We start from the raw sequence: 202,320 nt of genomic DNA, 5'->3' as shown, positions 1-202,320 counted from the left end.
GGGAAACAGACACACAGGAAATACAGCCATGTGAAGACGAAGGCAGAGGGTAGAGTTGTGCTTCCACAAGGCAGAGAAAGTCTGGGGCACCCAGAGCTGGAAGAGGCAAGGAAGGGTCCCCCCTAGAGGCTTCAGAAGGGGGACGGCCCTGCCGACACCTTGCCATCAGACTTCCGGCCTCCAGAACCATGAGAGAATACATTTCTGTTGTTTCAAGCCACCAAGTTTGGGGTACTTTGTTACAGCAACCCTAGCAAAGCAAAACTTATGTTATGAATAAAGTCTTTAGAAATAAAAATTAAAAGCATATGACTCATTCCCTCATCAAATAGGAGTTACTGTAGAGTTTGCAAGGAGGCAGCCCTTGCTCTGGCTGGTGAGCTCAGCGAAGGCTTCTCTGGGGTGGATGCTTGAGCCCAGTTTGGAAGGTTCTTGAAGGCTAGGTAGGAGTGTTCAAGTGCGAGAGGAAGAATTGTCACAGGACCGCCATGCTCCTTGATACGCAAAACTAATATTTCAATGAGGGAGACTGGTAGAAAACAAACAAATGAACAAATAACAAATGGCAAACTTTGTTAATTATAACGTAGAGCTCACTGTACTGACAACGTTCTCATTCCGTCGGACTGATAGGGACCGGGTCGTCAGTGAGGACCCCTCTGCAGCTCGGCATCCGGAGACCACTGGCAAAGGGGACAGGTCACCTAACAGAGACACACGGTCGTTTTGTTTTCACCCCGGTCCCTAGTGGCTTGGGCAGGTCTTCTCAAGTTTCTGAACCTCACTTCCTGCATCTGCAAAAAGGTATGGTAGGAAAAGAGGGTGTATCTAGAACCTATTCTAATTCAGTGAAATATGTTGTTAAATAAAGAGCTACATGATTTGGTTAACTAACTAAAGCAGAATCCATGGGATAGTAGTAAGTCAATGGTAATCACTAAAGTTTCGCAGCATTCCACATGGATTTTTTTTTTTATGGTGGTTAAATTGAGTTGTTGCATTATAAACTATTACAAAGAAAGGGAGCGGACATCTGTGGTCTTGTTTTTTCGGATTGGAGAGGGTGGTAATTCACTCTGAATGAGAAGAGCGTTTGGCTCTAGAGAGAGCTCTGTTCCTGCATTCATCTCTTCTGTGGCCACAGCTGTCTTCATTGCAGTCCTGTTCTTACTGGAATTGCTTTCATTCATTGCTCATGTGTCTCTTAGGCTAAGGAAAGAGATGAATGCTCAGTGCCATTCTGGAGAAGGAAAAGGAGAGGGCAGCTCTCATGTAATCAAAAGAACTGCAGACTTCGAGTCTGGGGCCTGACTTCAAATCCCACTTCTGCCACCTCTCAGCTGTTTCTGAACCTCCCTTTCCTTGTTCATCGTAGGGATGAAAATCTGCTTTTCTCATGGTGGCTGTGAAGACTAAATTCATTCATGTATTCATCAAATAGTTGTGAAAATTAAATTTGTTCATGCATTAATCAAATATTTATGGAACACCTACATTATATATAAAAGACACTGCCGATATAGCAATGAAACCGACAACATGACCCATGGTCCCCAACCTCAAGGAGTTTCTAGTGTAGAGGTGAGGAGAGATAATAGTAAGGAGTACAATGAGTGTTACTCACTTCCATACCCATAAGGTTGGATGATGAGAAGTCATCTTTAAAACAAAAGGAAGAGGCCCTGGCCGGTTGGCTCAGCCGTAGAGCGTCGGCCTGGCGTACGGGGGACCCGGGTTCGATTCCCGGCCAGGGCACATAGGAGAAGCGCCCATTTGCTTCTCCACCCCCCCCCCCTTCCTCTCTGTCTCTCTCTTCCCCTCCCGCAGCCAAGGCTCCATTGGAGCAAAGATGGCCCGGGCGCTGGGGATGGCTCCTTGGCTGCTGCCCCAGGCGCTAGAGTGGCTCTGGCTGCGGCAGAGCGACGCCCCAGAGGGGCAGAGCATCGCCCCCTGGTGGGCAGAGCGTTGCCCCTGGTGGGCGTGCCGGGTGGATCCCAGCCGGGCGCATGAGGGAATCTGTCTGATTGTGTCTCCCCATTTCCAGCTTCAGAAAAGAGAAAAAAAAAAGAAACAAACAAAAGGAAGAGTGTTCAGAGTGGGAAAAAATAGGATGATACTGAGGTCTTCACTAGTGTTGACTGACTCAACAGTGAGGGGTTGGTGATAGCATGGAAGTAAGTGTGAGACAGTGTTTTCCTGAAGATGTATACCTTGGTAAATTTTCTCCCAAACATAAACGAGACCTAAAAATCTTATTTGATTTCTGTGCTTCCTTTCCCAGAACTTGGAACATTTAGCAATACTCTGACAGAACTTGTCTTTCAAATCTCTCTAGGGTTCTGAATCATGTCATGTTTTATTGCATCTCAAGCTACTTCTGAAGATCTGAGTGACATAATTGGTCTTCGCCAAACATAATTTCTTAAGCGTCTTTAGATCCTCTGTGGAAATTAAAATCACCACAACTTCTGTAGAGGTATGGGTTGTCTAGATTGTTACATATCATTTGTCTATTACCATCCATCAAAGCCAGTTATTAGACTGAATTAGAGGCAGAGCAGAGGTGCTGCAGCTTAAAAATTAGGGTTTCAAGTACTAGTCATTACAGAGAATGTGGATTTTGCACTTAAAGGAAAAATTAAAATATATTACTTGGTAAACTCCAGGTACAATCAATATATTCTGCTTTTTCCCATTGTGCTGTCTAGTATGGGCCTCCCTAGTAATCTAAATTAAATTTAAACTAATTAAAACCAAATAAAAATTAACATTCAGTTCCTCTTTCTCCTAGCCATGTCTCAAGTGTTCAATAGCCACATGTGACTAGTGGCTACATATTATACAGTATGGATATGGACTATTCTTGTCATCACCAGAAGTTCTTTTGGACAGCATTGCCTTAGGCTAGTCAGTAAGAAGAACTAAGACACATCCTTGAACAAGCCTGGATAAAATGGGGTTTTCTTTATTTTTGTCCCTAGAAGAACAAGAGGAATTCTGAAAGTTACTTCTAGAAATGCATCTTTTAAAATGTTGGTGTGCAGCTAGTGGTTAATGAACTAGACCATTTCTCATGGAATTATTAGAGGAATTAATACAGATGTGCACAGTAAGGGTTAATGGTTTACAGTTACATCATGTTTTTAGAGACTATTCAATAACATGAGAAAGTGTTAATATTAGTTGAAAAACCCCTACCAATACATTATGATAGCAAAATGTACTCAATATGTTAATTACCCAGCAATTAGCTTATGATGCTTTATAAGTTTTTTTATGATTTTAATTTGTGTTTACATAGATTCAAGTGTTCCACCGAATCTCCCCCACCCCCTTATTCTTCTCAGCCCCCCCATACCCCCTCCTCAAATACTTTCCTCCCTTCCCTCTAGGATTTGCTGTCCTGTACTCTATAATGCTGTGTTATGTATATATAATTTCATTAGTCTCTTTCCCTTCTCTGATCCCATCTTCTCTTCTACTTTCCCTCTGACTGCTTTCCCTCTGGTCCCTTTGATCCCCCCTCTGCCTCTGTTCCGTTGCGTAGTTCACATTGTTCATTGGATTCCTCAAATGAGTGAGGCCATATGATATTTTTCTTTCTCTGCCTGGCTTATTTCACTTAGCATGATAGTTTCCAGGTCCATCCATGTTGTCATGAAAGATAAAATTTCCTTCTTCCTCATGGCCCCATAGTATTCCATTATGTATATGTACCACTGCTTTTTAATCCACTGATATACTGACAGACACTTGGGCTGTTTCTAGATCTTGGCTATTGTAAACAATGCTGCCATAAACGTGGGGGTGCATTTCTTCTTTTGAATCAGTGATTTGGTATTCATAGGATATATTCCTAAAAGTGGGATAGCTGGGTCAAAAGGCAGTTCCATTTTAGGCAGTTCCATTTTTAATTTTTTGAGGAATCTCCATACTGTTTTTCACAGTGGCTGCACCAGTCTGCATTCCCACCAGCAATGCACAGGGGTTCCCTTTTCTCCACACCCTCTCCAGCACTTATTATGTGCTGTTTTGTTAATAAGTGCCATTCTGACTGGTGTGAGGTGGTATTTCATTGTGGTTTTAATTTGCATTTTTCTAATGATTAGTGATGTTGAACATTTTTTCATATGCCTATTGCCCATCTGAATGTCCTCTTTGGAGAAGTGTCTATTCATTTCTTTTGACCATTTTTTTTATTGGATTGTTTACCTTCCTAGTGTTGAGTTTTACAAGTTCTTTATAAATTTTGGTTATTAACCCCTTATCAGATATATGGGCGAATATATTCTCCCATTGTGTGGGTTGTCTTTTTATTTTGTTAATGCTATCTTTTGCTGTGCAAAAGGTTTTTAGTCTCATAGTCCCATTTGTTCATCCTGTCCTTTATTTCACTTGCTCGTGGAGATAAATCAGCAAAAATATTGCTACAAGAGATATCGGAGAGTTTACTGCCTGCTTTCTTCTAAGATGTTAATGGTTTCATGACTTACATTTAAGTCTTTTATCCATTTTGAGTTTACTTTTGTGAATGGAGTAAGTTGGTGATCCAGTTTCATTTTTTGGCAAGTACCCTGTACCTGTCCAATTTCCCCAACATCATTTGTTAAAGAGACTGTCTTTACTCGATTGTATGCTCTTACCTCCTTTGTCAAATATCAATTGTCCATATAGGTGTGGGTTTATTTCTGGGTTCTCTGTTCTGTTCTATTGATCTGTATACCTATTCTTATGCCAGTACCAAGCTGTTTTGAGTACAATGGCCTTGTAGTATAACTTGACATCTGGAAGGGTGATACCTCCCACTTTATTCTTCTTTTTCAGGATTGCTGAGGCTATTCATGTTCTTTTTTGGTTCCATATAAATTTTTGGAATATTTGTTCTATATCTTTGAAGTATGTCATTGGTATTTTAATAGTAACTGCATTGAATTTATAAATTGCTGTGGGTAATATAGACATTTTAATGATGTTTATTCTTCCTATCCATGAGCACGGTATATGCTTTCACTTGTCTGTATCTTCCTTGATTTCCTTTATCAATGTTTTATAATTTTCTGAGTACAAGTCTTTAACCTCTTTGGTTAAATTTACTCCTAGGTACTTTTTTTGTTGTTGCAATAGTGAAGGGGATTGTTTACTTAATTTCTCTTTCAGACAGTTTATTGTTGATGTATAAAAATGCCACTGATTTCTGAATATTGATTTTATATCCTGTTGCCTTGTTGAATTCATTTATCAGGTCCAGTAGTTTTTGACTGAGACTTTAGGGTTTTCTATGTACACTATTATTTCATTAGCAAATAATGATAGTTTTACTTCTTCTTTTTCAATTTGGATGCCTTTTATCTCTTCTTCTTGTCTGATTGCTGTGGCTAGGACTTCCAGAACTATGTAGAATAAGAGTGATAAAAGGGGACACCCCTGCCTTGTTCCTGATCTTAAGGGGATTTCTTTTCATTTTTGCCCATGGATTAAGATGTTGGCTTTGGGTTTGTCGTAGATGGCCTTTATCATGTTGAGGTATGATCCCTGTATTCCCACTTTGCTTAGAGTTTTGATCAAAAATGAATGCTGGATTTTATCAAATGCTTTTTCTGCATTTATTGATATTATCATGTGGTTTTTATCCTTTCTTTTGTTTATGTGTTGAATCACATTGATTGATTTGTGGATATTATACCAGCCTTGTCTCCCTAGAATAATTCCCACCTGATCATGATGTATGATTTTTTTCATGTATTTCTGGATCTGGTTTGCTAATATTTTGTTGAGAATTTTAGCATCTAAGTTAATCAGGAATATTGGTCTATAGTTTTCTTTCTTTGTAGTGTCTTTGCCTGGTTTGGGAATCAGTGTTATGCTTGCCTCATAAAAGGAGTTTGGAAGTCTTCCCTCCTCTTGAATTTTTTGAAATAGCTTGAGAAGGATAGGAGTCTAGTTCTTCTTTGAATATTTAGTAAAATTAGCCTGTGAAGCCATCTGACCCAGGACTTTTGTTTGTTGGGAGTTTTTTGATAACTGTTTCAATCTCATTTGATGAAATCACTCTGTTTAGGTTTTCTGATTCTTCTACATTGATTTTTGAAAGATTATATGTTTCTAGGAATTTATCCTTTTCACCTAGGTTGTCTAATTTTATGGCATACAGTTTTTCATAGTATTTTCTTACAATTCTTTGTATTTCTGCTGTGTCAGTTGTTACTTCTCCTCTCTCATTTCTAATTTTATTTATTTAAGTCCTCTCTCTTTTTTTCTTGGTGAGTCTGGTTAAAGGTTCATCTATCTCAGGGGTCAGGAACCTATGGCTCATGAGCCAGATGTGGCTCTTTTGATGGCTGCATCTGGCGCACAGACAAATCTTTAATAAAAATAATAATAACATTATTATCATGTTCATGGCTGTGGGTAGCTGGAGTCAATCACAGCTGTCCTCCCGACAACACTAAATTTTTATTCGATAATGCATAACATACACAGGTCGTTGTATGGCTCTCACAGAATTACATTTTAAAATATGGGGCATTCATGGCTCTCTCAGCCAAAAAGGTTCCTGACTCCTGATCTAACTTGTTTACCTATTCAAAGAACCAGCTCTTGGTTTCATTGATCCTCTGTATTGTTTTTTTTAGCCTCTATGTCATTTATTTCCGCTTTGATCTTTATTATTTCCTTCCTTCTACTTCCTCTGGGTTTTACTGGATGTTCTTTTTCTGGTTCTTTTAGATGCAGGGTTAAATTGTTTATTTGAGCTTTTTCTAGTTTCTTAAGGTATGCCTATAGTGCTATGAACTTCCCTCTCAGGACTGCTTTTGCTGTGTTCCATAAATTTAGAGTTGTTGTATGTTCATTTTCATTTGTTTCAAGGAAAATTTTGATTTCTTCATTCATTATAACATGCTATTTAGTTTCCAAGTGTTTGAGTGTTTTTCAGTTTTTCTATTGTAGCGGATTTCTAGTTTCATGCCTTTGTGATCTGATAAGATGCTTGATATGATTTCAATCTTCTTAAATTTGTTGAGACTCGTTTTGTGTCCTAGTATGTGGTCTATCCTAGAGAATGTACTAGGAGCACTTGAAAAGAATGTATATTCTGCTGCTTTAGGGTGAAAGGTTCTGAAGATATCTATTAAATCCAGTTGATCTAGTGTGTCTTTAAGTCTGCTGTTTCTTTGTTAATTTTATTTCTTGAAGATCTATCCAGTGATGTTAGTGGTGTATTAAAATCTCCTACTATTATTGTATTGCTATTGATCTTGCCCTTTATGACCATCAAAATCTGCTTTATATATTTAGTGCTCCTATATTAGGTGCATAGATATTTATAATGGTTATATCTTCCTGTTGGATTGCTCCCTTTAGCATTATGTAGTGACCTTCTTTATCCCTTTCTATAGCCTTTGTTTTAAAGTCCATTTTGTCTAATATAAGTATAGCTACCCCAGCTTTTCTTTCATTTTCATTTGCATGAAATATTTTTTTCTATCCCTTTACTTTCAGTCTATGTGTATCTTTTGTTTTGAGGTGTGTCTCTTGTAGACAGCATATATTTGGGTCCTGTTTTCTTATCCATGTAGCTACCCTATGTCTTTTTATTGGAGCATTTAATCCATTTACATTTAAGGTTATTATTGATATGTAGTTGTTTATTGTCATTTTATTCTTTAAATCTACATTCTTCTTTTACTAGATTCCCCCCCCCCCTTTGTTCTGTTTACAGCAGGCACCTTAACATTTCTTGTAGCATTGGTTTGGTTGTAATAAATTCCTTGAGTTTTTTTTTGTCTGGGAAGCTTTTTATTTCTCCTTCAATTTTAAATGATAGCCTTGCTGGATAGAGAAATCTTGTTTGTAGGCTCTTGTTTTGCATTACTTTGAATATTTATTGCCATTCCTTTCTGGCCTCTAATATTTCTGTTGAGAAGTCAGATGTCATTCTTATGGGGGCTCTTCTGTAAGTAATAGACTGCTTTTCTCTTACAGTTTTTAGTATTCTTTCTTTATCTCTTAATTTCTGTATTTTAATTATGATGTGTCTTTGTGTTGGCCTTTTTGGATTCATCCTTATAGAACTCTCTGTGCTTCTTGAACTTGTATGACTTTTTCCTTCATCAATTTAGGGAAGTTTTCAGCTATGATTTCTTCAATCATATTCTCTATCCCTTGTTCTTTCTCTTTTTCTTCAGGAACCCCTATGATGTGGATGTTATTTCTCTTCATGTTATCACAGAGCTCTCTTAGAGTTTCCTCAGACTTTTTGAGTCTCTTTTCTTTTTGCTGCTCTGCTTCCATGCTTTCATTTAGCTTGTCTTCTAACTCGCCGATTTGATCCTCAGCTTCATCTATCCTGCTTTTAATTCTTTCCAGTGTGGTCTTCATTTCTGATATTGTATTTGTCATATCTGACTGATTCTTTTTTATTATTTCAATGTCCTTTATTACACTTGCTGTCTCTTTATTTAGGTGCTTGTTATGTCCATCCATTTTTGCTTTAAAATCTTTGAGCATCCTAAAAATCATTATTTTAAACTCTGCATCCAGTAATTTGGTTATTTCCATCTCATTCAAATCTTTTTCTGGGTATTTCTCTTGTTGATTCATTTGGGTTGCATTTCTCTGCCTTCCCATTTTGTCTGTGTATAAGAAAGGTGTGGCCACAGGAGTCCGATGAGTGTGGCCTTTGTGTTCCCTAGGTGTGGTCTGTCTGCAGGCCTGCCACCCTATTTGCTGCCACCTCAGGTGTTTGGGCACAGGCATTGCTTGCGTCAGCCCCACTGCAGCGGTTGCTGTGGCTTCAGCCTCACCTCTGCTGGTGGGACTATGTTCACACATTTTAGCTACAAGCCCTGGCCAGCCCCCAGCCTTCGCCCCATCCCTGAAGGCAGAACTGTGCTCGCATACTGGGGCTGCAAGCCTCGGCCCTGCAAGTGGGGCTGTGTTCCTGCGCCTAGCCCCAAGACTCAGCTGGTTCCCGGCTTTCACCTTGCCCCTATGGGCAGGACTGCAGGTGGGACTGCTCTAACGTGCCCAGCCCATAGCTGTGGGTCAGACTTCTTTTGTGCATCCCGTCTGCTGCCGCAGCTTCCCTCAGCCTCCACCCCTGCTGGGAAGGACTGCACTCATGCCTGGGCCACAGCTGTGGCCAGCCCCTAGCTCCCACCTTCACCAACGGGGCCGTGCTCACACACCCTGCCTCTGGCAACTCTCCAGCAAGCACTCAGCAGTGTGGGTGGGGGCAATGCAGCTCAGACCTTAGCACTCAATACTGTATCCCTGATAGCTCCCTGCTTCTAAGCGATTCTTTGCTCTGACTGCAGCAGGAGAGCTTCTGTTTGGCTGGTGACCTGCTTCCCTTTGCTGGTATTGCTGGTTCTAGGAAAAATATTCACTTTAGATTTGGGGAGTGACTCAGCCCAGGGGTTAGGGTTGCTGTCCCTTAAAGTGTTTCTCCCTGTGTCTCCTAGATTACACTTTCTTCCTGCTACTCCAGTCCTCTCAGCTCTCCACATACCCTGGAGCTCCGGGTGAGTGGTTGTGAAAGAAGTTTTCTGCATGGTCTCTTTAAGATGAATCCTGGGTCTGAAAGATCTGTCTCTTTCTTGCAAACAGTGTCCTGGCTTGTTTCGCAGCTAGATACTGTCTGTACACCTCTTCTAGGTTTGGGGGCCGCAGGCTGGGGCTTTGTTCCTGGGGCCCAGGATGCTCCCCTTTCCACTAAACTCCCCTCCCACCATGCGAGTCCCTCTGGGCTGCCCCTCGCTTTGGGAGCTGGGCAGCCCTCTCCACGTTTCTGCTTTTCCTACCAGTCTCAGTGCGGCTTCTTCAGTGATTCTTGGTTAAAGAGTCCTCTTAGTTTAGTACAGAATTGGTTTTTCCAGATGATTGTTCTTAAACTTAAGTTGTAATCCACTCTGGTTCTGGGAGGTGGACGTTGGTACGTCTGCCGACTGCCCACTCCATTGCCATCTTGCCTCCCTTTATAAATTTTTTAAAATTTATTTTAGAGTGAGAGGAAGGGAGAGAGAGAGGAAGAGAGAGAAAGAGAAACTTGGATTTGTTGTTCCACTTATTCATGCATTCATTGCTTGATTCTTTTATATACCCTGACCAGGGATCAAACTTGCAACCTTGTCATTATCAGCACTATGCTCTGACATGCTGAGCTACCCAGCCAGGGCTTATGGTACTTTTTATACTTTTCCATATTTGTTTTCAATAAGCATGAACTATTTGGTTGCTAGAGCAAAAAAGAATTCTTTTTAAACTACAGATATTTGAAGTTTGGAGCAGGTAGATGAATAAAATCTAAAACATGGGGGAACTTTTCTTTTTCAGTGGGTAGTGGAAAGGTTGGTGACATTAAAGGCATTTTGATAGCAATCTCCAGGCCTAGGATCTATCTTCCTAGGCCTGGAGATTGCGTTCATTCTTGTTGCCTCAGGGATCTCAGAAGTGTGATTCAGACATGTTTGTGAGCCAGCAGTACTGAGGAGGGTGACGTTAAAACAAAAAGCAATTCACCAGGCTGTCACAGACTGGAATAAGAAGGTGGTTTCTAACACAGAAATCAAAGTGTCACAGCATAAAAAGCAAGTCAGTTCAAAACCTTGCCTTTACTGAATTGAAAACAATCAAGTCATTAAAAAAAATCATTTTCTTTCCTTAACTTTGATGATTTTAAGATTTCCATCTTAACATTTTTTTACAAGTCATCTTGACACAATTAGCTCTATCAAGCCCCTTCTCAATGCTCAGGCTGTTCTCACCTGTCCTTTTGCAGATGACTCAGCCTTGTTGAAAGTTTAGCAGTTTTATAAATGATTTCACACACTCCACATTTTAGCTATATTTATAGTATACATACACATGTATATGAATTTTAGTAAGAGAAATGAAACATGTGCAAGTACTTTAATGCTTGCTATTATAATAAATCAAACTTTATGTAATTTTGTTCAACCTTTTCAATGACTATATCATATACATGGATATTTTGTAGTTATTTAGAGAATGTAAAAATGTAGTCAGTTGAGATTATTACAATTAACTGGGTTCACTTTCCCTTTCAAAAGGAGCATGCCCGCTCCTCTCCCCTCTTCCTCTTCCTCTTCTTCCCCTTCACCCCCCTCCCCAGGTGCGGATGCCTAGTCTCTTTCTCTCCTGAGCTCTAAGGGACCCCAGAGACTTGCAACCAGGAAGCAACGGGCAGTGGCAGCTTGTTCCAGGCTAACCCCCTGACCCTATCTCCAAGGTTCCCTTTTTTTCCCCCACTTAGTTCCTTCTGAATATATTACCTCATGACCAATAAATCCTTGCTTTACTTGCTAATAATAATAATAAATGACTAGTGTAACAGTTAAAATTCCTAGTGGAAATAAGATACTTATTGGGAGAACTGGCAAGTCAGTCACTGAATCACCTTTTACCTGGCTGGGAGCAATAGCACTGGCTTTTGAGTTAAGAGGGGAAGAAGGCAAAAATTTAGGCCGGAGACACTTCTTGAAGTTAGGCAGGTGAAGGTCGAAAGAGAGTGAATTAAGCAATTTGTGAAGACGCTAAAAGAAATTTTATCCACTTTGCAGGTTCCCTCAAACCATGCTGAGTGCAATCCCCTACCATGATCCTAAAAAATCGTCTTCCCTTGCAGTTAGTATTGGGCTGCTTGGAGTTAATACTAGTTAATATTAGATGGACCAGACAGGGGACCCTTCCCATCATCTGAGAGCCTGCCAAGTCACTTTCAGGTCATTTGATGACTAAATAATTTAAAGTGTTTATTTTCATATCCCCATGGAATGTTTGCTGCCTTTCACAGCCTTTTTTAGCTAAACAACATTCCAGCGTCCCCTCCCCCACAACCTCCAGTTAAGCTGCCAACCGCCTAAGAAAAGTCCAGAAACTGAGTTATCCAAACAGCATTCCAATCTGCTCTTCAGCTCCTTCATGGTCATGACCAGATGGCTTATCACGGTGACAGTCCTCAACTATAAGAGAGGGAAGCAAAAACAAACTGCACTACACTTGCAAATGCCAGCCTTGCATATAAAGCTTTAATCAGTGGACCGCAGGTGTTAGGAGTATTAGAACTAATCTTTTCATTATGCTTCCAACTCTGAAATTACGGTAAGATCCAGTAAAGAGAAAAAAAAAAAAGCATCATTCCTCTATTCTTTAGTTCCCTTGGAACTAAATGATCTGGGCTTAGACTGTCATTTCCATTCATGTGGCTTATTATAGATCGGCTGAATTTATTCACATCACAAAGAAAGTCTAAGATACTATGTTAACATATTTATTGGGTGTGCAATGAGTCCACGTCATGGTGTTAAATACCAGTCAGTACCAGAACTGCAATGACAGATAAAACCAACTTCAGCATTTGTTACCTTATGCTGTTTTTCTAATATATTGGTTGACACAATATGGGGACCATTTTCTAATTGCTTGGGAGAGAGGCAATGGGGGAGAAAGGATCTTGTCAGTGCATCTATATCTTTGTTTTGGTCCCTACATCAATACTGATGGTGACTCGACTCTTTGAAAGTTGTGGATGTTTATCCAGGACTCCATTACTGGTCTAGAGCCCAGCACCACATTGGTGCTGTTCAAAGATAATAGCTCTCAAGTCATGCTTACACACCCACACATTATTTTCAGAGTAGGACCCATGGAGCTGGGTTCAAAAGGTTTTCAGTATCTTCTCTTCCCACTAACCCTCCAAGAACCATCGTAAAGGTTGAGTTACTCAGCTGTATTAGTTTCTTGTTGCTGCTGTGACAAGTCACCTCAAATTTAGCAATTTACACACCACACATTTATTACCTTATAGTCTTACATGGCAGAAAGAGGAAACGGGTCTTCTTGGGGTTGAATTAAAGCATGAACAAGGCTCCATTTCCTTCTGGAGGCGCTAGAACAGCATGTGATCATTGCCCTTTCTACTTTGCAGTGCCTCCCACAGGCTTGGGCTCAGGCCTCCTTCCTCTGTCTTCAAAACCAGCCACATTGCACCTCTGTGTCTTTCTCCCACAGCCACACATCTCTCTGATTCACCTTGTTGTGTGACTGCCCTCTTCCACTTTTAATTCCCTTCTGACTCGATTAGGTCCACCCAGACAATTCAACACAACCTCCCTGTTTTAAAGTGACCCTTCCTCTGATTAGTTTGTTCTGATATTATTGCACAGTCTGGAGCACTCTACCCTGGGGGTGGGGGTAAGAGGATTGCCAGAGTCCCAAGGGGAAAGATCCCTGGCTGCACAAATATCTGTGCCCAAATTCTTACCATCTGTGCAACCCCTTGACTTTGGGTCTCCACATTGTCAGCAGTCTGCACATTGTATGCTTGCTTTGTGACCATCCCTAGAAAAGAGAAGTCTGGTCGGCACGAATCAGGCTTCTGTGGGGGAGAGAAGAAGTCTCAAGGGATGCTCAGGGCATGATGGACATAGGACACGGGCATGTGTGTGTGCATGCGTGTGTGAACACCAGTGAAAGTGTAAATGTGTACTCTTCCAAATGTGTGCATGGCCTTGGGTGCATTGTAGGCTGCTGTGCAGGAATAGGCTCTCCTCTGCTTTTCTGAGATTTAATCAGGAGGCCAAAATCTCCTGCCTTTACATCCTGGGATAAATTAATGTACGATGCCGTTGTACCGTATAAAACCCGGATACCTGCACTGATGGCTCTGACCGTGGTCTCCTCACAGCACTGGTACCATTCCCATCCCTCCCTTTGTCAGGGGATGGCTTTGCCTTCATTAATGTAATCTCCTCAACTTTATATTTCCCACTGGCAACTATTTGTGCCTTTCTCCTGTCTTTTCCTTTCAATTTCAGAGCATGAGGTGGCTGCCTTTGTACAAAGCCAGAACCTCCTGTGTTCTTGATCCCTTCAGCAGCCCCCTCTGGACCTTGCTGCTGGCGGCGAGGAACTCAGAGTCACATTCATGGTTTTCAACGACCTCATTGGTAAATGAGTGGCCTGCATGGTGAAATCTGTTACCTTCTTTCATATAATCCTTTTCTTGATTCAGAAGGTCCCCTCTACTACTCTTTATTCTCTCTCAGCTAAGCTTCTGAAAAGAACTCTGTACAATCATTTTTACTTCTTCCCCTTCTACACTCTGCCCTTCCCTCCTTTAACTCCCCTTTGCCCCCTCTCACAAGGGTTCTCTGGAACCTCCATATTGCCTGATTTGCTGGATGACTTTTCAGTCCTTATTTTGCTGGACTACTCTGGACATTTGACATTGGCGTTCACTTCTATCTGCAGGAAACTCTTGACTTTATTGGCGTCCATGATACCTCCCTGTACAGAACCTATCAGTCAGTGTGAGGACCACCCGATGTCCCTGTCTGTGAGGAATAGCTACACTCAGAGTCCATGGCTGGGCATCCCCATGTTTTGAGACACAGAAAACCTACCCACAGCCAATCTGTGGAGGTCATGCTGAGCAGGACCTGGGTGGGAAGCAGCCATGGGAAGCCTTGGCCAAAACAAATAAGCAATAGATAAGCAGAAGATGGCACACACAGGGAAACGAGGAGATAGAGACAGAGAGAGAAACAGAGACTAAGATAGACATGATAGCGACAGAAGGAGACAAAGAGAGACAGAGACAGAGAGGAAGCACATACTTGCTAAGAGGCAGAGGTGAAAACAAGGTGGCAGCCCAGAAAGATGGATAGAGAAGCCTCACTTCCCATGTTTACTATTTACTGTCCCCAGTTCTGAATTGCCTGAGGGCTCGAGGCCTGGCCCTTTTTATATCTAGGAGAGTGCTTTACCCCTATAATAAATTATCTGTTTATTGGGCTAGTGTTTAGGTTTCTGTTAATTATAATCCAAAGGAAGCTTGTCTAAGAGAGACAGTTTGAACTTTGTAGTTTGCCCTCTTCAATGTATGTTTGTGGGTTTTATTGGGCCAGAACCACATGGTTCCTCACTAGAATTCTCTTGTGTTCTTTACTGAGAGCAACTATATCAATGTATATAGATCTGATTTTGAGGTTCTGCCGGCAAGTGGTCTGACTTTCTTAAGTGAGATTTTCAGGAGAACATGTGCCTATGAAACAAAACTCAGCGTGGCGGTCCAGGGAATGAGGCAGAGATCAGCGGCACCATTGCTAACCTAGGGATTAAATTCCTCCGTCTACTGAACACGTCAGCAACATTAGGACTGCTCTATTTGTAGCTTCCCAATTTATGAAGAGAAATATCGAATTGCATAGTGAACATTTACCTCACCATCCCTATAAAAATCCATTTTGGTGTTAGAACCCTTTGTTAGAATGTATGATAACTCACGGGCATTTGAAAGTCTCAGGTCTCTGAAACTATGATGCTCAGTGATGGCCCACAGTCATGGCTGACCCATTCTGTCGTTCCTTCCCTTGTGCATACTCATCACTGTGCAGCCTGCACCACGCAAGTTCCTTCACTGCATGTTCATACACTTCCCTCACCTCTCCACTGATTCCTGTACTTCCTGTAGACTCAGCTCACATTGCACCCTTCCCACGGAGCCTTGCTCAGAGCCTCCAGTTACAATTCTTAGAATCTTCTTGGAATTCCTTTAGCTCAGGGGTACTCAACTAAAGTCAACTTTGTCCCACAGGAGACATTTTTGGAGATATTTTTTGGTTGTGACAACTGGGGAAAGAGCGCTACTGGAATTTAGTTGGTAGAGGCCAAATATTATATGTTGCTAAACATCCTTACAATGCACAGAACCCAACAACGCCATAAAGTTGAGAAGCCTTAAGTCTAGCCTGCTTTTGGCACCCTGAACCTTACTATTTGATTATTCATTATGGTGTGAACTCTAAGGACTGGATGGGAACCTTAAGAAATCAGCCAGTTGCCCCGCTAAATTTATGGGTACAAAGACTGACTGAAAACAAGCTGCTGAAAGTCACAGAGGGCGCCATTGGCACGGCTTTATCCCCTGACCGCAGGGCTTTTGACCAGTTCCATTTCACTGTGCTCTGGTTTCTTTTCTCTCCGGAAGGTTTAAAAAGCTTCTATAAGCAAGGGTAAGCTCTTTTATTAAATGCGCAGTGACTCTCCCCTCCAACCTCTTACCCTCACCCTAGTACAGTGGTTCTCAAACTTTTTGAAGTCAGGGCACATTTAAAATCCTACAAATAATTGTAGGCACACTATATACAAATTTCTAAGAAATATGTTATAATTATTAAGTCAAATATTAAAGAAAAAATATATAAAGTCCAAGCATGCTTTTATGGTAATTAAATGAAATAAATATGACAAAATTAAATTTATTCTGACATTAAAAAACATTTTTGTTCCAGTTTTTGAATTCTGCTTTTTAGAATTCATAAAAAAGAGGGGTTAAAAAATAAAAAAAAATGACAAAAAGTTATCTTTATATATATAGAGATACATTAGTAGTAAGATTTAGTAAATTCAGCAGGTCCCGGTGCAAATGTGTTAAGTTTTTTCGTTCTTGTGTTTATGAGAAACATGAGCCTGATGTGTCTTAGTGATTTCTTCAATGTTTGAGCATATATTTGGAAGGCAAACTCTCATTTCCTTGTCAATACATTGAAGAATTCCTCTCTTTTTACTCTTAATTGTGTTGAGTGTAGAAAACCCCCACCATACATATCACCTTAACTTTACACCAAACAAAGGATAGAAGAAACTTGCCTCCAGTCTTTCCGGGGAACATGGAGGGTAGTGTAAACAATCCAGCACCACAGCTTAACAGCCTTTTGCAACCTAATCAGGCAAGTGAGGTGGGGGGTTGAGCAGACTGTCAGCTTACAGCCAATTCCCCACACCTCTGTCCCCCCAAAATCTAAACTCCAAAAACCCTGTTGGTTTTTTGATCCCCAACAGGCAAATATTTCTCTGTTATACCATAGGGCGCACCTGGAAATCTTCTAGGGTGCACCAGTGTGCCCTGGCACACACTTTGAGAACCACTGCCCTAGTACTAAGATCACAGTCTGTAATGGTCAGAGAGAGAGAGAGAGAGAGAGAGAGAGAGAGAGAGAGAGGAGTGACAGAGAGAAAGAAGGGGGGAGGAGCTGGAAACATCAACTCCCATATGTGCCTTGACCAGGCAAGCCCAGGGTTTCGAACCGGCAACCTCAGCATTTCCAGGTCGACGCTTTATCCACTGCGCCACCACAGGTCAGGCTATTTTTTGTTTCTTTAAAAAAAAAAGAACTGTAAACTTTTCTCCTGGATATAACCTCTCAACAGGAAAGATGACCACATCTAAATCACAGAAAGAAATTCTGCAGAGAATGTTTATGGAAGTATTTTCAGCATTAATTAGAGTAAAATACCAGCCAACTGAGTCTTAGACATTTAAATGATGTTGATGAAAATTACTGCCTTAGCAGCACAGAGGAAAACAGGAAAGGTTTCTACTCAAGGGAATAATTAACTAAATTCTTAGAAACTGGAAAAAAAAACCCAAACAAGCAAACAAAAAAATCAACACAACACAGAACCTTACTTATAACCTGTTCCCATAAATAAATGAATTATTCTTCTTAGAGAAAAAAAAACATATAAGCAATTGTCGACAGAATTCAGAAAGGCTAGGTTAAGCATGCAACGACAGAGTAAGATTCTATATTGGAAAAGGAAAGTTGATTGGCTAGGATTCCGCATTTTAGAGGCAGGCCAGTATAAACAGAAGTTCAAGTGCAGGCCTGGAGCAAGCAGACCCTGTATTGGAGTCTTGGCAGTGCTGCCAAGCAGCTGTGTGACTTGAGTTAGTGCCTTGATTCCTCAAATCCTGGTCTCCACAGTTTGGAAGTGTGGACCTGTAACAGTAGTTCCCAAAATATAAAATTGTGAGGATTTGATGCAGAAACACAGGAGAAGAACTCACCACAGGATCAGGCTAAACCCAAGCTATGAATAAATGAGAACTCTTGTTACAATGATTTCTGCCTACTATTCTTTAATTTTATTTCTGAAAAAATGGGAAGATCACTTAATCTTGTGATGTCAGAAGAAATATGACATCCCCTTCCAATATAGAAGAGAACTTCCATTGCATTGGAGTCTTCACATTTAATTACTAGCCAATCAGCTCTCCTTTTCCAATTTAAAATAAAACAATAAGCAAAAGTTTTTAGATCTGCATATGTGGGGCTTATAACTTTTGTAAACAAATCTATAGTTGTAAGTACCTAAAAAATAGATCTATCTTCCTTCCCTCCCTCCCTCCCTCCCTCCCTCCCTCCCTCCCTCCCTTCCTTCCTTCCTTCTTTCCTTCCTTCCTTCTTTCCTTTCTCCCTCCCTTTAACAAGATGTGCAAATGCACATATATGGGGTTGTGTGACAGTGTAAGATATTAAGAGAGTGTTAAGCATCTAAATGTTATGGAAGTGTGAGAAGGGGGATTTCAGAAACATGGGTTCAAACCCTAGTTCATACTAGGTATGAGGTATCAGGCAAGTCACTTAACAATCTCTTATCTGTAAATGATTACTAAGGTTTCTTCCGGTTTTAGTTACTGGATTGTATTTTTATTTTTTGTTTTTTGGAAAGTCAGAGCAGACACCCAATTCAAATATGTTGTTAGAAATTATCTTCTCTTTTTAATAGAAAGTTCAATTTGTGAGAAAATAGTGAAACATTATTCAGTTTTAAAGTGAATTTTGACTAGATCTTTTCGTCTAAGAGTTTTGCCATAGTAAGTCCCCAAACCAGAACTGGCTTCATGGGTTCATCGCACAGGACCCCACTTAGAAGGGGTTTACGATTGATTTAACGCCCCGCTGTTGCCTTCTTGAAATGCTTAATATTTGAACAAAAGTCCCTGTATTTTTATTTTACACTGGGCTCTGCAAATTATGAAGCAGGTTCTGGCTACCACTTATAATTTACAGTGTAATTTCTAGGCCTAGGACTTTTTTTTTTTTTTTTTTTTTTTTAGTTAGAAACCTGCATCGACCTCTTTCCTCTGCAGTCATTCTGAGTTTTACGTTGGTGTGGAACTGCTTCACCAGCCAGACTGCAGGGTGTCTGGTGCACAGGGTGCAACTGTGCACAGGACACACAGCCTCTGCCTTTGATTTCAAAGTGCAGAGGCTCCATCACTCAGACCAGCCATCTGAAGGGGCGGAGCTTCTGTCAAAGGCAATTCCAACCTCAGTGCAATTGTTTGCAAGTCTAGTAGATTGTATGGAGGACTCAGAGAGAAGAGAAGTAGTCGCCCTTTGCAAACTGGAGGCTGTTGGTCAGGCTCCATTCTCTGAACACTCCCAATTTCCACCTCCTGGACTCATTGGTGTTAGTATTTTCTCACTGCCTGACCTCCCTGCTTCAGTAATCTTTAAAGTGATGTAAAGAGGCAACTACTCAGAGAAAGGCTCAAAGTTCAGTGCTTGGGATGATGATTCAACTTCAAAACTCACTCTGAGCCCTTAATGTGTGCTATCACTAAACCAGGCGCTGAGAACACAGCAGGAAGCACACACAACGAAGATGAGCTAATCCCAATTTGTCACCGTGGCCCGGCCATTGTGGATTTACTCTCCAGCTCATGAAAGGAGGATACTGCTCATGTGAGAGAGCTGATGAGAGGATATAAGGAGGTAATAAGTGACTAGGCACTTGAAGAGCTACTTCGTGGAGGTATTTGCAAGGTGCACTGTAGGCACACGATTTTTAAAAACAGCAATTTATTACTGGATGTATGTAGAGGTTTTCCTCCCACAATATGAGTAGCTTAAATGAGATAGGAAGAAATTTGAATGATTTGCATTCTCTCAATTTTCACAGTGGAATTTGTCAAGTTGTCCAGGGCAGCGCCCCTTCTGGACCAGTCACCGAGGGGAAAGCCAGCTGAATAGAGATGGCAATAGAGAAAAAGAAAAATCGTGCCCACGCCAGTACTGGCCATGCCCCGCTGAAGTCCTCTTCCCACGCCCACCTGATGCTAGAGCCCAGGAGGATAAACCGACTCAGCCCCAGCCCCGGGCTCCCGCGCAATCCTCGCCGCCGCAGCTAAACTTGTCTTGGATAGGAAGCAGGCGCTGAGTAACTGTGGGGGGGCACAAGGGGCGGGGCCATCGCCTAATCTGGGCGGTTGAAGCCGTGATCAGGCTTGGGGGGAGGGAGGAAGGAAAGCGAAGGCTGCGGAGGAGGTGGGGCCAAGAGAGGTGGGCGTGTCCCGGACGGGGCCACGTGGTGGGCCTTGCGCTGGAGCAGGCGGAGCCGGGGCTCAGCTCTGAGAGGCAGGGCAGAACCAGATGGGAGGGACTGGAGGGGGAGGGTCAGGGCGGGGCGGGTTCTCCGCGCGGGGGGCAGGCTTCTGTCACTGTCCGCCCGCCCGCAGGCTCCAGCTCCGCGCAGCTTGTCAGAGCCCGGGACGCGCCGCCCGGGGAAGGTGGGCGAAGGGACGCGGCGATGACTTCGCGGAGACTCCCGGGGTCCGCCGTTTTCGCCATTGCTGTCTTTGTGGGAGACGCCTTGAGTTCGCCGCTGGTGGCCCCGGGTGAGTTCCCCGTAAGGGCGGGGGCTCGCAGGGGGCCGCGAGGGATCGAGACTGCAGCCCCGCTCTGCCCTGCGCAGCTCCGGTCCTGGCACCGCGGCGGGATGCCGGCGCCGAACTTCTGGCTGCCCGGGGGTGGCGGCCGGCCGCGGCGCATGCCGATGGCTCTAGTCCCTTCCTTCCCGCCTGCAGGGCTCCCGCCTTTGCTGCTTTCGCCCGCTCCTCTGAGGCTCTGTTACCCTGACCCCCATTCTGAGCTATCGCGGGTATAGGGACCCGGTCTGGTCTTGCATTCATCTGGGGCGCTGCCGCGCGGCACCTCCGAGCCCAGTGAACCCCCTTTCTGCCGTCCTTGTCCTGAAACGCCCTGCGAGCGGAAGATCGTGACACAGGGGACCGGGTGCACTATCGCCGCTCCCTCACCCCCCCCCCCCCCGCCCTTTATAGTTTAAAACCTTGGGGAGTTTCAATTTCATTACTTTCCGACTTCTGATGTATTTGTAACAGGTTGGGGATTTAAGATTTCTTTTCACGTATCCGTATAAATCAGGCTTAGAAAAAGGGAAGAGCCGTAAACATTTTTTCATTCTTCTGAGTCGATTCCTGTCACCACAAAAGGAACCTTCTGCGGTTACAGCAGGAAGCCACTAGCGAAGTTGATGAAGTGTTGTCTCCAATGATGAATTTAGAGCAGGAATTTTTAATTGAATTCTAAAAGGATATGTAACTTACCAGAAGTCCTGTCCCAAACTCTTGTTTTTATAATTATAGGCACCAGAGATTTTTTTTACCACCTATTTCCCTCTTAAATGCCATTTTACTGAGTAGCTTAAAAATAATAATAAACCTATGCCTTGGCCAATTGGGGGTCACCATGACCTGGAGTCTTAATTCAGCAAGCTCTTCAGGTCTAAATAATACACATCTGGAAGCTTTCCAGCTGTGACTGCCTGTCTCCTCCATAACACTGTCTTCACTCCTGAGAAGATTCCAAGGACAGCTTTTAAACTGGCTTATCACTTTGCCTTTCACTTTTTCATAGAATTCAGAACATGTCAGGAAGGAAACAGAATGGATAATATATCTCCTGAGTCTTTATTAGCGGACCCTTCAGCCATCCTCCCAAGGAGGTGGCAGCTAGTGATGAGCTATTGGAGGGGAGATTTTGGTTTTCAGCCTGGGTTTCATTGCTGAGACAGGTAGGTGTGTTATCACGTTCAAATTAGACCTAAGGCTGTAGACAGTACTTAACCATATAAAGTCAGTTGCTCCAGAATTTGAAGAACTTAACCTGGGAATAAAATTCAGCACATGATATGCATATAATCCTCCATAACCCACAGAAGTCCATCCCTTAAGTAAGCATTTACATGATCTCTGAGCAGCCCCCAGCGCCCAGGACTGGAATGGGATGAAGAAAACTCTCATTGAATTGCACAGTAACCTTTTTGATGAAAGGAAAGACTTTAAAAGAATGAGATACCTAAATAGTGTGACTTGAGGCCTGACCAGTCAACATCTGTTCACGCATTGGAATCAAAGACAGTGTTACTGTGTGTAGGGAATGTTACGGAAGTAGGGAGAAAAGAATGGGAAGTAGTGTTGTGTTCCTGCTGTGTACCAGGTTTCCAATTAGGCTTTTCATGTGCATTTTACACTTATTTCTCATTCCCTAGCAAGTTCTTATTTCCAGTGAGGCAACTGAGGCCCAGAGCAGTTAAACAATTGGCTCACCATCACATAGCTACTATCTCAGTCAGCGTTTAATCAGAGAAGCAGAACCACTAGATGTGTGTGTATATATATACTTATATGTAGCTTTATCTTTGATAACCTAGTGCTTAACTCCAAAGTTCATTTTTTCTCTTTCTACTGTTTCAGAGAGAAAATAGAGCAGAAATCTGCCTCGGCAGTTGTTAGAATTCTAAGACAGGGAGTTTAGAATGTTATAAAATGGTAAACATGTGGGTATCGGAAGGTGGGAAGTAGAGGAAAGCAGAGCAGATAACTTCACAGCGGGCAGTGGCAATGTCTTATACTTCCTCCCTAGTGGGAGAAGATCATTAAATTTCTGTCCCTTAGTAGCGCATTTGAAACTATATACCCCAGAGCAGCAGAGGGGATGATTTTCCACAGCTTGGCTTATTTATGCCCTTAAGTTCTCTGGTTACTCAACCTTTGGGCTTATTTGTTTCTCTACCAGACGGTGTGCTGGACCTCCTAGTAAGGAGTGGGCAGCAAAGGTCCAGAGGCCGTGAATGAGAAGTGCCCACTTCCTGGGCTCTGTGGGCTGCCATCCAGCCTCCTGACTCCTCATTTAGATGCTAAAGATAATCTTTATTAAATTCTGGTTCTCCACTGGCTGGGTAGCTACCCAGATATACATCTACATAAAACAAGAGTAGACAGAATATTTTGAAAAAGCACCCGTAGAACTTGGGCTTCCAAGTTCAAATTTAATTTAAAAAGGAGACGATAAATTTGAGAAGTGCTGTTACTCTTCCTCTTCCCGTTTCCACTCCCCGTGTCCCCAAAGAAATTAGTGAAACAATCTATTTGGGAATTTCAGAAGTTGATTTTGAATGAGACAGGTCAAAGCCACGGGTGATAGAATCAAGAAATTTCATTATTACCCTTTTAAAAAATTATTATTGATTTGAGAAAGAGAGACACACAGAAAGGGAGAGAGGAAAGACATGAGAAGCATCAACTCATAGTTGCTTCACTTTAGTTGTTCATTGATTGCTTCTCAGATGTGCCTTAACGGAAGGAGGAGTGGGGGCTCAAACTGAGCTAGTGACCCCTTGGGCTTTAAGCCAGAGACCTTGGGATCATGTTGATGATCCTGCGCTCAAGCCTGGGACAAGCTGGCAAGCCTGCGTCCTCAGGGTCACCCGTTAAGCTCATTGTGACTTTTTAAAGAATTGTTTGGCTCTGATGTTGAAGTTTAATTATATATTGAGAAATTATTTGAAACCGACAAAAATTATTTAAATTGTCATTGGTTAAAAGTATTATGTTAAGAGATTTCTAACTATTTAGGGCACTTACTTCAGTAATTGGTAAAGATCTGATGGGCTGCTGAAAGCAGGTAGAATAAGGAATCCAAGTGGGGTGGCTACCAAGGACTAAAATTGGAATTTGGAGTTAGTTCATTGTTGACACTCTACTTTCTTTGGAGGAAGAAATACCTGTTTTGTGGCAGACTCCTGTCTGTGTACTCGGCTCATTTAATTCAATTCTTATAATACCCTGTCCTGTAATACGTACTGGAATAATGTAAATGTTCCTGTTTGTTTGTTTTTATAAATGAAGAAATTGAGTCTTTGAGAAGTTAGCTTGAAAAAGTAACTCAATAAAGTATATGGTTTTCTAACCATTATGCTGTACACCTGAAACTAATACAAAATAATATTGAATGTAAACTATACTTGAAAAATAAAATAAAATAAAAAGCCACTCAAATGTATAAGTTGGATTTTGACCTTTATCAGATCGGTTCAGTTCTGAAGCCTGCTCTTATTATATTACTAAATCATTTTTTTCTTTCACATGAGAAGTATCCTTTTATTCTAAAATATAAAGAATCACTAAAGGTAATGGCAAGAGATAATGGAAGAACATCAAGCTCTAAGTCAGAAAAGAGCCCCTGCCATGTTCGGGGAGCACGGTTCTCTCTGCCTCCATTTTCTTAACTGTAAAATGGGCACGTGCCATGTCCTATCTTGATCTGCCTTACTCGCTACTGGTAGGGATCAAATGAGCTATTATTGTCTCTGAAAGGTCTTGGCAAATGGCAAAGTGGCACATATATCTTTTATCCTGTGTATTTCTTCCCCAAAGTGCCCATCAGGTTGGACTTACATTACAATGTCAACCAAACTATCTAATACATGTATACCACTGATACTGTAAGGTTTTCACTCTGGAGGTGGCGATGGTTTTGCAATTCATTGTACGTATATAAAAGCTGAGAGGGACACCACAGATCTATGAGTTTGCTGCCATTGACTGGGGGTTAGGTAGCCGAGTCTTCTTTTCTCATTTTCCTTCAGCTAAAATACAGTTCTCTTGGTATTTTGGAATAGTCCCCACAAGATTTAAAGTTTGGGGGGAAGGGGATCTCATTACTCCAGGGCGCTTGCTACTGTTAGTCTATTTCATTCTGGTCTTTTCTCTCTGTTTTTCACTTGAATCATCATGGAAATATAATTTTGCAGCCTACATTCTTCACTTAATGTTATACATGAAGGTTTCTCCATTTCCCTACACTCAAAAATGGCTGTGTCATGTTCTATTACATGGATTCATTTTATTTTATCTCATTGTGCCTCCAATTTAGGATATTTCAGTTGTTACTAATTATTTTCAAATGAATTTTTAAAAGTTTATTGATTGACTTTAGAGAGAGAGGAAGGAAGAGAGAGAGAGAGAGATAAAAACATCAAGTTTCTGTATGTACCCTGACTGGGGTTCGAACCCACAACCTTCACATATGGAGACGATGCTCTTACCAACCAAACTATCTGGCCAGGACTCAAATGAATTTGAAAACTCATTGATTCAGTGAACATCTGTGTGTGAAGCTTTGTCAAGATATTGATGACTTCCCAGGAAATGAGTTCCTGAAAAGACATTGTGAGGGTCAAAACTATTCATGTTTTTGAGGTGTTGATGACATTAATATTGGTGACCTGAAGATTGTCCCAGTTTATACATTCTCAAAGCAATAGTCAGAGGACTCACCTTTCACAATGCTGGCATTTTCTCGGAAAAATGTATTCATCAATTTGTAAGATGAGAATTGGTACCTTGATTGTTTTAATTTGTATGTTTTTGATTATTAGTGTGTTGACTATTTTTTTTTGTGATATTTGAGCAATTTATACATATCTGTAATCCTTTATAGACAATTCTGAAAAAATCTCTGAAAACCAAAAAATTTTTTTTCTTTTGAGGCTTTTTTTGCATACTCCGTTGGTGGTAATCTGTACCAATGTGATTCCATAGGTTATATTTATCTCAGTGTGAATATTGCTAAGTTTTGCTACAGTTCTATGAATCAGTTTTTGACTTCTGAGTGTTATATAATGCATGCTAAATGCATTGCATTACTGTTCTAGAATCACAAAGTCTGAATTTCAAGGCACATCTGACCCCCGGGTTTTCAGATAAGGGATTCCAGTCCTGCATCGCCACTTCTGTGACTCATCTGTTCACGTCAGTGGGCAGCCAACTGTAAAACTGCTCAAAATAGTAAAATTAGCCTATGGAGAAAATAACTCCTCAAATGAGTGGTGCCGCACAAAAAGAAGCGGTATTTTGGGTCCTCTAGTGTGGAATCTAGTAAGATAAAGCTATCTGGGAAAAGCTGAAGTTTTGATCATTTTAATGGCGTTAGGGATAGGCGCCCATTAGAATGGAGACCTGATGGAGAAGTTGGGCAGAAGTTCTCCTCTGCCGGTTACTGACATAGCAGCTCTCTGCGTGAGGGAGATAAGAAATGGAATCCACCCAAGGGACTTTAGGCAGAGGGAGGGATAGGTAGAGGTTGGCAGATACCCCAGGCAAACTGAGTTCCTGTACCCACTCATCTCACCTTGAGGATCCTTTTGCCAAACTAGTGGAACTCGGGGAACTGGTTTTCTGGGCTCCCTTCAAGATACCCCACGGCCCTGTCTTCTTGTCTTTGCCCATCCCAGGATCCGAACAGCGGCCAGCTCTCCCTGACCTCCACCCCCAGTTTTTTGTACAGCCCAATGTATGACTGCTAGTAAAGTGCCTGTGATACAGAGAGAAAAGAAATCTTTAACCCACTTTCCTTGTCTGTATTACGGAGAAAATAAGACGGAGTTGCCTCGTGGACGGTTGTTTCAAGATAAAATATGCACAGTCCATGCCATCCGGCCCTGAACGTGCCTGATCTTGTCTGATCTCAGAAGCTAAGCAGGGTCGGGCCTCCGTAGTACTTGGATGGGAGATAAAACATGCATGGCACAGTGTGTGGCATGTAGTAAGTGCTAACAAAGTATTATTATTATTTTGTCCTTCACCAAATACTAAGCATTTACTAACCTGCCACAACTATCAGATGGGACCAAGTTCCGAACCGCTCCAGAATCTTTCTTCCAGTTACCCTGTCTCATCTTGCTCTGAGCCCTGGATGCTGAGGCCGGTGTGTGATGGGCAGGGGGCTTTGAGGAGGCAGTGCTGGGTAGCACTCCAGCCTCCAGGGGAAAGGGGAAGAATAGGGACCAGTGGGCTTGGCAGGGAATTCTCTTGGGACGTAGAGGAATATGTGAGACTGAGCGATTTAGCTCTCAAAATTACGCAAGGAAAGAGAGGAAGAAAAAAAAGAAAGAAACCATTACCTTTATGTGATGCTTTTTTTGGGAAAGAATTTTGGAAGATTCACCAACTGGTTTATCTCTAGCCAGTTTATCTATAGTCATAAAGCCAGAATATTTTGACAGCTTTCCCTAAGATATGCTGTAATTACCCTGTTGGCATGATTTTTTATTATCCAGGGTCTCATTTTGAGCCTATGCTAATAAGTGACTTGGGGTGGTGCCGCCTCAGGATAGGGCTGGCCACCTGAAAGGATCGGAGGGTTGGCCTTTTCAGCCCCGCCCACTGACCCTGGTTGGGGAGCAGGTGGAGAAGAGGGGGGTGGGGCCATCCCAGGAAAGCACAGAAGCCCCTTGCCCTCTCCCGGACCTTGCCCTACGCATCTCTTCCCGTCTGGTGGTTCCTGAGTTACAGCCTTTTGTAATGAACCGGCTGTTTAGTGTGTAAAATGTTTCTTTGAGTTCTGTGAGGCTTACTAAATTAATCAAACCCAAAGGGAGGGGCGGTCTTTGGAACCTGCGATCTATAGCCTGTTGATCAGAAGTGTAGGTGGCAACCTAGACTTGCGCATCTGAAACGTGTGTGATGTGCGGGGGTGGGGGTGGGGTGTGGGGGGGTGGGGGTGGGGTGTGGGGGGGTGGGGGTGGGGGTGGGGGTGAGGGTGGGGGTGGGGGTGGGGGTGGGGGTGGGTAGGGGGGGTAGGGTGTGTGTGGGGGGGGTGGTGTCTGATGCAGTCTCCCTGCAGGGAGTGTCAGAATTGAGTTAATTGCTTGGTGGGGTTGGAAAAACCGCAGATTCAAATGAGAAGTAGAATCCTGTAGCTTTAGGGCTGGAAAGGACCTTGATAATCTCCTCAAGGCTTCTTACTTCGGAGATGAGGAAGCTGAGTCAGCCAAGCCAGGGCTTGGATGGGGCTTCCTCACTGTGCCTAGGACTCACTCTCCCGCTGTGGCCGAGCCGGTCCCCGCTGCCGTGGCCCCAGCTCTGCTCTCCAGGGTCTCCATTTGCCCTTGGTCCTCACACTCCAGGGCCTTGTTTCTTAGCTCTGGGTCTGCGTGAGCAGGCCCTGAGAAGAATGACTGGCCAACTCCCTGTTGAGACTAATTGTGCTGTTTTCAGTTGTATCATTTTAGAGTCAGAGGGGACTTGGTGGTCATCATGTAATTAACCCCTCTCTTTGCAGATGGGGAAACTGAGCCTGAGAGGGTCAGGGGCCCGCGGAGGGCAGGAAGAGCCGTAGTCTGTACCGGTGCCGAAGAGCAGGCCGTGAGGTTTTAGTGAGGGAGGGCCACTGTGTGTGTTTTGGTCACTGTCCAAGGCTCGGGACCCAGAACAGAGCAGACATTTAAATGTTGGAAGGAAGGAAGGAAGGAAGCCGGAGCTGGAAGTCAGGTGTTCTATTCTGCCTGAGGCTTTTCCTTTATAATACAGCAAAGAGTTAGGCCTTCTGAGGTTCACCCACAAATCTTAGCTGTGGTCCCCTCTTTGTTTGCCAGCCTATGGGCCATATTGCTCCCAATGCCCGAGGTGGAAAAGTCGGTCACAGAGATGAAAAGAATGACCATAAAATGTCAGCCCTGCCTTTACGAAGCACTTTCCAAAGATAAACTAAACTCAGTTGTGTTTCTGCAACCAGTACTTCACACGTACCTATTAATTGTATATATGTCATATTTTATAATATTTTATACCTTTCCTTTAGACCATTGTTTCATGGGTTAAGTTTCTGATTTATTTATTAAGTCAGCAGATATTACTGAACTGCCTGTGTGCAAGGAACTGCCTGGGAGAAGGGATGTGAACCAGATAGACTGAGGCCGTACCTTGATGGAGCAAGCAGGTTATTATGGAAGGGGATTAACAAGCAATCAGGATAAAGTGTCATTGGCACCTCAGTAAGGAAGGTATGACCCAGGGCCTGTGTATCTGACCTGCTGCTGGGGGTGGGGTGAGAGTCCAGTAAAGGTTAAACAAGACCTGCTGGAGGAAATGAAGTTTGAACTTGTAAAAACGTCCGTGTGAGCCAGGTGAAGAGAACTAGAGGTCATGGAAGAGAGGAGGCGAGAGTAAGCAAAGCGAAACAAACTCAAGCGAGCCCCAGAATGAACCAGAGGGCTGTTGAAACACATCGCTGGGCCCCACTCCTGGGTGTTTGAGTCATTAGGCCTGGGAAGGGACTGGAGAATTTGCTTTTTCCTGGCATATTCCCAGGTGATGCTGCCTAAGGATCAAATGTGAGAGGAAGAGATAAGACATGGAAGAAATCGGTGGGTTGTGTTTCTTTTAACCTGGAAATCTCATTCCTCCTTGTGGGCTACCCGTCTCCTGTCCTCTACCCGTCCTTCAAGCTGAGATTGAGGGTGACACCTCCAGGAAACCTTTCCTAGGAAATCGCACTGATTATAGCTCCTCGGAGTCCATGAGTACATGTTGCAACCATTCGACGTTCACAGGTAACTAGATGCAGTTGTTTGCACTGTGTTTGGTCGAACTAGAGCTCCTCCAGGCAGTGGCTCATAGAAGATACGCTCAGATATTTGCTTGATCAGAATTACTTCTTGCAACCACTCCGAGGAGCAGGTTGCCACATTCTCTCTCTGCTTTGAAGAGATGACGAGACTGAGGCTTAAAGAATAGCTAAGACGAAGGGAAGTGAAATCTCTCACTCAAGTCACAGATGAAGGGAAGCCACAGCTGGATGTATGTTCATTGTTCTCAAGTGCTGTTTGTGTTAGATGAAATTGCATGTACTCTGTGCCTAGCACCACTGGTGAAAGGAAGGTTTTATACTTATTTGTTTGTTCGTTTACCATCTACTTAAAGAGAAAGCCAAGGTATCTTTTAAATTGAATGTAGATTTTTCTTTTAGTGGAAAATTGGCAGTTATCCAACGAATTCTTCAGGAATTGTTTATTTGCTTTTAGAGTAAATAGTTGAAGGGAATAATTCAGTTTACATATCATTAGGTTTATAAATGATTTTTTTTTTAAAAAAATTGATTGACTGATTATACAGAGAGAGGAAGGGGTGGGGAGTGAGAAGCATCAACTCATAGTTGCTTCACTTTGTGCACTGATTGCTTGTCATATGTGCCTTGGCCAGGCAAGCGTAGGGCTTTGAACCAGCGACCTCAGCATTCCAGGTCAATGCTTTATCCACTGCACCACTACAGACGAGTCAAGTTTATAAATGATTTTTATAAAATTTTGGCATGAGATAGATAGTAGGGGAAAATTGATTTCGGTTTCCTGAAGCAACACAAATAAGATAGCTCATGCTGTTAATTCTTCTTGCCTGGCCAGAGGAGTTTAGCTGGGTGGTTGAAGATTCATAAAGAACCTGTACATAAAATGTCATGTGGTAGGTAAGGTGAAAAGCCAGCCAGATTCTTTTCAATCTCTGTAACATGACAAGCCTTTCTTCCCCGTGCATATATACAAACTGAAAGTGATTTTCTGAGACTCCTTTCACGGGTGGAGATTTGAAGAATTCATTGGGCTTTCTGTCTCACAATGTAACTTGGTAACAATAATTTTCAAATGTTCTAACTGCTCTTCATAGCGGGAAGACTCCAACACAATCATGTGAATTATTCACATAAAAAACAGCAGCCCGGAATTTCCTGGCATTGCTGAAGTGGCAGATGGCTAACGAACAGGCATTCCTTCACTTTTCTCTGCGTGTTTGTGCTATATGCTTGTATGGCCTGAATGCTTCTGCTGCTTCCTTAATTCTTTCCATTCCCTTCCCCTCTATTAAAGGCAAAGCACAAAGCAACTGCTGATAGAAAAAAAGAGGCCTTGGACATTGCTTACAGCTAAGTGATAGAGCCAAGAAGCTGGGCTTTGAAGGTAAAACTCGTTTCCCATGCACTAATGCCAAGTTGGTGTCTCAACAGCCTTTGCAGATAAGGCTTGTAGATATTTCTTAAGCACAGTGTGTAATTCATTTAAAAAGGGAGGCTATATTTGAGTCACTGTTCAGTGTTGTGTAAGTATGTAAAATGAACAACAAACTTGGTCTCTGTCCTATACAAACTTGGGATTGAGAAGGGGAAGATAAACTATGAATACAAATTATTATGGAATAACGGAGAATGTGTTTGATGTAATCATAGAACTAGAGACAAAGAGCTGCATGGAACTACAGAAGAAACACTTTTCTTCTGATGAGAGGGATAGAAAAGACTTAATAGTCCAAAACTTGGCACATGATGGCCCTTCGAGGAGTGGAGGGGAAAAGACCTGCCTGTGCTACGGTATGGAGCTGGGAAAGGTCAAGTCAGTGCTGACCCGGTCTATACTGCAGAGCGGAGGCCAAGTCAATGCAGACCCGGTCAATACTGCATAGCGGAGGTCAAGTCAGTGCTGACCCGGTCTATACTGCAGAGTGGAGGCCAAGTCAATGCAGACCCGGTCAATACTGCATAGCGGAGGTCAAGTCAGTGCTGACCCGGTCTATACTGCAGAGCGGAGGCCAAGTCAATGCAGACCCGGTCTATACTGCAGAGTGGAGGTCAAGTCAGTGCAGACCCGGTCTATACTGCAGAGCGGAGGCCAAGTCAGTGCTGACCCGGTCTATACTGCAGAGTGGAGGTCAAGTCAATGCAGACCCGGTCTATACTGCAGAGTGGAGGCCAAGTCAATGCAGACCTGGTCTATACTGCAGAGCGGAGGCTAAGTCAATGCAGACCCGGTCTATACTGCAGAGTGGAGGTCAAGTCAGTGCTGACCTGGTCTATACTGCAGAGCGGAGGCCAAGTCAATGCTGACCCGGTCTATACTGCAGAGCGGAGGCCAAGTCAATGCAGACCCGGTCTATACTGCAGAGCGGAGGCCAAGTCAATGCTGACCCGGTCTATACTGCAGAGCGGAGGCCAAGTCAGTGCAGACCCGGTCTATACTGCAGAGCAGAGGCCAAGTCAATGCTGACCCAGTCTATACTGCAGAGCGGAGGCCAAGTCAGTGTAGACCCGGTCTATACTGCAGAGCGGAGGCCAAGTCAGTGCAGACCCGGTCTATACTGCAGAGCGGAGGCCAAGTCAGTGCTGACCCGGTCTATACTGCAGAGCGGAGGCCAAGTCAGTGCTGACCCGGTCTATACTGCAGAGTGGAGGTCAAGTCAGTGCTGACCTGGTCTATACTGCAGAGCAGAGGCCAAGTCAATGCTGACCCAGTCTATACTGCAGAGCGGAGGCCAAGTCAATGCTGACCCGGTCTATACTGCAGAGCGGAGGCCAAGGCAGTGCAGACCCGGTCTATACTGCAGAGCAGAGGCCAAGTCAATGCTGACCCAGTCTATACTGCAGAGCGGAGGCCAAGTCAGTGTAGACCCGGTCTATACTGCAGAGCGGAGGCCAAGTCAGTGCAGACCCGGTCTATACTGCAGAGCGGAGGCCAAGTCAGTGCTGACCCGGTCTATACTGCAGAGTGGAGGTCAAGTCAGTGCTGACCCGGTCTATACTGCAGAGCGGAGGCCAAGTCAATGCAGACCCGGTCTATACTGCAGAGCGGAGGCCAAGTCAGTGCAGACCCGGTCTATACTGCAGAGCGGAGGCTGAGGCTGTGCTCTTGACTATGTGGGTGTGGGGCCGAGGATGGGGTGGGGTAGAGGATGAGGGAGACCAGAATGGTCCTTAGGCTTTGCGATACAATAGAAGAGCTCTTTATACAAGCTCTGAAAGACCTGAGTTAAGCATGGCCCTCTAAGTTCAACAGGGCAGTTGAGCTACTGTTCCTATTTTCTTCTCTGGAGAGAGAGAGAGAGAGAGAGAGAGAGAGAGAGAGAGAGAGATGGAAAAGAAGATCAGTTCTTTATAAACCTCAGAGTTCTTTGGAGGATCAAACCCTTCATAAGTAATACAAATGTGATCTATAGGAGTATATAGGTTTAATGTAATACCTGAAGGATGTAGATAGAATTTTTCAGTTTAAGAAGTGCTGGGAAATTGGCCTCATGAAGCAAGTGTAGGATATAATCTTGATGGTGTGATCATGTTAGCTCAAGAAGTGTTCATTAATGGTAAAAGCTAGCTAATTGTGTATTTGTCATACACTAGAGCAGTGTTGGTGAACCTTTTTTATAAAAACTGCCCACTTTTGCAGTTCTGGTCAACCTGGTCCCTTCTGCCCACTGGTGGGCATTCCAGCTTTTGTGGTGGGCCAATCGCGGAGCTGTTTGGTTGCTCCGCTAGCCCACCATGAAAGCTGGAATGCCCACTAGTGGGCAGGAGGGACCGGGTTGACCAGCACTGCAAAAGTGGGCAGATTTATAAAAAGGTTCACCATCACAGCACTAGAGCAGTGGTCCCCCACCCCCACCCTTACTTTGCCCTCTGCATCTCTGCCATTTGGCCTCTCCTGAGTTCTATTCTTTATAATAAAACAGTAATCCTAAGTGCAGCACTTTCCTGAGTTCTGTAAGTCACAGCAAAGTGTCGAACCACCAGAGTGTGGGAAGCCCCGATTTTCGGTTGGTCAGCCTGGGCCCCTTTTGCAGCTGGCAGCTGAAGTGGGGCCGTCCTGGGGGTTTGAGCCCTTCAACCTGTGGGCTTTGTACAGGTAGTTAGTGTCAGCATCGAACTGAACCGTAGGACACCCCGTTGGTAAAGGAGAATTAGTTGTTGAAGAAATGGAACAGTTACGTGTTTCCTATTGGGGGAAAAACAACTCAACATTACAGCTAGTGCTTGGAATAATCTTGAAATGATAATGGTTTACTATTTAGATAAAGACTCAAAGACATTTAAAAAACACAGTGAGAAAGAAAAGACATTGTCGGGTCAGTACTTATTGTTTATGTATTCACATTGTATTTTATAGTGTAATAAAGTAGAATTTATACCACTGCATGGTTTTCTTTGACTCTTGTCTTCTGTAGTGTAGATCAAAGACCTCATAGCATTGTCTCTGCCTCTTGTTAGTGGAAATATCTGGTATGTCAGTATTGTGGATTGCAGTTATATATAGGTAGTTTCCTTACTAAGTGATTTTTCTGGTACTCTGGTTTACGTCTGCAGCATTAATAGTACTATTAGGTTGAACTGTAATTTATAATCTTACCACTCAGAGATAACTAGTATAAACATTTTGGTATCCTTTTGTCCAATAAAACTGAGATCATGTTAGCTCAAACTACTGTTTTATATTTATTTATTCACTTAACATTTTTCATTAACAAGTGAGACCATTTTGGACAAAGGGATAAGAAGGCAAATCTGAGTCCTTCATACAAATTGTTTCTATTGTTTTAAAAGTCAAGGGAAGGCCCTGGCTGGCTAGCTCACTGGTAGAGTGTCGGCCCGGTGTGTGGAAGTCCCGGGTTCGATTCCCAGCCTGGGCACACAGGAGAAGCGTCTATATGCTTCTCCACCCTTCCTTCTTCTTTCTCTCTATCTCTCTCTTTCCCTCCTGCAGCCAAGGCTCCATTGGAGCAAAGTTGGCCCAGGCACTGAGGATGGCTCCATGGCTTCCGCCACAGGCGCTAGAATGGCTCTAGTTGCAACGGAGCAACTCTCCAGAGGGACCGAGCATCGCCCCCTAGTGGGCATGCTGGGTGGATCCCGGTAGGGCGCATGCGGGGGTCTGTCTCTCTGCCTCCCTGCTTCTCACTTTAGAAAAAAAAAAAAAAGTCAAGGGAAGTTTAGGATTTCCGACAAGTAATGAATGAACCATTTCAACAGTGTTAGGTGTGAATCTGGGTGGCCTTCTGATTTTGTTTCTTATAAACTGGTAGCGGTATTTTTTAAATTTGTACTTGATGCCAAAAAAATAAGTAAATGGACTTGGCGAGACTATAATTTAAATGCACCTTCCCTCCTCAATAATTGACACACTAGCAAAAACCATGTTATCATTCTAGATCTGTTACTGAATTAGATGAGTAATGATTACCCATGGATTTTTCTCACGACTCGAACTCAACTAGAGATGAGCTATGGATAATTCCGCTTCATGGAACTTTACTGAAGGTCAACACTGTTACCTCTTACATTTCAGAGGCAACCGAGTGCGGACTGGGCTTTGCAGCCAGGCTGCGTGGATTAAAATCTCGCCTCTGCCACCTGCTAGCTCATGACCTGGTGCAAGTTCCCATCTCACTGTGCTTTACTTTTTGTACCTTAAAAGGCAGTTGAGAATAATACGACCTACCTCACAGGGTTATTGTAAGGGTTAAATGAGTTCATGCCTGTAAAGTGCTTGGACTGGTAACTGTACAACGTGTGCATCCATGGGTGACGGTTGTTAAGAGTATTTTTCTTGCTACTGGTTTTCAGAGTCCTTAATGAGTTTTAGGATAGTGACTTCCATGTTCATCCCCTTAAAATCAACTTCTCCACATGTAGGGTTTTCCTAATTCGGTCTAACCTTTCCTTTGCTTGCTTCTTCTGAAGTGAGCTTTATTTTCTGTCCCAGTCCCCTTTTTTACTTTGCTAGTGGGGAATTCACACGAAAGGATTTCAGGGACAGAATCCTGGGGCTCCCATGTACTCACCTTTGCTTTGCAGTTCCCAGATTCCCAGAAGGTAGGACACATGCCTGCCTTGCAGGAACCCTGCGTGACTTCACCTGTGACTAATAGGAAGTCTTTGTGTTTAGGATTGCTGCAGCTTTCTGTTGCATCTGTATCCACTTCCTGTTCCTGGAAGAAAGAGAAACTGCTGGGCTGGTGTAGGTGCACCGCTGCCAGGCGGCCTGAGGGGCATGGTGTGGCAGCTGCTCCCTCACCTCCGGGCTTACGTAACTATCCTGTCCCCGACATTTAACGCTGCCTCCTCCGTTCGGGCTCACGTGGCTCACCGTCCTTGCCCGCTGGCTGGTTTGGCATCGCCGGTGCAGCCGTCGCTGTGCGAGGACAGCAGTGTTGACTCTGGCCACCACTGACAGCAGTCATGGCCGTCACAGCTGGCATTCACTGAGCACTGAGTCTGTGCTGGGCACTCAGGTCAAACCAGGCTCCCCACACTCCATACTCAGAAACATTTCTGTTGTTCTCTTCCTTTCAGAGGTGAGGAAACTGAGGCACAGGGAAGGTAAGCGATTTGCCTGGTCTCTCTGCTGGGAACTCAGTGGGTGAGCACAGGGCAGCCCAGAGAAGGCTGGCTCCCACATTGGTCCCCTTTCCTTACAGGGCGCGGCTTCGGTGCAGAGCTCGGGCCCTGACTGCCACACACCTCAGTTCAGATCCTGGCCGCTCCCCAGAGGAGTACTTTGCTCTTTAATGTCCCCATTTATAAAATGGGTTTAGTAATAACATCTAGCTAAGAGTTGTGATGATTTAAAGAAAGATAATGCCAGTAAATAAGTACTTGGTACAGGTTTGCTGCTATCGGCAGTTGGTAGTAGAATAGTTAAACTTCCCAGAGGCCTTGGGTGTTGGAAGGGTGAGCCCTTTCGGGGCCAGTGCTGTGCCATCTTCCTCTTTGAAGGTCTTGCTGAGCTCTTGCCGGCTCAGCGACACCTCATTGTCATCCCACATGGTTGGTTTGTGTTGTCTTCTGTCCTGTGGGAATTGCTTGGCTGGACTCTGACCCTGGTTGTGCCCAGAAACCGGGGACCTAGGTCCCCAAGGCCAGGCTGCCTGCGCCAGCTCTCTCTCCGACGCTCCGGGCAGTCACTGGTTTCTAAGGGAACACCTCAGCCCTGGCCCCGAGTCTTGCTGTCTCTGCCTGAAACAGGCCCATCTGGGCCTGTCCTCTTCCCGTTTGGTGGTTTCCTTCTGGAACTCGCCGCTGAGCGTTCTCCCACAGTTTAAATAATTTCTAACCTCCCTGCTTGCGGGAAATGTGTGTGGACAGATGTGTTAGGAACTGCAGCCCGGGGAAGGAGGGCAGTGCGGTGGTGAGGCGATGCCGCTCTGCTCCCTGAGGACCTGGCCATTTGGAAGAAGACGGTGTTCTGTGAAAATCTAAAGGAGGACAATTCCCAAAGCTGGTGTTAGGAATGTGCTGCTATTTGTGGTCTTCCTAGGAACCGTGGTCTACTGGAACCTTCTGTTGATCTCAGTGAGCACAGAGGCTTGCTGGTATAGTTACATCTTTCAGAAAGGACTTACCTGACACGTGTGTGAAGTTGTGGGGTGTGTCAGTTATCCAGCTTTGGAATGAATTTATGTTTTAAAAATATGTTGATATTTGGCATATGGGGGTATAAATACAATGGACATTCTGTCCTACCAGATAGTATCTTTTTTTTCTTCTTATTTTCCAAGTTAGAGTAGGGGAGATAGAGAGACAGACTCCCACATGTGCCCCGATCGGGATCCATTAGGCAACTCCCATCAGGGGCTGATGCTCTGCCCATCTGGGGCCATGCTCACAGCTGAACTATTTTTAGCACCTGTGGTGGAGGCTCCATGGAGCCATCCTCAGTGCCTCTGGCTGATGTGCTCGAACCAATTGAGCCATGGCTGCAGGAGGGGAAGAGAGAGAGATGAAGAGAGAAAGAGACAGAGCACAAAGGAGGAATGTAGAACCAGAGAGTCGCTTCTCCCGTGTGCCCTGACTGGGAATTGAACCCGGGATATCCACACACCAGGCTGACACTCCACCACTGAGCCAACCAGTCAGGGCCCCAAATCATATCTTAACACTGCTTACCAAGTGACAGTGAGGGGGGACACCTGATCAATTACCAGGGCCCTTTGGGAGGGCCGGAATCCGCTTTCACAGGATCAAGGTAGCGAGTGGTTCAGGGGCACCCACTGGATTCCAGGGACCGTGATAGGGATTAGAGGCGCACAGACAGGACATCCTCCCCCCTGTTTGGGGAAACAGAAGAGTTTGGGGATTTTCCTGTGGATTGTGTGGCATTTAGCTGCCCACGGAATGCCCGAGTGATGTGTGTTGCTGAGATGGGCGGGGAAGACACCAGTAGCTCTGAGGTTTGGTTCTTCTGCCTGGTTCATTTCTCTGCGTCTCCTCAGCGATGTCACGTTAGGCCACTGATTTATTTGCAGAATGAGATCTCATCCACCCTCTGGGCTACTTCCTTAGGATTAGAGGTTCCCATCAAAATAATGAATGTGCAAGTATCAAGTAGGGTGGGAACTTTATATTATGTATGGTGTCTCTAGCTAATGTGTGTGATTGAAGATTTTCTTCCTCCTTTCCTTCTCTTCCCCCTCCTTCCTTCCTTTTTTCCTTCCTTCCTTCCAGAGATTTTCAGATATTATATAGTTAACATGGTTATTACAAATTATGTCTGTGAATTCAATATTACTATTGAATTGCTTCCAAGTACAATAGTTTGTGAGTAATAATGTGAAAATGTACATATGTGCACAAGATGCTTTTTCCATAGATGGAAAAATGTCTTCCACTTACCATCATAATAGTTCTGGATGGGTAAAATAGAGTTATTCTCTAGGGTGAGCTTTTGCATTATGCAGTTAAATTAATAATGGGAAATTTTATGCTGCTGAGGTTTTCTTTAAAAAAGTGAAACTAATACAAAATTCATCTTGCTGTAGCTGACTAATCCTCTTTCATGAAGATGATTTTTACATTAAAAAATACATGCAGATTCCAGTGTTTATCATACATAAAAGAGTCATATCAAGAGAGGCCACATTTGAGGCCACATTTAAAAGCATTAGAGGCGTGGGTGGATGTAGGCCAGGGCTGAGCCCGGCCCTGTGGTCAGTTGGTGATAGTTTAACCCACCTGTTTACTGTGAGGCCCATGTCACTCACTAGATAAAAATGAAGACTACCTCTACTCTTTTTTTTTTTTTTTTTTAAGAGAGGAGAGAGAGAGAGACAGACAGACAGACAGGAAGGGAGAAAGATGAGAAGTATCAGTTCTTCACTGTGGCACCTCAATGTGCCTGGGCCAGGGGGCTCCAGCTAAGCCAGTGACCCCTTGCTCAAGCCACTGACCTTGGGCTCAAGCCAGTGACCTTGAGTTTCAAGCCAGCAACCTTTGGGTTCAAGCCAGCAACCATGGGGTCATGTCTATGATCCCACGCTCAAGTTGACCACCCTGCACTCAAGCCAGATGAACCCATGCTCAAGCCGGTGACCTTGGGGTTTGAACCTGGGTCCTCAGCGTCCCAGGTCGATGCTCTATCCACTGCGCCACCTCCTAGTCAGGCTACCCCTACTCTTATAGACACTGTTAGAGAACGTGGCCAGGAGTGCGAGGCCTGGGGTGGATCGTGCCCCACCTCCCACAGGAGGGCTTGTTATGAGCCCTGTGTGCTTCCTTTACCTCATGCAGATGGGAGTGATGAGAGGACCTACCTTACAGGTGTTGTGGAAATGAAGTGTAATTGTACACAAGCACCCAGAGCAGTGCCTGCCGTCCTGTAAACATTCGGTAAATGCTGCCTGACAATTATTTTAATGTAGCAGCTCATTCTTCATAATACACACCTTTTGAAAAGGAATCTGAAGTGAATATTAGGTTTCTGAAGTGCTATTGCTTAAAGGTCACTTCAAGCAAGTGACTTTTTTTTTTTTTCTCATTTTTCCAAAGCTGGAAACGGGGAGGCAGTCAGACAGACTCCTGCATGCGCCTGACCGGGATCCACCCGGCATGCCCACCAGGGGCCGACGCTCTGCCTCTCTGGGGCGTCGCTCTGTTGCATCCAGAGCCATTCTAGTGCCTGAGGCAGAGGCCACAGAGCCATCCCCAGCGCCCGGGCCATCTTTGCTCCAATGGAGCCTCGCTGCAGCAGGAGGGGAAGAGAGAGACAGAGAGGAAGGAGAGGGGGAGGGGTGGAGAAGCAAATGGGCATCTCTCCTGTGTGCCCTGGCCAGGAATTGAATCCAGGACTCCTGCACGCCAGGCTGACGCTCTACCGCTGAGCCAACCGGCCAGGGCTCAAGTGACTTTTTAAAAACCTGATTTCTTTCTGGAATGGCTGTAACTTATAATCTGCAAGGTATAGAAAGGTCCCCAAAGTCTCACTCCTCATATGTCCTGCAGTCGCCCAGCCCTGACCTGGAGACGTAGCTATCAGTAAGTAAAGATTGAAAAAAAAAACCAATCTCCCAATGGACAGCACTGAAACTAACAAGAGAAGGAGGAGAGGCAGAGGAAGGGGCGGGAGAACAAGGGAAAGCGGGGGCCTGGGGGCCCCAGCTGTCGAGCTCTCTGGTCCCTGCGGCCCCTGGCTTACACCCCCTCTTTGAGGACCCTGTGCTGTGCTTTAGAGGCGCAGTTGTGGGTTGGTGGCTTCCTGGCCTGGGTCCCAGTGCAGATGCGGGTGAGCTGACCTGGCTTCGATCTGGGGTGAGACCAGGTCAGATGAGCCTTCTGTTGTCTTCTGAATGGAAACCATTGTTTGAGGTACTCTGGGAGGTTCAGGAAGAGTCTCCAAGTTGAGATCCTTGGCTTCTCAGAACACAGGATCCTAAAGTTAGTAAGTCCCTCCCAAGGCGCAGCTGCGGAGCTGAAGCTGTTGTCTGTGCTCTGTCCCGCGGCGCCCAGTCACTCGCAGGGGGAGTCGGAGCCGGTTGTGGGGAATGCTAGGGACTTTCTCTGACTCTGAAGTTAGTTTAAATTAAAACCTACAATGGTAAATATTTATAGTCCATCATTATTTTTAAGTATCTTTGTTTCTTTATTGTGACATCACCCTAGTTTCAGTCCTTTGTTCGAGTAGCTATCGGGGGTTCAGGAGTCGTTCCAGTTGTTCCCCAATTTCCTGCCTGTCAAGAATGCTTACCTGAGCTGTGGTGACGCAGTAGGTAAAGTGTCGACCTGGAACATTGAGGTCGCGGGTTCAAAACCCCGGGCTTGCCTGGTCAAGGCACATATAAGAGTTGATGTTTCCTGCTCCTCCCCGCTTCTCTCTCTCCTCTCTCTAAAACCAATAAATAAAACCTAAACAAAACAAAACCTTTGTTCCTGTTACTTCATGGACCTGGCCAGTTGGCTCAGCAGTAGAGCATCTACCCGGCATGTGGATGTCGTTAGATTCCCAGTCAGGGCACACAGGAGAACCACCCATCTGCTTCTTCACCCCTCCTCCTCTCACCTCTCTCTCTCTCTCTCTCTCTCTCTCTTCTCTTTCCCTCCTGCAGCCATGGCTTGATTGGAGTGAGTTGGACCCAGGCACTGAAGATGGCTCCATGGCCTCCGCTTCAGGCGCTAAACAATGGCTCTGGTTGCAATGGAGCAAAGGCCCCAGATGGGCAGAGTGACACCCCCCCAGTGGGCTTGCTGGGTGGATCCCAGTCTAGGCACATGTGGGAGTCTGTTTATGCCTTCCCTCCTCTCACTAAATAAAAAATAATTAAAAAAAAAATGCTTGTTCCCTTTTTTCCACCCAAATTCAAATTTTCTTTTGAAACCTAATATGAAGCCCCCTTTTCCTGGATCACACTAATTACTTCCCTTCCCAACTACAATGGAGCACAAGAACGAAACCACAGCATGAGTATGGGTTGTGCTTCAAACATTCCTTATTGAGTAATTGGTTTGGAAATTAAAATGCATTTTCCATTAAAAATGACTGTTAGGCTCCCACAAGGATATTTTGAAAAAACTGAGAAAATAAGACTATGAATTTTTATTATATAAAAGTTGAAAGAATAGTAAAGTGGACACTTGAATTAGATGTCTGCGTAGTCAACATTTCACCGTATTTGTTCTCACCCCACCTGTCTGTGTCTGTCTGCCTGTCATCTACTTTTTTTTTTTGCTAAACTAGAAATCAAGTTGCAGACATTTCACCCTTAAACACTTCTACTGTGCATCTTGTAGGATTGACTTCCTCCGCATAACCACAACACCATTATTTTACCTATGAAAATAAACAAGTCTCTAATACTGTCTAACCCAGTTTCCTCAATTGTCCTCGCAATAATCCTTTGTCGCTATTTAACGTTTTTATTATTATTTAAAAGTTTGAACCAGGCTTCGAGCCAGATCTACTTGTTACCTTTGGTTATCTTAGTTCTAACAAAAGCTATTTGCATACACATTTCACTAGGTACGGGGGAGGGGAAGGAACTATCTTGGGCACAGCCAGTATTTTGAGATCTTTGGCTCCTTGCTCCCTCTCCGTTTTCCTCTCTCACTCTTTATGCCTCTTTCCAGATTCTGGGGTGATCCTGCTGCCCTGAGCTGTCCGTGTTGGCACCGCCCAGGGTGCAGCTGAGCTTACACAGGTCTTAGCAGAAACCTCAGGCACCTGCATTTCTCCAGGGGCCTCCTAGCCAAAGGCATCTGCCAGTCGGGTGCATGGCCAGGCCTTGTTGACTCCTGCTCGTGTTGCTGGGAACGCTGTCTGGGCCTCCGTCTCTTCCCAGAGTGGTCCTTGCTGCCCAGAAGCAGAGCCCTGCTCTCCTGGGTCGCGGTGGCGTTTCAGGCACCGGGACAAAATAAAGGTAACCGGCAATATGTGTTGAGAGGGATTCTGTGTCATGGGTGGGTAGACTGTGAGCAGGCAGGTCCTGTCTGGGTGTCCTTCCCCTTGCTTGGTCACGGCCGCGGAGTGGGGGAGGGTGGGGCTATAGCAGCTGTTTATCTGGGAGGTATTTGAAAGTTGGCAGCTGCCTGAAGTTTCACTACAAAATTCAGCACTTATTTATTGACTGACACGGTTTTCCAATTTTTGTGTAACATCATTTGTTCTCTCTGTACTTTGTAAGTTTTTAACATTTGGGCGAATGCCGAGTCTTAGTAACTGGTACTGTGGGGGATGATCTTCCAAGCTCTGTGACTTTAGTTATCTCTAGAGCTAAAAAAAAAAAAAAAAGGATAATTTGGGGATAATTTTGTTCTGTAGAATTTGCTTTGCTTTCTCTTCTTCTGTTAGTGTAGGTAGTTGATTTGAACTGTGTGTAACCAGTTAACTTAATACAGGCGGTCATTTTGCAGGGGCCTGGTAGCTCTGGTTGTGAGCCCTGGCCTGAAACATGACCTGCCTGGGTTTTTAAAGTCCAGGCTTTTACCAGCGTTTATCCGTGGGACCATGGGCAAGTGCTACACCCTCCTGGGCCTCCGTTTCCTGTTCTCCAAAATAATCGTGCCCACCTCATAGTTGTGACCGTCTGAAAGCCTGAGCAAATATAAGAACTGTGTAAGCAGTAAGCTCAGTGGAACCGAGGTTGTAAATAGCCTCAGATTGGATCGGTAGAGGCTTTGCTACCAGTGAGTGTCTCAGATTTGATTTTGTTTCCGTTCCAAGGACCATGTACCCCATGCTTCGAAAATCCCCAATCTGAAAATGTCAGAGTCTGGACTAAGGCAAGGTTTATTGCTAGAGAAGGCACTAAACTGAGAAGGTGGGCACCTCAATGGTTCCTCAAATCCACCTTAAAAGAAAGTACAGAGTTCAACTTCTTTTACTGAGCCTAGGGAAGGGAAAATGGGAGGCAGTGTTTTTGTTAAAAACTCAATCCTCAAAGCAGAATTCCTCCAATGATGAGCATGTTTAAAACGGAGCTATTAGCCCAAAGGCTGTGGGAACAGACATAGGCCCAAACCAGGTGCAGCCAGACAGACTGAACATTTCACTTTGTTATAGTTTTGCTATGAAATGGGTTTTGTGTTGTGGACGTGGAAGGGTGGACTTGTGTGTTTTGTTCTCCAGTAGTGTCCATCCACAGTGAACTGTGGGGGGCTGTGGGGGGCTGGGGAAGCAGAGTTCTGAGAACCACAGACACCTATCCTAGCTCATGGTTTTTCAGCCGAGCAAGTCGAGGCCCAGAGAGGCCAAGTGACTTGTTCAGTATCGTGTAGGTAGTGGTGGGCAAAGCGGGATTAAAAAAAAAAACCTTCAGAAAAATGCAGCTCTAGCGATTTTAGTAATCTAGACCAAAAATAGACTGCTCTTGTGTACTGTGATTTGAATGTTTGCTAAGAAAAAACCGGGAGGAGGGGTGGGGTGGGAGGGAAAGGGGGTGTGTGTGTTTCTGTTTAAATGATCTTTTCCAACCAAGCTAGATGTGGGTTATCGACTTACTAACCAAGGCTTTTTCTCATCATAGAGCTGTTGAATCTCTCTGCGGGGAAACCCTAGCTTCTGAGAATCAAGCCCTTTCCTGATAAAAGGAGAGGAATAGCTATCAACCATCAAAATGCTCTTGGCCTGGGTTGGAAAAGAGCTCCTTGGGAGAAGTCACAAGGTCTCGTTATCTGGAGTCTCTGGTTATTCCCATCGTCTTCCCATTGGTTGCAACCCTCAAGTGCTGCCCACTGGGTTTGAGGAATGCCGTTTCTGCTCTGGTGCAGCTCAGCTCCTCTTGTTACGGGCCCAAAGTCCATGTGCTCAATGCTTTGAAAGGCCAGTATTCAAAATGCCAGAGTTTGGAGTAAGGCAAGGTTTATTGATTGACAGGTCTCCCAGGTGAGAAGATGGGGGTCTCAGAGTTTCCCCCAATTTCACCTTCCAAGAGTCCAGAATCCAGGCTTCTTTTATGTCACAGGAAAGGAGGGGTCAAGAGAGGACAGCTGAGCACAGACTTGTGGAGCCAGCAGGATCCAAGGACAGGGAACCATCTCTAAATCTCTGTTCCTGGCACACTGACCCCTGCTGATCTGAGTCTGGGCTGGAGGTTCCTAACATTTTTTGATAAACAATCATGATTTTGTACATATTTTCCCACCTTTTTGGGAGTGGTACCTTCCTGCAAGGGGGCTGGCTGTTTTTCCAAAAACTCAAGCCTCAATCAGAATGTCTTTAATGAACCCATTCTTTTGAAGTTTGGGAATCATTTAAGCTCTGAAATAGGAGAGCAAACCAGCAGTAAACACTTGAGCGGAAATGTAGCTAAATGTTGAAATGTTGTTTGAAGGAAAATATAATAGTTGAAATACATCTTAAATAGGTGTTTGTCGTTGTGTGGTGCTCTGTTACAAGCCCTGTTATACATATTGTTAAGCAAATGCCTTTACTCTGAAAGTGTTTTAGTTTTAGTTTTTTTGAAAGAAAGTGTTTATTGAGTCAGAAAAAGGACCCAGTCCTGGGGCATGCAATCTAAACCTCCCATAGCAGGGCTAGGTGGAGAAGACACACATGTCCACTGTACTGGGGTGGACAGAGCTCTTTTATTAATGAGTTTGTGGAAGAAAGATGTACACTCTTTTGAAAGTAGGGTGGATAGGAAAAGGTGAACAGAGAAAGTCCTGGGATAGGTGAATACTCTGTAAGGAAGATGTATTTGATGCTTCTCAGCTGGTTGTGGCCAACAGTCTGGGAAGTTCACGCCTAAGCAAGATGTGATGGCATCTGGTGGTGGACTGTTCATTTTAGATAAGATCTGAAATACTACCTGTTGCCTGACCAGGCAGTGGCGCAGTGGATAGAGTGTCGGAGTGGGATGCAGAGGGCTCAGGTTCGAGACCCCAAGGTCGCCAGCTTGAGCGCAGGCATGATCATCTGGTCTGAGCAAAAGCTCACCAACTTGGACCCAAGGTCACAGGCTTGACCAAGGGGTCACTCGGTCTGCTGTAGCCCCACGGTCCAGGCACATATGAGAAAGCAATCAATGCACAACTAAGGTGTTGCAATGAAAAACTAATGATTGATGCTTTTCCTCTCTCTCCATTCCTGTCTGTCCCTATCTATCCCTCTCTCTGACTCTCTCTCTGTTGCTGTTAAAAAAAAAATACTACCTGGAAGATGGTTCAACCTATTTTCAGGAATGTGACCAGTCTTTTGTTGGTTTAAGTCTATGGCTCTGTGCATTGATCCCATCCTTCTACAATAACTTAGGATAGCTCGGGATTTTTCTCTAGTCAATATGCAGACCCCTAGGCTTTGAGAAGGTGAGAGGAGGCAGTGTACAAGCAGGCAGGATCCAGATTGCCTGATTTGAATCCAGTACTGGTACTGGGTAGCATGTGACTTTGGGAAGCTGGCTTTACCATTCTCTGCCTCCAATTTCCTGTCTGTCATGTGGGGATGATACCATTAACCATGTCATTGGTTTCTTATGGAGATGCAATGCTTAGCGTAGTGCTGACTCTCAGCTGCTCCATTCATTGGTAGTTGTCGTTATAAGTAGCAAGAGTAATAACTTCTCTGCACCACACTTTCCTCACGCTTCCGGAACCATCCCACCAAAACCTTTCCCCTCCTTACTCTGGCTCAGCTGACTTTCGTCCGACCCTGACTCTGGTCCCTCATTGTCCTGGGCTTTCCAGCTCCTGTGGCCCCCCTGCCTGGATTAGCCCAGTCAGATATTGGGGTGCACGGCTCAGCTTTGCACAGTCCTTTCCCCGGCCTCTCCCATCCCTTCAGTCTCTCTGCGAAGCCCCTCTGCGTCCACTGCCCTCCTCTGCCCTGGCCGCCCTACTTGTCAGCAGATACTGTCTCCTCTTGTATGTTAGAGAAAATAGAGGATATGGGCACCTGCTCCCTCACCTTGCTTCTGCCCCCTGTAGAGGTCTCTAACTCACCACCCCTGCCTCAGGAACAAGTGGGGGTTTTCTTTCCCCCTTTGGTGTTGTCCTTCCTATTCTAGTGTTTAACTGTCTCCTTCATATGGAAATCATCTCCGGCCTCCTCCGGGTTTTTACTCCCCTCCCCCTCGCAGGCTGCCGCTCCCTTTTGCTCTTTCTGCATTTAAATACTTCAGTTTCAGCCACTTGAAAATAAAAATCCAACAAAGCTCCAAACCAAAATTCCTTCCTCTCATCTTGAGGGTGAACTCCTCTATCCTTCACTCATACTTGGCTTCTAGGAAAGTGAATTGAGCTCAGTCCCTATTCCCCCACCCAGGGAGTCCAGCCTGCCTCCAGGTGACTGGTAATGGCTCCCTCAAAGGCCACAGGGCTCGCCTGTGCATTGCTTTTTCTTCCTGGTTTATTTTTTAACACTTATTTACTCATTTTATGTGTGTATGTATTTTAGGATTTTAAGTTTACTTCAAGAAATGACAGAGAAACAGGTACGGAATAAAATACAACGAGAAGAAAGCTTAAAAAACAAACAGGATGTGAGGGCGATCTGGCTGCGACATCTGTCACCCCATTGATCGCCAGGGTTGATTCGGCTGATCTGGCCGGCTGGGCGGGTGTCCCCTTCCTCCCTCACCGCTCCATGTGCATCCCTCCCGAAGCTGCGCACTCGGTCGAAGAGGACGACCTTTCCTGCTAGAGGAGAGGACCGTTCTTTGGTCAAGGGTATATGAGTAGCTGCGCTCCCCTGCTAGAACCTCCAAACAAGTCTCAAGCTCCATTTGTAGGAGAACGTAGGGTAGTCAAGCTTCCAAGACTCCAGACACATCCAAGTGAGGCGCTGCATGGGGCAGTGTGCCTTTAAAAAAAACCCAAAAAACAAACAAACACAAAAACCCAAGTTGCTTCCTAAAATAGAAACTAAAGGTTTCCCATGTGTTCTTCGAAATGTCTATGTGGCGTGATTTGCCTGAGTTCTCTGTTCTCTTTCTATAAAGATACTTCTTAGTTTTTTTTTCCTTTTTCTCCTTTTCATTGTGGTAAGAATGCTTAACATGAGATTTACCCTTTTCACAAATGTAGAAGTGCATAGCACAGTGCTGTTAACTGTGACAGTGTTGCGCAATGAATCTCTAGAACTTAAGCATCTTGGATAACCGAAACGTTATACCTACAGGAGGAACTTCACATATCCCCTCTCCCTCACCTGGCAGCCAGCATTATATGTACCCGCTGCTTCTAAAAGTTTGACTATTTTAGTACCTCATGTAAGTGGAGTCAGGCAGTGTATGTCCTTCTGTGACCGGTGTTTCTCTTCTGTAATGTCCTTCAGGTTCATCCTGTTGTCACCTGTGACAGGATTTCTTTCTTTTTTAAGGCTGAATAGGACTCGATTGTATGTATATACCAGTGGTCCCCAATCTTTTTTGGGCCACGACTGGTTTAATGTCAGAAAATATTTTCATGGACCAGCCTTTAGGGTGGGATGGATAAATGTATCAAGTGACTGAGACAAGCGTCAAAAGTGAGTCTTAGACGGATGTAACAGAGGGAATCTGGTCATTTTTTAAAAATAAAACATTTTTTCAGACTTAAATATAAATAAAATAGAAATAATGTAAGTTATTTATTCTTTCTCTGCTGACAGATGGTATCGGTCCACGGCCCCGGGGTTGGGGACCACTGGTATACACCACATTGTCTTTATCCGCTTGTTCAGCAGTGAGCATTTCGGTTGTTGCCTAGCTTGGCTAGTGTGAATAGTGCTGCAGTGAACGTGGGGTGCAGGTATTTATCTGTTCAAGATCCTGACTTCCGTTCTTGCAGATAAATACCCAGACACGGGACTGTCAGATCATACGGTGGTTCTATTTTTAAGTTTTGAGGAACCTCCATACTTTTCTCCGTGGCGGCTGCACCATTTTACATTTCCTTTCCGTGTAGTTCTCTCTTGCAGCAAGCAGCTAACCTTGCCGGCTGCTCCTTCCTTCTGGAAACTCCTTGCTTTGTGTCCTAGGGTAGCGCCCTGGCTTTTCCTCGTGGCGTAGATCCGGTTGCTCAGTAGATATTTCCATCTGAACGTTCCCTGTTTACCTCTGTCTCTCCGTGCTCAAAACTGTTCTCGTGATACTGTCGTCTCCATGCCAAGTATATTAGTTTGCTTGAGCTGCTGTAACAAAGTCCCACAAAGTAGGTGGCTTAAAATAGAGAAATGCATTGTCTCAGTTCTGGAGCTCAGAAACCCAAGATCAAGGTTGGCGGAGTGGTTTCCATTCTGAGAGCTGTGAGCACGGATCTGTTTCATGCCTCTCTCCTGGCTTGTGGTGGTTTGCGGGCAACCTTTGGCATGTTTTGGCTTGTAGAAGCATCACGCCGATTTCTGCCTTTTATGTTCACGTGGTATTTCCCCTGTGTCAGTGTCTCCCTACAGATTTCTCTTTTTTATAAGGACACCGGTCATATGGAATTAGGGTCCACTGTAATGACCCCGTTTTAACTTGATAACCATTCTAAAGATCCTATCTCCTAATGAGGCCACAGTCCAAGATACTTGGGGTTAGGATTTAAACATGAATTGGGAGGGAGGCAAAATTCAACCCATAACACCAGGCCAACTTTTTTTTTCCAGGTATTTTTAATTTCAATGAATGGAACCAATGTCCATCACGTTGCTCAAGCAGAAAGGTGGGCGTCCACTTTATGATGTCACTTGCCCTTATGTTAACTGGGGTTCAGAGCTCACAAAAATTGGAGGCAAAAGTTTGGAATGAGAACCATAGCATCCAACAGGTTTACAAAGAAGCTGTGACTCCCAAGTGCCTGACAGCCTCTGCTCTATATCTCCCTTTTTCTAAGTGTCAACCCTGGTACGAAAGTAATACATAAGCACAAATTTTAGAAAATTACAGAAAAGTATACAAATAAAATATAAAATCATCTTATTTAATTGTCCAGACTCATTTAACATTTAGGTTACTTCTTTGTATGTTTTATGTCTTTATGCATTTTTTTTTACTAGTTGGGTCATACTGTATGTAAGATTTTAAATCTAACTTGTACAATTGTATCATAGTGTTCTTCCATAGCTTCACAATATCTTCATAAATAGTTTTAAATAGCGCATATTATTTCATCAAATACTAGACTATGATTGACTTAGTCATTTTCTTATTACCCTATTATCAAACACGCAGGTGCTGCCATTTAAAAAGATTTTTTATTTATTGATTTTTAGAGAGGGGGGAGGGAGAGCAAGAGAGAAGAGAGAAAGGAGAGAGAATGAGGAGCATCAACTCATAGTTGCTTCACTTTAGTTGTTCATTGATTGCTTTTTGTATGTGCCTTGACTGGGCGAGCCTGGGGTTTTAAACTGGTGACTGTGGGTTGATGTTCTATCCATTACGCCACTACAGGCCAGGCCATTGTTTTACTTTTATAAAAAAAAATGCTGCAATAGCTTTTGCTATTAATTTGGATTCAAATAAATAATTTGTTCATAATTCAGATATTCAGCTGGAGAGAAGGAGCAGGTGGACACAGTGTCTTTAAGCTAATTATTAGTATAAATGGAAGGGAAGCTAAACTTACCTAAGTTAACAAATGATTTAGGCATTATTTGTGAATAGTTACTTTGTGATTTAAAGTTTATTCTTCATTGAGTTGCTACGGTAGACCACAGTAGATTCTCCAGTCAACTTTTTGCTTTTTAGCAATTTTTACAAAGTTTTATATAGTCTATAACCAGCTATCCCAGTTTGGGATAATGGAAATATTCTTTATCTGACCTGTCCAGTATGGTAGCCGGTGAGCTGCATGAGATGATTGAACAATTGAAATGTGATTAGTGCAACCAGGGAACAGAATTTTTTATTTTATCTAATTTTAATTGACTTAAATTTAAATAGCTATTTGTGGCTGGTGGTTACTGAACTGGATAGCGCTGTTCTATCAAGATGATGATTAAATACTTTCATAGTCTTTTGCCTTTTCCTAAGATACTTCTCTAAGTGCTTATTAATAAATTTAATAGCCACAATGACTTCATAACATTGTCTTCCTGTTACTAGGGCTGTAGAGCAAACTACCCCCAAGCTTAGTGGCTTTAAACAACAGCAATCACTTATTTTGCTTAGGAATCTACAGTCTGGACAGGTTTAATCAGAAACAGCTCATCTTTGCTCCGGGGAGCATCTCCTGGGGCTATAGGACCTATTTCTAAGCTGGCTCAGATTCATGACTGGCGAATAGATGAGAAGTTACTGGTTTCTCTTCTCGGGGCAGCATGGGCTTCCTAACAGCATGGTGGCTGGGTTCCGAAAGCAAGTGCCCCAAGAGACGGGACGTTACTGCTGACAAAGGATCGCTTCCAACACGCTCCATTGGTCAGGCAAAGCATAGAGTGCATACTCAAGGGGAGGAGATACTGACCTTACCTCTCCATGGATGGGGCTGTGTCTAATAATTTGGGTCATGTTTTAAAATCATCATAGAAAGATAGTCATTTTGACAGCATTTTTCAGACAAGGAAACTAAGCACAGAGCATTTAAATGCAAATGTTTTCAAACCTACAGAACCCAGTGAGTACCCAGGGGACTGACTGTTAACTTGCCCTAGGTGACAAGCCTAGTAAGTGGCCAAGCTGTTCCTTAACTCCAGGCAGTCTTGACCTTTCAACCTCAGTGGCTACCTGGCATCTCTCTGCAGTTCATGTTCCACTCATTTAGATTTATATCTTTTCCAGTTTTTTTAAATTTTTTTTTATGGTAGAATAGTTATGAGATTGTGACTGATACCTGTTTGTGAGTCACAAACACTGCGCATACGTAGTATCTGCAGGGGGTTTGCTGAGTGTCGTATTAGCGATGACACATTCTCAACCTCCTGATTCGGGAGGAACTGTCTGGCTCCGACTCTCAGCTCCTCGGCTTCATCCCTGTCTCCTGCTGCTCCCCTAACAGAACGTGTTATCACTTCCAGACGGAAACTGATTCTGAGTTGAACCCTCTCAGTCTGGCAGGCTGCCTGCTTCACCTACGGGTGCGTGGGATGTGTGTTAGTTAAAAGGAATTAATAACACTTATTTAGAATTATAAAAGGAGTTAAAGAAACGTTTCTGATTTATATAGAAAGTAAGTTGAGTCCAAACCCTAATTTAGGTGATATACATATTTGCATATGTTAAGTGTGTGTATTTATTTACTCATTCATTTATTATTTTCATTCTTGGAACAGAAATCAGGGGAAAAAAAAAAGTTGAAAATACAGGTTGAAAAATATATAGGTTATCCAGAATTCTAAAAGGTTGCCTGACAATGAATATAGCCTTTTACAAATCTAAGTAACCAGCAATTTCTTTTCAGGTTCAAGTTCAAAGAGAATAGAATATTTCTAGTGAAAGAGAGGTAGCCCTCTGTTCTTTGACCCCGGCTTGCAAATGAGGCACCTGTTGGATACTGTTTGCTGCCGTGATGAAGTGTGGTCATTTCACACCAGCTATTCGTCCCCCATGTCATCGTTACAACACAGATTCTTTTTTCACCGAAATACTCTTGGGAGAGCTTGAAATTAAATGTATCTTGCCTTCCAATTTCTGGGTTTCTTAAGCAACATGTATGAATCTTTTTGATATAGAAAATCTCCTGTTATCCCTTCATAATCTGAATCTTCAAAATACTGAAACTTCATTTTGATCAAAGCCCATGTTCTTCTTCAGTTCTCATCCTACCTGACCCCTGCCTTTGCTTGATATTTTTCTCCACATTTTGTGTTGGTTCTTTCTCTGTTATTGTAGTTGGCTATATCTCACTTAAGTTACATTGTTTTCTATGTAGGAGCCTAACTGGCATCTGCTGACCTCCCCGATATCCGACTGCCTCTGGTGTACAGGCATGTGACCCTTTGACATGTCTGAAAGCAGATTTCTCCTTGCCCCCAAAAGATGCCCTCTTCCCAGCTGCCATATTTTTGAAGTAAAAAAATAAGTCCCCACGGTCAGTTTCTCCTTCTGGTGCCCCATCTATATCTTCCATGGCATTTCTCCCAATCTGTCCCAATCTGCCCGCGTGTTGACTTGTTCAGTGGCTGTTTCTGATGCTACCCTACAAGTTCCAAGAGGGCACTGACCAGCTTATGTTATTTATCACTCTCCATGGCCAGCTCCCAGCACAGACCTTTTCACATAATGGTCATGCCATAAATGTTCACTGGGATCAGTGAATGAATAAACATTCATTTTTATTTTTATGTTTGCAGCCCTGGGCCAAAATCTTAATGCCATCCTGGCTTTTCCCCCTTTTCATGCTATACATCTGTCAGTTTACTAAATCCTAGGAAGCTCTCTGAGACAAAGATCTTTGTTCTCACCCAGTGATATATCACAAGTGCCTCCAATGGTGCTTGGCATGTGTGTGTTGAGCCTCTACTATGCTGCAGAAGTGGCTCTAAATATTTTACATGTACAGCTAGTGCTCGACTTATGACCACGATTGGTTCCGACAGACTGATCATAACACGATTTGGTTGTAAGTTGAGTTGGCTATATGTATAGTACTGTGAAATGATGTTATAAAAATCTTTAAGTCATATTTTATCATAATTTTCATTATTATTATATATCATAATTTTCTTTGTTCGTTTTATGCCATTTGTATCATCTCTACACCATTTTGTTTCTTATTTTTATATTCGTCAGGTTTAAGTAAAACACTGCATTACCAGTACAACTGGTTTAATATTTGCAAAGACAATTTCCTCTTGGTAGACATCTTGGGAGGGGTTTGATGAAAAATATCCAAGACACAAAACACAAATTGCTGTACCGAGTCTGGGATAACAGTTGAAATGGTGCATGCGGAGATGGTAGTGCTGCCGGAAGCTGGTCCGCACTGTCGTGCGCCCAGCTGGGCAACGCTTGCGCTGCCAGACACGGAGCAGTCGTGGCTAGAGATTGTGGTCATAAAGTCGAATGGTCGTAAGATGCATAGGTCGTAAGTCGATCAATATTTGTAGTAATTTATTTCATCTTTATAACAACCCTAGAAGGGTGGGTAGGTACTATTTGTACGCCTGTTTCTGTCATTGTTCAGTGTCACATAGCTGCCAAGAGGTGGAACCAGAACTTGAACCCACATCTCCTGTGTCTGTGCTAATAATACCGCCTAATAATTATGTGTTTATTCTGTGCTGGACACTTCACTGACTGTACTTTTATTCCTCGCTGTGTAGATACTCGTACAGAGGAGGGGGCAACGGACGGCTTGGAGAGGTGTTTAAAATTTTTTTATCCAGGGTAGGACCCAGTTTATGAGTAGCAGGGACAGGATGGCACTGTGTTAGCCCTCACTGTGCGCCTGAACGGCCAGACCCACCGGGGTCTGCGTGGTTTTGGGAGCAGACTCAGTTTTAACCTAAATGTTTGCCAAGGTCCTCAGGTTTCCCTTGCTCCCTGCAGACATCTAACGCAGCCACGCGTGTTTCCTCCTACAGACGATGGTGGCAGCCACCCACTGCACTCCAGAGCGGAGACGACACAGCTGCCCGCTAACAGCACTGCGAGCGGACACCCAGAATATATCGCCTATGCGCTTGTCCCCGTGTTCTTCATCATGGGGCTTTTTGGCGTCTTCATCTGCCACCTGCTTAAGAAGAAAGGCTATCGCTGTACAACGGAAGCCGAGCAAGACATGGAAGAGGAAAAGCTTGAAAAGATAGGTGAGTAATCCGAATTCTTTTGATGGGAGTGTGGGTGGGGACGATTTTTAAATAAGAATCCAGTCGTGTATATGTATATTTCATCCCTGTGAGGCAAAACGGTCCACGTGAATGGCAAGGCAGGTGGAATGGTATACAGTAGAGTCAATGCAGGTGTCGCAGTCGCCACTCCTAGCGTGTGAAACCTGGCTTTCATTTATTGAGTACCTGCCCAGGCCATTACTCTTACTTGTGGCCTTGGGCAAGTTCCAATTGCTTTGAATCTCTGCTGTGTATAATTTAACTAAAATGTAACTTCCATTAATTTAATGCCAATTTAATTAAAATTTCTATCTCATTTATATGAGTATGGTAATCTCGGCCTCAGAGGATTACTGTGAAATTTAGAGAGAAGATAGGTATGACGTGGGCGCAGATGGCCACTCAGTAGATATTAATTCTTACCAGTATTATTGAATTAAATTCTAATTAAAACGATGGGAACATTCAGTAGATCTCAGCATTTGGGGGTATTTCGTTGGGTAGGGGAGTTCTATCTTGAATCTATGAGATTGGAGTTTGTGTTGTTTAAATTAATGATTGTGTGAACAGTACAGTATATGAATGGCCTTCGTAGTGACTTCTCTTTTCCTCCTGACATGAAGTTGTTGGGCAGTGTGTAGAACAAGCTGAGATGAAATTTTGTTTTCTCCATAGATGCCCTGTCTCACCATCCTGTAGGGACGTTTCCTGACTTGGTCTTGGGGAGTTGTTGATAACTCTCCATATCCCTTTCCACTCCTCAAAGGGCAGTTTTTGCAGAAGGTGACATTTGGCGTAAATAGGTCACCCTTCAAACCAGCTCCAAGGGTGGAGTGGGGGGAGCTTCCTCATTCCTTGCCAGCTTGCTGGCCTGTTGGTTTTTCCCACCCCCACTGACCTTTGCAGCAGAGAAAGAACACAGTTGCAGGATGAGTCATATGTAAGCTTAGGAGTGAACCAAAGCTGAGTGTTTGTCGACAGAAAGCGGAGCCTCCCCCTCTTCCCCTTTCTAGACGCTCTGGAGGTTGGCTTAGCAGTCAGCATTTGCACTGTCCAACCAAACATGCATATTCGGGGAGGAGGAAGCCATCTGTGATGGAGAAAACACTTCTAGACACACAGGTAGAACATTACACACCTTGGTTCACTCTCTGTGAACTAGGATGGAGTGTTTCAGCCCTCCCCCTTCCTTACTGCTTTATTGAAACAAATTATGCAGACTGGTTTCAGAGGAGAGGTTTGATTTTATTTTTAAGTGGGGAAAAATGAAATTTATTTTCATTGTTGAGGGAATATTATCAGTCCTCTAGTGGCGGAATTCATGGGGACAGCCTCGGTCCAGTGGAAGGATAGTGAAAGATCTCTTGCCTTTGAAGGAAATTTGCAGACAGAGATGTTCCATGTTCCTCATCTTATTTTTTTGATTACATAAAGCAAAGGAAATTCAAATTAAGGGTTAAATTCTGTTATAATGAATAAGAGGCCTGTCTAGTCTATCGCTGGACCAGAATGTCATCGTACTAAATCAGTCTTCAAAGTGAATTTACTGGCTGGGAGACTAAAATTGTGTCATTATGCAGAGATTGGTTGTTGCAGAATTCGCATTGTTTCTATGAAATCTGTCCCCAGTTTTGGTCTCAAAAATGCTGATTGTTACTTTTAGTAGTGACAGAAAGGCTGAAGCTGTAATTCTTAGACAATCAGTCCCACTGTTGTTCATTTAGTTTAACTTTACCTGAAAAATTGACATCAGAAATTGAAGCAACATGTATATGACTTCTTTTGGGGCCTCTTCATGTGCATTCATCAAAGGAATTAGTAATTACAATAACTAATAATTAGTAATTACCTCACGGCTAATTTTGACATGTTCTTAATCAGCAACGTCTAGTAATGTCTGCTCTTGAATTTTATCTAACAGAAATTTGAAGTGAATTTAGAACATTGAGAGGTCAGAGGTTCATTTACTCGACTGACATAAGAATTGGGTGGTTTTAGATTTTTTTCTGTGGTATTTCTTTCTTAAAGCTGACAGAGAAGCTGAGACCATAGAATCTGCTTCATCCAGAATCATAATCTATTAAAAAAAAATTTTTTTTTAAAGTGAGAGGAAGGGAGGCAGGGAAACAGACTCCTGCATACACCCCCACTGGGGTCTACCTGGCAACCCATGTCTGGGGCCAATGCTCAAATAAACGGAGCTATCATCAGTGACCAGGGCTGATGCTCAAACCAATCAAGCCACTGGCTGTGAGGAGGGAAAAGAGAGAGAAAGGGAGAGGAAGGGGTGGAGAAGCAGATGGTTGCTTCTCATGTGTGCCCTGACCGGGAATTGAACCGGGGACACCTGCACTTGGGGCCGATGTGCTATCCACTGAGCCAACTGGCCAGGGCCAGAATCACAATCTTCAAAGGAGGACGTAGCTTCCCATCTGAACGACTTCCAGATACAGTTAATTGAGCAAAATTCTTCACCTTTTTTACTACTTGTATTCTATGTTCATCAGATGTCTTTAACTCAAGAACTCTTCATTGAAAAGTTCATGCCCACAGAGTTCCCTAGCTGCTGCCAAAATAGTGGATGTTTTTCCAGTTCTAGGTGCCCCGTAAAGCAAGAGATTAGGGAGGTCAGCTCCTTCTAAAGACGTTTTCAGCACTGCGGCCCCGTCTTCCTGGAGAGCAACGCCCTCCGCACATTCTGGAGGGTAGTTTTCCACCCGTGGAACAGGTTGGGCTTTCTCGCTCCCTCCACAGCTTCCGGCAGTGGCATTTACTCCTCGATCCTTGGTCAGTGGCGGTTTCGCACTGATCGCGGTGCCTTTCGGAAATGCCTGTGTGGTGACCTCACCCTGTTGTCCCTGGCTCCATGCGTGTGGCGCGTGTTCCCTGGCACGGCGTGGGCCTCTCAACCGCTCATCTCCGGAGCGAGGATGCCACCAGCTCGGGCCTGGGGCTTCCAGGACGGTGGAAGGGCAAGGTGGAACTGAAGCTTTCGTCTTGTTCCCCCATCTGAAAATATCAGGCTCAGGGCGCCCCGGGCAGCCTGACAGGGCGACAGTCACTGCCGACAGCGCCTCAGTTCGAGGTTGGATGTTTTTTCAAAGACTGTCACGTGTACAGGGTCACCCAGAGTAAACGGAGTCTGTGGGCAAATAGCCATGGCCAAAGTTTAGATCACTTGGAAGTGTACTTAAAAAATTGAGTCTCATAAACACAGATGAATATTATATTACCCAATTTAAAAAAGAAACAGCCCTGGCCAGTTGGCTCAGTGATAGAGCGTCGGCCTGGCGTGCGGAGGTCCCGGGTTCGATTCCCGGCCAGGGCACACAGGAGAAGCACCCATCTGCTTCTCCACCCCCCCCCTCCTTCCTCTCTGTCTCTCTCTTCCCCTCCCGCAGCCGAGGCTCCATTGGAGCAAAGATGGCCCGGGCGCTGGGGATGACTCCTTGGCCTCCACCCCAGGCACTAGAGTGGCTCTGGTCGCAACAGGGCGACGCCCCGGAGGGGCAGAGCGTCGCCCCCTGGTGGGCGTGCTGGGTGGATCCCAGTCGGGCGCATGCGGGAGTCTGTCTGTCTCTCCCCATTTCCAGCTTCAGAAAAATGCAAAGGAAAAAAAATAAAAAAAAAATAAAAAAAACAAATACCCTACTTTATAATAGTACCTCTGCAATGAACATAACCCAGGAAGAATTTTTTTCTTTTAATTAGCTTTACTTCATATCCCTAAAGAGGTGAACAAAACACTGAGAGAGAAAGAGTAGCAGTGTGGACTGAGCCTTGGGAAGTGAGCGGTGTTCCAACCCCAGAAGAGACGGGGACGACGCGGGCACTTTGTATGTCTGTCTGGCCCAGGAGGTCCCTGTGTGCTGAGCCTCGGGCAGTCTGGGGCTCCGGGAGGGGGCCTGGATTCTTAGCACTGTGGGGGGTCGCTGAGTTTTCTGGGGGCTGCTCAGTGGGGTCTCGGGCTCTAACACTGAGGGCCTCAGTGACTTGATGCAGGTGATCAGTTGTAACCTGTCCCCCTCCCCCTTTCTCTTTCAGAGTTGAATGACAGTGTAAATGAAAATAGTGACACCGTCGGGCAGATTGTCCACTACATCATGAAAAATGAAGGTATGGCTGTTTTAGTATCCCAGAACAATGCCGTGTCCGTGTGCTTTGTTGAAAACCGGCCTGGAAGAGTCAGGCTTTGTGTGGACTCTCCTGCTGACTTTCTCAGGTTATCACCACCACTTTTTGCCTAAGCTCAGCTTCCAGCATGCTCCAACCTGTGTTTCAGATTTGTGAATTTCCTAAGAGTCAGTTGGTCTGAGGGCTTCCAAGTCAGCCCTGTGTGGGCGACAGCTTACCTTCAAAGCCTGGCCTCACCTCAGTTTGGAGACAGTCACATTGCCTCAGTTTCCCTCTAAAATGAAGGTAATAACAACAGTTACCTCATAGCATTGTTGTGACATACTGCATATAAAGTGCTTAGTATAATAAGCACTCAAATATTATCTGTTTCTCTTTGTACTCTAAAATTATGATAAAATACACATGATATAAAATTTACCATTATACCCACTTTAGGAGACACAATTCATTGGCATTATGTTCACAGTGTTGTACAGCCATCACCGCTCTAGTTCTAGAATTTCTTTGTCATCCCAAACGGAAGCTCTGTACCCGTCAAGCAGTCACTTGCCATCGTCCATCCCCTCCCCCATCATCCACTGGCCTCTCCTACTCCTCTTTCTGTTTCTATGGATTTGTCTGTTCTGTAATTTTTTTCCCTTCTTTTCCAAGTGAGAGGAGGGGAGATAGAGAGATAGACTGCTGCATGTTCCCTGACCAGGATTCACCTGGCAACCCCTGTCTAGGGCCGATGCTCTGCCCATCTGGGGCCATGCTCACAATGGAGCTATTTTTAGCACCTGAGGTGGAGCCTCCATGGAGCCATCCTTAGCTTCCTGGGTGCCCTGACTGGGAATCGAACCCGGGACATCCACGCACTGGGCTGATGCTCTACCACTGAGCCAACGGTCAGGGTTATGATCCATTCCAAAGTGTAAAAACTTGTATAAAGTTTAACCTTTATGGGTTTAAGCATTTCCCTCTCTGAAATGTATTCTAAACCCCGTCTTCTTAAACAGAGGGTTAGTTTAATCTTGGTTAGATATATCAGGGTTCTTGCTCTGAACAGTGGTCTGGTCATCATTGGCTGAGTCCCTGCACTCAGTGACTTTAGAGGGTGTGCGACTCCTGGCCTGCATACCCAGCAGCTGCAGTTCCCCATACTTTGAATTCTCACGAGCATTTAAAAGAAATGTTTTCCCTTGGGCACTGTCTTTGCTCGTCATTGCTAACACCTATGGTGCACACTGATGCAACTGAGCTATTTGTGCAAAAGTCAAAATACCTCTGTATTGCTCAATAAATATCTCCTCTTTTGCCGCCAGCCCTTCCCTGGGGATCCGCTACCCCCGAATCCTCACTATCAACAGAGCATCTGCCCGCCCCAGGCTTGGTCAGAGTTTTTGTCTTAGAGAAATAGCTGTTTGGTTCAACATAATTTTCATTGTTCTTTACAGAGTATGCTTTCTGTATTTGGCCTTTAGCTAGGTACTTTTTGTGTGTTGTTTCATTTAATCCTCAACATCTCTCTGAAGTTAGTATTACATCCGTTTCACAGATGAAGGAAGGAAGGCGCAGAGCAGTGGAGTGCACGGGATGAGCGGGTCTCCCTCACATGTACAGTGCTGCCTCTCCTGTCTTCTAACTGTAGCTTTCAGTCCCAATAGCATATAAAACCAAATAACCAACCTTAATGGAAATGGTGTTTAAAATAAGAGCAAAAAAGACCAGAATACTTGGATTTTGATCTGTCTTCCAGAGGTTTCTTTCAGGGGGCCGTCTTTGGCGATGCTGTTCTTGAGCCTCAATGGTGCGTGTTTCTTTCACGTAGGAAAGAAGTATTTCGTAACTTGCACAAGAAATACTCAGATGTGTTCTTGGCATAGACGCGGCAGCCGCTCTGGGAGTGTGCAGAGTAAGGCTGGGTGGCCCCTCGTGGCTCCTGTGCCTGTGGCTTTGGGGAGCTCCGAGCTGCTGGGACCCGAGCTTCTGCCCGAAGCAGCGCCTCAGTTAGTGCTGCTGGATGGGGTGCTGAATCCACAGACGTGAGTCACCTGTGGGGACTGCGCTGGGGCTGAAGTTGTCGCGTGTGACTGCAGAGTGCGCACCGAATGTTTGCTACGTGCCAGGCCTGTCCTGAGGGCTTCTCGGGGACTAGCAACTCTGTGATTCCGATGCTTTATTCCCATTTTACAGTTGAGAGACTGAGGCCCACGGTGCTCAACTAACTTGCTGGCAAGAGGCGGAGCTGAGATTGGAGCTCTAGCATCTGACTCTAGAGCAGGGGTCTCAAACTCGCGGCCCGCGGGCCGCATGCGGCCCGCCGAACAATTTTGTGCGGCCCGCAGACTAATCCACGAAGTTCAAAATATTTTGGATAAAATTAAGTAAGCCTAGGGGCCTACTTGTATTTTTCATTTCTCTAGCATCCTAGCTAGATATTAGCTTAGTTAACAGCAGTTGTGATGCGAACTACAGTTTCTGGTCGTTTTGTGACACTGAGTAAACTGCATGTACGATTGTGCTTGTTGTACTGATTTTTTTTTGTTTTCAACTGCAGTGAGAAAAGTGTTACGTAACAGTTGCCTTTTGTAGACCTAGTGCGGCCCGCCGAACGGCTGTGATCTTGCTCTGCGGCCCACATGCTGAGTTGAGTTTGAGACCCCTGCTCTAGAGCCTGTACTTTACCATCTGCTGTTACTGCCTCGTTCGTGGTAGCAGGAAACAGGGATGGTAAACTGCCTCCTTTTACTGGTCAAAGTATACAGCTGGGGCAGTTTATAAAATCAGGAACATGAACGCATTAAATTCTCAGAACTGCCTGACCTGTGGTGACGCAGTGGATCAAGCATTCACCTGGAAATGGTGAGGTCGCTGGTTCAAAACCCTGGGCTTGCCCGGTCAAGGCACATATGGGAGTTGATGCTTCCTGCTCCCCCCCCCCCCCCAAAAAAAAAGTGTAAATTCTCAGAACTACCTTATGAGGCAGGTACGCCCTGTTATCACCCCATTTTGCAGATGAGTCCGCCCAGGCCCTGAGGGTATGAAACTTGCCCAAGGTCCCACAGGTCCCACAAGGTCCCACAGGTCCCACAAGGTCCCACAAGGTCCCACAGGTCCCACAAGGTCCCACAAGCAGCGTGTGGTGGGCGGTGCCAGCAGTGCGCTCCCGCTGATTACAGCAGCCGAGGAGCATGGTGGCCCCTGGAGCAAACATTCTCTGTCCTTTCCTCACCCCCTTGTCCTCACAGACAAGGGCAGATAGGTCTGTTCTCTTCTTTTAAAATCACATCCTTTCCTTTTGGATGTAAGCAGTCTTTTTGTTTCGGCTGCTGGATTCCCAGTGTGTATGTGAGGCTGATACCCAAGGCCCTGTTTTCATTCTTTCTCATCGGTTCCCCTTCTCTCTGATTCCTGACCTTTTCCCCCGTCCACGCCTTACCTGTCTGCCTGCAACCTGTGACACTGGGTGGGGACTCCGACCTCTTGTGTAACTCGTGGTCCTCCTTGGCCATCGGGGACGTATGATCTCACAGGACAGCCCTTTCCCAGCTGTGGCCCTCCCTAGCTTCCAGCCTGCGCCAAAACCACAGCCCAGTGATTGATTACGTACTTGAGTCTCTTACCAGCTGGAACCTATAGCCTTCTCAGTTTGCCTTGAGGTTTAGATCCTCTATAGAACAAATCCATTTCTCTATTTCCTTTGCCTCTGTCATTAAGAGACTCTGAGCTTACTATCAATTTAGACCTCCCTTTATAATTCTTTTATAATTGTAAGCACACCATAGCATAACCTTTTAAAATTGAAAACAATATATAAAATAAAATTAAGTACAGTTCATCCATTACCACTTTCCCATGTTTATATATATAGGTTTTCTTCGCCTAGATTTACATATTTTAAAACACTTGCAGTCGTGATGTATGGCTGGTCCTGTGCTTTGCATTTTCATTTGGCAAACGGGGTCATGTTTCCCCTGTACTCATGGCGACTGCCTGTTTATGGTTTAAACATATGATGTCTTGAATGTTGCTAATCAGGTTAGTTGTGATAAATATCTCTTAAAGGATGAATTTATCAGCTGACCTGAGCACTAATTATTTTCCTCCTAATCTCAAGTCTTGGATGAACTGCAGTGCTACCTTTAATTTTCCTTCCTGAGGAAGCTGAGTTGAAGAGTGTTTGCGAGGCCGCTGGGGTTTCTCTGCAGCCCCACACCTGAGCTTCTCTTCCAGGACTTTAATCGTCCGATAGAGTCACAACCGGGAGTATTGTGATGATTCTCCAAGTGCCCCTGGTTATTCACACCAGGCAGAGGGATTTGAGAGATTCCTACTGCGATTTATATTATGGCAGAAAGGATGCCTTTATAAACTACTGTAGTTCTCTGAAACTTGCTGTAAGGATTATGCAAACGTCCCGTCAACGATGGAACTATTAAGGATTGGGGTAGAGACTTGGAGGAGTCGGAAGAACATCAGGGTGCCTCAGAGTCCAACAGACCTGGGTTTGTTTGTGTCCCGGACTGTCCCTGTACCTGTGTGGCTCTGGCCAGCCAGTTATAATCTGTACGCCTCATTCTCTATATTTGTAAAATGGGAGTGATAATTCTACCTACTCTTAGGGTTGTCAGGAGAGTCAAACATAGTAAGGTCTGTAAAGCTTTTAGCTAGTGGCTGGCACCTACCAGGCGTTCTAATGTTGCCGATGGCCATAGTGGTTCTTGCTGGGGAGATCTGCCTTGATTGTAAGGGAAAACTTTGAAAAGAATAGTGGTGGGAGAGAAAATAGGGCATCCCCCCCCCCCCGATTTTGGTTGGTTTATGCATATTATCAGGCAGAAAGGCAGGAAAGAAGAAAGGAAGCATGTCCTGGAAATTACTGCCCACGAGAAAATTTTCCCTTTTCTTGACATGTTTTCTTTTCCTTGTAACTCACTCCTCCTGTTCTCTGGAAACCCACGAAGGGAGGTGTAGTTGACTGAATGTGAACAAGTGTAGGAGAAACCACCTTTTATGGCTTACTGGAGTTAGGAGTGATATGCAAGGAAGAGGTCTATATTCAATAGAATTTAATTAGATTGTTGCTCTTACAGTCATTTTAAAACCAGATCAAGTATGTGTGTCAGTTCTAATGGTGGCATTGTGTTAGAGAGTTTTCTTATCATGGGAAACCACACAAGCCTATACAAAACCAGTGCTAGTAATAATTTGAATATGTTTTAATAATCTTCCTGGGATCATTTTCTAATTGAATGTTTCTAAAGGAGGCCATCTTCAAAGTGCTGACTTTGTCTTCATACTTTGTGTGTGTGTGTGTATGTGGTTGTTTTCCCTCTTTCCTGTGTGTGTGTATGTGTGTGTGTATATGTGTGTGTGTGTATGAGTGTGTATGTGTGTGTGTATGGGTGTGTGTGTGTGTGTGTGTGTGTGTGTGTGGTTGTTTTCCCTCTTTCCTGTTTGTATCAATAGTTTTAAAGTTTGGTAAATTATGGCAGAGTATAAGTGTCAACTGTGTATTTATCTGAAAGAAAATTGTTTCTCTAAATCTTTAATGTTAGTCAAAAGGTAAAATGAGAGCCAGCCCCAGAATATACTGAACTTGGCCCTGCAGAGGGTAACATGCTCTTCGTCGTGTGGGAGAAGAGGCTGCCGGTCCATTTCACTACTTCATTGGACATGAGGAATCGTGGTTAGAGCCAAACCTGTGTTTGGAAAGGCACTTGGGCATCCTCACAGATAGTCATAAAGGGCAAGAAAACATTTCTTTTAGAAAAGGATGTTATGTTGTGAAAGTACTTGTTTTATTTTTTAATTTATTGTGTTGACACAGTTTCAAGTGTCCCACTCAACATACCACCCTCTACTCACTACGCCATGCCCACCAGGCCCCATGAAGAGTCTCTCTCTACCCCCCACTTCACCCCCTCTGCCCTACTCCTCCTCCATCCACTCCTGTGTTAATACTTGTTAGGGAAAGAATTCACTCACAAAGGTTGTGATGGGGTGAGAATTAGATTGGAGGGGGGGTAAAACCAGTAGCCGTGGCCACCATCACAGCCGCCTGGCCCGTGCAGGTTCACTTTTGATTCGGACAGACGGTAATGAAACAACGGAGCCGAGAACTGGTGGGTCATTACTTTTAATTCTAGCTTGCACCTGGCGGGCGAGAAATACACACAGTGGAAAAACACCTCCCTTTCCATTCAGGGTTCCCAAAGCCACTGACTCATCCGAGTTTCTAGAATCAAAGGTTTCTACCTCACCAGCCTTACTCACCTCTGTTCCCTATCTCCTTCTCTCTGCACAAACTCTGCACAAACTGGCTTCTCCTTCAGCATTCTGCCATCTTGGCTCCCTCTCCTCTGCAATACTGATGACAGGATCTGAGAGAGAGCGCCCCTGGTCTGCCTTATCTTATAGTGTAGAAATTAAAGCCTTTAAGCCAATATACAAATAAGAAAGTCTTTGATACAAAGTCACTTATCTGAGGCATAAATGGGATTCCTCATAAGAGTGCCCACATCATGGAACAGTCAAGGGTATGGAGAAAAGCTTAGTTTTGAGAAGATCTTAGTATTAAAAGGATGTTAAAAAGATCTTAGTATTAAAAGGGTGGGAAAAGCTTTGTCTTAAAACTAAGCCTTAGGCCAGGAGTCCCCAAACTTTTTACACAGGGGGCCAGTTCACTGTCCCTCAGACCATTGGAGGGCCGGACTATAAAAAAAACTATGAACAAAACCCTATGCACACTGCACATATCTTATTTTAAAGTAAAAAAAAAAAAAAAAAAAGGGAACAAATACAATATTTAAAATAAAAAACAAGTAAATTTAAATCAACAAACTGGCCAGTATTTCAATAGGAACTATGGGCCTGCTTTTGACTAATGAGATGGTCAATGTGCTCCTCTCACTGACCACCAATGAAAGAGGTGCCCCTTCCAAAAGTGCGGCGGGGGCCAGATAAATGGCCTCAGGGGGCCTAATGTGGCCCACGGGCCGTAGTTTGGGGACCCCTGCCTTAGGCTATAATGACTTTGCCAGCTCACAGCCTGTCTCCCACACCCCATGTAAACTATAAGCGAGCAAACATATATATCATATTTACAAACTTATTTGACCTAGAGGGGCCAAAAAAAAAAAAAAAAACTTAACAAAAGTTGAGAAACACTGTATAAACCCTTAACTGTTACTGTGTAAAAGCAGCAGTTGGAACCAGGGTTAATTTTCCTCTGGTAAGAGTGTCATTGAGATGTTATATGTTAAGTGTTGATATTAGCTCACATGGTAAATAGTGACTTTTTATTTCTGAAGAGTTTGTTGTGCTTGGTCATGAGGACAGTGCTTTAAAAATCAGTGGAAAGGTTAAATATCCCAGAGCAACTTGAACATTCAACTCAGTCTTTTATCCTTGGGTGTGTGACCACTCGCTCGAGAAGAGGCGACAAGATTGGGGCGTGTATGTGCGGATGGGGGGGGGACCCCCAGAAGCTTAGATTTAATTTGCTTTTGTGGACATCCATATACAAAATGGATGTCATTTAAAAAAAATTAACATTAGGAGTGTAATTTAACTTAGTTCATATTAGGTAACTTGAATGTGTGACCGATGCTTGAAATTTTAAGTGATCTGGCCTGAGTTAAGGTCCTGCGTGGTCAGGAAGTAGAGGGGAGCCAGATGGTCCACCTGGAAAATTATATGTGGGATAAACTTGATACTACTTGGGTATCCAGAGTTTAGAGGTTATTATTTGGGCACACAGACATCATTAGCATACAGGGCTCTTGGGACACATACTTTATTATAGACTTAGCAAAGTGAGCTGAATGCAGTGGAGCAGCACCTGTAGCTGTTCCCTTTGGTTTGAGAGGAGGAAGACCTGTCTTCTACGTTATACTGTAATGATGTGTAGGAAGCAGAGCTCTATGTCGGATGCTGTCCTCCGTGTAGGTTCTCATCACTCAATACTCAGTTCCCCCCAGAGTGAACAGTCTTTGGCTGAGAGTGCCGCAGGCCACATCGCAGGGTTGATTTGGGAAAGCCCCGCCCTCCTCCAGGGCCCCAGGGCCTTATCTGTGAATCTGTGAACTGAAGAAACTCAGTCAGGTGTTTTCCAAACAGCTTTTCTGATGTGATAATTCTTGACTACTCATTTTTCTCATGCTATTTTAATTCTTGACATTTTTCCCCCTTAGCCAACGCTGATATTTTAAAGGCGATGGTAGCAGATAACAGCATCTATGATCCTGACAGGTGAGTGCTCCTCCCCCCATGTGACTGGGCATTGTTTTCCCAGATATTCTCTAGAGCAGGTTTCCCAACTTGGGCACCGTTGACAGTTGGGCCAGATAGCCACTGTGTTTGCTGTGGGGAGCTGTCCTGTGCGTTAGAGTGTTTAACAACATTCTCGGTCTCTGCTCATGGGATTCTAGCGTCCTACTCCCTCCCAATGGCTTGGTGGGCCCACTGTCCATGTCCCCTGAAGGCAGAGACGCTCCTGGTTGAGAACTGCTGTGGTAGAGACCGGGGAGGGGAGGCAGTACCAGCGCTGGTTCCGGGGACCTGGAGGGACTCTTACCTCCACTACTTATCAAGCAGCTCTTCTCGGGGAAGTTAACTGACCAGACTGTGCTCACATTCTATCACCTACAGTATACCATGGAGATAACCACAGTACCAGCCTCACTGGGTTATGATAAGAAATACGAGATACCTCAGGCATTGGAAGATCTCCATGAACAATGATGATGAATGAAAAACCGGGCTGTCTGGGGGCGCCTGCTCAGTTGTATTTTTGTATTACCAGTTTTGGGTTATGGTCGTTGAGTGTCGTAGTCCTTCCTAATCAATTACAGAACTGTGTGTCTATGTAGTTTTCCATTTCTACAATAAGGAGCATTTATTGAGTCCTCCTGGGTACTGGAACTGGGCCTTCAGATTCTTGCTATGGGGGGGCTCGATCTAGTGGAGAGTGGAGATGTGTGTGGCCCCCCACTGGTGGACAGCATGTGGGTGCTGTAGGAGAGGTAACGACCAGGAGCTCCAGGGGCCACAGGGCCAGCGGGAGGCCAGGGAAGGTTCCAGAGAAGTGCCACCTGAGTCAGGCATGCCACAAGCAGAGGCAAAAGGCAGGCGTTGCTTGTAGGCAGAAAGGGCAGGAGAAAAGGCCCTGGAGCGTGAGAGTGTGGGCTGCACCTGAGAAGGTTTGGGCTGGGTGGCCAGAGAACCGTGTGAGCAGTAGCGCAAAGGGCCGGGAAGCCATGTTGGGACTGAGTTGCATGGCAAGGAGTTTGGACCTTTCCCTGCTTACTCTGCGGGCGGTGTACCCAGCGTATTTTAACTATTTCATACTTGCTTGTGAAAGTGGCTGTATTAGCTTTGCACTTTAGCAAGGTAATTCAGTGCAGGAAGGGTAGCGTGGGAAACTCTGGTGGTGTAGTTCACAGGGACACGTGAGCTGTGATTTCTCCCAAGTCCCAGCCCTGAGCACAGACCCCCAGTGTTAGGACCATGTTAGCTCATGGTATCTTTGCCTCTGCCTTCTTTGGGTATCATGTAGAGCCTTCATTGGGTTTTATATACAGCGGGTGTTTGATAAACGTTTGTTGAATGAATGTTGTTAAACTTTTAAATTCAGTCTTTTACTATGTGGTGTTAACATTGTTTCGCCCAGAAAGCTGCTGCTGTGTGTTTCTATTTTAACGCTAGAAGGAGCATCCCTAAAGATCACCAGGAAGCCACTGGTCGTCTGTGATATTTGAGAATGTATTTTCAACCATGTGCTACACTTCTTTTTTAATATGCAGGCAGGCTGGTTTGGGCAGCATCAAGGCCGGTTTATGCAGTCATAAGACTTCCATGTGCCTTTGGGGCTCTTGGCACAGTCTCAGGTGTCAGGCTCCGCTGTGACATACCACCTCACCTGCACCCACCTGCACCCACTTAGAGCAGGTCAGAGGGCTGATTCCCTGTCGGGCTGGCCCGGTCCTGTTTTCATTGCTCCTTTTCTGGTGGACCAGAGCCTTGACATGTGCCTTTTGAAAGCAGCCAACCCCCGGCCTGTATTCTTCTGCTCTTTAATATTTTGGATGGTCTGGCTGGATTTCTTTCAGATGATCAAAATGATCTCCCTGTTTCTGACGCACTGTACGACGATCAAGATCATGAGATCCATTATGTATTAGTGATGTGACCTCAGGCAATTTATTAAACTTTTTATTTTTATTTTGGTGCAACAGTCAATTGGATTAAATAGTCTATCTTAAGTGATTGGATAACTTGATTGGAATTTCAGTTTGTCTGTCCCCCAGGGCATTTCTTGGCTATTGGTTGTCAGTGATATCTGGGCAGGCACTTTGCTATGTGTGAGAAATTAGTATGATCGCATGAGAATGGAGGTCAGCTGTTTAGACAGAAACCTAACACTTTGAAGGCAAACTGTGCTTCATCGTTAGAAGAAGGGGTCTGTTTCCAGCCAGTTAATGCCGTTCTAGAAGTGATAAGTCTCATTATTGCTGGTTAACATGAGCTGTAGTTGCACGACCCTGAGAGCGGAGTATTTGCTGCCCACGACCAGTTCTCAGAGCCCCTGTGCTTCAGTAGAAGAGGCATTTCTTTTTTCTTTTGATTTAAACTAGCTTCTTTGGTGGTGTGGGAGAGATGGCCTTAGGTGGTGTTTCTTTTTGGTAACCAGTTCTACTCTTTTTTTTTCTTCCCACTTTAGCCCTGTGACCCCCAGCACTCCTGGGAGCCCACCTGTGAGCCCCGGGCCCTTGTCACCAGGTGGCACCCCAGGAAAGCACATCTGTGGCCACCATCTGCACACAGTGGGTGGTGCTGTTGAGAGGGATGTGTGTCAGCGGTGCAGGCACAAACGGTGGCACTTCATAAAACCCACCAACAAGTCCAAAGAAGGCCGCCCGAGGCGTCAAGGAGCGGTCACAGTCCTTTCTGTGGGCAGGTAAGAGTCCTGCGGATGCTTTGGGTTTGCATAACACACGTACGTCCACATGCTGTGTGGACTTGTACTGACCTGTGAAATATAAAAAGTATGTTCTCCTCAGCCTGGCCAAGTCAGAGCTCTGGACTTTTTAGGGGTTTTCTGGTCTGAGTTCTGCATTTTTCCAAAAGCAGAGGAGTCCTAAGAGGTGGCTATTGCTAGAGCTGATGTCAGATGTATTACTGGAGGTAAAAAATTAATTACTTGCTGTACTAGTGTTCTCCAGAAAAGTAGATCCAATGAGAGAGATATTGATACAAACAAGAGATTTATTATGGGAATTGGCTGATGCCATCAGGGAGGCCAGGAAGTCCCGTGATCTGCTGGCCGTGAGCCGAGGACAGAGGAAGCTGGTGGCACAGTTCAGTCCTAGTTCAAAGGCTGAGAACCAGGAGAGCTGATGGTGTAAGTCGAGATCCCAGGCTGAAGGCTTAGTGGCAGGAGAAGACGCATGTCCCAACTCCAGCAAAAGGAGCAAATTTACCTTCCTCTGCCTTTTTGTTGTATTCAAGCCTCCAGTGGTTGGCAGCCTCATTAGTCAACAGAGCCAAATATCAAGAGTACAGCGATTGAAATTTCTTCTGAGAGCCAAATTTTTTAAACTTAAACTATATAGGTAGGTACATTCCTTAAAGAGGTAGCGCCCGCACGTGGTATTTTGTGGAAGAGCCACACTTAAGGGCCCAAAATGCTGCATGTGGCTTGCGAGCCACAGTTTGCCGACCACTGGTTAGACGATGCCCACCTCCACTGGGCAGCGAAGTCTACTTTTCTCAGACCACAGATTCACATGCTAATCTCTTCAGGAAACACCCTCACAGACAAACCCAGAAGTCACATTTCATCAGTCAAGTTGACATGAAATGGACCATCACACTTGCTGTAATTGCTAAACCCCAATTCTCAGCTATTTACATTAGTTGATATATTGCCTGTGGAAGTGAAAGGTCAGCAGGTGGCTCCCCATGCAGTCGCTCAGAGTCCCAGGTTGTTTGCGTCCGCGGCTCTGCCAGGCTTGCTGGCAAACGGGGCAAGTACCCGGACGATGGTCCCCAGAGGTCTCAGGGAGGTGGGCCTGGTGTGCTGCGTTCCTTGCCCTCACGTTCCACAGCTAGAACTCAGTCACTCGACCCCTGAGAGATGCCAGCCACGAGCTGGGATGCACCGCGAGGGGGCTGACCCACCGCTCCGCGGGCTGTGGCACGTGAGCTCCGTGGGGAGCGCTGACTGCTTCCTTGACCCACCTCCCGAGCCCGGGGTCTCCCAGGCCTAGAGTGCCCTTCACTTGTGACTCACATGTGACGTGGAGACATTGCAGTGCAAGTGATGACTCAGTTTGACGATACGTAGAGCATTTTTGCAGTGTCCGCTGTTCTGATTTTGAGTCTCACGCAGGAACCGCCTTGCTGCTGCTACATTTGTTGAGCACCTGCGTGCTGGACCAGACAGGGCCAGCAGGGTGCAGAGGCTGGTGGTCGTGCACAGGCGTCTTCCTTCTCTAGGGACAGGCGCTGGGGGGAACGGCCTGCACGCTGCGTCTCCCCCGTTCGAGTCTTGGTACCACAACTTACAAAGACTTGCTTCTCTCAGTGCCTCCGTTTCCCCCTGTATAAAATGGGGATGACTGCACCACTCACCTCACTGGGTTGCAGCGGAGACTAATTAAGATGCTTCACGTAAAAGTCTCAGGCCAGTTTTTGGCACTTCCAATGCACTCAAGAAATGCTGGCTGTCACTCTTGTTGTTTTAATTCGGTCGAGTCTCACCAGGTGTTGCACAAGCAGTGAGGGGAAGACTGCAGGCCTGTTTGCCACTTGCAGCCACACAGGACAGCTCCTGACCACGCGGCTTTAGTAAGAAGCAGAGTCGTGGGAGTCTGTGAATGCGGAACGTAATGAGAACCCGGAGCTGGTGGAGACAGAGCGTATTTGGTTTGCTTTAGAAACAAGAAGTGTTCAATTCCGATGCCACATGGCTTCTGTATACCGCACCCCCCCCCCCCTCAGGTTGAGTTCCTGCAGAGGCTGTGCTTGCAGCACGGGCTGCTTGGAGAGTGCTCGAGTTCAGAATAGAGTTCTGGGCACACCCTCCTCTCCCTCAGGTGTGGGCTCCTAGGAGCGTTGAGTTCCTGCAGAGGCTGTGCTTGCAGCACTCGCTGCTTGGAGAGTGCTCGAGTTCAGAATAGAGTTCTGGGCACCCCCACCTCTCCCTCAGGTTGAGTTCCTGCAGAGGCTGTGCTTGCAGCACGGGCTGCTTGGAGAGTGCTCGAGTTCAGAACAGAGTTCTGGGGCCGCTCCTCCCAGTCCTCCCTCCGCTTCCTGGCTCTGCGCTCCTGATGGTGGGTGACTTCATCTGGACAACGAAGAATGCGTTCCGGATACTTGTAAGGGAATTTAAGGCCAGACCTAGAGAGAAGCTATTATGAAAGTTGGTAGGGATTTGATGATGATGGTCTAGAAGTCAAATGGAGTAACTAATTTCTTGCTTATTCTTAGTGAAAATCTCTTCCTTAATTTTCTTAATTTTTTCTTAATCCTTAAAGGAAATTAACCCAAATTTACTTAAAAGAAAAACAAAACAGACAAAAATTAGACACAAAAATTCTACCCCCAACTGATACCGATAAAATATATAGTAGGGACTCCACTGAGTGCGTGAGTGAGTGAGTGCGTGTATGTGTGTATAGAGAGCGGACCCTCTGACAAATGTATCTTTGACTAAGGCAGTTTCTGAGAGAATATTTTTTATTATTATTATTATTATTATTTATTTATTTATTTTTTTACAGAGACAGAGTGAGTCAGAGAGAGGGATAGACAGGGACAGACAGACAGGAACGGAGAGAGATGAGAAGCATCAATCATTAGTTTTTCATTGCACGTTGCAACAAATTAGTTGTTCATTGATTGCTTTCTCATATGTGCCTTGACTGCGGGCCTTCAGCAGACCGAGTAACCCCTTGCTGGAGCCAGCGACCTTGGGTTCAAGCTGGTGGGCTTTTGCTCAAACCAGATGAGCCCGCGCTCAAGCTGGCGACCTCAGGGTCTCGAACCTGGGTCCTCTGCATCCCAGTTCGACACTCTATCTACTGCGCCACCGCCTGGTCAGGCCTGAGTGAACATTTTATTACATTAGCTTAATTTGCAAGCTAGTTACGCTTATATCCGGCTTGATGTAAAAGCCACGTCATCGTTAGACACTACACTCTGAGGCTATGTAATATTGTACTGCCATGTCCCATGCTCTGCAAAGCATCCTGCACGGTCTGGGATGTGTTGAGTGAAAATCAGCTGGGAAGTCTAGCAAGGGGCAGAAGGCAGGGGCATGTGCTGGCAGGAATGCCCCTCTTAATGATGATGGTGCTTCCGGTTGCTGTCCTAACTTCTGGCTGAGTTTATTTGGAATCCTGTAGATGGGTGATTTTTGATTCACTCATAATTCTCGTTTACTAAAAGCAATCTCTTCTCCTCCTCCCCCAGGTTTAGAGTTACAAAGGTGGAACACAAGTCAAATCAGAAGGAGCGGAGAAGTTTGATGTCAATCAGTGGGATTGAAAGCGTCAATGGGGAGGTGCCTGTGACCCCTGTGAAGAGAGAACGAAGTGGCACAGAGTAGCAGGTGAGTTGTCGTGTTGGGGACACTGAGGGGGGGGGTGCCTGATGGGGAGAGGGTCCTGAGAGCCTCTCTGGAGTGTGGGACAGGGGGATAGTAATGACTTGGCTGGAAAATGAGACTGCTGTCCTGCAACTGGTTAGACTGGAGAGGACTGAACGTGATTACTTGTCTGTCCAATGATTCTTAAAAGAGGCTGCAAACTCCGGTGCCTCCAGGGGCTTGGCCTGCATAATGCATAGGAGAGAGGTTTACTTAGGAGACACTGTGGAGTGGTGGGGATTGTGGCAAACCAGAAGTCATGTAACCCATCTATAGCATTTGCATTATCACAAGGCAGAGGCAATTAATGTTGCTCGATCTTATGCAAGTTGCATAAGATCTAGACTTCTTAAATGTGAAATCACTGCAGGTATTTAAACATTAACAATATATTAAATTACCTTTAAAAAATTGTATAGGCCAAATGAAATAAAACCTTGTTGTCATTGCTAGGTAAACTGTGATTTGTAAAAGGCTAGAGCAAGCTTCTTCCATTAATGGAGCTGGAAGCCAGTTTTCTTCAATGGGCCATAGTTCTAAAATACTCCCAGTTAGGAATATTGCTCTTTCCACCAAATATTTTGAAGCAATTTAAAAGCGCAAGTAAAGGCTTCTTGGTTTGGTGATCTTAATTTTGGAAGATACTGATTTTAGAAAAGCATCTGATAATTTGATATTGGCTTAGCTTTTATCTTCCTCTTCTCTCTGTTCTGGCTTGAGGAGCAGTCGTCCTGTCCTGTTTTCCTGTTACGTGTAAAAGGAGTGAGCACGGTCCAGAGCTCTGATGAAAGCCTGAGCACAAGGCAGAGGGACGGAGGCTGGGGCCTGGGGGAAATGGACAGGCCGGGTCTCTGAAGGTCCAGGAAATGGCAAGGTCGAGTGTGAGCCCTGTGGAGTCAGGCGGCCAGGTTCAAATCCCAGTTTGCTAATCATTAATGCTAGGACCTGAGCAAGATACTTTGACTTTTTATTTCTTACTTTCGTCACTGGAAAATGGCAATGGTGTTACCAATGGTGGCAGTGAGATTTCTGTGCAGTAACACACGGGGCCCCAGGCCTGGCACCTGAGAAATGCTCGGTCAACACTGCCAATGATGACTTGTTCGTGCCACTGGGTCGGCGCGGCTGAGTGGGACAACGAAGTGGCTCTGAGAGAAGCCTCCCTGACGATCTGCCCAGGCCCAGAGGGCTGGGGAGGACCTGGGAGTGACCTGGAAGGCTGGGCCCCTGCACTCTGTAGACAGAGACCCTGACAGCTAGCTTCCCAGTGCGAGTTCTCGCCATCTCGCCTTAGGGGAGAGCTGGTCCCTACCCCCAAGTTTAGGAGCTGAGTAGGGGCTTCCTTTAAAGGAGAGAAACAGAGCAGCAGTCTGCCTTTGGCTTCTTCGCCAGTTCCGGGTGCTTTGGGACGGCAACTGGGAGGAATTTAGGAGAAGGAAGAAGATAATGATAAAAGCAGATAACATCAGTTCAGCATTCTAGTCTTCTGGACATGTGATGAGTGTCTCACATGTCCCCGTGGTAAACATCCCCTAATGAGATGGGTATCGTTATCCCAGTTTTATGGAGGAGAAACCAGCGAACAGAAATGATTAGCTGCATGTTCAGGGTCACGTAGCTGGAAAGAGGAGCTGATGTGAACCTAGATCTCTGGTTACAAGACTGACCACATTCCTCTACTGTCCTAGGGTGCTTACGGAGGGGCGGCCCTGGGCCCACGAACGGGGCATGTTTCCAGCAATGATCTAGAACCTCCTGGGCCGTGACTACTTAAATGAATGAAAATCACAAATTTAGGGAGTGCCATGGGCAGTGCAGACACAGAACATTTCCATCACTGCAGAAAGTTTTAGTGGTCAGAGTGATGGTACCTGAGACGTTAGAACTGGAATCCTGAGTGACTTTGGTAAATTAGAGAAGCATTCTGATTAAAGCCGTGAGGACGTGTCTGGCTGGGAAGGGAAGCACCTAGCCATTCAGGTTGAAGGTGAGACCCAGCCAGTTTTGCTGCGAAGCAAGCATGGGTCATAGGACAGACTGCGTATGAGTCAGCCTGACAGCATGCTGAGAGAGGCACTGCTTGCCTTCAGGCAGGAAGCGCAAGGCGCAGCCTGATTAGACAGAGCCTTGCTAATGCGCCCTGGCCGGGCTTGGTCGCTGTTGCCTGGAGAGAGGAACTCCAAGATTAGGGAGATTAAAAGAATTAGGATTGCTTAACTGGTTTTCTTGGTCCAGATTCCGCTGCATCTGAGTGTAGGAATTTGATCTAATCATCTGAAGTCCTGACCACATTTAACTGATTTAAATTTGATTTTCCCAGCAAAGCACGTACTCATCCACCAGGATTTTGTAGGAGAGCGGTGATTTTGATCAGAAGCAAACTCAGTCTTAGCTTCCCTATAGGGAATGGCACTTAACCGCCCTGTTCTTGGTCTCCTTGAATGTGAAATAGGGTATTCAATGCACTGGTGAGGGCAGGTGCCAGGGAGTGTCTGACATGTAGTTAGCCGTCAGTAGAGGGTAGTCATGTTACGTTATGCCATCCAAATCAGCACACGAATGATTTAGAAAGGGAATGTGTTTTCCTAGCCTTCAACTTGTAATTAATTTTGAAATTAAAAGTAAAATTTTTTTGTTAGGGAAATTTTCAAACAAACTCAAAAGTAGAGAGAATACTATGGGCGCTCATGAGTCATGGAGTGACTTAATTATAATGCCGGCTACACATCGACCACCATGTCCCCGGTGCACCTGACGTGCTTTGAAAGGCACAGATCGTGCATGAACGAGTTCAGTCCTCACAAAAGCAACATGTAGGTACAGTTTTTAGAGTTGTCTTTTTTCCTGAAAGATGTTTTAGTTTCAATATGAATTTTTGCCGAAGTATTTTAGTATAGTGCCTACTGGTTTCCTTTTTTTTTTTTTTTTTAAGTAGGTGATTGATACTAGAAACTGGACTTAGTATTCTAAATGGAACATGATCAAGACGAGGGCAGGATTTCTCTCTCTTTCCTTCTCTTTTCAGAAAACAGAATCAGTTGGTTGGCACCTCCTCTTCCCTCATTCTTTCCACCCTGCCCCCTTGGCCTGGGCAGCTAATCAAACTTGCCCTCTGCCTGATTTATTTTGGCAATGCAGTTAAAATAGTTTCTTTTTTCCACAGAAGATGTTTTGGTTTCTTCTTAGAAGAATAAGCTTTTGTTCTTCAAAGTTAAATGAATCAAATTGCTTTCTGCCTGCAAAGGCCACTGCCTTGTCTTTATTATCACTGGTCTCTTACTTTTATTTATTTTTTAAATGCTTATTTTATTGATTTTAGAGAGAGAAAGTGAGAGAGCAAGGAACATCTGTTCCTGTCTGTGCCCTGACTGGGGATCGAACCAGTAACCTCCGTGCTTTGGGACGACGCTCTAACCAACTGAGCTCTCTGGCCAGGGCAGTCTCTCATTTTTTAAAAGTGACACTGTCGTGAGCATTCTATAGCACCCAGTCCTGAAGTATATATTCCTTTTTCCATTGCACAGTAGTCTCCGATTGAAAAATTCAATTTAGAAAGTTTACCTATTATTTTTAATCAAAACACGAAAGCATAATAGTAGACATTTCTTTATTTTAAATCGTTTTATTATTGAAGCTCTTCTATTAATTCTAATTTAAGTGTTTTATGTTAGTGATTAAAAATGAGTTTTGAACTGTTTAGCTTTAATTTTAACTCTGCCCCTAACTACCAATGGTTTTAAACAAGTTGCTTAACCTCTCCACGCCTTTCATCTTTAAAATGTTGCTGGACGTAAATGTCGTACTGCATGTGAAGAGTCTGACATCAGTCCTTGGTGTTGGTAGTCACTAAATATTTACTGTTATCGATATTTTTCATTCTATTTTTTTTTTTCAGAGACAGAGAGAGAGTCAGAGAGAGGGATAGATAGGGACAGACAGGCAGGAACAGAGAGAGATGAGAAGCATTGATCATTAGTTTTTCGTTGTGACACCTTAGTTGTTCATTGATTGCTTTCTCATATGTGCCTTGACCGCGGGCCTTCAGCAGACCGAGTAACCCCTTGCTCGAGTCAGCGACCTTGGGTCCAAGCTGGTGAGCCTTGCTCAAACCAGATGAGCCCGCGCTCAAGCTGGCGACCTCAGGGTCTCGAACCTGGGTCCTCCGCATCCCAGCCCGATGCTCTATCCACTGCGCCACTGCCTGGTCAGGCTCATTCTATTCTTGGTGGCCTTATTTATTAACTGATTTCTCAAGCCTCAGCTGTAGGTTCTGTGAATCCCTTTTTCCTTCTAATGGACATTAGAGCTTTGACTTGTGACATCTCAAAATAGAACTTTGTCAAGTCCCTTAGGAATTGGGGCCAATGTCTAGCTTGTGTTAAGAGGGCCTTAGAAATAACCATTCCTGCTCTTCCTGGGGTTGGGCTCAGAATAGTGACAAAGCAATGGAAAAGTTGTGCTGACGTCAGCTCCTGAAGACCTGAGGATGGCAGTGAGAACGGGGAAGTCCCTGCACCTACATGTGCACTCCGCTGGGCTCACTCTGCTCACCTACCTGTGCACTCTGCTGGGCTCACTCTGCTCACCTACCTGTGCACTCCGCTGGGCTCACTCTGCTCACCTACCTGTGCCACTCTGCTGGGCTCACTCTGCTCACCTACCTGTGCACTGTGCTGGGCTCACTCTGCTCACCTACCTGTGCACTGTGCTGGGCTCACTCTGCTCACCTACCTGTGCACTGTGCTGGGCTCACTCTGCTCACCTACCTGTGCCACTGTGCTGGGCTCACTCTGCTCACCTACCTGTGCACTCCGCTGGGCTCACTCTGCTCACCTACCTGTGCACTCCGCTGGGCTCACTCTGCTCACCTACCTGTGCACTGTGCTGGGCTCACTCTGCTCACCTACCTGTGCACTCCGCTGGGCTCACTCTGCTCACCTACCTGTGCACTCCGCTGGGCTCACTCTGCTCACCTACCTGTGCCACTCTGCTGGGCTCACTCTGCTCACCTACCTGTGCACTCTGCTGGGGCTCACTCTGCTCACCTACCTGTGCACTGTGCTGGGCTCACTCTGCTCACCTACCTGTGCACTGTGCTGGGCTCACTCTGCTCACCTACCTGTGCACTGTGCTGGGCTCACTCTGCTCACCTACCTGTGCACTGTGCTGGGCTCACTCTGCTCACCTACCTGTGCACTCCGCTGGGCTCACTCTGCTCACCTACCTGTGCACTGTGCTGGGCTCACTCTGCTCTTGTTCCAGGACTGTTCCGTGAGTCCTGCTCTGCCCTCCGGGCGTGGGGATGTGTCACGAGGTCAGCCTCCCTGACCTTCAGTGCCTTCCTTTTCTCCTCTCACAGCGAAAGAAAACAAGCTCTTCTCCTTTCCTTTGAACTCGGGCCAGCCGTGTGGTGAGAGTCTCTGAGAGCCTTTCTGAGGTCGTGCTGCTTTATGTGCGGTCAGGCTTCTGTTAACACGAGGGAAGGGGGATGGTGAGAAACGAAGAAGTGAATACATATCTCTTTTTAAAAAAGCAAAAGGATCTGAGGTTTGTTGGGAGCCCCTTCATTTGATTTACTGGTGTTAAAGGGGGAAATGGTATATAAATTTATAAAAAAGAAATCACACCTTTGTGAGTTATGGGTGGTAATCTCTTCACTTTACAGACGAGGAACCAGGCTCAGGGGGATTAATTTTTTCCAGATCCCTGGGGGCCAGGTAGTGAGAGAGTTTGGTTGGGAAGAAATCCACACTTTAGAGCTAACATGCTCAATGGCTTTGAAGTTTAAGGGAGATTTGCTTTCTCCAATAAAGGGGGGAACATCCTTGTTTTTTGTAGTGATATTTTCAACATTACCAGCTTTCACCAGCCAGGTCTCCTTCGGTCTCCTATGGGGACCTTCTGATGTGATTCGGCTTTTAGAGCTGTACCTGGATCAGGTCCCGGACTGTGAGCTATTCGCTTTTCTTAGAAGTGGACCCAGATCATAAACTGTGAGATCTCAGAGGAGCTGTGGTCGCTAGTTTAGGTCAAGTTAGGTATAATTATATCTGTTACAATATTTATTGAGCCCCTACTATAAGCCAGGCGCTGCGCCCAGCCTTAGGGGTGGGGCTTTGTGGGAGATGCACAGACAGGGGCCATGCTCTTGCGGAGTTTCCGTTCTGGTATTTAGACGTTCCTCCCCATGCCTCTGGCTCCCTTGTTTCAGAGTAGGGAGGCCCTGGGAGGTTATGTATGCTGTTCAAGGTCATACCCATAGTTCATTCTAGAGTCTGAACTGGGGCTTCCTGATGGTTTAGTCTCTTCACTGCCTGCAAGGTATTGGATGTTGAAAGTACACACAATAATTGAATAAATCTTAAAAAAATGTAAGTCTTCACCCTGTCTATACCCCCTTCTCCCCTGCACACACATATCATCTCCCAGTCTCCTTTCCAAGAGGTGACTAAAGATATCGCCGCCCTGGCCCTGGTCAGTTGCCTTAGTGGTAGAGCGTCGGCCCCGGCATGTGAATGTCCCGGGTTCGATTCCCGGCCAGGGCACACAGGAGAAGCGCCCGTCTGCTTCTCCACCCCCCCTCCTCCTTCCTCTCTGTCTCTCTCTTCCCCTCCCGCAGCCGAGGCTCCACTGGAGCAAAGTTGGCCTGGGCGCTGAGGATGGCTCCATGGCCTCCGCCGCAGGCACTAGAGTGGCTCTGGTTGTAACAGAGCGACGCCCCAGATGTGCAGAGCATCGCCCCCGGTGGGCGTGCCGGGTGGATCCCAGTTGGGCGCATGTGGGATACACATGTCTCTCTGCCTCCCCACTTCTCACTCCAGAAAAATAAAAAAATAAAAAGTAAAATAAAATAGAGATCTTGCTGTCCTCTGTACCCTTTCGGGATTATTCTATGCATATACACATGCTTGTACAATATACATACGTATATACAGTTCCCCCTTTTCGTTGAAGCTGATGGCTCAGGTTCCTTGGACTCCTGCGGTTGTACTCTCCCACATGCTTGAGCTATGAATAGTAAAGATGCTGGATGCATTTTAAAAGTTCCATGCCTTCTTTGTTCTTTGTTGTTGAGAATAACTCCAAACAATTTATGGACGTAATCTGAGAGTTTTGGGTGGACCTAAAAACATACTTTGTTGTCATCACTATGCTGTTGTAAGTCATTCTTCCACAGCCTTGTCCTGTGTACAGAAGAGGCCCAAACATAGTTGTCAGTATTCCCAGAATTGAGACAGCACGGGAACTGGAGGTTTCTGCTTTGTTTTGAATTTCCACTAAAGCAAGCCATCTCCCCTCCACGCGCCTCTCCCGAGGAAGGGTCTGCGGCAGGCCCCTCCCTGCTGCTGAGCAGACATTGGCCCACTGGCCCCTCAGAGAGCTTTTCTCTTCTCCCTTGGGAGCCCTGTCCTTTCACCAGAGCTTAGGAAAGAGGGGCTGAGGCATCTGCCCTTCTCACCATGGAAACGGCAGCATTGGACGCTTATGGAGACGGCAGGACCTAAAGAGACGAGCTACAGGGGCTCAAGCGAGGCAAAATATGAAAGGCTCTTGGTGACATTTTTGCCCAGGACTAGAAAGAAGAGGGAATTCATAGTTAGAGCCAGGATTTTTATTTCTCTTAATTTGTACCTTGAGGCTTTGATCTCTACTAACATTAAATACCACATTTGCCCATGTACAAGATGCATCTTTTTTCAAAAAATTTGGGGTCTAAAAACTGGTTGCATTTTATACAGTGGTTGTAGATTTTTAAACTTACATTTCCCGCTTTTAGCACTTGTTTTTATGCACATTGTTGTATTAGATTTTTTTTTAATTGTCTGGTGACAATTTGACACCAGCAGGAAGAGTGAAGAAACCAACTATAGGAGAAGTTTGTACCTGGGTGAAAAGATCCTGGGATAATATCAAGATTGAGATCGTTGTCAAGTCATTTAAGAAGTGTGGCATTTCAAATACCATAGATGGAACTGAGGACGAGGCAATATATGAAGACAGTGATTCGTCATCGGACACAGATGAGGACAAGCTAATGGATGGGAGTTTTGACAGTGATGAGGAGTTGTATGAATTTTAATGATGAATAAAACTTGAGTTCAATAACTTCATGTAATACTTTTTTTTTTCAAATTTCAGACCCCCAAATTAAGGTGCGTCTTATACATGGAAGCATCTTATTCATGGGGAAATACAGGAGCTTAAGTAACGAAGAGTGCCTGTTTTATCTATAGCAGGATGTAAGATCTTGTAGTGACTCCCCAGTTCAGGCTCTTCGTGCTGAAGGCCTGCTCTATCATTGTAAGTTCTGTGGTCTTGGGAAAGTAACTTAGTTTCTCCATCTGAAGATACTACTCTTAGGGATGTTGTCCCTTGGCACTTAGTGCTAAGGAGGCAAAAGCTTGATGTTACTACCATATTCATTAAGCCCTGTTTATACACTTAGCAAATAAATGTATGAAAAGCTATTTTTAAAAAATATTTCTTAATTTTTCTGCGACTCGGAGAGGCCAGGTCTGACATAACCTATCAGGTGTTGTAGTGTTGGTAGTGTTGTTCATTTGATGCTCAGATCGAGGCCTAGTGATGGCAGGTTAACTGAGCTGTAGCTCACCAGCCAGCAGAGAGGCAAGGTCTCACCGGTCTGCTTTCGTCACCAGGAAGACACGGTACTATTCCGAGTAATAAGTTATACCTGTACCTTAGTGTAGACGTTGAATCCTAGTTGTGTTGAGACTGATGTTGCTGAATTATATTTAAGTATTTCCTAGGTAAATACTTGTTTTTCCAGATACAGAACAATATTTTTGTCAATTACATTTTACTTGAAATAATGTGCTCTGACTCTTACTGTCATAGGGTTAGTAAGTCACATGTTCACTTAACTCTCGCTTGGGAAACTCATTTTTTTTTTTTTTTTTTCATTTTTCTGAAGCTGGAAACAGGGAGAGACAGTCAGACAGACTCCCGCATGCGCCCGACCGGGATCCACCCGGCACGCCCACCAGGGGCGGTGCTCTGCCCCCCAGGGGGCGATGCTCTGCCCATCCTGGGCGTCGCCATATTGCGACCAGAGCCACTCTAGCGCCTGAGGCAGAGGCCACAGAGCCATGCCCAGCGCCCGGGCCATCTTTGCTCCAATGGAGCCTTGGCTGCGGGAGGGGAAGAGAGAGACAGAGAGGAAAGCGCAGCGGAGGGGTGGAGAAGCAAATGGGCGCTTCTCCTATGTGCCCTGGCCGGGAATCGAACCCGGGTCCTCCGCACGCTAGGCCGACGCTCTACCGCTGAGCCAACCGGCCAGGGCGGGGAACTCATTTTTGCTAAATATATGAACACATTTAAATAACTGAGAGGGTGTAATTCAATCAAGGGCAAGCTTCAGACTTCCTAGTAAGATCCGAATCTGACGTCAGACAAAGTTCAGGTAGTGCGTAATTTCTCATTGGCGTTATTTAGTGAAGAAGGCAATATAATTTGCAGGAATATACACTTCTATCTCTATGCTACTTTAAAAAACTACTTCCATTTTGAATGGAAAAAAGTACCTATAAACATTTTAAATTATTCTGAATTGACCCACATACATAAAAAGTTGCTGACTATTGGTATTTTTATTTTATTTTTTATTTTTATTTATTTTTTGTAAGAGAGAGAGTCAGAGAGAAGGACAGATAGGGACAGACAGACAGGAAGGGAGAGAGATGAGAAGCATCACTTCTTTGTTGCGGCACCTTAGTTGTTCATTGATTGCTTTCTCATATGTGCCTTGACCAGGGGCTACAGCAGACTGAGTGACCTCTTGCTCGAGCCAGTGACCTTGGGCTCAAGCTGGTGAGCTTTTTTTGCTCAAACCAGGTGAGTTCGCACTCAAGCTGGCGACCTTGGGGTTTCAAACCTGGGTCTTCAGCATCTCAGGTTGACGCTCTATCCACTGCGCCACCACCTGGTCAGGCTGACTATTGATATTTTTAAAAACTAAAATTTAATTATTAAACTCCTTCCCAAAGTAGGGGCTATAATGTGGCAATCTGTGGTATTGCGACTTATAATAAGACATATATATTTGGTCTTCATAGGCAGTTCTGGCACAAAGCTAATAAAACCCTTGGCATTTCCTAAGTGGTGAGAGCAAAAGGTATCTTTCGCGAAGTCACTGAGGTCACTGGTAAAGCCCCTAGGTAACTCACTAGTAAAGCCCCTGGGAGCTGGTTGCTTGGGAAGCCAGCCGAGCATGTGACTAGAGGGTTAGAACTTTCTGTCCTGTGTGCCAGTGCCTCCCCCCCCCCCACACACACACAAAGTCACACACATACATTGGAATTGGATGCAGAACCCTTACAATGCACGGGAGATGCAATGCTCAGTAAACATGCAAAATGCCTGATCTTACCTATCATCAAATACACACTGAAATGAGATCACCTTTTGCTTTTCTGTCGGTGAAGACAAATGTTAACACTGGCATGATAATAGAACTTGCGTCCAAAAAGAGACTCTTCGCCGTGTAAAAGGGAACACTATAAATATTATTCATATTTGATCATAGAATAAATATATGTAAATGGAGACTTCCCAGACAGGTTGGGTCCCATGGTCTCTTTGGTTAGCACCCTGTCTTGAAGAGGGTAAAGGGACAAGGGAATTGTCACACAGCTAAGCAGGGAGGTACATTGGTGAGTAGAAATATATGCACAGACACAGAGCATCTACTATACATCTACGATATATTATTAGATGAAAAAAGTTTTGAAATACCTAGTTTTGCTTAAGAAAGGATATGCCATGTACCTCATTTTGTCTTGGGTGGAAGCTGATTATTTAAGTTTTCTCTTGAGAAGCTCCAGGCTCTTTGAAGGCTAACACTGTGGCTTCTTACCTTTTGCTATGCCTTCAGGTGGCGCTTTGTGTATAGTTGGTCCTCAGTGATTCCTTAACAGGTGTGATATAGCTCACTCATCCAGTCATTAAAATAGACCTCTGCAGATGACCTGAATTCTAGTTCCCAACTATGTTGAAATAAGTTTAAAAATGATTTTATAATTGAAAAATTTTGTTCTTTAGATTGAGTTGCTGAGATTTTTTAAATTAATAAGTCAGTCTTTTATGCTTCTGTCATACCTGTTTCCTCTTCCATTTCATATATATATATATATTTTTTTTTTTTTTTTTTTTTACCTCAGATGCCTTTGTAGTGTTGTGTTTCCAGGGTTTGCCCTTTGGAACTAAATTTCTTGATTTTTTTTTTTGCAAGAGAGAGGGGAGGAGGGGAATATGAGAAAGAGTGAGAGAGAGAGAGACATTGATTTGTTGATCCACTTGTTCATGCATTCATTGGTTGATTCTTGCATATGCCCTAACCTGGGATCAAACCTGCAACCTTGTAGTATCAGGACGATGCTCTAACCAACTGACCTACCCGGCCAGGGCCTACATTTAATTCTTATGGTTATTACCAGTTGACAAACATTAGTACAGGGTTTTTCTTTGGACTTAAATCCTTATATGTGCATTAATCAGCTGTGCACTTTGTAAGAAAGCAGTGTCCTGGGCTCCAATCCCATAGATTCTGATTTAGTAGGTCGTGGGCTCAGCCCAAAGAATCTGCAGTTTTTAATAGTATTTGAGCCAATTATAAAGGTCGTGCTACTGATCACTCTGAGAACTCTGACTTAAAGAGACTTCAGATTAGCCTAGATTAGCATGAATCTATTATGCATTCTAAATAAACATGAAACCTTTATTAAGATACAAAAGTATTAATATTAATTTATAAAATTTGCCACAACCTTTAGATCAGAGCAAGATTGAAAGAACTACAGACCCCTTCTGATATCTCCTTGTCAATGTCCACCTGCCCAGGTGCCAGTCTAACGCAGACAGGACTGGATTACAAGATCATACTGTCAGGTGTACATGCTCTCTGCTAGCACCTGCCACCACGTGACCAGGTGCTGACTGGAGCCGGGTACCAGATAACCCCTAGCAAAGAAGTTTGCTCTTGAAGCGTTTACAGGTTCACACACCCGTAGCTATAGGACTTGAGTGTGAATATGACTGTTGCAATTTTGACTGCTGCTGTAAATAACTTTCCCCATTTTTATTTAAAAGTGTCCTAGAAAATTCTAAAGCCAGCTGTATGATTCTGTAGGCTTGAATCCATTCACTGTCACAGAGGTGCCCACACCGACTCCATCACTTAATGGTTGCTGTGTAGCCCAGTGACTTATCCAGGGAGTGGCCCTGCCGTGGCTTCTGGGGTCCGCTGTCCCTTTCTGTGGCCCCCACACAGGTGGGGAGCAGAGACGTGAAGGAACCAGCAGATCTCAGGGCCGCCATGGGTGTGTCTGTGGTGCCCAGCGTGGCTGCAGTGGGGGTGACTCTGCCATGATTATGCGTGGCCTTGGGCGTGCTATTGGACCTGTGAGCCTGGCTTTGTCCTGTGAAAGGGCCGTGGTCGCTGACTCACGGAGTCGATGGAGACTGAGTTAGTGGATCTCCAGTGCCCCACCCGCAGCCGGCACAGCGCGAGCACTCTAAGTGTCTGTTCGGTAATCGGGACATCCTTTCTGTCCTTGGCCCCCTGTCCTTGGAGGTCTGAGTACTTATGTTTCTAGTGTTTTAAAACATGTTTGGAATTTTTGAAGGGATCAGATCCTTTTCTCTAGAGAATCCTTTTTAACAAGGGACATGTAGAGCTTAGTCAAAAAGATGTAGTAGTCCTCCCTCCCCGCCCCTTATCTGAAGTTTTACCTTCTACAGTTTCAGTTAACCCATCAACCACAGTCCAAAATATTAAATGGGAAGTTCCAGAAATAAATAATTCATGACTGTCACAGTGAGAGTCTTTCTCAATGGCGTGATCCAACCTCGTGCCGCCCTGCTCTGTCCTGCCCGGGACGGGACTCATCCCTGGGTCCAGCACGCATTGCTCCCTGCCGGCAGTCACGGAGTGTCCTCTGGGTTATCAGATGGACATCCGCAGTCTTGCAGGGCTTGTGTTCAGGGAACCCTGTGCCTGACTGTGTCCAATGTCTACATTAAACCTCACCGTAGCTGTGTATGGGAGGGGAAACCACAGTGGATGTCTGCAGGGGTCAGTACTGCCCGGGGTTTCGGGCGTCCACCGAGGGTCTTAGAGCAGGTCCCCCTGTGGATAAAAGACAGTTACTGTGTCCGTGGCTTCAGCAGAACCGAAACATAGTAACAGAATCATGGCTTTATCTCTGACAATTAGAATTCTGTCGTAGGCTTCTTTATTGACCTTAAAAGAAGAAAGATGACCTCTTTATTCTTTCCAGATCAATATTTTGTAGTTCTACCTTTCTGTCTAGTTGTCTTTATGGGGGAAGTGGTCACACTTGGGATTTATGAATTGTCTTTTCAATATAAGGAAGTTTTGCTTATATTTTCAGCTTGAGCACTTACTCATAAAAGACTGTAATCACTAACTTTGCTCAAAAGAGAGGTCAGGCTTGTTAAATATGGTGGCATCCCCCGGTGACGGGATGTGAGACTACCGGACGGGCGGAGTGATTTTCCCTGCCTGTCCACTGCCGCTGGTCTTCCCAGCTCTGATGCCGCCCACCCACGGCTTCTGCCTGCTGTCTGACCAGATGGAAGGCACCTCTTAACATTATTGTGCTGTGGTCACGAAATACTGTTTTAGCCTGACGTGTGGTGGTGCAGCGGATAAAGTGTGGAAGGCTGAGGTTGCTGGTTCGAAACCCTGGGCTTGCCCGGCCAAGGCACATATGAGAAGCAATCAATGAACAACTAAAGTGAAGCAACTACGAGTTGATGCTTCTTGCTCTACCTACCCCCTCTTCTCTCTCTGTAAAATCAATAAATAATCTTTAAAAAATTTTAAAGTCTATGTTTGTTTATCAATATGAATATATTCACAACTGTAGAATGAAACGAGAAGAGATTTAACAATGTGAAAATGTGACAGCCCAGAAATAAGGCCACTGTTGGAAATGTACAAGCCTGTTTCCCCTAGATTGTCATTGTTATTCTTTTCCTTTTTTTTTTTTTTTACTTGAGAGGCAGGGAGGAAGAGAGACAGACTCTTGCATGTACCCCAACCTGGATCCATCCAGCAAGCCCCCTACTGGTCAGTGCTCTGCCCATCTGGGGCCACTGCTCCGTTGCTTGGCAACCGAGCTATTTTAATGCCTGAGGCAAAGCATGGTGCCATCCTCAGCTCCTGCTGAAACCACTTGAGCCATGGCTGTGGGAGGGGAAAAGAGAGAGAGAGAGAGAAAGAAAGGAGAGGGGGAAGGGTGGAGAAGCAGATGGTTGTTTCTCCTGTGTGCCCTGACTGGGAATCGAACGCGGGACATCCACATGCTGGGCTGATGCTCTACCACTGAGCCCACTGGCCAGGGCCTAGATGGTCATTCTGATAAGACAGATATTCACCTGGAAGTTGAGAGTGCTGTGCTGGTGAAGGGCTGCCTGTTACTGTGTTTGTGGAGAGAGAGGCCAGAACTGCACATCAGTGCTGACGAGCTTCTAACAGAGCTTTCAAAAAGCGTAACTGCCCCCACTTTTTATGCTTAGTTTCTGGTGTTAGTAGGACCTTGAGCAGCAATTTGCATTTTTCACTTCCTCTCTCAGGGCTGCTGTGTTCGGTGCATTTTTACTCTGTCACCAAAGGTATTTGTGATTGCTCAGTTCAGGCAGAGAAGGCGTGGTGGTAACATGGTAACGATCCTAAGAGCTAACCTCTGGGCAGATCCAATCCACTGACTGCTCAGCTGTCTTAGGCACTATGCATACAGCACCTCCTGTAAAACCCTGGTGCCCCCAGGGCGTGCCCCCTCAGCTTTCTCTGGCTGAGAGCCCCTCCCCTAGGCCGGGCCTCCACCTTGCAATCCTGCTCCTTAAAGTCGTTCAAATCTGTGCAAAGAACTGGAAATGCCAATGAAAAAGTTTTTGTTGGAAAGAAAACTCTTACTGTGATGAAACATTACATTCTAGGCCTAACATCCCTTCCTCTTGACCCTTTTCTACTTGATTCAAAAAAAAAGTCTAGCCGTAGGGAGCCGATGATAAAAGACATAAAAATAGTCAAATGCCTGTTTTGTAGATAATAGCCTAGTTTGAAGTTTTACTGGGAAACTTCTCTTTTTTTTTCTTTTAAGACCATTTTTCTATTTTCCCACCTCTGGCCTTTTTCTACCTCTTTCCTTGCTCGCCTCTCCCTCATATTAATTGACTCGCAATTGAAAGTATTCCCAGACTTGACTTCATTCAGTTTTAGGTTGAAATCCATATAGTTCAGCCATGCTAGGTTGCAGGGAGTTACAATTAATAATTCAGTGTGTGCTGTTTTGGGGACAATATTTTATTTCCTTTTTAGTAAAAGGGGTAAGGGTCCTTTACCCAACTTATTTAGTTTGGTAAGTCAGTATCTTTATCTTTGTCTCTCTCAGTCTGTCTCTCTCATAACCACTGTGAATGTTATAAATTACCGAAAAGGATAATATGGATAATAATGGACGATCTTTTGAAGGGTGAGTTAGAAAATAAAAATAATACTTAAGGCATCTCTATCGACTCTTTGCTGTTCCTCCATATTTTTGCAAGTTGGTTTCATCTCTGATTTTGATTAGTATTTATAGGCAAACACGCGTTTGTCGGACAAGAGAGTGTTCTGTTCCTTAACTTGGTGTAGGTTGGCTTGCAGGGTGCGTGTGTTTCAACATGCGCAAGTAGCTCGAGAATTCTAGTCCTATCCTGGGTCAGCCCAGCCTTCAAAACGGGAAAGTAATAGGGTGCATAACTGTCTGTCACTTGAAGAGACATTTGTTTAAAAACAACAACAAAAAAACTTTGGAAAAATAAAACCCTGTTTTTACAAGTTTACAAGGCACTTCATTTGTAATGTAAATGTAGACACACAGGGACGGTTGTTAGAACTTAGTGATGCAGTCCGAGCCCTTGGGGCTCAGCGAAGACCCAGGCTGAGTTTGCTCACTGTAGTCTTACCCGCCCGCCCGTGAACTCCCAGCCCAAACTCAGACTTAGCTCTTTGGTGTGTCTTGGGAAAGACACCTTACCTGACAGCTAAGGTTCCTTGTGACTGAGCCTGTTCACTTGCCAGAATGTGGCTGAGGAGTTAAAGAACACGGTCCCAAGAAGGATACAGGACTCACAGGGAGAAGGCCCACCTTAGAAACTCGTGTTGAAACAGCCCGATTCCCTTCGTCTACTGTGGTTCTCAGATTCTATTCTTTCTTCATTTACACAACCTTGATAATGAGGTCCTTTTGAAATTGTGGTACTTCAGTTTCTGCGGACCGAATTCTAGTGAAATGTGTCACGGGGAAAGGAACGCCGTGGCAGGGGGTGTGCCGGGGAGAGGGCGGGTTGCACGCTATCTCTCTGTGTTTTTAAATATTCAGGCAGATCAGTGTGTGATGTTATGCTTAACCTGCTGGGAAGCTTTACCTTTCTTGATTTCTCTTTCAGGAATGACTGTATTTGAAGAGTTCTAAGAGACTGAAAACTTAAAACTTAACAAGATCTGAAGTTGCCTGAGGAGTATATTTTACCTTTTATACGATTTCTATCACGGAGTCTGCAGGCATATGGGACAAAGCTAAACGGGAATGTTGTTGCTATGCTGAATACAGAATTCAGTTGGCTTTGAAACAAGTTTTGGTTTTAAAAAAGTTGGATGAAGATGTATTACATTTCCAGGGAAGGAAAGAGCCTGTGTTTTATCTTCCCAACCACTAGCCATACCCCTTCCAGGCCCCCCTCCCTGGCCTTTGTGTGTACATCGCAGCTTTTCCAGAATGGTCACTGTGTACAGCGGAGCTATTCGTGTGCAGTCTGAGCTGATGCTGCGTGTGTGTGTGTGTGTGTGTGTGCGCGCGCGCGCGTGCACACGCATGTGCATGTGCTTCTGTTCTGACCTTTACTTCCTACTTCCCTACTGGTGTAAGAAGAGCCTCTTACAGTTTAACTGTTACAAAAGACAAAGACGACTCATGGGTAGGGAAGGTCCTTGGAGATAACCTCGTCTAGTCCTGAGAAATGGGTCCCCCAAGAGGTCATGGAGTCGGATAGGTCTAGACGGCAGACTTTGGATTCTGAGACCAAGAATTCAGTATTGACTTCTGCTACCACCCTGCCCCTTTCTTAGGTCACTTATAAAATATTGAGATTTTTTTTTGAAACTTGAACTAAGCCATTCTTATTTAGTCCATTCAATAAAGGGGGAAATGGTTTAAAGTCACAAAAACAACAACAACAAAAATTCTTGTTTTGACAACCCAAGGTTAAAACAAACCAGAAAATCATCCTTCTCATGCCGGTGGGCCCGCACCTTCCCCTGGCTGGTTTTCCTTGGTCACTTGCTGTTTTCCATCTTGTAACTAATGCTCGTTATCTAAGAGAGTCTCGGTTGTTACTTCTCTTTTGGGTCTGGAAAACCCTATATATATATATCAATATTTTAAGCCTGAGAGTTTATGAAACACTTGAAAGAGCTCAGAGGCAAAGATAGCAGATTTTTGAGAGGTTTTAGGCCAAAGGCTGGAAGGGTCCACTTGCAGGGAAATCTCCCAGACCTACTTCTGGCTTCTTTTATTTCAAAGAGAAAAAAGCACCTGTCTCTCTCATTTGACTCCCACGTGATTTCCATTCAAATGTATTTGGAAGTATTTACTGTAAATAGACTCATTCCACTCTGTTTCTGACATCAAACTAAAAGTTTCTAACTTTTTAGATGAATGGTAGATAGGTGCATTTTCATGCAAATTTTTACTGACAACTAATGAAAAGGCATATATGTATACACACACACACACACACACAGCAGACGAGAGGGGGTCAGTATGGAAATAAATTTCACTGGGGTCCAGAAAGTAGCTATATAGGAATGTTGGGGGTGTGAATTAGTGTAAATAATATGTGTGTAGTCTAGACCAATAGTTTTAGTTTATAGATAAGCATCATTTTTTTTTGTTTGTTTTAAGAATATACCTTCAAAATGGTGAGGGGTAATATGTAAAATATTTTTCAGCTTTAATTTTTTTTTTTAACTTTATTCAGGTCAGAGCACTTTCTTGAACAGCAATACAACAGGCAAAAGAATACTCAAAAATATTTAAAATTATATTTATACCAACAGTACGTTTTAAATATTTTCTAATACTTGAGCAGTTTTGTCTGTCTGGCTTCCAAATATGCCAAAAGTTAAGCATTCAATGTTTTCAACACATAAGCTTTTTTCTCTTATCCACTAACTCCTGAGTGTTCCCAAAGCAACTGATGTTTACAGGCCTGTGTTTCCTTTCCTTCTCCGGAAGGGCTGGAGAGCCACGACGGGTTAATGTACGAAACACTAATGGTGGACGAACTTCCGGTGTCACGAAGGTGTTGGCGACCACCTTGCTGTAAAATTTTGTAAAGAAAAAAATTTCACCCTTTTGAGTGTCAAGTATATTTTTAACTGTCTGGTTTGTACTTTTACAACTTTTGTACTACCAAAGCAGAGTTAAAAATAAAAATGTTACGTACAGTGTGCTGTGTGTGAATGGTCCGGTTGGGGGACCCTTGTGTACGGAAAGTGTCATGTGGTAAGTTTCACTGATGGTGTTTAATGTTACGGTGCCTGATTTCTCACGTCTGGTTTGGCAAGTGATCATTTGGCCGACGGTCCTCCCTGGATTTCCCTTCCATGGTAACAGCATTCCTCAGCCCTGCCATCATGATTTTTAAATTTGGAGATGCTGTTGAATATACAGAAGAGTTGCAAAAGCACTCCACTGCCCCTTGTGCTAACATCTTATACAACCACAGAACAATGATCAAAACCAACACAATGGAGAAGATAAACCCATGGGACTACATTAAACTGCAAAGCTTTTTCACAGCAAAAGAAACCATTAACAAAAAGACAACCCACTGTATGCAAAAGCATATTTGCCAATACATCTGACAAAGCGTTAATAACCAAAATAAAGAACTTATAAAACTCAAAATCATGAAGACAAATAATCCAATTAAAAATGCGCAAAGGGGCCCTGGCCGGTTGGCTCAGTGGTAGAGCGTTGGCCTGGCATGCAGGAGTCCTGGGTTCGATTCCTGGCCAGGGCACACAGGAGAAGCGCCCATCTGCTTCTCCACCCCTCCCCCTCTCCTTCCTCTCTGTCTCTCTCTTCCCCTCCCACAGCCGAGGCTCCATTGGAGCAAAGATGGCCCGGGCGCTGGGGATGGCTCTGTGGCCTCTGCCTCAGGCGCTAGAATGGCTCTGGATGCAACAGAGCAACGCCCCAGAGGGGCAGAACATCGCCCCCCCTGGTGGGCATGCTGGGTGGATCCTGGTCGGGTGCATGCGGGAGTCTGTCTGACTGCCTCCCCGTTTCCAGCTTCGGAAAAATGAAAAAAAAAATGCACAAAGGACCTGACTAGAAACTTCTCCAAAGAGGACATATAGATGGCCAATAGGCATATGAAAAAATGCTCAATGTCACTAATCATTAGAGAAATGCAAATTAAAACCACATTGAGATACCACCTCACACCTGTTAGAATAGCTTTCATTAACAAATCAAGTGCTGGCAAGGATGTGGAGAAAAAGGAACCTTCCCACACTGCTGGTAGGAATGCAGACTGGTGCAGCCACTGTGGAAAACAGTATGGAGATTCTTCAAAAAGTTAAAAATGAAACTGCCTTATGACCCAGCCATCCTACTTTTAGGAATATATCCTAAGAATCCCGAAACACTAGTTCAAAAGAACATGTGCACCCCCATGTTTATTGCAGCATTGTTTACAATAGCTAAGATCTGGAAATAGCCCAAGTGTCCATTTGTGGATGAGTGCATAAAAAGCTGTGGTCCATTTATACAATGTAATTCTGCATGGCCATGAAAAAGAGGAAATCTTACCTTTGTAACAGTGTGGATGAACCTGGAGTTATTATGTTGAAGTAAAATAAGCGAGGCAGAGAAAGAAAAATGCCATATAATCTCACTTATGTGTGGACTCTAATGAACACAATAAACTGAGGAACAAAGTAGAAACAGGCGGGTCACAGGGAACAGGGACAGCTGTCGGAGGGAAGGGCAATGAGGGGACTGGATAAAACAAGGTGAAGGGATTAGGCAAAAAGCATATAAACGTAACAGATACAGACAGGGTAGCAATAGCCAGAGGGAAAGGGGGTGCAAAAGGGAGGGAAATAGGGGTGAACAGAGACTTTGCATGGAGTATGGGGCACAATGTGGTGTGTAGATGGTGTTACATTGAGTGGGACACTTGAAATCATGTCAACACAATAAACAAAAAAATAAAAAAATCAGTGTATCATTAATTAAGCCATAACTTTATTCTGAGCTCACCAATTGTCCCACTCAAATCCTTGATCTGTGTCAGGATCCCCCACTGCAGTCAGTTGCTGGTCTCCTCAGTCTCTGATCTGTGGTTACCCTTCGGTCTTCTGTTTTCATGACCTTGCCACTCTATAGTGCATTGGTCAGTTGTTTTGTAAAATGCCCTTCACCTGAAGTTAGCCAGGGGCCCTGATTAGATTAAGTCCTTGCGTTTCAGAAAGTATCCAGAGAGGTGATGTGCCTTTCTCGGTGCATCATATGCGGGGGCGTGATGTTCATATGTATTACTAGTGATGTCATCCTTGCTCATCAGCTCAAGGTGGCGGCCACCAGGTCCATTTGGGTAAAGTCCTTTTCCTTTCGTAATCAACAAGTATTTCAGGTGAGATACGTTGAGATTCTATTTCTGCTTACACTTTCCACCTGTTACTTTTTATCATCTGTATTAGTTTCTTAGGGCTTCTGCAGTAAATGAGCACAAAACGATCAATACTTACTCTTTCACAGCTTAGAAGTCGGAGTCCTGGAGGGGAGGTGCCCGCAGGGTGGGTTCCTGCTGAAGTCCCCCCCCCCGGGGGGGGTGGGGGGATCGCTCCATGCCTCTCTCCCGGCTTCCAGCTTCGGGCTTCCGGTGTTGCCGCAGCACCGGTGCTGCTGGCTTTGCAGCTACTTCCATCTCCGCCTCTGTCTTCACTCGGACCCCTTCCCTGCCTGCACCTGCCACTCCTCTTCTCATAAGGATCCCAGCTGGTGGATTGGGGCCGACCGCAACCTAGCATGACTTCATTTTAACTTGATTACTTTTCCAATGACACTACTCCCCAATAAGGTCACATTCACAGGAACCCAGAGTTAGGACTTCAGTGTTTCATTTTAGGAGATAAACTGACGACACCGTCCACTGGTCCACTGGTGGGTCGTGCCCAAGCTCCTTTCTGTGAAAGGGCTCCGTCAGGTGGGTGCCTGTGTCCTCCTGTTTTCTAGGGCTGCGAGGTGCTCCAGGTTCATCCCCTCTTGGGCTTTCCTTGCCTCGGACCTGGAATCGACCCCTAATCAAGGAACCCTGGTTCCTCTCATTGCAGAATGGTGTTTAGAAACAAAGACCAGGGCATCGGGTTAGCTCACTGGTGTCGCGGAATCCCTGCTTGTAACCCCCCAGTATGTGTAAATCCAGACACACCCTACCCCGAGTGCATACACACATTTTTATTGGTTTCTGTATTTTTAGAACAGGCGCGTGGGTCTAGGCTATACCTCTGGTTCCAGTCTGGCTCCAAAGGGCTCATTCTAACCTTCCCATTTTCCTTCTTTGTGACTTTTTTCTCCTACGGTGAAGAAACCTGGATCTTTTTTTTTTTTTGAAACCTGGATCTTATCTAGAATTTTTTCTATCTTGCATACATGAAAAGCAGTTTAAATATATACCCCTGGAAGAAACAAATTTACCAACTAGAGCACAATGTTTGTCTTTTGTTCTTCTAAGTTTTGGCCTTAGAGTGTCCAGTCAAAACGCTGTCTGCCAAAGTTGCCGAGGGCAGGCCCTCTGTTCCCGCCCCTTCAGCCTGGGCACGGGATTCCTTTTGACCGCAGTCATTTGTCACTGTCTGCATTCCATCTTTCACATCCTGGTTACAAATTTTTAAATTTAAATAAAACAAATCCTCTCATTGTGGTGCCTTGTTGGAGTTGGAGTTTTCACGCATTACTTTTTTTTTCATTTTCACTTTTTTCTTTGCCTTAAAAACAAGATGATCAATAACAGCTTAGCCAAGGAAATAGAAAAGCTGATTTTTATAATTTCCAGCTTATGAAAACAAAGAAACCCAGAATGTATGTACCAGGGAGGATATTAGAAATATCCCAAGTTTCCTGTGTATAGTTGAAAGGGGTCACTTGGGGTGACAGCTTTTATTCTTAGTTAATCAGCCTTTTGACAGCTTCTAGCACAAGTGTAATCCAGGACAGGTGGGGCTGGGTCCCTGATCTGCGTGTCTTTCCACTTGTCAGGAGAGCAGCGAGCAGTTGGTTACGTAGCACCTGCGGCCATTCTGTTCCACATGGAGACTGCTGCCTGCGGTGCCCGTTGGAACGACCAGTTCAGCTCTCTCCTACACGGGCAGGCCCTGCGTGAATTTCAGGGGGACTGTCCATAGCCACCAGTGCTCCTGAACTTCCTTCTCAAATCCACAGGCTTCGTCCGCCCTGACGCAGATGTAAAGTGGAGGAACCCTTCCTTCCCTCCCACTGAGGATAGTGGAATGTTGGGGCTAGGAAGTGGGGTCCCATGATTCGGTTCTGGTTGCTAAGGGCTTGGCTGTGGTCAAAGGGGACTGTGTTTTGCACCTGAGGTTTATTGCCAGTTCTTGGATCCTCTTGACTTTTTGTCTGTTGGGCAGTTGGTTCTACCCAGGGCTTCCTTTGTTCATTCCTCATCTCCCAGGGACTATTTCTCAGGACAGTTCTCAGGTCTCCCTTGCGGGGTCCCTCATTGTAGCTCCATACACCTGTAAGGACACCTGAGACTTCTCTGTGTCCTGCACTCTGTGGCCGCCCAGGTGGTGTCGCTGTGCACACGATTCAGCCGCATCCAGACTGCAGGTCGTCTGCCTTGCGGAGCTGGCACTTCCTCCCTCTGCTGGCCGAATGAGAAAACTGCATGGCTCCTTGGCCATTTGTTGTGGTGGCTTTATCAGGACCTGGCACTCAGAAATACCCATGATTAGATATTTTGCGGAATAAATAAATAGAGTCTACCTTTAAAAATAAAAGACGATCATTAGCTATCTTATAAAAGTAAAAATTAAAGTTTGGGTTTTTCCTAAACCATTTTCTGACCCCGGCAGTTTGTCAAGGGTCTGTGAGCGTCTGTCCCACGGCAGCTGATCACGGCAGCCTGGGAAGTGGCCCCCAGCGCACATAGCTTTAGCCAAGTGTAATGCCGGTGGGAGAGGCCAGGCAGGTTCACAGTGGATTCGGGCAGACCACAGAAGAACATGGAGCGGAAAGGTGCTAGGCCGCCCTGTTTATTGGATTCTTGCAGAGGTGAGGGAGCGAACAGGTGAGGGAAAACCACTTCCAGCAGCGGCTGGCCAGTGATCAGGAAAACCTCCCGGAGGGCACGTACCCGTAGCCTCAGGCTACGCACACGTGGTTTTTCTGCCACGTGCTCATGTATGAATCACGCAAAGTGCTTGCAGCCGGAAAACAAGTGAGCAAGCCTAACACAGCTGTTTTCCCTATACCACGAACAGCTGAGCCAGTAAACGTTTTGCTCTGAAGCTGGACCTCAATTAGGGTTCAAAACTCCATGGGAAAGCCACAGAGCAGAGGAGGGTCCAAGTTTGAGGAGTCAGGGGTACAGGGGCAAAAAAAAAAAAAAAAAAGAAAGAAAAAAGATCCTGTAAAGTACAGCATGGAGATACAGTCAATAATATTGTAATAACGGTGTGGTGCCAGGTGGGTACTGGAAATATCGCAGAAACACTTTGTAAAACAGGTGATTGTCTAATTACTACGATGTACACCTGAAATGGATACAAGTTAATACTGAATGTAAACTGTAATTAAAAGCAATGAAAAAAAAGTGAAAAGCAATGATCCGAGGGCGGAGCGGCAGCGCATACAGGGGGCAGCTGAAGGTCCATCGCCCAGCCCCGCCCGTCTCCGGAAGTGACACCTACGGCCTTTGGAGAACTCTCCCTCCCTCTGAGAACCCAGCCAGGTGCCCTTCTCCCCTGACTGCAGCTGGACATGACCGAGGTGGGCACATGACCGAGGTGGGCACATGACCCTTCTGGGACCTGGCCCAGTGGAGCCCTGTGGGGAAAACAGTTGTGTTAGGCGTGCATGCTGGTTTCCCGGCTGCAACCACTTTGTAAGATGAATGCGAGAGCCACGTGTGTGTCTCTATGAAAACCCATGGGTGCTTTCCCCCAGGGACGATTCTCCCAGCTCGCTCTACCCCCACAGCGAGGTGCGGTTCCCTGACTCCTGCAGCTGCCACCGTGGGGGGCGGTGTTCCTGACTCCTGCAGCTGCCACCGTGGGGGGCGGTGTTCCTGATCCCTCGCCCTCCACTGCAGAAAGCACGTTTTCCTCCGCTTATTCGCTCGCCCGTCTCTGCGAGCCTCCAATAAACGGCAATGGCCTGACGCTTTCCAGCTTCGCAATTTCTCTACAATCTGCCTGAATCCAGTGCGAACCTGCCTGGCTTCAACCACCAGCTTCATAAGTCCCTCCTAGGGATGGATGCCTTCTGGACCTGAAGAAAGTGGTGTATTTCTGGGGTGGCTAAAGCGATAGGCGCAGTGGCCAGCAGAGGCCAGGTTTCCTGCCACGTGGTCGGAGGCTGGTCGCAGAAAGGAAGGGGACATGCTGAGGGAGAGGCAGGCCTGGCTGCTGCCAAGCCCTGGGCTCAGTGGTCTCTGAGGCCCAGCCACCCTTCTGAGTGTAACACATGTTTCACTCAGAAACCCCCACGGTTAGATTATTTGCTGACTGCAGTGGGGGATCCTGACACAGATCAAGGACTTGAGTGGGACAATTGGTGAGCTCAGAATCAAGTTGTGGCTTAATTAATGATACACTGATGTTTTCTTTTTATTCTTTTTAATTTATTGCGTTGACATGATTTCAAGTGTCCCACTCAATGTAACGCCATCTACACACCACATTGTGCCCCCCATACTCCATGCAAAGTCTCTATTCACCCCTATTTCCCCCCTTTTACACCCCCCTTTCCCTCTGGCTATTGCCACCCTGTCTGTATCTGTTACCTTTATATTCTTTTTGCCCAGTCCCTTGGTTGTGTTACCTAGGTTGTTTTGTGTACCCTAGGTTGTGTTGAGTTTCCTCTATCCCTTGCAACAATAACAAAACCCCATGAGTATTGCAATGATTCGGAGGAAAGCAGATACAACAGGCATTACAGGGTCCCACGGGCAGGGAAGCCCTGGGTCCAGCCCTACAGCTGAGATGGCCTGGAGCTGCCGGGGGCCTGTAGCCGGGGCCTGACCGAGGTGTGGTTTCTGCTGTGAAACCCTCATGCGAACCCTCTTCCCTGCATTGCCCTCCATCTTTCCCTGATTTGTCATAGGGCTCGTGATAAGAGCTCCCATAAGAACACAGCTTTGACATTCAGATGCTTTTGGCCACCTGTGACCCTAAATTTTTTGGATCTCAGATTTCTAACAACAGCATAAAGATAATATGTGCCATTTAGGGTGGTCGCGATGATTATATGAGCTTGGCACATAACGAAACTTAGCACAGGGCTGGGTACAACCAGCACTCATTTAGCTGCCAAGTTCAGACCCTCTTTAGCAAAAGAAACCATGGAATGACGGGAATTTGGCCACGTGAGAGTCGGTGCTTGACGTTTCTGCCACATTCATGTTGCTTAATGTTCAAAGATGGATCTGGGGTGGGGGTGAGGGAAAAGGAAGTGTAGGAGGAAACAGGTAGAAAAGGGAACTGTAATATCTAGAGTCTGAGATTCTGCTGGCGCCAGGTCATTTGCCTTTTACGTGAGCGAATGATCTCATTGTCCTGATGCTGAATGGACCCAGACCTAAGGGCCACGTTCTTCGTTTGCTCAGGCCATCATTTTATCTTATCATGCTTATAATAAGACATGAACTTAGTATCCTCATTTGAGTGAGTCTAAAAAGAACTCGATTACTTTTTATGTGCAAGTTAATCTAGCTCAGAAACCTGGAGAAAATGCTCTTGGAACTGTAACCTTATATCCAATGGCAAGATTTATAGCTTTGCTTATTATGGATGAATATCTTCATGCTGACCAACACAAACAGACAGCAAACAACCCCCCCCCCCCTCAGACCTAGACCAATCCTGCCAAAGCTGCGGTCCCTGACTTGCATGAGGAATGCACTTTATTCTGTAAAAGTTTACTTGGGGCAGGTAGGGATAAAATAGGTAGACCATGTAAATTTTCATTTCAAATGTAGAATGACTTAAAGTTGTAACTAAACAAATGACCGTGTGTCCTACAATGGTTACATGCTAAAAATAATGAAAATAAATAACAATGAGAATTTTTAAATGAATTACGTTTGAAGTGCCCCCAAGATTTTTGCCTTGAGATGATTGTTAATGATGTAGGTAGAAGAGGATGTATCTAGTTTAGAAATTGTTTACTATTATTAGAAGTGGTTCAGAGAGCTATGATGGTGGTCACAGCAATCAAACTTCAGTCATTAAAAAAAAGTGTTGATGATGAATGCATATATAAGTGGAACTATTTCTCTGTCTCTAAAAATTAATTTTTAAAAAAGTGTCTAGTGCGTCTCAGAAAATGTGGTTCAGTGTGAGATGATTTTCACTGGGTAATGAAATGACACCTACCATTAAGTATTGACCTCGTGCTGGGTATGGGCTGTCCTCTCTGTGCCCGTATCTCATGGAGGTCTCATTATAGCCCAGGGGGAGGCGTGGCCATTACTACTTCTTTGCAGGTAACAAAACTGAGAAAAAAAAATCTCCAGCTATGTCACACTGGCTGTATATGTGGCAAACATGTACGGCCCATGGACCCACCTCACGCTTTGTGAGATAAGAAATTCTTGATCCTATGATCACTGTAAAAACTCGACTATCATCATTGATAGTAGTTGCCTCAGAGATTTTACAGATAAGTCCTTGACTATAACTTCTCTTTATTAAAATCTTCCTTGGAACCAGAGAAAAACAACAGCAACAAAACACCTTTCTTTCCCAACTGACAATACATGTAACTTCACTTTTCCAAGATGGAATTATCCTCACCTCCACTGTTTTGCTTTGAAGTTCTCTCTCCATTTGGATCTCAGCATTCCCTTGACTGTTGTGATTGTTGCATCCCCTGAAATAATGGAGACCAGAGTCCTTCTTGTCTCAGACATTTCACGTTTGGATTCAGCCCCTCCTTTTGTCTGATAGCAACCTGGCTGTCTCCCCAGGAAGGCTGTATTATGTATTCCTTAAAAGGACCAATTTGTTGTTCAACCTGGGTTCAGTTGAGATTCTTCCACTGGCTGGTTTTGTGACTGTAGATGAAGAATATAGCTTTTTGAGCCTCCATTTCATTTGAGTAATCACACCATAACTCATAGGGTCATGGTGGACCCAGATGATCTCATTGTACTAAATTGCATGCATTGTACTAAAGACCTAACAAATGGTAGGTTTTAAAAAAGTTAAGCTATGTTTATACTATGGTAAACCAAAGAGTATAACTAGGTGACTTCCAGAAATTATTACTGAATAAGATTTCTCTGTCAGTAATTGTAATTTGGCAAATTGTTTTGAGATAGTGTCTTTACAGGTGTTTTTCTTGTTATAATATTTTCTCCTGCAAACTTTTATTTCAAATTCTTTAACAGCCGTCGGTTTGTCTCCTGAATAATGGCTGCTGTCATGAATATCTTATGGCTTCATAAATGGCAATGAAAAACTTAATTTTTTTCTAAGCCATCAACATTTAAGACAGAGAGAGCAGATTAGTTAAAGACACCATCAACCGTCTTTGACCTGCGAAATCTTCCTGATTTGTATACGTTCCAAGGTTAACATGTACCATTCTCCATAGCTTTAGGACAATTTTGGAGAATGAAAAGGTATAAAAAAGTTTTTCATCCTGGAAATGCAATTATTTTTGTGGGATTTTTTTTTAAGGTTAGTAACTGATGTCCAAAGAAAACTGAATGGTTTTGCTTTTAAAATAGCAAGATCCAGACTAAAATATTCCAGTCAGCCTGTCCACCAACTGTCACACTTATGTTAGCTCGGAATGTGTAGTTTTGATAAGGGAGATGAGTAAAATTCTTTGTGTACCTTCCAGTCTCTTGGTCATATTTTATCGAAGTTTTATATTAACTATTCCAGAAATGCTTAAAGGCAGAAAATACAGGCTCTCCTAAAGATTGGGCTCAGAGGGTGAGGTGAGGGTGCACAGGAGATGAGTAGCACTAGGGGGCATTTTCATGTTTGCACACACGCACGTGGATGCTGTCCGTGTCAAAATACGAGTCTGGTTTTGTCTATTTACAAAGCATTTTTACAGACAGTCCACTTGAACTTCTAAATCAGTGGGTTTCGTTTTGTTTTGGTTTTTTTTTTTTGGATTTTTCTGAAGCTGGAAATGGGGAGGCAGTCAGACAGACTCCCGCATGCGCCCGACCAGGATCCACCTGGCACGCCCACCAGGGGGTGATGCTCTGCCCATCCGGGGCGTCGCTCTGTCGTGACCAGAGCCACTCTAGCACCTGGGGCAGTGGCCAAGGAGCCATCCCCAGCGCCTGGGCCATCTTTGCTCCAATGGAGCCTCGGCTGCGGGAGGGGAAGAGAGAGACAGAGAGGAAGGAGAGGGGGAGGGGTGGAGAAGCAGATGGGTGCTTCTCCTGTGTGCCCTGGCCGGGAATCGAACCCGGGACCTCCGCACGCCAGGCTGACACTCTACCACTGAGCCAACCGGCCAGGGCAATCAGTGGGTTTCAAAGTAGGTTTCACATAGCCCAACAGTGTGGAAAGAAAATACTGTATTAAAACTCTAACATTTAATTCTTTTGTCTTACTATTGCTCTATAAAGTACCTGACATTTGCGACGCACGGTGGCAGATGGGACCATAGAGGTGACTCTCCTGGACTTGGTCCACCATTCGGAGCCAAGAGAAGAGCGAATTCTGAGTCTCATTCCCCAAATACACATGCTTGCTTTCTCTCCCGGGATTGTAGAGATTGAGCCCAAGATGACTGAAAAACGCGGTCAGCCACGCTTCCCACTGCTTGGCCCAGACCCTGGTTTTCGTCTCAGTTTGGGATTAAGGTCCGAAAGGTAATGGTCTAGTCAGAGACCAAACTCACCGGCTGCTCAGTTTCTACCGTCTGTCCATAGACCCTCTTCTCCCCGCAAGCCTCACTGTTCCGATGGAGCAGGGCAGTCTCAGAGTGAGGACAGTGAATAATAGACGTACTTTCTCTCACATTTATTCAGACTTGTGCTCCCGCAGGCCTGCCTTTATGCCTTCATGACAGGATACCACGATTTTGTAATTAGTTTTCAGAGTCTTTGTTATGTGGTGTCTTCCCAATTGTTCTATGAAGAACTTCTTTGTTCTTTCACTCAGCAAATAACATACTGAGTTCCCACCTTGTGCTCACACTACTCCTGATCCAGGCCAAGGCCCTTGTTTATTATAGTCACTTTAGTTTAAAAAAAAAAATTGCTAACAGTCAATTCCAAGTGGCTGTGTGCAGTAAGACTCATCTGTAACCAGCACATTTCATAGGGTTGCCTAAAATATTGTTTCATAAAGTAGCCAAGGGGGCTTCAGAAGGCAGACTGTTTGGGTGTCTGCCATAACCCGGTGCACTGGAGACATGTACGAAGTTATAACGTAAGCAAAGGAGCGAGTTTTCCTTAAATTCACAGGAAAAGAACTTACCATGGAAAACAAATGTCAGCGTGTCTGTTTCATGATCACCAGTGCCAAAATAGAGGGCTTTAAAATAAACGAGGTTTAATCTAGAGGGAAAGAAATAAACAGGAAGAACTCCCACGTTTTTATTATAAGGACTTGTCTAATAGGCGTCCCTTTGGTGAAGAACAAAGTCCAAGTCCACTGGAGACCACGTTCCTGTGTCCGCACACAGATGACACAGATGCCTCAGGAAGTCAGGAGAGCTTTGCTCACACACTTGCATTTGGTGCCTCATTCATGCTTCTTGGGCCCCACCTGCTTGGAGACCCTGATGAAGTTAGGAAGTGAAGAGAGAGTCTTATCCTTCGGGTCGGAGGCAGAGGGGGGCGGGAAGAGAGAAAGGTGAAGGGCCAACAACTACCAACCATGGACAAGCGGGCGAGTGCTAAGAAACCTCAAATTCCCTTCATTCTTTTAGGGGGTCTGGTTTGACAGTTGAAACAATTTGCTACTATCTACCTTGGACACTAGGGGAAAAGATTTACTTTCACCTTATTGCAACAGTGCAATTTCCTCTAGTAAAAAGTAAAATATAACGTCTTAGCTCAAGAAATCTATCTGTAATACAGAAAAAAAAAATCTGAAATCAAAATTAAGCTTGAATATGGTGAATATCCACTCGGTGTAATTTGCTGAGATCATGAACTGTGTGTGAGGTTCACTCCTCATCGCAGCCAGCGCCCCCCATTCAGAGTGCGTCTGCGCTGTCAGATCGTCCAGCAGGTTTGGGAGAGGTTACTATTGTCAGCACACTCTTCTGCGAAGAGATGATGGTACCAGGCTGCAGACCTGAGACACTGCACAGAGCAGGATGCTCAGACAGCTGCTAGACAAGCTGGTGGGTAAAGCGAAGTCTGGAGTTTCTTTTCAATCTAAAGGTTTTCACTCTCCTCTGACATCCTTTGGTGGAGTCTGGACAGTGGGGTAAAGAAAACAGGGCCAGGATTGCTTTAAAAAAAAAAAAACACCTTGAAATTCTTGGTTATCTGTTAACCTCTTGAAACAGTTATTTTGCGCAAAAAGAATCTCTAAAACAAACTGAGGAGAGTTGCTAGTCATGGTGAAATATTTGCAGCAGTCCTAAAATGTAAAATTATGTCTATACGTAAATGCAGAAGTGAGTATCTGCAAGGGAAAGAGACTTGTCTGTGTTGAGACCTCATCTTACCCTCTCTTGTCTGAATTTTCTCCTTTTATCCTTCTGTATTAGAGATGCCAGCGGGGAGTTGAAATGGATGTAGCTGTCGGGTCCTTCTTCCTCTGGCCCAAATATTTAAACTTCTTCTATATTATACTCAATATAAATACAATTTCAACCTTTTGCAAACTGGCTCGAACCCAGGCTCCTGGGTTTGGAAGACCTGATGTGCAAAGGCTGTAAGTTGATCACCTCAAAACTTGATTTTCTTTTTTTCAGTAATCAAATCCGAACTTAATTCAAGAAAGCCATGCACACAGCTAGAAAGGTAAGTTTTCTTAGCCTTTCTTGCAGGTAGATGTGGTCAAGTGACCAGATGTTCATTGAGGAGGTATAAGTAGGAGGGCTGAAATATACTTCTGGAAGGTCCTTAATAGAGAGGGAGTGAGCTCTTCTGACCCTTTATTCTTTTTCCTATATGGGAAGCAAACGCAATGACTGGAGCCCCAGCAGCCATGATGGACTACATAGTGATCTTGAGAAGAAAGCCACGATGATAGAAGGAGCATGTGTCACTGATACCATGGAATGCTCTACCAGCCCAATTGCTACCTCCAGACTTTTTTTTTTTCAACATAAAAGGTAAATAAATCTCTATTTTTACAAACCATTTATCACACGCAGCTGGACCTGATCCCAACAGATAATACTTGGGAAACCATTGAAGGAACCACTCTGAAATATAAAGCATGGTATACTAAATATAATAGCAAACACATCTACAATACAATTAGCAACACCTAGAGATAGCTGGTCACCAAGCCAACCCAGGGTAATGTATGCCAGTTAAGCACTTCTTAGGGTACCATCCTCATAGATGCTGGAAGGCCTGGAAATCATGTTTTACATCAAATAATTACTAAAATGTGTGATGATATCATATACACTTCACAGCATTAGCATTTTCAGTTGTGAGGATGTAAAAATTTATTTAAAGGATGTTTTTAAATAAGAAGCCTTATTTCACGGAGTACCTATTATGTGTCAGGTATTGTGCCAAACCACTTGTATAATCTTGTTTAATCTCCTACTTTACAAGTACATACTATTATTCTTCTCACTTAGCAGAAGGGCAAATAGAAGGGATAAATCATGTGTCAAAGGTCACATGGCAGAGCTGGAAATCAAACCAAGGTCAGATTCCAGAACCTGTTATGTATAGAATACCATATTAAAGCATCCTCCATGTTTATATTTTTCTAGATAGTCCTGACAGTCCTATAAATTCTCCATCGATCTGCGTCGGCATGGCTGTCCGTGTTTTACAAAGTAGAAGGCTGAAACCCAGACACGCTTGTTTATCGCTTGTTTATCCTTAAGGCACAAGGAAGTCATGTTGTCAAGAGTTTGGACCCAAAGGACAGAGAGCTAAGCCATTCTCAGCAAAGCAACCTGATCTCCTCACCAAGTGTGATTTAGAGAAGTCTAGCTCTTTAAATTGAAAAAAAAAAAAAAAAATCAAAGGTCATTGACACTTTGGGAATATTGGAAGCACCTCTGAGTTAATTAATACAGGCAGCCATACATGTTGTTGTATTTTAATCAGAATCAGGCATTAAATGGCATAAAACACTTTCTATATCTCTTCACTGTTCCAAATTTCATCAACTTCAAACCCAAAAATGACATAAGCAGTTTCAAGAATTATTTTGACTGGCCTCCCCAATCCCAAAGGAGATTAAAAAGTAATAATGTAAAAAAGTTAAGGTCAAGGTATCTTGAACAGGCTGTCAAACAAGTGGTTAGTTACTAGTTCCCTGGGTGACTGTCCCTGAACATGCGCCATGCTCTGGAGACACAATAGGCACTTTAAATGGGGTAATTACCTCTTCTGGACTGGGTCCAACATTTGGCTCTCATAAGCAAAGACAGAACTGACAGTCAAACATAATGTTCCGTGAGTCTGTACGCACTCGGGATGAAGCGCATTCTCAGGAACATCTGCACCAGATGTTGTGGGGGTTGGCGAGCAGGCGGTTTAATTTCTAGGCACCGGCACCGTGACGCACTCTGATTTTTGTTTCCGTGTCCTGAGTGATGGGCCACCTCCACAGGGATGCTCTAACACTTAACCAGCCACGCGGCGCAGGCTCTGGCAACCATCAGAACAGACGCTGCTGTAAACCATGCGCAAGGCTGCCCCACGCGCAGAGATTCAGCTCGGTGTCTGCGGGGCCATCCCACCCGGATGCCCCCTCGTGACCTGACACTAGCTCACTTACATGCGCAAAGTCCTTCCTCTAATCCACCTCGTCCACATCTTCTCCGGCAGTAGCCGCTTCCAAAGCCGCCAGGGCTTCCGCCACCGCTGCGTCCTCGTCCTCATCGTCCTCCCCACTCCTGTCTCCCGGGCAGCTGTGGGCGACCTCCCACCCGTTCCTCCAATCGGCCACAGGCTCGGTCTGGGCGGGACCCTCCTCTTTAAAGGAGACGCTCAGGACTTCTGCAGCCACAGCCTCATTTAGTGAGTCCCAGCTTCTCTCCCCGGAGAAGGGCGTGCCCAAGCCCTGCTCCCCCACGCGGGGGCGCGTTTCCTCCAGGGGCGCCAACTCCCTGGGGGCTTTGACAAGCCAGTCTTTTTCTCCTCGACTCCCATTGTCTCCAGCCACGCTCCAACATTGAGGGTAATCTGGGGCGGGTATGTGGAGGACATGGTCTTGTACCCCCTGGGCAGGGCTTTCTGCTGTGGAAGGGACCCTGGAGTCTCCATTTCGGACGACTCGGGACTCTTCTGAGGCCGGCAGGGCACAGTCCGTTTCTCCGGCGTCCCCTCCTTCGAGGAAGGGCTGTGTCGGGTGCACGCTGTTTGCGGTGCCAGCCCAGGAGCCCGTGCCATCCTGGTGGGCCCCAGGATCCCCGGCGGGCTGCGGAGCTGTCACGGGCCCAATGCCATTGACGGCGCCCCCGGTCTTCTCCAGACAGTGTCCTCCTCCTGTGTCCCCTTGTGGGTGTAGTCCCTGGTGAGGCCGGCAGGGCTCCTGCGGACCAGCTGTTCTGCTTCTGCTCACAGTCCTCCTCAAGCCCTCTCTCTGAAGGTCATTTCTGTGCACCAGGACTTCGCTGCTCTGTTTGCCTTTTAATTTAACAGTGTCCTCTTCATCTAACTTGCAGCTGCTCACTTCGTTGACATAGCCAGGGGAGGGCACTTGAACTGGATCGAAGAGATAGCTGGGGTGAGAATAATGAAGACCAGTCAGGTTAAGTATTAACTTTATTTATTAACACCTTTATGAATCGCTAACCTCCATTATTAATAATTTCTACTGTAGGCTCTGCTTCTCTTCCTTTAATTTCTGTAATTACTTGTTTAGGCCTATATGTGTGTCTAAATCAAATTGATACAGTTGCCATAGAAATGTTCCACCACTGGAAATAGATCTTAAGAAAAGATGCAAAAGAGGGCAGAAGAAGGTACGAAACAAAGTGGTTCATGGAATTTAAAAACAAACAAAAAGGTAAGTAGAAAAAAGAAATGTCCCAAATCAGGGAAATAACTACTAGGTAAGTACCGATAGTACATCCCCTTAAAGGAATACTCTACAGTCACCAAAATGAGAAATACGACACATGGGCTAGCATAGATAAAAGATACTTAGAATAAATGTTTTTTGTGTAGCCTAATATCACATTATGATTACAGTAGAGTAAAACTTACATATGTATATATGTGTATATATGGATTAAAAATACATATGTATATAGATATAAATATGGAATAGAACTATAATAATAAACACATTTATTTGTTAAGGAAGCAAAATCAGTTAATTTTTTTCCATTTTAGGGAGAATTCTGTTTCTATTACCCACATTCTGGAATAGAATCTGGAAAAAAGTAAACACACACATGTGACGGGGGTGACTTATTTTCCTGAGGCCATTTCGAGCATCCTCTAAAACCCAAGCTTCTCTCTGCACTGAAACTCTCTGGAGACATCAATTCAGCCCAAACCAAATTCAGTCTCAGAGAACAATGGTGTTCCCAACATCTCTGAGGAGGGAGCAAAAACATTTATTTTACATCTAGGCACATGCCCTCTTCAATGACGTCAAGGCAGTTCCACATTCTCAATGCCGGTCATGCCCCAAGCCAGGCGGATGCACTGAATCAAGGCAGGATCTTTAAAAGTGCCTCCATGGTCATCATGCCTTCCTCTATTTGAGAGATTTTTTTTTTTTCAAATTTACCTTTGTATCATTTTACAGCACCTGCACCCCATCTGGATAGTTTTTTGTTACCATCTGGAAAGTGTAAAAAAAAAAAAAAAGAAAACATAGTGAATGACATTTTAATATAAAGTACATTTGCTTTTTCTTTCCTAGATACTCACAAGTCGGTGGAGTGACAGTCTTTGGCAGAAAGGTAACAGGCGGGCCAGGGAGGCACTGGAATGCCCGTGTGTATTGAAAACCGGTGATTCAGAGTTTACAAACAGTTATTGATACTTGTCTCTGTGTGAGACCCTTCCCCTACCCCGGGAGTTTCTGTTTTGCCAAAGAGGAAATACAGGTTGAAGGCTGTTAGGGAGAGAAGGGTGGAATTGAAAAGGATCTGAGCGTTGTCTATCCCACTGCCTTCTTTGGGGGACACAGGAGCCTAATCAGGGTGCAAGCAGGAGGTGTCTGAGCGAGGAGAGGTGTCCTTGCCAGTGGACTGACTACTCAAGTATTCACGGACATCAGGGTAAGGCAGCTGACCTGCGTGTTCCACGTTAGAGACCCGAGGACGTGACAGCCAGAGTCGTCATCACAAGCTTCACCTGGACTAAAGTGCCCGTGCTCTGCCTTCGCCATCACTGGGCCGATTCTGGCTATAATGCATGGACCCCACTCTCCTGTAGTTCAAGGACATGGCCTTTCGGGCCTCCTGGTGATAGGTGGACTCAGGTCTGGGCTGCTTCCTCTCTTAGCCGCCCACTATCTGCTGCCCTGTCTCAAGGTTGCATTTTTCCCCCTGAAAATTGCCCTCTGAATAAAACCTTCTTTTCCTGTGGAATCAACCACATTGTTCTGTTCTTTTCTTTTGAAAATCCTAAAAATGGGTGTGGAAGAACCTTTAAGTCATTCTCCATTTCTAATATGTATGACCTTTAAAAAGACAAGCAGTTAACAGAACAAGCCCCTGTCCCTTGGTCTCCACAAGACGCATGCGCTCAGAACAGAGAGAGCAGGCACTGCCGCTGGGTCGCTGCCTCCCCTGTTCTCTTCCGTCCTCCTTTTAGTCATGGGTGAATTTCCCAGGATGCTGCCTTCCCAAGCCATGGAGAAAGTGACAGTTTTTTTCTAAGAACTATAGGCTGGTTGGTTGATGACAGAGGACTGAAAAATACCCCCCCCCAAAAAAATATCTACATCCTAATCTCTGGAAGTTGTGAATGGCACCTCATATGACCAAAAACAAACAAACAAACAAACAAACAAACAAACATCTTTGCAGATGTGATTACAGATTTAAGATGGGGAGATTTGTCTGGAATATCTACCTCAGAGCCCAGTCCTGCCTCTCACTGGCTGTGTGACTTTGGGCCTTAGCTATTTCATCTGTAAATGGGGATAAAGATATACCTAGTACATGGTGTGGCTGGGGATTATACAAGTTAATATTTATATTAAGCATATCCTTACTACTCCGCTCTGTTGGGCTACAGAGTACTTAAGATGGCAGCCAGCCTTGCCCCAAAGAAAGGTGCAGTCTAGTTGCCAGGGCACACACACAAACAAGGAACACTTGTTTCTGGCCTAAGGGCCAAACGGTATACAGTGGTACCTTGAGATATGAACAGACCAACATACAAATTTTTTAAGATATGAGCTGCGACACAGTCCATATTTTTGTTCGAGATCCGAGTGAAATTCCGAGATACGAGTCGTGATTTGGGAAGCTGCTACTAGTTGGCGCGTTGGCGCATGGGTCCAGTATCGGCAGTTTGATATACGAGTTGACTGACGAGCTGGGTTACAGAACGAATTAAATTCGTATCTCAAGGTACCACTGTATTTCTACCAACTGTGGCACCAACTGAAACAAGTGCAACACAAGACTCACAGACAGAAATCACCGGGGGCTTAGCCAGCAATACGTACGTACAACCTCTCCCTTCTCCAAAGCACCCACAGTTAAATTACCCCATTTCCAAAGCCCAGGGTTCTGTTTCCAGCTGCTGCTTCCCATTTATGTCCACTTTCTGCCAATAATTCATACGTCAGCTGGATAAATAGAATAAAAACTACCATGTGCCCCTCTTCCCCTCCACACCCTGCTCTAAAATCCTGCCCCTTCCATGTTTGCAGTACCTTGTTTATCTCAGACTTATTAAACAAAATTAGCCAGGAGGATAGGGGGTCAAAAAAAAAAAATCAAAAGGCTTTTAAGTGTTTGAGAGAGGGCAGACTGTGGGTGATAATAATGTCATTGAAGCAATCATAAAATATTAATCCTTGAAAAATATCAGGTAGGCCAACTTTAGGATGGTGAGTTCAAGAGTTGTACATGGGGAAGGTTTTCTTCTGAAAAAAAGGACGGAAGAAAGAGAGGCATGTCTTGAGTGACACCTGGTGGTCCCAGCAGCACAGAGGCCGACTGAGGTCAACGTTGGGGAACCCTGGCCAGGCTGGGCCTGTCCCCACCCTCTGCTGCCATGGCTGTGGCCACAGGAGCAGCACACACCGAGATGCAATGACTGCTGAGCTCTAAGCCCGACTGGACAGCCACCATGCCCTGTATTCTTACAGAATTTACACACTATTTGTGGCTTGTAGAGTCCCCTCCCGGCTCCCCCAGGAAAACCACAGGATCTGTATTTTTCTTCAAAGCCATGTCATTGTGAAGGATGTTTTGACATCTGTCCCCTTTCAGGATCAAGTTTCCAGTTTTGGCTTCTTCACCCACTGCTTCCTCGTAGGGCACACCGCAGGGGGTTTCCTACCGACCTTGCTCTTATCTGAGGGCTGTGCTCTGCGCCTCTTCCGAGCGAGCTCGGTAGACACAGCCTCTGCCTGCTCAGAGGTTCCACCCTCGCTCACCTCACCCGGTGGTCTCCTTCCCCAGCAACATTCCTTCTCTCAATGAGACCGGCTCTGGGCTCTAGCGTCCAAGGTTGTGTGGCGGCTGGTGAAAAGGGTGGGGACTGATGTATGTACAGCCAATGCCCGCCTGCCACAGCTATAATTATTCTTCCTTATATGATGATTTCTAATATCAAATTCAGTTTATTTCTTTTTCATCTCACTCCCCCATCTCCATCTTGCTTTTAAGGTGGCGTTCTCCCATATCTGGGTGCAGAAAGGAAGTACTCCTTGTCCTGCGTGATCCAAGGAAATGGGAGTAAGACTGAGCTCAAAAGGGGAAGCCCATCTGCTTCCTCTGCCCCCCTCACTTTGACGACAGCTAGCTTAAAGGTGAGAAAAATCAGGTGCAGGTGCCCTGTGTTACTGAGCAGAGTCAAAATGTGCTTTCTCTTTGGAGTATAAAAAAAAAAGCAACAGAGAAGCAAAGGGCAAATCCTTCACAACCATCATCTCGTTTACACAGGGGAAAAGCAAATACCATAAGGGTGGTGTGTCCCTCTCAGCTGGCGCCTGCCCGCTCCCGAGTCCTGTGTTGGGGGTTGACTCTGTCCTGTGTTTGGTGTTGAAGTTAAAACAGTTCTGCATTTGAAGATGGACCTGGTAATGTCCTGTTGGTTACCAGTCAATCTCCTTGTTGGAAAATCCTGTTTCATAAGGGGGAGAAGGGTGGAGCTTGGAAGAAGGGCCAAGACAAGGGAGAGCCTGGGGTTTGCTCACCAGGCAGAGAAACTGACTGAATATTCATCAGGAAGTCAGGGGAACAGAGGGAAAGGCTCCTCCCAGTGGGAAAGGGCAGGCTTTGGAGTTAGGTAATACTATTAAATCAAGACTCATTTTCTGATTTTAATCATTGTCCTGGGGGCTATGTAAGAAAATGTCCTTGTTCTAAATGATTCAGGAAAAAAAAAGTGTGTGTGTGTGTGTGTGTGTGTGTGTGTGTGTGTGTGTATGTAATGAAAGGGAAAGAGAATAGAGGGTACATGGGGATTATTTTTTTATTTAAATCATTTTATGATAAAATTTTATATAAACCATAAACACTACAGTTAAAAATAAAACTCAAACAGAACTAAGACAGTAGCTAAAACATTTCAAATGAAAAAGTAATAACAAAACCCTGTCAGCCTGCTTGAAATTATTCAGCTTTTAGATATATACGCTTTCTTTCCCAGACTTATAATGGTGATTTCCATTACACTTGACTAGGCTATGAAATATTAAATGTTATTTTTAAAAGACACATACTCAAATTTAAGGCATCTAGAGGCTCTTTGTGTTTTTCTTGCGACTTTTCTATAAGTCTAAAATAATGTCAAAATTAAAAGGGCCTGACCTGTGGTGGCGCAGGGGATAAAGCATCCATCTGGATGAGATCTAGCAGCTCAACTGGACAGCCACGCTGAGGTTGCCGGATCGAAACCCCGGGCTTGCTCCGTCACGGCACATACAAGAAGCAACTGTTACGAGTTGATGTTTCTTGCTCCTCTCCACCTACCGCTCCTCTCACTTTCTAAAAAAAAGCCTGTAGAAACTTATCAAAATCCCACTGACCTTTCTGAATTTAGCTGTCATTCTGAGTCTTTACTGAAGACCTGTGCTCAATAGGCGGTCCGAAGGCCAGAACTCTGAAGGCACAAGTATAGATGCTGTCCTCGGCTGCTGCATCTTAAAGAGGGACTACCCTCTAGTGCTATGGTGTTGGTCAGCTGTCTGCCTGCCCTACCAAACACACATTCCTCACAGGCAACGCCTAGCCCAGCCCATGGGCAGCTCACAGGGAGCACCTCATACTGTTACTCAAATGAAGGAATGACTGAGGGATAGGTGCCGATGAATGAGTGACGCATGTGAGATTGGGGAAGTTATTATTCCCATAGAGCAGAACAATTTTGTGCAACCCGCAGACTAATCCACGAAGTTCAAAATATTTTGGATAAAATTAAGTAAGCCTAGGGGCCTACTTGTATTTTTCATTTCTCTAGCATCCTAGCTAGATATTAGCTTAGTTAACAGCAGTTGTGATGCGAACTACAGTTTCTGGTCGTTTTGTGACACTGAGTAAACTGCATGTACAATTGTGCTTGTTGTACTGATTTTTTTTTGTTTTCAACTGCAGTGAGAAAAGTGTTGCGTAACAGTTGCCTTTTGTAGACCTAGTGCGGCCCGCCGAATGGCTGTGATCTTGCTCTGCGGCCCACATGCTGAGTTGAGTTTGAGACCCCTGCCATAGAGGGTCTACCGCTGTCCACGATCAAATCTCACACCATCCATCCCGTGGTCCAAAATAAAAGGCCAAGTGCAAGGGCTGAGAGAGATGGGAGGGGCTTTGGTTCCTCCCTCCCCACTTGGGAAACAGCAAGACCTCCCGTGTGCAATTCCAAGGTCAAGAATGATCTGCTTCAGGGGTTCTGTTCAATGAGCTTTTAAAGCAGCTGCTGGGAAGTGGTTTGAGTTTTTCGAAGTTGAAGTGCTTGGAAGAGAAACAAAATCAAATTAAACATTTAAATTGCATCTCCGTTTTGGAAAACCACCTTGCCCATGTTTATAGCAAACAGTCAGGATTTCGCATAACCTGGTCAGCAGGTGAAGTCGACAAATATTTCGTGAGTTGCTTCTGGCTACTGAAGTCCCAGACTCTAGAGGGGTGAATGGAAAGAACTACCGTGGCTTTGCAAAGGAGAGTCCAGATCACCTGCCCCACCCAGCAGGTGGTACTGAATCCACCGCTGGAGAAGGACAAGAAGGTGGGTCCTGACTGCCCATCTAATTCCTCAGCAGAGCCACGTCACCCTTTCTGGGCAGGCTTTGGAAACGACCCGGGACAAATTCTTCTGGCGTGTTTTCTTTTCTCCTCAAGAGGCCGAGCTTCATTGATTGTGGAAAACTTGAAGACTCTATGCAGACCTTCATGACCAGCACCATCAAACAGTGCCCTTTATGCCTGCTCCAAGCCGCTGCGCTGAGTTCGAGGTGTCAGCCCACCCAGAACCGGGTGTGAGGGGATATTTGCTTGCACAGTTGTGTTTTGGATCCCCTACCCAAACAGAAAGGGCTCCCTGGTCGAACAGGTTCCGGAACGGCAGAGTCAAGATGAACACACTCACAGTTATAAAAAGTAACTGTTTCTCTTTGTTTAATACAGTACTTTCCAAAATTATTTGACTACGAAATTTTTTCTTTTTTCCATAAGCGACTATTAACAACCAATGAAACTTGTATTTTGTGGAATATGTTGGGAGAAACAGCTGTTGAAATGCCAGTCCCAACCATCTGAGGGAGTGTTGTGCCCTAAACTGACAAGGCCACGTGGTGCTTGGGTGGGCGCGCCGGCCAGGCTGTGCCGGGTGTAAGAAGTCCGGTCTGGGCAACGGCTCGTCGCGGGCCCTGGGAACGCTGTTCAATTCCTCAGCTTCTCCATCTGCAGAATGGGTCCCCGACATCAGAGCTGGCCCGGGATCTAGCACTCCCCAGTGAACCAGCAGAGGGAGCTCCTCAGCTCGGTGCACAGTCCCCTCCTTGACCCTGAGCTGCGCCCCAGGCAGGCACTCCCGGATGCTGTCACAGGTGGGGGAGCCCGCTCAGCTGTCTGCCAGCTGCCCCAGCGCACCGCTGTGGAGGGGTGTTTGGTTCGCAAGTCCACACTCACACCCACCCGTGACCCCGACTGACAGAAAACCCCTCCCGTGTCCCGCCCCCGGGACCCAGTTCTCCTCGCCTCCCATCAGGCCTGCCGCTCCCTGGGGGCCGTGTGCTCGCCACTGGCCAGGAGGAACTGCAGCCCCATACCCGGGGGCCTCGAGACAGGAGGGAGGGAGTGTGGGTCACCACAGTGTCCCTGGAGGGCTCAGGGCTCAGGGCTCAGATCAGGGGGCCCTGAGAGGCGGAGCTGTGTCTGCGGGCCCTCCTTGTCTGGTCTGCAGGCTGCGGGGCTGCAGTGGGCGACCCGTGGCCCTCTGGGCATATTTCAATATAGATACATTTTAAAAAGGAACACGTCAAAATTATGTCTCTGGGAGCAAAAGGAATCGGTCTCTGAGGATGAAACGTCAGGGCTGAAATCGGTGTTTCTCAGTGAAAGGCTGCCCTGGGCGCCGCTCAAATGGTACCATTTAAAGTGCTGCCCGATGGCCTCCCCCAGGGTGGGCGCCGCTGCCCGAGGCGCTGTGCACTGCGCGTCTAAGCGCTTCCACTGCATGGACCCGGGGAGCCAGCGGTCCTGGGCCCTGGGTTTGCTGCTGTTAGGGTCACAGGACCCTTGACGTCTGTGGCTAATGTGGAGACGAGACTTCTTTGTCTTTCTTTTCTTTTCTTACAACAGTGATATGTCACTCCTTTTTTTCTTCCTGTGGTCCTTATACTAATATATCACAATCGTGTTGATGGATCTTAAAAACATTTCATATGGCCCTTTCCTCGTTTCTGGAACTGATAGCATTTTTTTTTCCTTTTTTGATGTAGTACTTAGACTCTGGTCCTTAAGACAGATGCTTCATGAACACTCCCTGTGGTTATGTGGCGTTTTCAATGACTCCACAGCCTTCCAGTGAACCTTCTGGAATGTACCACAGACAGCGCTAGGTCCCGCGGTTCCCATGAAGGGCGTTCCAGGTGCTTCCTGAGAGTTTAAAGCCCGCGCACGTGTGTGTGTGTGTGTGTGTGTGTGCGCGCGCGCGTGCGCGCAGGCATGTGTGTGGTAGATATGTGGGGTGGGGGGGAATTTACATGAATATTTGGGAAGATTCATTACACCACACTGGGATTTCAGCAGAGTGGTTAAATGTACAATTTAGAATTTTGGCTCCCAATGCCACCTTCACCACTTATTAGCTCTGTGGATTCTATGGCAAATTTCTTAGCCTCTGTGAACATCAGTTGTCTAATCTGCAAAAGTGGGACTGATGACAGTTGTCAGGATCACTTTGAAAATTAAATGAGATGAGAATATGTAAGACACTTACTATAATGTTGGCATACTGCCAGAACTTAATAATTATAAGCAGTTAACATTTGAGTGTTTACTGTGCATCGCGTGCTGTTTTAGGAACTTTCAGTTATTCGTTCATTTCAACTTTACAATAACCCTTTTAGGTGGAAACCAGTATTTTATGGATACGTAAGTGGGTATAAAAGCTATAAAGTGGTACAATTTGGTTATTATTAGACTGTTACTATTGTCTTGATTATTAATATTTCTTGATGCTATAACTATATATTATATAACATTTATATAATTATGTATATTATATAATTTTCCTATTACACTAATGTAATCTGTCTTTATGGGTTCTACTGTTTTCTGAGTCCACTGAATTGCAGAGTAAGAAGCAGTTTGTGATCCAGCACCTTTCGCAAGAGGGAACTGGATTCTCTTGATTTGGGCACCGACAGAATTTCATAGGTGTGGTTTTATCTATTTATCACCAGATGGCAGTATAGAGTGGTTATTTAATCTAATTTCAAGAGGGACTTGGCTGGGAAAGGTCTCAGGAACAGGAGAATTACGGCACAAAGAGTGTAGCTGTTTTGCCATGTGGCAGAGTTAGGGAATGAGTGACGTGGTAAATATTTCAGACAACAGTGTCACCTTTAATTCCTGGTGGCTGTGGCACCACCTAAGCCAGACTCCTCCAGCTCTAGCTGGGCATGAGGTCTGTTCAGCAGTCTAGCCCAGTGGTCCCCAACCTTTTTTGGGCCACAGACTGGTTTAATGTCAGAAAATATTTTCACAGACTGGCCTTTAGGGTGGGACGGATAAATGTATCACGTGACCGAGACAAGCGTCAAGAGTGAGTCTTAGACAGATGTAACAGAGGGAATCTGGTCATTTTTTAAAAATAAAACATCGTTCAGACTTAAATATAAATAAAACGGAAATAATGTAAGTTATTTATTCTTTCTCTATGGACTGGTACCAAATGGCCCATGGACAGGTACCGGTCCGTGGCCCAGGGGTTGGGGACCACTGGTCTAGCCTCCCCTGGTCGGCAAACCACAGCTTGCAAGCCACATGCGGTTTTTTGGCCCCTTGAGTGTGGCTCTTCCACAAAATACCACGTGTGGGTGATACCTTGATAAGAAATGTACCTACCTATATAGTTTAAAAAATTTGGCTCTCAAAAGAAATGTCAATCATTGTACTGTTGCTATTTGGCTCTGTTAACTAATGAGTTTGCTGATCACTGGTCTAGCCTGACCATGGTGCAGTCAAAGGCTCCTGCGGTTGGTTCTACAGAGGCCTCCTTTGACACAATGCCTGCTCATCAAGCCCCCCAGTAGGTTTCTCTCTCCCACCTGTATATCTGGACAATTCCGTGGGAGAGGCTGGGGGAGAGAGGAGCCTGTGGCGTGTGCAAAGGTCCAGCTCCTCCCCTGGGTGTGAGCTGGTTTGGGGACCCCAGCTTCCAGATGAGGGTATGTGGCCATGAACTAGGAACTAAAGATGAGTCACAAAATAAAGATGGCCCAATATGAATGTTTTGGAAGAAGAAACCCATTATTTTTATTTAAAATAAGTTCACAGTTGTGTTTGAAAAGGCTAAATTTACACGAGTTGTTAGAATTAAAAAGAAGGCCTACAGAAATTGTCAAGTTCTGTCGCTAGCTGGTGGTCAACCCTCCAGACACCTCACCAGACCCCTCCAGTCCATCTATACCCTTGGTGGGAACTGTTTTAGGGGGAAATTTGAGAAGCTCTGTTCCTCTTTTCTGGACTGGAATTCCTGGGGAGTAGGGTCCCACCTGGAGCAGACGACATGCAATTCCTTATTGAACAAAGGCTGGGGTGTGTGTGTGTCGCAAGGCGGGGGTCCTAGTGGACACGGAGTAGCGGGCACAGGGTACATAAGGAATGCAGCTGGGTCTCAGGAGCAGCCAATAACTGGCATTTCTAATAAGCTCCCGCGTGGTTATCTGGGACCACACTTGGGGAACCACTGTTTTACTGCTGTAGAGAAATCAGGGTGGACCAGGCTTCTCTGCTTTGCTGTGCTGACAGTTGGTCTGAGTGAGCTTTACTTAAAGGTGGTGGTGGTGGTGGTGGGGAATCCCTGTGGCTTAGGGAGTTATTGGCAGACAGTGAGGTAGCTACCATCACACCTGCCTCTCTTGGTGACAAAAGATATGACCCAAACCAAGTTGGCCAACATGATCATTTGGTCAGAACATAATTCTGGTCCCAGACTAATACCTGTAGTCACTGCTGCTAATTCCATCCCCAACTGGTAGTTTTACAATCTTCTCAAGTTTCTAAAAATGTTGTTTTTCAGAATTTGCTTTCAAACACGCTGTGATTTATGTTCAGTCTTTTATTCTTTTCTGGGGGGGGGGGTGTAACAGGGAAGAGTTAAAACAAACCAAGTGTGTAATAATACAGGATTAGTTTGAACAGCTGAAATGTTTCCTAGTTGGGGAGCAGCTGGAACCGACCTGACTCTCGCTGTCCGCTGCTTGTCTGTGCTCGGGTCTGCCCCTGCCGTCCCCACTCGCTCAGTTTCTCAGGGGGCCATATTGCTGAGGCACTGTTGCCCTTGATCTGGGTCAGTTCAGTGGAAGATGAGAAGACAGGAGATACTAGGGCATCATTTTTTCCTCTTGCTCTCTTTGCTTTGGAAAGTATCCTGCTCATCACAATGATGGCTGTGTCTCCTCCACAGCCTAAATGCCCAACAGCCCCACCCTCTCTGGTGCCAGTGAGACCATGGTGCCTCACCCTGGTTCCAACCGCTGCCCCAGCATCTGGTTGTGTGTCTTGCTCTGGGGTGGTGATGTCCTCTTGCCTTGACCATCTTTGTGTTGCCTCACTATCTCATTTGGTCTCCTGCTCGTCTGATACCTGCATAACTCAACGACTATATAACTTCCCTCTGTCTGAAAGGAGGGGCTCCCCTTCCTGGTTAGACCATGCCTTAATTAACACAAGTAATATTCTAGTCAAGGCTTTCTGGCTAAGTTACCAAATAGCATACAACACTACTGAACTCTGCAAAGCCTGGTGCTGTCTAATGCACACGTGGCTGCTTGCCGCATGCCTGACACAGGGCAGGGCACAGGGCGTGTCACTGGTGGTCTGGGAAGGGCCTTCAGCCCCTCCGTCACATCCATCCAATTCTCTTCCCTTTTTCTAACAAAATGAGTTTGTCTGATGTGCAGTGGAACTTCTGGATAAATCTAGACTCCTTTCCGATCTTCTAAACCCCTCCTCAGTGGAGAAGAGAATAGCATCGAATTGTGCAAGGTTCCTATGAAGATCACATGGTTTAAATGTCATAGGCCTGGCAAAGTGTGCCTGATAAGTGGCAGTTCCTAAAAACTGTCGGCTGCTCTTACGCTCATGGTTCTCAGCTGTAAGAATATTCTTTAACCACTGGGTGCGAGTCACTTTTAGACACTGGCTAAAAATGGGTGATGCTCTGATCAAATCCTCCCTGGAACCCCACGGGAGTCAGGGCATGTCTCCCATTCACGGCGTGTCTCTAATTTTGGCAAGTACTCTTATGTAGGAGGTCAGAAAATTCTGGAAGGAACATGAAGCATTTAGGAAAACTTAAGTTCTGGAAATGATAAGGACATTTTGGAGAAGACGGTGTGGAGAAAAGTTTATACGATACAGCCTTATAAGACTATGTATAATGATAGCTTCAAAACCAAGCATAGCTCTTGGTTAGATGCTTGGAATGAACCAGTTCTGGGTAATTCCCAGAATTCCAGAGTGTACAAACAACAAAGAGTCTTAGAGAACACCACACCCAATCACCTTATGTTAGGAATGGGGACTCAGCCTGACCTGCGGTGGCACAGTGGATAAAGCGTCGACCTGGAAATGCTGAGGTCGCCAGTTCGAAACCCTGGGTTTGTCTGGTCAAGGCACATATGGGAGTTGATGCTTCCCGCTCCTCCCCCCCCCTTCTCTCTCTCTGTCTCTTTCTCTCCCTTTCTCTCTCCTCTCTAAAATGAATTTAAAAAATTAAAAAAAAAAAAAGAAATAGGGACTCAAGGCTGGAAGCATAATATAGAAGAAAAACCAGGTTGCCCCATACTTGTAGGTGACCCTCTGTGTGCAGAATGAGGGTCCCAAAGTTTCCTTGAACGATAGCAAAAATAGTTTCTGCACTTAAAAAGACTAAGTAAGGTTCTACAAGCAGCTACTGGAGGGGAGGCAAGACATCCTGCTAGTTACCAGGACACAAAGTTTTCCTAAATGCTTCATGTTCCTTCCAGAATTTTCTGACCTCCTGCATAAGAGTACTTGCCAAAATCAGAGACATGCCCTGACTCCCAGGGGGTTCCAGGGAGGATTTGATCAGAGCATCACCCATTTTTAGTCAGTGTCTAAAAGTGACTCGCGCCCAGTGGTGAAAGAATATTCTTACAGCTGAGAACCATGAGCGTAAGAGCAGCCGACAGTTTTTAGGCTGGAGATATTGCCTGTCTGTTAAAGGACTCCTTAGCCCTTGGTGCAACAAATATTTCTTGAGCATCTATAATTATAGGCCAAGTGCTGAACTTGATTCCAGAGGTACGGAGAGAGTTTCCAGTCCAGCCAGGGAGACAGATACACAAAGAGATGACTAATGGAGTGTTACACCGAGATGTCTTAGGGTTGCCGAGGAACTCTGAGAGGATTAGGAAAGGCTCGTGGGCAAAGGTGAGCAGGTGCTGGTCCTGGTGGAGGGCCAGAGCACACTCCAGGGAGAGCAGTGCCAGCCAGGGGTCCAGGGGTGCTGCAGTGGGTACACTCCTGCTCTGGGGCTCCCCCTTTCCATGGGCACTGGCATTGCCCGGTTTTAAATAAAGCATTATCGCCTCTTTCCTGCCTGGGTTACTGCAATACCCTCCTGTCACCTGCATCCACTCCTGTCTTCTACGACACTTTCCACCCAGAAGTCACATGGTCTTTTTAGGACACAGATCTGAATCCTATCACTTCCCCTGCCTAAAACTTTTCAAAGGTGTCCAGTGCCCTCAGAATACTTAACAATGTGTAATAATGAAAGAGATGATAAAAATATCAAACTTACATACAGCTTCCTATATGCCAAGAGTTCATCTACACACTTTGCGTGTACAATTGATCCTCTTCATATGTGGATTCTGCATTTGTGACTTCACCTACTTGCTAAAATTTATTTGTAACCCCAAATCAATAACCAGAATGCCTATGAGGTCATCCACGGACATGCAAAAAGCGGCAAATAACTCTGAGTTGTCTGATGCACACGCTCTGGCTGAGCACAAAGAGGGCGACTCACTCCCTTCTGGTTTCAGCTCTCGTATTCTGAGCAAGTGGCTTTTCTGGGATCTATTTAGTGCCGTATTTTTTCATGTTTATGTTGTTTGTTGCTAATTTTGCTATTTAAAATGGCCCCCAAGCGTAGTTCTAAAGTGCTGGCCAGTGTTCTGAAGGGCTACAATGTGCTTTACAGAGAAAACTCATTCAGGAGCGAGTCACAGAGCTGTCAGCCCCGAGTTCAGAGTTGATGGATTAACTATATATAAAGTAAGGTGCCTTTATACAGAAACACACATAAAACAAAGTTAGGAATTGATCAGTTGGGGAAAATATGGTGACCACAGGCTCGCAGGATCCTAACCATGCGGTTCCCCTGGGAGCGACGGTTCACTGTTCACTAACTCATTGTTGGAAGTGACTGGATAGAATATATACTACAGGGACTAATGAGAATCAACGCAGAGGACTCGCTTAGAACAAACAGGAACCGTATACAATAAAGGACAGAGTCTTCCTGCAGCACGCACAACCCTCAGTGCACCATCTCCCTTTTCCTCCCCTGGCCACACTAACCTTCTCTTAGATCTTTACACTTAAGTTTCTTTCCAATTCTTTTCAATTTATGGTTCTTTCCAAGCCTGTGACAGCTTTCCTTTGCCGGCTGAGAGGGCGATTATACCACGCCCGTCTTACCTTTCACCTCGCGGGCTCAGTGCAACTCCCAGAAGGTTATTTTGTTGCTGCTGGCCTGTCTTGCCTTTGCAGCAACGCGGAGCCTCCCGCTGACCGCCCCTCCCCAAAGGCCTGCTCTGGCTAGGTGGGGTCTGAGAAGTGGGTTCGGAGAAGGAGGAAGGAAGTCAGGCATTTCATCAAGAAGGGAGGAGGGAGTGAGAAATGAGGAAGTCTGCCCCTAAAATGTGCCAAGTGCCTCGGAGGGAAGGAAAGGGCAGAACAGTGCACGTTGGTTTTAGTAACTAGGAGGTTAATGGTAAGAAGCAACGACAGCACGGGCGTGGGTGGCGGGGCGCAGCGGGCTGTGGAGGGACTAGGACGTACGAAGGGGGGTGTCGGGGCTCTTGGGCAGAATGGGGACGAAGCAGGGAGCAGCTGTAATGTAGGAGGATACAGGACTACAGGACGGTTTTGCGGAGCGGGAGGGCTAAATATATTTTATATGCTGGGGAGAGAAGAGATAATTGAAAGAAACTGAAGATAACAGAGGGGGTGAGGGAAAATATAGGAACCAAGTCAAGACCACCTGTGAAGATGAATTCCTCGCCTTGATTCTTATTTTTTCAAACATGTCAATCTATTTTTGAAACCTTGTTTTTTTATCAAATGGCCTGTTTTGCTTGTGATGCATGGAATATAACTTGTTACTAGGGGAAAAAAAATGATCAGCCACGAACCTTCAGAAGGAAGTGGGGATACTCCCTTCTTCCTTGGGGCCTAGAGGGAAAGGGGCGGGGCAAGCGTGGATAGAGTCCTCGCGGGGGGGGGGGGGGGGTAAGGCTTGAGTTCCTTATTGATAGGTAGGCAAGGCTGTCCGCCATAGGGGCCAGGAGACAAGGCTCAAAGTGTCAAGGGTTTGGAGCGATGTGTGCTGGAGAAGGGCCACCACTGAGAGCCAGCTGAGCAGTGCCAAGGGCTGGCTCCCCACAGCGACCGGGAAGCTGACTGATGCCAGGACGTGTAGTTCTTGCAACGTCTTCCACTCCCAGAGGTGCCCAGAAATCTGGGTAAAGGACCATCAGTGCGGGTTATCACAGTGGTCCCAGGTTGAGGTAGAAGACCATGGGATGCTGCTAGGGTGTCTGAAGCAATGGGCCGGGGTCTACAGGAGATAGGACGGCAGTCTGCCAAGAGTCTGGCAAAGGGAGAAGGGAGCGTCAGAGGTCCTAATGATGCTTAAATAAAAAAAGCCAGTGACAGGCATTCTTGAGTATGAGAATTTTGGACATCCAAAAGATGGTGTTTCAACACTGGTATATTAAATTTCATGGTTAATGATGTGGCTCAGGATGTAGTTATGGAAGGGAATGAAAATGGAATGTAAGCGATGATAACAAAAGTGCAGTGAGTCAAAAAGGCTTTGAGCCGATGGTATTGAATGATCTAGAATAGCTGGAAAGTTCCCAGATGATAGCAACAAGGTCGGGAAAAGACAGAGTAGGTAGATGACATAAACCTTAAAGGCAGATAAGCTTCTGAACTAAGGAGAAAGCTTGGCCATCTAGAATTTGCAAAGGGGAGCAAGAACACTGCATACACTACTTTCAGGATCAGCGTAGGGAGAATAGGCTGGTTCTACTAGAGTAAGATATACAACAGACCACATCCCACGACAGGTGAAATATGGAAAGGGTAAGGAGTTGGGAAGAAGACCCAGAGAGAAATATAAGAAAGTCTGTAATCCTAGGGCCTGGTAGCTAAACTTGAGAGTGTACTGGGATATTCTGGAGGGCTGGCATGAGCCCCAGATATCTGATTGAGCAGGTGTGGGGTGGGGTCCAAGAATCTACATTTCCAACAAATTTCTAGGCAAAGCTGATGATGTTGGTCCTGGGACCATACTTTGAGGATGACTATTTGGGAGGGATGGTCGTTATTGGAGAAACCCCAAGTTGCCTGGGGAGACAGAGTAACTGAGAATCTTTCAGTGTGAAGATTCACTTGGGTCATGCCTCATCTCATGTGTTTTAGAATTTGTATCCCCAAACAACAAAAGCAAAATAGAAATAGAGCTCTACTCAGACTTTAATGCCCCAGAGAAAAACAGGCCTTCGGGATTACTCTATCTACGGACTCTAATGTTTTAGGTAATAAAAGCTGTAGTAAAAGACCACATAATAGAAAATTTAACAGAAAGTAGGAAGTACAGACTTTTCCCCACAGCATTAAAAAAAGAAAAGAAAATAGCTTACCTGTTGCGGAGATTGTCCACTTGGTTCCTCCAGAAGTTTAACTTCTCTCCCTGTAACAACAAAAAAGTTGAAAATTCACACCTGCAAGTTGCCTCTATGTCACAGCCAAGTTGCACCAACAAAGTGACTGTGGAGAGCGTTTCCTGAGAGGCTCTAGGCAGCAATATGGGGAATGGAGTCCCAGCCTGGAACAGGCAGCCCAGGCAGACAGCTCTTTGCAATTCACCTTGGTTTGCAGCCCAGTTTCTGACATGCATCATTCAATTAACAATTTACCCAAATTCCAGTGTTTCCTCTATAAAATAAGATTGCAGTGAGATTTCAATAGCACATCATGTAAGCTGTTTATGACATGCTGGGCATGCTGCAATTGTTCAATAGCCAAAAGCAATTGCTCTTTATTACTGTTGACAAACATTACTTGGCAATACATCTCTTCTCTGATGTGTAAGGTTTCATAAGCAGAAAGACGTTCAAGGCATTTGCTTCTTGGAGACATATCAAAGTTTCATGTACAATATTTCAATGAAATACATAATTTAGAAAATAGCTTTGCTTATGATGAAAATAATGTATTGAATTGGAAAATAAAGCAAACATTTAAGTTTTCCCCAACTTCTCTGAGATTATTAGAATTCACTATCTATGCCTGAACCGTGGTGGTGCAGTGGATAAAGCATTGACCTGGAATGCAGAGGTCGTCAGTTTGAAACCCCAGGCTTGCCGGGTCAAGGCACTTATGAAAACTATGAGTTGATGCTTTCCTACTCCCCCCTTACCCCTTTGCCTTTCTGTCTCTCTCTCTCTCCTCTCTCTCTCTAAAAATAATATTACACACACACACACATATGTGTATATACATATATATGTGTACTGTATATGTGTATATATATATATAATTCACTATCTCTATACACAAATTATTTGAAAAATGCTCTTATCCTACAAGCTACTCCCTTGTTAAGAAACCTTAAGTAATTCTGTATTGCCTACCAAGTCTTTAGTGAACTCAGCTAAGCATTCGATGTCTTTCACAATATGGCACCAATGGGCTCCCAAGATCATCTCTGAAACTCCCTGAGCCGTTCCTATTTCCAGCCGTTGTAGATTTTTCACTATTTTCTAAACACGTCTACACTTTTCTGTTTCTATGCCTTTGCACATATTATCCCCCCCCACCCCTCACTGGCTTGCCACCATGCCCATTGATATTTTGCAAAATTCTACTGATCCTTCAAAACTTATTTCATCTCTAGTCAGATAGCTCAGTTGATTAGAGCATCGTCCCGACATGCTGAGGTTGTGAGTTTGATCCCCAGTCAGGGCAAATACAAGAATTAACCAATGACAGTAGGAATATGTGAAACAACAAATCAATGTTTCTCTCTCTCTCTGTCTCTATCTCTTCCCCTCTCTATAACTCAATCAATCAATAAGTAAATTTTAACAAATAAAAATAAAATAAAATAAACTTATTTTACACACCAGTTCCTTTATGAAGATTTTTTTTAAAAAAAATCCCAACTAAAGGTAATTATTCCATTCTTTTCATTTCTGTCGGATCTTTGGGCCTCTTGGATGGTCTGCTCACTTTCTGCCTTAGATGACAGTACTTCACTTGTATCACATTCCCTCCACTAGACTGTAAGCTCTTAGCACGGGAGCGTCATGGCTTCATCATGTGTATCTACACGTTGTACTTCTTTACACAGTGACTACTTTCAGTTGGTACATTTCATGTCTTTTAAAAATCTGACTTAATATCATTGACCATTTTAAATGCTTAATACCAATGTATAATACTATAAAATAACCGTGTACATATTTTGTCAAATCCAAGATGTGCATGTCTTCATTTACCTTTTAACATCATTAAAACTGGAATGTATCTTACAATCACTGGCACATCGTGGTTAAATCTGCAGCACTGTTTTCTTTTTTTTGTGTGAGCATAAGATGATGGTATATGTTATAATGGATGATATCTAATATTCAATGAAACATGGTATTTTAATCCTATACTATAGTTTTTATTTAAGAAATATATTATGCATAAGTTTTACTAAAAATATCCTATATTAAATGAATTTCTACCTTGATTACAATTATACAAAAAGTGTTAAGACATGGTCTATTTACCCAAGTACCTTCTAAGATGAAAACCCTTATAATATCCAGAGATATAGTAAGAATTGTATAAGCTCTAAGCATGAGAAAGATCATGTATCAAAACAAAAACAAAAACCAGAAAAAAAAAAGTCACTTCAAAGAAATTCCATTTTTTTCTTAGGATGACTTTTTGAGATAATAAATGCTTTCCAAAGGAAGTATTCTTGGTACACTTGCTTTGCTGGTGCTTTAGGGCCATGACTGATTTGTTGGTCAAGCTAGTTTAACATTACATGGGGTTGTACACATTGAGGACCCAATGACTGGTACAGCTATTCAGTGCTAAGCATCATGGGAGTTTGGGAGAAAAAGCAGTTCTAATGAGGCTGACTGCCAGGAAAGAGGGTGAAGAAATGGGGCCATAAGAGATGGGTAAAAATTAGTTAGGCAAAGAGAACAGTTTTAGTAAAAGCAAAGGGGTAAGAAAGAATATGAGGTGGACAAAAGAGAATGGAGGGACTCATTTTGTGGATTTGGGGGATGGATATGGCCCATGTGGGCCGGTTACTGAGGGTCTTAAAAATAGGCCCAGACCAAACATGACACGACTGGCAAAGGGAGGAAGTTCTTGAGCAGGGAATAACAGAACGGTGGCAGTATATCAGAAAGCCTCAGCAGCTAGTACTGTAGTAAACTGGGCAGATGGAAAGGGTTAGGTACGGAGAGACTTGCGAGGGTAAGTACTTTGAATTAAGTGAAAGATGAAAAGGGCCGGCTGTGTGGTGGATTCAAAGCGAATCCAGAGGAAAAAGCAAATTTGGAAATCTATTTTTTTCAAGCTTTCATTGATTTTTCAAGTCAAACATTACTTTCTACTATCCCTGGTTTCTCTTAGCACATTGGTTTATAGATTTATCATCTATAGTGTCATGGAAAAATGTTGTTGCCTCACTGCCTGTTTCCTTATGCATAAAATGATATTATAATAGTACCTTTTTCAGAGAGTAGTTAGGATTAAGCGCAAGCACACAGTAGCGTATCAAGCACAGAGGTTGGCACAAATGGCAATCTCAACAGGGTCAGCCATGATGTTTCCCTTTATCATCGTCTTCATTATCATCATCGTCATCATCACCTCTTAGTTTTTCTCCCCCCTGCCACTACACTAAAGGTTCCTTGATTCCCATGATTGCCTCTCATCATTTTTGTCTCTTCAGAAAGGAACACAAAGTAGGATTTCTGCTAATATGTACTGAATTTTAAGGAGAGAAATGCCAGAAATCCATGAAAGCAGGAATCTGTGTGACAAAAGAAGGAACGATTAGAGTTATTCTTATTCTGGGAGGCTGACCGGCAGGAAGAACGGAGGTTCCGTGAACAGGGAAGCTGGAAGGAGAACCATGTGCAGTGTTTGCAAGATCCCGAATTCCAGTTAGCCTACTGAGCTGACGTGGTCGGTGCGGAGATGACAAGAGAAAGGTGGCAGACGGAGCAAATGTATCCAGCCACCTTCCATGAGAAGAATAGAGGGGCATAAACTTACAGAGAGAGCAAAAGAGGGGATAAAACCGAAAGTCCATGAATGTGAAGTAACTGACCTGGTAAGTCAGCTGCGTAGATAATCAAGAACTAGCTCAATATAGACCACAGAATTCTTAAAGGCATTACGAAGGTAGGGGTGAACAGGGGAGGACTAAAATCAGGATCATTTGGAAGGTGTTTAAGAAGCAGTTAGGTTCCTAAATCCCTTTCGGGACTCCAGCTTTGGAGTGGTTTCCACTCTTTGTCCCAACAGAAGAATGTAAGTATGGTGTCTAGAAAGAGTAAAACAGGGGTTCTGGGCCAGGACCACGGTAGACAACACAGAGCAGAGGGCGAGGGCTCCGAGCCCCAAGCCAGGTGGTGAAGTGCATGCGTGACTATGAAATGCCGAGACCCTAGCTTGCCCTCCCAACCCTGGCCCCCTTCAATCTGGGAATGCTGGCAACCTCCCTCTCATTGTCCTCCACACACCTGAGTAAAGACTTTAACAGGAAAGAGATGGAAACCAACCAACCAATAAACAAGAACAACAACAGAACTCTTGAAACAAAAAGTAGGGAGGAAAAAAACAAACAAAAGCAAAGCAATTGACAATAATAATCTTCACCATGTCACCTGCATCCAAAAAGAACCAAAGGCTATTAAATTAGAGAACAACAACAAAAAATCTCTTGGAAATTAAAACAAGACAGCAAAGCTCTGGCTGGATAGCTCAATTGTTTAGAGCACTGTCCAAAGAGCAGAGGTTGCTGGTTCAATCTCTAGTCAGGGCACGTACAGGAACAGGTTGATGTTCCTGTCTCTCTCTCCCTCCCTCTCTCTCTCCCTCTCTCTCTTTCTCTCCCCCCCCTCCCTCTCTTGCTGAAGTCAATAAATAAAAAAAAATTAAACAAAACAAAACAAGACAGCAAAGATGAATATTTAAATAGAGAATCTAGAATAAAAAGGTGAGGAAATCTCACATAAAGTAACAAAGGGAATAAAGATGTAGAAAATCAAATAAAAAAGACAAAACATTGCAGGACCTCCCAGGAGGTCCAATATCCGTATAATAGCAATTCTATAAAGAGAGAACAAACAAAAGATGGGAAGAACTTTCTCAATAAAATAATTTGAGAAAATTCCACAAAATGGGAGGATATGTTTTCAGACAAAAGCCCTCACCAAGTGATAAAACGTATAAAAATGGACTCAATGCCAAGATACATCATTGAGACATTTCAGTTGTGAGTATACAAAATACTGAACAAATGAAAAAAGGGGCCCCTTGTTACCTCTGGAGAAAAGTGGAGATCTTACAAGCCTCCAGAAAAAACAAAACAAAACCAAAACCTGATGTCAACTAGTGTCACTCCAATAAGATTAATTACATTTTTTTAATAATATAAAAAAGATTCACTCAATTTAAAAAAAATACAGAAACCCAGATTACATACAAAGAGCTGGGAATCAGAATGGTCTTGAACTTCTTAAAGAAACACACACACGCACAAAATCTAAACCTGGCCAAACTACCAATGAAGGGAGAGGGTAGGTTAAAGCTATTTTCAGATATAAAACATTTACCATCCCTATACCTTCCCCTTATGGGAAGGAGGCTACTGGAAGAAGTAACAACCAGAAAGGGACAGCAGGGACTACAGGAAATTGAGCGTTAACCACGAGAGATATACCAGTGTCCCAAGATGACTGTGACCAGAGATCTCAGAATGCCAGCAGTGTGCACAGTGAAAGGACAACTCGTGCAGACTGGAGAAGGTAAGAAGACTCTGGACGGTTCTTTCTTGGGGGTTTATTATTATTATTTTTGTAGTTTCTAAGGTTTTTTTTTCTTCCTTTTTCTTATTTTAAGTGAGAGGAGGAGAGATAGTAAGACACTGCACATGAGCCCCTGACTGGGATCCCCTGATGCTTGAATCAACTGAGCTATTTTTAGCACCTGAGGCTGATGTGCTTGGACAAACGGAACTATCCTCAGTGCCCAGGACAGAAGCTCAAACCAATAGAGCTACTGGCTGCAGGAGGGGAAAAGGGAGAGAAGGGGGAGAGGGGGGGAGAGAAGCAGATTGTTGCTTCTCATGTGTACCCTGACTGGGGATCGAACTCAGGATGTCCATATACACCAGGCTGATGCTCTATCCACTGAGCAACTGGCCAGGGCCTTCGAAGTTTATTTTTAAAGAGATGAAACTGGTAGAATAACTGAAGTGTCTTAAAGAGAAACATTTATATGACAGGGAAAGAACTGGGGGGTCAAATCAGTGGTAAGTATGCAGAATACTGAACAAATGAAAAAAAAAAAAGCTATTCGTGACCGCCACAGAAAAAGCTCTGTAAGGACAGAAATATAATTCTCTACCTGTTTTACCTGTGCGTAGCATGTACACGTTATAATAAATACATTCATCTACCTGAAACTGGAGGCACTCCCCCCCCTCCTCCAGGTGCATTGCCTTTGCCTTCCCTCTCCTGAGCTCCAGGGGTCCTTCTTTTGCTTCTATTACTTGTTTCCTGAGCCCATGTAGCCTGGCTGGCTCACTTCTATAACTTCTGTCACTTTCTAAATAAACTTGCTCTTATAATTGAAAAAAAAATACTGGAAGTGGGTGTTCAGTAAGGAAGGGGGACATTCTTTGTGTGTGGTGGGGCAGGGGATAGAAACTGAATCAGCTTCTGTAGGAGAAGATGATGCCTAAAACTGAAAATACAATCAAGAGGTGGTAATAGAAGCCGTCATTCAGAGAAATGATATTTAGAGGCAAATAACCAAAACAATCAGCTAAAAAGTGATGTCCTTTGAAGAAAGAAATGAGAAATGTGCTCACAAGTGATCAGTGTGAAGTGATTCATTTGAAGATCAATCTAGTCAGAAGAGCAAAGTTCTGAGAAAGGTAAACTAGATGACAGAAAGCAAAAACAATAGGCCTGACCCGTGCTGGCGCAGTGGGTAAAGCATAGACCTGGAACACTGAGGTCGCCGGTTCGAAACCCTGGGCTGGCCTGGTCAAGGCACATATGGGAGTTGATGCTTTCTGCTCCTCCTCCCTTCTCTCTCTCTCCCCTCTCTCTAAAATGAATAAATAAAATCTAAAATAAATAGGTAAAATTAAAAGTTAAAAAAAAGAAACTATGAGAAAAAAAAAAAGAAAGCAAAAACAATAATGCTTTTGAAAATGCTGACTCACATCCATTTATTTAACCTACATTAATTATTCAATTTCTAGTGCTGTGGGCCAGGCCATGTGCTCACAAGTGATCATAACAGGATGAGTAAGACATATAAAGCCTACAGCCGAGGGAGGTAGGCAAAACAGAAACAAATAACAATGAGCCAGTGATATAATTGAGCTTACAGGCAAAGTATTATGAAAATGTGGGTACCAGCAATCAACCTTTCAGAAGAGTCTAGGGCTGCACAGTCCGGTATGTTACCTACTAGCCAAATAGCCACAAGTGGTTATATAAATTTAAATTATTTAAAACTAAACATGAGCCCTGGCTGGTTGGCTCAGCGGTAGAGCGTCGGCCTGGCGTGCCGGGGACCCGGGTTCAATTCCCGGCCAGGGCACACAGGAGAAGCGCCCATTTGCTTCTCCACACCCCCTCCTTCCTCTCTGTCTCTCTCTTCCCCTCCTGCAGCCAAGGCTCCATTGGAGCACAGATGATCGGGGCGCTGGGGATGGCTCCTTGGCCTCTGCCCCAGGCGCTAGAGTGGCTCTGGTCGCGGCAGAGCGAGGCCCCAGAGGGGCAGAGCATCGCCCCCTGGTGGGCAGAGCGTCGCCCCTGGTGGGTGTGCCGGGTGGATCCCGGTCGGGCGCATGCGGGAGTCTGTCTGACTGTCTCTCCCCGTTTCCAGCTTCAGAAAAATACAAAAAAAAAAAAAAATACAACAAAAAAAATAAAACTAAACATGTTAAAAGTTCAGTTCCTTCATTACACCAGCCAGCTCGATTGCAAATGCCCAAAGCCACATGTGGCTAGTGGCTACCGTACGGGATAGTATAGATCCAGGACATTTCCTGACTGCACAAAAGTTGTATTGGATGGTGCTGGTCTAGAGGTTCTTTTCTTTTTTTAATGTTTTTAATTTTATTTTTCAATTATAGTTTACATTTGATATTACTGGTATTTTGTATTAGTTTCAGGTGTACAGCACAGCGGTTAGACAATCACATACTTTACAAAACGGTCCCCCCAAGTATTTCAAGAATCCACCTGGCACCGTACATAGTTACTACAATATTATTGACTAGATTCCCTATGCTGTACTTTATATAACTATTTTCTGACTGCCAAATTGCGCTCTTTCATCCCTTCACCTTTTTCACCCAGCCCCCACTCAACAGCAGCTCGTAAATGGTGACTTTTTTTTACTGGCATATTCCAGTACATTAAAGCCCCGAGGGAACCGCATGCCATGGATCTATTAGTAAATAGAGCCTTACAGAGCTTGATATTTAACCAGCTAAGTTATCTGTACAAGGAATGGAATTTTTACTCTGCAAGAGATTTAGTTTCCAAGTGGAGCCACCCCTGGAACTAGGAGCGGGACTTCTTACATCGCCTGACGCTGTTCCGTCACCAGCAGATGTTGGGGGCAAACGCTGTTGCTGGCCAGGGGCCCCGCGGGGCTCTGGGCAAGCTCGTCGGCACCCTGGGAAGCAGGGAGAGTCCTGGAGAACTCAGAAACGCCTGAGTTTGGGTGTTCGCTCCACTACGGACTGGCTATGTGACCCTGCGCAAATCTCTCCATTTCTCTGGGCATTGTGGGGTTTTTTTCAGATGTGAAGTGTATAGATAGTGCTTGAATCAGGACAAGCAGGGGGCAGAAGCACAAAGTGACAGCTGCCATTCTTCTCATGGTTCCTCATCTCCAGCGTTCAAGACCTAGGCTGGTGAAGAGGGGCCCTCAGTGGTGAGAGCCGACTCTCCTCACCTCTCATTTCTTCTCATCACTTCTCTGTTTACTTAAAGCAGCTATCACTGACCAAGGACTTAAGGACCTATCACAGGAAGGGGGGGTTTCTGTTCAAAGAGGGAAAGGGAAGAAGCCGGGAAGGGCTCTGTCATTTGCCAGAGGGTCTAGGAGATGTCAGACCCACTAGCAGGTGTATGAACTCTTCCAATGTGTCAGGGGAGCTGAGGGGTGCCAGACAGGTGGTGGGAGGGAGGGTTCTGGGTGGTAAAAAAGGAAAACAAGATGGGACTCGCCCCCACAGGGGTGGCCCGGGGTCAGGCGGGGAGAGGCCGTGAATGCTTGATGAGATTCCTTGTTCACAGTAATAACTGGTGGCAACATGCTGGACTCACGCGTGGGCTCAGAGTAGAAGCCAAGGGGAAATGAAGCCCGCCTCTGACTTATCCTCAGAAAGGCTTTTACTCCGAGTTTCTACCGTATAGTGGACAGTCCGTCTCTGCCACCACTTCCCTGAGAAGAAAAACAAGGTTTCCTTCCAAGCGGAGTTGAGTTCTCAGTGCGATAAGCCTGAGCTGGCACCCACGCTGGTTGCGGGAATTAACTTTCCCTTGTAATTTGTAAACGCTTTCAGGCTTGTTTTCGGGTTCTCTTTTATGGGTTTCCCCCACCCCCACCCCAGGCTGGGCCAGTCTCTGAATAGAAAGAATCGTTCTCCAGCCGGGCTCCTTTCTCTGAACAAGCTTTGCAAGCTTCGCAACATCTTCCTTGGATACGGTTCAGCTGGGGGCCTTCCCTGTGTTCCGAGAGGAATTCCTGCCTCGCACACAGGGGCCCCTTTGTTGTCTGAGGTTATGAGAAGTTAACCACTACTTCGCACAAGGAAATATCTTTTCCTTGTGAAGGAATGATCAAAGGGGAATGTCATTTAAACCAAGGAAAACAAAACCGTGATTTATATCTAGAAGCTCTGCAGAGAAAAAAGACCCCTGTTACTTCAGTGCAGCACAGATATCGGCAGTATAGAGTGTAAAATTCACTTGTCCGAGGACGGATTCTCAAGTCTAATCCTTAGCACACGCCAAATTCTAAGTCTTTTTTAAAAAATAAAAAACCCTTGTCTCTTTTGCTTCTGCTCTGCTCACAAATATATCCCATCTTTTCCCAATGCTTAAAGTAAAACTTTTTTTTTTCAGTAAAGATAGTATATTATCTTTGTGTATATATATACTTATATATAATATATATATATATACATAAAAATACATATAATACACATAAACATGTAAGCACACAAGATTTGGAAAAGGAGGGGAAAAGAGGTTAGCCGTAACCATAGCAACCTAACCTTGTGTTAGGTGTTACATTTTTTCCCCCAGGATTTTAGTTCATGTCCACCTACTTCCAATCCCACACAATATATAAACAACTTCACATCCTGCTTTTCCACACCGAGCATGTCTCTAGCCTTTTCCATGACAGTACAAAGTGTCTGTAATGACAGATCTAAATGACTGCAACTTATTCCAAGAATGACCTCTGCCAGTTAACTAACTACCCCTCTCGATAGCTTAACATTTTTGGAACTTTCCAATTTTGGTCAAGTCACCCTCCTTGCACCTTCCAAGTTCCAAGTCCACGTTGCCGACTGCAGACATGCCATCCCTGTAACAGGTGTGATGACTTGGATTTTCCTTGCCTTCCCATGTTCTCAGTTCTTCTGACCGGAAGTACAGTAGGACCAGGCAGTTAGAACCAGCCTGGAGGCTGCCTCTTCTCCACAAACCAGGAAGCGCTGGATCCACAAAGCATCCCGGCCATTCAAAGTCGGAACCCCAGGTGCAAATGCAAGAAGCACCTGTCCCAGGCAGACGTACTCCTTCCCGGTTAAGAGCCTGCTCAAGGGGCCATAGGGAATCACAGCTGAATTCTCAATGAGTTCATCTGCAGCACAAGCTCTGCCAGGTGCAGGCAGCCAGGAGTGTCTCTTTCAGCAGCAGGGACCCCCGGAACCATGGCTGACAACCATCCCATGAATTTTAGGTGCTCCAACGTCCTTTGGATATTACCTTTACTATTCACGAAGTCCTTATTCTGTCGCAATTTTCTCACATATGCACCATAAGAGATCTGTGTCAGATGGGCAAACTATCTCCATTATCAAGCAGAGGAGGGGGAACAGGAGAGGACAGAAGGAACTCAGGGAGGTGACAGCCACAAGATTGACCCCCCACTGTGCCCAGGCAAGCAGTGTAGTTAGTGACACTCAACAGATTCTAAACCAAAACCTGGGACTCTAGATACAATGCATGAGTGAGAGAGTGAGAGAGAGAGAGAGAGAGAGAGAGAGAGAGAGAGAGTGTGTGTGTGTGTGTGTGTGTGTGTGTGTGTGTGTTGGCAGTGATGGTATCTGACACTTGAACATCCATTAGGTGATGGATACTTTTCACCCACTATTTTATTTACTTCCCAGCAACTCTTTGAAATAAGCATTACTGGCTCCATTTTATGAATAGCAAACTTAATTAACTCATATAAGGTTACACAACGAGTAAATGGTGGAACAAGGATTCAGAGTTCAAGCTTTTTCATTTACACTATGGAGTCTTCAGTCGGACAGGATTTATGCAACTCTGTGCAGGGGCAGGCAGGGAATACGGGACTATGAGACACAGGAAGTCAATTCACCTGGGTTTCCCATTCACGAAGGGCCTCAACTGTAGACTCTTGACAACTATCCCCAAATGCACGCCCACAGATGTACTGACAGGATTGAAAGCGACAGCTTCATCACACAGCTTCGAACTTCAGCTCCATTTTCCCATAACAAACCATCTATCGCTCCCTAGGAACTTACACCTTATCTTGAAAATTTTTTGTCACCTTTCTCCATGGGTGCAATATTGCAATTTGCACATGGAAGCATTTAAAATATTCTTCAATTTTTATAATCCTGCCTTGTCATTATTTTAGTACTTTACTAAATGAGGCCCTCGAAAATGATGACTAAAATGTAATCCAAGCCTCTTTCTACCTCGGAGAGACCTTGATCTGATACTGCGGTTGCTGTCTAGACAGACTGGGCTGCATGGTCACCACCAGTGACATGCAAAAGGAAATATTGGAGACAGGTTCCTGTGCAGTCAGTGTAAGGGAAGTTCTTTAGGCAGTCTACTCTCACATGTCTTTTGTAGAGATTCCATTATATATGATTCCTTAAGTATTTATACCTTAAGAACTGTAAGGGCTGATGTCTGACAGGTTACATACTTTGTATTGGCATGTAAGAAATGAATATATGACGATGCCCCTGGTGCTCCCGGTTTTGGGCCTGTCCTTTGTCATGCAGGCAGGCAAGGTCCCTGCCCCAAAGCTGGCCAGCCATGCCACAAGTGACCGAGACCTCATGTATTAACAGGAAGGACTTGAACACATCAATTACATTGTCCCTGGCTAAATGTTTCCCATTCTACCTTGAGATTTGTAAAGTGTTTTCACACCCTGGTTAATCTATCAGTTTTAGTGGCGAGAGACAGAACAAATAAATGGCTATTACACGGCTCCATTCATGCTGTGAATGAAGACACAGCATCCGTGGGGTGGGAAGGCCCTAAACAAATATTATTCTAACCCACACGTATTAAGAGTCTGGGAACTGAAGTCCTAGGATGCAAAGTGACAGCCAGGACTGTTTTTGCTAAACTGTGCTGCTGTCCTTGTAGAGAGCTAGAGTCTTTTGTAAATAAAGTTTTATTGGAACACAGCTTTGCCCATTCATTCACCTGTTGTCTAGGGCTGCATTTGTTCTACACAGCAGACCTGAGTAGTTGCAACAGACACCGTCTGACCTGAAAAGCCAGAAATATTTACTATCTAGTCCTCCCCAGAAAAAGTGCTGACTCCAGCACTACTGGGTAAACAGTGTGTGAGGAGATAGGAAGACGGGCCAGGAACCATTGAGCGAATTTGGAAGTGGCTCTTCAGAGGCCTGCCAACAGGCACCTGAGTGTGCCTGGAGCAGATTGCCCAGCTCCAGTCCAGCCTGCAGGTGACCGCAGCCCTGGCCAGCAGCTCGACACAATCTCAGGAGACCTCCAGCCAGAGGCACCCCATGAAGCTGTGCCTGGGTTCCTGACCCAGAGAAACAATGAGAAATGTTAGTCCTTTTAAACTGCTCCGTTTTGGTGTCATTTGTTACGCGGCAATAGACAAGTAAAATAATTATGTCTCTTTAGCCTTTCAAAGTGAGTGAAATTCTACCTCCCATGTCAAAGCCCCATTGTGATCTGCTCTGTGGAACCTTTTGGACCCCTGGTCCCCAATCATCTGGATGATCCCAACCATCAAAGCACTATGCCAACTGCTCAGAGTCCATCCCAGGCCATGTGGTCAGTTGCACAGATGTCTGTTTCCCTGGCTGATGCTTACTCACTTTTGTGACCACTGGATCTCATTTAGTGCCTGATATTCATAACGGATACTAAGAGTAAATATTGATTGAATGCTTAGATGGGTCAAGCATTTTATGTGCATTACATCATTTAACCCTCAGAACAACCTGATGAGGCAGACAGTACTTTTAAGCCCATTTAATAGGGAAGGGAACATAAGTTAAGGAACTTGCTGTACATTCTGTAGCCAACAAGTGGAGGAGCCAACCTCTTAGCTCTGACCGACCCTGAGGCTGCCACACTCTGCTGCCTGGGGCCCAAAGTTCCGGGACATGTGGCTTCTCTTTAGGCACGGCCACTTTTCACTGTGGACTTGGCAAAGTTACTCACACAAAGGGAACCAGTTTCCTCACCCACAAAGTGGCAACGATGATGACACTCTCCTATCTCTCATTCCATCGCTCATAGTTGAATAAAGAAAAGAATTTACACCCATTTCTCGCTGCTCTTTGCTAAAACATAAATTCCGTAAGGAAGCTATTTAGTGGTCAACCAATGCTAAGCAATTAGTGGGCGCTCAGTAAATATTTTTTTAACTGACCAAGCCTCAAAATCTGACCTCATACTATTAGATTCAGGACAGTAGAGTCCGATTAAAGCACAGACTGATGTTTGTCAGAGGGGAGGGGGTTGGGGGAAAGGGTGCAAAGAGGGACAAGTATATGGTGGGGAAAAATGATTTGACTGTGGGTGATGGGTATACAACATAACAGTTCAAATGCTATAGAAATGTTTACCTGAAACTATGTACTCTTATTGATCAGTGTCACCTGGTTAAATTTAATTTTCTAAATAAAATTTTTAAAAAAAGGTTGGAGGTTACAATATAGTCATGAGGATGTAAAGTACAGCATAGGGAATACAGTCAATAATATTGCAATAACTCTGGATGGTGCCAGGTGGGTGCTAGAAATAATAGGGGGACCACCTCGTAAATTATGTGACTGTCTAACTACTATGCTGTACACCTGCAACTAATGCAAAATAATATCGAATGTAAACTGTTAGTGAAAAATAAAATTATAAAAAGAAATAAAGTGGAGGTCATAGGATGACTTCAAAGTGAAGAAGACACCTGACTAGACCTGGCCACTGGTTCAGTGGATAGAGAGTCATCCCAGAGTGCTGAGGACACTGGCACGATCCTGAGCTTGCTGGTTCGAGCCCTGGTTAGGGCACGTAGGAGAAGCAATCAGTGGGTGCACAAGTAAGTGGAGCAATGAATTGATGCTTCTGTCTCTCTCTCAAATAAAATAATAAAATAAAATAAAATAAAATAAAAAAAAGGAAGAAGATACCTGACTCTAGCCAAGGCCACAGCTGTGGCCAAGCCAGAATGAGCTCCAAGGACCTTCAGACATGGGTTTTGTAACATCGATGTTGTGTGTCCATCCTCTAGGAAAAGTATTATATATCTGTCTATGTAGCTATCATCTATCTATCTATCTATCTATCTATTCTGATCAGCCTGCAGCCAATAACCTTAAATTTAAGTTGTATGTTTCCTGGAGCAGTGATTTTAAAGAGTTAAAAACAAAAATGGTTGCTACTCCTGCATCTCCTCTTGATTCTTTAAATGCTACCGAAGAAACAACACTGCTATATCTCTAAGCAACAACAAAATCCCGAGACCAAAAACTTCGTCGGGGTTTCCTCATTCCTGATAAATTAGCTAAAAGCAGACATCTCAAGGAAACAGAGTACCTGACAGATGGTTAACATCAAAACCAGAAAAAAATTCTGTCTAATCATCACCAGGAAAATGTGGCTTGTAAGTGATTCCCACCATTACCTGGCAGTCCATCTACTTTTCTAAGGGAACCAAAAACTCTAGATATAATCTGTCTCCATTAAATGACTGTTCAAACCTGAGTCAAAAACAACCTGCCCAGTTAATATTTTTATCCCTTCCACTCAAGCATCCCTAATCTTACATAAACAATTTTCCAGAAAATACTGGAAGGGTCTCCAGCTGTTTTTCATTCATTCATTCAAACCCTCATTCATTCATTTTTTTTTTTCTATCAATAACAATGAGTCGTCCATCAAAGTAAGATGGAAAGGAGGACAGCTTTCAAAATTTTGTGTACGAAAGTTTGCTCAGAGAAAGTAACAAGTGTGGCCACAGAAAGTTTGCTAACTTATAAGCTAAAATCGAGAGAACAGCCCTACCTTCTGCCCTGTGGAATGTAATGCGGAAACTTCGTGTTGTATAAACAGTCCAAATCAATTCAAATAGAAGTAAGTAACTAAGCATATAAAAATATGCATGACAATCCACAGATCAGAAACTGATAAGCTCTTATCCCCCCCCCCCTTTTTTTTTACAGAGACAAAGTCAGAGAGAGGGATAGATAGGGACAGACAGACAGGAATGGAGAGAGCTGAGAAACATCAATCATGAGTTTTTCGTTGTGACACCTTAGTTGTTCATTGATTGCTTTCTCATATGTGCCTTGACCATGGGCCTTCAGCAGACCAAGTAACTCCTTGCTCAAGCCAGCGACCTTGGGTCCCAGCTGGTGAGCTTTGCTCAAAACAGATGAGACTGCGCTCAAGCTGGCGACCTTGGTGTCTTCAACCTGGGTCCTCCGTATCCCAGTCTGATGCTTTATCCACTGTGCCACTGCCTGGTCAGGCTTAACCCCCTTTTAATTCACTCATCTAAGTACAGATGAGACTGGTTTAAATTTCCAATTTTTTAATCCTTAATGTTTTCTTTGATTGACATATGAACACATAAAAGTGTATTAACTTACTGTTCTTTGGGAGAAAAAATGCTACTGCTTAAGCTAGAGATCACTGGAAATGGAGCCTATAATCTTCATTAGGAAAAAGGGCACATGTACATATGGCAACAAAATGTACTTTTCAGGAGAAACTTATCTGTAACCTATTTTTGAGTAGTTTGAAGACTTCTGGACAGTATTCATTATTACTGGTAGACTAATGCAGAAAATTCAACACCAGAAAAAGTTGGCATGCTTTTTAGTGTTTCTTTTTTAACAATGGGATAAAGAGCTATGTTCCTATTTCAACTATATTCAAAAGTGGTGCCAATGTTTTGGGGAAGGCATGAATTTGACTTTACAGTCTGGCAGGTGAAAGGTTTGCAGACCAGTCATACCTCGCAGGCAATGGTGTGCTAGCAAATGTTGAACAACGGGTTCTACAGAAACAAAAATGTTTATTATTATAAATAAAGGATGTGTAGTACAGTTTACAAATAAAAATAAAATACACAATATTTTCTTTTTATTATAAATTCCATTTGGACAAATTGACTTTCACAAGATGCTTTAACTGGGTTGTTCTAGACTAGACTCTTCTATCCATAGTCAACTTAGAGTTACAACCAACAAAACAAGTATAGTTCCAATGTGAGCGTCAGTTGATATTTACATTTAACTAGTTAGAAGTGAAACACTGAGCACAAATGCTGGAATTTCACTTGTTTATTAACTACATGAACACATCCTTTGCTGAAACAGATAATAGGTTTTGAATACTGGAAGAAAAATTTCCTCAGGAATTGTTTATTTTGTGTGTGTTATTCTCATGTATGGCCACAAAAAGCAAACTTCTATGTTTAATCCACATTAATGTTTTCTTCAACATATTCTTAAGTATAGTCAATCGACAAAGCATTAAATTGAAACTGATTTATAGCTTTGCCAATTTCCATGGTGTAAATGCTGCTGCCATGGCTGATTTCCAACTAGTAATGTTGAGTCACTGATCACAAAGTTGAAAAGAGCTGTACAGTTGCACACCATTATGCAGTATTTCTACCACACAGATACAATAGATGTAAAAAAAAATCAAAGAAAATGCCTGTCACAACGAAAAACTTATGATTGATGCTTCTCATCTCTCTCCATTCCTGTCTGTCTGTCCCTATCTATCCCTCTCTCTGACTCTCTCTCTGTCCCTGTATAAAAAAAACAACCCCCCCCCAAAAAAAAACCAAAAAAACTAATGATTGATGCTTCTCATCTCTCTTTGTTCCTGTCTGTCTGTCCCTATCTATCCCTCTCTCTGACTCTCTCTCTGTCCCTGTATAAAAAAAAACAACCCCCCCCCCAAAAAAACCAAAAAAACTAATGATTGATGCTTCTCATTTCTCTTTGTTCCTGTCTGTCGGTCCCTATCTATCCCTCTCTCTGACTCTCTCTCTGTCTCTGTAAAAAAAATAAAAAAAAAAATCAAAGAAAACTAAAGTAGTTAGGAAATGATGAGTTTTGAGTATTTAATAAATTTGCTTTAATATCATTTGTTTGCCTATACTTTAATAGAATTTAACTTTTCAACATCACCTCACAATATTTCTGAAATTCCAAAATGCTCCAGCCGGTTCTGGAGGACTCCAGCACAAGGTTCCAGGGTTCTGAAAGCAAACACATTCTCCAAACACTTTCCCTCAGCCACACACCAACCTCCAATTAACAGTGACCCTGCAGCCCAACTTCCCCTGTACAAATTAGTCAGTCTCAGGGTGTCTGGTATCAAGTTTCCATTAGAATAGGAATATTTAGTGAGAGAAAAGATGACTGCTGCATGGTCAGTGACTTTGAGGCAGTAACCAGTTTTCTCACCCGTCGGATGGGGACAATCCTTTTCCTAGGGCTGGTGGAAGGATTAGAGCTCATGCAGCAAAGCTCCTGGAACAATGCCCCAAATACAACAGCTGTGGGATAACTAAGTGTTGGTCATTAAGATGATGGCAGAATCACTGTACAAGATTCCTTGTTTGGGCCCTGGCTGGTTGGCTCAGCGGTAGAGCGTCGGCCTGACGTGCGGGGGACCCGGGTTCGATTCCCGGCCGGGGCACATAGGAGAGGCGCCCATTTGCTTCTCCACCCCCCACCCCCTCCTTCCTCTCTGTCTCTCTCTTCCCCTCCCGCAGCCAAGGCTCCATTGGAGCAAAGATGGCCCGGGTGCTGGGGATGGCTCCTTGGCCTCTGCCCCAGGTGCTAGAGTGGCTCTGGTCACGGCAGAGCGATGCCCCGGAGGGGCAGAGCATCGCCCCTGGTGGGCGTGCCGGGTGGATCCCGGTCAGGCGCAAAGATTCCTTGTTTGGATACATATGAGTCAGTCAGGTGAGCTGCCTCCTCTCCAACAGAGAAACAATTTTCAAACGTGACTGACTAAACAGTGTGTTTGAGATCAAGCCAGTGACAGTCAGACTGCGTGAGTATATGGAAGATTTTTACCTGGGTCACTATTTTCATCTTTTTCAGGAGAGGAGAGGAGAACGGAGAGGGGAGGGAGAGGGAGGGAGAGGGGAGGGAAGGCGGAGGGGACGGGAGGGAAAAGGAAAATTTGTAACTGGAGTGTTTTACCGTAGACTCAAAAAGGTAACGTCCAACAGTAAATATTTTGTTGGAATCATGGTCTAGAATTTAGGGAGATCATTTGCCACCTGTGCAATCAGTCGGTTTGGGAACATCCTGTTCAGATGAAAGACACTCTTTTAGAGTGTTTGATACTTTCAAAGATATGTTGCCCTAGAATATTTATCATCACTTTTGGGATTCCAGGCCTCTTTAAGATTCTTTCTATACCAGCTCCTTTTATTTTTTTAGGACACATGAAAAAAATGCAAAACAATACAAATACCAAAAGGTTTACATTATTTTTTTTTAATATGTAGAATAGGAGTAATGATACCTATTTCACAGGCTAATTGTATTAAATGAACTAGAGCAGGGGTCCCCAAACTTTTCACACAGGGGGCCAGTTCACTGTCTCTCAGACCGTTGGAGGGCCAGACTAAAAAAAAACAAAACTATGAACAAATCCCTATGCACACTGCACATATCTTATTTTAAAGTAAAAAAACAAAACAGGAACAAATACAATATTTAAAATAAAGAACAAGTAAATTTAAATCAACAAACTGACCAGCATTTCAATGGGAACTATGGGCCTGCTTTTGGCTAATGAGATGGTCAATGTGCTCCTCTCACTGACCACCAATGAAAGAGGTGCCCCTTCCGAAAGTGCGGCAGGGGCTGGATAAATGGCCTCAGGGGGCTGCATGCGGCCCACAGGGCTATAGTTTGGGGGACCCCTGAACTAGAGAATGCAGTCCGTGGAGGGTGTCCAGCACACCGCCTGGGGTACACACCTCCTGGTAGCTGTTGTATGTGGCACACTGCATTCCCCCCTCCTTTCAATCCACTCAAGGTTAACTGGGGGGGGGGGGAGTCCACAGATAGCTTCCTTCTGTCTACTAAACAGTCAGGTAAGCAGGCTGAGTTGATCCAATTCCCCCCTGGAGAAGACAGTATTTTCTTCCAAAAATAAAAAGAGCAGCCCGCTTACGGTACTTATTAACCAGATCAAATCTCAAGGAAGTCAGAGATCTCACTTGTCCTTTAATTTTATATATACCTGTAAACCCTATTCTTTATTCTGGGCTTCAGGAACAGCAGATATTTTTAACTGTCCAGCCATGGGCAATTTCAGCAAATACTAAGCATTTCAAGCAAGAAAGTATGATAGATCCACCAGGAGTCAGCTTAGCCTTAAGTTAAAAGATATTTGTAACATCAATAACACATGATCATATGACCAGGGAGAAAAAGCTAGAAATATAAAAGAAAAGAGCTAATGGCTGTAATCCAAAGTACCTAGGTCATCATAAATATATTTATGTAGCCTTTGGTAGAAGGCAATGTGATATGTTTCTGGGGAAATCACAGAATTTAGCCTGGAAACATGTGACAAATATAAGGACTTTATAGGTAACATTGTTAAACTTGGCATCGTTCAAATTCTGAGACTGGAGTTCTTGTTGCAATTCATCCTGCTTGAGTGAGAACTCAAGCTCGATTCCTGGGCAGCAGACGTTCTAAACTGAAAAAAAGTGCACTAAGTATGATAAACCAAATGGGACTAGTGTCAGAATTAAAATCTTATACCATGAACAGTTAGCTGGATTTCCTAAATTGAAGTTTTAAAAGTGAGTGTGAATGTACGTGCATGCGCGTGCCCATGTGCACACTTAAACCGGAACAAGTAAGTTTTCCTCTCTTGGTGGGGTTTACACAATGTATGCTAAGGCTAGTACTGTTCATGAGAACAGTTCCCTAAACTCTCATATTTTTAAGTTTGAACACACATTACTATACAGTTATATGTGCATCTGGAAGGAACGCAAAGTAAACTCACAGTGTCATTGGCTTTCCAATTCCATTGCAAGCCCTTCCTTTCTCGGACCAGAGTAAGCGGATTTCCTGCCCAAGAAAACACTGTGGTGAGTCCGTATGGGCTTCTTCCCCTCTCTGGGAAATGGCAGGAGGAACTAAGGTTTTTGTCTGTATTTTTTCTGAAGCATTTTCTTACCTCACCTGGCTTGTGATAAGTCATCAGATCCACACTGGAGCTGTCCTGTTGGTGCCCCTCCTTCTTTTCCTCACAGGGGTGCCCCAAAACTTACATCCCAGGGGAAAATCTTAGCAGGTTCTCAGAACTTTACACAGTGGTGCAATGGTTAAAAACCAAACAGAAAATTCAGCCCTGGGCCCTCCCGGCTGGGGTGTGGCTGCAGGCTGGTGTGTGGCTGAGGGTTATTGGTTAAGAAACTCACTCAGCGCTAACCGCTGACCAGGTACAGTGATTACATATGGAATAGGAGGAGCTGTAGACCTCTCCTCATGGAACAGTGAATGAAGATGTGAAATCCCTTTAGTCAAAGCTCCTCAGGGTCCAATATGCAGTGATTCTCAACCCTAGCAGTCAGGCACTCCCTGGAGTGCAAACAAACCCACTGCTTTCTTTCTAAAGTGGATGCTTAACATTAAAATCAGCGGAGATGGAAAAACTCAATTTTAAATAGTCTGAAATGAAGGCAAATATCCCCACTTATATTGGTGAATTATGGTTCATACTTTACATTTATTGCCTGATGAAGTTAAATATGTGTTAGGAGCAAGGCTGTGGGTTGACATTAAAAAAAAAGAGTGTGGTAGCCAAACTCCCAGCTGGCCACAGTGATCCTCACCTCCTGGTGTCACATCCTTGCGTAGGAAGTGATTTTTTTAAAAGATTTTATTTATTGATTTTACAGAGAGGAGGGGGAGTGGAACAAGAAGTGTCAACTCATACATAGTTGCTTCACTTTAGTTGTTCATTGATTGCCTGTCTTATGTGCCAGGGTTTCGAACCTGTGACCTCAGCATTACAGGTTGGTGCTTTACCTACTGTGCCACCACAGGCCAGGCAGTGAGTGCTCTTTGTGCACTGAATCGGGGCTGGTCTGTCTGTGTGACCAATAGAATGCAGCAGGAGTCATAAAGTGTGAGTGTCGAGACTAGGTAAGGAGAGGCATTGAAACTTCTCTAATGGTCTCTTCAACTGCTCACTCTGAGGGAAGTCAGGGGCCATGCTGTGAGGACACTTAAGAATGGACACCTTGCAGGTGACCCAATTTGAACCACCTTGGAAGTAGTATATCCACCAGCCCCAATCAAGCCCAATGACTAAAGCCACAGCTGACATCTGACTGCAACTTTATGAAATATTGCATGCCAGAAAGGCTCAAGTAGGCTACTCTCAAATTCCTGACCCACGGAAGCTGCCTGATGATAAATGTTTACTATTGTTTTAAATCACTGAGTTTTGGGGCAACTTGTTATGCAGGAATAGATAACTAATATGTTAAGAATGCATTTCCTGTTCTTAGATGACCTCACCAATGGATAATCTAATGCATGCCAAGTCTTTTAACCCTGTGAGTAGTACGAACGTTCATGTACGTCCTCGTGCCTCCTGACCATCCAGAGTATGATTAATTTATTTTAAAAATGTGTAAGGAGGCCTTGGCAGTTGGCTCAGTGGTAGAGCATCAGCCTGGTGTGCAGGAGTCCCAGGTTCGATTCCTGGCCAGGGCACACAGGAGAAGCGCCCATCTGCTTCTCCACCCCTCCCCCTCTCCTTCGTCTCTGTCTCTCTCTTCCCCTTCCACAGACAAGGCTCCATTGGAGCAAAGTTGGCCCAGGCGCTGAGGATGGCTCTGTGGCCTCTGCCTCAGGCGCTAGAATGGCTCTGGTTGCAACATAGCGATGACCCAGAGGGGCAGAGCATCACCCCCTGGTGGGCGTGCCGGGTGGATCTCAGTCGGGCACATGCGGGAGTCTGTCTGACTGCCTCCCCGTTTCCAACTTCAGAAAAATACAAAAAACAAACAAACAAAAATGTGTAAGGAAATATTAAATAAAAACAAATGTATGTTCTTCTTGTTTCCATAAATTGGTTATCAAACAAACATGATTTGAAGTTAATAAAACTGTAACTGAAACTAATTTTATTTTTTGGAAAAACAATTCACTCACAGGGGTCAGCGAACATGAAAAGAACTCACTACTGAAGGAGTTAGAGAAGGAACTCACTTTATGCTCCATGTGTTACTCCTTGTCACCTCCTCATCCTGACATGTACATGCTGATACAGCTGGGAGGGAAATGCTATGGGATGTGCCTCCCAAAGTTGATGTGGAAGTTCTAAACCCCACTGTGATAGTACCTGCTGGTGAGGCCTTTGGGAGGTAAACGGGTTTAGATAAAGTCATGAGGGTGGCGCCCTCACAACGGGATTAGTGCCTTTATAAGAGGAAGAGGCCCAAGATTGCTCTCCAGCCCTCTCAGTGTGCACGCACCAAGGAAGGCCACGTGAGCTCATCACCGGGAACAGGGCCCTCAGTCAGAACCTAGGTTGGAACCTTGATCTCAGACTGCCCAGACTCCAGACCATGAGAAATAAGGGTTTGTTGTTGAAGCCACCTAGTCTATGATAATTTGTCACAGCAGCCAGAACTAAGATGGGAATGTTTCGCATATAACACACAAGAGGGTTAATTTCTGTTTTCTTATGGAGAAAAACATGTACGGCAGAGAACCCTCCTTTTGCTCTTTTGCTATATACATTGAATATTTGTTCCCCCCAAATTTATATGTTCAGACCTGAACCCCAATATTTACAGTATTCGGAGGTAGCCCCTCTGGGAAGCGAGTAGGTCATACGAGTAGATAGAGCCCTCATGAATGGAATTAAGAGTCCTGATAAAAGAGGGCCCAGAGAGCTCCCTCACTCCTTCCAACAAGTAAGAACACAGAGAAAAGACAGATGGCTGTGAACCAGGATGCTGGCTCGCGCCCGGCACTGAATCTCTCTGCATCTCGAGTTAGACTTCTCAGCCTCCAGAACGGTGAGAGATAAGTATGTGTTGATTATAAGCCACCCAGTGTTCGGTGTTCTGTTATAGTAGCTGAAATGGATGACCACAGTTTCGTAAGAAGACTGAGAGGCAAACTCCAGTAACTGTAAAGAACGGACTCTGTTAGACACACAAGGCTAAAGGTGTGTCAGTGAAGTCACTGTTAGTGACTGTTTTATTGCACAAATAACACATGGTCAGTGCAGAAGATTTAGAACATACAGATGAAGCAAAAATGTAATGATTAACATTTGTGATTGCCTCTCGGCTCTTTTTTTATTTAAAGTTATATTGTGAATATTTTCTATTGCATAATAAGCTCTATTGTGTCTACTACAGTGTCATGGGCAAAAAGCAGCTATGCAATCAATATTTGTTGATTAGCCTAGAATGATCATTAATCTGATAGATACTAAGAGGTAAGAGTTATAAAAAAATTTATGTCCACAGTCGCACTTTTTTTATTAACAATTTTAAAAAATCTTCTTTTGAAATGCTATAATTTATCACCAATTAGAATGAATAAATTACATGTTCTTGGACGTCTGTGTGGTCATTTGTCGGTAAATCCACCTTTATTTAAGAGTGTATTGGTAGAACATCAGGTAAAGATAGTGGATTGAAGATAATCAGTCATTTTGTCCTGCTCTTGAATCTTATAACTAAAACAGCTTTACAAGCATACATATACAAACATCTGTATCTTTTCAATAACAGAAGCAGAAGAAGTGACAATAATAGCACTTTGGAAGCTAGAAAGGGGGTGGAGGTCGCCCGCTCACTCAGTGGACCTGAGAAAGCCGAACAAGAAGCAGGAGGTGGAGCAGACCAGGGCCACTTTGCATGCAGGGTCCTCAGAAGGCTTCAGGCAGCAGGTGCCTCAGGCAGAGGGAGAACGGCACCCGAAGGTACGAGGGGTTGACCTGTGTTTAAAGCAGCTAGCACCCCCCTCCTTTTCCCTCCTGCAAGCACCTGTTGACAGCACCGCCTCGAGCTCAGCAGCAGCCAGAGTTCACCCTGCGTGAGGGCAAAACCAGAGGTCTCTGAATTAGGAGAGACAGCACGTGATATTGGGGGTGAGATGCTGTATGGAGGTAGGAGGAGGGTTAAGGAAATAAGAACACAGCATACGAGATTCCTCTGGTCTACTTCTCACCGTCTCCTGAACACTGGCAGCCGGCCCCTACCCTCCGGGCAAGAGTCTGGGGAGTTTTCCTCGGGGACCCTACCAACCCAGGAGGAAAGTGAAAGGTCCTGACGTTGAAGTTCCCTAACAAATGGCTCAGCCAGATCATTATAGTCAATGTCACCATCCGTGAGCACGCCCTCCCCACTCTCCCGCCAAGTCTGCGTTCAGAATTTCACTCTTTAGTCCAGGGGTCTCAAACTCAACTCAGCATGTGGGCCGCAGAGCAAGATCACAGCCGTTCGGCGGGCCGCACTAGGTCTACAAAAGGCAACTGTTACGCAACACTTTTCTCACTGCAGTTGAAAACAAAAAAAAAAATCAGTACAACAAGCACAATCGTACATGCAGTTTACTCAGTGTCACAAAACAACCAGAAACTGTAGTTCGCATCACAACTGCTGTTAACTAAGCTAATATCTAGCTAGGATGCTAGAGAAATGAAAAATACAAGTAGGCCCCTAGGCTTACTTAATTTTATCCAAAATATTTTGAACTTCGTGGATTAGTCTGCGGGCCGCACAAAATTGTTCGGCGGGCTGCATGCGGTCCGCGGGCTGCGAGTTTGAGACCCCTGCTTTAGTCCCTTACTCTCATGTGTGAGCAGAACACCACCATTACCAAACAGCTGAGGAAAACCAAAAAACATCTGGAGGGATCAAGAACTGATGGAAAAAGAAAAATTATTATGAAAAGCTCAGAGAGATAAGAAAAATGCAAGGTGTCTTGAAGCAAGAAAATAATGCCGCTAGGAAAAAGGGCATTCTGAGAACAAAAAGGACCTCTTAGAACAGGGGTCAGAAACCTATGGCTTGTGAGCCAGATGTGGCTCTTTTGATGGCTGCATATGGCTCGCAGACAAATCTTTAATAAAAAAATAATAACGTTTAAAATATAAAACATTCTCATGTATTACAATCCATTCATTTCCTACCGCTCATGTTCATGGTTGCAGGTAGCTGGAGCCAATCACAGCTGTCCTCTGGGACAACACCAAATTTTTATTGGATAATGCATAATGTACACTGGTTGTTGTGAGGTCAGGAAGTAAACTTCCCTTCTTTTAATCAAATAGTCAGCTAGCTAATTGCAGAAATCCTTTTGATGAAGAAGATGGCTAAAAGAAAAAAAGATGAGGAGTATCGTACTTTTCAGCAGGAATGGACAGAGGAATTCGCCTTTGTGGAGAGAGCAGGTTCTGCAGTGTGTCTAATATGCAATGATAAAATTGCATTGATGAAATGGTCAAATATAAAGTGGCACTTCGACACACGCCATACTACATTTGAATTGAAATATCCAGCAGGGGACAGCAGGAAGAAAGCATGTCAAGAGCTACTGTGCAGAGTGCAAGCTAGTCAGCAGCAACTCTGTGTTTGGACCCAACAAGGTGACTGGAATTTGGCTAGCTTTGCTGGTGCTTTAGCAATTGTGAGAAACGGAAAGCCATTCACAGATGGGGAGTATGCCAAAACATTCAAGCTTGATGTTGCCAATGAACTCTTTGATGACTTTTCGGATAAAAACAAGATAATCAAATGAATAAAAGACATGCCTCTGTTGGCAAAAACTGTTCACAATCATACCATCATGATGGCAAATCAAATTGAGGCAACACAAGTGAAGGACATAAATGCAGCACCATTCTTTTCTCTCACTTTGGATGAGTCAACAGACATAAGCCATTTATCCCAGTTCAGCGTGATTGCAAGGTATGCTGTCGGTGACACACTATGTGAGGAAAGTCTTGCTGTTTTGCTTATGAAAGAGACAACAAGAGGGGAGGATTTATTTAAGTCTTTCACTGAGTTTGCTAAAGAAAAAGAATCTACTGATGGATAAACTTATTTTGGTGTGTACTGATGGTGCTCCGTGCATAGTGGGGAAAAACAGAATTTGTAGCACTTCTTTGTGAACATGAAAAGAGACCCATCCTAAGTTTTCACTGCATCCTACATCAGGAGGCGCTTTGTACTCAGATGTGTGGCAAGCAGCTTGGTGAGGTGATGTCACTGGTCATTTGGGTGGTCAACTTTATTGTTGCCCAAGCTTTAAATGATCGCCAGTTTAAAACACTGCTGGATGAAATTGGGAATAATTATCCTGGTCTGCTTCTGCATAGCAATGTGCGTTGGTTGTCAAGAGGGAAAGTGCTCAGCCATTTCACGGCTTGTCTGAGTGAAATCTGGACTTTTCTTGAAATGAAAAACATCGAGCATCCTGAGTTAGCTAACACTGAGTGGCTCCTGAAGTTCTACTATCTCGTGGACATGACTGAACATCTGAACCAGCTCAATGTGAAAATGCAAGGCGTTGAAAATACAGTCTTATCCCTTCAACAAGCAGTGTTTGCATTTGAAAACAAGCTGGAACTCTTCATGGCCCGACATTCAAACAGGTTGTTTACTACACTTTGAAAAACTGGGAGAGTTTAAAGATGCATGCACAGCAAGTGACCCTGCTCAACATCTTGATCTCCAGCAGCTAGCGGGCTTCACATCTAATCTCTTGCAGTCATTCAAAGCGCGCTTTGGAGAATTTCATGAACGCACTCGTCTTTTTAAGTTCATCACCCATCCACATGAGTGTGCAGTGGACAGCGCTGACCTGAGTTATATCCCCGGTGTCTCCGTCAGAGATTTTGAGCTACAAGCTGCTGACCTGAAGGCCTCAGATATGTGGGTGAATAAGTTCAAGTCACTGAATGAAGATTTGGAAAGACTTGTACAACAGCAAGCAGAGTTGGCGAACAAACACAAGTGGGGAGAAATGAAAGAACTTCAACCAGCAGACCAGCTGATTGTCAAAACTTGGAACGCGCTTCCCGTCACATACCACACACTGCAGCATGTGAGTATTGCTGTACTGACAATGTTTGGCTCTACGTATGCATGTGAGCAGTCTTTCTCACATCTAAAGAATGTTAAGACCAACCTACGATCACGTTTAACGGATGGAAGTCTCAACGCCTTCATGAAGCTTAACCTCACCATGTACCAACCAGACTACAAAGCCATCAGCAAAACCATGCAGCACCAGAAATCGCATTAATGGTAAGAAGTACTTTATTCATCATTGGTTAGCAACAGCATAACAATGTTATTAAAAAAATTCAGAGACTTATTGTACTTTAAAGTGTTGGTCTTACCTAAAATGCACACATTTACTTGTATTTAGTGTTAAACATATTATATGGCTCTCACGGAATTACATTTTAAAATATGTGGCATTCATGGCTCTCTCAGCCAAAAAGGTTCCTGACCCCTGTCTTAGAACTTAAAAGCATGACAGCATAAATAAAACCTCAATTAAAACAATCTACGGCCCTGGCCGGTTGGCTCAGCGGTAGAGCGTCGGCCTAGCGTGCGGAGGACCTGGGTTCGATTCCCGGCCAGGGCACACAGGAGAAGCGCCCATTTGCTTCTCCACCCCTCCGCCGCGCTTTCCTCTCTGTCTCTCTCTTCCCCTCCTGCAGCCAAGGCTCCATTGGAGCAAAGATGGCCCGGGCGCTGGGCATGGCTCTGTGGCCTCTGCCTCAGGTGCTAGAGTGGCTCTGGTCGCAACATGGTGACGCCCAGGATGGGCAGAGCATCGCCCCCTGGTGGGCAGAGCGTCGCCCCTGGTGGGCGTGCCGGGTGGATCCCGGTCGGGCGCATGCGGGAGTCTGTCTGACTGTCTCTCCCTGTTTCCAGCTTCAGAAAAATGAAAAAAAAAAACAAAAAAACAACAACAACAACAAAAAAAAATCTACGTTAAATAGAAAAAATTAGAGCAAAAGACGAATAAATAATAGGGAAGAGAAGCAGATAAATAATTCAGGAATTCTGAGTAGAGCTAGAAAGTAAAACAAAAGAAATCACCCACAAAAGAAAACATTAACAAAATAATTCAAAACAATTCCCCAAACTAAAAGGTAGATTTTCTAGATTTAAAGGGTCCACTGAGTACACAGCACAATGGATTTAAAGACCCATACTGAGTTATATTACTGTGAAATTTCACAACACTAGAATAAAAAATATTTAAGCAACTTCCAGAGAAGGAAATAAAGTCATATATAAAGGATGGGAGTCCTGGCCAGGTAGCTCAGTTGATTAGAGCATTATCCCGATACACGAAGGTGGCGGGTTCAATTCCCAGTCAGGGCACACACAAAGACTCAACCAGTAAATGCATGAAAATGAGGAAATAAAACAAGAAAAAGAGAGACATGAGATCTAGGAAACAGGGACTCTAAAACACAGGAGGGAAGCGAAGGGCCCCTTCACGTGGTGAGGACAGGAGACGCCGGTGTGACCAGGCGAAAAGGCAACCAATGGGATCATGGAACATCTTGAGAGAATTTTTAGACAACTGGCCAATATTTCAGTATTGAAAAAAATCATAAGTATACAAAACACACACAAACACACACACACACTCACATAAACAGACAAAAATAAACAAACAGGTAAAAAGAAAACCATTAACTCCAGGTATAAGCTGTGCTGGTCAAAATCAGTAGTTTAATATATGCTCCACTGCTGAACAACATATATAGTCATAATAATGTGAACCTTGAATATTTTTCTAATCAAAACCGAGATATAAATATATTGTGTGGGTGGGAATTGACTGTGGGGTGGGGTGCGGATGAGGAGAATGCAGAGCTAAGTGTGGTCTCCTGTGGGGAAAGGCAATGCACAGTGGATGCCCCCAACGGGAAACCCAGGAGGTGGCAACACATACTGCTGTTAAGGCAGCGGTGGGATTCGGCCGGTGTGCACCAGTTCGGCAGAACTGATAGCTAATTTTTTGTTGAGTGCAGCGGACCTGTTGTTAACACGGCACTTGTAATCAGGGTTCTCTCTAAGGTGGGCACCCAGGCAGCTGCCCAATGGGAAATCACAAATTTACATTCCTTACTCTTTTTTAACATTCATCTGCGCAACAGCGTATTCTAAGCGCACATAGTAATGTTCATTCTGTCTACAGGTAAAGGAATGGGATCCTACTCCTACAGTGAGAAGATGGTTAAGGATAAATCACACAGCCAGTGATGCTCAGATAAAAGCGAAGAAAACTGCAAGCGAGGACGCCAAGAGCAATATGGAAATATCTTAACAGTTTTATTGGTTTTTGTCAGGTATTACTTAATATTTTTAAATTCTTTCTTATAACATAGTCTAATTTTGTATACCTCTTTAATTGTTCTTATTTAAGTATTAAATACTTATTAAGTATTAAATAATAAACTACCTTTTGGTATATCCTGTTTTATACTTAAAATGGTCATTAAAGCAGAGAACCGGTTGTTAAGACATTTGACTCCCAGCACTGCGTTACGGTATATGGAGGTAAGTATTAGGCAGAGTGGAAAGTGGTTTCTTTGGGCAAAAGGAAACGAGAAGCAGGGGAGCAGAGTCCTGTTCTTTGTCTTAAGAAACAGTGTAGAACCAGCAGGTCCTTTAAACTATACCCAACTATATGACTCTGATGAGAAATTATAGAATTGAAAGTGTAATAATATATGGAGAGCTAACATGTGACCGAGTTTCAAAATAACATCTATGTGATTTTGATAAATAATATTTTGGGTGCTCACTTTCCTTTTTTATAAGCTGAGAGGCTTGGACTAAATTATTTGTAAAGTCCCTTGACCTCTCCCTATGTGTGTATTTTTTGTGTTTCTTTGTACAAGTGTCTGCACTTGTGAATGCAAACATGTGAAGAGCCGATAATCAACAGTGGAACTCCGCTAATTACTCTGATCATTGAAGATGAGTATGTAGCGCTGGCTGGATAGCTCAGTTGGTTGGAGCTTCGTCCTGAAGCACAGAGGTTGCTGGTTCGATCCCCGGTCAGGGCACCTACAGGAAAAGATCAATATTCCTGTCTCACTCTCTCTCTCTTCCTCTCTCACTAAAATCAATTTAAAAATTTTTTTTAATTCAATAAAAGAATATGTATTATCTGCATATCTACAAAGACACAACCTGATCCTACCTACCAAGAGAAGGCTACACAACTGTACTACTGTCTACTGAGTTCTAGAGAAGTAACCTGAGGCTGCATTTCTGTCTCCCTCTGGCCATGTGAGAGCAGACACAGGGAGAGACTAAAGTTCCCTGCTGTTTAGACTCTGGCCTGTGACGCACGGTTATGCTGACCTAAAAGTTAATGTTTAGCCACCTTAGTGAGTTAAGCTGGCTTGAGAAGTTGGTGGGGGAGAGAGGAAGGAAAGCACTCCACACTCTGCTAGAGCTGTGTCCTAAAGTCAGTGTCAGTCCTGGTAGCACAGCAAGCCACTACATCCGCTCTAGCACCAGCCAAGGAAGAACACGGCTAGTCCTTTAACGATACCAACATGAAAATGGGGAGGGCAGAGATGGAGCTTTGAATGAAAGAGAAAGATGAAGACTGTCCAGTTCAAACCTCTCACTACTTCCTAGCTTTGTGACTGCCGGTAAATTACAATTACTATTCCATGTAGTTATTAGGAGAATTATATGTGTTAACACCTGTCAAACACTGAAGATGGTGTCTTGATATACTATTGTCTCTAAAAATAGATTCAAAGAATATATAACTGATGTACAGAGACCTTGGATTCCTCTCTCTCACACACTTTCTCCCTCTCCCTCTCAGATATGTAACCTGGTCTTCAGAATAATAGAAGAGCTAAGAGGAGAGAATTTCCCATGACAAATCCGGTCAAGTCAATCTCAAAAAGTCACGGAACAATGCTCATTGACCACAGTAATCCTCTTTAGTGGAATCTCAGGTTGCAGGCATTGCACTAACATTTTGGATCTGACACGAATGCTTTCCTTTGGTATTTGGCACTCCGGATGTACTTTAGCAATCTCTGTTCTAGTGCCAGGTCAAGGAGTCCAACGATTAATTTAGGGACACTCCTTCATTCTTTCTTTTTTGCCCAGGTCCTCGACAATATCTGGCACAGAGAAGAATATGTGTTTAATAAATGCTTTTTAAATTAAAAATCGGCAAATACATTGGCTACTTCTCATAGTCAAGTTACATAACCATACCTTACAGTCACTCACAATTCTCTCATTTAAGAATGTACTTTCATATTTCTCATTCATTTATCTGTTTATACTAAAACTTTTATTGTTCAAATATTAAATGGAATGTCACCATATAACATTATAGTATGCAGAATTTACATTAAAAAGTTAGTACAGAAGACTATCATTGTAGGGAAGTGGTATTCTTTAATGGTGATCTATTTTTGCTTAAAAATTTCCAGAGAATATTAACAATTTTCAGATATGTGGTTTGCAAATATTCTCTTTCATTCCATATATGCCTTTTCAATCTGTTGTTTGTTTCCTTTGCTGTGCAGAACCTTTTAGCTTGGTGTAGTCCCACTTGTTTATTTTGGCTTTCGCTGTCATATCTAAGAAATCATTGCCAAGATCAATGTCGTGAATGTTTTCTGCTCTTTTCTTCTCAGAGTTGTACAGTTTCAGGTCTTTAGTTTAATTCCTTATGAGTTGGTTTTTGAACATGGTGTAAGGAAAGGGTCCAATTTCATTTTTTTTGCATGTGGATATTCAGTTTTTCCTCCATCACATGTTTAAGAGACTATCCGTTCTCCATTGTATGTTCTTGACACCCTTGGAAGAGCCCTAATGAATGGGATTAGTGCTCTTATAAAAGAGACCCCAGAAAGTTCCTTCACCTCTTATGCCATGTGAGATTAGAGCAATAAAACAGCTACATATGAACCAGAAAGTAGAATCCCATTATATACCAAATCTCTTTACACCTTGATCTTGGACTTCCTGGTCTCCAGAACTGTGCAGAGTAAATTTCTGTTATTTAGTCCAGTCTATGGTGTTCTGTTATAGCAGCCTGGATGGACTAAGACACCATATATGCATGACTTCATTGTGGAAATCTTCTGGACTCTCTGTTCTGTTCCATTGGTCTATATTCTGTTTATGTCAGTACCACACTGGTTTTAATTACTGTAGCTTTGTAATATATTTTAAAATCAGAAAGTGTGATACCTCTAGCTTTGTTTTTATTTCTCAAGATTGCTTTAGTTATTCTGGGGTTTGTTTGTTTGTTTTTTGTGGTTCCATATGAATTTTAGGATTGTTTTCTTTTTTCTTTCTTTCTTTTTTTTTTTTTTTGGTAATAAATGTCATTAGGATTTTGAGAGGAATTGCACTGAATCCGTAGAATGCTTGGGCAATGTGGACATTTGAACAATAGTAAGTCTTCTAATCCATGAACACATAATGTCTTTCCATTTATTTCTGTCTTTATTTCTTTCATCAGTGTTTTATTCTTTTCAGTGTATACAACTTTTACCTCCTTGGTTAAGTTTATTTCTCTCAGTATTTTATCTTTTTTTTTTTTTTTTTTTTTTTTTTTTTTTTTTTATTTTTCCGAAGCTGGAAATGGGGAGAGACAGTCAGACAGACTCCCACATGCGCCCGACCGGGATCCACCCGGCACGCCATCAGGGGCAACGCTCTGCCCACCAGGGGGCGATGCTCTGCCCCTCCAGGGCGTCGCTCTGTTGCGACCAGAGCCACTCTAGCGCCTGGGACAGAGGCCAAGGAGCCATCCCCAGCGCCCGGGCTATCTTTGCTCCAATGGAGCCTCGGCTGCGGGAGGGGAAGAGAGAGACAGAGAGGAAGGAGAGGGGGAGGGGTGGAGAAGCAGATGGGCGCTTCTCCTGTGTGCCCTGGCTGGGAATTGAACCCGGGACTTCTGCATGCCAGGCTGACGCTCTACCACTGAGCCAACCAGCCAGGGCAGTATTTTATCATTTTTGATGCTACTATAAATGAGATTGTTTCCAGCTTTCCCTTTTCTGGATAGCTTGTTAGCATATAGAAATGCAACTGATTTTTGTATGTTGATTTTGTATCTTGCAATTTTACTGAATTCATTTATTAGTTTTAACATTTTTTATGGAATCTTTAGGCTTTTCTACACATAGATTCTGTGAATTTTTATAATTATTTCATACACAGTGGTAGGACAATAGGTTATTAGGAAAAAGACCCTGAATTAGATTAAATAAGAACAAAAAAAATTTGCAGGGAAATGAAAGTGAATATTTATTTAATTTAGGAATAAAGAAAGCCTTGTCAGTTACTAAAGGTCTGGAAGAAACACAAAATAAAATATTAACATAATACATAAGAAGTAAACTATTTCACCTTAGACAACACCTGCAACAAAAATGCAAAGACCAATGGGACAATACTTTTGACACAGATAATAAGGGGTTACTATACTTAACTTTAAAAGGGTTAATAATTCATTAGGATATTTAGTAAAGATGTCAATAAAAAATAAATGACATGATCGACCAATTAAGAAAAGAATAAATATAGAAAGGAATGAACATGAAAAATCATTCAACTACAGAACTAAATAAATGCAAATAATTGGATAACACTTTCGTCTAATAAATTGACCTTTTTGTTTTTATGATAACAGCCAGTAGTATTTAAAAGCCTTTAACAATCAATAACTTTTGCCCCCAAAATTCCAGTTCTGAAAGTCTAACCAAAGAATGTTATAAGAAAATCAGAAAGGCATAAGCAAAGATCTTTAAGAAAAGGGTATTCAATTTAGCTGCTTTTATTTTTAATACTTTAGATCACTGTAAACTGTAGTGTACAAAAATAGAAATATAGTTAAATAAATTGTGATATATCCATAAATTGGAAAAAAAGGGAAAATAACACTTAAATGGAAAAAAAAACCCAGGGTATGAGACCAAGAGAAAAAAGCAGGGGATGTATATAAAATGTCATTTCAATTTTAGCATAAACAAATCACCACATATATAATCAAAGGGAATATGCTCAAATGAAAACAAAGGTCATCTTGGGGTAGGAAGTAGGATGAGCTTATGTTTTTTTCCTTTTTCTCCAAATTTACTGGCAGTCTTTTCCTGGTAGGTTTTATTCTAGACTTCAATAATTTGCTACATAAAGATAGCCTATCATGTGATACTGGATGGGAATATTCTTCTAAAGCAGCAATTTTCAACAGATGTGCCATAAGAATTTTTAATATATGCAATACCTGACTATTTAGTCAGGGGCACTGACCTCCTTTCTCTTAGATTGTCAAATAAAAAAATGACAACAGCCAACACATAATGGCTGTTGGTGTGTGAATCAATATTATACCTATTGTTTTTCGTCAGATCAGCAAAAAATATAGTTCTTGCTGTGCTGCAAAATATTAGTAACTAGTCTAAGAAGTGAAAGAGGTTGAAAATCGCTGTTTAAAGCAAATTTTGGGCCTGACATGTGGTGGCACAGTGGATAAAGCGCTAACCTGGAATGCTGAGGTTACTGCTTCAAAACCTCAGGCTTGCCTGGTCAAGGCACATATGAGAAGAAACTACAGTCATCTTTCGCCATATTGTGGTTCACGTTTCATGATCTCATTGTATTGTGGATTTAAAAACTGTATATATCTAATTTTGTACCGTGGAGTTTTTGCTATATCGTGGGATTTTGTATATAGATATTCTTATATATTTATTATTTTAATTATTTTTGCGGTAAAATAAGCAAAGTAAGTGTGGGAAAGGTTTATAAGAGTGTGGGGGGGTTTATAAAGCCTTAAAATATATATAAATAATAAAATAAATATAAGGTTGCTACTTCATGGATTTTCGTCTATTGCAGGGGGTTCTGGAACCTGACCCCCTGCGTTAGACGAGGGACCACTGTACTCTGAGTTGATGCTTCACACTCTTCCTCCCACCCCTTATCTTTCTAAAAATCAATAAATTAAAACAAAAATAAAGTACATTTTGGAAAGAACTAATAAGCATGAATTAAAAAAAATAAAGCACATGCCTAGCCCTGGCCAGGTAGTTCAGTTGGTTAAAGCATCATCCTGATACGCCAAGGTTGTGGGGCAGCATCCCTATTCAGGGCACATACAAGAGTCAACCAATGAATGTATAAAGTAGAACAACAAGTTGATGTTTCTCTTTCTCTCTTCCATTCCTCTCTCTCTAAAAAGTTAATAAAAAATTTAAAAATTATAAAAACCGAACCAAACCAACCAACCAATCAACCAACCAACCAACCAACCAACCAACCAACCAAAAACCTATCTATCTTACAGATTCAGGGAAAACCTTGGAATACTGGGAGAGCTAGGTTAAATTCTCCCTCCACATTGTCCTTTTTAAATTTCTTCATCTGTTTCCATTTGTCTTTTGCTTGTACTTGTGAGTTATTTGATGTATACAAAATAATAATTTTACTTTTCCTTGGAAATTATATTCTTAATAAAAAATTGAAAGAACATATCTATTATTTTGTTTTCTTTATCTTTGAATGTTTTTCTGATATTAATATCAATCCCTGATTTCTCTCTTTTACATTTGTTTGCTTTATTTTTTCCTCTCTTTTCATTGTTTATCTTCTGTGTCACATTATTGTGGGTGAACAGCAATTGATTTTATTTCTAATCCAACCTCTTTTATTTTTTTATTTCTGTCCCTGCCTTCCATTAGGGAACTTTAAACCATTTACATTTATTCTATGTGCCAAGTCTCTTTTCTGTTGTCTTATTTTACCATTCTCTTAATACCTGCTGGTTACTTCCTTTATTTACAAACTTTTGCTTTTAATTTTTGCCTTTATTATTAGTTTTCTCTAGCATGTTGCAAGGTATATGTTGTATTTTAAAAATTCTTCTTGTAAGAGAAAATATTCTCTTTTTATCCTCCTTTTAAAAAACCTTATTTACCTAAAGTGGTACCCAAATGAAGTTTTCATGCAAGGACCCCAGGTTTCAGTGGGAAGCATCATGGGTAGCCAGTGATTGCTGGCTACCTTATCTCTGGGTGAGAGGAATAAGGAGGTGCAGGCGTGGGGGTGGATGGAAGATTTCACCTCAGTATATCTGTATATAAGGTGCATGATGAACATCCAAAGAGAAGAGTTCAGTTGGCAGTTGTATACATTGGCTAGAAACTCAGGAGAGAGCTTTGGGCTCAATATAAGGATTTCCAAGTCATCAACAATATAGCAACTAAGCAGGGCCATAAGATAGAATGAAAAAAAAATAGAGAGATATTAAGTATGTAGTGTTAAAGAAAGAAAAGAATGAATTCTGAAGAGCACTGTCTAATGTGAAGATTACAAAGGAGAGTCATAAATTCCAGCCAGAGGATTAGGAAAAATATCAATCAATATGGAGAGTTGACTCCATTCCTTGCCAAGTCTTCAGAGGACTTGCAGGATGAAGTGACTTCTATCCAAGGAACAAGAGCAGAACTGTCCCATTCTGCCGCCAATTTGGATGAAAACTAGTAATACAATCCAGAAGGAGATGATGGAGGAGGACCAAGCGGGGTCTATAAGGACTCACATATGAGGCAGCGCCATAGTTATACTTTATCAAGGTCACGAGCATCTTTCAATATCAAGCTGAAAACATCACCAGTATCTGAACAGTCAAATAAGTCTGAATGGGAAAATGAGTTTTCTCTTTGTTTCTATGCTTCTGTACTAGTGGTTGGTTCCAAAATAAATATGTGAGACTTTTACTTGAAAAAAATAAAGAGAAGCGAGTGTGGTAATAGAAGCACAGGTAAAGTGTTTCAGGAAGTAAGGTTTGGCCAATCCGTGTTAAATGACTCTCAAAGCTCTAAGAAAGGAGTTGAAGTGCCTCTCAGATTCATCACCAAGGAGTTTTGCAGTTTTGGTGACATGGTGAATCCACAAGCTACATCGCTCTAGGTTATCCAGCAGTAGAAGGTGAGGAGGTAGAAATGCTACACTTACAAAGCCCTGTGCAGGGAAGACGGGAGACAGTGAGAAAGATGGAGGTAGGATTAAAGGGAGGTCTGCTTAACTGGGGAGCATATTCAAGCTGTTGAGATATGTTGATAGGAGACATCTGGGAAAAAGGGAGGACAGAGAGAGAACAGACAGAGAGAGAACAACCACTTGAGTAAGGTCTGTTGGCCGGCGGGAGGGAACAGCGAAGGATTAATGAGCCTTAGCTAGAAGGTGTGTAACGAATAAGGCGGACCTGTGCTCAGTGTCTTCATTTTATGCGTCCTTCTGTTCTGCATAGACTAGAAAGCAAAAAAGATTTCCCAGATGCTCCTGCAGTAGGGCTCCCACACAGACTTAGATGAGAAAGGCGACAGGAAGTGAGACAGAGGCTGGACTTTGGTTACTTCTGCTTTCTCTGCTGGCAAGCCCCAAGGGGACATGCCAAATTGTCTTGAGCAGCATCCCGGTGTCCAGGTGCTCCGTGGACATCAAGAGGCAGAGAGTGAGCATTTGTGGTTTTTGTTTTGTTTTGTTTTGCTAATGCAGCTCCATTTCACATGGTATGACTGTAGGGCCATCATTTGCAGCAGCTCAGCAGCTCATCCCAGCTAAGACAACATCCTGGAGTCAAGAGTTCCAAGGATCATTTCCAAGTCCCCACCTGACTGGTTGTGGAAGAGGAGGCAGCGCCCGGGAGGGCCCGTTCTGTGGTGTTTGGGCGTTATCAAGCCTGCTACTCTGGCCTTTCCAGGGACGTCGTAAGCATTCGAATCTATGTATTAAATGTCATTGTGTTTGATGCCGCTAATGTAATTTCTGTGTTCTGCAGGTGGCCTCTGACAGAGAGGAACATCTATTCTTGTATGAGGAGGGAAGGAAGAAAGACAGGAGTAGGTATAGATAAATAAGTTTTCTGGTGATGGCAATTTCCTCAAATGCAGGAAAATTTTAAAGCTGGGGTGTGCAGAGCCCCATGGGATGCTGGGAGAAATTCAGTGCTTCTATGAACTTACATGAGAAAAAGTTACATTTCTTTCTTTACTTACCTCTAACTAAAATTTAGTATCTTCGCCAATTCTGAACGTATGCATCAAACTACAGCATCATTTATAGTTGCTGTGGTTTTGTCTTATAGAAATCACAGATATTTTCATATTCCATTAGAGTTGTTATTAGACTCCTAGAAGATATTGTTCTGTCATGCATTTATAAAGCAGCACATATTATGTCACACTTAAAAAAACAAATTGACTCCTCTATTTCCTTTGTAATCTTATGTATGTTATTTTATTCATTTAAAAATATTATTCTGAGAAGGTCCATAGGCTTCAACAGACTGATTCTATTTTCCCTGGAAGGCAAGGTTTCTAAACTTCAGCACCACTGACATTTTAGAATGGACCATTCTTTCCTGTGGGGGGGCCTTGTTTTGCACTGTTGGATGGTCAGCAGCCGGGACCCACTGTATGCTAGCAGCACCCTCCCTGACTCTATGACATTCAAAGACATTGTCACCTGGGGGGCAAGAGTGACCCTCATTAGGAACTATGAGGGTGAAGCAGTGCTAAGAGCAAGGGGTGGAAGGAGACCGGGTCTGAGATCTGTCAGAGGAAAGGAGTTTACAATGGATACACTAGTGACGGCCGAGAGAGGTGACAATAGCAGCATGGAGCTGAGCAACGTTGAGGGACCAGCTGAAATCGACAATAATACGGTAGTAGCCCATGGGTTCGAGAAGCGGGTCTCAACCTGCTTTTTTGCTCAACATACATGAGGAATAACATTCAGCTGATGGACAGCTACAACCAACAGTGTTTGTGCAGTAGGGGCTGCTTTACAAAGATGAGCTGGAGTTACCCTACAATGTACCTAAGTGCTGTCTCTTCCACCAAGCCCTATGCCAACATGTCAATACGCTGGTCGAGAAATACACTGTCTTCTAGCAGAGGCATGATGAGAACATTCAGAATAAAAAGAACTGTTATTGCCCCGTGTTCTGCTATTGTATGGAGAGAAATATTGTGAACTTGAATGGATTTGGGAGTTGCTGCTCCAAGTCGAGCTGAGCCACGATGGCCTGGGCATGAAGGGCAAGCAGCAGCCCTGTGACCCAGCAGTGCGACTCCGAGATGCTGACCCAGAGCAACAAAAATATATATCCATACACGAATGTATCCAAGAGTGTTTACAGCGACTTCACTCATGACAGCCCCTTATTGGAGACAACCCAAATGTTCATCAGCAGTATAATACACTATGGCAGGGGTCCCCAAACTTTTTACACAGGGGGCCAGTTCACTGTCCCTCAGACCGTTGGAGGGCCGGACTATAAAAAAAAAACTATGAACAAATCTCTATGCACACTGCACATATCTTATTTTAAAGTAAAAAAACAAAACAGGAACAAATACAATATTTAAAATAAAGAACAAGTAAATTTAAATCAACAAACTGACCAGTATTTCAATGGGAACTATGCTCCTCTCACTGACCACCAATGAAAGAGGTGCCCCTTCCAGAAGTGCAGCGAGGGCCAGATAAATGGCCTCAGGGGGCCGCATGTGGCCTGTGGGCCGTAGTTTGGGGACCCCTGCACTATGGTATAGTTTTACAATGAAATACTACCGAGCAACACAAAAGAATGAACTACTGATATATGTAACAGCATGGACAAAATCAAAACCATGCTGAGTGAAAAAGGCCTTACACAAAATAGAACATACAAACTGTATGCTTCATTGATGTGAAGGTTTGAAAAGGCTAAATTAATCTATTGTGATTAAAAAAAATATATCAGAATAGTGACTGACTCCATGGGGGTGAAGGCAAGAATTGGTTGGGAAGGGGCATGGGAATTTTCCTGGGTTATGGTATTCTATATGCGCAGGGTGGGGCAAAAGTTAGGTTTACAGCATGAGTATGCAAAACATGGAGTTTGTCTTTGTTTTATTATTTATTGTATTATTTGTCATACGAACAACTGTAAACCTACTTTTGCCTTACCCTGTATATTGATGGGGAGTTGGGGTACACAGTTGTATGCAGTTTCCAAAACTCACCAAATCATACATTTAGATTTGTGCATGTCACTGTATGTAAATCATACCAGAGGAAGGGGCGAAGGAGGGTGAAAAAGAGAGGGAGAATAAGAAGAGAACCATCAATAAAAACTGAACTCACAGGCCCTGGCCGGTTGGCTCAGCGGTAGAGCATCGGCCTAGCGTGCGGAGGACCCGGGTTCGATTCCCGGCCAGGGCACAACGGGAGAAGCGCCCATTTGCTTCTCCACCCCTCCGCCGCGCTTTCCTCTCTGTCTCTCTCTTCCCCTCCCGCAGCCAAGGCTCCATTGGAGCAAAGATGGCCCGGGCGCTGGGCATGGCTCTGTGGCCTCTGCCTCAGGCGCTAGAGTGGCTCTGGTCGCAACATGGCGACGCCCAGGATGGGCAGAGCATCGCCCCCTGGTGGGCAGAGCGTCGCCCCTGGTGGGCGTGCCAGGTGGATCCCGGTCGGGCGCATGCGGGAGTCTGTCTGACTGTCTCTCCCTGTTTCCAGCTTCAGAAAAATGAAAAAAAAAACAAAAAAACAAAACAAAAAAACTGAACTCACAGTTAAGAAAATACATGCTGAAGTCTCTGAAATGAACTGAAGTCTGCAACACACTCTGAGATGTAGTTTAAAAAAAAAAAGATAGATTGATGGATTGTGAGGTGGTTAGCAATGTAATAAAGACACAAAATGTTATTTATGAACTCTAGATGGTGAGTGTGGTTCGTGTGCAATTCTTTCAACGTTACTGTACTTTGAAATTTTTCGTACTACAAAAATGTGAGGGTATGTGGAAAATGCCTTTTTGAAAGATTCCACAGACCTTTGGGCAAAGACAGCTACTTCAAAACAAGCAAAGCGTTTCACATGGTTCTGGCCCTATTTTGATAAATGGATCTTAAAATGTCACACACACTATCTCCCTCCCGGTAACAACAACTGTCAATCATCGGACCGTTGCCACCATGATGTCTGGATCACCATGGCTGTGCCAGCCACTGCACTAATTACTTTACACGTATTATCCTCACCTGGAGAAATTAATGGCTTTTTTAAAAAATTGTATAGCAAAAAGCTCTAGGCTCATTCACATCTTCAGCACTTCAGACAGCCAGGAACGAGAACAAACAGATGCCCGAGAGGAAGGTAATGCCTGTGATGGTGGGTATTTTTAGCAGAACGCATTATTCACATAGGTCATGCAGGTACGGGACAGCGCACGTGCTGTGTGTATGTTTAGGGGTGGTCGGCTGAAGTGGGAGAAGGAAAATCTATTTTAGAAAGAAGATACGATAAGGCATAAAAAGGAGAAGTACTTCTAATCCAGTTTCTATAGAGGGAGACACCTTGTTCCTGCTCTTTGTCTTCAGCACACATCCAGGGCCACAAGCGAGTGTCACCTGGGAAGGGGGCGTGGCGGAGGCTGCCCCGATTTGGCACCTTCAGCTCTTCTGTGGCTTTCCCTTTCTCAGTAACGCTTTGACAAAGGCCAGGTGTTGGAAAGGCTGGGTTTTTCTTTGTTTGATCTGAGTGTTTCTTCCTCAGAAGAATGACTAAATGTCCCTGGGTGTCAATAAATCAGAGGTTTCAATGAAGCTTGTTGGAATATAATTCCCTAAAGGCAGTTTGGTGGCGTGCCTGGGATTTGTTGGGTTCTGTGTGAAATTAGTACGCAAACAATGTAATTCCCAGGCTGCCTAGTCCCCGCGACCCCTGGTACCTGCAGAGCCACACGTGTGACCAGCGAGCAGGGTGGAACATCTTCACCTACAACCAGGTGCCGAAGTCCCAAAAGCCGGATTTGAACTGAAGAGGCCAGGAGCACTGGGGCAGCTGCGGCACACCAGAAAGACTATATGAGTTACGTAAATATTTACCAGGAACAAGAAGACAGGGCTTCTAGCTGCACCACGGAATCAAGTTAATCAGAGGCTCATGCGTGACGCCCAGAGACATAATCCAAACCTAACTCGTGGAACCGTGCCTGACGGCACTGGCTGCACACGGGGGGAACGAATCAGAATGAGTCGGTCACAGTAACCCCATGTCCCGCTGAGACAGGCTAGTGAGCCAGGACAAGTGGAAGAGGGAAACTGAGACAGAGAGAGTTTAAATGACCAAGCAGCTGAAAGCCATGCATCTGTCAAGAAGATAGCAAAATCCTATCTTCCCTAAGCAAGGACACTTCAGAATAAATGGTTTACACTTCTCTTCCCCAGCCAGGGGGTAAATAGCTTAAATCACCCTCCTGAGAGAGAGAGATAGCAGAAATCCAATTAGCGCAGTTGGTGCCCACCGTGCCCAAGGACGGATGAAGTCAGGGGAATAAATCTCATGTCGGTGCACCAGCGTAAGGCTGGTGAATATGCTGCTGAGACCCTCCCCGCAAACTCCCGCCTTTACAGAACAGGTACGCTAGCAGCCGAGCCCTGGCCAGCTAGCTCAGCTGGTTAGAGTGATATGCTAAGATTGCGGGTTCAATTCCTGGTCAGGGCACATAAAAGAATCAACCAATGAATACGTAAGTAAATGAAATAACAAATTGATGTCTCTCTCTCTCTCTCTCTCCCCTCGCTCTTCTTCTTTAAAAGAAAAATTAAAAAAAAAAAAAAATGACTTAAGGAAATAGGTAGGAACCCTTAAGACAAACCCGCAGCGTGGGCGCTGAGTACACTTCTTCCCTCTCGGGTGTGACTCTTGACTTTTCTCCCCTAAGCTCTCAGGGTCCCCAGGAGACGCGACCAGGGGAGCGGTGGGCAGCGGCAGCTCAGCCTGGGCTGACCCCCTGAGCCTGTCTCCAAGGCCCCTTCCCCCGACTTTCCCGTGAGCTCACAGCAGCCCCGCCTGGCTCACTTCTTTCCCAGAACACCTCAGGGAAGCAAAGCAGCACACCTGGGCGCTCGCCTGCTGCTTCCTCTACCCTAAGCCCTTCCTTCGTTTCCCTGTCCCCAACTTTAATATACATACTCTCCAAATCACCTGGACTCGGGTTGTGAAATCCCTCCTGCGTGAAGTCAAGAACCCACACACTACCGGCAGGCCCGAGGCAGACCGGCCCTGAACCTGGTCCCTTTCTGGTGACAGAACAAGTGCAGAGAGATCTGTTCAGTTCTTCCTATTTTTATGGGCCCCCCCACCTACCCCCTGTGCTGTTATTAGGGAGAGAACAGTGCTTTTCCGTAAAGCCAGCTCAAACCACCTCTTCTTGGGAAGTGGCTGAGACAGACCACCAGTGTTCAGCTGGGCTTAGTGCTCTGCTGCTCCGGGCTGAAAAACTGGTCTCACCCGGCTAGAGGAAAAAACCATTCACATGGTCTTTATATATGTTGGGAAATCATTAATTAATGGTGTTCAAGTCTCATAAAGCAGCAGACCTTTTTAGACTTAACAGGATTGCCCTGGCCGGTTGGCTCAGCGGTAGAGCGTCGGCCTAGCGTGCGGAGGACCCAGGTTCGATTCCCGGCCAGGGCACACAGGAGAAGCGCCCATCTGCTTCTCCACCCCTCCGCCACGCCTTCCTCTCTGTCTCTCTCTTCCCCTCCCGCAGCCAAGGCTCCATTGGAGCAAAGAAGGCCCGGGCGCTGGGGATGGCTCCTTGGCCTCTGCCTCAAGCGCTAGAGTGGCTCTGGTCGCAACATGGCGACGCCCAGGATGGGCAGAGCATCGCCCCCTGGTGGGCAGAGCATCGCCCCATGGTGGGCGTGCCGGGTGGATCCCGGTCGGGCGCATGCGGGAGTCTGTCTGACTGTCTCTCCCTGTTTCCAGCTTCAGGAAAAAAAAAAAAAGACTTAACAGGATCGATGAAAAGAGAAATCCTGGCTCCCTCCTTAACATGAATCGTATATAATCAGCAAACAAGCAGGGAGTTTTTATTGGTTTGTGATTCATTTGAGACTTAATTCCAATAAAGATTATGTGATGACATTTAAAGCTTGGCTGAAACTTGAAACACTAGGAAGACTAAAGGTGCCTTTGGTGGAGAATAAAAGTGCAAAAAAAAAAAAAAAAAGCAAAATAATATTCACTTCCTGAGTGGGTTCACGAGTTGTTGATCTACTACACCCACATTGTTTCAATCATCTGACTACATCACCAGCCCGGTGGTACGGGATGAGTGACAGTCCCATGAGCACAGTGTTATGTTGTTTTAAACGACAGAATGATCTAGCAATATCACCTTCTCAGACATGTTCCCGGGATAAGAAACAGAAACGTGGAATGAATTGCTTTCTGAGCAGACAGTAAAGGTAGGATTTAAACTTTAGTTCCCATATATGTCACAAAGTGCTTGTCCCCCCCCCCCCCCGCCCCCCACACACACGGAAGAGACCTAGCTACACGGATGCTGGACCAGGGACGCTCGCCCGGCAACGTGGAGCAGTCCGGTGTCCACCTGGGCTTAGGCGCTCTGCTGCTTCAAGGTGAAACGCTGTTCTCACCTGGTGAGAAGAAAAACCCAGACACGCGCTCTTTCCTCCACTAATATCTCCATCTTTGATATCCGGGTATGGGGCTCATTAGGGGAATGCTGTTGGCTGTATTTTTCTTACCCTTTATTGGTATTTTATGAGGTTCCTAGTAAAAATCCTAGGACACATCTCTCTACAGTGTGTACTGGAACTGTGCCATGGGCAGTGCTGAGGAGGCAGACTTTTGAGGATGGCTCTCCACGTCCAAGGACCACCAGACCTCGGATGGCTCTCCACGTCCAAGGACCACCAGACCTCGGATGCGGAGTAGGGCGAGGGTGCTCAGTGGCGGCCCTGGGACACCAGTCCTGCTGACACCTTGCCCTCAGACTTCTAGCCTCTGGAACTGTGAGAAAATACGTTTCTCATGCTTAAACTGTCTGGTGTGGCATTTTGTTCTGGCAGCCCTAGCAGTCTAACACAGGAGTTTAAAAAGGTGAACAATATCTGAAATTGTTTCAAGTACAGTAAGTCCCTGAGTTACAAATTTCTGACTTATGTACAACTCACACTTAGGAACGGAGAGCCATAGGACATCAGTGAAAATGATACCACAGAGTTACTTGATTCCCCTCCCCACCCCCCACTACCCACCCCCCCACCCCCGGCAAAGAACTAACCATTGAAGACCTTATGGTACTAGAGCAGCAGGTGATAGCATTTAGGGAAGAAACAGAAACCTAGAAACTCCAGAACTGAAAACAATTTTTCTACAAAAAAAGTTACTGATGCTTTTCATCTCATTTAGGCAGGAATGGCAGTTAAAGGAGCAAGATCTTAATATAGAGAGGTTCACCAAAGTTTACCCTACAGTTACCAAAGGCCTGAGATACCACAGGGCCATTGATAATGAGAAAAAGAAAAGCTCTGTATAAACTTTCTTTGATGTCAACTTCGAGAAACTGACCCCAGCAGCGGAATCAAACCCTGACTCTCTAACACCAGCCCCACCCTCTCCAGCAAGTCCATCATCTTCTGCATCATCCAAAGTTGTTTAAGGTTATATTAAAAAACGTTTAAGTATTTATATGCACAGAAAGGTAAAAATAAATACGATGTTAAGACAAACATCTGTCTAAGTTACATTTACCAGGTAAATGCACCTGTTCCAACTTACTTACACATTCAACTTAAGAACAAACCTGCAGAACCTATCTCGTTCGGAACCCGGGGAATGCCTGTAAAAGCTCACTTAGAGTAACACAGATTTGCCTGAAGTATGTTCCCAGGAAGTTAGTGACCAGAAAATGAGTTAGTTACCAGAAAGAGTTAGTGATCAGGAAGTTAGTTACCAGAAAAAGCAAAGGGGAATTCTGGGCTCAGGTGATTTGGGGAAATGAGGGATTAGACAGTTTTCTTTGCTGTAGAACTTCTCAGAGACTTGAATGCACTGCTGTCCATATTATCAGCATGAGTCAGGATCTGATGTCACCCATAACACCTTCCGTCCCTTCACTTTGCATTTCTAATCCATCGCCTGATGAATTTCTCTCAATATGTATTTTTTTAAAGCTATTGGTTTCCTTCTATTTGAACCCTCCCTGAAACCTGGACTCTACCAACACTGCCTGACATTTTTATTTTCTAAATATTTCCTGAATTAGTTCACTTCCCTCTGAGCTGCCATCGAAACCTCGACCCAGTGAACTGCAGAACCTTCCTGACAGCTCGGCCCACACCACGCTCTTTGGTCCGTTGCCCACACTCAGCCGGCTCATCTTCTCCAGCACAGGCTGGGTGAATGCCTGTGCCCTGATTTTTAGGTTAATACCTGAATCTCCTTCGTCTACACTGAAAACTCCGAGTTTATAGAAATACCCAGTTAATAAAATTTTTAAAATTATTCTGAGATAGTGGAAGGGGGAGAGGGGGAGGGGGAGAGGGGGAGAGAGAGAGAGAGAGAGAGAGAGAGAGAGAGAAGCATCAACTCATTGTTCCACTTAGCTGTGCGCCCACTGATTGCTTCTCATACATGCCTTGGCAGGGGCTTGAACCGGCACCGTTGGGGTCAAGCCCCAGTTAATTTATTGATTGAGGTGTTTGGGGAGGACATGTCTGAAACACAATGTGAAGAATTTTCATGAAGAAAGAAAATGAGCAGGGCTAAAGGGAAACAGTTTTGCAGCTTTTTGTTGTAAATTATCACCCTTTGAAATAAGTATCCCCTATGAGAAACTGAGCAAGGAAAAGATGATATTGGGTCTCAGTTCTGCAGATTTATATGAATGTTTAACCTTTTTCTTTTAACTTTTTTTCCTTTTCCAAGTGAGAGGAGGGTAGCTAGACAGATGGATTCCAACATGGGTCCCAATCCGTATCCACCTGGTAACCCCTGTCTGGGGTCGATGCTCTGCCCACCTTGGGCCATGCTCACAACTGAGCTATTTTTAGTGCCTGAGGTGGAGGCTCCACAGAGCCATCCTCAGTGACTGAGCTGATGCACTTGAACGAATCGAGCCATGACTATAGGAAGGAAAGAGAGAGAGAGAGAAAGGGGGAAGGGGAGGGGTGGAGAAGCAGATGGTCACTTCTCCTGCGTGCCCTGACCGGGATTTAAACCCAGGACATACACATGCCTGGCCGACACTTTACCACTGAGTCAACCGGCCAGGGCCTCTTTTAACTTTTGATTTTGAAAAATTTCAAGCCATTCAACAACTTGTAAAACTAATATAATGAACAGATGCATTTTAAATGTTTTGACTTTCTCCCTTAAAGCTGTTATTTTCTGTCTTTCTGGGGACAGTAATTCTGATTGTGCCTTCAGAAAGATACAAGGCTATGTAATTAGATCATAAATGCCCATACTTCAGGAAGGCTAACCATGCATCCTGGCAAATAATTAATTCAGGCTATTGAGGGCTCGATCTTAAATATGGCATTATGGGAGATAAAAAGATGTTTATGGGACATACTTTAAAAATTATAACCATTTGGGAAAAGAACACTTTCATATGAAAGAATAACCAGCAATAAAAAAATAACAGATAAAGGCTGACTGGGGTGGGGGTGGGGAGGGCAGAAGTAGAGAGAGCTCAGAGGATGAGATTGATTCTAGTTATGTTTCTTCATAGAAACGGATTCCCTGTAGAAAGGAGCACAGCTTGTTACCAACTTGTTTCCTTGTACTAAGAGACCAATTTGGGAAAATAATTTCATAAGGTGAATATTACAAATAAGCCTTTCTATTTTGAACAAACAAAAGTGTAAGAGGTCTGATTCCTTATCGAAGCTGTGTTCATAATCACATTAGTTCTCGACTGGTAGGGCAAGCCAAAGCCAGGGGCTGTGTTTGTTCCTTTAAGGGCCAGCCTTAGCTTGGTGCACTTAAGCCAAATAATTAATCCATTTTTTTCCCCCTAACAAAGAATAGGCTACTCTATTCTACTGACGTCCTAAGCCAGCCCCACACTAAGACCTGCCCCGGGGAGAATGCGACTCCCAGTGAACCAGCTCCTAGGCCTGTCTGTACATCCGGTTGGCATTTCCTTCACAGCCCATTATTTCCAGGGCTCCACGTCCAGGCTTAGAGAAGTGGGAACCAGGTAAACCACGAATCAGATCACCACCTGATACAAATGTTCGGATTGCAGGAAGAAAGCTATTCTGTAACTGGTGGGGTGGGGGAGATGACTAATGGCAGCGTGAAGTTAGGAGGGGGTGTGCTTTGAAGTTAACACAAGCTGTGACTGCCTTTGGGCGCTGTCTAACCTACACCGGACTGGAAATCTGCCCTCACAAAGGTGAGCTCTCCAGGTCCCAGTGCTCACGGTAGAGGCCGTTCTGTTAAAATGCAATTCACATATGTACTTGGCGTGAGAACTTGGTTCCCTAAAACCTAAGCTCCAGATCAGATTTTCCCACCTGGAAAGGAGTCGGGAAGGGACAATGCTCACAGAGGCACAGGCTTATTTGTGTTTTTTTTAACTTATGCTTTGAACTCATACTTCTCTGAGTTTTTCCTCAATGTGTATATGTTAATTTTACAATCAGGAAAAATCAATGACACTATTACACGAAGACTGGAGTTGAAGCTTCTTGTTTTGATACAATAGGAAACTGCAGCTGTCAGCAGGGAGACATTCCAAAGCTTCTGACAAGTCAGAGTCCAGGGACCTGGGGGCACATGCGTGATGGGTAACTGACAGATGTCTACTGTCTACTGACCTCTTTGCTAAAAACTCTTAAGCTTGAAAGGTTACCAAAATTTCTTAGAAGTCTGTTACTTTATTAGTTCTTAACAGTTTTACTGAGATACAATTCACGTACCTTACCATTCAACCCCTCGAAGTGTACAAGTCAGTGGTGTTTAATTTATTCTCAGAGTTGTGCTATTATCGCCTTAGTCAATTTCAGGACATTTTCATCACCCCCACAAGAAAGCATATACGCTTCAGCCGCAAATTCCCAACCCCCCATTGTCCTCACCCCTAAGCAACCTCCGACCTACTTTCCCTCTCCTCGTCCGTCTGTTTTGGACTTTGATATGATATGTGGCCTTTTCTACCTGGCTCCTTCACTTAGCATGCTATTTCAGGGTCACCCTTGCTGTAGCATGCATCGTTCCTTTTTAGGCCAATCATAGTCTAATGAATGGAAGCATCACATTTTATTTGTCCATTCACCAGTCAATGGACATATCAGTTTGTCTTCATTTTTTGGGTACTATGAATAATTCCGCTATGAACATGTATGTGCAAGTTTGTGTGCAAACCTGTTTTCATTTTTCCCTGGAGTAGGACTTTTCTAGGAGTGAAACTTTTGAGTAATACAGTGATTCGATGTTTAACCATTTAAGGAAATTTCCAGACTATTTTCCAAAGTGGATGTACCACATTTTGCATTCCGACCAGCAGTGCACAAGGGTTTTCAACTTGTCTACGTCCTTGCCACCACTTGTCATTGTCCTTCTTTTTAATTATAGCCATTCTCATGGGTGGCTGTCATGAGGTGGTAAGAATTTCCTGCTTGAGAAGTCCTACAGGTTAGCGCACAAAATTTCTTCATATGCATGCACTGAGTGGCTACCTAGCTTGTAGGCCAGCAACAATCCCATAGATGGGTCAGCACGATTATTATCTCAATTTTACAGAGCAGTGGAGGCTCCCAGAGGTTAAGAGCCCCTAGGGCTGGGATGTGAAGGCACCTCCCTGTCCTGCTTCAGCAGCTGCTATGTGCAAAGATAAACTCACCAGGAACAATCTGGGTATGAAGCAACTTAACTTTATGCAATTAAAGCACTTAGTAATGAGTAAGATGCCGAAGGGATACAACTTTCAGATTATAGCAGCAGGCCACCGGACACCTGCTCAGAGATTCAGGAGCAGAGAAGTGATTTCTGTGGCCACAGAGCAATTTAAAAGAACACCTGAGATGAAGCAGTCCCACGTCCCTCTGGGTAGATGAGGGTAGAGGACTGTCTCTACCACCCTGCCTGGAAAATGAGAACAGTGGTTGTCCTGGGAATCCAGTGATAAATTTACGAGTTTACCTTTACCTTCTGGTCTGTGCCCTTGAGAGAATGAGGCCAGTTTCTCCAGAATTACTACATTCTCTGACGGCAGCCAGATAGGTCATTTCGGGTTGGTGATTATTTCCCACTCTATATAAGGTGGCGCCTTCCTTTTATTCCTTGTGGTTGAGGAAACACTATTTTGCAATAAAAATTGTTTTGAATTTTGGCCACAACCACAAGCAATCCTGGAAATTAAATACTGTGAGTAAAAAGGTCCCATTCACTTCCACAGAAATCTATTCAGTGGCACTGCATATATAATTATGATATCTTTATCTAGGCTCTTCCTAATTTTCAAACATGTATATGTGACTCCACTAAATAGAAGAGCTCAAGGAAATGATCTTCGAAATTGCTAAAGGTAGTGTAAAGATATTTTTAGGTTCTCTCCATTATTAGAATATATTGATTTTTTAAAAATTAAATGTATTGGCACAACATTGGCTAACGACACATACAGTGTGTACAGTTCTGTAATACACCATCTATATATTGCATTGTGTGCTCACCACCCAAAGGTGTTTATTTTATTTATTTATTTATTTATTTTGTATTTTTCTGATGCTGGAAACGAGGAGAGACTCCCGAATGCGCCCGACCGGGATCCACCCGGCACACCCACCAGGGGGCGATGCTCTGCCCACCAGGGGGCGATGCTCTGCCCCTCCAGGGCGTTGCTCTGCCACGACCAGAGCCACTCTAGCGCCTGGGGCAGAGGCCAAGGAGCCATCCCCAGCGCCCGGGCCATCTTTGCTCCAATGGAGCCTCGGCTGCGGGAGGGGAAGAGAGAGACAGAGAGGAAGGAGAGGGGGAGGGGTGGAGAAGCAGATGGGCGCTTCTCCTGTGTGCCCTGGCCGGAAATCGAACCCGGGACTTCTTTACGCCAGGCCAACACTCTACCACTGAGCCAACCGGCCAGGGCTCAAAGGTGTTGATTATTTGTTACATTTTTATATATAATCTCCTGAAGAGAAACTAGACAAAAATTTCTCTAACTTCAAGAATCTTAATAAAAAAAAATAAAAAAAACAGCATTCTATTTGGGGGAGGGACAGAGTTAATTTGGAAATGAGAGATATAGACTCGAATACTCATTATGTTTAAAATGTTAATTTTGAGAAAATACTAGTATCTCAATCTTTCTTGGACTTGGCAGCCCTGCTTAAAGGGTTTATCCCGCAAGGGGGGTGGGGTGGAGCTAGTGTGTGTGTGTGTGTGTGTGTGTGTGTGTGTGTAGGGGTGGGGCTGTGGGTGTGGTGGACGTGGATAAGATAGCAGTTCCAGTGTTCCCGCTCTTGCCCATTCTGTGCTAGGGCTGAAGCACTCACCAGAAAAAGGGAGCATTGTTTCTATGAACTGTACAAAGGAGCGGGAAGGAGGAAATGAGAGGAGGATTTCTCAACTTTGTTTCATAAAAGGTGCTCTTGTGACTGCATTTCCTCTAACCCCACGCTCTGTGCCCAGGGTGACAGAGACGCACCTTCCTGGCCTGGCGGCAGCATGCTCGGACAGAGGAAGCTGGCCCGCAGCCAGCAGCAGGTCAGCGGGAGGAGTGTGTGTGTGGGGGGGTACGGACTGCTGACGCATCGTCAATGAGTGACAGTGCTGACCTCTGAAATCATTAAGCCTTGATATTCTGTTTGTCCAAAAGGTGAAGTGAGTTCTTTTATAAGGAAATGTTAAAAAAGGTACTAAATGTTTATAAAGTAATTTCTGAGTTTCTAAGTATTACCTGATTTTCAGGGTCCCATCAGTAATGCCAGTGCATAAAAACCCGACAGAGGAAGTCTAGCCTAGTGTGGCAGCAGCTGCCTGAGCTGAGGTGGCTACACGGAAGAGGCAGTCTGCTGGCTAAGGGCGGGCTCTGGGGTCACACAACTTGGAGTCCCAGCTTTGTGGCAGCAGCTGCCTGAGCTGAGGTGGCTACACGGAAGAGGCAGTCTGCTGGCTAAGGGCGGGCTCTGGGGTCACACAACTTGGAGTCCCAGCTTTGTCCCTTACGAGCTTTGTCACCTTGGACAGCTGGCTTAACCTCTCCGATCCCATTCCTTTAAGCTAAATAGTGTATATAGACTACTTTGAACGCCAAGCACATAGTAGAGGCTCAATAAATGTCAGCTATTCCTGCTCTCCTAACAAAGAGATTTTTACAAATACCAACATGAGCCTGATCAAGCAGTGGCACAGTGAATAGAGCATCAGACTGGGACACAGAAAACCCAGGTTTGAAACCCCAAGGTCACTGGCTTGAGCGCGGGCTCACCAGTTTGAGCGTGGGGTCGCTGGCTTGAGCATGGGATCATCGACATGACCCCATGATCACTAGCTTGAGCCCATAGGTCGCTGGCTTGAGCCCAAGGTCGCTGGCTTGAGCCTAAGGTCACTGGCTTAAACAAGGCGTCACTCGCTCTGCTGGAGCCCCCCCCCCCCATCAAGGAACATATGAGAAAGCAATCAATGAACAACTAAGGTGCCACAATAAAGAAGTGATGCTTCTCACCTCTCTCCCTTCCTGTCTGTCTGTCCCTATCTGTCCCTCTTTCTGACTCTCTGTCTCTCCAAAAAAAAGAAAAAACCACCAACATGATACTGGGTCTTGCCCCTCTCCTCATCTCAAAACATATATTTGTGTCCTCCTGTATTTTATTGAATTTTTCAGTGCCTACCATGGTCAGGGAGTGGGCATTGAGGGGTCAAAGATCCCCAAGCCAGTCCTGGCCTTTGAGGACCAGGTTACCTAGATGATGCCATCAGCTGAGACAGTCACAGGAGGGGGAGGAAACCTCTCAGGGTAGGGGTGGGGCAGTGATGACTTCAGCTGCAGATGTGTTAAGTTCGGAGGGGTCAGGGGAGATGCAAGGGGACCTGCCCTGCAGGTAGCTGTTTTCGATAGATCCCTTGCTGTGTCAGGAGAGCAGGGTTGGAGTGTGCTTTTGGTGTCCTGCGCACATGAGCGATGAGCGTGCACACACTGTAAAGCTGCCTGAGGCTGATCAGGGAGCTGGAAGACGGGAAGAACCAAGAGGTGAAGAAGGGGAGAGAGCCACCAATGCTTAGGAGTAAGAGATGGTGACTGGGGTTTTTAGTTACCCCTCAGGGCTCCAAAAGATACTGTGTGACTATTTAGGTTTTTGATTAATAGTTAATTTACTAAATAATTTCTTTTCATTTATGGATTTCAGAGAGAGAGAGAGAGAAACATTGATTTGTTGTTCTACTTATTTATGCATTCATTGGCTGATTCTTGTATGTGCCCTGACCGGAGATCGAACCCACAACCTTGGTGTGTTAGGATGATGCTCTAACCAACTGAGCTACCAGGCCAGGGTCTAAATAAATTAAACTACAATCCAAAAATATAGCATTTGCTTGAGTTGGGATCTATAAATCCTATATTCTATTTAAAATTCTCTAAACTTCGTTAATCCTTTTAAGAGTGTTTTCCTCAACTTGGTTAATTAAAGTTAAAGACATTTTAAATACTTACACATGTAATATATTTGATTTTTTTCTATTTTTTTTTTAGTTAGAGAGTGAGAGAGAGAGAGAGACAGGCAGACAGGGACAGACAGGAAGGGCGAGAGATGAGAAGCATCAACTTGTGGTTGTGGTAGCTGTTCATTGATTGCTTTATCATATGTGCCTTGACTGAGGTTGGGGGGGGGAGCTCCAGTTGAGCTAGAGACCCCTTGCTTAAGCCAGTGACCTTGGGCTCAAGCCAGCAACCTTGGGCTTCAAGTCAGTGACCTTTAGGCTCAAGCCAGCAACCCCAGTGTGATGTCTATGATCCCACACTCAAGCCAGCAACCCTGTGCTCAATCTGGTGAGCCCATGCCCAAGCTGGTGAGCCCACGCTCAAGCCAGCAACCTCAGGGTTTCAAACCTGGGTCCTCAGCATCCCAGGCCTATGCTTTATTCACTGTGCCACCACCTGGTCAAGCTATTTGAGTTTCTTTTTAAGTATTTCAGTTTTCTTACTAATAAATCCTTCCTCAGTACCTAAGTCATTTTATAAAACTAATAAATTAAACTCATAAATAAGGTTCATCTTCAATTCTCTTAAACATATTACTCCTGTGTAAAACAGCAAAATTGGCCCTGACCAGGTGGTTCAGTGGACAGGGGTTCGATCCCTGGTCAGAGCACATATGAGAAGCAACCAATAAGTGCACAACTAAAAAACGGAACAACACAGTGGAACAAGTTGATGCTTCTCTCTCTCTCTTCCTCCCTCCCTTTCCCTCTAACAAATCGGTAGAAAAATTTAACAAAACAAAACAAACAGAGCAAATGTCTCAAAAACTTCAACTTAAAGATCCAAAGTCTAAAATTAATCACCTAATGACATTTTAAAGAAGTAGAATCACGAGGCTAAATCACGTTAACAAATTTTCTTAAAAACTGTTAATATTGTTCACATTAAAAATATCAGATACAGACATTTCCACAGAGTTACTTCAGAACATGAATACTTCGGATTTTACTTAGTGCCTCAGGTTTATACTTAATTTTAAACCTTCCAGGATGAAAACACTACCTTGCAGGGAATTTGCTTGAACGCGGAATCCAAACCTGACAAAGGGTGTCGGTCTTCTCCCCCTGCCTCCAAGACTCACACGACTAGTTCCCCAATTCGCAGGTCCCTCTCGGTTCCTCGCCTCCCACACAGGCTGCCTTGCCAACAGAGCCGACTCCATGAAGCCAGCCACCTGCCGACCCAGCTCTGAACCTTCTGATCATTCTTCCTTGATGACACAGTCATAACTCGTAGGACCTGTGACTGGATTCTGCTCCACCAACCCCCACTGCGGCAGCCTTGCTAACTAACAGGCGGCAGATGGATAGGAACTGGGGCGAGAAGTGTGACAGTATAACAGGAGTCAAAGAGGATGTCCAAAAGGAAGGCTTCAGCCATGTTAACAATAATTTGAAATAGAGCAAGGAGTTTGTAAGGTAAAAGGATGGACTCTGGTTATTAGATAACATGGTCATAAATTGAAGATTCAAATTTCCGCTGTGAAATTTTTATGTCACTATGTGAGCAGAGCACTAACAGCTACATGTTAGGAGTGAACGGGGAGTGAGAAGCTGGCAGTGCCTGCTGGCACAGGCAACAACAACTCAAGAATTCAAGGCTTTAGCTTAATGTTTTAATAAGGGAAACAGTGAAGGGGAGAGAAAGAGAAAGAAAGAGAGAGAGAGAGAGAGCCAAAAAGTAGAGGAAGGAGGCACAAGAAATGAGATACTTGTTCTGTTATTTTATTTAAATAAAATTGGAGTGTGTTTACTGAGCAGAGTTGACTCCTCTGTGGGGGTGTGGGGGGTGCTAAGAGTTGGAATAGTCAGGACAGAGGCAGGAGTAGCTGGGTTAGTTGCTGAAGCAATGTGCCAGAGGGGCTACAAGTAAAGGAGTCCTTGTGAAACGGTTGACCTTGAGGAGGAAAAGGAACATCTTATCCTCGGAGAATGGGGGGAATGAGGAAAGGACTAATCGGCAGGCAGATAAGTGTGTGGTGCGGGCGGAGCAGGAAGTGGAGGGAACCCAGCCGAAGGAACTGCCTGAATCTGGCCCGGCCGGGTCGGTCTGCAGGGATTCCGCGCAGTCTCTGGGGAGATAGGGCATCTGGGCTGGGGCAGCGGCAGCTTCAGAAGTGGCCATCACAGCTCCCCAGCCGGGTACGAGTTCATAAAAACCACAGATCACAGACAATATCCTAGAGGTTTCTACTGGACTCAGTTAAAGAAAATGGACAGGGGTGAAGACACGCCCAAGGGCAGTCACTAACATCTCAAACTAGCAACCGGGTCTCCTGGCCCCAGGACCATGCTCCCCACCCCCTTTAACACACACACTCTCTCTCTCTCCCCCCTCTCTCTCTCCTCCACCTCTCTCCCATCTAATTTTCCTGCGTTCTTTTGCTGAGAGCACAGTCACTTTCTCTGAGAAGTCTTCCCAGACCTCTCCCCCCCTGCCCTTCTGAATCAGAGCCCAGAAAGGCGTTCACACACCCTTTACTCTTCCTGGGTGGCCCCACATGTCAAATTCAATTTTTCTTTATGTGCTTATTAAATGTTCCTTTTCCCAGTAGGCGTTATGATCCACATGAGGACAGCAACTTTTTTTGTTTACTTCTGGATCCTGGTCAGCACACAGCTCCTTGCCTATCTACCTCAATAAACATGATAAATGACCGTATATTCCAACTGTAGGGCGTGAGAGGACTGTCTTCAAGAATTTTACCTGCAAATTAAAGTTTTGCATTTGTGAAAAGTGCCCGCTATGGGGTTCCAGGAAGGTGACTTACACTCTATAGGACAGGCACAGGGGAAATACTCAATATATATTTCTTGAGTGAATAAAAATATCTGCACTATTGGAATTTTACTTTTCTTAAGAAAAAAAAATACCTTGCCTTCAAGCCACTCAATATAATTTAAAGATATTACAGAAAGATTTTTTTATTTTATTATTATTATTCTTTTCCAAGTGAGAAGAGGGGAGATAGAAAGTCTCCTGCATGACCTTTAGCCAGGATCCACCTGGCAACCCCTATCTGGGGCTGATGCTCTGCCCATCTGAGGCCATGATTGCAGCCAAGGTAATTTTAGTGCCTGAGGCAGAGCCTTCCCAGAGCCATCCTCAGTGCCTGGGGCTGATGCACTCGAACCAATCAAGTTATGGCTGCAAGAAAGAAAAAGAGAGAGAAGGGGGAGAGGGAGCCGTAGAGAAGCAGATGGGCGCTTCTCCTGTGTGCCCTGACTGGGAATCGAACCCGGGACTTCCACATGCCAGGCCAATGCTCTACAGTTGAGCCAACCAGCCAGGGCCACAGAAAGATTTTTTTAAAAAATCTATTTAAACAAGCAAATTAAGATTTTTCCAAATAATGTTATTTAGAATATGAAACTTCATCAGTGCTTTGTGAAAAACTGGTTTATAGTGAAAAAAATTGATCATATAATTAGGGTAGCTTTGGGGATCATATATAACTAGAAAACCCAATATTTAATTCCTAAAGTTTCACACTTTTGAATATCTCTTAGATCTGACTCTCAGATAGGAAATGAAATCACCAATTCTTAGTATAGAAATTCACGCAGGTGCTAACATTTAGGGGGGAAAAAAAGACATCATCAACGAATTGCCTACCACCTTTCTCAGGGAAGGAAATGCATGAACACACGCATGAACATTAGTACCACAGAGTAGGCAAATATTTTTCCATGTCCCACCCAAAGCAAACAAATGAAAATAGAAACTTCAAGGACAATCATAATACATCTCCAAATTTAAAGATACAGCATGTTTTTCTGCTTTCGTTTCTCTCTATACTTTCATCAGAACTAAATATTCCTCAATCAGTACCAACTGAGAAGTTCTAGCAGGAAAACATTTCTGCTCTTTTGATTGTACGGTAATTATTTTTCTTACATTTATTTACTTTATGAAGCAAAAAAGCTGGATACAAGGTACTCAAATATTTATCAATTACGGATATTAAGAGACATAACTGATTCTACCTTGTCTATCTCTTAATTATACCTGAAGACTCCTACATTCTAATTCTTTTACGGAAATTTTCATTTCCAGTAGAGGCTGTCAGAATCTCTGTTAACAATCAAAACGTCCCACTGTTTAGGCGTACAAACCGTACCTCCCAGAGTGTCACAGTGTCAGCGTAAAAATGCTTGGTTAATATTCATTCGGGCAAGTTTCAGGGAATACCAATCCTTGAGTTTTCTTTTTTTTTCTTTTTTTTCTTTTTTTATTTATTTTTCTTTCATTTTTCTGAAGCTGGAAACAGGGAGAGACAGTCAGACAGACTCCCGCATGCGCCCGACCGGGATCCACCCGGCACGCCCACCAGGGGCACGCTCTGCCCACCAGGGGGCGATGCTCTGCCCATCTTGGGCGTCGCCATGTTGCGACCAGAGCCACTCTAGCGCCTGAGGCAGAGGCCACAGAGCCATCCCCAGCACCCGGGCCATCTTTGCTCCAATGGAGCCTTGGCTGCGGGAGGGGAAGAGAGAGACAGAGAGGAAAGTGCGGCGGAGGGGTGGAGAAGCAAATGGACGCTTCTCCTGTGTGCCCTGGCTGGGAATCGAACCCGGGTCCTCGAGTTTTCAGTGCAGACTAACTGCAATCTATCCTGTTGCTCATCTAACATGTTTTGCATTTTCAGAGAAAATTTAGTAACTAGACTTCATACCACGATTACTGTCGGCCATGGCAGATTATTGCTCAGCCTGGCCGCAGCTGAGAAGCACAATGAGAAAACATTACCTTTTCCAAGTATTTTGGGAGGCACACACACGGTCCAGGACTGGGTTAAGAGGGATGCCATACCAACTACCTCGTAACTCCTCCAGAGCTCAACAATCATGTCGTCTGGGAATTTCCTGACTCTAAGATCTGTCGAGCTGCGGTTCGCTCACATTCCTTCCTGTTCCAGGTGTAACGGGGGTCCGCCAGTGAGTCCCCCACGGAAGGGCACGCATTCTCCCTTCCTACCCTCCCAGCCTCTACGTGAGGCTAGTATTCAAGAAGCTCCACTTCCGCATTTATGAAAAGCATGATGTGAGCTTCCTAAAAGGCACACATATTGCTGATGGAGGGGAAAATAACTATTAGTACTTTAAATATATGCCTTTTTTCGTTATATCAGACTAATGGTTTTCTTAACATAATTTAAAGGCATAACACAGTTGTGATCCTTTACTTTTGTTTTTCCCAAATTTTAGATGAAATATATAAATGTATTATATGGATTACGTAAATAGTACTTAAAGCATTGTACACCCACACACGATTAGCAATCGGAAAAAGAGAAAATGGTTTGAAAGTTTAAAACTAAGCTTCATATAAACACATGCACCTGCGTGTAGAGTCTAAAAAAATACCGATGGTAATTTAAAAAGTGGAAATGTTTGAGATATGAAAAATGCTGAGTTGAAATAAATTAATAAAACACTAGAAACAAGCTCACCAAATTTGCAAAATGGGAGAACGGTTTCTGAAAGACAGAGGCTCATTTAGGTGATGAACACCAGATGTCAAGTGCAGCGCAGTACAGACAACAGTACTCTGACTAGCTTCAGGGGAGAGGGAGGAAAGAATCAGGCACCCAAGGCCGGAAAACCAAACACAGCCCATAACAGACTGGGGAACGGAACTCCCGGGGAACTCCCGGTCTAAGGACAAGGGCAGTCTCTACCCTCGTTTCTGTCAGTGAATCCTGATCAGGCGCCTCCAGTGCAGCGGGCCACCACCGTGTGAGAGTAGACGATCCTAAACACTGCTCTGGGCCCACAATGAGGCCAGGCATGGCTGTGATTCTGTAAGATAAGAAACAGTCCCTGAAACACACTCTGTGAAAAGGGCCTTTGAGTTCTTAGGAAGCGAGAGTTCTGAAGACAGCTGGGGGAAGTCACTGAAATGATCAGCTAATTAAAAGAATCCTTGAGTTGAGATATTCCCTTTAGAAAGTTTATTGGCATATTGCTGCAGTGACAAGGGTATTCACTGACCCTCCCTAAATCGAAAATTCATTTCCCCAACACAACCAATTAGGCAATAATACAGCAGAGTGTCATTTTTTTTTTTTTTTGAGAGAGAGAGAGAGAGAGAAAGAGGAAGGGAGGGAGGGGAAGAGAGCAGGGAAGGAAGGGGGAGAGAGAGAGAAGGAAGGGGGAGAGAGAGGGAAGGGGAGGGGGAGAGAAAGGGAAGGAAGGGGGAGAGAGAGAGAAGGAAGGGGGAGAGAGAGAGAAGGAAGGGGGAGAGAGAGAGAAGGAAGGGGGAGAGAGAGAGAAGGAAGGGGGAGAGAGAGGGAAGGGGGAGAGAGAGGGAAGGGGGAGAGAGAGAGAAGGAGGGGGGAAAGAGAGGGAAGGGGGAGAGAGAGAGAAGGAAGGGGGAGAGAGAGGGAAGGGGGAGAGGCAGACAGAGGGAAGGGGAGGGGGAGAGAGAGGGAGAGAGAGAGGGACAGAGAGAGGGAGAGATAGGAATGGAGGGGGGGGGGAGAGAGAGAGAGAGAGAGAGAGCAAAAAGCATCAACCTGTTCCCGTATGTGCCCTAACCGGACTGGAACAGTGATCTCAGGGTCCAGTCAGAGCCCTCCAGATTGAGCTGGTGACCCTGGGGTCAAACTGGTGACCTCGGGACTCCAGGATAATGCTTTACTTACTGCACCATGGGCCAGGGCGCCCTTCGCTCACTCTTAGTGTGTGTTTCTGTGTGAGGGTGGTGGGGAGGAAGCCGTGGGAGTGCCATCCAAGTGTAGGACTCTTTCTCCTTCCTGAATGTCAGTTCTGCCTCTTGGACCTGAGGTCTAAGTTAAGTCTGTTGATTGATTTAACGAGTGTTTTATAGTATGTTGAACATGATACTGGACACTACCCGTCCCAGTCAGAGCACATAATTTATTGAAGAAGAGATTTATTCACTTTACAGTCCAATAAAAGCGAGGTTATTCATTGATAGGTACAGTGAGTGCTGGAGATTACTTAGGTTGTTGTGGTAGAAAGGATTCTAGACTAAGAGTTGGCATGTCCCTGGATTCTCATCTTGGCCCTGCTATTAATTTAGCGTCATGTGACTTTGGCCAGGCCATTAACCACTCTGGGCCTCAGTTTCCTCAACTGTAAAATGGAGCTGTGGACTGACTCCTTTTTGGCTCTAACACTCTGGAATGAATGTGGGTAGTGTGTTCAGAAGAGGGAGAAAGCATGGTGGGATAGTACGATCAAGGGTTTCCATGACAGAAGTGGGGTAGTTTGCTCATTTTCTGCAAAGCCGGATTTCTCAGTTATAAAATAAATCGAGTACAAAAATGTCATATGTACAATGAAATGTCCCCAGCAACCTCTGCCTTACAGATAAGCTGAAAGGAATGTTTTCTTCTTGAGATTCTACTTGTAAGTGCTAATTGTCACGATTATTGCTAAGTGCTAAATAAAATCATTACTATTTGCATGAAAATGGAACAGTAAGTGCATGCTTTGATAACAAATTTTTAAAAATTTAAGTTTCTATCCTGGACATCGTTCCACCATGTCAGCACATACACAGCTCATTTTCCCCATTAGGGCAGAATATTCTCTTGTATCTATAAACCGTACTTCACTTAACAATTGTCTATGGACAACACATGAATTGCTTCTTCTTTTTGATCATAACACTGCAATAAGATGACTTGTATCCCTTGTCATAAAATTCATTTTGAATACCTCCTTCCTCCCCTCCATTTCCAGTCCATCACCAGGTTCCAGCCTTTTCACCCAACATCTCAGGAACCCACCTGCTTCCTTCCACCTACTTTCCTCTACTGTTCAAGTGGAGGGTCAGCACCATCCAGGCAACAGATCTCAGTTGGTTTCTGTAAAGCCAGCAGCCATGGCCACCATCACAGCAGCCTGGCCCATGCAGGCTCTATTTGATTCGGACAGATGGTAATGAAACAACGGAGCCAAGAACTGGTGGGCCATTAGCTTTAATCCTAGCTTGCACCCAGTGGGCAAGAAATACACACAGTGGGAAAACACTCCCCTTTCCATTCAGGGCTCCCAAAGTCACTGACTTATCTGAGTTTTCCTAGGATCAAAGTTTTCTACCTCACCAGCCTTATTCCCCTCTGTTCCCCATCTCCTTCTCTCTGCACAAACTGGCTTCTCCTTCAGCATTCTGCCATCTTGGCTGCTTCTCCTCTCCTCCATGTGGGCTTTCTCTGCTCTCTCCTTAAATGCTAATCTCAGGAACCAAGAGAGAGTAAGTTCCCGGTCTGCCCCATTTTATAGTGTAGAAATCAAAACCTTTAATCCAATATACAAACAAGGAAGTCTCTGATACAAAGTCACTTAGGGTGGGAAAGGCTTAGTCTTAAAACTAAGCCTTAGGGTATAACGACCCTGCCTGCTTACAGCCTGTCCCCCACACCCAGTGCAAACAAAGGCGAGCAAACCTATATATCACAAACTTATTTGACCAACAGTTTCCTTTCCTGCCCCCCCCCCAAAAAAAAACCCTGGCCTGTTCATTTCTCAAACTGCAGCCAAAGATCCAAATCGTAGTACTTTACAGTTTACAACCTTCTATAGCAGGGGTCGGGAACCTTTTTGGCGGAGAGAGCATGAACGCCACATATTTTAAAATGTAATTCCATGAGAGCCATACAACGACCCGTGTACGTTACGCATTATCCAATAAAAATTTGGTGGTGTCTGGAGGACAGCTGTGATTGGTTCCAGCCACCTGTAACCATGAACATGAGTGGTAGGAAATGAATGGATTGTAATACAGGAGAATGTTTTATATTTTTAACGTTATTATTATTTTTTATTAAAGATTTGTTTGCGAGCCAGATGCAGCCATCAAGAGTCACATCTGGCTCGTGAGCCATAGGTTCCCAACCCCTGTTCTATAGCTTCTCATTGTTCTTTAGATAATGACCATTGCCTTACGTGGGGCAAATAAATTTGTAAAATTTGTGTTATTCGATTTTGCTCACTTTTATTGTTAAAAATGGCCACTGCCCAGGTGAACCAACTAATTACCTTCCTGCTTGGGAAGGGGCTTTGTTATGCTAATGTGTGCTGGAGAAGGGGTTTTGCACTAAAACGTTTTAAGAAAGGAGATGAAGGAGGCCACATTTTTGCAGAAAAGCAGCCAAGATGGCAGGGTGCTGAAGGAGAAGCCAGTTTGTGCAGAGCTTGTACAGAGAGAAAGAGATGGGGAACAGAGGTGACTGAGCTAGTGGGGGCCTTTGATTCTAGGAAAACCTGGATGTGTTGTGTCAGTGGCTTTGTGAGTACTGAATGAGTGGGTTTTAGAGCCCTGTCTGTGGTGACTGGCCGACCAGGTGCAAGGCTAGAATAAAAGGAATGGCCCACCAGTTTTCAGCTCCACTGTTTCTCTACCATCCATCCAAATTCAATGAGAACCTGCACGTGAAGGGCCACAATGGCTGTGGCTGCGACAGCCAGCCTTACACCTTATAATGGTTGTATTATCTGTAATTCATTTTGAGATATATGAGCAGAGACAGTCTGAGATTTGTGGGTGTGATTTTCATCTATAGCCTAGGATGTAGATTAAGTGAGCTGCCCCGATCAGGAATTTACACCTCCGGGATGATTAGTAAGAGTATTATCAGAAGGCTACAGGTCAGAGGTAGTTTCCACAGTTCTCTTAGCTTTTTTGCCTCTAATCAGTACAAAGGATTTTATTAATTAGCAAATGGATGTTAGAAGCTATGTTCCTTGGTGAAGTCACTTTTGTAATAAGATGTGTGTATTGGCTAGAAATGGTGTAGACTACCCACTCTCGTAGCATAGATGGTAGCAATACAGTCACCTGAGGCTACTGCAGTTTCCAAAACTTGTTGCTAAAAATTGCCTTGTCCAGTGGCTAGCTCAAAGACTTCTTGCTGCTTAAACTCCCAGGTTAGCTCAACCTTGCATCTGAAGTGTCACACTGCCTCTGATGAATCCATGAAATATTTAGTTGGGAAAACTAAAAATCAGGAAGAGGGACAGCAAGCTCCCCAAACAGGGTATGTGTTTGTTTTGACTCCTGCTTATTAATCAATGCAGGAATGTGGGGCTGAATTGAGCAGGAGATTTGCTTAGGAACCCAGTACTGAGGCCCTGAGGAAGGAGACCTTTACCCTCACCCACATCTACATATCTGAGGTTTCAACATCCACCTCCCCCAAAATAAACACCCTAAATAAATAAGAAGAGCCGCCTGGTTGAGGTCAGAAAATAGCAGGTGGCCGACATGATCCTGCTCCTGCCTACCATTTCCCTCTCAAGAGGGTTCCAGGAACACTGCCACCCTCACTCCTGCCCCTGTGGCTCCTTCTCCTGGTTACATCCCTCCCACCGCTCCTCAGGGATCAATCACCCTGCCTATCAGACCGGGTCACAGCTCCTAGTCCCTCCACCGCCCCCTATCCCTGTCACAGTGCCCAGGACTCCTCCTGCAGCCCGTCCAGGAAAGCAGAGGGATGTCTGTAAGGTAATGACACCTAGGAGACTGTGTCCAGGGCCATTCTCTTCATCCTTATATCCCCATCACCTGGCACAACGTCCATTATTCACTATTAAATCCTTTAGAGTTTAGCCCACAAGCAATAACAAGGGGGAAAAAAAAGCTTTTTATATCACCAACTTCACTAAGTGGTATGGGCCCTCCACAGTGAATACTTTCTAATACATATATTTTAAAATCCAACTACACGTACAAAGTGAAAGATAAGGAATATATAAAAGACCATAGGCTAGGCAACAGCCCTCTCTTTAAAATATGATAAACACCAACTTACTTATTTTAAAAATCCTTCATGGAAATGAGGACCAGGAAAAAGCCACCTTCCTCTCCTCTCATTTCTCCATATTTAATAGTTTGCTTTTGTCTGGACCCTTACAGAACGGCCTGGACCCTTACAGAATGACCTGGACCCTTACAGAAGGACCTGGACCCTTACAGAAGAACCTGGACCCTTACAGAAGGACCTGGACCCTCACAGAATGATCTGGACCCTTACAGAAGAACTTGGACCCTTACAGAATGACCTGGACCCTTACAGAACAGCCTGGACCCTTACAGAATGGCCTGGACCCTTACAGAAGCACCTGGACCCTTACAGAATGACCTGGACCCTTACAGAAGAACTTGGACCCTTACAGAAGAACCTGGACCCTTACAGAATGATCACTTCAGCATGTAAGTTCTGCTTTCTCAGACAACTCCATTTTTGTTTCCTCAAAACAAAGTCATTGGCACCCTCCCTACTTGCCACTGATGCAAACACAGAATTGTTACTGTATTTCACCTCCAAATCCTTCACATGCTAGAGGTACCGGCAGCATTTACAACTACCCTTGGGCCAAATCTGCCATTTTACATGTGAGAAAGCTGAAGGCCACAGACGCTGAGGATCCGATTTATTAAACATTCACTGAGTGCAGACGCACGTCAGGGGCAGCAGCAGGCCAGCTTCCCAGGTGTAGAGAGGACACAGAGACCCGGGGGGTTACGTGAAATCCTGGAGACCCGCTCTAGAAGTGGGGTGGCCCACCTGGAGACCCGCTCTAGAAGTGGGGTGGCCCGCCTGGAGACTCGCTCTAGAAGTGGGGTGGCTCGCCTGGAGTCTCGCTCTAGAAGTGGGGTGGCCCGCCTGGAGTCTCGCTCTAGAAGTGGGGTGGCCCGCCTGGAGACCCGCTCTAGAAGTGGGGTGGCCCGCCTGGAGACTCGCTCTAGAAGTGGGGTGGCCCGCCTGGAGACTCACTCTAGAAGTGGGGTGGCCCGCCTGGAGTCTCGCTCTAGAAGTGGGGTGGCCCGCCTGGAGACTCGCTCTAGAAGTGGGGTGGCCCGCCTGGAGACTCGCTCTAGAAGTGGGGTGGCCCGCCTGGAGACTCGCTCTAGAAGTGGGGTGGCCCACCTGGAGACTCGCTTTAGAAGAGTGGTGGCCCACCTGGAGACTCGCTCTAGAAGTGGGGTGTCCCGCCTGGAGTCTCGCTCTAGAAGTGGGGTGTCCCGCCTGGAGTCTCACTCTAGAAGTGGGGTGGCCCGCCTGGAGACCCGCTCTAGAAGTGGGGTGGCCCGCCTGGAGTCTCGCTCTAGAAGTGGGGTGGCCCGCCTGGAGTCTCGCTCTAGAAGTGGGGTGGCCCGCCTGGAGACTCGCTCTAGAAGTGTGGTGGCCCGCCTGGAGACTCGCTCTAGAAGTGGGGTGGCCTGCCTGGAGACTCGCTCTAGAAGTGTGGTGGCCCGCCTGGAGACTCGCTCTAGAAGTGGGGTGGCCCGCCTGGAGACTCGCTCTAGAAGTGTGGTGGCCCGCCTGGAGACTCGCTTTAGAAGAGTGGTGGCCCACCTGGAGACTCGCTCTAGAAGTGGGGTGTCCCGCCTGGAGTCTCGCTCTAGAAGTGGGGTGGCCCGCCTGGAGTCTCACTCTAGAAGTGGGGTGGCCCACCTGGAGACCCGCTCTAGAAGTGGGGTGGCCCGCCTGGAGACTCGCTCTAGAAGTGGGGTGGCCCACCTGGAGTCTCGCCTGACCAGGCTGGAGTTCAAACCCATGACCTGGGTGTTTCGAGATGACGCTCTATCTGACTGCACTAACTGGCCCGGGTGTGAGTAGAGACTTGATGGGGCCAAACATGCATATGATGCTGTCATCCTGTTTGAGAGGGTGATTCTGATGATTTGTGACTTACGGGCGTGCGTGGATGTGTGGTGCCTCGCCCAGTCACACCTGCCATTAGGTGTGCTATGTGCAAAGTGCTAGGGTAGCACATTCTTGAGTTTTTGTTTGCTTGTTTTTTGCTTTTTGTTTGTCTGATTAATTCTTACCGGACAGCTGTCTCTCTAGGGTTGCAACTGCAGTCATTTTACTTTCTCTAAAGCTCTTTTAGCTTTATTATTGTTGTTATATAAAAGCCACACTCCTTCGCCCCATTAAATCTTTGAATTTAGACAGAATATGAAAAACACAAGCCTCTAGCTCTCTCCACACCACCGGGCTGTGGACTCTCTCCTTCCTTGGGCTTCCGCTCACCTCCCGGAGCCACACCTTGGCCCCCGTGCTTCAGCACCAGACAGCGGCGCACCCGTCACACAGACGGAGCTCACTGCGCGGTGGGCGCTGGGGGCGGGGTCAGGCCTCCAGCAGAGGGCCGCTGAGGCTGGGCCTGTGTCTGTTTGCAGTGTGTTTCTGAAGCTTTTATTAGGGCCCCTCCTAGAACAGTTGGCTTCCTTCACCAAAACCAAATCCCAGCGAGAATCATAAAACCTGCCACGTCAAGTTTAAAGGAGAACGCAGGTAAGTTGTACTTTGTAAACCAAATCTTCACGGTGTCGCCAATTAATTCTGCTTTATGGTTCCCTTCAGCAATGGCTGCGGCAGTAAATGCGTTTTGTTACACACTAGGTAGCTAGCAAACCAGGATTCAATGTGAGCTCTCTCCCTGGGAAACAGGTTAGGAACAAGGGGTCCAACTCTAGTTTTCTTTCCAACTCGTGGGGTACCCTTGAACCCCTTCTTTTCTCCAGGCCTCAGTCTTCTTATCCATAAAACCAGGTGTTTTGGCCCCTTTGGGGTCATGCTTCTGTAATCTATGGACATTTCTTTTAAGCCTCAGCCTAGTTGGTTAAGAACAGGCTTAAAAATGAATTAAAAAAAAAATCAAAATATTTTTATCACTCAAAGAATCAAAGGAAAAGGTTGCAAAACAGCTCATGTCATTTGAAAGATAAAGTAAAATTTGTTTTCATTGGGATCAAGATACAGAAATTAAAAAAAAAAAAAAGAAAAGAAAACCAGGTAAGGAGAGAAATCAGTTTTTATGAGGCAGGCATTTTTAAATTTTTGTGAAAAGTCGCTTCAGAATCATCAACATAAACTCTCAAGCATCTATCTGAGTTTGGCACTGTGTATATAGAAAGCCAAACAAGACTAAAAACTGATCAGCTTGAAAATTTCCTCCAAAGACCAAATATAAATGCTGAAGGGTGTTCCAGGGCGCAGACAGAAGCCTGGGCGTGGACTCCACAGACCTGGGTTCAAATCTTCGCTGAGCAACATCGCTCAATGTCATGTCCTTCACTGTGGAAGGGGCATGATGACCCTACCTATGCAGATGTCCACAGGGCAGTTGGGAAGGTCTAACGAACAGAAAATCTATATAAAGAACTGTTTCATTATCACTAATTGCCTGCCCCAAATTTTTCTCTCACTTTTACATGGGAAATTTATCTGCACCTACAGATTTGGAACTCGAATGTTTGAAGTGCCTCTTGGCAAAACCACCACTATCACCCACCAAGCACGTTCTCTTCGGCAGTAAAGAAACATGCGCAAAGAGGACATCCCAACCTAAAGGCTGGGAGACCAATCAGAACTCGGCAGTCCAGACCCATCTACACTTCCACTCTTACTTTCCTTAGGATCTAATCTGGCCTCAAGTCCTGCGGGATGTGCTTGGGGATGCCTCCCAGACTGGACCTGGGGTCTCTTAGTCTTCACCACCCCTACCCTAGTCTGAGCTGTCCTCATGGCACGCATAGATGACAGCAAAACCTCACAACCCTTCCGCTCCACCCCGAGCCTCCTCAGGGCTGCCTGATTAGCCTTCCCGAAAAGCAGGGTCCGCAGGGTCCAGAGATGCTGTCGGCCTCACCCTGCATCCCTCTAGTCCTCTGGTTGGCAAACTGCGGCTCATGAGTCACATGCAGCTCTTTGGCCCCTTGAGTGTGACTCTTCCACAAAATACCACATGCAGGTGCTACCTCGATAAAAAATGTACCTACCTATACAGTTTAAATTTAAAAAATTTGGCTCTCAAAAAAAATCTCAATCGTTGTACTATTGATATTTGGCTCTGCTGGCTAATGAACTTGCCCACCACTGCTCCAGTCCAAGAGTTCCTTCCCGTGCCTGCTGACTCCAGCCTGAGGCCCACGGTCTTGCTGTCTGCCCCGCCCGGAATGTTTTTCCACCAGCCCCTCCTATCACTTTCCCTATGACCCCTTCGGTGCCCCACGAACCCTTCAGTGTGGTGTTCCTCCAACTTCACTGTGCTCATGAGTCACCAGCTCTTGTTCAAATGTAGTTTCTGATTCAATCAATCTGAGGTCGAGTCAAGACTCTGCATTTCTTTTTTTTCTTCTTTCCCACGTGAGAGGAGGGCAGATAGAGAGACTTCCGCATGTGCCCCAACTGGGATCCATCTGGCAATCCCTGTTTGGGGCTGATGCTCTGCCCATCTGGGGCCATGCTCACAACTGAGCTATTTTTAGTGCCTGAGGTGAGGTTCCACAAAGTTATCCTGAGCACCTGAGGCCCTTCCTCAGCTCCCAGGACTGATGCACTTGAACCAATCGAGTCAGGGCTGAGGGAGGAAAGGAGAAAATGGGGGTGGGGGTGGGGGAGTGGAGAAGCAGATGGTCGCCTCTCCTGTGTGCCCTGACCAGTAACTGAACCTGGGACATAGACACACCAGTCTGATGCTTTACCACTGAGCCAACTGGCCAGGGCCAAGACTGCAGTCCCCAGGTGACCGCCATCACATAGGTTCCATCACTCACCAGCTATATATATCCTCTCACTCAGACTAACATGTCTGGGTCTCAGTCTCTTCACCTGTAACATAGGAATCCTGCCTTAACTGCTAGCGTTGATGTGAGGCTTCAGTTAGGCAAGTTATATCAAGTGCTCTGCCAACGTGGGAGATTGCAAAAATAGCCACAATTTTTCCGCCTTCCTGAATTCACACAATTCTGTTGACTTGCTTGTAAACTAGATTAGAAGAGAAGCAACTTGTGTGCATTGCGGGAGAGGCCCCAATGCTCCCTGCCTGCACGGTCCCTCTCACTGCTGTACTGAGCCTGCCCAATGACGGGACAGGAGCACGAGGCCCCAATGCTCCCTGCCTGCACGGTCCCTCTCACTGCTGTACTGGGCCTGCCCAATGACGGGGACAGGAGCACGAGGCCCCAATGCTCCCTGCCTGCACGGTCCCTCTCACTGCTGTACTGGGCCTGCCCAATGACAGGGACAGGAGCACGAGGCCCCAATGCTCCCTGCCTGCACGGTCCCTCTCACTGCTGTACTGAGCCTGCCCAATGACGGGGACAGGAGCACGAGGCCCCAATGCTCCCTGCCTGCACGGTCCCTCTCACTGCTGTACTGAGCCTGCCCAATGGCGGGGACAGGAGCACAAGGCCCCAATGCTCCCTGCCTGCACGGTCCCTCTCACTGCTATACTGAGCCTGCCCAATGACGGGGACAGGAGCACGAGGCCCCAATGCTCCCTGCCTGCACGGTCCCTCTCACTGCTATACTGAGCCTGCCCAATGACAGGGACAGGAGCACGAGGCCCCAATGCTCCCTGCCTGCACGGTCCCTCTCACTGCTGTACTGAGCCTGCCCAATGACAGGGACAGGAGCACGAGGCCCCAGTGCTCCCTGCCTGCACGGTCCCTCTCACTGCTATACTGAGCCTGCCCAATGACGGGGACAGGAGCACGAGGCCCCAATGCTCCCTGCCTGCACGGTCCCTCTCACTGCTGTACTGGGCCTGCCCAATGACGGGGACAGGAGCACGAGGCCCCAATGCTCCCTGCCTGCACGGTCCCTCTCACTGCTGTACTGGGCCTGCCCAATGACGGGACAGGAGCACGAGGCCCCAATGCTCCCTGCCTGCACGGTCCCTCTCACTGCTGTACTGAGCCTGCCCAATGACAGGGACAGGAGCACGAGGTCCCAATGCTCCCTGCCTGCACGGTCCCTCTCACTGCTATACTGAGCCTGCCCAATGACAGGGACAGGAGCACGAGGCCCCAATGCTCCCTGCCTGCACGGTCCCTTTCACTGCTATACTGAGCCTGCCCAATGACAGGGACAGGAGCACGAGGCCCCAATGCTCCCTGCCTGCACGGTCCCTCTCACTGCTATACTGAGCCTGCCCAATGGCGGGGACAGGAGCACGAGGCCCCAATGCTCCCTGCCTGCACGGTCCCTCTCACTGCTATACTGAGCCTGCCCAATGACAGGGACAGGAGCACGAGGCCCCAATGCTCCCTGCCTGCACGGTCCCTCTCACTGCTGTACTGAGCCTGCCCAATGACAGGGACAGGAGCACGAGGCCCCATGCTCCCTGCCTGCACGGTCCCTCTCACTGCTGTACTGAGCCTGCCCAATGACGGGGACAGGAGCACGAGGCCCCAATGCTCCCTGCCTGCACGGTCCCTCTCACTGCTGTACTGGGCCTGCCCAATGACGGGACAGGAGCACGAGGCCCCATGCTCCCTGGCTGACTCAGCTGGTGGTCAGCCATGACTGAGAGGTGGAGCCACTCGGGTGACCCCAGATGCAGAGGGAGCCTAAAGAGACCAGCAGATTCTCCAGGCCGAAAATGCTGAGCCAAAGTTACAAATTAAATGAAGGGTGGTTGTGTTGAGCTGTTATGGTGTAGAATGGTTTGTTGTACAGCAATAGATAAATGATACTGTATATATAGTAATTTCCCCATAAGCAGTCACTATAATACTTTAAGAATAAAGGTACTTAACAGAAAATCAATTTTCTATACCACTAAAATTTGTACTTTTGGGTCACTAGTAGAAATATGACTGAACTGAGATTGGGATTCTTAGCGTTTGGTCCCAGTAACTTTTTCATGGATAGCCTTATGATCTTGGACATATCATTTAAGCTTTCTGAGCCTTATTTATTTTTTGTCCTAGCTCTAAATATGATTAAAGGTGCATTTTTCCAAAATGCAGTACTTATTTCCTTGTTTACAGTTACAGATGAGACATTTGGCTTATTCTTTAAAAAAATTTTTTTATTTATTCATGTATTGATTTTAGAGCAAGCAAGAGGGAGAGGGAGAGGGAGAGGGAGAGGGAGGGGGAGGGGGAGGGGAAGGGGGAGGGGGAGGGGAGGGGGAGGGGGAGAGAGGGGAGAGAGAGGAGATAGGAGAGAGAGGGGAGAGAGGGGAGAGAGGGAGGGAGAGGGAGCGGGAGGATGAGGGAGGGGGAAGGGGGAGGAGGACGAGGAGGGGGAGGGAGGGGGAAGGGGGAAGAGGGGGAAGGAGGGGAGGGAGGAGGATAAGGGACAGAGAAGGGGGAGGAGGGGAGGGAGGAGGATGAGGGAGGGAGAAGGGGAGGAGGGGGAGGGACGAGGATGAGGGAGGGAGAGGGAGGAGGATGAGGGAGGGGGAGGGAGGAGGGGGAGGGAAGGGAGGAGGAGAGGGAGGGAAGGAGGAGGAGGGATGGAGAGAGAGAGGGAAAGAGAAACATTGATTTGTTGTTCTACTTATTTATGCATTCCTTGTTTGATTTATGAGCCTTGACCTGACTGGGGAGGTACCCATGACCCTGGTGTATCAGGACAGCACTCTATCTAACTGAGCTATTTGGTCAGAACTGGCTCATTCTTTATCAAAAACTCTTCCTGTGATGCAAACAAAGTATGTGGGGCCCTACGTAACTTTAGTAAGTACGAAAATAAATGGCTTATGGTTAGGCTTATGTTTATCTACCGGGAACAAGAGTATTTTGAAATGATATGTAAATTAACTTCAGAGACGTGAGCCACCTAACATTTTCTCTGAGTTAATATCCTAAATACCTTTGCCCCTCTAATTATCTTTTGAATCAATTCACTTTTCTCTCTCCTTTTATGTAGGTTTTTACAGAAGCTACTTTGTTTGTATCCTTCCTGTTTCATGCTTCTCATTGCAGCCAGAGACTTTCTAAAATACAGACTGCTCTGCTTCAAGTCCTCCATGGCTTCTCTGGAGACTGTAAGATGCCTGAAGGAAAGGGCTGTGTCCTCAGCACCTCACCAAGGGTCTGGTGTCTCTGGTTTACACGCGCTGTCCCAAGGCCGGATCATGCTCTCATTTAATTTTAGAGGGACACTTGTACTCGGAACAGAACAACATTCACCGCTAGAGATAAAATTTGGGACATAATATTCTTTTTTGTCTTACACGGCTCAGGAGTTTCTTGTCTAAGATGCTTGATGACTGAGTCAGTATTTCAGGTTCTTTTAAGTATCTTCAGGACACATGTTCATCTGATGGTTGTGTTATGAATATGTTTTAGGAGAGGATCGTTTTGATGACATTAAGTCCTTCTGAAGATCCCAGTCTCCATAGGACTATGACATTCCAGGTTGCAGATAGATAAAAGATTTCATTTTATTTTCTTAAATAGCATTCACGTGGTAACCAGACTAAAAAAAGGCTACAACCTGGAGATCCATCTGACCCGCAGATGGGTGAAGGTTCATGTCTGTCCTCCCTATCAGATCCTCTTTTCGAAAGATCAAAAAAGGAAGAAGAAAAAAAGGCAGGACCAAGGTACTATTTAACCAAGACTCCCCCAAAGAGCCTAAGACGCAGGGTGATTGGAAAAACTGTGGAACTAGAGGAGTTTGAAACATTCCAGTGGAGGAAACCCAGCAACTGGGAAGCTGGTATTCAATTATTCACAAACTAGAGTCTATTCCAAGAAGCACAGTCAATGGGCTCTGGGCGCCTACTGCAGAGTAGTTCCGAGAGCCAGGAGGACAGTACCTGCTCTGCCCTTGGGCTGGAACTGGGTTCTGGCCAGAACCCAGCCAGGTAGTGTTTCCAGGCTCCCAGAGGCACTAGGTGACAAGTCAGGGGAATCCTTCCATTTTTTTTAGGTTAATGAATATATTTAATTGATATACAAGTTTTTGTTTTAAATTCCAGATATGCAAACGTTTTCGTACAGAGCTAAGCTTGCCCACATTTATCTTTTCACATCATTACCTATCTAAATCTCTAGAGCCATTGAGGAGCGGGCCCTGGGGCCAGGTACCATGAGATAGGCACTTATCAGATAGTTGCTGAAGGAAAGAGCAGGATCAGGATGAATTTAGAGGAGGCAAGGATATAAGGTGAGCCTGCCTTCCTTAATCAGTGTCTGTTCGGTTTCTCCTCTGTGATCAAGGCAGCTTCCTATAACTGACTCTTCACACTTGAGATAAATGCACATTACCCCAAAAGGCTGCCTTTGGCACTTCAAAGGATTGTTTCAATGATCCGGCTCATGACTGCTAAGGTGTTTCATAGGCACGGTGTTTGGCCTTAAAAGGCTAATGTAACATCTTTCTACTGCTCCTTAAGAGAGGATTAGCTGGTGGATTAAATGTGGGTATAAGTGGCAAATACACACTCTGTTGTCTTCAAAAGCAGCAACCAATTCACACTGCTTTCTCATTCAACTCTCAAATATTTCTTATCTTCTCTCGAGCTGTTACTCCTGCAACAGCTTGGCTACAACCACCCAGGACATCTATATGTCATGGTGAGAAGCATGGTCACAAATTCCCTCTCACAGTGACAAGAAGGAAATGCCTATCTTTAATGATTCTGAACCACCTCATGGAACACTGGCTTCCTCTGAATCTACTAGGCAAACATCTATACCGCAATGCAAAATAACATGTACTAAGTTACTAAAGGGAGTTTTTGTTTTGTTTTTAAATTTAATTACAGCGCTGGAGAAGAAACCCAAAACATTGATTAGTGTCTTACATCACTGGAAAAATTCTTTAGTGGTGGTTTGTGAAAATCTCACCTCATCAGAGCTGCCAAGGTCAACCAGACCCAAGTAAGCAGCGCCCAAGAGGACCTTGTCTAATTATTAAATATTCAGCAAACAGTTTGTGACCATTTAACCCTTTGCACCTGGCACCCTCGGTCAACAGGCGCCCCTACCTAGCACTGCACCCTTTCCCCTCTCCCCTCCCCACCACCCAGGGCGCCAGCACCCCAGGGGGGCAAATCCTGGGACCCAAGGACATTTCAAAGGAACAGTGGAGGTCACGTTCCATTTCCGTTTCATTAAAATAAATAAATAAATAAAACTCAGATGCTTTAAAATGGGGGAGGGGGCTTAGAAATAAGGGGAAATCTTTTGCAGTTTATCCAATTTAAGTTCTCAGGTGCTGCTGAAAGTTCATTAATTAGGGATTTAAAAGACAAAAGTGTTACATACTAATTAGATGCCAAGCTTTACAAACTGTTGGGGGAATTTGTCAAAGTCCCCTTTCCGTCCCCCTATCCTGGATGTAGCCTCTCTTTCGGTGCCTTGGTGGCATTACGTGACTTGTCCGAAGTAATCAACCTGAGAACCGCCTCACCCCAGGGCAAAAGGAAATAAAGAAATAAAACCCGCGCGAGAGGTCGGGGAAAAGTCACCCAGCCGAGTGACGCGGCGATCGAGCCCCTGCCCTCCCCGCCGTGGGGCCCGCTGCGCGGGCGGGGGACCGTCCTACCTGCGGCCGGGCGGCGGCGGCGGTGCTGCGGTCGCGGCGCCCATGGCTTCGCCGGCCTCGCGCGGCCGCGCGGGGCAACTCCAGCGGCTCAGCGCCGCCCGCAGCCCGCGGCGCTCGCGGCGGCCGCCCGGGTGCTGTCATTGGGCCGGCGCGTCACGTGGCCGGCCCGCGGCGGGCCTCCCCAGCACGTGTAACCCTTTACCTGCGCGCGTCGCGCCGCGCGCTTCCCGGGAGGTGTCCCAGCTGCACCCCGGGCGCGCGCTGGAGCGCACGGAACCCGGCTGCAGACCCCCCCGCGGCTGGGGCTGGCCTCCCCGACTCACTGAAGCAAACCCCCCGAGCTCGGGGCCGGAGCACCCACGCCCGGGCTGCGCGCCAGCCTCCTGCCCGTGCTGGGAAACTTTCTGTCGGGCTGTCGGGAGAGGGGAGCGTCCCTTGAGTGTGGACGTAAGTGTGAGATAAACAGATGTAAACCTGGCAAGTGGATCTGGGCCGCTCACCCCCGTGTTTTCCTGGTTCTTCCGTAGTTCTAACAGCCGCTTAGACCTGGTATTTGCTCTGTCGCCTGTTCTTGAGACACAGATGCTCTGAGCGACAGCGCAGACACTACCACGATAATTCCCGGGAAAGCTGCTCGCGCTTGCCCGCACCCTCTAGAAGGAAAGTTCAATGAAATCATGCTCCCCCGCTCCCCACCTTCCTTCTCTTGTCCTGGGGTGGGAACCTCGGCTGCAACACTTCGTTCAACCTGCTGAGCTCCACGCCTGTATTTGTTGTAATCTATGACCTAAAGTGGGTGGAGAACGGATTGCTTTTCACCTGCGCTCTGAAGTGCAATTTGGATTTGACAGGAAAATGTATTAAGCAACTGCGCCACCTAGCTTACCCTCTGCTCTTTGCCCTCCAACTCCTGCAAGGACGTAGCAAGATGCCTGAGAAGCAACTGCACAGGATACTATGTATTTAAAGATGGACACATTGCCCTTGGTTTTGCCTGTGTCCCCTGAAGTGACTCCAGCGCCCGTTATGCGACATTTGCCTTTATGGAATAAAACTCATTTTCTCAATCTTCCCAGCCGTGTACTATATAGTTGCATGCTTTTAAGTAATAGATTTATGTATGAGGGAAGTTATACTATTTTACATAATTATCCGATAAAACCCTTTGTCTCAATAAAGGAACATCATGTTCAACTTCTAACTGATGTTTTAGTAATGCCTACAGTATATTGATACATGTATCAGTGAAGTTATTCTGACCATAAAGATTTTAGTATTTAGGTTTTAAAGTATAGTTCCCAGACTAGCAGAATGAGCACCATCTGGGGGCAGTTTAGTAAAAATGTAAATTGTTGGGCCCCAGCCCGGACACATTGATTCATAAATAGTGGGGGGTGGGGGGTTCACACTTCAGTTTCCGAATCACTGCTCTTAGTTTGCCCAAGCAGCTGGTTAAATTATGTTCATCTAGGCCCTGGCCGGTTGGCTCAGTGGTAGAGCGTCGGCCTGGCGTGCAGAAGTCCCGGGTTCGATTCCCGGCCAGGAGAAGCGCCCATCTGCTTCTCCACCCCTCCCCCTCTCCTTCCTCTCTGTCTCTCTCTTCCCCTCCCGCAGCCGAGGCTCCACTGGAGCAAAGATGGCCCAGGCGCTGGGGATGGCTCCTTGGCCTCTGCCCCAGGCGCTAGAGTGGCTCTGGTCGCGACAGAGTGACCCCCTGTCGTATCGCCCCCTGGTGGGCAGAGCGTCGCCCCCTGGTGGGCGTGCCCGGTGGATCCTGGTCGGGCACATGCGGGAGTCTGTCTGACTGTCTCTCCCCGTTTCCGGCTTCAGAAAAATACAGAAAAAAAAAATTATGTTCATCTAGTGAAGGCTGGGATTCTATAATGGCAGAGGGCACGGTGTTTCGGTAATCTCAAATTACCAGTGTTATATAATTTGTCATGTTGATACACTGAAACCAAACCCTCTGGATAGTTGGGCTAGACCGTAGCATCCTCCTGAAACACGAAGGTTGTGGGTTCAATTCCTGGTCAGAGCACCTACAGGAACAGATTGACGTTTCTCTGTCTCCTCTCCCTTCCTCTCTCACTAAAATCAATAAATAAAAAATTTTCAAAAGTGTGATCTATATTTCCTGAAGATCACATGGAGTGCCAATTGGAGATCTGAGGCGTCCTTGTGCAAAATATGGAAGAACCTATGGTGTCTTGATGCATGTGGAAATGAAAACACTGTAATTCACTTAGTTTTTAAGGTGTATATGGTGTTTTCATGGGGATATACAATGTTTCCAACTGTTGAATTATGGAAAATAGAAAGTTAATCTGAGTAGCTTTGTCAATATAATTCTAAATTTGTCAATATAGGTTTTTTTTTTAAAGACAAAAAATTTAAGTGTATAGTATTGGCTCACATTACAACAACAACAAAAACACCATATGAGGCATTTTAGACTTTCAAGGAAGAGAGATCTGGTTGGGTGCTTTATGTTTAGTTTAGATTTCTCCATGGGATAAATAGCGTATTTCCAATCGCCTTGCATGGATGTCTTCACTTTTGAATTCTCTAGGTCTAACTTTCTTTTAATTTCCTCAACTTTCATCTCCTAAAGTATTCATTTTACATTTGCAATCCTACTACCCACACAGTTTCAGTTGAAACTAGAATTTGTTTTCCCTCTCCATCATCCACCTCTGTCAGTTAAACCCTGAAATCACTCTTAAATTGTCTCTTTTCTTGGCATTCTCACTGCCACTGTGCTAAGATAGAATTTTTATACTTTCGAACTCAGATCATTGCAATAGTTTCTTTACTGGTTTCATCTATCTCTAATCCACCCGACACAGCGCTGCCTGAGTCATTCTGAAATGCCATCCAATCAGGCCATTCTTTTTCTGAAAAAAGTTCTCATGATTCCCCGTCGACTACTGAATAAAATCTTAAATCCCAATATAGCATTTGAACTCATTCAAAATATACTTTGACTCTGTTCTTGCTCATAGAGCTTCCTTTGCCTGAAATGTCTTTCTGATGTTCTGACAGCTAAGTCCTACTTATTATTCAAGCCTCACCTGTCACCTCCTCTTGGCCACTCTTTGATTCCCAGAGTTAATTGCTCCTCTGTGGTGTAAAAAAAAGCCTCTGCACTTGGTTTTCGCTTTTAACAACTGTGATTCTGTCTTACATCTGATTTAGTTGTGTCTCCTTTAGATTGTAGGATTCTGGAGGGCAGGAGTAACTGTTCTGCTTTTGACCCTAGGATAGAAAATATTTAAACAAAATCCAGGTGTATAAAATGCTTTTATGCAGATATTTATGGTCAACTTCA

General features: G+C 44.9%; 2 protein-coding genes and 1 pseudogene across 3 annotated transcripts; 1 reads left to right on the top strand and 2 right to left on the bottom strand.

The window, feature by feature from the left end:
- The first annotated feature begins 20,302 nt into the window (after nt 1–20,302).
- Nucleotides 20,303–91,232, top strand: RELL1 (RELT like 1). The gene is made up of 7 exons (XM_066387696.1): nt 20,303–20,491; nt 53,677–53,901; nt 57,967–58,038; nt 66,237–66,294; nt 68,765–69,001; nt 72,520–72,658; nt 89,171–91,232. Exons 1-6 carry the CDS (start codon nt 20,404–20,406, stop codon nt 72,653–72,655), a joined length of 816 nt encoding a protein of 271 aa, XP_066243793.1. The 5' UTR covers nt 20,303–20,403; the 3' UTR covers nt 72,656–72,658; nt 89,171–91,232.
- On the bottom strand, nt 55,754–57,644 carry LOC136405535 (replication factor C subunit 4 pseudogene; annotated as a pseudogene).
- A 14,012-nt stretch (nt 91,233–105,244) lies between the features above and the next one.
- On the bottom strand, nt 105,245–199,142 carry C5H4orf19 (chromosome 5 C4orf19 homolog). 2 transcript variants are annotated; one of them, XM_066387694.1, is made up of 4 exons: nt 198,993–199,142; nt 123,942–123,991; nt 107,910–107,963; nt 105,245–106,890 (listed from the first exon to the last, which is right to left on the bottom strand). In XM_066387694.1, the coding sequence occupies exons 3-4, from the start codon at nt 107,939–107,941 to the stop codon at nt 105,963–105,965; spliced, it is 960 nt and encodes a 319-aa protein (XP_066243791.1). In that variant the 5' UTR covers nt 107,942–107,963; nt 123,942–123,991; nt 198,993–199,142; the 3' UTR covers nt 105,245–105,962. The 2 variants fall into 2 exon arrangements, with proteins under 2 accessions (XP_066243791.1, XP_066243792.1); XM_066387695.1 differs by having other exon boundaries at nt 123,942–123,982; nt 198,985–199,073.
- Between the last annotated feature and the right edge of the window lie 3,178 nt (nt 199,143–202,320).

The sequence above is a fragment of the Saccopteryx leptura genome, chromosome 5, assembly GCF_036850995.1.
Source record: "Saccopteryx leptura isolate mSacLep1 chromosome 5, mSacLep1_pri_phased_curated, whole genome shotgun sequence".
Lineage (NCBI taxonomy): Eukaryota > Metazoa > Chordata > Mammalia > Chiroptera > Emballonuridae > Saccopteryx > Saccopteryx leptura.
This window is presented reverse-complemented; position numbering and strand designations above follow the sequence as displayed.

Excerpts from the sequence above, each read along its gene's own strand:
- C5H4orf19 (XM_066387694.1), bottom strand. The coding sequence starts at position 107,941 with ATGGGGTGCAGGTGCTGTAAAATGATACAAAG. Across the intron at positions 106,891-107,909 it reads TGCTGTAAAATGATACAAAG|CTATCTCTTCGATCCAGTTC; the intron begins GTAAATTTGAAA and ends TTCTCACCCCAG.
- RELL1 (XM_066387696.1), top strand. The coding sequence starts at position 20,404 with ATGACTTCGCGGAGACTCCCGGGGTCCGCCGTTTTCGCCATTGCTGTC. Across the intron at positions 58,039-66,236 it reads CTACATCATGAAAAATGAAG|CCAACGCTGATATTTTAAAG; the intron begins GTATGGCTGTTT and ends TTTCCCCCTTAG. Across the intron at positions 66,295-68,764 it reads AGCATCTATGATCCTGACAG|CCCTGTGACCCCCAGCACTC; the intron begins GTGAGTGCTCCT and ends TTCCCACTTTAG.